This window comes from Trichosurus vulpecula, chromosome 4, assembly GCF_011100635.1.
Source record: "Trichosurus vulpecula isolate mTriVul1 chromosome 4, mTriVul1.pri, whole genome shotgun sequence".
Taxonomy (NCBI): domain Eukaryota; kingdom Metazoa; phylum Chordata; class Mammalia; order Diprotodontia; family Phalangeridae; genus Trichosurus; species Trichosurus vulpecula.
The window spans coordinates 44,789,260-45,077,617 of NC_050576.1; the positions used below are offsets into that span (position 1 = coordinate 44,789,260).

The 288,358-nt window shown below is 39.6% G+C and overlaps 3 protein-coding genes across 4 annotated transcripts in view; 2 read left to right on the forward strand and 1 right to left on the reverse strand.

The window, feature by feature from the left end:
• Positions 1–55,612: 55,612 nt before the first annotated feature.
• Positions 55,613–165,477, forward strand: SYDE2 (synapse defective Rho GTPase homolog 2). Its single transcript, XM_036755339.1, has 7 exons — positions 55,613–56,789; positions 85,687–86,331; positions 104,991–106,093; positions 113,713–113,839; positions 136,143–136,324; positions 157,801–158,032; positions 163,344–165,477. Exons 1-7 carry the CDS (start codon positions 55,613–55,615, stop codon positions 163,838–163,840), a joined length of 3,963 nt encoding a protein of 1,320 aa, XP_036611234.1. The 3' UTR covers positions 163,841–165,477.
• On the forward strand, positions 119,200–119,586 carry LOC118846614 (60S ribosomal protein L36-like). The gene has a single exon (XM_036755340.1). It carries the CDS (start codon positions 119,209–119,211, stop codon positions 119,524–119,526), a length of 318 nt encoding a protein of 105 aa, XP_036611235.1. The 5' UTR covers positions 119,200–119,208; the 3' UTR covers positions 119,527–119,586.
• Positions 165,478–186,763: 21,286 nt separating the features above from the next.
• Positions 186,764–288,358, reverse strand: part of DNAI3 (dynein axonemal intermediate chain 3) — a 126,497-nt gene continuing 24,902 nt past the window's right edge. For both annotated transcript variants that reach the window (XM_036757334.1, XM_036757333.1), the window contains 22 exons: positions 273,556–273,636; positions 273,097–273,132; positions 254,646–254,827; positions 254,213–254,317; positions 248,688–248,834; positions 248,201–248,400; positions 245,534–245,650; positions 241,293–241,483; positions 239,561–239,685; positions 232,817–232,906; positions 227,396–227,482; positions 224,765–224,893; positions 220,882–220,955; positions 215,065–215,206; positions 212,043–212,130; positions 209,295–209,422; positions 208,253–208,316; positions 199,910–200,040; positions 197,924–198,128; positions 193,609–193,700; positions 191,213–191,335; positions 186,764–187,124 (listed from right to left, as the gene is read on the reverse strand). In XM_036757334.1, coding sequence (XP_036613229.1) covers positions 186,975–187,124; positions 191,213–191,335; positions 193,609–193,700; positions 197,924–198,128; positions 199,910–200,040; positions 208,253–208,316; positions 209,295–209,422; positions 212,043–212,130; positions 215,065–215,206; positions 220,882–220,955; positions 224,765–224,893; positions 227,396–227,482; positions 232,817–232,906; positions 239,561–239,685; positions 241,293–241,483; positions 245,534–245,650; positions 248,201–248,400; positions 248,688–248,834; positions 254,213–254,317; positions 254,646–254,827; positions 273,097–273,132; positions 273,556–273,622 — 2,673 coding nt within the window. In that variant the 5' untranslated portion in view covers positions 273,623–273,636 and the 3' untranslated portion in view covers positions 186,764–186,974. The remainder of the gene's footprint in view (positions 187,125–191,212; positions 191,336–193,608; positions 193,701–197,923; positions 198,129–199,909; positions 200,041–208,252; positions 208,317–209,294; positions 209,423–212,042; positions 212,131–215,064; positions 215,207–220,881; positions 220,956–224,764; positions 224,894–227,395; positions 227,483–232,816; positions 232,907–239,560; positions 239,686–241,292; positions 241,484–245,533; positions 245,651–248,200; positions 248,401–248,687; positions 248,835–254,212; positions 254,318–254,645; positions 254,828–273,096; positions 273,133–273,555; positions 273,637–288,358) is intronic.

Below are 288,358 nucleotides of genomic sequence, written 5' to 3' on the forward strand. Positions count from 1 at the left end.
AGAGCAGGTTTTGGAGGAGAGCTAATACTGAGATAGAGACGTCCTCTAGAATCTGCATCTGGTTTCTATTCACGTAGCTTCACAGACCCATCCATCAGACCAAGGCCAGGGTGGAGGATGCTCACTGCCTCCTTTATACATGCAATCATTTTACTGACATCTCTGGTAGCAGGTCTCCATACAGACCTCCCTGCCCTGAAACATCTGTTCCTGGCTTTCTGCTCTTGCTATAATCGCTCGGATTGAACATTCCAGAGATCCAATTCAGCCTCTGGCTATGCTCTTGCTTGCTGTGGGCTCAGCTCCTTTTTCTCCAGGAAGAGGTTTTCTTTCAAAACAAAGGGTTGTGGGCAAGAGCAGGTGTCTATTGGACAGCACTGTCTGTACTGGACCCTTTCTGAGTCAACCAGCAGGGGGTGGCAGAGACCTCAAAACAGCCCCACAATTGAACTAGCCCTCTGTATGCTCTGAGGTGCATTTGCCCCCACTAAGAAGTACTTGAGCATCTCAGGCAGTGGCTAGCCAGCTGTTCTACTCATCAGCGACCCCAGACCCTTTCACCAGATGGGCAGAGGACCCTTCTAGGGTTTCTGGCCAAGTGAAAGTTGTTCATGGTCTCTCCTAGAGGTTCCCTACTGTTTAGGCCAAGAAGGCTCATAGTGTAGCTCATGCAATCATAGACCTAAAGACGGAAGACACCTCAGAGTCCATCTAGTCCAACCCTTTCATTTTACAGAAGGAGAAACTGAGGCACAGGGCAAGAAGCTTGTACAAGAGCACCTGAGAAGTAAACCCCAGGGCTGTTATACAAATGTTTGATAGGTGCTATCATAAACCCCATTTTATAGATGAGGAAACTGAAGCAAACAGAGATTAAATGACATCCAAGATCCTCGGGAGAGCAAGTGTCTGAGGTCAGATTTGAACTCAGATCTTCCTGGTCCCCAGGTCCAGCCTTCTATCCATTGTGCCACCTAGCTTTCCTATACATCTAGACTGCCCCCTCATTTTACAGACAAAGAAACTGAGGCCCAAGAGATACATTGACTTGTCCAAGGTCATATAGGTAGTGTCAGAGATGGGATTTGAACCTGAGTCCTCCAGCTCTCACATTGAACCACTCTGATCCTACAAAACCTGAACTTTCTCATTTTTCTGCAATAAAATAATGCTTTCTATCCTTTAACCGAACCTCACTGAATACACAGATGGTTATTCATGCCAGGGTACCGTCCCTGGCACAGGAGACAGAATGCTGGCTCTTACTGGCTGTGTCTTTGCAGAGTAGGGACTGCTTCATTCTTGCTGAATCCTAGTACCTAGCATAGGATGTGACATATAGCATGAGTTTAATAAGTAAATGCTTGTTAATTGACTATGTTATAGGACAGTAGACTTAGAGCTGGAAAGGATCCTCCAGGCAACTAAATCTAACCCCTTCATTTTACAGATGGGGATACTGAGGCCCAGAGCAGTCACAGCTTGGGTCACAGGACACATTTCAGATTTGAACCTTCTTAGAATCCTTTCCAACTCCAAGTCCCAAGCCTTACCCACTATGCCAAGACCTAAGTTTTCCAAGCCTCACTTTCTTCATCTATAACCTTCACTCATAGGTGGGTTGTGAGGCGCCAAATAAAATACGTAAAGTGGCCTGTAGGAGTCAGTTATTAGTATTCTAACAAAGCATGGAGAAAAAAAAAAGATTCATTTTTCACATAGGGTAAAAAAATATAATGCCTGCTTTTTTTTTTTTGGTCTGTTATACAGATGTTGAAATATCCCATCTCTGTTGGCTCTCCTCTTTCCAGCGAGAACAAACAGCTCTTCTTTTTTTAGCATGAAGTCTATCAATGCCAATTCCTTAACCGCTTACAGCTGGGGTGGCCTACAGCCAGCTCATTGTCTTTGGAGATGAGATGTACATCTCTGCCTCCTGCTCTCGATCCCTTGAGAGCCGCCTCTGCCCACCCTCCATCTTGTTTTTCTAGGAATGGGCAGTCTATTTGGTTTTTTTTTTTGCTTCATTCAAAGCCCTTGTTGGAACATTACAGTTCTGGTCTGTAACCACAAAGTGAATAACACAGTTTTGTTTCATCTCCGGAGAGGAGCAGTATTTGAGTAGGACCAACGGTAGAGTCAATGTAGAAAAGTGCTAACAAGATCAATGTGTGTTGGTTCGGAGGGAGCATCTGCGTTCATTCCACTTGGGGAGATTCTTTTCAAAGAGATTTTTACAATGTGACTATAGGATAATTTAATTTGACAAGCCTTGTTTAAGCACCTACTATGTGCCAGGCACTGCTACATACTGGGGATACAAAGACAAAAATTAAACAATGATTGTCCTCAAAGCACTTACATTCTCTTGGGGAGAAATACTGTGTTCAAATATCAAGCAAAACAACTACAAATACAAAAACAAAATAAAGTTATATAATAACTGGGAAGGATGCAGGAATGTCTTCCTGGAGGGAATGGCACCCGAGTTGTGCTTTGAAGGAACCTAGGAATTCTAAAAGGGGGAGGTTATAATTGCCTAATATACATGCAAAATCACTGGGGCAGAGCTCTGAGCCAATGGCACTTCATTAAAGGGTCCCTGGTCCCCTCTAAGGAAGTGGACCTTTGATCTTCCTCACAACCCGACATGCCGCCTTCTTCCACGGCCTTATTTTTTATAAGGCTTGATACCAGATTTAATGTTTGAACACTCTAAAAGGGCTACGCAAAGTACAGAATACCATTTCTTGATAGACCTTGCTTTGTGGGCCAAAAATGACTCATCAACTAGAAATTGTACGTTAGCAGGGGGTCGTGGATTGGGCAAAGCATGGGACATCTCCACTGACTAAGTGGTCATAAAATGGTCATAAGACATTCGTTCTCCTACTCATGCTGGACAAGAGAGAGTGGGACAGAGGTGCAAAAGTAAGATGAGGGACTTTTTAAAGAATCAAGGCATCCAACCCATGCTGGAATTGGACATGGAATCTGAGCAAAACAGGATGGAGATATCTTTGTCGGCATTCTTGTGGTTGTGCAAGTAGCTTCATAACTGGTAAACAAGTAGTGAACTTTACATTAAAGTTTGAGGTGTACTACAACAAAAATCTCCTTATCTAATTATCCCGATATGATTTATGTAAAATAGCAAACCGATTAGTACTATTTGGAATAGAGTAGGCGTCCTAATGAATCATATCTCACAGAGGTGAGGAAGGAGTGCATTCCAGACATGGGGAACCACCTGGGCAAAGTCATGAGGCTAGAGATGGCTAGTTTGTGCAGGCTAGCTTGACTAGAATGGAACCTGTTGAAAGGAGAGTGATATGAAATAAGACCGGGAAGGTAAATAGAAGCCAATTTATGGAAGGTTTTAAATGCTAGCCTGAGGATTTTATGCTCATTGTTAGAGGCAATAAAGAGTCATGGAAGATTTTTGAGTAGGTGCGGTAACATGGTCAGATATTTGAGTTAGGAATATCAGCTATGTGAAAGATGGGCTGGAGAGTGGAGGGACTGTAAGCAGGAAGACAAATGAGATTAACATAATAAATAGCCTGAGAGGTGATAAGGACTTAAAAGGCCATAGAGATCCGGTGGGTTGATAGGAAACAGATAAGGGAAATGTGGTGGAAGTAAAGTAGAGAAGGTGTAGCCATTGACTGGCTATGGTGGGGTTGAAAAGGAGGGAAGAGTCAAGCATGACTCTCTGGTGGAGAACCAGAGTGACAGGAAGGATGGATGGTGGTTTCTCGCACAGAAATAGCAGTCTGCAGGAATCATGGGTTTGGGAGCAAAAAGAATTATTTCTATTTTGGATATTTCTATGTTGGTTTGAGGTGCCTTTGGGATATCTGGGTGGAGATGTTGAGTAGGCAGATGGTAACACAGAAAATAGAGATAGATGTGGGGATTGTCCATATCGGGATAATGATAGAACATGATGACATTAACAAGAGAGAATTTGTAAAGAAAGGAGAAAAGGGGGCAAAGAAAGCGTGTTGACGTACATTCGCAACAAGAGAGTGGGAGCGGTTTGATGATCCCCAAAGGAGATTGAGAAGGAGCAGAGAGGGTACGAGGTTTTTCCTGAGATCACATAGACATCCGAGGGCAGAGCCAGATTAAGAATTCCCCGGAACATTGTTGGCCATTTGGCCCCAGCCCATGTTTTCAACTTTACTGTCCTCTTCTCCCTTTCATGCACTCCCCAGCCTGAGCAAACAGACCTTCTTCTTGCTCTTCACATCTGACAGTCCTTCTCGATGCTTTTACACAGACTGTCCCCCATGACTGGGTCATAGATGGAAAGGTAGAATGGACCTCCAGGACTGTCTAGATCCATCCCTTTATTTTATAGATGAGAAAACTGAGACTCGGGGCGATTAAATGATTTATCCAAGGACACGTGGGTGATGAGCATTTGAACCCAGGGCCTCTCAATCCAGAGCCAATTCTCTACCCATAGTACTGCCAGGGATTTCCTTTACCTATCCCACACCTCCCTCAAAGCTTAGTTCAGTACCCCCTACATGAGGCCTGTCCTGATCCCCTCGCTATAAATATCTTCCCCCTCCCAAATTACTTTGTACTAACTTTATTATTGTATGGTTGCTGTAGTTGTGTCTGGCTCTTCATGACCCCATTTGGGGTTTTCTTGGCAGAGATACTAGAGTGGTTTGCCATTTCCTTCTCCAAATCATTTTACAGGTGAGGAAACTGAGGCAAACAGGGTTAAGTGACTTGCCCAGGGTCATACAGCTAGTAAATGTCTGAGGCTGGATTTGAACTCACAAAGAGTCCTCCTGACTCCAGACCCAGCACTCTATCCACTGCACCACCTAGCTGAAAATCTGAGTTCAAATCTGGCCTCAGTCACTAGTTGTATGGCCCTGAGCAAGTCACTTCATCCTGTTTGCCTCAGTTTCCTCATCTGTAAAATGAACCAGAGAAGAAAACCCCAAAAGGGGTCACGAAGAGTCAGACACAACCAAAAATTACCGAACAACAACAAAAAAACTTTATTGTACCTTGCACTTACATATTTTGCATTAACTTATATAGGATATAGACATTGTGAACATATATACACATGTGTATGTATGTATGTATATACCCACACATATAGATAGTTGGTATCTGCCCAGTATAAATACAGATGGCCTGCACAAAGCATAAATGGATATCTGCTCTGAGATCTGGCCCACCCTATCTCCAAAAGCGAATGCAATTTCCACCTTTGTGGAAAGTAGGGAGAAGGCAGTAATAGCACCAGCAGCAGCCTCTCAGGGGAGGAACAGGCAGGTTCCAGGACTACCATGGCAGGGTTGTCTTCACCCTCTTATCTCCAAGAGGAATATTGGGCTCCAGTTGTATCCATCTATCACCTCCCAAAAAAACATTGCAGTCTAGGAGTAAGTACAATGACTTCAAAATAAAAAGCACTGATTGCTCTCAGGGGAAAGATATCTCTCCCTTAGATTCCTCTCAGCAAGTGCTGATTACATGAAGGACCATGATGAATAGCTTTTACAACTCTTTATCAAAGTAAGTAGTTAATGGAAATGAGAGAAATTATACAGATTAGATTAGACCAAAGAATACACAGAAGCAAATGAATTCTTTGGATGGAAATGAGATAAGATAACAGCTGGACCAAGGAGAAATAGAAAGATCTCATTAAGAGGAGTCCACTCTTAGCAGTCTCAGGGGTTGCAGATCTTAAGGATCCAGGGGCGGAGCCATTACTGGCCTCTTGCCCTGCCAGTTGCTGGAGGAACTCTAGTTTGTCATTCAGAAGTCCACTGCTACCCCTCTCCACTGCCTTTCTCCGATTCCTTCCCCGATGTGTGCCCACTTTACAAAGAGTAGTTCCCTTGGTCAACCTGAAGTCATATCTCTTTCTGTGTACATGGCAGCAACTGTCATATATGTCACTCAAGAACACCATCTCAAGCTTGAGAAGAATGAGGGGTTACACACACACACACACACACACACATATATAAACAGATGTGCTATTCCATCCAATATAATATAAGCCCGGAGGGGAGGGACTCTCTTTTTTGATCTTGGCGTCTTTGGTGCCTATCAGTGTACCTAATAGGCCCTTAAAAGCTTGTAGTTTCACTGATTGAGAGGAGTTTTTTCAACTTTATTATATATTTCTTTTTATCATTTAGATATTGATAGCTCTGCTACATACTTTTCCCATCCAATCTGATAGAATCTTAGTGTCAGGATGGACCTGAGAGGTAATATAATCTAAGCTCCTTTCTAATTCAGAATTCCCTTCCACAGCATGGTTTTCTTTTTCTTGCCTTTCTAGTCTTGTCAATAAACCTATCTGACGAAGAGTTATAGCATAGATCTGGGAGCTTTGTTATAATCATTTCAACATGTTTTGGTACCCAGAACCTGGCACCGCTCACGTTTCCTCTTTCTTTGCTGGTTTCTCTAGAAATTTACCCAAATAGAGAAGTTAGTGAAATCCTTTTCCAGGTCAACTGGTGCATTTATGCCCCCTAACCTAATAATTGTTTTTCTGTGTGGTTCAGGGATGAAGTTCATCATCCTCTTCCTTTCTATGTGGCACTGGAATACATCTCGAGGCACGTCGGGGAATTGGCATTAAGAATTTTAATGTAAAACTCCACAAGAATTTTTTAAAAGGGTGGGATAAAAGCAAAGCAACAACGAGTAAGGCCTATAATCAGAAATTACTCCCCAGAGAGTCATGTCCTAGAAGATGGGGCTCTTAAATGGGGTCTATGAATTTATTTTCTTAATAGATTGATAACAATGTTTAGTTTTTTTTTTGTAATTCTTTTGTAATTTTGTAATAAAAATGTATCATTATTGAAGGAATAAGTAACAATATGTGAAGTGCTTTGCAAATCTAAGTGTTCGTTAGTATTATTGTGAAGAAATCAGAGGTTTCACTAGAGCTTTCTTTTGACAGTGAAAACTTAAGATTCTCTTTCCTTTCCCACCCTCCTCTGCCTTGCCCCAGCCCCAGCCCCCTGACTCCTCCAAAAGTCCCCTAAAAACCCCCTGTTTCTTTGCAACATCTGTAACGCATATGTCAAAACGGGAAGTGACCAGGTTTATTTTTCCTCCCTAAGTTTCAGTTTTAATGACTTAGGATGCCAATTCTCCCTTCCCGTTCCACACCCCATGCCAGACTAATTAGGACAATTATCTGAGAGAGTCCGTGGCTCCAGATCAGTTAAAGTATGCTATTGAAGGCTAACAAATGAGAGGGTTAATTTCTCTTGATTGTTTCATAGTTCAGGGAGCAGTGAATCGCTTGGGGGAACAGCTTCGTGGTCAAAAGGAATCCCCAGACTGTCTGGAACCAGGGTTTCCCCTCCTGGGTTCTTTTGCCTCTGAACTGTAAGGACTTGAGGTCTCATTGAAGTTGATTGCTGGAGATTAAAGGAGGCTTTCGCAGCTTGGCTGTCTCACCTGCGTGGCCAGGTAGTGATGACGATTTGAAGAATCTCTCCTGTCTGGTAGATTTTTGCCTATATGGGGGACATTGGCCGAAACCTTTGGATACCTAAGAGCTACGCTAATGTTAGCTTGGCATCCTGTGTATTTTAACTTATTTAGAAGACAGAGTCCCTGGCCTATTATCTGTGCTGCCAGGGTTTCTGAGGCTCTTTCCACCAGCATGGGGTTTGTTTCCACTGACACCATAGAGGGCCTATCATGTGTCAGCCTTGGGCTTTTTAGCCAGGGTCCTTAATTAGTGCTCCCCACCCCGCCAAGGTTTCCCTGAGGTCACAAGGCCTACCTGACGTTGGAGTCTTTATTTAAGCTGGAGACAGGGTTGGAAGAAGAAGTTGAGAATTTTCTTTGTCTTACCATATTCCTAACTTACTCTCTCCCTGAAGATTCATGAGAACTCAAGCAGTGATGGAGAGATAGACTTTTAGTTAGCTTGTGAAAATGCCATAGTCATACAGATAGAGAATGGGGAGCGCTTCAGAGGCCATCTAAGCAGACCTATTCATTTTACAGGTGAGGAAACTGAGGCCCAACCGGTTTAGGTGATTTAACTAAGATCAACAAGATAGTAAGCAGCAGAGCTGGATTTAAACCCAGTTCCTCTGACTCCAAAGCCAGGAGTGATTGAGTTATACCAGGTCAGCTTGATAGTAAGTGTCAGAAACAGGATTCAAACTCAGCTCCTGGGCTTCCAACTCTAGCCCTCTTTTCATTGTACAACCTCTGAAGAAAGATCAATCTATTAGAAAGACCGCTGTTATTAGAAATAGAAAACCCAGCTCCTTATTTTAGATCAGAGCCCCTCTCTGATTACGTTTATTCCAATGTAACTGGTGGCCTTTATAACCAATATACTTTTAAAATATCACTCTCTCCTCTGACGCTGCCACTGCTCTGGAGCAGGCTTCTACCGCCTCACATTTGGAAGATTGCAGTAGCCTGGTAGTGGCTCTCTCTGCCTCAGGTCTTTCCCTATTCCAACCGATTCTCCACTGCAGATAGCTAAAACAATCTTCCTAAAGTACCATACTAGCCACAGTGAGTGGCTCAGTTGTTTTTTCAGGCCTGTCCCACTCTTGGTGACCCCCTTTGGGGTTTTCTTGGCAAAGATGATGGAGTGTTTTGCCGTTTCCTTTTCCAGCTCATTTTACAGATGATGAAGCTAAGGCAAACCGGATGAAGTGACTTGGCCAGGGTCACCCAGCTAGTCAGTATTTGAGGCCAGATTTGAACTCAGGAAGATGAGTCTTCCTGACTTCAGGCTTGGCACTCTATCCACCATACCACCTAGCTACCTTTTTATACTTTAGCTATCACCATTTGGCAGCTAGATGTCAAAGCAGATAGAGTGCTGGTGACCCTGGCCAAGTCACTTAATCCTGTTTGCAACCCACTGTACTGTCTTTTCCAAGAAAACCCCAAAAGGGGTCATAAAGAGTCAGACACTACTGAAAACAGCAAAAGTGTGAAAAGGAGGCTTTTTCCTTATAAAATCTCTTCTAAATATAGGTTTAGGCATCTAGTATAGTGGGTCGGCTTTGGCATCAGAAAGATGTTCTTGGTTATGTCCTGACTCTAATAGGTACTGGCTGTGTGACTGTAGGGAAGTCACTTAACATCTCAGTGCTGTGGACAACGCTCTAAGACTGGACATTACAGAAATGTTGCTGAGGTACATTGGTGGAGGGAGTTTCCACACCAAGAGTCCCCCCACTCTCCTAAAGTCATATCTCTAGACTCTCCACCACCAAAATAATATGATGATGAAGAGGAAGAGAAGGAGAAGAAGGAGGAGGAGAAAGAGAAGGAGGAGGACAAGGAGGACAAGGAGGAGGAGGAGGAGGAGAATGAAAGACAACTTTCACACATCCCTGTTAAGGAGGAATGCTTTATCAAACAGAAATCCAAAACACAGAAAGATAATTTTGATATATACCCTCATTTTACTTATTTTGCTGATTATGACTTAAAGAAGATCACTTTTGCAAAGGTGACATTCGTAATCTCAGTTTGCTACAGAGGGGTCACTCTAGAGTTTGATTCTGGAGGTCCCAGGTGTTAACTTCCTTGTCAGAAGCAAGTTTTTTCTAGTAGTAATCTAACATTCTGGCATTTTTCGTGTGCCTTCCTCTCTCCCGTTCTTCAAAGTCATACTTCTGTTTACCTACAACCTCATGTAACCCTAGTCCCGAAGCCCATTGGTATGGGACTCACATCATCATCATCATCATCTACAAAGGACCTACTATGGGCCATTTGTTCCTCACAACAACCCTGAGAGATAGGTGCTATTATTATCCCTGTTTTACAGATGAGGAAACTGAGACACACCCCCCCAGGCTCACACAACTAGGTGTAAGTGCCTGAGGCCAGATTTGAACTCACATCTTCCTGACTCCAGACCCAGTGCTCCACACCTGTGTATGGGGCAGGATGGGCTTTGAGAGAGCTGGAGCTCCACTCTTTAGTCTCTTAACTTTCCTCCAATTTTATCTTCCTTCAGCAGTCTGAAGTGGGGTTGGTATCCTCCATCTTCTCTGGGATGAGTTTGGAAAGAGTATGGGAGATGGCCCCATACCAATGAGTTTTGGGACTTGGGTTGCACTAGAAAAGCATGTTTGATCACCAGAAGTTTTATGTCATTGATTAAAAATTTACTGTTTGATATTGATAAAAGTATTTACTGTGGCCTTAGAAGAGTTTTGAGATGAAACCTAGAGAGGATACTATTCTCTGCTCTGCATTACTGATGATTATCACAATAATTAAGCCTAAGTTAGATCCAAAGACAACTAAAGGAATGAGAAATATTTTAGGTTTGTCTATGGTTTTATTTCTACAAATTCAGCAACATTACTGTAGAAACGTGTCCTTAGCCATAAAAATGAATGGAATGTGAAAACCCTCCCTTTCCCCATTTCTTCCTTCTGAAATTCCATAATTAGAGCTTCATTTCCTTAGTTTTTCCTGTTAGGATGCAAATATACAGTGAAATATATGTTATATTTCCTTTGTAGTCCTCTTATTTCTGGAACAAAGCTATAAAAATAGTACATAGTCATATAATCACCAGGTTTTAGAATTAGAAGGGACTACCTGGTTGCTTTTGGTTTTTTTTTCATTTCTTTGTATCCTAGGTGGAGAGCACAGTGCTTGGCACACAGTAGGCCCTCAATAAATATTTATTGGTTTGACTTGACTAGTACAATTCTCTCATTTATAAATGAGCAACCTAAACCACCACCACTTCCACCCCAAACAAAAAAAAAGGAAGACGAGGAGGAAAAGAAGGAAGGAGAAGGAGGAGGGGTAGGGGGAGGAGGAGGAGGAGGAGGAGGAGGAGGAGGAGAAGAAGAAGAAGAAGAAGAAGAAGAAGAAGAAGAAGAAGAAGAAGAAGAAGAAGAAGAAGAAGAAGAAGAAGAAGAGGAAGAGGAAGAGGAAGAGGAAGAGGAAGAAGAGGAAGAAGAGGAAGAAGAAGGAGGAAGAAGAGGAAGAGGAAGAGGAAGAGGAAGAGGAAGAGGAAGAGGAAGAGGAAGAAGAAGAAGAAGAAGAAGAAGAAGAAGAAGAAGAAGAAGAAGAAGAAGAAGAAGAAGAAGAAGAAGAAGAAGAAAGAAGAAAGAGGAGGAGGAGGAGAAACTACTTATCCATGGTCATAGAGGTAGTAAAGAAAATATCCAGGATCCAGACCCAAATTCAAACTTATGATTACAAATTCCTTAGCTAATGTGCTTTTTTCCAAAATATCCAACTGCCTCCTCAGTAACAACTGAATCATATGTTTATTTTTTCATATCTATAAAATCTTTTTGTTGTTGTTTTAAAGAGAAAAGAATGACATGGTGGCTAGAGAGCTGGCCTTGAAACCAGGAAGACTTGGTCTGAAGTCCTACATCTGACATATACTGACTTTGTGACCTTGGGCAAGATATTTAACTTATTAAGTGCTCTAGGAAACTCTCCAAGACTATTAGTTGAGAGAATGTGCCACATAGGGGGAGGTTTCTCACCTGGGAGTTACCTGCACCATTGACACCTTGGATCCACTCCCTATCCCTATCTCCTATAAAATCTTGATGAGAGGGATCTACATTCACATAAAGGGCATCCTTGAAGAAAACATAACAGAAACAAAAGAAGAAAACAAAACAAACAATATTGTATAGCAGAAAACATTTCCACCACAATGAAGTTAGAATTGTATTGGTTAATGTTTTTTTTCTTTTAATTGAACTCAATAGAGCAAAATACAGTCTTAAAGGCAGTTCTCTAATAAGTTTTCTCCAATACAAGATTACTTAAAATTAGTCACAAGAGATAATTTTGTAGGGACTCTCTGATTATCAATATCAAGAGAAGCATAAAACAGGAGACATATACTCTTGCCAAAGATGTTTGCAACTGTGATGGAGAATATTCAGCAGAAAGTTCAAATAGATATAAGATGGATTCCCTAAAAATTATGAAGTCCTCCAGATACTCTCACTTTCTTTGTTTAAAATCAAATAATATTTTATTTTTTCCCCAGTTACATGTAAGGACAGATTTTTACATTCATTTTTTAAAAAATGAGAGTTCTAAATTTTCTCTCTCCCCACCCCTCACCTCCCCTCTCTCCCTGAGACAGTAAGCAACTTGATATAGGTTATACATGTTCAATCATGCAAAACATTACCATATTAGTCATGTTGTGAAAGAAGACATAGACCCAAAGGAAAAACAACCACATGAAAAAAACTGCAGTCAAACTCCATCAATTCTTTCTCTGGAGGTGGATCAGATGATCTTACTTTAAGATGACATTGTATTGATCACCTTAAGCCCCAGAATACCCAGCAGCCTCCTTCATGACATCAACAACCATTCAAAAGAGTTTGGCCTGATTAGCCACACAGGGTAATATAAGAATGACCAGGGGTCTCCAAAATGGGGACTGGCCTCCTCAGAGACCCATGCCTGACTCCAATTGATGGACTAATTGTAGAGTGGGAAGATGGACCACATCCTACTCTCTCCCTCACCACACATATCCAAGCTTGTCATTTCTACCTCCATAACATTTCTTGCATCTGTATTCTCTCCACCACTCATGCAGCCACCACCCCAGCTGAACTCTCAGAGACTTTTCATTCTTGCCTTTATGGGACCATTTCTCCAAATTTCCACTCTTCTGATGGAGAGTTCTATACATGTTCCATCAAGCTCAAATTGTGGAAGAAGTGAAGCATGAATTGATTTTCTTCCAGCCCAGGAGGTACCACCCCTGCTCAGCTCTTGGGTACCTTTGGGCCTCATTACTGTCACTCATGCCAGTTACCCAATCAGCTGCCAGATCTTGTCATTCTAGCGGTACAAGTTCTAATCTCTCCACTCACACAGCCACCACCATTTTGTTTTCATTACATCTTTCCCCTACGCTATTGGAATGGTTGCCTGAAGGGCCTTGTTGGCTCAAGTCTCTCCCCTCTCTGATCCATTGGAGGCATCTAAGTGGTGCAGTAGATAGAGTCCTGGCTTTGGAGTCAGGAAGACCTGAGTTCAAATGTAGACTCAGACACTTACTAGCTGTATGATTTTAGACACATCATTTAACTTCTGTTTGACTCAGTTACCTCAAATAAAAAATAAAACACCAACCTCACAGGGTTGTTGTGAGGCTCTAAATGAGATGATATGTGTAAGGTACTTAGCATTTTGCCTAGCAATAGTATGCAATAAATGCTTATTTCCTTCCTTCTATCCTCTGCACCAGTGGTCTCAAACTCAAATAGAAATGGAGGGGAGCATTGGTTGTACAGCCTTATGGCCTGCATATTGAGTTAGTTTTAAAATGTAATGTTATCTATCTTTTATTGTATTTTTATTTATTTTATTAATTATTTCCCAGTTACATTTCAGTCTGGTTCAGGCCTCACTGGGAAATACCGTGGGATGCAAGTGGCCTTTTGGCCTCCTGTTTGATATCTTTACTCTGCACAGCTGATTTTCCTAAATCACATGTCTGAGCACGTCACTCCCCCCTCAAAACCTTTGACTTTAGCCACTGAGGGGACTGGGAAAGGTCTCCTGTAGAAGGTGGAGTTTGAGCTGAGTCTTTAAGGAAGCTAGGATGTGAAGATGAGGAAAGAAGGAGGACAGCTCACTGGAAGGCACAGGGACGGGAGGGTCATGTGTGAGGAATAGCCAATAGGCCAATATGGCAGGATTCTGGAGCATGTGGAGGGAAATAAGAAGGCTAGAAAGATGAGAATAGGCCTCAAACTGGGAGAGTCTAAACACCAAAGAGAGGACAGGACTTTATATTTGATCCTAGAGATAGTAGGGAGCTATTGGGAATGTACTGAGCTGAGTGCAACTAAGTGGTGCAGCGGGTAGAGTGCTGGGCCTGGAGGCAGGAAGACTCATCTTTGTGAATTCAAATCTGACCTCAGACACTTCCTATCTGTGTGACCCTGGGCAATTCACGTACTCTCGTTTGCCTCAGTTTCCTCATCTGTAAAATGAGCTAGAGAAGGAAATAGCAAACCTCTCCATTATCTCTGCCCAGAAAGACCCGAGCAGGGTCGTGAAGAGTCAGACACAACTGAATGATGACACCAACAAACAAAAACATATACCAGGCACAGTCTCTGCCCTTAGAGGGTTTATAATCTAGTAGAACATATAATATCATCTAGGTCAGATAAGACTCATATACAAATTAGAACTCCCAGCAAGTGCTGAGAATATAGTAGACACTCAACAAATGCCAACTGGTCAGTTAATCGAATCTATAGACTATAGAGGTCCACAGACCAAGGGCCGATCTGTCATCTGTTCTGCATCCCCCATAGCCCTGCTTTCTACCTCTTGTTCTGAGCACACTCAAGCCCATGCTAACAATAACAGGGCACATCAACCAGCTACTCAGTGGATGCTTGTTACTCATTGCTTAGTCGATACTCTGCAAAAACTAAGTGAGATATGCTACCATTTTTGTGACTCCCTAGACCCCCAGCTCCCTTCCTTCCCTGGTCACCAATCCCCTCTCTATGTTGTTTCTTCCCATCAGAATAAAAGCTTCTTTAGTGGAAGGACTCTCTCACTTTTGTATTTGGATCCCATGCTTAGCATAGTGACTGGCACATAGTAGGCATTTAATAAATACATTTTCATTCATTGATTCACATTCCAAGGAGTGGCTCGAAAAAGTTAGTTCCATCTCCTCTGCATATTTCTGCCAGATGAATCTTCCTAACAACAGTCTTCATCACTTGACTCTTGTGTTTAATAACTTACAATGGCTTTAGCTACCACATCAAGCCTACAGTCACCGGCTTAGTTTTTAAGGTCTTCTATAAACCCATCCCTACCCCGCCTGTCTCTCATTACCTCTCACTGTTTCCCATTGTGACTCCTCCAGACAGGCCTTCACTGAACTTCCCCCTCCTTACCCTCCACTACCCTGCCCCACACACATACAAATACCATGCTAAAGCCAATCTCTCTCATTGCTCATGTTGCTCTGCCAGCCTGGACTACCCTTCCTCCCCCTTCTCCTCCTCCTAGCCAAATCCTACCCATCCTTCAAAGTCCAGTTAATGTCCTATCTCTTTCATTAAGCCATTATTCACTGACTCAGCCCCAATAACATCTTCCTTTGCTCAGTTCTTGTTGAATTAATGGTCTGTGCCACATCACTTAGCACTAGATTATACTTTGTCATTTATTACTCTCCAATTATGTATGCATATTAGTCTTGTCTCCCCGGCTAAATTGCAACTTCCATGAAGCCAAGGACCATGTCTTCTCATCATTCATTCATTTTTTTACCAACACACTGTTTTAGGACCTACTATGTTCAGGGCACTGAGCTAGGCACAGAGAGACAAAAAGTTATACCAGACACTATAATCTAATAGGAGAGATAAGATATAACCTCAGTTTAGATCTCCTAGCACAGTTCTAAGAACATAGCAGGCTCACAGTAAATATCTATCTTTTGATTGCTTGCTAATGCGATCGAGGTAGTTGGTCTAAAAGGGCAGCTAGGTGGCTAGATGCATAGAGTGCCCGGCCTAGAGTCAGGAAGACTCCAAATCTGGCCTCAGACACTTATTAGCAGGGTGACCCTGGGCAAATCATTTAACCCTGTTTGCTTTGGTTTCCTCATCTGTAAAATGAGCTAGAGAAGGAAATGGCAAACCACTCCAATGTCTTTGCCAAGAAAACCCCCCAAGGTGGTAACAAATAGTTGGACACGAGTCAAACTACTGAAGAAGAACAACAAGGTGGTCTAAACCTTTACTACCTCATTCCTCACCCCCCCCTTTCCATTATGCTACTACCATCACCCTGGAAGCAGAAGGGCATTTGTGTATGTCTGAAGGTCATTTTATATTTTTGTCTGTTTCAAGAGTTTCCTTGACCAAAAAACAAAAAAAGCTCATCATGTGGTAGCCAGCCCCACCATGATGCCTCTCCCTGCACTTAGCTAGTCTGATCTACATATAAGAAACACACCGTCTGTCACCAGGCCTATACTTGAACTCTATCCAGCTTGGTAGGACCTGCTAGAGCTTGTGATCTGTTGGCACAGCCTTTGAGAACCCAGGCTAATGTCTATACCATGATGAGACATCAGAGTAGGACTTTAATGGAGGTGTGGAAAGACTCATAGTAAGTATAATCAGGTTGTAGCATGTTACCAACAATGACTTAGGCACAGGAAGTCATATAAGAAGCATCTCAGAAGATGTACAGGGCCAGAAAAGGAGGTGAGCCAATCACACTGGAAAGAACGGTAGCCAATATATGGACAATCCAAGGGATACCATTGGTATTACCAAGATAGGCAAAGCACAAGGAGATCTCTTATCAGCCCGTTGGCTAGGATGCATTCACAGGAAAACCTAGACAGATATTTCATAACCTGAGGGGTGGAGGGGGATAGGTGGAGTTCTGATTGGCATCTCATGGTAGAAGGTAATCATAGCTCCATGAAGATGTCAAGTGCAGTCAAGGTAGAAATTCATAGGTCTGTGTTGAAAGTAGCAGAGGATTGGAAAACTTTTATGCCCCTCACTGCCAGAAAACAAATGCCCTCTTGTGAATGAGCTCACAGTTATTAGTAAAGGACTGTAAGTTCTCTAAGTGACTAAGGATTTCATGTGGTCAGTCCCAAGGAAAAACTAATTCCAGTCAACTACAGAAGAGGCGCAATGTTTTGCTCGTCTTCCTTGTCCCAACTCTTGAAGAAGCACAACAGGCAGCTCTAGAATTACCAGGGGGTTGATCAAGGTGATTAGCTTAAATGGCAGGGCATAAATTTAAGAACAGTGTGATTTTATTATTTTTTTAAAGTTCTCTTCTTTTGCATGGCAAATGCAAGGGCTAAACGTGTAGCCTTTTGCCTACTTTGACTAAGAGGGAAGAGAATTTGGGAGATGACAAAAATGAACATTTTCCTAATGATTGGCTGAAGTGGTTATTAAAGGGAATGTTCTTCTATTTGGAGATAGTTTTAATAGTTAAATTTCCCCCTCATTTTCTGAATAGTAGCAACAATCACAGCCACAGCAAAAATAATGATAGCTAGCATTTATTTATATAGCGTTAAAGGTTTGCAGAGTGCTTGATATGTGTTACTTCATTTGGTTCATTTCAGCAAAGTCTTTGGTTTCTGTAAAGTGAATCCTATTTAACAATTCGATTTCTACCTTAAAATCATGTGGGCATTTCCATAGGGAAAAAAAGTTCCTGAATTCATTGAGTTTAAAATTTTTGTTAGGGCAGAGATTAATGGGATGGAGGATTGATAGCATTTTGGTAGAGCTTTGCTCGTAGGGTTCTCTCTCACTTCCGTCCCCAAATCTTGAATCAGCTTCTTGTCATTGGCCACTCCCACACCGTGGATATTTCTATCAGGCTTTTTATTCCTGGTTGCAAGATCAAAACTCCAAAGATTGTCACCGTTTCTATGCCTCCTTTGCTTTGAGTACTTATAGTGCCGAATAGTGCTGCTATGTGAGCATGGAGTGTTTTTTACTCCAATCTGAAAATTCCTTGAGCTTAAGGCTTGTGCTGCTAGAAAATGAATTCATTCCCCTCTTTCTCAATTCTGAAAATTCAAAATCCCATAGAATAAAATGGTATGCAGGATAATCCTTTCACTGTTGACCTGTATCGCCATCACTCTGAATTTACAAGGTGCCCTTAAGGAAAGATTACCTTCCATATCGACCTAAGCTGGTGTGGCAGGTCTTATAGGACTTCAGAAATACCTAACCTTGACTCTTGATTGACACTCATTTTGACTAAAGCAGTCTATAAACATTTATTAAGCACCTGCTGTGTACCAGACGTTGTACCAGATGTGGGGATATAATTCAAGAGTGAAACAGTTCTTGCCCTCAAAGAAACTTTAGTACCATGTCAACCAACAAAAATTTGTCTTTCTTATTAGAATGTGAGCTCTTTTGTGAGTAGAGATTTTTTAATTCATTGTATTTATATCCCCAGTGCCTGACACAGTGTTTAATAAATGCTTGATGGTTCTTTGAAACATCAATTAACCTCATTATTTATTTTTTTAATATAACAGTGGCTATGTTCTTGACCCTTGGAGTCAAGAAGAGCTAGTTAGGTTCCAATCCCATTTCCTTTGCTTACAACTTACATGTGAGGCCTGGACAAGCCACTCAGTTTAATTGAGATTTAGTTTCCTCACTTGTGAAATGGGAATTGACAGCGAGGTGGTGCCATAGGGCAGAGAGCTCCTGGCCTGAAACCAGGAAGACGCATCTTCCTGAGTTCGAGTCTGGCCTCAAAACACTTACTAACTGGGTGACCCTGGGCAAGTCACTTCACCGTGTTTGCCTCAGTTTCTTCATCTGTAAAATGAGCCGGAGAAGGAGATGGCAAACCACTCCAGTATCCTTGCCAAGAAAACCCAAAATGGGTTCATGAAGATTCAAACACGACCGAAAAAAATGACCAAACAACAAAAAATGGGACTAATAACAGAAACTACCTTCCAGGGTTCTATGAGGGTCAAATGAGCTAATGTATATAAAACAATATTATTTCATTTTCCTTGTCTGTAAATGAGACTAATGATACTTGTTGGCAGAGCTAGTTGTAATAAAAATACCTTACACATTTAAGAAATGATTATGCTTATAAAAATTTTTAAGGTGGATAGGTATGTGACAGAATAATCTAAGTCCATTCATAAGCACCTACCTACACAATGCTATGCACTTATTAGGACTCAAGAAATATGAAATAAAAAATAAAAAAGCAGTCAACAATTGGGTAAATTAAACCTTAATTTCAGTCCCTTGGCTTAAAAAGAAAATCACAAAAAGTGAAGATATGCAACCAATTTCCGTGTTAGAACAAAAATATAGAGCACCCTTTTAATAGATATCCTATTTCCATTTTCAAACTTAGATCAAGAAAACTGAGAGCCATTGTCTTTTGTTTTTCTGACTTTTCTGATCTTGTGAAAGAATTTAAGAAAGAACTTGCCTGTGATCCTAAAAGGCAGCATTTCCTGCCGGTTTTATTTTCTCTTTATTCCATTACCAGTGGGCTTTTTTATTTACTTTCTTCAGCTACCCACATCCTCATATCCGGTAAATTTTCTCATTTGGGGAGAAACAGTACTTTACTATTAAATTCCCCCACCAGGCCACCTTTTCCTTGATGAGGCAGTGGTTGGGCGATAATCTAATTTCTGCTGAGCCCATTATATGGAATTCTAGTGGTCTCAAACCCCAAAATCTGCATTATTTCCTGAGCTTTTGCTATAAGCCCGTGCATGAGTCTATGTATTTTCTTTTCTTTTTTTGTTGGTGAAAAATCTTCACTTAAACATTCAAAGCCATAGCTAAGCCCTGCCCCTTGGGTTCATCAGTAGCACCCAGTGATGATGGTTAAGTTAACCACAGGGACTGACTGATCATACACTGAGAGGTAAGGAGCTATTTCAGGCAGCTTAATTGTTCCAAGGGTGGCACCCACAGGCCACCTTTCTTCTTTTCTGCCTCCTTTGTTTCTGCATTCCAGGCCCCTTCCCATTGTCTTGACCCTCTCAACCTCCTTTTTCTTTCTTCTTTCCCTGAGACAGCCCCTGACATTTATAAGCATTATGCCCCAGGGATAGATTGCATTCAGTGAGCCAGATGTTGGCATCTGGTTTGAATAAGGGCTTCCTTCTCCAACCCCTCCCCCTCTCTCAAACAAAGGGCGGTGCACACACCAAAGTCACAGGTTCCTAGATCTAGAGCTAAAAGGGAACTCAGAAACTGCCTCCCCCAACCCCTTCATTTTACAGATGAGGATCTTGACAGGTGCCCAGGTCACACAGGTAATAAGTGGCAAAGCTAGTTTTTGAACCCAGGGCCTCTGACTTCAAATCCCACATTCTTCCCATGGCACCACAATGCCTCTTTGGGGGTAAATTCGCCAATGATGCTGGTCAGGGCAAGGACAGTTCTGCTCTATCAGGCAGCTGGGACTAATTGACCAGAAGTTTAACAATGGTTCAAGAGTCCCATAAAATCTGACAGCTTCAGGGCCTGGAAAGAGCCTCACCTTATGGACAGAAGAAATGGGTCTGGTTGCTGAATTCTGCTCCCCGGCCTTTGCCAGGTCTGTGTAGCTAGAGGCAAATCCTTCCCTGTGCCAGCTTCTCCTTGTGTAAAAGCGGGGCCTTAAATTCCTACCCAACAGTGAAGTAGTGAAACTTAATTCTTGTTTTTACAGCATTGTTGATAGAGCCAACATGGTGTTAGCGTGCTCTCCTCGGTGTTCCGTGTGACTCATTCCAGCTCTGTGATGCAACAGGTAAACAAACTGGGCAGAATTGAGATCGTGGAGATAACACTTGATCCCCTCCCCCTTTCCCTTCCCCTTCTTTCCCCACCTCCCTCTACTTCCCTCCCCCTTCTTTCCCCACCTCTTTCCTACTTCTGTCACTCCTCCCCTCCCCCTCTCCACTTCCCTCACCTCTCCCTCCTTTTAACTCCTCCCCTCTTTCTCTCCCTCTTCCTCCTTCCCCCAGTACAGTTAAATGGAAGGTTAGAATCCCAGATCTCCTACTTACTACCTATTTCATCCTCCAGCCTCTAATACACAATAGCTTTGTGACCTGGGCAAATAATTTACCTTCTTTGGCATTTTAGGCAGCTCTCTGAGTGGCCTACAAAGGGCTGACCTGGATCAGTATTCCATTGAAATCACTGGGCAAGTCCCTATCGGTATGCTAGGCTTGGGTTCCCTTTCTGCTACTTACTAGCTGTATGACCTTGGGTAAGTCACTGACTTCTCCAGGCTTCAACTTCCCATTTTTTAGAAATGAGGCAGTTGGACTAGATAGCACCTAATGTTCTTTCCAGCTCTAACCTCACTTCTCTGGGCCTCAGTTTCTTAATCTGCAAAAAGTGGGCATTATGCTAGATGATTTATTTGCCAAATCCAATGGCCTTTTCTCAGTCCTCAACCTTTCTGCAGCCTTTGATGCTGCTGATCACCCTTTCCTCCTGGATACTCTCTTCTCTCCAGGTTTTCAGGACTCCACTCCTTCCTGGTTTTCTTCCCACCTATCTGCTTGATCCTTTTCAGACTTTCATGCTGAATCCTCACCCAGCTCATGCCCTCTAACTGTAAATACCCCTCAGGGCTCTGTCCTGGGTCTTCTTCTCTTCTTCCTCTGTACTACTTCGCTTGGAGATCTCATCCACTCTTATGGGTTTAATTACCATTTTTATGCTGATGCTTCTCAAATCTACCTAACCCACCCCAGCCTCTCTGCTGACCTCCAATCTTCCATCTCCAACAACCTTTCAGATATCTTGTCCAGCAGACAACTTAAACTCGACATGTCCAAACCAGAACTCATTATCTTTCCCCCATAAACCCTCTCCCCTTGCCCCCTCCTCCCTTCCCTGTTACTATAAGAGCAACAGCATCCTCCCAGTCCATCAGGTTCACAACCTAGAAGCCCTCCTCCCCATCTTTTACACTCCCATAGGGGATCTATTGCCAAAGCCTGTCAGTTTCACCTTTGGACCATCTCTCAATGATGCTCCCTTCTCTCCACTGACACTGCCACCACCCTGGTGAAGACCCTCATCACTTCATGCCTGGACTGTTGCAATAGCCTTCTGGGGGGTGGGGGTCTGCTGCCTCAAGTCTCACCCTACTCGAATGCATTCTCCATTCAGCCACAAGTAATTTTCCTAAAGCACAGGTCTGAACATATGATACCCCCTCCTCAGCAATAAACTCCAGTGGCTCCCCATAGCTTCTAGGAGAAAATACAAAATACTCTGTTTGGCATTCAAAGCCCTTCCTAATCTAGCCCCCTCTACCTTTCTAGTCTCCTTAGACCCTACTCTCACATACTCTTCCATCCAATGACTCTGGATTACTTGCTGTTCTACAAACAAGACTCTCCATCTCTTGGCTCTGGGCATTTTCTCTGGCTGAACTCCATGCCTGGAATTGTCTCCTTCTTCATCTCTGCCTCCTGGCTTCCTTTAAATCCCAGCTAAAATCCTGTCTTCTAAAGGAAGCCTCTCCAAATCCCTCTTATTCTTAGTGCCTTCCCTCTCTTAGTTATTTTCCATGTATCCTGTATATGGCTTATGGTACATATTTGCTTGCTTGTTGCCTCCCCGATTAGCCTATGGGCTTCTTGAGGACAGAGAGCATCTTTTGCCTCTTTTTGCATCTCCAAGTATAGTAGTGTTCCTGGCACATAGTAGGTGCTTAATAGATGTTTATTAACTGACTAATCTCTGTATTACCTTCCAGATTAGCTCCCATAATTCATATTTGTAGCAGAATGTAGAAGTTATGATGATTCTCACTTGAATTTGAAAGTGTTTGGAGTGCGGTTGGTTCTAGTGATGCCCATGAAAGCCTGGTGCCTTTCCAAATCAGAGACATTGGATTTGGGGGTTTGTTTGTTTTATTTTTTTAAACCCCAGTCCCTTGCAGCAATTTCCTTATTGACCAGGGCTATCAGGTTTTCCAAGAGGGTCTTATCTGCAGGCTGCCGCAGGTACCTGGCTCTGGAGCTGTCAAACAGGTTCAGTGGGATTGCTCAGATGCTTGAGAGACAGAGGCCAAGCTGGGTGAGCTCCTTGCTTTCTCCTTTCAGGGCCTGCAGGCTTTGACCTGCCAAGAGGTGCCCAGACAGGGTCTAATCTGTCACACAAATATGCAGGAGCAAAAGTGGTAACAGCCTCTTATCACAGTGATTAGCAGCTAGGGCCAGGAATTCTCAGACCAGAATTCAGGGATAGAAGGTTAGCAAAGTGTCCCTCTGCTGCACAAGGACACTTGAGGAGTTGCCTAGTTTGTCTGCAAAATCCAGATCAGATATTAAGTTGCCAAGTTTACTTATAGGAACTTACTGAGTTCAGTTTTTCTCCAGCCACCATCCCCCCACCCCAATAACTCAGCAATCCTAAAATAACAAGCCCACGTGCAAGCTAGAGAAAAGCCTCTTGCCATTTAAGCTACTGTACTATTTTTTTCCCCTGGGGATTAAATCCTGTCCCAGCAGGGGATCAGGACTTTAATTTACTAATGTAAAATAGCTTTTTCTCCCACTGTCTACCCTGCTTATGATTTCAGATTGGCAAAGTGACAGAACATTTTCGTTTTGTTAATATTTTCTTGACAACACAAAGATAATTATTTTTCAGTGAGAAAAAGGCCCAAAGTTGAATTACTATTTTGCAATTGAGGTTTAAAGCTATGCTGCCCTTGGAAAGGTAGTGGAGTAGAGATGTTGGGCAAGAGGTCATCTGAATGGTAAGAAGGGTGGAGGACCCCAACATGGCCAACAACGCAGGCCTTCGCCTTCGTTGCCCCTTGTTGGCTTTGTAGAGGCTATCTCCCTCTGGAGATTTCCGGAATGCTTCCCCTCCTCATCTCAGGCTCATAAAGTCCCTAGGTCTTTTCTTTGTTTGTTTGTTTTCAAAGTTCAGCTAAAGAACCACCTCCTACATGAGGTCTTCCCAGATCCCCCCAGTTGCTAGTTTCTTCCTCCTCACAAAATGCCTCGCATCTGTTTTGTCTATATTTTTGTACGTTTTCATAACCACTTAGTGACAGGCTAGGGACCTAGCAAGGCAGGCTGAAATGTCAGTAACTCACTGGGCTCAAAGAACTACTGAGTGTCCTCATACACCTTGGTCCTCCCCCTTGTGAGCAGAGTTTCCTGGCAACCACTCAAGTTCAGAGGCATGACTTTCCCTTTCAAGCACAAGCTTTCAGGGCAAAGAGAGGGAAGTGGCTACTACATCACTTGTCAACCAGTTGGAATGTACTAGGAGTATTTTTGAGTATTATTCTCTTTCTCCCTCAAATAAACTGTCTTCCCTCTTGACTCCTTGAACCCCCCAGGCAAGACTCTTACTCTAAAAATGCTAACTTGGTTTTCATAAAAATAGATCCCAATACTGCAGACCTTCTTTCCAAAGTTTTTCTCCTTGAAAAGGGTGACCCAGTCTCCCAGTCTCTTGTGTGCATTCAGATAAATAAAATTGACATGAACAAGATAATTATATTTTTAATGTAGTTCCCCAAAGCACAACAAAACCTTAAAAGGTGCTCTTAAAGGTTCTAAAGGTGGTAACAGTTGAGAGAAAGAGAGACAGACAGACAGAGAGACAGAGAGAGAGAGAGAGAGAATGAATGTGGCTAGCCATCCCTCTCTATCTGGGAATGTGATTGTTGTTGTGTTTGTCCTTCGTTTTTGAAGAGGACCATGGCATCAGGGCGAAGGAAGATAGAGAATAGCTTAAAGCATATAAATGTGGGGGGAGGGTGCCCTTCTAGAAAGCACAGGAGAAAATCTCCATTCTTAGTCTCACCAGACATTTTCAGGTCCAAGCAATCCCAGAAGTCTTTGGGCTGCCCGGTGAAGTCTGGCATTGCAGTAACTTTCCCACCAGACAGGACTCCTAACCCAGACTAGGGTTAAGTGTGGCTCTTGGTACAGCCCAGTCCTGTGAATCTGCAAAGTCCTGAATCTCTGCTTATCTTTCAATGGCACCCTTTCCCTCCTCAGTTCCATCTTCTCTTTCTTCCTACTTCTTGCTCCCAGATGTCCTTTTTCCTCAAGGTCATGGCAAAACTGGAACAGGGAGGGGTGAAAAAGAGGAAGGAGGATACTGGGAAATATCAGTTTGAAATGGATCCATTTCCCAGATTTAATCTGCTTGGTGATATGATATCTGTAGAAAGGATGGCTAAGAAAGAGAGAAGGGAAGGAAGGAAGGAAGGAGAAAAAAGAAGACATTTCCTCTCTTGGCCTTAGTTTCTCATCTTTAAAATCAAGGGGTTGGGCTTGGTAGCCTCTAAGTTCCCTTCTAGCTCCGAATTCATAGTACCAAGATCTTTCTCTGACACAAGTGAACGAGGAGAGGATGGGTGAGACACAGAGAAATTCTGAGCACATGGGGGAAGTTGAGGTAGTCTGAATTGGATGGGTCCAGTCTCCTCAGTAAAGTTGGCAATGAGGTCATTGACTGAGAATAAGAAAGCAGGGGCTAGTGTTGGAAATTTAAAGAGCCTGGAAAAAGTTGGGAACAACAAGTGTGGGGAATGGAATAGGGTTATGGTTAAGGATCAATAAAAGAATGCCTGAGCAGCCGTTAGTGCCCAGTTGAAAGTAAAATCAGGTCCTTACCAACTTTCCAGGGCTTCTGAGAAGCAAGTATAAGCTAATCATTGTGAAAGCGCTCCCCAAAATGAAAAGCACTATTAAAATGTAAGATATTCATAATATTTTTATGATAAAGAACAATCCACAGGGTGCCTGGGAAATCAGGCAATTAGAAGAGATATTAGGACAAATCAGTGCTTCCACTCACTAAAGAATGTAAATATTTTAAAATATCTCTATAGTGGCTAAAACTTTCTACTAACAAATGCCTTTATCAGAAGAACATTCTTATTTGGAGTAGCCAGTACGGAAAGTGACATCTGGCTGTGCACTCAAAATTGCAGCTTATTATTGTAAATACTGTGATTCCACCAAATTATCTTAATTGATGTAAATTCCACAAACATGCCTTATTTATATTAACAGGAACTTGATAACACAGAACAGAGGATGCATTGGGCAAGTTTTGTTTTTTTACAGAATTTTGGTAAAGAAAATGTTAGTGAGGCAGTCTTTCAGTCTTAGGTTAGATATTTCCTTGTTGGTTTCTATTGTCATAGTGATTTCTCTAAATAGACATGTCCTCATTTTAAATAACTTCTCATTATCACAAAATTTTAAGCAATTATTTTAAAAGACATTGGGGAGTTGGAGGGACATATTGGGAGACACAGATGATATAAAAACAAAATAAATCAATAAAAATATTTTTAAAACTTATTTTAATTTGAGGAGTAGAATAATTTTCTCTTGAGTGATTTTATTCAAGACAAAAGTGCTTTATACTTCTTTTACTTTAAATATCAACCTTATGATGAACAGAGGTGACTAGTATATTTGTAAGTTTTAGACAAAGATAACAAGGCCACATTTAGGTGGAAGAAGAGCTACTTCAAAGTAATTACCTTGTGACTAAATCAATTTACTTCCTAAAATGTCACTGGATTATTGATACCCCTCAAATGGTGTTACTAATTACTCTCTCACCTCTACAAAATCTTTGGAAAATAGACTAGACACCCTGACTGACATATGTCAAAGTCATTCTTGATAAAAAATGGGAGAAGCTTTTGTAAGTAGTATTCCAAGCAGAGCCTGTCTTTACATTCACACAGCTGTAGAGCCCTCTCCCTCCAGAGGCCACCACCACCTCTTCCACTTTTGGATAATCCTAATTTTTCGCTAAGTATTGCCTTACCTTGGAATTTGCCAAAATCCGTCTCAGTATCTGCTACCTGATGCTTCTAGTTCTGTCTTCTGAGGCCAAACAGACTGTTCCATTGGACTCTCTTATGTTGATTGATTTTTACAGATAGTTTTACTCCTTTATAGTCTAATTTGAAATCTGGTTGATCTGGCCATCTATGCTCAATTTTCCTTGGCATTTTTGAGGCTGGGTTGTTCAGTGAAATAGAGCACTGGAACTTGGAATAAAAAAAGACCTTGGTTAAAATCCAACTTCCAACACTTATTAGCCATGTAAACTCTGAGCAAGTCATTTAACTACTGTCTACCTCAGTTTCTTCAACTATAAAAATGGGGATAATAATAGTCCTTGCTTCCTAATGTTGTTGTAAGGATAAAATGATATACTTTTTTAAGTACTTTGCAAACCTTACAATGCTATATAAAATTATGAACTATTATTAGTCGACTGAAAAGCGTCTCTAATACCAGCTTATTGTCCGTTGATTTCCCAAAAGCATCTGAATTTGGTAGTGGAAAAAAGTATCCTTAGAGCTCTTCCAACATGGTGCTTCCCAATCTTATGTTAAGACCTTTAGTACCCACTTTGCTGGCATAAATGAGATAATGGATATAAAGTGCTTCACTAACTTCAAAGCACTATATACATATGCCATTATTAATATCATTATTATTATGCAGGGTCTCTTGAAGGATGCAACAGAGATAATTTGCATAGATTTTGAGCTGGATAGGACTTTAAAGTCCTTTCTCCTCTCAAGAAGGGTTAAATAACTTATTTAAGGTCACACAGGTATAAATGAAATTTGAATTCAGGACCTCTGACTCCAAACCCAGGACTCTTTCCACTTCATCACACTTCAGTGAACCTCTAGTTTTTCATATGCACGCACAAGGAACTGTTTGTTTGCCAAAGATGATGGCCACTCCTATGGACAATGTCCAGTTTAGAGTCCACATGGAAGGGGGATTCTCTGTAATCATGAGAAGATCCTCCAGATGCTCCTGTTTGAAGATGACATTGTGCTACCTGCATCAAGCCTGGCAACATTTCAGAGTCTCCTAAAGTAAATCCATAATTATGTAAAAGTTTGGTCTGCCTATCCACACAGGAAAAACCAGGTGGGCAAATATTGCCATCTTTTTTAACGCTTATCTCTTTCTAGTGCTATTGTCTGACCGTGAATCATGGAACATCATATTTTCAAAAAAAACACATCTGTGGGTCACATAAAAGGCAGTGAAGAGATGAATGGGAAGCATAAAGAGGCTGTAGCACGTTAACAGGGACAAACTATGTATAAGAATTGGTAGAAAAGATATCTGTCAAAGATAAGTGGGCCCAGAAAAGGAGATGGGTCATGTAGCAAGAGTGAAGATGAACGGATGGACAGTTTGTGTGCTATATTGATATCTGTATAATGTTAAGAAGGTATCTAGAAGAAGGTGACCAGGATGAAGGATGGACACTCTGTGGAAGATTTAAGGGAGGATGCGAGCAGGATTTGTACAGAGTGATAAATCTACTGGGGCGTGACATCACATGCCAAGATGGTGGCAGGAGTTGGAATCTCCTCGAGGTGCTGAGCATTGTCCTGGGCATTGCTGCATTCTGGGACCCATGTGCAGACCTGTGATGGGGCCCAGACAACAGCAGCCAAAGCTCCCTTTCTTAAGAAATTTCCCATCTATAGATAGGGCCCAGAAAAGACTGAATGCAAACATATGAAGTTGATCTGAATAAATACGGCCTGTGGTGTTAGATGCTTTGATCAAGATGAAAACTTAGTTGGATGCCACTTTGACTTTCTGAAGATTGTGCAGAGCAGGCATCTATGGTTCTATTGCAATATACATCGATTTCATTTTAAACATTCATTTAAAATTTTGAGTTCTGAATTTTCTTCCGCCCTCTCACCCTTCCTCCACCCATTGAGAAGGCAAGCAATATGATGTTGATTAAATATGTGAAGTCATGCAAGACCCATTTCTATATTAACCATGTTGCAAAAACAACAACAGCAAACCAACAAGAAAGACAACATGCTTCAATCTATGTCAGAGTTCATCAGTTCTCTCTGGAGCTGGACAGTGTTTTTTATCCTGGGTCTTTTGGAATTGTCTTGGATCATGGTATTGAGCGGAGCAGCTAAGTCTTCCACAGTTGACCATCATTACAATATTGCTGCTACCGTGTACAACAATATCTCTGATTTTGAAACAAAAGGCATTAAACCGCTTTTCTTTTTTAAGTTTGTGGAAGCAGAAGAAGAGAAGTCAGCAAGTATAAATGAATTTTTCTGGGAGTTCGCCTCTGAAAGGGAGGAAAGGTAGAGGATAATTGCTGTCTGTGTTAATATTTTAAAAAATCTGTATGCAAGGCACCTTAGGCACCTATTTCTCACTCTTTGATATGTTAGGGAGTGAGTCTTCACCCCAGGCAAGGGGCAGAGATAGGAGAAATATCTGCTATGAAAAGGCATCAGAAGCGGGAGCTTAACAAGAAAGCACAAAGCCAAGGTTAAATGGTGTAACAGAAGGGAGCACATATTGTTGGGCCCCACATTTGGTTTCCTGCTTGTCTCTAAGCAGTTCCAGGTAACTTTCTCTTTCTCTTCCTATTAGGAAGGCCTTCCTGCAGAGAGAAAGAACCCAGACCATTAAGGCAAGAGGGTGTGGGACTTTATGGGCCAATAGGGGGTACGGTGGATGAAGTGCTGGGCGTGGAGGCAGGAAGATCTGAGTTCAGATTTGTCTTCTGGTATTTACTAGCTGCGTGACTCTGTGCAAGTCACTTAATCTCTGCTTGCCTCAGTTTCCCATCTGTAAAATGGGGATAATAGTACCATTTATCTCCCAGGGTTGTAGGGAATCAAATAAGATAGTAATTGTAAAGTCCTTAGCGAAGCCCCTGGCACATAGTAAGAGCTATCAAATGTTAGTTGTGGTGATTGTTGTGGTTGTTTATGGGAGAAGTGTCCTCCAATATTGAAAGGATACCACTTCTTGCCCCAGACCATAGTAATCAATGCTGCAGCTCTAGGCTTCCTCCCAGTCTCTGAGCTTCCTATAGCTGGGGAAGGCCCTAGATTGTCCAAGATCTCTCTGGGCAGGGTGAGAGAGGATTGAGGCCTAGATCTGGCATCATGGCAATATTCAGACCCTTGTGCCCAGTTGCCTAACTCATCCTTGGTATGAAAGGTTAAAGATTGAAGATTCTCTGCCATTCCATTCTCCACATTCCATACCAGTCTCAACTTGGGTGGTTAAAAGGCACTCAGGATTTTAGAGTCACAGGGGAAAAGGAAGTACCTGAATCTGACTTCTCAGTCCCTAAAGAAAAGATGGGGATGGACAAAAGAGATTTGAAGGAAGAGCCAAGACTGGAGGATTCTGTACCGACCTTGTCACATTCCCTTTTGTGGACTCATAAGTTGCCAATTTGGTGCCCTCTAAATTTGGCCACACCTGGAGCTTTGCCCTACTTTTCCTGCTTATTTAAGGCTCTATACATTGGATTACAAACCTGAAGGAAAAATGATATAAAGAAAGTTGTTTTACAACAGAGAAATGAAAAGGGAAGAGGACTTATCAGATCTCTAATATAAAAATTATCTCAACCAATGGTGATGGTGTGCTAGAAAGTCAACTATTAGGAAACCTGAATTCTAGTGCTGGTTTTTTTACTTACTAGCAATGTGATCTGGGGCATGTAAGTTTCCCTCTTTGGACCTTAGCTTCCTCATGCATAAAGTGAGGACATTACATTCACTGAGCTCTAAGGTTCCTTCCAGCTCTACCAGTCTCCATTTGTATAAACTAGTAGCTTCAACCTATCAGTATTCCTTCCCAAAGGCCGAAATGTAGGGAATTATTTCTAGTCAACTCATTTACAGACAAGTAATTTTCAAGGTAAAATGCTTGTCTTTTTTTTAAGGGTCCGAATATGACTACCACCCTACAAGATGCAGTAAGAAACATTTATTAAAAGATTGTGCTGCAAAAGAAATGTTTCAGAATGCCAATGAAATGAAGAACTCTTATCTTTCAGGAATGTTAAAGTGTTTGCCTACCTTAGGACAGGAAGGATTGATTGGGTGTTTCTAGTAACTGCTCATAGGGGATTATATAAAAGCAAACACAACTCTTGGTATTCTCTTTAAGACTTCTCTGGTCAGTCTTCTCACCTGTCAAGTCTGAACTGTGGAATTTCAGGATTTCCCAAGATTGTAGTTCATTCTGAATTGAGCTATTATCTAGCCATCAGACCTCAGAGTTGGACGGGAGCTCAGAGTTGATCTAGTTTATCTCACAACTGAACAGAATTTCTTCTACAATATGTTATCCAAGTGGTCACCTATGCTTTGCTTAAAGACCTCTAGGGCAAAGGACTGATTACCTTCTGAGGCTGCACATTCTACTTCTGGATAACACTGATTGTTAACAAAGTTTTTCCTTACCTTGAGCTAAAATCTGTCTTTCTAAAACTTCCAGCTGTTCCTAGTTCTGTTTGCTGAGGCCACACAGGACAAGTCATTAGACTATTTCACATGACAACCTTCCAAATACTTGAGAAACTTATCTTGCCTCCCCCAACAACTCCCTTTCAGCAAGTCATCTGTTCTCCAGGATAAACATCTCCAGTTCCTTCAACTGATCCTCAAATGAATCATCAGAAGGCAAAGATAATTCTTAGGAGAGAAAATGAAAGCAAAATAAGTGTTGAGTGGTTCATTATCATGCCATCATTAGATCTGAATTTGAATCCCAGTTCTAACACTTCATAGCTTTGGGATCATAGCCAAGTCTCATAATCTCCATCAGATGGGGATAAATGAAAGCATACTTATACTATCCACCCCACCAAGTCTAAGTGAAGAAAGCACTTTATAAACCTATAGAGTATTCAGAAGAGGGCATGATGATGAAAGGCTTTGAGTCCATGAGGCTTGGTGTAAACAACTGGACATGTTTAGCCTGGAAGAGATAAGATGGGGGAGAGGGAGGGAGAAATAATAGTCTTCTTCAAGTATTTGAAGGGATGTCACATGGAAGAGGGATTAGACTTGTTCTGTTTGGCTTCTGAGGATAGAACCAGGGACAATCATTGGATGTTGCAAAAAAGGCAAATTTAGACCAAGAAAATGTTTTAAAATGTAGAGTCATTCAAAAGAGGAGTGGGCTGCTTCCAGAATTGTGTTCCTTCTCCTTGGAGGTCTTCAAACAGAGGCTGGATGACTGTCTGTTGGGCATAGTATAGGGGGGAATTCTTTTCTATATGCATTGGACTAGATGATCACTGATGTTCCTTCCAAATCTCAAGGTCTATGATTCTGTAAAATGAAAGTCAGGTCATAAAGAAAATCAAATATGTTCAAGGGTACAGATGCAAAGAGACAAGTACCCCCACTGGCCATGTCTGATAATGCATACAGGTTATATATTGAGATCAAAGGGGAAATCAGCAGACACCAGTGTACTTCACAGGCATCCGTACAAAGGTCTAGAGCAAAGTCCCCAGCATGTTGGTTGGATCCTCTGTGGCAGCTGAATGAGAAGACATGGACAAGAATCCCAAGGATGTCAGCATGGATAAGTTGTGATATGTTTCACTGCAAGGAGTACCCACATCAGTGAAATCACAGAGGTATGGAAGCATATGATGTCTAACATTCCATTATCTCTTAATTTTTATGATATATTTTTAGCTTTAGAGCACCGATCCCATGAGAATTTATTTTAATATGAGTATGAGAGATAGATCCAATATAATTTTTTACCTTATTGTTATCTAATTTCTCCCATATGTTTGCTGAATAATGAATTCTTTCCCCAGTGTTTTATGATCTTCTAGTTATCAAACACTACTCTAGTCTATGCATTTCTTTCTAATTTGAACTTATCTAATCTGTTCTGTGGATTTACTTTGAATTCTTACCAGATACTTTGAAATCTGGTAGATCTGAAAAGGCCCCCCAGTTTTTCTAAACATTCTTGATTGTTCAGAATGCATATTTCTAACTCCCTCTGAATTTTATCTTCAAGACCAATTCCTCCTGGGGCTAAAGTTCCTTCAGTTTCCAAACAAGGCCAAATTTCTTTTTGGCTGCTAACTATAGGCTTACCCTAGGCTTGCTGTCTCTGACACTGGTTCCTCCACTGTCTTGCTACCATTTTTCTTTTTTATGTGAGTAGAGGAGAAAAATCACAAGATTAAGTCTTGACTTCTAGCCTCATACACCAAATCCCAGTTGTCTGATACTATCACTATGACTATCATTTCCCTTCCCAGACCTTTGAATTCTCCAGGAGAGAAATAGGGAAAGAATTGGCAGTGAAAGCCTCACCTTGAGTTTCTCGGATCAGTTCTAAGGACATGTATTTTCTTTCTTTCTTTTTTTTCTGGAGGGGGGAAGGCAGGGCAATTGGGGTTAAGTGACTTGCTCAAGGTCACACAGCTAGTAAGTGTTCCAAGTGTCTGAGACGGGATTTGAACTCAGGTTCTTCTGACACCAGGGCAGGTGCTCTACTCACTGCGCCACCTAGCTGCCCCTTGATTTCTTTTTCTATCTCCTTGCAGTTTTTACCTTGTAAAGCAGAGATGTTTAATTAACATTTTTGAACAAACATAAGAAAATAATTTCTTAGGGTGCTAACCTTTGAAAGTAAATAAAAATCATGCTAATAACTTGTGATTTCCTTGATGTCAGATCTTCCCCAGTACCAATTTATCAATAAATTCAGAGAGGTTAAATGATGGTACCTACCATCACATTGATAGTAAGTGGCAGAGGTGAAATTATACCCCAGAATGAAATAGGACTTGACTTATTCAATACCATGCTACCTCTCCTAAGATTATATACCTTGGTAAGCCTTTAGGGAAGAGGAGAGGAAACACTCATACTACAGCAAAGGAGAGCAAGGGTATTAAGGTGTTCTCTGCTATGTAACAACTAATATTCTCTATATTAATAGCAGCATATTAGATATGTGAATATCATATGATATATGAATATGATATATGAATATCATATCAGATAGTGAATCCACTGAACAAGTGGGATAAGATAAGGATGGCAGGAGATATATTGGAAATATTCTTGCCAGAGACAAGAAATGAAACAGACCAAGATTCATAAAACTAATGAGATACCTTATGTCTTTATTTCTTGAACACTTTCTTTGAGAAAAGAATTAATAAGTGCTGGACATGGTTAGAGCTACGAAAAAATGAAATCAGTTATATTTTAACAGATGAGGAAAGATTTGTTATTAATGTGGGAGTTATCCCTGAATCAGTTTTCTCTGCATAGTCAAACCTTCAGCCTTTCAGGTTAAAGATCAGAATTTTTAAAACCAAGAAGAAAGAATATTAAGAAGAAAAAGATACAACTGAAACAACTCAATGTCAAGCAATGAAAAATGGAAATGAACAACAAAAATGGCATTGACACAAATTATGGCAATTTTATAGAGAAGTTTAACCACAGTAAATCTGTTAGTTCAAGGAGACCAAAAGAGACTAGAAAGCACCTTAGTCAGGAAACATTTGACTTCGTGCAGTAGTGAGAGGTGGTGATCAAAAACAATACCCATTAGAATATAACTGGTTTGTAAAATCTTGTGAAGGGAAGTCAGGAAGGTCAGTGAATGATTAAGAACAATGTCGTCTAAATCAAAGAGAAGCGGTAGAGAATAAAATCAGTTTAAAGAAAGCTGTGCAAGACATCCAACTAAATAGTCATCTGAAAGACATTTAAAGATGAAATGGAAAAAAAATAGAAGAAACATAGAAAAGATCTGTAAAGATTATCATGAACTATTTTCATCATCAAATACAATGGAACCTCCATGCTTTGGCTTTAATATCACAGTCCAGGATGCGCTCATAGGGCCAGTAGAAATGGCATTAAAGAGAACAAAAATAGGAAAAACAGCCAAATTGAACCAAGTGTGTATATATATGTATATGCATATATACATATACATATATATACATATACATATACATATATATGTATATATATATGTGTATATATATATGTGTATATATATATATATATATATATATATATATATATATACACAGAGAGAGAGAGAGAGATAAAGTTTGTGATGAAGATGTGTTGAAGACACCATTTGGATGGTCCTAAGGCATTACTGTGCATCTGAATAAGGGGAAAATATCAAAGGGATGAAAAAACCAACAACCTCAGACCATGTTAAAAAAAATCAACTAAGAAAACAACAACCACTAACCTATGTGTCGACTTTCCCACTATCCAAAATCTTTATGTGAATCATTTATATACACACAGATAGTACAGTGGATAAAGAAAAAGCTGGCCTTGGAATCAGGAAGACCTGAGTTCAAATCCAGCCTTAGATACTTACTAGCTGTGTGACCCTGGGCAAGTTACTTAACCTCAGTTAACTTACTCAGCCTCAGTTTCTTCATATGGTAATAATATCACCTGACTCCCATGGGAATAAAATGAGATAACACAAATGAAGTGCTTTCCAAAACTTAAAGTGCTATGTAAATGCTAGTTATTCTAGCAAACCAAGGACATCTTTGATGAAGGTATTAGTAGGCAATGAGTAGGCTTTCAAAATTAATATTCATTACATTTTTGCCATTTCACAATTAACTGAAAGACAGAGAATGAATGTAAGCTCAGATTGTTCATTAATTATGAAAAAGCATTTGATTCAGTAAAGCAAAACAAGCTTTAAAGATTTCTAAGAAAGGGCCTCCCGTCTATGTATCAAGGTAATTCAAGATTCTTTAGAAGATATGACATTAAAAATGAACAAACAAAAAAGTCTCCTCTGTTCCACAACCCTGTGGTTATAAACATTAGGCAAGGGATAAAACATAAAGGTGTGTGCCTGGCATAGCTGTTGGCCATCATATGGGAAGAGGTCCATCACCAAAACCAAGTTAAAGCAGGATTCTCTGTGGGGGTGTGGTCTCCCACATGTTCCCTTTAGTGGATGACATTACTACAATTACAATGAAGCCTAGAATATTATAAGGCCCTCTGAGAAAGATTAGGAGCAATTCTAAAGCGTGCGGTCCAGCTAGCAATTTGGGAAAAACAACAGCAACAGAAGTGGATGAAGAATGTCCATTGCCTAGATTATGGTATGTGTTTGGGTGGACAACTCACAGTTCTTGTACATTAGAACATAATTTGAGACAGAAGTGTAGATGGACAATCATTTGGGCCTTGTCGTTACTGTTGGTTGTCCTTTGTTTTCAAAGAGGACCAGGGACATCATTGAAGTCTGGGAAGTGAATTGGATTTAAATGAGGGAGGGCTGTTCAAAGTCACCAGCCTCACTCTGTTCTTCGGAGCCATCTGAGTCCAGTGGCAAGATATAGATCAGGATGACTGGAGATGGCCCTGGATGCAGGGGGAGACCTTGGCATTTTTTAAGCTAAGGTTTTTATCAGGTCTCAGTTTGACTGAGGCAATCCCCATTCAGTGATTAAACTAGGTAAGAAATGAGACAGAGAGTGGCCTCTTTTATCTAGTCCAAAAAAAAAAATCTGGGAAGGGAAGACCCTCAGGGTTTCTGGCCACAGCAGAAACAATTGCTATTTACATTCACTCTGAGCCAATCAGGGCCCAAATGATGACCAAGTGAGGCTTGGCCTTGGACCTATTGTTGGCCAATCAATGACTGGAATTGTAATGAAAGAGGAAACTAGGCAATTACCTTTGGGAAATTGTGCAGTTCCTTTAATGACTCAGCTTTCCATGGAAACCAAGGTCTATCTTTTTAATACCACTATTCCATTGGTGCTGTTGCATGGCAATGACATATGGAATACAACAATCTCCAAAGAATTAAAAATGAATGTCAAACAGAGGGCAGTGGAGAGGCACATGGTGGGTGTGAGTTGGCTATGATACATAACCAATAAGGAACTTCAAAGAACAGTGATAAAAGATGTCAGCAAGTAAAGAGATGGCAAATAAATAGAAAACATGTTTGTTGAGTGCTTACTGTCCCTCAGGCAAGGTACTAAATACTGGAAATACAAACTGCAGGACAGTCTCTGCTCTCAAGGAACTTACATTTTAATGGAGGAAGACAACACATAAAGGGAAGCATGTGAAGGTTGGAGCCAGGGACTGAGAAATTATATAGAGAGTCATGAGTCCCAGAAAAATGAAGCAAAAGCTCGCTTATCAGAGCCTAACACGCCAGGGGCTAAGTCCAAGGTTCTGGTGAGGACATATGGGGATATTGTCAGAGTGGAGGCAGCATGGAATGGAGATGGCCCTGTAGCAGAATAAGGGCAAGGAGGAGACATAATGCTCCACAGGTACCCTTAATGGTCAGGAGAAAGTGAGGTAGATAGATACCTATATCAAACTTATAGAAGGTCATGGACACAAGATGGGGCAGGCAAGGGTAGGTTGTGATCCTCACCCCTGGATCCATTTGAGTGCTTGAGGATTTTGAGTGTGTTTTATTGTACTTAATTAAACCTTATAAGCATTTTAAAGTGGCCCCTGCATAAATAAGGATTACCTCCCATATTCTGCACAGACAGAGATTAATGTCCATAAATCTCTCCCAAAATAATATGAACATTTAGTATTCTTCACGCTGTATTTTCTTTTTCTATCAATAGGAGAAAATGAGGCTGAGAACTGAATGAAACTCTTGTGCGCCACATTACAAACCAGAGTGAAGATAGGAAGGTTTAACCTGGTCACTTAGATACACCACAGTTGGCTCAGGCCTAATTACCTTGTGATTAAATCTCAACTACTTAAAAAAAACAGTTGTCAATAGTTCAAGTCAAGAAGCCTTTATTAAGGTACTATACTAACAGTATATTAATATATTAGTACTACACTAATAATATACTGATAGGTTCTATACTAAGTGGGGAGAGGATAAGAAAAAGTCTCAGCTCTTGGGGACCTTACAGCTGAATTGGAAAGACGGTTCTACCAACTATATAAAAAGAAGCTATATACAGGATAAATTGGAGATAATTATACTATACTATGTTATAGTATATATTAAAGACACTGTAAGGTTAAGAAGGGCTGGGAAAGGCTCAGTGCAAAAGGTAGAACTGGGACTTGAAGGAAGCTAGGGAAGCCAGAATGCCTATGTGAAGAGCCAGAGAGTTCCAGGCATTTAAACAGACTTATTATTCAGAATTCCTCACAACATCCTGGGAGGAAGGTGTTGCAACAATTCGGCTAGCAGCTATTGTGGGGGATGAAAAACCAACGCAAGCCCAACAACGAGGATGCTGCCAGCACAAGTTCTTTTGATCTGTTTTACTAAGGAAAGCAGCATTAGGGGGGTTAACAATCTTGCTTTAATCATACATATACATATAAACTCACTTAGTTCAGGGAAAAAAGCCAGCACCCTGAACGTCAGAGCAAATACAAACAAATTACAAACATACACTATAAACACACCAAATACAATTCACAGCTACTAAGAAACCAACATTTGAATTCAGGAGCCTGGGAGCTCATAACAATGGCTGGCCCAGAGTCAAGCACCACTCCTCCTGTGGCTCAGAGCCCCAGGCAAATAGCTCTGTTCTGTCTTTTTATACACTCTTTAGCCATCATCAAACATCATCCCAGTGACCAGAACTTAGGTTCCTACTATTGGCTCTGGTCTTAGCAACTCCCCTTAGGACTCTGAGGGCTTCGCATCCACATAGGCCTAGCACCTAGTAATTAGGGGTTTGGGCCTGGAGCTTTGCACCTAGTAAGGCTTGATCAAAGAGACTTAATTAATTTATCATTCTGAAACAGTAAGAAAGTCACAACTTAATTGATATTACAGACAGTCTGATCAATTATTCCTATCTGACAAAGGAGGAACCTGGGACAGGAAGCCCTTGAATGGTAGGCCTACTTATGGTCAAACAGTGAATGAGTGGTAATGATTCAGTCCACTTCCACTCAAGGAAAGCCTAGTGTGCTTCAGTAGGGAAAAGAATTCTGTAAAAGTGGTTTATGTCAATGTGGCAAGCTGTCAGAGCCTTTTAATGTGTGGGCAATGCCCATTTTACTCTACTAAGTAATTTGGATGGAGGAAGGGATTTGGTTGAAGATCTATGAGGATTACTAATTAACAAATCTCATGAGCAACATAAGGCTCTTTAACCTCTTTTGACTCTTCCAGGTGCAATGGAGACTCTCCAAATCATAGATGATAGATCATAAGAGATGAAAGCCTTCTGATATTTTTTCCTTGCACAGTTATCTTAAAAAACAAAAAATAAACAAACAAAAAAACCCCCAAAACTTCCTTTGGCCAATAAGGAGAGATACTTTACTAGTAATTGTGAAATTTATGGAAATGTGTAGAAATCAGTGAGCAAGTACTAATTAAGTACCTAGTGTGTGCCAAGCACTCTTCAAAGTGTTGGGGATACCTAGATAAAATGAAATAGCCTCTACTCTCTAAAAAACAAACCAACCCAGGAGAGAATGTGTGCACATATAACAGATAAGGATAGGGTGTGGACCGTAGATTTTTGGAACTCCCTGTGGAAGAAAGGCCTCCCAGTGCAGTCTTCCTAGTTGACTGAGGGCCTGAGAGACCTTGCCTAGGGTCACATAGTCTATATGTGTCTGAAGCCAGGCTTGAACTCAGGTCTTCCTAGCTTCCATTCTAACTCATTAAGCTGCACTGCCCCTTTATACACATATAAACACAAACTATATACAAAGTACATTTAATGTCATTTTTTTTTCGGAGTAACAGTACTATCAATTGGGGAAATCAAGAATGGTTTCATGCAGGACAGGACATGACCTGAGTTTTTTAATGTAATCTAGGCTCTGGGGCTACTGTCCCAGCTCCCACTACTACATCTCTCAAGGAGAGTTCTAGGGGGGAAACTCCTTGGCTGGGAGTGGTTGTTTCTAGTACTATCACTCATACACTTCCCTCCACTCTCCTACTGATTACCAGTTCATATATAATAGCCAGCCAAACTTAGGTTTTAGAAATAGTTGTAGTAAGAACAGGTGGCACAAAGGATCCTCTGATCTCCCTTCCTCTTCACCTCCCAGTGCCAAACTAAGGACATATCTCACAAATAGAAAGTTGAGGTGAAAATGGGCTCATGCTTGGAGAATGTGACTGATTCAGCAAAGGCAGTAACTCAGAGTTCCTAGAAGGGCTTTTGCCAGAATCCTTTTTTCCTCTATGTGGGACCCTCACAAAGTTCTCTCTGGGCATGGGTAGCTTTCTCTTGGGCTCCTCTAGAATTCAGAAGCTACCTTTCCTCAGTTTGTTCTTGACTCTTGATAAAGACATTGCTGTCAGTTATTTGGGGCACAAAGCTAGATGCTAATGAGAAGTCCTAATCTTCTGACCCCTTGAATTTCACAAGAGCAGTCCCAGTCAAGGGAGGCAGGGAGAAGAAAGAGGCTCTTCCCTCCCCCTCCTCACCAAGCAATTCCCTAGCTGGGGCATGGCTGGAACTGCTCTCTCCTGGCTTGCCGTTGGAATACTGGTCAGACACTTGAATGCCTGGGTTCTAGACTGCTTTGCTACAAGTCCCATAGGCCATTACTTGATTGATTAATTCCATAGATACGCTCACACCTTGAGGGCAGCTAGCAGAAGTGGTAGGCAAAATGTTCACACCTGAAAAAGATATCAGGGCCATCATGTTTTTTTTTTCTTCCATTAGTTACTTTAAGTGAGAGGGACAGCAAAGTGGTGCAGTGGATAGAGTGTTGGGCCTGGAGTCAGGAAGTTGTGTGTTTCAGTCCTGTCTGACTCTGTGACCGCATTTGGGATTTTCTTGGTGGAGATACTGAACTGAGGTCTTCTTGACTCCAGGCCCAGCCTCTATCCACTGTGCCACTTAGTAGCCCTGAGTCAGGAAGACCTGAGTTCAAATTGATCTCAGACACTTACTAGCTAGGTGGCACAGTGGATAGAGAACGGGGCCTGGAGTCAGGAAGACTCATCTTCCTGAGTCCAAATCCGACCTCAGACACTTACTAGCTGTGTGACCCTGGGCAAGTCATTTCACCCTGTTTGCCTCAGTTTCCTCATCTGCAAAATGACAAACCACTCCAGTAAAGAAAACCCCAAATGGGGTCAGGAAGAGTCAGACAAGACTGAAAATGAAAAATGACTGAATAATTTTAAGTGGGATGGTACGCATGATTAATTGATTGAATCAATTGGTGAGAGATGGAGTTAATCCGCTTAGATTTGGGACTAACTCTGAGGCAGAACTGCCAGTATTAAAGGGGCAATAAGTAAATCCTCGACCAAAACCTTCTATATCTACCTGGTGGAAGACCACATTTCACCTCAAGACACCAGGACACCAGGATCTAGGCAACAGGGCATCAGATGTACCCCCACCTCTAGAACAATAATGAAGTCAAGATTACCACTGCCACTTGAAAGTATGTAAGGGCACATTGCCCTGTGGCTCTCAACTCCACAATCCCTGTGACTGCGGGCACTGAGGCTCCTTTCCATGATCACTATCCCTGCTATGTATCACATCTCCAGATGATCTTGTATGCTCCTTGAGGGCAGGGATTTTCTCATCTTTCTATTTGTAACCCCTATCTGCTAGAATAGTGCTTGATACATAGTAACAGAGTAATACATAATAACATAGCCTGTTGTTTGATGTGTACTTTGCTGCAGAACATAGAGAGGGTGTCATGTAATCAATCCATGTCACTCAAGTGATGGGGGCAGGGTGGGAGAACCCATCCGCTTATATTAATAACAATGTCTATGTGGCATATTAAAGTCTGCAAAATATTTCTCATGAATTATCTCATTTGAACCTCATAGTAGCCCTGAGACGCAGATACTACAGCTAATATCGTCTCCACTTTACAGACGAGAAAACTGAGGCTCAAGGAGGTCAGTGACTTGCCCATGGTCACACAGCTAGTACATGTCAGAGGTGGGATTTGAACCCAGTTCTTCCTAACTTCAAGTCAGACAAGACTTAATCTACCACACCTTTATAAAAAAAATACTTCTGGATTTCAAGTCTTCCTCTTGGTGTCATTCATGCTTGTATTTCCTCAGGTTGCAAGCCTCAGAAGACAGTCTTTGTGAGTACTCTGAAGGGAGAAATTCATCAACCAATGGCCAAAAGTTTGGTGATCAGTCTTTCTGCCCCTACACAGGCTATTTCTTGGGTAAGTTTTAGCCACACAGACCCATCATTGGGCTATATTTAAGCCTTTCCACCTAGGTAGCATCTGCCAGAGCCTAGGCTAGGCTTAGGGACCATGATGGTGCAGTCGGGAAAAGATTCAAGGAACAAAATCAAGCATGTGACATTTGTGCCAATCCCCCTGTGATGCTTTTCCCTTTCATGGGTGTGTTATGATACTTTTAAATAGCTGTATTTTGGAAATAAACCAAATGTTCAGGTCTATGGATGCAAGCAAAGTTCCTTTAACATATATCGTCTAGGAAGACACATACTCTCCTGCTTCTCCCTGTAGAATGCATGTATCAAGCATAGCTGTGATTCATACCTTAAATATGCATTTATTTAATTGAATCCCAGAGTAAACAGAGACATAAAACTCCAAAAGCCTCCAGGCAGTCTTGGTGAGTGCAATGGACTTTGTTTAGAAGCTTTGTTCTTTTTGGATTTCAGCAACCTCTGGGCATGTAATTATGAGGCTGCCATATATTGTACATGGGGGGAAAAGGTTTTTCTTATTAGCAAGTCTGCTTTGTATTCAATGAAAAATTACTTTCTTCAGTGAAAGCTCATAGAAATCTTTACTGGTTTCTTATTGCATCTATTTCGAATTGCTGTTGGGAAGTCATAGTTATAGGACTTTTTCTCCTCTGCTCAGAACTCTGAGATCAAACATATTTCATGCTAAAGGTTTTTATTAACAATGGCTCAAGCTAATTATTCTACATTACTAGAAGATCATTTTAATACTGTTTATATAAACCTGGAAATATTGGGAAAAATATGCTTATCCAGCAGCAACTATCTTTTAGGTAGAAATCTGAACAGTAACAAAGTTTCACCTTTCTAGATTAAATCTTTATATCGGCTATTTGGAGAAAAATCTAGCATTCAAAAAATAGTAAGTGGAAAAATATACCAGATAATTCTGGTATAACAATTAAATTTAAATTTTAGAAAATTGGATTATATATGAATTTTTGTAGTAAAGCCTCAAGTCTAAAGTTTTTTTTAATACTATAAACTAATATGAAAATATCTTTGGGAGGAAAGTTATTATTTTTTGCAAGGTTTGAAGTTTGCTATTGATAACTCTGTGATCATTAGTAAGTATGTTGATAATTGGTGCATTTCTATTTTTTTATACATGTGCACAAATATATCTATATATGTATATACACCATATACATACATACATAATAAATACATACATACATGCTTGTAGATGTATATTTGTAAGAGGTGATTCTGCATTCTGTTTCCAATGAAATGGACATGCAGAAACACCCTCTATGTGTGTATGTGAGAACCTTAAAAAAAAATTGAGTTTGGAATTAAATTACAGGGCAGTTTTTGGTTTGTGCTTTTTCCTAAATTAGTTTGCAGCTATTCCAAGTCACATTATGTAACATGCAACCTTTACTCTGTACATAGAAGTAAATTCTTCAGTGCTAGGATAGAAGAGGTTAAAGTTTGTTTTCACAACATGTCTTAAACTTTAAAATAATTTTCCCAATAATTCCTTGTTGAAGATTGTTAATAATCCTTTAAAAAAAACTTACAGAAGAGAACAAAGACAGTTCTGCAAAGCTTAACTATTTCCACATATTGAAAAACATTATGGGTTTTGTTGGTAAGAAAGAGTGACAAGGCCAGAAACGAATCTTAGTTTTAATTATGGTTTTCTAAACACAATCATGGAATTTATTAAATTTTTTTAAAGTTGGCCTTATAAGCAAATTATAGGGTTTTTAAAATTATATTTTTATTAAATACTCTATATATTGTGTTTTCAGGTTGAACCTAAGCTTTATTGTTTCATTTTTGTCTTTGTATTCCCAACACTTAGTATAGTTTAGGTATTTAAAAAATCCTTATTGATGGAATACTGTAAAGCTGTCTGTTGTTGTTGTTGTTCAGTTGTGTCTGACTCTTTGTGACCCCATTTGGGGTTTTCTTGGCAAAGATATTGGAGAGGTTTGCTGTTCCCTTCTCTAGCTTATTTTACAGATGAGGAAACTGAGGCAAACAGGGTGAAGTGACTTGCCTAGGGTCAGACAGCTAGGAAGTATCTGAGGCCAGATTTGAACTCATGAAGATGAGTCTTCCTGAATCCAAGCCCAGGGCTCTATCTACTATGCTACCTGTTAAAGCTAAACTGTGACAATTCTAAATGAAAACATTTCCATAGTGGACTGCTCCAGGTTACAGACTTTCCCTAACCTTTTCTTTATCCTTACTCATACTGTCCTTCCCCTGGGGTTCATTCCATGCAGTGTCCCTTGTACTTTGAAGTTTCTATGCCTGTGACCTGGATGTGTGTTGATACACATGGAGAGAATAAAGTCAAGCCACATCTATAAGCTAGCAAGCAATTAAGTGCCTATGGGGGAAGAAGGGGGGTGGGGTTGGGAGGAGGGGCACTGTGCTAAGCAGTGGAAAACAAATGGATGAGAAAAATGTCCTACAGTGAACCCCTGAGGCTCTCATTCTTCAAGTTCACTTATCACCTATTGCATGTGGTCCATTAATCTATATCCAAGACAAGCTTGCTGAATCAGTTTCTTAATAAAATGTGACACAGCCTAGTTGAGGGCCATCTTATCGCCACCCAGCAAACACAAGGAATTACATTTCGTCTAGATCTGTGATTTCTTTGATATAAGGAACACATGGTGAAAAAAATCTCTATGCCAGTATGGATTAACCTCTGCTGGGTGATTTATAATCTTAGAAAGTTGCCAGGGAATACTGAAAGGTAGGTTAAGTGATTTACAGAAGGTCATACAGTCAATATGTGTCAGAGTCAGGACTAGAACTCAGATCTTCCTGGCTTGGAGGACAGTTTAGAGTCATCATTCCACTTGGGATTACATTTATTTTAATTTAAGTGTATAGGAGGCTCTGATACACACACATACACATGCACACACATGTCCATGTATGTGTGTGTGTATCTGTATGACTTTGGTCATTTCCTAACCTTTCTGGGTCCTAGTTCCTAATCTGTAAAAGGTTGGCTAGATAGACTCTTTCAGCTCTAAATCTATGACCTTATGATATAAAATTGTAGCTGACTTTAAAATAAAAATCAGACTTCCAAATTTTTCTTATAAAAAGATAAATGTCGAGCTTGGTTTGGAAGGGGAGGTAGACTGAAGAACCCTGAAGAAAGCATTTAGGTGTTCAGCCACATTTCCTGAAGGCTCTTTGAAATGTTAAACCATATTCTGTAAAAAGAGAAAAATAATTCACAGAAACAAAGGTTCCCTCCCGCCAAAAGAAATAGCCAACATTCCTTGTCTTTTTCATTCAAATGAGCCGTCAGATGAGAGTCAGAATGGCAGCTGTAAATCTACCAGCTCCAAGTGAAGCGAGCAGAACCAGGGGAACAATTTGTACAAAAACAACAACATGGTAGCCTCGGATCAATGCCTTGACCAACCGTGATTCCAGAGGACACATGATAAAGAGGGCTACCCACCTACTAAATAAGAGGCAAGGGACAAAATCAGCAAAATGAGATATGCATTTTTGGTTAGGACCAACATGGGAATTTGTTTTTCTTAACTACAAAAGTTTTGTTTTGCTTTACTTTGGTGGTGTGTGTGTGTGTGTGTGTGAGAGAGAGAGAGAGAGAGGAGAAAATAAATACTTGATAAATGAAAAAAAATTTAATTAAAAAAATCAAGCAAGAAGAACTATGTAACTAAAAGGGAAAGTCATGGGTTGTAATCGATCAGCAAGGATATGATATCTGCTTAATTGCTATTTCTAATGATTTCCTTAATCTTTAGTACTTTTTGCTCACCATTCTTTTTTTTTCCTGTTAATTTCCTCCTCCACGAGAACTCATGAATATAATCCCATTCCCCACAAAAAGAAGTTTCCAAATCATGAATAAATATGTGTTCAATAAACCTCTCCATTTAAGCCTTTTTTTTTAGAGGAAAAGAATATTATAAATTGTAGCTTCGAGAAGCCCTGCTGTGGCCAATTTTGCATATCAGGTCTTAACTTCACAAGTTTTTAGTCTCAGTACTCTTTTTTAAATGCCATTAATGGAGTTGAAAGTGAATTTAGGTCTAACACCCATTTACTGCCTCAACCTGGCTGCTGTATTAGACTTTCTCTGAGAGGTGGGAAGGGAGAGGCAAGTAAAGCTAATTAAGAGAGGAGCTCGTGAATCACAAAAATGCTCTAGGCTTTAAAGGAAAAGACAATATAATGCCTTGGTTGCTGTAGGGACAATTCACTGTGGACCTCAAGCAATTACATGGAGACTACTTCTAGCCCTGTGCCTTCCCTGACATTAAGTAATTCCTCCTTTTCCTACCGGATTCACTCTAGTTTGGCCTCCTGGCCAGCAGGGGCACTGCTGGACCGCAGAAGCTTTGTGCTTTGTGAGTGTAACCAGCAAAATTCAAAGAACATATATTAAATGCCTACTGCGTGCAAGAAAAATCCTGGGACCAAAATAAATCTTTCTAAATTAGTGAACAACAAATTCAGGAAAATATTATTATTGTTGTTGTTATTGTTAATAGCTAATATTTATATAGCACTTCCTATGTTCCAGGCACTGTGTTAAGGCCTTTACAAATAGTATCAAAATAAGTGGGACTTTCTTAAGTAAGTAACATAGGAAATTTAAATGGTTGTGGCAAATGTAGCAATTGAAATTGTTAAGAGGTGCAATTTGTTTTTTAAAAAGGGGGTTAAGTGACTTGCCCAAGGTCACACAGCTAGTAAGTGTCTGAGGTCAGATTTGAACTCAGGTCCTCCTGACTCAGGGCTGATGAGACACCTAGCTGCCCCTGAGAAAGAGGTAAATTCTTAAAAAATAAACACAGGATTTTACTCGTTCTATTTTTGCCTTCTGCTTTTGCAAAAAAAAAAAAGTACCTCTTTTTTTAGTCCTTTTACTTATATGTGAATGGTATCTCTAACTTGAAGTAGTAGAAAGAGAGCTGACTTTGGAGTCAGAAAGACCTGGGTTTGAATTCTGCCTGTGACACATATTGGCTATGTGACTATGAGCTTCACTTCTCAGCGCCCAAGAGTAACTCACTAAAATCCTAAGTTATGGAGAAAATAGGTAGAGGGAGTTCTTCACAGGAGGCCTGTATCCCCAAGAAATAACCAATCACATATCCAGTTCACAAAATACGTGGCTAGAACCCATCTTCTTTTACTATATTTCATATAGTGCTTAGACATCATTGCTTCATTGCTATTGTACTTCTCGAACACATTAGTATAGAATTAAATACCGTAATAGCAGGTTCACACCTTCAACGTAGTCTTCAATTCTACGGGGCTCTGCTGCTGCAGATGTGGTGTTGGGTGGGGCCAGGAACAATGGAAGATGATTTTGTATTGGACATGACTGTTCTAACACCTGAGTTTAGGTGAATTAAGGACAGAGAGTCGACTGCTAAGTCTCACCCTGATGTTTGTGTTTTGCATTGTAACCCCAGTGCTTAGCTGAGTTCCTGGCACATAGTGGGCACTGACATGTTTTTGGGTGGACTTGACTTTCAGCCAGATGCTCAAGGTTGTATTTCATAATTGATTTTGACTATGTAATCACAGTTGGTTCTTACTGTGTAAATATACATTATAATATTTTCTTGACAATAACATTAAATATGAAAAATAAAGGTTTTCTAACCATCAGTTGGAATGGAAATAATTTCTGAGACAGAGATCAAATTGTGTTTATACACACGATTATTGGCAGCCTTACCCTCAGTCATTTCCTGTGTGACTCTTTCATGACTCTTTTCATTTCGAGTTTATTCCTGAACAATTCATTAAATACCTTTAAATTTATGAAATGGAAATAGCGTTGTACCTTCAGTGGTTCTCTGTGTGAAATAAACTGTAACATTTTTCATAATATAATGGTTTTTTTCTGAAATCAGAATTATACGTCAGATAGATTTTCTATTCTAGATTTGGTTAGTTTAACGAGCTAGCTAAATACACTTTTCCCCTCCACGTCTCGTATTCATCAATAGAAATCATTGCAAAAATAACACTGAAGCAGTATGGTCTGGTGGAGAGGTAAGCAGTGGGCTGGAAATGAAAGCACATTCTCTCTTCCAAACTGAAGCCAATAGGCCAATTCAGTCACTGAGTTTTTCCTAGGTGTGCTAGACACTACTGGTGATACAATCGTAAATCAGGCTAAAGGCACAATCCCCTGCCTTCAAGGAGTTTATAGTCTAATTGGGAAGTTAAGATACACATACAAATAGCTAGGTGGAAAAATAGATCTGAAAGAAAATTCAGAGGAGGCAAACACCATCCACCTCCAGTCTTGGATTTATGGGAAAGCATCATGGAGGAGAGATATGACCTGGGACTTAAAGTACCAGTAGGAAGTATTTGGCCTGCTGGAATGAGGTGGGGACAGAGGGTTCCAGGTAGAGGCTAAATCGAAAGCATGGTGGTGAAAAAGGCCGAGTTACATCTCAGTCGTCATTTTTCAGTTGTGTCTGACTCATTGTGACCTCATCTTGGCAAGATGCTAGAGTGATTCAAGGTTTCCTTCTCCAGCTCATTTTACAGTTGAGGAAACTGAGGCAAACAGGGTGAAGTGACTTGCCCAGGGACACACAGCTTCTAAGGCTGGATTTGATGTCTTCTTGACTTCAGGCCCAGCATTCTATCCACTGGGCTGCTTAGCTGCCTCTAACTTATTTTATATTTAATCTTGGAGGTGATAGGAGTCACTGGAGTTTATTGAATAGGAAAATGATGTGGTCAGACCTGAGCTTTAGAAAACTTCCTTTGGAAGCTATTGCAATAGGCTTCTGGTTGGTCTCCCTGACACAAGTCTCTCCCCTGTGCAGACCATCCTTTACTCTCAGCTGTCAAAAGTGAAGGTCTGTCCATGTCCCCTCCCCCCATTCAGTCAGTTTCCTTCAAGATGAAAAACGGAATCCTCTGTTTGGGCCTTTATAACTTGGCCCCTCCTACCTTTTCATTCTTCTTATTCCCCACCCTACCCCCTTCCAGCTCCATTTCATGTTACTGCTACCCAGTGACTCTGGCTTCTTCTCTGTTGTTCTTTGAATAAGACACTCTGTCTCCCTAATGGTCATTTTCATTGGCTGTCCTCCCATGCCTGGAAATCTCTCCCTTCTCATTTCTGCCTCCTGGCTTCCTTTAAGTCACAGGTAAAATGCCAGCTTCTACAAGAAGCCTTTTCTTATCTCCCTTAAAATGTTAATGATTATCTCCAGTTTATTTTATTTCTTGTTTGGACTTAGTTATTCCCACACTGTCTCCCCCTTAAGAGCAGGGGCTATCTTTAGCCTTTTTTTTTTTTTTGGTATCATCAGCACTTCGCACAGTGCCCAGCACAGAATAGACACTCAATAAATGCTTATTGACTGACTGTTCTTATAGTTTCTTACACAATCCAGTCCTTGGAATGTTTTTTTCCTAATCTGTGCCTGAAATACACTTCTTCACCTGAGCCTTCTTAGAATCCCAAGTTTCTTTCAAGACTCATGCTTTAAGAAGCATGCTCTTCAGGAAGCCTTTCCTGATCCCTTGTCTACTAATATCTCTCTCCTCCCAAAATGTAATTTACATTTACTTTGTATTTTTTGTATATACCTATATATGTATATGTTGTCTTTTGTGTAGAATGTAAATTCATCAAAGACAGGGACTACTTATTTCACTTTTATTTTTGTCTCTTCAGTGCTTATCTGGGTATCTGAGAGACAATAACCACTAGATTATGGTTTTCGATTAATTATTACCAAAAGGTTGACCACAAGGTAATGAAATTTTTCAAGTGGCAGAAGAATTGTGCTCCACGGCCAATATGCAAAAAATTAAATTTATAGAATAGATGTACTTAGGTCTGATTATATATACTTCAAAAGGAATTTAACTTGATTTTATAAAAAGACATCACTGATTCCCTTTTAGTATTCAGGTTAACCAATTAACCAATTAATTAAAGGCATTGTGCTACTTGATTGCATTTTTCATTTTACTAATCTTATCTGGCCTCTGAGGCCCTTTAGAACTCAAACTGCATGTGACTTAGAATCACTTTTTCTTCTCATTAATAAAACACTTTCACTGGTAACCATTTCTAATTCATTTCTTGCCTTTATGCTTTTGTTCATGACATTTTCTCCTTGTATTTTCATTATCATCTGGTACATTTAAAATAGGATTTGATTTGTTAAATCCAACTAAATTATTTATTAAAATTGCATTTATATAAACATTTTCAGGCATATGTCTATTGCTTATATTTTTACTGGCTTCTATGGAGAATAGGGACCAGAATTCTGATTTCATTGGAATAGGGTAACTCCCAGATGAGGGCACTTCTTCCACCAAGGCAGGTTAGCATTCCAATTTAACATTCTTAGAAAGTTGCCTATAGAGCCAAGACATTAAATGACTTGCTAAAAGTCATAAAGTCTATGTGTGTCAGCCTCAAGATCTGAACCAATTCAGGTCTTCCTGGTTCTGAGATTCATTCTCTATCCACTAACCCATGTAGTCCCTTATTGAGTTTCATAAGGCAGAAAAAAAAATCCAAACCAAACTAATTTATCCAACATATTTCATCTATAGTTACCAAGGACATATTAGTAATTATTGTGTAGCAAAGGGTCCAAGCAGTATTGAAAGGTGGCTGAATCTGAAGTGTCTCTTCTTCCCCCTTTATTTGATCAGATAAGGAAAACAAATGACCAAGGTTTCCTTCAGATTTTTTACTTCATAGAGGAACATGTCAAATTTCACCAATTGCGGTGGTTTTGATACACAGACATGGTCTTAAGAATGCCCCCAATACAAAACAACAATCCTTCCCCTACTATCGTCCCTAAAATATAGCATCAAAGATAACCCTATAGTAACTATAGCTCCCTCAAAGCATTCTCTGGTGATTATCAGCCTGCCTGTAGTGATGGGGGATAGTTTTCATCAGTTCTGATATGAAGATATACATACAGTTTGGGAAGATCGTGTCCTCAGGTTTGGATTTAATGGAATTTGGGAAGGAAATATTTTGCACAAGTCTATCCCTCATATTCATGTTCGTAGCTAGGGATAGCTTATTGTCAGCTGAATGCTGATCAGATTGTCAGCTGAATCCCTATTGCTGCTGCAGATATCTCAGAGCACCCCTCTGCTCTAACCCTGGGGCCCAGTAATTTCTTGGTGGGAAACTATTTGTCCTGCCATTGTTCCCCAAAGTGCCTTATTTTCCGTAAGTAATACTTGGCCTTCTCATGTGCCAAGAATTGAGTGTCACCCCTCCCTTATGTGTTGTCTCCCCCAATTAGAATGGAAGCTCCTTGAGAGTAAGGAGGGTCTCAATTTTTGATCTGTAATTTTTATCTGAGCATGTAGCACAGTGTAAGCACTTAATAAATCCTTTTCCATTCCATAATTTGGCAGTATTGGAGGTGGCTCAAATGCCAGCATTCTCTTATTTCAGGTTCAATGTTGGCACAAAATGAGGTACTTGAAAGTCATCGAACAGTTAACAAAAGGAGGTTTACTTTGTTCTAACTCAGGAAGGATTATGCATCAAGGATATAATGGTACTTGGTTTCTCTGAATGTGCCCCTCCACCTCTGTATGGGAACTTTGGTGATCAGGGCACCATATGACGGACAGCGCAACTTTCCTGGTCTTCAGAAATCCAGTCAGAAGGACTCCAACTTCACATGAATGAGACTTTTTATACCCTTAGGTGACCAGGAAGCTGTCTTGGGGAAGCTGAAGCCAGCCAGTTCCTAGGGACAGTTTTGACTCCTCTCAGGGAAAATGAATCCTGGTTGAAGGAGGGAAGGAAGAAGGGTCTGGGCCAGGGTGGAGAACCTGTGGCCTTGAGGCCATATGTGGTCTTCTAGGTCCTCAAATGTGGCCCTTTGACTGAATCCAAGCTTCACAGAACAATTCCCTTGGTCTGGGCAAACCCCATGATGTGGGTGGAAGGAAAGAAACTGCACTTGGGAAAGGCTGCTAAATACTGCTTTTATCACAGGTAACAATATGAAGGGGCTATAGAAGAAGAACAAGGGGGAGATCTGGTAAGTGGCTATTGTAGCAATGTAGGTAGTTGGTGATGATGAGTAACATGGAGTGGTAACAATAGGAATTGAGAGGAGAGGAGAGATGTGAGTTTGTAGAGGAATGGATAGTACTTGAAATCAGATTGGGTATATAGAGTATAGAATTGGGGGGAAATCAAGGCTGGAAATATAGATTTGAGTGTCATTTGCACAGAGATGAACCACAGAATAGTAGTGGAAAGAACACCGACTCTGGAGTCAGAAGACCTCTGGAGCTTACAACTTTGTGACCTTGGGTAAGTCACCTGGTGTCAGTTTCCTCATCTGTAACATGAGAGGGTTTGATTAGATGGTCTCAAAGGTCTCTGAAAACCTTACAGTGCTTCATCAATGTTAGCTATCATTAGATCTACAAAGCCTAGCAAAGGTGACGGTGAATGTGATTAATAAAAGAGAGAAGTGAGTCAAGGACAGAACTTTGGGGAACTCCAACATCTTAACATCAGGAAGAAGGACCATTGTGAGGAAGAGATATTGGACATTTTCTTGTTTCCATAAGGCAGAGTTCTGAATATCAGAGCTTTCCAAAAGTGGAATGGGCTGCCTTGGGAGGAAGTGGGTTTCCCTTCATTAAGGTCTTTCAGTAAAGGCTAGTTGACCACTTGTCAGGTCTGTGGCAGAGGGGGTTTCTGTTCAGGTATTAGTGCAACCAGATGATCTCTAAGGCCCCTTCCAACAGATAGGGGAGGCAGTGAAGGAGTCAGAAGAGGAGCAGTTAGAAAGGGGTGAATGAAAAAAACATTAATCAAGTGCATATTATGTGCCAGGTGCTGGGGATAAAAATATAAAAGTGAGCCAGTTCCTGTCTTTGGGGAACTTATATTCTACAAGAGGAGACAAAATATAAAAGTGAGTGGGGGTGGCCAGGGAAGGGAGTTTTGGTCTGGGTGAGTGAAGCCACAGATCAGTCAATTGTTATATCTTCTCAAAAAGCAATGGTAGTACGGTAGGATTGTTGTTTCCAGAGCAAGAAACTGAGAGGTAGTGGGAAACCATATGTGCCCCACGGCAGGGTTGATGGGAGACATCTAGGGAGGATGCATGTGAACCATGGTCCTCTGCATAGACATGAGAGGGTCCTGAGATATAGGCGATAGCATGAGCCAGAAGGGTCAAACCACTTTCCCCTCATATCCCAGTGGATAAGACCCGGGATCCTGTGCCCAAGAACCCTGGGAATAACAGGGATCCCTCCTCCCTTCCTCCCATTCTGCTGTCGTTTTGACCCCAGCTCCAGCAGCCAGTTCCTTGTGACAGAGCCCACATGTATCAACCATTGACCAACTGTTCCTGAAGAGGAAGAGCTCTGGGCATAGCAGCAAACCCCCTTTCCCACCAACACTTCTAAGATCATCAGCCCTGCTTTCAACCAACTATCATCAGGGGATGCAAATCTTGAGGACATGGGACCTGGCAACTGACCCTCTAGGTGCCGCAGCCTTTGTCTCCTCAGCAGCCACTGTTACTAAAGACCTGGAAAACAAAGTCCTTAGTTAGTGTGGTCAGGTTTAACATCAGAAACTGATAGGGTTTTATTAATAGAAATTACACTAAAGAAGATTCCATTCTACCTGCTTTGCTTTTTCCTAGGAACCACAGAGTCGTTCCATGTGATTTTTACCTGAAACCACCTATATTTAATAGGAGTCTTAAGTGCTAAGACTTTGGGGACATCCTGCATATTATCTTCCTTTATCTGATTATTCTGCTCTCTCTGAGAGCAGGACTGTTTTGCCTTTTTCTGTTTGGATCCCTAGCATTCAGCACAGTGCCTTGCATATAGTAAAATATAGTGGGTTTGGTGAGTTTGCATTTATTCACTCATTGTTCAGTAGTGAGTGCAAACTTAAAAACTCATTATATCTAGCTGAATCTAGAACATTTCACGTTCACCTACCTGGACACCTTGCCGTTAGACCTGCTGCCTCCTCCCTTTCTCTACCTGGAATAACATCAGTTCAGAAACCAGACCACCAGAGTCCATGCCCCCCCCCCCCCTTCCCCATTTCTCAAGGGAGTAAATCCACCCAGAATAAAAAGGATAGACCAAAGTTTAATAAACTTTTGATGACTTGACAGTGTAGCATTTTGAAAGCCAAGGAGGGAATGCACCCGGATGGAAGGAATCAGTGTCAAAAGCTGCATGGTAGTAAAAGGAGGGTGAAGACATAAAAAAAGACTACTGGATTAGTGGTTAAGGGGGTTGTTGTTGGCCCTGGAAATTGGTTTCAATAGGTATTTTGGAACCCTGTTATTCTTTGATTCCTTTTCTTGGTCCTAGTACAGATCATTTGGTGACCTGGATGGGAACGTGAACTACAATGAAATGTTTTAAAGAATAAATTAATTTACAGATCAGTTATCTACAATTCACAATCACTGATACAAGTGAAAATTAAAGTAAGACTTTCAACCACAAATTCTGAATGCCTACTATCGCTGTGGCCACAGAGACCCTTAGGGGGCACTATATTACTGGAGGGAAGTACCTGTTGCTGAATTCCATTTCATAAACCTTGTTGATGCTACTCTCAAAGGTGACTTGTATATTGGTATTTCTCAATTAAGAAAAAAAAAAATTAGCACACAGAAAACAAAAGACAACCTATTGGTTTTTTTAACAAAACTTTTTAAAAAAAAGTTTTTCTAACAGCCATTATATCTCCTCTCCCCCACTGCATCTAAAATGAGTCCCTAGAAGAAAAAAGTTATTAGTTATAGATTGACATATGCTAATGCACTGTCTCTGGTCACAGAGCAACTGGGTTCAGATCCCACCTCTTCCACGTGTCTTGACCTTGGGCAAGTCACAACTTCCCTAGGCCTGTTTTCTCCTGTGTAAAGTGAGAGGCTGGATTAAGTAACCTCTGAGGTCACTTCTAGATTAAAATCTATAATTTTAGGATCTATTCCAGCTTCCACATTTTACCAAGAAGGAAACTACCAGAGGGAACATCGTGCCATGGAAAGTACACTGACTCTGGAACGGGACCTTCTGAGTTCAAAGACCACCTTTAACACATCTATGTGACCTTGCTTAAATTGCTCCATTTATCCAGGGCTCAGTTTTCTCCTACACAAAACAATGAAACTGGACTAGATGACCTCTAAGGTTCCTTCCAGCTCTAAATCTGCAATGCTATCGGGCCTCAGTTTCCAAAACCGTAAAACTAGGTTAGCCTAGATCCATTAGGACCTTGCCAGACCTATATGACTGCAATCTCATAAAGTCCCATGAAAAGAGACCTTTCCAACAGGAATTATGACGAGAGCCAGGACTGTCTTGGGCATTCTTTGTATGCCCAGCGTACCTGGCACATAGTAGGCACTTCAAAAGACTTCCAAAGCTCCTAAGGGACTGAACGTCGGGTCCTGCGACCCCAAGGTGGGTGCTTGACGGGAGGTGCACACGCGCTCCTCCTCGTCCTGGTCAAAGCAGCCTCTGCGGGAGCACATGCTGGGACCTGCGGCTCCCGGGGTGCGGGCGCGAGGCCAGCCGGGGGTACTCGGCCGCCCACCTGGAGAGCCCTTTAAAAGACCCGCACGAGGATGCGAGGCGCAGGAGCCGCGAGAGAAGACTGGAGGCCGGGGGTTTCTTACTCTCGTGCCCCTCCCTCCGGGATCGCGCTCTCCCGCCCCTCCCCCCGCCCGGGGCGCGTGGCCCCCGCGCTCCCCTCGCCGAGCCCCCGGCCGGCGGAGCATGCGCGCTGGCGCCGCTCCCATCCCCGCCCCCTTCCCCCGGCTGAGTTATGCCAAGTATGTGAGGAGCCGGGGAGGCGGGAGGCGGGTTCGAGAGCCACCGCCGGCCATGGGGCGCTGCCGCCGCCGCCGCCGCCCGCCGGAGCCAGGGCCGGGGGCGCCGAGGCAGGCGCGCGGGCCATGGCGGAGCCTCTGAGAAGAACCTGGTCCAGGCTGCGGGGTAAGCGCGCCTCGCGCGGGGCCGCGCGCCCGGAGCGGGAGCGCGCGCGGCCCGAGGAACCCCGCGCTCCCCCCTCGCCGCTCGCCCCCGGCGGCCCCGAGGGCGAGGACGCGGGCCCGGTCGCCCCCTGCGCGCGCTCGCCCCGCGGCCGCGGCGGAGGCAGCAGCCTCGGGTCCCCGCTGTCCCGGCGGTCCAGTCCGGGCGGCCGCGTCCCGCGGGAGGTGGAGGGCTCGGACCTGGAGGACGAGGACTACTATGAGAACCTGCCCGGCCCCGAGGGCGACGGCGACGGCGAGGGCTCGGCGGCCCCCACCGTCGCTGCCGCCAGCTCCTCCTCGGGGGCGGGCGGCGGCCGCCTGGAGACGGGCCGGCTGCGCTCCCAGCTCCAGGAGGCCTATTATTTACTCATCCAGGCCATGCACGACCTGCAGCAGGTGTCCCCGCCCCAGGCGCCGTGGCCCGGGTTAGAGGGGCCCCGCCACCCGACTCCTGCTCCTCCCCCTCCTTCACCTTCTCCCCCTCCGCCTCCCCCTCCCACTCTTCCTCCTCCCCCCTCAACCCCCCCTCCCCGGACGCCGCTGCTCGGCAGCCGGAGCCTGGACAGCCTCCCCGCGTGTGCCCCGCCGCTTTTGCGGCGCTGGTCCAGCGACAGCGCAGTCCGGTACCACGCGCTGCCGGGCGCTCCGCCGTCCAGCGGGGCTGGCCGCTGCTGGGACGCTCCCGAGCCACGTGGAGGGGCGATGGACAGCCCCGGGCCGGGCAGCGCCTCCCCAGCGCGGCGGGCCGGCGGCGGGGCTCTGCACCCCTCGAGCCGGGGCTGCGGCGCGAGGCCAGCGCGGGGTGCCGGCCCCTCGGGGAGCGCCTTGAGCAGCCCAGCGGCGCCCTCTGGGCTACCCAGAAGCAAAGGGGACAGCCCCGACGGCCCCCTCTGTAAGCCTCCCGTGGTGACCGTGAAGAAGCTGCAGAAGTGGATGTACAAAGGACGCCTGCTGTCTCTGGGAATGAAGGGACGCGTCAGTGGGTCACCGTCCCCCAAAGTTCTTGACACTCAAGCAGCCCCACAGTGCCTGGGAGCGTTGAAAACGCAAGAAAGCAAACCCCATCCTGTACCTCCAGACCAAAGAATTCTGCTGACAGGTAGGGGACTGCGTAGCGTTACCGCTCTTCAGTCACTAACGTGCGAATTAAACACATTCAAGGATGTTTGACCCACTTTGGCTTCTGTTTTAGTGATGGAGAATGTTTTTACATATTAACTCATTGTAACAGAAGTTCATAGATTGTCATTTAAGTAACACCGGAACCGCTTTGGAGGTAACAGTGTAACAGACTTAATCGTTCTAGTGTTTTTTTTTTTTTTCCTTTTTAACACACTGGAATTAAAACTCATGTTTTTAGGCACTTGAAAGTTTTTTCCCTTAGGAGCCATTGTGAATATTCTGAACACAGCCAGCAGTGAGCAACTATTACAACACTTTTGGATTTAAGAACTGGGTGGTGCTTTCCTCAGTCTATGTAGCTCTAGGCAAAACCATAGACTTTTGTGGAGTTTGTGAATTTGAATTTGTTCCAGTGTAGAATTTACATAGTAAATAAGCTTTTATTTTAATCATCCTTTTCTCTCAGTAATAAAGAATTTTAATATTTATGACTTTTTCTGTAGCACCAAGTAGGATTCTACTTGAACCCGTTACTCAAATATAAATAATGACATTTGTTTTCATAACACATCTGGATATATTTGAATCCACAAAATCACATTTGACCATTACCATTTATCTTAATCATCAATATTTTCAAGTAGTCTTGCTAAACTGTAATAAACTAATTTGGAATTTTAATTTTATTTTAACCTAGCAAAGAGGGTAAAACTAGAACAAACAGATTTGAAAACTGAATCTCATACATTGAATTATCACGTTCTTTATTAGAAGTAAAATAGTGGTTGGCATGAGACTTTTTTAGGTGTTCATGTGGATAGGAATTGAGAGGTTGTCTCCTGAGGTGTAGTGGGGTGCATAGGGTGCTGGGCTGAGGGTTAGGAAGATCTGAGTTCATCTTCTTCCTCAGATGCTTACTAGCTGTGAGTGACCCCAGACAAGACACTGAACCTCGGTGCTTCATTTTTATTATCTCTGAATTGCGATAGTGTAGATTGGTTGGTTTTACAGCTCTGTATCTCTGAGCCCATAAATTAACCCTCTAAAAAAGTAAGCTTAAAATAGCAGTTTTTGGCAAAATTTCCCATTTTAATGATGATGTTTTGAGCTTTGATTTGCTTACAGGCATCCTATCCTTGAGTGAGTTTGCTTCAGTACAAATGGTAGTCTTTTGGATTACTTGTTTTATCATTTAGCACCACTAATGTCAGTTATATAATTCTAAAATGCTCAATGTTGATATTTGAATTTTAATATAGAAGCATCATAGAATAAGCTTCAGCTCATTTGACAGCATCATTTTGCAAGAAAGCTTTAAGCTGAAAGTGACAAATTCCACTTAATTGTTACAAAATTGTCAGAGACTTTAAAAGTTCATTAACAGATATGTGTGTGTGCATCAGTGGTTATGGTGGAAACAAAGTTTAGAGAACTTTTGGGTACTTTGAGGCATATATGAAAATATGCTTTATGCACTAATAGAAGAGAAAAAGAAACAAATTTTAAGCAAATTTGTTGCATAAGAGTTTTTGGGTTCTCTAATTCTGTACTACTAAATTGTACTTTTTAAAAAATCCAAGTTTCATCTCACAAGTGGAAAAGTGAAGCATTTTGCAATAAGTTGATTATTAAGATGTGCCTTTTCCATTGTTAAGTATTTATAAGCATTTTTGTCATTTGAAAAGTTTAGTGCTGTAACTCCTTTTCTTGTGATTTTGGTTCGGTTAACCCTTTGTATAATTTTTTTTGAGGGGGAAAGGCAGGGCAATTGGGGTTAAGTGACTTGCCCAAGGTCACACAGCAAGTAAGTGTGTCATGTGTCTGAGATCGAATTTGAACTCAGGGCCTCCTGATTCCACAGCCGTGCTCAACTCACTGCGCCATCTAGCTGCCCCACCCTTTGTATAATTCTTAAATAGGAGACGATACAAAGGGTGATGTAAAACTTCAGTCATATGTTTTGTAACTTATTATTCGAAGGTAAAATATTTACCTTCTGTACACTTTCATACTTTCATTGGAGTATGCACATTCATGTTAAACGATTACCAAAGATAAGACTAGATTACTTGAAATTTTGCCAGCTTTAAAGGAAATTAAAGTTCAGTATCCAAATTAATAATATTATAGTTAAGGTTATTATTCTCATGAAAGAATTATTGGTATAATAAGAAAGCTACATGATGTCCATGAACTGTCTTTGGGAAAGCTTTTCTAGATGAATTCCCATTCAAATAACACACTTAATCTTTCGATGATAGAGCTTACGTATCCATTTGATTTCATTTCCTATGTTTACAGTTATTAAACATCAGTTTAAGGGGATGCTGTAGATATAGTGTAACTGGTACTTAACAGAAATTCTCAGGATATTCTAGTGGATATTATAGAGAAATGTGGGCAACTAAATGATTCAGAACTGGTTAAATTACTGTAGTCCTGAAATTTGAATTACTGAATCCCCCTCATCCCCAGGGGGCATGCTGCGGGTCTCTGTCCTGAGCCCTAGTCTGTTTAGTATTTTTAATAAATGACTGGTAATATACATATTAAATTAGCATGCTTATTAAATTTGCAGATAACATAGAGCTGAGAGTGAGAGTTGAGATGTCAGATGACAGAATAGGGATAGGGAAATAAATTTTTTTTCAGGTTGGAGTGGAATGATGGACCAAGTAAAAAGTTGAAATTTAAGAAGGATAAATAAATATAAAATATTGTTCTTCAGCAAAAAAAAGGAAAGAGAAAAAAGAAAAGAAACTTAATAATTACAGGCTGGAGAGATGAAAAAGGCTTGAGAGGTTAAATTGAGTCAGTAGTGTAGATTTATCCCCAAAGAAGCAACATGACTTTGTTGTTAAGTGATTCAGTTTTGGTGACCCTGTGGACCATACTGTCCTTGGGGTTTTCTTGGGACTGGAGGGGTTTGCTATTTTCCTTCTCCAGGGGATTAAGGCAAACTGACATTAAGTGACTTCACCTGGGGTCACACAGCTAAAAGGTCTGAAATTGAATTTGAACTCGGTCTTCTGTCTCCAGGCCCAGTGCTCTGTTCACTGAGCAGCCTAGCAGTAGGCAGCAATAATTGATGTACTCTGGTTGTCCATGTATTGCTTCTGGAGCATTGTGTTCAGTTCTGGATGCCATATCTTAGAAGGGACATTGATAAACTAAATCATTTAGGAATGGTTGAAGAAACTTGGGGATAGTTTTTCTGGTGAAGAGCAGATGTGGCTGTCATGTTTTAAAGGAGAAATTAAAATCATGTGACTCCAGAGGAAAGTACTAAGACCACCAAGTTAATGTTACATTGAGGCAGATCTTAGCCCAATGTAAAGAAAAATTGACCAATAATTAAATATGTTCAGAAATGGAATGGACTGTTTTAAAAAGTCTGCCATCTCTGTAAGTATTCAGATGAAACTGGGATGAATATTTGTGTAACATTTTATAAAGAGAATTTATGGATTATGTAGAATTTCAAATAGGTTATCTCCATGGTGCCTTTGAATTCTGAAATTCTATGACAAGAAAAATTATGATAAAAGTATTATTTATCGGTAGAAAATACTGCTTTTTTGAGAAAAGTTTATTGAACATTTTAGGCAAAACTTAAAGGACCACTTAGATGCTTTACAGATCTTATTTAATTAAGTCTTATTAAAGTCTATGGACTAAGGTTATGATGGTATTGGATGGAGGTACTTGTGTGCAGAGAAGTAACTGACTTACCCAAGGTGGTAAGGTGGAAGAGCCTTTTTATTTTTTTTAAACTGACTCATAACATTTTTATTTCATAAAAGAGCAAGGTGTTCATTATGGCACTATTCCTTACCAATTTGAAATACGGGCATCTTCTAAGGCACTAACTAAAAGCACAGTGCAACTGAACCTGCACCTTCTTGATTATAGACAGATTACGGATGTAGTTGTAAGGTATATTCTTTTTCCTATATTGTTATCTGTGATAGTAATCCTATTTGTTTTTATTTTGACCACACTTGTGATTTCATCAAAGAGAAGGAACTCTCCCAGTGCAGATTGCCATTTTTTTGTGTAACTCAGAATCTCAGAAAACTTCCTGAAGCACTTCGAGGTTACATTTGCCCAGACTCACAGGGGGAGTATGAGTCTGAGGTGGAACTTAATCCAGGTTGTCTGGACTTTGAGGTTAATTCTCTGTCCACTAGGCAACACTTCCTCTCTTCTTTTTACAGATATTTTGTTAATGCTTTTTTGGGTATTACTTTTAATATTACTGCCACTTCCTAGTCAGTTCTCCCACCAACAGAATATTCCTTTATCAAATAAGTTCAGTTATTTAAATCATACTTAAGCCATGAGCCATATCTAGAATGCACGCTTCATTACACACCTATTGTTCACTGTCACTTTGTAGAAAGGCCAGAGGTATGGTTGCTGCATGGATCAGAGTTCCGAACTCTTGGAGTGTTGTTTTCCTTTACATTATTGTGGTCATATCATAGCTTATTTTCCTTATCCTCCTTACCTTGTTCTACATTAGTTCATACAAGTCTTCCCAAGTTCTATAGTTGTTAGGTCTTTTGGAACAATAATTCATAGTTGTTATGTCTTGGAATAATAATATCCCTTTACCTTAATATACCATAATTTGTTCAGCCATTCCCCAGTTTATAGACAACCACTTTCCTTCCAGTACTTTTCTGTTACACAAAAAGTGCTGCTATAAATGTTTTCTCATACACATATTTATTCATTTATGCCTCAGATTACCTTTATTTCTCATGAAACATGACCAGGATGAGAGGTCTGAGTTTTCTCAAACAAGATTAACTTTTATAGAGACCAAGTTTGAGGCAACTGAAATGTTGTCAAATTCGGTGGTCCTGCTACAAGTAGGTTGTCTTCTCAGTGTTCGGAGTCTAAATGTGTTTCCGCAGAGAGCAAGCCTATGGTAACTGGAATGTTCTCAGAGCCTGTGTCTCCAATTGCAAATATCTCGTCCTCTGCATGTCATATAGTTGAGTTGACATTTGTTTTTCCTCCCCCTTCCTGGAGGTGAGAGGTCCCCAAGTGTTACACATTGGGCTGGGCTGACTTTTTTTTCTTCCCTCCCCTCTCCCCGCAATGTGATCCTGCACATCTGTCAGATGAGGAGGGGGGAGGAGGGGAAAGGGAAATGGTAGAGGATGGTTGTGGGGGAGGGAATGGGAAAGAGATGGGGTAAGGGGCAGGCAAACCTCAGGCTGCCTGTGGTCACCTGCTCTGATTCCTCTGTGTGTGTGTGTTGTTTCCTTCTGTCTTTGACCTCATTTATATGTTTGCTACTGTTTATTACCAGGTCAAAGGGCAGCTTAAGGATTCTATAACATAATTCCAAATTGTTTTTCCAGAGTGGTTGAATTAGTTTACAACTCCACCAGTGGTGCATGAGTTATTAGTGTGCCTTCTTTCCAGCAGTCTCACCAGCATTAATCAATTTGCCTTTTGTCCCTTTTACCAATCTGATGGATGGGTGGTAAAACCTTCAATTGGTTTAATTTGAATTTTTCTGATTATTTTTGATCAGGAATATTGTTTCATCTGGTTATTTGATAGCTTGCATTTCTCTCTCTTTTTTAAACTACCTGTTCATATGCTTTCAATGTTTATTCTTTGGGACTTATTATTACATATTTGTATCAGTTCTCTACATACCTAGGATGACAGAGCTTTATCAGAGATATTTGCTGTTGGTGACTCTTGTTATTACATATTTGTATCAGTTCCCTTCATGCCTTGGATAACAGAACTTTATCAGTTCCACCCCCCCCCCCCCAAATTAACTGCTTCTCTTTTTATTTTAGCTTTGTTGATTTTGTTCATGGCAAAAGTTTTAAATTTTATATAATTAAAATTGCCCATTTTATCTTCACTGATCACCTCTGTACCCCTTCTATAGTTATGAGTTTTTCCCATAGTTATAATTGCTTAAATTACCTCTTGGCATTCTCAAATTTTTAATGATGTATTCTTTTATACTTAAGTACCATGTCGCCTACTTCGCTAAAAAATTTGAGTCTACTAGCTGAGAACTTCCTTTTCAACCTCATCTCACATCATTCAGATATCTTCCTCCACTGCTATCTCCATTACCCCCATCATAGACAAAGCAGTAGCCCTTCTCATTGCCAAGGCAGACTCCTCTACCTTTGATACCTTCCCATCCTGTCTTCGCCAGTATTTTGCTCCCTCTAGCATCTCTACTCTTCCACAAATCTTCAGTCTTTCCTTATCTATTGGCTGCTTCCCACAAACATGCCCATCTTTCCTCATCCTTAAAAAAAAAAATCCTCCTTAGCTGCCCATCTGTAAACACCTCTACTTTTTTTCTTCTTATGCTTCCAAACTTTCTGCATTCTGGTTTCCAACATCATCATTTAACTGAAAACTGCTCTCTCCTTGATCTCTTAATTGCCAAATCTTCTTGACCTCTCTACAACCTGTTAATCACTCTCTTCTGGATGCTCTCTGTCTTTCCTAGGTTTTCTTGACACTGTTCTTTCTTGTACTCTTCCTCTGTCTCTGACCACTCTTCAGTCTCCTTTGCTAGATCATCGTCTAGGTTTTATTCACTCATCATGGATATGCCCCTTTAAAGGTCTCTCCTGGTCCTTCATTTCTTCTTCATCCATGTTATTTTGATTGGTGATCTCATCAACTCCCTTGCGTCCAGTTATCTTTATGCAGATGATTCTCAGATCTATTTCTCCAGTCTTACTCTTTTTCCTGACCACAAGTTTTGAATCATTACCTGCCTATTGGACATCTTGAATGGATGTTTGTCTCCTCCTTTCCTCCCTCTCACTCCATGTATCCAGTTTGTTTCAGTCTTGTTTTCTTCGTCCAAAACATTTCTCATCTAAGTTCCTTTTCCTTCATTCACACAGCTGCCCCGCTCATACAGGCCCTCCTGACCTCACACCTGTATTCTTAGGATAATAGCCCTCTAGTTGATCTCCCTCTCTCAAATGTCTTCCAGCACCAGTCCATCCACTTTATTGCCAGTGTGAAGAGGGGTGAGTCTATGTTACTCCTCAACTATGTAATCTCCACTGGATCCCTGTCAACTGATAGGATCAAATATAAAGCCCGTTGCTTGGCTTTAAATACTTTCTCAAGCCCACTCCTTTCTGCCTTCCCAGTCTTATTCTTTGCCCTTAGGACCCCTTTCCCCCCTTGGATGGCTCCTTCCAGATCCTCCATTTAAGGATGGTGCCTAGGCCAACTATTTCTTCTTTTCCTACCATACTGCTCTCCTCTAGGTTTCTCCATAATGCCCTTATGCTGGATACTTTCTCTCCTCCCTCCCAGTTTTTAACTTCCTTTTATGTATTGTCTTTCCCTTTAAAATTTAAGCTCTTTGAGTTCAGGGACTACCTTTCTTTTTGCTTGTATTTGTATTCCCAGCTCTTAGGACAAAAACCTGGTATGAAGTAAGAGCTTAATACATGCTTGTTAAATGTTTTAATGATTGCATTTTAGTCCCCTCCCCCTGCTCTTCCATCCCACAAAACTGTCTTTCAAGACTCAGCTGTTTTGCAAGAGGCTGTTCCTTGTTTCCCCATTGTTAGTGACTTTCTGCTGAGATAAAGCTTCTTTACATTGTACATATTTGTATGAACATAGTTATTGGCATGTTGTCTCTTCTATTAGAATTTGAGCTTTTTGAGGTCAGGGGCTATGTTTTTACCTTTTTTTGTAAGTGCTTGCTTGTTACATATTTTCTTTAAATAGATAATATTATCTACAATTTCCAATTTTTAAATAAATTTTGAACTTAAACACTAACAAAGAACATTTTCATACATACAAATCATAAAGAGAATTCTACTCCCATAGAGCAAACCCCTCAACCCCTACTGCCTATTCTCTCATCCTTACCTATTTCAGCTTTTCCCCTGATGGTATCTCACCCTTTATCAGCCCACCCTTTCCACTGTACCCTCTCAAATGACCACTCTGTAATTAGCAAACTCCCCCAAATGTCAGATGACTTCTCACTATCTTCTGGTACTCACTGAGACCTGGTTCCTACTGGATACTATTGGCCATCCTTTCCCGTACTTGTTGCTCCTGTTATATGCTCTGACTTATTAGTCCTGGTGATAAAGTCAGAATATCCCTTGCTCCTTTTTGGCACTTCTAGTTTCTCCCTCTCCCTCAGCAACCTCTTTTCTACCTAATCTGGAGCTTAGTGGCTAGTTATTTACTGATCCTCAGGACATCTCCCTCCTTTATTACTTAGTTCAGTGCCTAGCCGATAGATAGTTGTTCTTTACACTCCAACTCATGGGCTTTTACTGGGAATGAAAGTCAGCATACATGTTGATATTCCCCTAACCCCACAGTTTCTGAGTCTGCAAAACTACCATGAACCTCTCCATCTTAGCTGTTCACAAGGATGGTTACACCCTCAATGTTGCCATTGACCATAAATATTCTGTTTCCATGATTAGCAACACTGAAGTTTCTTTTATCCAATCATAATCTTTGATCATTTAACCTTTCCTTATGCCACCTAAACCTGTTCTTTATCCTTGCATGATTTTTAATCTTTCAGTACTTTCCCAGGACATCACCATTGCTCTTTTTCTTTCTCTGCTCTTGAATCCCTTGATCCCTTATCCTATCGCCTGTCCATATTTTGCTAAACCCCAACCTTGTATTATACCTACCATTCTCCTCTACTACTCCTCACATGATGCTAAATGGAGCTGGAAGAAGTAAAGAAACTGAGTTATTCATTGCAAATCTATGTTATCTTATATCATTTGGTCCCTCACTACAAGCAAGACAGTATTTTGACCATTTCTACATTGATTCTCCATCCCAGTCACAATGTCTGTTACAAACCTTTTCTTTCTTCAGACCTACCACAGCAGCCTCCTTTCCTAGGTTTTCAGCTCAGGGTCTCACCTCTTCCTTTACCAAGAACATCAGAGCTATCCAACTTTCACTCCATCTTCTCCTTCCTTATCTCACAATCCCTGGGCAGCATCCCCATTCTTTCCTCTTTTAGTCTCTGAAGCCACGGCCCTTCCCATGAAGGCCAATTTCTCCATTGGTACTTTTTGAATACAACTTAAAAATTTAAAATTCTGAACTTAACAAATATCAAATATAAGAATTTCTGCATGTTGTTTGTCCTTAATTTTTGAAGAGGACCAATGACATCTCAGGTGATGTCTTGACTAAAGCATAAATTGGATTTAAGTTAGTCAGAGTTGCACAAAGTCCTCAGCCTCATTCTCTCTTCCAGAATCACTGAAATCCAGTGGCAAGACAAAAGTCAAGATAACTGTTGATGCCTTGGATGCAGTGGATGACCTTGGCGTCTTTGATGTCTGGACCAACCTCTCAGCACTCCACAGCATCCGCTTCAGCTGCCTTCATGGCTGTTGGGACAAGTTGTTCTCATCCATCCATTCCACTGGGGAAGGTCTTCAAATGCTAAGGGTAGATATTCCCCTAAAATCACCGACAGATTTAGGCCTGTCACTCACTCTTGTTTAGCTCAGCTGCTGAGATGGTTTTGCTGGGGCATGGTTGCTGTACATGCTTCAGCTTCTTGGAGCCCCAAGTGAAAGTTGGGTGAAAGGTACACACCAAAAGTGGATGAGCAGCCCTCACAGCAGAGGCTTAACCACACGCATAAAGTACAGCAGCAAAAGGAATGTCCATAAAACTGCAAATCTCTATTAAGTACAGTTTGTTTTTCCTTTCTAGTATACTATCAATTCATCAGTAGCTTTCAAAACTGTTTTGGTAGCTGTGTCCTTCTGACCTTCCTTCTGGTCAATTCTGTGCATTTCTAAAAAGTGCTTCAGTGATCTTCATTTCTTTTTTGGGCAGCCTTATCACTAGTTTCCCCTCCATTCCTTCCACTCTCTCCAATGAAAAAGAAAGAAAAAGAAAAATAACACTTGTAACAAATATGTATAGTCAAGCAAAACAAATGATCATGTTAGCAGTATCTGGCAAAGGTACGTACTGTCCTCACTATTGGGGCCATCACTTCTTTACCAGGAGGGTGGGTATCAGGCTTCCTCATCACATATGTGAAAATGTGGTTAGCTATTTAATTGATTGACGTTTTTCAAAGTTATATTTTTTTATGATGGCATTGTTGTGGTATGACTTATTCCCCTGGTTCTGCTTACTTCATTCTATAACAATTCATACAAGTCTACCCAGGTTTTCTATGAAGCCATTTTTGTCATCTTTTCTTATGGTGAAATAGTATTCCATTATATCCGTATGCCATAATTTGTTAATCTATTCTCCAGTTGTACACATACTTTTTGGTCCCATTTCTTCCTGTGTTCCCTTGCATATTGCCCCCAGCATATTCTCTACCATATTGCCAGTCATCTCTATCCTACAGAATTCCATCTCACCCTATCTACTTGTGCCTTTGTTTCTGCCTACAAACATACCCAAGTCTTTCACATCCTTACGTGGAGAGAAGTAAAGTATAAGAAGACTGGAACAATAAGAAGGGACTAGGTTATAAAGGTCTTTAAAAGCCAAAGAATTTAATATTTGGTCCTTGATGTAATATGAAATGACTGGAATTTATTGAATTGGGGATGTGTGTGTGTGTGATATGATGAGATGTGCATTTTAAGAAGATCAGATAGCTGAGTATAGAGGATGGATTGGAGTGGGGAGAACCTTGAGGCAAGGGTATCAACCAGCAGGCTATTTCAGCAGTCCAGGCATAAAATGATGAGCTCATGCATCAGGGTGGTCACAGTGTCAGAGGAGAGAAGTATAAACAGAAAAGATAGTATGAAGGTAGAAATGACAGGATTTAACAACTGATTGGATATGAAGGGGTAAGAGAATGAATGAATGGTCAAGAAGGATACCTACAATATGAGTTTGGGTGACTGGGAAGATAATGGTACCCTAGACAGTAATATGGAAATTAGGAAGAAGGGACACAGCTGCCAGAGTGATTTTCCTAAACCACAAGTCTGACAATATCACTGCTTTACCTCAGTAAATTTCAGTGGTTCTCTGTTACCTCTAGGATTAAGTATAAACTCTGTTTGCTATTTAAAGCTCTTTACAACCTGTTCTCTTACTATGTATGCTTCCAGTCTTCTTATTCATCACGCCCCGCTCAACGCATGCTGCAGTATATCCATACTGTCCTGCTTGTCATGGAGACCCAGGAGTCTCCATCTCTTCGTCTATGTTCCTATGCACTGGTGGTCCCTCAATGCCTGGAATGTACTCCTTCTTCATCCTCAGTCTTGGAACCCCTGGTTTCTTTTAAGACTCAGCTCAAGTACTCCCTTCCATAAGAAGCCTCTTCTGTTCCCTACAGCTGTTAGTACTCTCCCTCTGGAGGCCATCTCCAATTGTCCTGATATATATATCTTGCCAGTAGACCCAGATGGCTCCGGAGGAGAGAGTGAGGCTGGTGACTTTACACACCCCTCCCTCACTTAAATCCAGTTCACTTGCAAGTCATGGCATCATCTTCCTGATGTCATGGTCCTTTTCAAGAATGAAGGACAAACAACAACTCTCCCTCTCAACATGACCTTTTGGTTATTTTATAGATATTCTCTATACACTTATTTATGTACATGTTATTTCCTTTATTTGTGAGGTAAATTTTTTAAGGGCAGCACCTGTTTTGCTTCTTTTTTTGTGTCTCCAGTGTTTAGTTCCTGGTACATAGTAGATGCCTAATAAATGCATGCTGATTGATTGATAATAGGCTTCTTGTATCCATGGAATGCAGAACTTGTGTATGGCCCAGGCTGACTGTCAACATCTTTACTTCTATCAATATATGGTTACAATCCTGGGTTTGTGGATGGCCAAGGCTGATTATATCTGTCTCTAAGCTTTTTGAGTCCTTTCTATTCCCTAGATATGTCTGCAACTGTAGTATTAGGCAAGAAATGGGCTGCCCCTATACCCAGTCCTCCTGTGTCTAAAAAGAAATCCCCCTTGGCCTGAGACAGACTTGGCTGACTTGGAGGGTAACAGCATCCATTTTCTTTCTCATAGGAGGAATTCATTCCTCAGCATTGTTTACGTATTGTTAACTTACTCAGACATTCTCTGTACAGCTGGGGAGTAGATTCTCCTTAGAATCCATGTGGCTGATTCGATCTCTTCTTTTCTCCTGATTACCATGGAGTCTGACTACCTTCTCAATAAGAAATTGATGTAATGTATTGTTTTCGTTATCCCTTGACCACTCTGGAACCCTGTTTTAGACTGATAAATTATCCATTCTTTCTACTGTTTGGTATGAGATAGATTTCCATTATTACATTGCTTTATGGGTTTCTTGCCTATCATGACTGCTTCTTCTATATCACGTTGGAGACTGAGTTAGAATCCAAAACAACCAATCAGTCCACAAGCATTTATTAAGCAACTAAGTTATACCAGACACTGCGCTAGGAGCTGGGGATAATAGAGAGGCAAAAAGAACACATCCTTGTCTTCAAGGAGCTTGCATTTTACTAAAGGTAACAAAGTGTACAAATGCAAGTAAATATAAAATTTACTTGAAGTAAATACAAGATAGCTGTAATGGGGAGTAAGGGGCATTTGCAGGGAGAAGCAATAGTAAAGATCTCATGTAGAATGTGGCCCTTTAGATGAACTTGGAAGGAGGGGAGGCATTCTTAGAAGTGGAGATGAGGAGGGGCATACATTCTAGTTATGGAGGACAGCCTGTGCAAAGGAACACATCTTCCTTTGTTCAACTGTTACTGAAGATAAAATTAGTTTCTTATAGAAATGGTGATAAATCGGCTTCCTTTTTTCTTTTATTTGTTGTCTTTTAATTTCCATCTGAAAATGCTCTTGGAATGAACTGGCTTGGTTCACTCTCATGCCAGGCCTCGATAACCACTTAAAATCTTCCACTATCCATTTCTTTCCATTTAGCAAGGAGAATCAAGTATCTGCTACAGTCCGGAGGTTTCTGGTCCCTTTTTGTTTTCTCATTTTGATGATTGCTTAATTTTTGGTTAATCTTTCAGAAATGGTGATAGTCCAGGCTAATGACTTTTCCTTTTCCTTTTTCATGTTTTTCAGCATCTTTGATTCCCTACAATGGTTGCTAGCTGTTTGCTGTCTGTTAAAATGTAGTCAATTTTTTTTATTTGATGGTGTTAGTCAGTGCTTGGCATGTCTAGAGCCTTCCTACTCTCTTCTTAAAGTATTCATGGTGTACAGGTCTAGCCTTTGGCTTCTTTTGTTTCTTAATCCTTTTCATTGAAGTCACTATCAGTGTAAATGTTGATTTGTAGAATCTTTTCTTTGTACAATTTCTCTGTATCATCTTCTGCAACAAATACTGGCATCCATTTCAGTTATTGTCATTGTGGTCTTTTTGCTTATTGTAGTTATGAGCACAGCAAGGTAAGATAACCAAGGGTCTTATGAAATTGTTCCTTTTTGCTTTGGGCCAAATGATAAAACCAGTTCAGCCAGTTCCTTTATTTTCTTCTCTAAGGATAAACTTTGAGATAGTCTTCTATTTAACTATATTTTCTTATATCTTCTGGTTTAATTTATAGTAAGAATGTCAGTCTTCATATGATTCAGTTTCTGAAGCAGAATATCAACTTACTGATCATTGAATAAGGACATAAATAAGTTTATAAAAACTGTAATTGGTAAGAATCTTTGCTACTATTCCACAGTCACTTCCAAGTGTTAGTGGGGGCTGCATTGAACTGAAGGGGCATTTTGTATTTTTCTGTTTCATGGGTTACCATGCAAAAGAAGTAACCATCTATTGATCAGCATGTTGGTGTTAAGTGTCTCCTCCAACTTAGGCTGGTCCTTGGACAAGAGACATTGGCTGTTGTCAGCACCATACTTGTAGTATTCTAAGGTGGTAGAACCTGTTAGAGCTTGTGTCCCACTGTCATAGCCTTTGACAATCCAGAGTCATCCTTATATTGGAATGAGACATTAGAGAAGGGCTTTGAAGGCTTTTGAGAATAATCAAATTGGTGATTGTTTTAAAAAAATGTTATGATCTTTTAGTAGTAGTAGTAGTGTGCTAGTAATCATTTTATGTAGTTATGTATTTAATAATTATGCATGGGCTAATTTGTTCCTAATTGAGAAGATTATTTCAGAAATTTAAAGTTATTATGCATAGTTATAAGTATTATCGTGTTGCATCAAGTCTTAAGATTACTTAGGAATTATGAATCTATTTGCCAGCTATCTTACATTTATAAGTAAGTTTTAATTGGTACCCATTACTCAGACATAAACATAAAAGCAACTGCTAGATTTATTTTGCATTTTTAATGATTAAAATGTAACTAAGTGTGTTTGGTTACAGATATCTATCTACATGATTGTTTTATGAATTATAATGCCTAAGTACATATAAACTGTGGGGGGGGGAGGGAAGAAAAAAGAAATTTACTTGCTAACTTTATTATATATTTAAAAGAAATAGCAAGTTGTACATAATAGAAAAAAAATTGTAACAAGTAATAAAAAGGTCAGCATGGTCTTCTAATCCAAATCAGTCCCAACAAGCATTCACTAACAATCTTCTGTGTGCAAGGCATTGTGCTAGATGAGGGGTAATACAAATGTAAAATAGTCCCTGCCTTTAGGGAGTTTAGACCCCACTGGGAATTTATAAGCTATAAACAGATAAATATATACTTGATAATTTGGGGAGCAAGTACTTATAACCAAGGGCATCAGGAAGCTATTGGAAAATCAAGAGCTAAGTCTTGAAGGAACCTAGGGATTTGAAGAGATGAGGAGAGAGTATATTCCAGGCATGCAGAACAGGCTGGTTGAAGAGAGACCTTGAAGCTGGAGAATTCATGAAGGGGAAACGGGCTCAGTAATGTATAATAGTACTGGAAAGGTAGTACGGTAAAGCTAAGTTGTAGAGAATTTTAAATGTTAAATGGATGAGTTTGCCTTTTATCTTAGAAGCAAAAGGGAACCATTGATGTTTCTTGAGTAACATGGTTGGACTCATGCTTTAGGAAGACCATTTTGGTAGCTATGTAACACATAGATTGGGGAGGGGAAAACTGAAAATAAGTAGTCCTATTAGGATTGTTAATAGAAGTCAGTAATCTCCAAAGTAGGATCTACTGTAGGACTTAACCCTAAAGGGTGTGTGATTGTGTGATTGGTCAGAGGCTTCTAAGATGGGTCACAATCTATTTTTCCTGAAATAGCCATTGTTGGACTTGTCTCCTACACAACTTACCATATCCGATTCCTCAACATTCCTCCCATTCTGCTTCTTCCTTCAGCTATGAAAGCTCCTAATATTCTCCTAGTTAAAATCTAACCGCTGCCTGGGCAACCATAGCTGTACATGTGCCATTGGGAAAATCACACATTTTTCCCCTCCTTCATCTCCCACCCCATGAAGGGTGGGCTCTTTTGTGGGGCGGTAGCCATTGGCTGAGTTGACTAAGAACTTACTAACTCCAGACAGCTGAAAGGCAACATCTCTGAAAGAGAACTCATTATCTTCCCCTCCCCCCACCCAGTTTCTTCCTCTCTCTTCCTACTTTCCCTGTCTTTGTTGAAATTACCACCTTTCTAGTCACCCAGGTTCATTACTTCAAAATCGTCCTTGATATTTCACTCTTTCACCTTCCGTATCCAGTCACCAAGTCTTGCCAGTTCCCCTGCACATATGTATGTGTGTAAACACGCACATATATTTCTGATAGGGCACACAATCAGAAAAATTTGGAGACCACTAAACTAGGTGAGGGGTGATGAGGACCTGGAATGGGATGGTGGCGTGTTAGTACAGAGAAAAGAATGGATGCAGGGAATGTTTAGATAGAATAGGGTAGACTTGATAACTGATTGGATCTGGAAGGTGAGAGAGAATGAAATATCCAGGATGATTTTAAAGTTATGACCCTGAGTGACTAGAAGGGGTGGTATTGCTTTCAACAAAGAGGAAAGAAGGAAGGGAAAAGAAGAAACTGGGTTGGAGGAGAAGATAATGTTCTCTTTTCAGAGATGTGGCTTTTCAGATGTTTGTGAGATATTTAGGCCCAATAGGCTGTTGGTGATCTGGGATTGGAACTCAGAAGAGTAGATTTTCTTAAAATTAGAGTTGAAAATTTTTAGTGATACAAATCCTTTTCTCTTCCTCTTTCCTCAAGAATTCTGATCATTGCATTCCTTCTGGTCTGATTCCTTATCTTCCAGAGCTACAAAGAGACTTATTTCATCTTCTCACTCACTGCTGTCTTCAATTAGCAGTCTGTATTCCATTTTTGCCTGACTTCTTAAGCTTAAGCCTCTCTTTTCCTTAGAAACTATTTCCAGTCTGGTTTTGCTTTTTTTTCTTTGAAAAGCACTTGGATCAGATATTTAGCTTTTGTTTTGGTGGAGGAGAGACATAGGGCATTAGTGATCTTGACCTGGAAAGTTTTGCGAATCACTAATTTTTAAAAGAAGTGTATGGATTATAATAATAGTAATAGTAGCATTTATATAGTACCTACTATGTTCCAGGCCGTGTGCTAAGGGCTTTACAAACATTACGTCAGTTCATATCTTCACAACAACCCAGTAAAGTAGGTGTGATTATTGTCCCTAATTTACAGTTGAGGCAATGAGGCAAACAGGTTAAGTGACTTGCCCAGGGTCACATAGCTATTAAGTGTTTAAGGCTGGATTTGAATTCAAGTCTTCCCTACTTCAGGCTCAGCACTCTGTGCATTGTGCCACCTAGCTTCCTCATTGAAAGTTGGAGAATACAGTCTAAAGACTTAAACCTGGTAATGACTGTTAGACATTGGGCAAAATTTATTAGACATTGGGCAAAATTTCTTTTGATCTCTCCTTGACTCAGTTTCTCAAAAATATGGTTGGAATCTTTGCCCTTTCTCTTTTGCAAGGGTAGCTTATCAGGATGAGATGTTAGTTGTGAAAACATTTTGAGGCCATTGGTCTGACTGGGGCAGAGTACAGCAGGAGCATCACCTTGTTAATTCTAGGTATTAGACCTTTCTTCAAGAAACTCAAGACCTCATTAGCTTTCTCTGCTGCCTTAGCACATTGTTGACTCAGACCTCCATTGTCCCAGTCTCTTACCACCCTACATTGTTGTCTTCACATTCCTAGTGCAAAGATCCTTCTCTTTGGTAGGAAAAAAATAACCAAAAGAAAAACTGAGTATCTCTGGCTTTTCTTTTTCTTCAGTTGTGAATATCCAGAGTAGTTCCTTGCCCACTTTGCTTCTCTCTTTAACCACAGTATATCTTGGAAACAACAAACAATATCTACCTCTTTTTTTTGCCTTAGCTTCCTCAGTGATGTTTTTTTTCACCCTCCTCCTTCCCCCCCCCCCCCCCCTTCCCCACCTATTCTCTTGGGATCCTGTCATACTTTTGTACTCACCCTTTACTGCCTGCCTTTGCTTTTTTTCCTCCTCTATATATCTTTTAAAAAATATAACCTAGGGAGTTTGTAGTCAATCTCCATATCAATATATCTTTAGACAACTGCCCTTTTTCTTTTTTCTTTGGTAATCTGAGGTGTTGTTTAACACAAATAAAGACGTGCCAAAGCAGCTTATTAATTTTCTTCACCCCTCAAGGAATCAGCATTTGGATTGATGATCTTGATGGGTCTGCTCATTGGCTTTCTCTGTAGTTTTCTGTTTCTTAGAGGAAACATTGTGAATAATCTCTGTTAAGATTTGTTGCACATCTGGAATGCTTCTGTCCCTTTGATACTGTGTACCCAAAATTGTCAGAATCCATCATGTTATATGTTTTGTCTTTTTACTGCTAATCATCATACCATGTTGTAAATAAATGTCTTTTGATATATGCCAGTTTTGCTTGATCTTGACATAGTTTTCTAACTGGTGTCTGATGAACTTTTTTGTTCTTTTAGCTATTTTTCGGCTTCACAGAGACTCTGAGGGCTGGCATGTTGACGGTGAAGAGATGGCAACCTCCTCTGTGGGCAGTACTGGGGGAGAGGGAGGGAGTGACACAAAAAGAGATGGGAGTAGGGGAGGGAGAGAAGGGGAAGAAGGGGGTGAGAAAGAGAGTGCAAACATATTAATTTGACAACTGTACTTTTGCCTCATTAGAACTGTTACTCTTTGTTTTCTCAGGCTTTCATCTTTGGGATCTTCTCATCCCTCCTGTGTAGAATTTTAGTCCATGAGATCCTGCCTTTCTTTTCTTCTGAGCCCTGTTCCAAAAGCTGTGATCTAAATCAATTAGACAATTGATTGCTTTTTTCTCCTTTTTCATTAACTCTTTGATGTGATCATTTCTCCCTGGGGGGGGGGGGCCCATCCCTGCCCCTTCCTCCCCAGGTTCCCATCATTTCCACTGTTAGTGAGAATCAGAAATTAGAATAGAATTTCTCCTCATTGGTTCCTCCACTAAAGAAGAGATTTTCTTTCCTTTCAACATAAACCTACAAAGCACTACTTCTGCGTTTCTTTTTTTGTACACTCCGTGGGGTATAGATTTGATCATGTTATTTACTTATTTTATTATTAATATTCTTTAGGAAACAATTTGCAGTTTTCCTTGTCATGCAAATTAACAAAATTTAGTCATCTGTGTGCCAGCTCCTGTGCTAGGTTGGGGGTGGGTGGTTGGGGAGGGCTACAAACACAAAAACACAACAGTTCCTTGCCTCAAGAAGCTTATGTTCTACTGAGGGAAAAATAACTTAAAAGTAAATACAAAATATATATGAAATGCTTACAGAGCAACTGGAGGAGGGCCATGCTAACAACTAGAGGAAACTGGAAAAGTCTCTTAGTAGTAGGATGAGACTTGAATTGAGCCTTGAAGGATATTTGGCAGTCTAACAGGTGAAGGTGAGAAGAGAAAGTGTTTCAAGTGTGTGTGTGGGCAAGGGGCGTGGGGAGGTGGAGGAGGCCACAGTCTGTGGAGTAGGCACAGAGGGCAGTGAGGAAATGTCATATGGTGAAAAGGACAGGCAGACTAGTTTGGCTGATAAGGGTGGGCAAGGAAGTAATGTAAATAACTATCCTGTAAAGAATCCGGGGGCCAGACTGTAAATGTGCCAGTGTTTTGCTGGTTCCTAGGTACAGTTGGGAGACACTAGAGGTTTTTCAACAGAGGATGGATGTGACTGGACTTGCTGATTCAGGAATATCCATTTGGCAGCTGTGGAGGCTGGTGTAGAGAGCAAGGGAATGGGAGGCAGGGAGCCCAGTTAGGAGGCTGCTGCAGTAGGCCAGACGTGACAAGGGCCTGAATGAAAGTTAGGATGGGGTGTGTGTGTGTATGTGACTGGAAGGATAGAGGTGATTTTGATGGGAGAATAGGAAAATTTGGAGCAAGGGCCTTTTAAGTAGAAAGATAATGATTATTTAAGTACTGAGTTTGAATTGCCTTTGGGATATGCTGGGGGAGGCAGTTAGTAATGAGGGACTAGATCTTAGGCTGGAATAAGGATTGGAAAAGTTTGAATGCATAGACTTTGAAGTCGTAGGCATAGAGATTTATAGTCATAAGAGACAAAAAAGGAAAGATAGGCTTTAGAAAAAACTTGGATACAGGGAATGGTGAAATAAAACAGTTTCCTATGTTTCTTCTGATACCTTGAGTTAGTTTAGCACCAGTAAACAGCACTAAGATATGAAGGAAGGCAAAAAATAATTGTACAGCCAAAAATAGTGAAAGAATATATATATATATGTGTGTGTGTGTGTGTGTGTGTGTGTGTGTGTGTATGTATGTATGTATGTATGAAATGGAGACGGTGAGAAGGTATGCTTTGGAAGTGTAAGGTGGAGAAACAGTCAGATGAGAGCTTAGTAGTGGGTTATCCATGTATAGGTATAATCTGTATAATGCATCAATCAATGTTATTTCACAGTAGTATCATACATATGCTGTAACATTTGGCTGACTAGCTGAGATAGTCATTGACTGGTTATTACAGGGTGTGTTCCTAAAGTCTGGACACATAGGAAAAAATGCATATTTTCAAGAAATGAAATGATTGAAATTTTCAACAACATTTTATTTAATTGGAATATTAACAAATAATACCTTCAATTTCAAATAACATCATATGATTTCATATTCATATTCTAAGAGTGAATGTGCTAAAATTGACAGAATTGTGGAGTTATTGAGTTATTGCATTGAGTTCACGTGAATCTTGCAAAGCGCATCAAACTTTGCATCATAAATGATGGAAATCATATTGAAGATGTTATTTATTAATATTGCAATTAAATAAAATGTTGTTGAAAATTTCAGTCATTTCTTGAAAATATGCATTTTTGTCTGTGTCCAGACTTTAGGAATACCCTGTAGCTGTCAGAGCTAGTGTTTAGCCTTCAGTGGTGCTAACTTACCTATTGTGGAACTAACTAACCTTATTTTGCCTGCAGTTATTCACTGAATGTCTTATTTTCATGGACTGAATTAGTGATGTTAGGTGGAAGATACACAGATGATTCAGAGTTGGTCATCCTCATTAACAAGTTTCGGCACGCCCATAGTTTACAAATTAATTGTACTACAAAAGTCTGTAATTCACTTGTTTGGTTTAAAATGCCAAACCTCTATCCTTTTCTTTTAAACAATTACATTTTTTTAAATTATAGGCATATATTAAACTTAACAAAGTAGTAGCAAATTGCTTTATTTATTTGTGTCCCTTTCTGAATTATTTGGCTTTCTTCTCAGGATTTTTAAAAAATGCTTTATTAATGCACTTTTCTTTCTTTCTTTTTTGCCTCTCTGTCAGTAGCCACTAATTCTCTTCTTTCTCAAATAAAAGCCTACTTTTATCACAAATAAGTATAGCCAAGCAAAACAAATCAACATATTATATTGGCCATGTCTAAAATTTCATGTCTTATTCTGCAACTCAAGTTCGTCCCTTGTCTCCTAATAGGCAGGAGGCATGTTTAATTATTTCTGAAGTCATGGTTGGTTACTACATTGATTAGAATGTTGAAGTTGGGGACAAAGCCAAGATAGTGGCTGGAAAGCAGGGACCCGCCTAAAGCTTTCCCCCAGGACCCTCCAAACACCCATAAAAATGGCTCTGAACAAATTCTAGAACTGCAGAACCCACGAAGTAGCAAAGGGAAGCAGGGCTGCAGCCTAGGACAACCTGGATGGTTGCTGGGTAAGGTCTATCGAGCATGGAGCTGGGAGCAGAGCAGAGCAGAGCCTAGCATGGGCTGCGCCTGGACCAATCAGACCAGGAGCCAGGTGGAAAAGGCCCTAGTGCCCTGAATCAATAAGCTGTGGCAGTTACCAGACTTCTCAACCCACAAACACCAAAGACAACAGAGAAGGTTAGTAGGAAAATCTGTGGGGACAGAGTGAAAGGAGTTCCTGGTTTGGCCACTGCCCTGGGGGCAGAAGAGGTGGTGCAGCTGCAGAACTACAGCTGCAGTTGCTTCAGGCCCCAGGCCCACCTGGTGGGAGGAATTAAGTGGCAGATCCCAGTGGGAGTGCAGAGCCTGCTTAAGATCTGAGTCCTGTCCAGGTTGGTGGTTCTTGGGAGAGGAGGAGCACTGGTATGGCAGAGCTTGCTGTGCAGAAATAGCGGTGAAAACAACAGCGCAGGCGCTCAAGCTTGGAACAAAGTACTCTATACTCTATAAGCAGTCATACCCCAACGAAAAACTCAAGGGTCAAGGCTGGGAACATGGCCAGGCAGTGAAAATGGACTCAGATTCAGACTCAGACTTCGGAATCGTTCTTTGGTGACAAAGAAGACCAAAACATACAGCCAGAAGAAGTCAACAAAGTCAAAGAGCCTACATCAAAAGCCTCCACAAAAAACATGAACTGGTCTCAGGCCATGGAAGAGCTCAAAAAGGATTTGGAAAAGCAAGTTAGAGAAGTGAAGGAAAAATAGGGAAGAGAAATGAGAATGATGCAAGAAAACCATGAAAAACAAGTCAATGACTTGCTAAAGGAGACCCTCCCCCCCAAAATACTGAAGAAAACAACAACTTAAAAAATAGGCTAACTCAAATGGCAAAAGAGCTCCAAACAGCCAATGAGGAGAAGAATGCCTTGAAAGGCAGAATTAGCCAAATGGAAAAGGAGGTCCAAAAGACCACTGAAGAAAATACTACCTTAAAAATGAGATTGAAGCAAGTAGAAGCTAGTGACTTGATGAGAAATCAAGATATTATAAAACAGAATCAAAGGAATGAAAAAATGGGAGAAAATGTGAAATATCTCATTGGAAAAACCACTGACCTGGAAAATAGATCCAGGAGAGATCATTTAAAAATTATTGGACTACCTGAAAGCCATGATCAAAAAAAAGAGCCTAGATATCATCTTTCAAGAAATTGTGAAGGAAAACTGCCCTGATATTCTAGAACCAGAGGGTAAAATAGAAATTGAAAGACTCCACCGATTGCCTCCTGAAATAGATCCCAAAAAGAAAACTCCTAGGAATATTGTTGCCAAACTCCAGAGCTCCCAGATCAAGGAGAAGATACTGCAAGCAGCCAGAAAGAAACAATTTCAATATTGTGGAAACATAATCAGGATAACACAAGATCTAGCAGCTTCTACATTAAGGGATCGAAGGGCTTGGAATATGATATTCCGGAGGTCAAAGGAGCTAGGATTAAAACCAAGAATTACCTACCCAGCAAAACTGAGTATCATGCTCCAAGGCAAAATATGGACTTTCAATAAAATAGAGGACTTTCAAGCTTTCTCAATGAAAAGAGCAGAGCTGAATAGAAAATTTGACTTTCAAACACAAGAATTAAGAGGAGCATGAAAAGTATCAAAGATGAAATGGACCAGATTACAACCTGGTGAACTTTGAAAGATCAGAAGAGCCACCAGAAGTCCAGCAGCTGGAGTGGCCTGCTGGACTCAGCTGGACAGTGAATCAACCCTGCAGCTGAGACACCACATCCTGCAAGCAAAGGAACAATTACTTGATCGAGTATGCCGCATCCAGAAGTGAATTTGGTTGGGGAATGATTAGTAGTGTCAGTAGTCAGTAAACATTTATTAAATGCCTGCTAGGTGCCAAGTACTGTGTTAAGCACTGGGTATACAAATATCAGAAGGAAAGACAGTTCCTGCGCTTAAAGAGGGAACATTTGAGTCTACCGTCCTGTGAGGGTGAGGCAGAAGAGAAGAGTGGGCTCCCAACTTCAGAGTTTTGTGATTCGGTTCTTGCAATATCTTCTTAGTAAATATCTGGGAATATTTTAGAAGTATCAAAAGTGGATTTTTTGGGAGACCATAACTTACTCCATGTTGTGTTATATTTGCTATTATTATATCAATGTATTGAATGTCTCCTTTGGCAAAAAAAAAAAAAAAGAATAAAAATGTTGAAGTCTTTCAACTTTGTTTTTTTGTTCTTTTGTATTATTGTGGTCATTTTGTGACTTATTCTTCTGGTTCTCCTCGTTTCATCCTACATCAATTCACATCTTCTCAAGTTTCTTTCCTTTTTTTCCCTTCATGTTCCTTTTTTTATAGCACAATAATAAAATGCATTTCCTGCATAAGAATAATGCTGTACAAGGTGGCAATGTTTCTAGGCTAACTTCAAAAACTCTAACATAATATAGTGATCTGTCGTTGTGGTGTGGATTCATCCATTGTCAAAGGCTGTGTCAGAGGAACACAAGCACTCTGGGTAGGTCCTATTGATCAATCAATCCAGTTAAACATTTTCTGAATACCTACTATGTATTGGGCACTGTGCTAAGTGCAGAAGATACAAAGAAAGGCAAAAGAAAATCATGCCCTAGATTAGAGGTGTTCACAATCTAATTTCTCTAACTGTAAAGATTCCCATGATTGGCTTGGTGACCGTATGTTTTATGTTTGATAATCAACTTAGTTAAGTTTGGTGAAGCTTAGTGTGAGGTTGGCTGTAAGGTGAATTTTTCAGCCACAGCCAATTCTTGAAGGCCATTTTTAAAAAAAATTTATCATTTTTATTTAATGTTTTAGTTTTCAACATTGGTTTCCACAAGATTTTGGGTTACAAATTTTCTCCCCATTTCTACCCTCCCCCCCATTCCAAGATGGCATATATTCTGATTGCCTCATTCCCCAGTCAGCCCTCCCTTCTGTCACCCCACTCCCCCACCCCCATCCTCTTTCCCCTTACTTTCTTATAGGGCAGGATTGATTTCTATGCCCCATTCCCTATATATCCTGTTTCCCAGCTGCATGAAAAGACAACTTTTTTTTGAGCATCTGCTTTTACAACTTTGCATTCCAAATTCTCTCCCCTCTTCCCTTCCCACCCACCCTCCCTAGGAAGGCAAGCAATTCAACATAGGTCACATGTGTATCATTATGTAAAACACTTCCATAATAATCATGTTGTGAAAGGCTAACTATATTTCCTTCCATCCTATCCTGTCCCCCTTTATTCAGTTTTCTCCCTTGACCCTGTCCCTTTTCAAAAGTGTTTGTTTTTGATTACCTCCTCCCCCTATCTGCCCTCCCTTCTATCATTCCCCCTTTTTTATCCCCTTTCCCTTACTTTCCTGTGAAATAAGATACCCAGTTGAGTGTGTATGTTATTCCCTTCTCAAGTTGAATCCAATGAGAGCAAGATTCACCCATTCCCCCTCACTTGCCCCCTCTTCCCTTCCAACAGAACTGCTTTTTCTTGCCACTTTTATGTGAGATAATTTACCCCATTCTATCTCTCCCTTTCTCCCTCTCTCAGTATATTCCTCTCTCACCCCTTAAATTTTTTTATTTCTTTTAGATATTATCCCTTCATATTCAACTCACCCTGTGCCCTCTGTCTATAAATAGGGAATATCTGTGTATAAATAGGGAATATCTTCAGCTACCGTAATACTGAGAAAGGTCTCATCTTTCTGTGTAGGAATGTAAACATAACAGTTCAACTTTAGTAAGTCCCTTATGAATTCTCTTTCTCATTTACCTTTTCATGCTTCTCTTGATTTGAAAGTGCGATTTTCTATTCAGCTCTGGTCTTTTCATTGAGAAAGCTTGAAAGTCCTCTATTTTATTGAAAATCCATATTTTGCCTTGGTGCGTTATACTCAGTTTTGCTTGGTTTTAATCCTAGCTTCTTTGACCTCCAGAATATCATAATCCAAGCCCTTCGATCCGTTAATGTAGAAGCTGCTAGATCTTGTGTTATCCTGATTGTATTTCCACAGTATTCAAATTGTTTCTTTCTGGCTGCTTGCAGTATTTCCCCTTGATCTGGGAGCTCTGGAGTTTGGTGACAATATTCCTAGGAGTTTTCTTTTTGGGATCTTTTTCAGAAGGTGATCGGTGGATTCTTTCAATTTCTATTTTACCCTCTGGTTCTAGAATATCAGGGCAGTTTTCCTTCACAATTTCTTGAAAGATGATGTCTAGGCTCTTTTTTTTGATCATGGCTTTCAGGTAGTCCACTAATTTTTAAATGATCTCTCCTGCATCTGTTTTCCAGGTCAGTGGTTTTTCCAATGAAATATTTCATATTGTCTTCCATTTTTTCATTCCTTTGATTCTGTTTTATGATACCTTGATTTCTCGTCAAGTCACTAGCTTCTACTTGCTCCAGTCTGATTTTTAAGTTGTTATTTTCTTCAGTGGTCTTTTGGACCTCCTTTTCCATTTGGCCAATTATGCCCTTCAAGGCATTCTTTTCCTCATTGGCTTTTTGGAGCTCTTTTGACATTTGGATTAGTCTATTCTTTAAGGTGGTATTTTCTTCAGTATTTTGGGGGGGAGGGTCTCCTTTAGCAAGTCATTGACTTGTTTTTCATGGTTTTCTTGCATCTCTCTCATTTCTCTTCCCAATTTTTCCTCTACTTCTCTTACTTGCTTTTCCAAATATTTTTTGAGCTCTTCTATGGCCTGATCCCAATTCATATTTTTCTTGGAGGCTTTCGATGTAGGCTCTTTCGCTTTGTTGACTTCTTCTGGCTGTATGTTTTGATCTTCTTTGTCACCAAAAAAGGAATCTAGAGTTTGAGTTTGGGTCTGAGTTCATTTATGTTGCCTGTTCATGTTCCCAACCAAGTACTTGACCCTTGAGCTTTTTGTCAGTGCATGACTGCTTGTAGAGTAGAGAGTACTTTGTCCCAAGCTTTAGGGTCCAAACACTGTTGTTTTCTGACCTTCTTCTACTCCATTGTCACCCCTGCCTCTGTCACAGCAGTGCTCCTCCTCCCCCAATAATCGCCAACCAGGACTGCAATACAGAACTGAGCAGGGCACAGCAAGAGAACCTTCCTTTGTTCCCACAAAGCGCTCCTTGCACTCCCTCTTTGATCCACTGCTAGATTCCTCCCACCTTGTGAGCCAGGGACTCGGGAAGCAGCTAATGCTGGAGCTCTGGAAGCAGCCTCAGGAGCTTCCTGCTGCTGCCACCGCCAATGTTGCACCACCTCCGACACCCCCAGGGCTGGTGGCTGGACCGGTCTCAACTCGATCCGGCAGTTTCCCCCTAACCTGGTCTTTGGCGTTTGTGGGTTGAGAAGTCTGGTAACTGTCACAGCTCAATGATTCATGGCCCTAGGGCCAGTTCTGCTGGCTGACTCCAGCTCTGGTCTGTCCTCGCATGGCCTGCGCTGCGCTCTGCTCCCAGCACCGTGCTGTAGACCCTTCCCGGCAACCATCCAGGTTCTCCTGGGCTGGAGACCTCTTTCCCTCAGCTATTGCGTGGGTTCCACAGCTCTAGAATTTGTTCAGAGCCATTTTTTACAGGTGTTTGGAGGGATTTGGGGGAGAGCTTAAGCAAGTCCCTGCTTTCCAGCTGCCATCTTGGCTCTGTCCCCTGAAGACCATTTTTTAATTTGTAGATAGGTTACAATATGTGTTTATGGAATAAAAAAAAAAACCTGAATACCTGAAAATTCACAGATTTTTGAAGTATTGTATAGTGGAACTATGCATATTTATTATGTCGTTTAATGGGGAAAATGCATTTCAAATTCCAGTTGGGGAATGTCAGGAACACATTTAACGTACTTGAAGTACATTGATATCAAACAGTATAAAGTCTTATCACCATATGTAACATTGCTATGAAAATTCAGGTCTCTGGCTTAGGACCCTTGAATATCATCTCACCCTGTTGGTAGTAGCAGGGAGAACTTTCTCAGCTCTTAGCCACTAGTTAGATTACCTGGGGAGGGAACTTCACCCCCTGGAGGTGGGGAGAGCAGAGACCAAGGTGGAGATTCTAGGGCAAGGGTTGAGAGCCTTGGAAGGCTCAGGCTGCTGCTTATCCTTACGTATAAAAATATGAAAAATCCTGGTGATATTAAAGGATACAGCTAAGTAGTTCTAAGATTAAAGTTTGGGGTAGTTTCTTTGTAACTTATTTGTAGTTGTGATCGGTGTGTATATAGGTTTCCAGCTTTTGAAACTTGAAGTTTTATTAAAATGAATTGCACTAGGTGTTTACAAGGAATTTTTTTATTATATCTATTAAATATTTGCTATCAGTGGAAGTTTCAGCTTGCTTAAATGTGGGATGATAGGAGCTCTATTTTCTTGGTGTATTTCTTTGGAATGTTGTACAAGTAGAAGCATGTCTGTAGTATCACTTACAGTGATTTTTCAGAAGGACTATTAGTTTAAATAATGTGTCTAGCTAAATCAGATTTTGATTGTAAGACACTTCCAAAAAATGTAAAATGAGTTATGGACTGCAGTTGTCACGAGTCATGTAATTTTATACTCTTTATCCCATATTGACAATATCTTAAGGGCCTAAGTACAATACCCTCCAAGTATATGAAATTCTGTTAAAGATTACAGGAGTTGAAGGCAGTCTTAAAATGTTATTAAATGTTGAGAATGAACATAGAGACAGATATTTATAAGCCCCAAACTGTTGTTTCAAAGTCAGACTTTTGGACTTTTTTGATTTATGCTTTATTCTGTAGTTTTAATGGATTTAGTTACTGAAGTCCCTGAGAATTGTAGGGATGGCAGGGAAGGAGAGAAATAGCTGCAGGAAGAAACGGAGGGAAAGATTTCTAAGTCTGCTTTTTGGTAAAAAGTAAGTAGAAGCAATTTTGGGTTTCTTGGTTTTTTTTCCATCTGTGTGAAGTATGTATAATTAGGAATAAGAAAACCAAGAGATTGTTTTACATTTTACTTAGGAATTTTTTTCAGTAGAGGGGAGCTTACTTGATTATATGAGGGAAACTTTTTAAAAATAAGTTTTTTCTTATGATTTTTACATCACTTATATTTTCCATTGTATACTTTCTCTCTCTCTGTTTCATGCTCTGTCTCTCTGTCTCTGTTTCTCTCTTTCTCTTTCTCTCTCTCTCTCCCTCTCCTTCTCCCCCAGAGTCATCTCCTGAAAGGAAGAATTAAAAAGAGAAAAAATAGTCTAGCAAAACTAATCAATGGATCAAAAAAATCTGATATATATCTAAACTCAGCATGTCCAGAACTAAACTCATCTTTTAAAATTTTTTTTAATTAAAAATGTTTAATATACATTAAGCTGCCTTAAGGCTCCCTTTTCTTTCTCTCCTATTGAGATAGCAAGAACCCTGTTACAAGCATGTAATTAAGCAAAACAACATTCCGCATTGCCCATGTCCAAAAAAATGTCTCAACTTGACCCCTGAGTCCATCATTTCTCTAGAGGTTAGAGCTATTAAGACATTTGTATTAAATTTCTAAAGTTTTAATAAAGGAATTTATAAGAAAACATCTAAACTTATATTGGCTGAAGTACAGTTTTGAATCTCTTTAAAAAATATTTTATTTTATATTTTAAACAAGGGTTTTTCACAGTAACTTAAGGAAGAGATCTGAGAAAAGTTTATCTTGGCAAATCTGGAATAATAATCTGCTCTCTTTTCTTTCTAACAGATTTAATTGAAAATGTTTACTTCTCTTCAATGAAGAAAAGAGAACTCAGAGGTTTAAAGGACAATGAACTGAATGCACAGAGACCGCACAACAGCATCACAGTCTCTAAGAAACGTAACTGGCTACATCAGAGCGCTCTAAGGTTTCCTGATCAGGAAGAAGAATTTAAGAAGGCTCAAGAGATCACCCACATATTCAGATCTCCTTCATTAGCTCAACGTCATCTATCGAAAACTGCTAATGCTACAGACTCTTCATTGTCAAAAAATTATACTTTAGAATTTAGTGAGGAAAATGATGCAGATGATGAAGGCGAAATATGGTACAACCCAATTCCTGAGGATGACGACCATGTCTTTTACAGTGTCGCTAGTTCTGAGGAAACAAATCCTGTTAATTTGGGTATTTCAGCCCTCACTTTGAAAGCATCATCTGGAAATGACTTGGCAAAACCAGTGAGGCGTGCTGAAAGCTTGCCATTTTCTTCTGAACATGTTAATGTTCAAGTAGCACAGCCAACTGAAATTAATCAGGTAGATTCCATGTGTTCTACAGAATTTGTACAGCTGAACAAGCAGAGGTGTGGATGTAGGACTCAAGATAGTTCTCTGGTTGAAGAAAGTCCCACTTTGAAACCGATTACAGGTAAGTTTGGACATAAATATAGCACTTATGTTCTCTCTTACTCACCTTTGGCAACAGCTGAAACAAATTTTAGTAGATTCCTGTTTGATGTATTTTTTCCCGTTTTTTCTATTGGATAGCCATGGTATAGTGCTGAGGTGTCAGGTACATTGTGGTAGTCTCATGTGTTCCACAATACACCTGAGTGTGACTCCAACCAGATTAAAATGTAGTCCCATATGTTTCTCATGTGTTGATGTAGTAGTAAAAAACAGAAATATATAAAGATGCGTGGTTTTCTCTGTCAGGATGGGGCCTACAAGGATCCTTATGTACAGTTTAGTGGCCCCCATTTTTATTTGAGTTTGACACCATTGGTGTAGTGGATACAGGGCTTGTCTCTGCATCAGGAAGAACTGAGGTCAGGTCCCGCCTCTGAGATAAGCTGGCTTGGTGATACTGGGCCAGTCATTTATCATCCAGGTGTTTGAGGCAGTTCTCTATGTGTTTCAGAGCAGGTGTTGAGCTGTATTGGTAGAAGGGAGAGGTTTCTTCATTAAGAACTACCTGTGCCAATGAAATCCAGGTAAAAATAGATGTAATTATGAAATTATAAGTAAAACTTAAATGTCAATATTTTTGGTGGCTTTGAATCACTTTTGTACATAGCATTACTGGCTTAATAGTGTTAACTAAAATGTCAGACATTTCCCAGTAGGGCAGGAACAAGATTAAAATGTAATTGGGACATATTTAATAAAATAAACAAAAATACAGGGAACATAGCTAATGTTAACATGTGGTTTTTTAAGTTAGTATGTGACCAGCAAGGATCCTTATGGACAGTTCAGTGACTCCTATTTCTGTTAGTCTAGACTACTATAATGACATTTCTTGATTTAATTGTAAGGATGATATTGTGTTGAATAGAAGGAAAAAAATCTATTTCTCATATAAATAAGTTATTATTTAATTTAATTCTCCCCTTTAAAACTAGGTAATGACCCTGGAAAGCTGTATTTCTTTTTTTTTTTTTAAATTTATTTAACATATTTAGTTTTTAGCATTGATTTTCACAAGAGTTTGGATTACAAATTTTCTCCCCATTTCTACCCTCCCCCCCACTCCAAGATGGCGTATATTCTGGTTGCCCTGTTCCCCAGTCAGCGCTCCCCTCTGTCACCCCACTCCCCTCCCATCCCCTTTTCCCTTCCTTTCTTGTAGGGCAAGATAAATTTTTACGCCCCATTGCCTGTGTATCTTATTTTCTTGTTGCATGCAAAAACATTTTTGTTTGTTTTTGAACATCTGCTTTTAAAACTTTGAGTTCCAAATTCTCTCCCCTCTTCCCTTCCCACCCACCCTCCCTAAGAAGTCAAGCAATTCAACATGGGCCACATGTGTATCATTATGTATAACCCTTCCACAATACTCATGTTGTGAAAGACTAACTATATTTTGCTCCTTCCCAACCCATCCCCCTTAATTGAATTTTCTCCCTTGACCCTGTCCCCTTTCGAAAGTGTTTGTTTTTGACTACCTCCACCCCCATCTGCCCTCCCCTCCATCATCCGCCCCATTTTTTTTTATCTTCTTTCCTGTGGGGTAAGATTCCCAATTGGGTATGTATGGTATTCCCTCCTTAGGCCAAATCTAATGAGAGCAATGTTCACTCATTCCCCCCTCATCCACCCTCTCCCTTCCTCCCACAGAACTGCTTCCTCTTGCCACCTTTATGGGAGATAATCCATCCCATTCTATCTCTCCTTATCTCCCTCTCTCAGTATGTTCCTCCCTCATCCCTTAATTTGATTTTATTTCTTTTAGATATCTTCCCTTCATCTTCAACTCACCCTGTGTCCGCTCTCTCCCTCTCGCACTCTCGCGCGCTCTCTCTCTCTCTCTCTATATGTATATATACACATACACACATAGATATATACATACATACACATTCACCCATATATATACATAAACATATATGTATGCATATTCCCTTCAGCTACCCTAATACTGAGGTCTCATGAATCATACACATCATCTTTCCATGTAGGAATGTAAACAAAACAGTTGACCTTTAGTAAGTCCCTTGCAATTTCTTTTTCTTGTTCTTTTTCTTGATTACCTTTTCATGCTTCTCTTGATTCTTGTGTTTGAAAGTCAAATTTTCTATTCAGCTCTGGTCTTTTCACTGAGAAAGCTTGAAAGTCCTCTATTTTATTGAAAGTCCATATTTTGCCTTGGAGCATGATACTTAGTTTTGCTGGGTAGGTGATTCTAGGTTTTAATCCTAGCTCCATTGACCTCCGGAATATCGTATTCCAAGCCCTTCGATCTCTTAATGTAGAGGCTGCCAGATCTTGCGTTATTCTGATTGGGTTTCCACAATACTCAAATTGTTTCTTTCTGGCTGCTTGCAGTATTTTCTCCTTGATCTGGGAGCTCTGGAATTTGGCAACAATATTCCTGGGAGATTTCTTTTTGGGATCTATTTGAGGAGGCGATCGATGGATTTTTTCAATTTCTATTTTTCCCTGTGGCTCTAGAATATCAGGGCAGTTCTCCTTGATAATTTCTTGAAAGAGGATATCTAGGCTCTTTTTTTTGATCATGGCTTTCAGGTAGTCCAATAATTTTTAAATGATCTCTCCTGGATCTATTTTCCAGGTCAGTGGTTTTTCCAATGAGATATTTCACATTATCTTCCATTTTTTCATTCCTTTGGTTCTGTTTTATAATATCTTGATTTCTCATAAAGTCACTAGCTTCCACTTGCTCCAATCTAATTTTTAAAGTAGTATTTTCTTCAGTGGTCTTTTGGACCTCCTTTTCCATATGGCTAATTCTGCCTTTCAAGGCATTCTTCTCCTCATTGGCTTTTTGGAGCTCTTTTGCCATTTGAGTTAGTCTGTTTTTTAAGGTGTTGTTTTCTTCAGTGTATTTTTCGGTATTCTTTTGGGTCTCCTTTAGCAAGTCATTGACTTGTTTTTCATGGTTTTCTTGCATCATTCTCATTTCTTTTCCCAATTTTTCCTCCACTTCTCTAACTTGCTTTTCCAAATCCTTTTTGAGCTCTTCCATGGCCTGGGACCAGTTCATGTTTTTGTTGGAGGCTTTTGGTGTAGGCTCTAGCACTTTATTGACTTCTTTAGGCTGTATGTTTTGGTCTTCTTTGTCAGCAAAGAAAGAATGCAAAGTCTGAGACTGAATCTCGGCGCGTTTTCGCTGCCTGGCCATATTCCCAGCCAACTAACTTGACCTTTGAGTTTTTCAGTGGGGTATGACTGCTTGTAGACTAGAGATTTCCATGTTCCACGTTTGGGGGGGAGGTGCCAGCTCTGCCACACCAGCACTGCTCCTTACCCAACCCTCAACCCAGACTGGGCTTAGATCTTCAGCAGGCTGTTGCACTCCTGCTCTGATCCGCCACTGAATTCCTCCCACCAGGTGGGCCTGGAGCCGGAAGTAACAACAGCTGTAACTGCGCCACCTCCGCTGCCCCCGGGGCTGGAAGCCGAACCGCGAACTCCTTCTACTCCCGCAGCTTTTCCCACTAACCTTCTCCGCAGTCTTTGGTGTTTGTGGGTTAAGGAGTCTGGTAACTGCCGCAGCTCACTGATTCAGGGCGCTAGGGCCCCCTCTGCCCGGCTTCTGGTCTGGATGGTCCACGCCGCCCACGCTGGACTCTGCTCCACTCCATTCCCAGCTCCCAGCTCCGCGTGGGATAGATCTCACCCAGAGACCATCCAGGCTGTCCTGGGCTGGAGCCCTGCTTCCCTCTGCTGTTTTGTGGGTTCTGCCGTTCTAGGATTGGTTCAGAGCCATTTTTTACAGGTTTTTGGAAGGACTCCGTACGGAGCTCACACTAGTTCCTGCTTACCAGCTGCCATCTTGGCTCCGCCCCCGAAAGCTGTATTTCTAATGAGCCTAATGGTCAGTGAAATGATTCCTTATAACCATTAATGTAAACTGTACACTGACAAAATTAGAATAAAAGCTAGTATTTCCATAGGACCTACTATGTACTAGGCACTGTAGTAAGTGCTTTACAAATATTATTTCATCTGATTCTCACAACAAGCCAGGGAGGTGACTGCTTGGATTTGTAGAGAGTTGGAAGCAGGGTGCAAACTATTCCTCTTCTAGCAACATTCAGTTTTTGAACATTTGGGACAGATGCTGATTGGTAAGGATGCAGGGAACTCCCCTACCATTTGGGGTTAGTGATGTCATTATGTGCTGGCATTTTCCTGTTCTTTTCCTACCTTTCTTATGCATGCAAACCAGTATAAACTTAGATTTCTTTTTGAGGATAAAATTTAAAATATCAAGTAATCTTTCTTAAAATTTTTGCTAATTGTTTACATATTTGCATAAATGTTTCTTGTTAATAATCAGAAACTAAGGCTATTGAGAGTTATTGCAGGTGTAACTGAGAAAATTTATCTGTAAAAATTAGTCCTTTTTCTGCATAGTTTATATTTATAAAGACCATCTGGCTGTAGTAACAATTTGTAGATCCTGGTGCCCCTCTTAGACTCATGTTGTTCTCTGGGTGTAAAAGTAATACTCGAAAACTTTTGTAGAAAATAAAACAGACTGAATACCATGTTATAATTAATCTTTATGTTATTATATAGAATGGCCCTCCCTAAACTTTTCCTCTGATACTAAATACCGGTGCCCTGAAGTTCTCAAAAGTTATATTGAGTCCAAACTCTGATAAAGCCTAAAGGCCAAAAAGCCTTTGAATATGGATTGGTATTTGAACTGTATGTTTCCTGTACAAGAATTAGCTGAGCTATGAGTTCCAAGAGATCCATTCTCATAATTTCTAAGAGCTGATGTACAAAATACAGTATAGATTATCATGATTAAGTTAATTCAGTGTAATATTTCAATTATCCATGATTTCATCATGTATACTCCTTCCACTGATGCTAATAACAACCTATCCATACATTAATGGGCAATTTAATGTACATTCAATTGGACTTAGAACAAAAGTCTAAATTTTTGGAGAAGTATGTCCGGCTTAAAACAAAAATATTATTCTGTTGGCCAAGTCTTTTCTTTCTGTATTTGTGTCCCCAAGACTTCTCACCTTGTGACACATAGTAGGTGCTTAATAAGTACTTGTTAATTGAGTACATACAGTGTGACCAAGGTAAGGGGAAAAAAAGTCCTAAGAAGGAGGAAAGGTATGGTCCACTGTGTTAAATGTTATTGAGAGGTCAAGGTCAGAAAAAGTCCATTAGATTTAATTTTAAATGTTTCCAGAGGGCTCTCAAAGTAGAGATGGTGGGACCGGAGATAAGAAAGTGGGTGGTGAGGAAGGGGAAGGGGAAGAAGGGCAGAGCAGACTGAATAGTAGGTATTCCTTTAAGTTCAGGGTTATAGGGCAGGAAAGATCAAGGGAATGAGGAATTCAGAAGTGGAGAGAGCTTTAGTGAAGTGTCCAACCATTGGATTCAGACTGGGAAGGAAGCAAACTGAGGTCAGGACAGGTTTGGTAGGGGAGAGCAGCCCAAGATCTTGAGCCTGTAGAGCAGGTATAAAAAGAGTAAGGGAACTGAGAAATTGACCTAGTAGGAACTTGTGGTTGGGCAGTTGAAAAGCTCAGGACTTTGGAAGTGAGAACCTCTTGAGTGATGCTGAAGGCAAAAGTATGACCGTCCTGATGGTCAGCTGAAGTAGAGAGGAGGTAAGATATCATAGGAGTCAAGTCCAGGAAATTGTGAGGATGGGGTATGAGGTTTTCATATCTCATCTGATCAGCATGGCAACCATGTTCTAGGTGTTTACAGTTTGTGATAACTGAGACTCTGAAGAGGTGACATCATGTGGTTATACAGCTAGTGAGCACCAGAAATGGGATTCAAACCCTGGCCTCTCTTGAGTCTGGCATTTTTTCTACATCACAGTGCTGCTTCTTTCTCTGTCTTCCTCTCTCTTTTTAAATTTTTTTTTGTTACATTAGAGTTCCAAGCTGTTTCCTTCCCTTGCTCCCAACCCTGTACTAGAGAAGGCCAATATTTGACAGATATATGTGTGTGTGTGTGTGTGTGTGTGTGTGTGTGTGTGAAACTATACAATACATAATTCCATATACCAGTTCTTTTTCTGGAGGTGAATGGCATCTTCATAGGTTTGATTTGAATATTCATACAACTCAGAATAGCTTAGTCATTCACATTTACTCTTTGAACAGTTTTACTGTTACTGTATATAACATTGCTCATTTCCGCCTTCATTATTCCATGCAAGTCTTTCCATGTTTTCCTGAAATCAACCAGCTCATCATTTTGTATAGCAGAGCAGTATTCCATCACTCTTATACCACAACTTGTTCAGCCATTCCCCAGTTGATGGGCATCCCCTCAATTTCCAGTTCTTTGCCATCACAAAGATAACTGCTATAAATATTTCAGAACATACAGGTTCTTTTCCTTTTTCTCTTATCACTTTGGGAAACAGATTTAATAGTGGTATTGCTGGGCCAAAGGGTCACCGTTTTATAACTCTTTGGGCATAATTCCAGATTGCTCTCCAAAATGGCTGCATCAGTTCACAGTTCTACCAGCAGTGTATTAGTGTCCCAATTTTTCCACATCCCCTCCAACATTTGTCATTTTACCTCTTCTATCATTTTAGCCACTTTGATAGTGGTATCTCAAAGTTGTTTTAACCAATAATGATTTAGAGCATTTTTATGTAACTATAATATAGCTTTGATTTCCTCATTGAAAAACTGCCTGTTCGTATCTTTTGACCATTTATCAATTGGGGAATTACTCATATTCTTATAAATTTGATGAAGTTCTCTACATAATTGAGATATGAGGCCTTTGCCTGAGAAACCTTCTATAACTTTTCCCCCAATCTTCTGCTTTCTCTGTAATCTTGGCTACATTGATTTTATTTTATTTTATTTTTTTGGAGGGTGGAAGGCAGGGCAATTGGGATTAAGTGACTTGCCCAAGGTCACACAGCTAGTAAGTGTGTCAAGTGTCTGAGGTTGGATTTGAACTCAGGTCCTCCTGACTCCAGGGCCAGTGCTCTATACTCACTGAGCCACCTAGCTGCCCAATTGGTTTTATTTTTACAAAACCTTTTTAATTTAGTGTAATCAGAATTATTCATTTTATATCTCACAATGCTCTCTATCTCATTTATTAATAAATTCTTCTCTCTATATAAATCTGACAGATAATATGTTCCATGGTCTTCTCATTTTCTTATGATACCTGATACCTCCTTTTATGTTTAGGTCATGCATCCATTTTTATCTTATCTTGGTAAATGGTATAAGATATCAGTTTACACCTAGTTTCTTCCAGTCTGCTTTCCAGTTTTCCCAACATTTTTACCAAACAGTGAGTTCTTATTCCCAAAGCTTAAATCTTTACATTTGTCAAGGAAAAGGTTATTATAATCATTTACTACTGTATGTTTGTTTTGTAGGGGAGAAGGGAAGGCAGTTGGCATTAAGTGACTTGCCCAAGGTCACACAGCTGGTGTGTCAAGTATCTGAGGCTATATTTGAACTCAGGTCCTCCTGACTCCAGGGCCGGTGCTTTACTTATTGTGCCACCTAGCTGCCCCGATTTACTACTGTATATTATGTGTCTAATCTGTTCCACTGATCCACCGTTCTATTCCTTAGCCAGTACCAGATAATTTTGACAGTTGCCACCTTATAATACATTTTAAGATCTGGCATTGCTACACCTCCTTCCTTTATATTTTTTTATGAATTCCTTTGATATTCTTGACTTTTTGTTCTTCCAAATGAACTTTGTTATTATTTTTTCTAGCTGAGTAAAATAATTTTTTGGAATGGCATCAAATATAAGTATATTTAGGTAGAATTGTCATTTTTATTTATTGGCTTGGACCACCCATGAACAGCTAATATAACTCCTGTTATTTAAATCTGATGAGTGCTTCTTTCTTGAATACATTTTACTCATACCTTTTGTTTTTACATCACCTTTATTTCCAAATGTACCCTCCTTTGAGAGCCATCTATCCCTTGTACCAAAGAATTAAAAAAGAGAGTCGGGGGTGGAGGGTGGAAAAAGGGGAAGCAGTTGAACAAAATGAACAACACAACAACCAAGTCTGTGCCAGTCCAAGGAGAATGACCTTTGCACTGGAAATGACAGAATAAAAACAGCTAACTGGTTGTTGATAAACAAGATAAGTGAGGACATAAGCAAACTTCTCCCCATTCAGTTTCATCCTTCAAATAGTGATTTTCCTAAAATACAAGTCTGATCACGTCACTCTTCTGCTCAGTAAATTTTAGTGGCTGACAATTCCTCTAGGGAATATATAAATTCCTCTCTGCCATTTAAATCTCTTCACAACCTTGTTCCACCCTCTGCCGAGAATAAGCTTCCTCCTTGCTTGCCTCCATCTATCAGAGTACTTGGTTTTCCCCAGAACTCACTCAATACCACCTTCTACATAAAGCCATTCCCAATCCACTCCTACCTCTAACTCTACTGTACCGCTTCCCAAATGACCTTGTATTCATTTTGTGTACATATCGATTACTTAGCTGTGTTCACTGTGCTTTCCCCATGTAGGTTCCTTACAGAAAGACTGGGCAAGGACTGCTTCTTTTTTGTCTTTGGTAACCTCAGGACTTATCCCAGGGTTCCGGCCCACAGTAAGCACTTAATAAGTGCTTATTTAATGGTTTAAGACAAGATTAGCACATACAAATCTAAGTGCTTATTTGTCATAATTTAGTTTAACATACATTTTGCTTTTTCTCAAGTCCTATCATTAAACATTCAAACTAAAAATATTCACTTTATAACTTTGTTCCCAAAGTTTATGTTAAAATCAGTTTGTTTTTCCTGAATACAGAGTGACTGAATTATGGGAGTGTGGGAGGTCAGGATCATATCAAGGTGGCAACAGGCAGCCAGCCCAGGTTTAAAAATTTACCATTGGTAATCTACAGAGTACAAATCTGCCTATGAATGATTAAAATCTTAATGTGTTTAGAGAAGCCAGTATACTTAAAATAGGATTGTTCTCAATTCGGAACATACATATTTAATAGTAGTAAAATAATAAAAATTTACATGCCAATTCAGTCCACATTTCATGAAGGTTTGTTATTTGTTAAAGGTGAGCAGTTTATTCCAAATTTATAAAACATTTGTTCTTTTCTAATTAAAAAACAGCTTTTAAAAGCTTGAGAATAATAGGGTGTTCCTTTCAAAATACCTCATGGATTATTTTGTACCATCCCAAAATACCCCTATAGTGCTAAAATGTATTGTGTCTACGTTTAATTTTGAGTGAGGAGGTTATAGTTCTGAATTTAACTTGTAAGAATGACTGGTCACTTTGAAGGGCACATGTCTGATTGTTACCATACCATAATGTTATATTAATAGAACATTCAGAGGGATAGTTGTAGAAGCATTACTCAGTCACTAAAATATTCAGCAATACTTTTATTGTCTATGTATGTCTGCATAATACTAATTGCTGGGCTTTTACAAAAGAGAAGAGATGTGACCGCTGCACTCTAGGAATTCATAATCTATTCCTGAATATACATATCTGATCATCAAACTTAGAGCTGGAAAGGATTGTAGAGACCATTTAGTCTACCTCTTCATTTTACAAATGACAAACGTGAGGCCTAGAGTGCGTTAGTGACCTGCCCAGGGATACAAATGAAAGCAGCTTTGAAATCAAGTGCTCCAACTCTAAATCCGTTGATTGCTCTTTGCTCTTTATCTCTCTCTTTTTTTTTCCCTTGGAGAGGGGAAGGCAGGGCAGTTGGGGTTAAGTGACTTGTCCAAGGTCACACAGCTAGTAAGTGTGTCAAGTGTCTGAGGTCAGATTTGAATTCAGGTCCTCCTGACTCCAGGGCCAGTGCTCTACCCACTGCGCCACTTAGTTACCCCCTGCCCATTATCTCTTACTAGACACCTCACTCCTACACCTTGCTAGTTCCATGAAACTAGATTTTCATAGCATCATCAGTCTGGAGAAAGAACATTAAAAGGTATGGGGGGGAGGCAGCTAGGTGGTGCAGTGGGTGGAGCACTGGCCCTGAAGTCAGGACGACCTGAGGTCAAATCCGGCCTCAGAAGCTTGACACACTTACTAGCTGTGTGACCTTGGGCAAGTCACTTAAGCCCAATTGCCCTGCCTTCCCCTCCAGTCTGAATTTCACCTGAAGCATGATGTTTTTTTGATAACACACATAAAAGAACCAGAGAATGATAGCAACGATAGCAACAAAAAGTATGTTAGCATAGCGCACACACAGACCTGGCTCAGTCAGGATCAGGAGACCTGGGTTCAAGTCCCAGCTCTAACAGTTACTAGCTATGTGAAAGTGGCCATTTAATCTGTCCGCACCTCAATTCCCTTATCTTTCAGATAGGGCAGTAATACTTAAACTCCCTTATCTCATAAGATTATTATGAGGAAAGTGCTTTATCAAGCACGAAAAACTAAGTAAATGTCCAATTCCTCTTGATTAATGTTCGTGGTTTGGGACAGAGAAGGCAGACACGTGCCCTAAGGAAAATCAGGACATGTGAGGACAAAATTTATTTTGGGCTGTGAGCAGTTGATTAAAAAGGTAGCATCATAGAATTAGAGTTGAGTTTTTGATCATGGTTTCAAGTAAAGGAATGATGGGCTTTTGAGCAGAGATACGGGGCAAAATTATGACAGGCATGACTAGTAGGTCTAACTATTTAAAGGAAATCTTACAGAGATAAATGTAGAATACTACACTTGGGTTTTAAAAAATCAATTGTACAAATATAAGATGGGGGAATTACAAGTAGACACCTATTAGTGTGGAAAAAATCTTGAAGACTTTCATGGCCTGAAGGTTTACTATGAGTCATCCCTATAGCTTGGCAGACAAAGAAGCTAATGTGGCTTTAAGTTAGTTGAGATATAATGTCTATCCAGAATGAGGGAGGTGATAGTTTTGCTTTGTTGAGTACCCAGCCTTGGTCAGATCACATCTAGAATATTGTGTTCAGTTCTATGTATAACATTTTGGGAAGGAAGGAATGAAAAAGGCGTTTATTAAGCACTTAATGTAGGCCAGCCTGTGTACTAGGTGCTGGGGTTAGAAATTCAACAAGGCAGCGCCTGCCCTGAAGGGAAAGACAATGCATTTTTGGAGTAGTGGCCAGAGAAGGGTATTTTGGTCTGGGAAATCATAAGGATGACGAATGGAGTTATAAGTCAATTGACATCCCATTTTTAGGAATAGTTGATTTCTGTTCCCAGAAGAAGAGGTAGAAAGGGGAGGGAGTAGTGGTTTATGGGAAACAACATGGCAGGAAGATGGTCAGAATGCATTGTGTTGGACCTGGGGACCCCTAGAAATCAGGACCTTTCACCAGTAAGGAGCACAGGGCCCCAGGATGGGAGCTAGAAGGCTGAGATTGGGGTTCATTAAGACCCCAGTAATCTAGAACTGGTACAGAAGCATGGTCTAGGAACATGGGGAAACTGAAGACTATATTTGTGAGGATTGATTGAAGAAACTGGGGATGTTTAGTTTGGAGAAGGGAGGCCAGTACTGTGTTCAAATATTTGAACTAGGAGAGCACAGAGTCATAGTAGCTAATGAGGAGAAAGTTTCAAAAAGGACTGATTGCTCATTCATGTCAACTGAAGGGGAGGGCTCTAGCCTGAGAAAGGTTTGTTGGATTTGGCAAGTTGGAAGTCATCAACAGCCTTCAGAACTATTGCACTGAGGCTCTTTATTTTAGAAGTTTAGCTCTAAAAGGTGTTGGAGAAAAAGAATGGATATCATAGTCTGGTGGATTTGAGTGAAAGGCAGTGTTTTTAATTAGAGATATTTGTACATTTTTTTAAGCTTAAAAAGCAAAGAACTAATGGGTATTAAGAAATTGGAATTACCAAGTTGGTAAGAGTGGGGACAGGAGGAAGTGCAAGCTGGGGTCTAGATTACAGGGAGGAGCTGGCGTTACTGAGGGAGAATCCCAGAGTTGGAGGCCATTTATTCCCAACTCAAACACTGATGGAGTCCTCAGTATAACACGGCACACAAGTGGTTGTCTAGCTGCTTCTGTAAGAAGACCTCCAAAGAGGAGAAACCCACCAGCTCTTTAGAACTTTCACTCTGCTTTTGGACAGCTCTAACATTGAGAATGTTTTCCTGAAACCAAGTCTAAATTGGCTTCTCTGCAAATTCCTCTATTTGGGACCAAACAGAACCTGTCTGGTCCTTCCTCCGTATGACCGCTCGTCACATCCTTCATGATCGCCGTCCCGTCTCCCTTGAGAATTCTCTTCTCCAGGCTAAACATTCAGTTCAACAATTTGTTACGTGCTTGTTCAATTTATAAAGTGCCTACTCTATGCCAGGCGCTGTGCTAAGCGCTGGGGATGCAAAAAGGCAAAAGATAATCCTTGTCCTCAAGGAGCGTGTGATCTGACGGGGGAGAGAACATACAAAATATAAATATGTATATATGTATATTATACACACACAAAGTAAGTTATATACAAGATAAATGGGAAACAGTTAAAAGAAGGAAAGCACTGGAATTAGAGAGGTTGGTGGAGGCTTCCTGTAGATGGTGGGATTTTAGTTGGGACTTAAAGGAAGCCACTTTGGAATGGAAGAGAGACAGCATTCCAGATACAGAGGACAGTCAGAATGCCTGAGCCAAGAGATGGAACGTCTTGCTTGTGGAATAGCTAGGAGTCCACTGTCACTGGATAAGAGAATCTGTGTTGGGGAGTGAGGCATAAAGAAGATTGTGAAGGTAGTAGAGTTAGGTTATGAAGTGCTTTGAATGCCAAACAGAGCACTTTTTATTTGTTCCTGAAGGCAATAGAAAGCCCTTGGAATTTAATGAGTGTGTGTGTGTGTGTGTGTGTGTGTGTGTGTGTGTGTGTGTATGTGTGTGTGTGTGAGTGATATCAGACCTATGTTTTAGAAAAATCACTTTGGTAGCTTAATGGAAGATGGGTTGGAGTGGGGAGAGATTTGAGGCAGGAAGACCAACAGCAGGCTTTCGCAATAGTCCAGTCATGACATGATGAGATCCTGCGTTGGGGGTGGCCGTTTCAGATGGGAGAAGGGAGCGTATTTGAAAGATGTTGCATTGGTGAAATTGACAGGCCTTGGCAACAGCTTAGATATGGGGGATGAGAGATAGTGAGGAGTCCAGGATGGCTGCTACATTGCAAACCTGAAGGACTGGGAGGATGCTGTTGTCCTCTGTAGTAATAGGGAACATAGGAAAGGGGGAGAGTCTAGGAGAAAAGATAAATTCTGTTTTGGATATAGGGAGTTTAAGATGTTTACTGGACGTCCATTTCAACATGTCTGAAAGGCAGTTGGAGATGAAAGATGGGAGGTCAGCAGAAAGATTGGGTAGTAAAGGTAAATTTGAGAATCATCAGTATAAAGATGATAATTAAATTCAGGGGAGCTGATGAGATCACCAAGTGAAATAGTACAGAGGGAGAAGAGAAGAGGGCCCAGGACAGAACCCTGCGGGACACATGTGGGTAGAGGATGTGATCTAAATGAGGATCCAGCAAAGGAGACAGAAGGGGTGGTCAGATAGGTAGTAGGAGAACCAGGAGAGAGTAATGCCCCAAAAACCTAGAGAAAAGAGAGTATCAAGGAGGTGAGAGTGATCAACAGTGTCAGAGGCTGGGGAGGGGTCAAGGAGAATGAGAATTGAGAAAAGATCATTGGGCTTGGCAACTAAGAGATCATTTGTAACTTGGAAAGAGCAGTTTCATGGAATGATATGGTCAGTAACTATATTGAAAGGATTTAAGAAGAGAGTGAGAGGAGAGAAAGTAGAGGCATCTATTGTAGAAGGCCTTATGGAGGAGTTTAGCTACAAAGGGCAGAAGAGAAATAGGATAGTTTATGGGGATGGAAGGATCAAGTGAGGATTTTTTCAGGATGGAGAGACATGGGCATGTTTTGGGGCACTAGGGAATGAGCCAGTAGAGAGGGAGAGATTGAAAATAAGTCAGAGTGCAAATGACAGAGGGGACATTTTGTTGGAGGAGACAGGATGGAATGAGATAATTTGAACAAGTAACAGGGTTAGCCTTGTTAAGGAGTAAAGCTACTTCATCACATGAGATAGGGGAGAAGGAGGAGAAAGTGACAAAAGGTGTCTGAGTGAGAGGAGCTTGGGAAGAGGAGGTTCATGGTGAATGTTCTTACATTTTTCTGTAAATGTTTTTTTCTGTTAAACCGAGGCCAGGTTCTCAGCGGAGAAATTGGGGAGAGAGAGAGCTGTGGGATGTTTGAGGAGGGATGTAAAAGTTTGGAAGAGCCATTGTGGAAAGTGGGAGAGTGAGTTGTCAAGGGAGGTGTAGTTGGATTGCCTAGGTAGCAGCAGGGAGGATCTTGAAGGTTGTGGAACAAATTTATAGTGTGCCCAATTAGAGTGGTTTTGTGATTTTTCTCCACCTTTGTTCAGCACCATGATGATAAGTGATCCTCATGTGACACCACCCATTGGGATTGGCGTCTCTTACCAGTATCCAGTTTATCAACATCCTCCTTAGGTGTTAGAAGTAACCTTTTCTCGGAATACAGGCAAAATAGTCTTAATTCAGGTAAAGGATTTTGCTAAAGAGGAGATTAGAGGGGAGTGCTTAGGATTTTATGAAAAGGTTTAACCTTCCAGGAATATGTCATCACTTATGTGTAGGGAATGAGTAGAAAGAGAAGAGGCAGACTAGGAGCATGGAGGACAGGGTCTGGGCCCTGGAGGAATTGAAGACAGGTTTGTGGCAGGTGTTAACTGGAATTATCTACATATATTTTTATGACAACAGTTTTTATGTATAACAGAATTTAGACCTGTGCTTTCACATGCACTACCAAGAGGCAGTGTGGTACAATTGGATTCAGTCTTGAAGACCCAAGTTCAGGTTCTGCCCCTGTCACATCATGAGCTGGGTTAAGCACTTAGACACACTGTGGCCCCAAACAACTCTTTCTAAGATTGTTAAATTCAGTGGAGGAAATGTCCACACAGAGATCCTTGCGCCTGTGAAAACACAGGTCCAGACAAAAAATAACAACAACAAAACTAACAGAAAAACTAATTATAAATTCCTTAAGGTCAAGATCTGTCTTTGAGGGATGACATCCCTTGGAGTGCCATGAGAAGGTAGGAGGGCAAAAAGCCCCCAACTGTTGATGGTGATGTTTTTGGATAACATTATAGCTGAACGGCAAGCTTTATCCTGAACTGTTTGCAGGGTGCTTGAGATATGACGTATATCAAGTAGGAATGTAAGAGTCCAGCAACAACCCTAACAGACTGTACAGTAAACAGCACTTTGTCATAGAACCGGTTGAAGAGACCTTATGTTTTTGGGTCATGCATTTTTTTCATACCTTACATTTAATCAGTGCATTGGGTATGCTTCAGAAGAGTCTTTCTGTTTTCAAATATTTTGAGATTAATAGGTTAATCCCAGTTGTGAGATTGGGATTAATTTCCATCAGGAGGGGTTTTAACTCTGTGAGTCTGAGGCAAAAGACAAGAAGTCTAGGACCTTTCTGAACTTCGCCTTTGTTGTAGTTCGTAATCTGTCATGATCATTTGCCAAGTATACATACTTGCTTTAAGATCACAAAATGATTTGATCGAGGTAATTTTTTTGTCATACCTTGTCAGTTTTACTGGTACCTTTTGTGTTTTCACCTATGAAGAAACAAACTCACTCCCTGTACTGAGGAAGGTATTTATTCACCAGAAACCTTTAGTCTTAGAACAGCCTGGTGCCTTTGAGAGGTTACCTGGCCAGCTCCTGTATGATGCAAGACTTGATCCTAGGTCTTTTTTAATCCAAAGATAGCTTTCTCCTGTCCTCGATAGTAACACAAATAAATAACTCATATTTACATAGCAGTTTGCTGGCATCATCTCAGTTAATATTTACAACAACTGCTAAGCAATACAAGTGTAGGTGGTACCATGGAAGGAGTGCTGGGCTTGGAATCAGGAAGACCTAAGTTCAACCCTGGCCTCAGACATTAGCTGTGTGACTCTAGGCAAGTTAGTTCACTTGTCTGCCTCAGTTTCCTCATCTTTAAAATGGGGATAATAATGGTATCTACTTCATAGAGTTGTTGTGAGGATATAATGAGATATTTGGAAAGGTCTTTGCAAAGTGCTTTACTATCATCATCTTCTTTTCTTTTCACAGATGGGGAAAGCTGAAACTTTTAAGTAGGTTCAGTGACTTTCTTAAGGTCACAGCTAATAAATAGTTGAGGGGGAACTCAAAACTATGTCTTCTGGTTTAGCACACAGTGTTCCCTCTAATGCACCGTACATTGATTATAAGATTAAGTCCTAGTCATATCACTTCATTAAAGCTGAAGTTGAGTTATGTATAAAATGAAGAGAAGCATGATTTGAGATATTTAATTTCTTTTAAAATAAGATCTGAGTTTTATAATTTAGTGTGTCAGACAGTAATTGTAGACCAGTAAATACTTCTAGACATCTAAAAAAAGAACCAAAAAACACTGTAAAAATGGAACAGCTGCTATGTATATACCTTTTTTTTTACCATCCTTCCCAGAAACATATTTTTAAAACATAAAGATATGATCCTAAAAAAACCCAAAGGAAGTATTTAAAAATGGTTTACTTACCTAGCGTAACTATGGTTTTTTTTATTGGGAATAGGAAGATGTACTTTACCTAAAGTAACTTGTTCTCTCATTCACTTACTTTGGTAGAAAGCTCTCAAGGAATGAGCAGAGAAGAGAGGATGAATATTTAGATCAGAGAATAAGAAAGTTAATTTGATATATTAACTAAAGATTTCAATCTGTTGGACAGAGTTCTGTATTGTGTTTTCTAAAGCTCAGTCACTACATGGCTTAATTTTAATTGTTAATTTCCAAACTGCTGGGCATATTGAATTAGCCTTATGTTTCATATTAATTGAATGGTAACTGTCGAAAGGTTTTACAAATCAGAATCAAACTGAGGGAAGTGTAATATTGTCCACTTTTCTAAGACATGACAGTAAAGGACTATGAAACCTGGACCTGATTATTATAGAATGTTTTAGACCAGCCCACCAGTGGGATTGTGCTATGGTTTGCAGTACAAAGGATTGCTTTGTACAGTTTTATCAAATACAACATTTCTTGCCAAAAAACCACAGCAGGCACACTCAGAATAGCTCTCTGTAAAACAACAACAACAACAAAATCCAATTTTCTTTTCAATGGGACCCATTAATTGGATAAAATAAGGAAATAAGAAAAGAGATTCTTTGGAAATTATTGAAACTTAAAAATAATTTTTTCTTGCTTTATCTATGAAAGTAGAAGTAAAACTGTTAGATCTTTAGGCTGATATTAAGATGGGACTTTCCTCATAAAACAGTGGTTAAGTAAGTTGTTAATAGTACATACAGATTTGAAATACTTGGGATATTGTTAGAATATATAATACTTCTCATCTTAAATTAACATTTCATTTAAGAAAATATTTATTATATTTGAAATAGTTTTAATTTTTGATCTAAACTGTTACTTTGAAGTTATAAATGTATGTACATAAAAATAAATTTAGAGTTCAGCTGTAGAATGTTGATTTTAATCTCAGCCTTTTTTGGTTAGAGAATTTGAGTTTTTGGCTAAATGTAACTTTCAACTAACTTTTTACTAGTCAGAAGCATTTTGCTGTTCTCATAGTCTTAACTGGAAATGAAAATAAAGTTCAGCATATTTGTATACAGCCTAGCTATATTTAAACTCACAGAGAATAGCCATGCTTTAAAACTTTGGAGTGATGGAGGATTGTGGGAACAAGGAATGCATACATCATAAAGAAGAAAATAGTGGCTCACAATTATTAAAACTCTAATCTGTTGGTATTGCCAGTATTGAATTTTTGCATTCTTGGTTAAATTGAGTCCCTTTGTTATATTTCTTGCAGTTCCACAGAGCAAACAAAAAAGACAAGAGACAAAAAACAGAGTCACCGGAAAGTTTTTCTCTTATTTGGTTTATATCTTATTGTCAGCACTTTGATATGTATATGATAGGTCTGTTAAGTGTAAGTTGATTAATTTTCAGAAGACAGAAATAGAAAAGAATCACTTAAGTACTAGCAATGGAATTCTAAGCTAAAAAAAAGTTTAAAATAGCCTACCTACTTTATCTTCTTTGGTTATCCATGAGTCAAAGCAAGTAAATAAAAATTTATTAGGCACTTAGTGTATGCCAGGCCATGTACTAAGAGGCCTTGAAATACAAATAGAGTCAAAAGGGAAGACAAGGCCCTGTCTTTATGGAGCTTGCACTCTAGTTGGGGAAGGCAATACATAGAAGGAAACTGAAAGTTGGGGAGGTGGTGGGGGACAGAGGAGGTATAGGTAAAGACCATATGGTAATATTTGGTGAGGGAAAAGATTATTCTTATTAATTTGTTGTCCTTCAGTAAAGCCATGTAATTTGTATAGTGTCCTGAAAGTTGATAACGGTGGGTCTGAATCATTTAGTTGTGTCAGGATATGACAGAGCAACAACTCTCGTTGTGAGAAAGGCTATGTGGTTTGAGATGGTAAGCTGAAATAGCTATTAAAACAAAGAGTTGCTAATATACTTTTTACTTTTGCTTTTAAAGGTCCTGGAATCCCAGTTGCTACAAGTAAGTCTGAAGTAAGTACAGCTGAACAATCTCCTCCAAGTCCTAACCCTGTGAAAAAAGGTGGCTCCATCAATTGGTCTTTTCCAGATAAAATCAAATCTCCGAAAACTGTAAGGAAACTTTCCATGAAAATGAAAAAATTACCTGAACTCAGCCGAAAGCTAAGTGTCAAAGGAACCTTGAGCTATATACACAGTTCACACAGCCCCTCCTCCTTCTCTAAATGTAACTGTCAGAGTAGGAGCCACACAGTCACTTTACCTTCTGGGAATACCACCCCAGCTGCTCAGAGAAATGTGATAAGCCGATACCACTTGGACAGCAGTGTCTCTTCTCAGCATAGCTTCGGAAAAGAGAATTCTACAAGTTCTAAATCTACTTGCAAAGGTGGTTATCTCAGTGATGGAGATTCACCTGAGCTTATAATTAAATCAAGCAAATATGGATCTGAAAACAGACATTTGAGAGGAAAGGAAATATTTCCAAATAGTGGTAACAAAACGGAAATAGACATTGATGCTTTTAGACATTACAGCTTTTCTGATCAACCCAAGTGTTCACAGTATCTCTCTGGACTCATGAGTGTGCATTTCTATGGAGCGGAGGATTTGAAACCACCGAGGATGGATTCAAAAGATGTCTTTTGTGCCATTCAGGTAGACTCAGTTAACAAAGCAAGAACGGCGTTGCTCACGTGTCGGACGACCTTTTTAGACATGGATCACACCTTCAACATAGAAATCGAAAATGCACAGCACTTAAAGTTAGTGGTCTTCAGCTGGGAACCAACACCGAGGAAGAATCGCGTGTGTTGTCATGGGACCGTTGTCCTCCCCACCTTGTTCAGAGTGACAAAGACACACCAATTGGCTGTCAAACTTGAGCCCAGAGGACTTATTTATGTGAAAGTGACTCTTATGGAGCAGTGGGAGAATTCTCTTCCAGGCCTGGATGCAAATCGAGAACCAGTGATATTTGGGGTAGATGTTCAAAAAGTTGTGGAGAAAGAAAATGTAGGATTGATGGTGCCGCTGTTGATGCAGAAATGTATTATGGAGATCGAAAAGAGAGGCTGTCAGGTATTAATTTTTCTGTATTATTTTGAAAAGTGCCTTTGATTATTATGTGGCTAAGGAAATTTTGGGGAGCATTCTTTGAAGGGTGAATTTAGACGAAGAATAGTATAAATCCATTCCTTTACCATTCCTTGTTTGCTTATATTATTCAATTGTCATTTGTAATGAAATTCGTGTTTTGAACAATAGATGATTAAGAATGTCAGATGGGTTCCACATTTACTGTGAAGCAGGAATTTCAGGGATACATTCTCTTGAGCAAACGCACTATTTACCTGTCTCTCAGGATACTCTCAGCACAGCATAACTGTGAGAGTTCATAACTGATAGGATAGGCAGAAGATACTCAGAATCAGGTTTGTCTTTATTATTCCTTGTTTAGACAAAAAACTAATCTTAATGAGCACAGTTAGCCATGCTTTAAAAATATTTTTTCCCTACATCAGGAGTCTATAACTGTCACTGATTCTTAGATATACGATGTTGAGGAAATGGTGAAAGGAATGTGATTAAATCTCACATACTTCTTTCCATTTAGAAAGTTTAAAAAATGCTAATGGTATACTAAGGGGTAGCAATGAAGAACAGTTTTTTTAAAAATCTAGTAATAAAGATGGCATTATGCTGAAGCATTACCTATAGTGCAATTTTTGTTCATCCATTGATGTAGGTGATAAATTTTAAAATAATACTAAAAACAACAAATGATTATGTTTAGATATTTTTATTAAGATAATTTTGAAATTTACAACCGCATTTTCACAGGATCGTAGGATTTAGCACTGCCTTGTACCTTACAGATGATCTAATCTAGCCTCCCTGTCATTGTACGGATGAGAAGACCAAGGGCTGGAGACAGTGAGATATTTGCCTGTTGTACACAGGTACTAAGAAGCTGACATAGGGGATTCAGTCCCAGCTCCTCTGGTGCCAAGTCTGTTCTAACATGAGGCATCATCCCTGTCTTCCATTCTAATGCTGTAATGGAAGAAGTTAAAAGCAGGACAGTGAGGGTACATGTTACATCCGCAGAATGTTTTCGAAATACAACTTAGATAGAAAATTTACTTGAAAATTTGAGACTTTCAAATTCATTACATATAATAAGGACTTTAAAGTTCAGAAGTTAATATGGAATCCATGAAGGCAGTCGTTGATAGCAGGGAGAAGGCACGGGTTCCAGTTTCTTCTCTATCATCCTCATCATCATTTCTATAGCACCTGCTATATCCAGATGCTGTGCTACAAGTGCTTTGCAAACATCTCATTTGAGCCTCACAAAAAGGCTCAGGTGCCTTTATGATCCACATTTTATAGATGAGGAAATGGAGGCAGACAGAGGTTAAATGACTTGCCCAGGGTCACACGTTAGTAAGTGCCTGAGATTAGATTTGAACCCAGGTCTTCCTGACTTCAGGCCCAGTGCTCCAGCTGCCCCATCACTATGACTGACCACTAGCTTGTGAACCTAGGGATGTTATTGAACTTCAGTTGCCCAGCTATATAAAGTGGGGATTATAGTACCCTGTCTGAAGGTAGAGTTTGGGCCAGCAGACCTTTTGGGGCTTCTTCTACCTCTAGGCAGCTTTGTAGTTTTCCCTATTCTCATGTCAGTTCACAGCGTATAAAACCTGAAGTGGCTTTAATCAGACAGTCAGCTTTTATTAAGCACCACATGTGTGGCAACACTATGATAGGTACTGAGGACAGAAAGACGAAGATGAAACAGTCTGGGGCCTCGAGGAGCTCATGCTCTGTGGGGAAACCCTTTGAGCATGTAGTAAAAGCATTGTACGTGAATTAGGCTTGTCTTGGACAGATTGGCCTCCTCCTAAACAGTGGTTTCACTTTGTAACTGTTCCTGTTCATGGACAATGCACAATCAGCCTTGGAGATTCACAGACAAAAATAATCTTTTATGTAGACCTGCTCTTCTTTGGGTTAAGTGATAAGAAAATTGGTGTAAAAAAATCCTTATGTCTGAACTGCGCTTTTGCTTCCCGATTAAGCTTTTTATGAAATCAAAGAAACAATTTTTCTTTTTTGCCTTTTCTTTCTTTACTTTGCTTAGTCAGTAGATAACCAGTTCATTTATCAGACATGCATTGCCTTTGTCAGTTACTAAAAATAATTATTTCTGTAGATTGTTAAAGTAAAAAACAAAGTATCACTATTTTTGTCATTCTATTATGTGAAATATTCTGTTCTATCTTTTGTAAACTGATGTCAAGTGCCAAGAGAATATAATTGGGCAAACACTTTATAGAACAGAAATTACTTCTTGATATTTGGAATGAATTTTTTTTTCATGAATCCTTTAGTAATTCATAGGTAAACTTGATTCATTGGATGATATAATTTAGATTTCTACCATAAAGAGGGAAATACTCTTTAATACTCTGTTGGTCATAATGTTAAATTGTTTTTTCTTGAATTTTTTAAATTTAAAAATTAATACATTTTGTTATGATACAACAGACCCAAAACACCCAAACACCTTGCCTTCCCTCCCTCAATCAATTAATTTTACTGATTATTCATAGAAAAGTGGGATGTGTTGTTTAACTTTGCCAGTATAGTACTAATATCGACATTTGTATTTGGCTAGAGTGTTGTTGCCTCAACATTGACTTTATTTGTAGTTGTGGTTGTTTATACTGCTTTTTTGGTTGTTTTTTTTTTTACTCTGCATTATTTAATGCACATCATCCTTTCTTTCTTGGAATTATAGTGATATTTTTTACTCTTAGATCTAGGGGTTTAGCATTTTTGTTTAAATATCTGACAAACTAAAAAGTAGCTTTCATAATTTTGCAGTTGGAAGTGCACTTTCCTGAATTAGACATCCTTTCACATTTTGAGAGTGCTCATTTACTACGCTGAACATTTCAGATTGGCTTTCTACCAAAAATTTGGTCAATCTTTGTAACTATTCCAGTTCTTTGGCTAAGCACATCAGATCCTGTTAAACACACAGACAAAAACAGATTTTTACATAGGCCTGTTTTATTTTAGGTTCTTTGCAAGAACTCTGAAACTACTTAGAAAGAATAGCCCTACTGCATGAGATTCGTGGCCTATCCAGCCTAGGATTCAGACTTTGAAAAAGTACCCAGGAGAGGTATTGTAGAAAGAAGCAGTGTCATCGGTCAGCATTAAATATTACGAGTTATTCGCAAACATGATTATTTTCCCCTAATAACTTACCATGGATCTGTTGTCCATTAATTTATTATTTATCTTTTTTGAATCTCTATTTTCGGGCTTTACTATGTCTTGAAGAAATGAATTCCATAAGTTTATTATCCAATATGTAAAATAGCTGTATGTCAGTTTATTAAATTTGATTTGCCTAGTGTTCAGTTCGCTTAAAGACAATCATTTAGAACAATTCTTGTATAATCAATTTGCCTGTGATTTCCTGAAATATACATTTCTAATAAGAATTACTTACAAAATTTACAACATTTCAATGTAATAACATGGTTTTTACCCATCTTAAGCATTTTGTTCCCATTGGCAATTTAAAAAAAAAGTTTTACCTAGACTTCGGCACTTACTAATTGTTCACTCGAGAAGGCAGTATGGCATAGTTGAAACAGCAGTAGACTTGGAAATGAGAAACCTAGATCCAAGACCCAGCTCCACTTTACCAGCTGTGTAACCTAGGATAAGCAGTTCACCTCGTGTGGACCTCCCTTTTGTCATTTTTTAGCTGAGGAGGATAGTGCTGGTGTGGTTTACCTGAGGAAAGCGCTGCGTAGGGCTTGTGGGTTGTCACCATTACGGTGAGCACTGTTAATTCTGCCCTTGTCATCTGTCACATAGGCATGTTAGGAGGACAGTGTTTTCGGAACCCCAGTGCAGCCCTCCAACGTGCCATGCTAGTCATTGCTGTCATCATTCAGTAAACATTGGCTAGATGCTCATTTCCTTACTATCAGTAATCAAATGATTAGTAGATATTATATTAACTATACAATATAGATACATAGATTAATTATATAATATAGATATTAGTTACATATTAATGCTCGTAATAGTTAGCAAATGAGCATGTATCTAATATTTGTTCCTGCTAGCAGACTATTATCTTTTGGTCAAAGGGCAGAGTTGTGATCAGTTTGTTAATATATTAAGTTCCATAACATCTTATTTTTCAAGTTATTAAAATAATAAAGTATTGTTATTATTATTATCAAGTAAGGTTGTGTCAGAAGAACGTAAGTTCTGACCATACTGGAAAGGGTGCAGAAAACAGGCCTAGTGACTGATTAGATATTGTTTGAAGACTAGCCTAGCTGAATTCAGAGAATCTTTTTACCGCTGGGTTATTTTTTTACCTTAGAAAAATAAAAGCACTGTGATTTCCTCTAGTGAAAGAGGATACCTACATCAATAAAATCTTGTACAATATTCCTGACGTAACCCATCTCTATGCTGAGGACTGTCTGCTGAGTACCAATCTCTCATCTCCAACTGCCTTTCAGACATCTTCAGTTGGATGCTCAGTGGGCATCTTAAATTCAAACATGTCCCAAAAACTGAACTTCTCTCTCTCCCGTTACTGTAGAAGATGGCACCTTCCAATCCCTCAGGCTCACAACCTAGACGTCATCCTGGATTCCTCACGATCTCTCACCTCCCATATTCAATCTGTTGTTAAGGTCTGTTGTCTTCATCTGTGCAACATTATTGTATACCCTCATTTCTACTCTGACACTGTCACTTCTCTGGTGCAGGCCTGTATTACCTCACACCTGGGTTGTTCCAATAGCCTTCTGTTGGGTCTGCCTGCCTCAAGTCTTTCCCCACTCCCATCCATCCTCTATTCAACCACTGAAGTGATTTTCCTAACATGCAGGTCCAGTCATGTCACTTTTCATCCCAAACTCAATAAACTCCAGTGGTTCCTATTGCCTCCAGGAGCAAATACAAAATGCTTTGTTTGGCATTCAAAGCCCTTCATAACCTGACCCCCTCTTACTTTACTCCCCAATTTGTATTTGGATTTCTTGCTGTTCTACAAACAAGACATTCCATGTCTTGGCCCTGGGCATTTTCTCTGGTTGTCCCCATGCCTGTAATGTTCTTCATCCTCTGCTCTGCCTACTGACCCCCCGGCTTCTTTTAAGTCTCACCTAAAATCCTACTCTTTACAGGAAGCTTTCCCCTACTCTTCTTAGTTCCAGTGCCTGCCCTCTGTTATTTCCTATTTATCTTGCTTTGTATATATTTGGTTGTATGTTGTCTTCCCCACTAGATTGTCAGCTCTTGAGGGCAGACACTTTTTTTGTATCCCTGGAGATTAGCACAAGGATTGGCATACAACAGGTGCTTAATATGTTTGTTGATTGATTGATAAGTGGCTACAAGAACTGTACACAATGTTTTTGTGAAGCAAAGGTATTTAATGAAATGGAAAAGTAAGAAGAGTAGCAGAAGGACATTCCCCCCCTAAACCTGGGGTCCTTTCTGCCACAGTGATACACAACATGTGTGGGAAGAATGGATACATATAAGAAACACATCTGGGGAATATTTGTGATGATGGCATATTCCTTGAACTCAGGAAGATCTGAGTTTAAATCCAGCTGGGTGACCCTGGGAAAGTCACTTAAAATTCCTGTGCCTCAGTTTCCTCAAGTATAAAATATGGCTAATAATAGCATATGCCTCCCACGGTTGTTCTAAGGAAAATGAGATAATTTTCGTGAAGCACCGTGCAAGTGTTAATTATCATTATCTTTGTTGTCATTATCTGTGGAGAGGCAGCTCATGCCTCTGGCATTGCAGGCCATTGCTGTGTTCTGACTGTGACATTGTGCTCTTTCTGCTGGACTCCTCTGAACACATAATGACCGCCCTCTCAGGGAGATGCTGCTCTTCTGTGTCCTGCTCGATTGGAACACCATTTCTGTGCAGAGCCCTGCTGGGTGGGCATGTGGCTGTGGAGCTCTTACCTTCTTGGGCTGTATATCTTTCTGATGCTCTTTCAGTTCAAAAGCCAGAAGCTTTTTTATATCTCTTAGAACAGCAGCAGCCATAAACCAGATGCAATGCCAGGGAAAAGGCTGCTCAGGTTTTTTTCTTCATTTGTGGACTCGTCTGTCTATTCCTTTCCATAGTGTTTGACCAGAAGATGGTCATGTTTATCAAGTGTTCTTGATGTAGGTACATAAAGCTTTTATACAGTAGAAGAGTAATTTTTTTGTTTCGATTCTAATGTTTCTAGATCCTCAGGCTTTCTGGTGTGTGTGTGTGTGTGTGTGTGTGTGTGTGTGTGTGTGTGTGTGTTGTTTTTTGTTTTTACTGTAGCAGCACATAAGGAAACAGTCTTTAGTGATTCCTAGCTTACTTTCTTGGTTTGTAACAACCTGGATCCCACTAAATATGTTGGGTTTTGTTTTCTTCTGTTCATTTCTAATGACTTGCCCAATGAAGCCCATTTGGCACTTTCTGCCCCATTGATAGAACCTCAAAAATTATCCTGGTAGTTTGTATTTTATAATTGAAGTTTTCAAACGTGTGTGTTTTACAGTGTGTTCCTTCCTCTAAATCATTTGTAAATGTTTTAAATAAAAATAGTCCTAGACACTAATCTCTAGGGAACTGTACCATTCACCCTCCTCTTTCAAGACATGCCTTTTTTATCCATCCTATTTTTGTTTCTTGTATTTGAGCCAATTTCTTATCCATGCTGAATAGTATCTTCCCCTCCATAATGCAGCCTATCCCCAATCCACTCACTCAATTTTGAAAATAGTCTTTGTTGTAGAACTTTGGCAGAGGCTTTAAAAAACACCCCAGATAGATTGTCTGCTTGTTTCTCTTCATCCTTATAAAGATTTAACTGTTAGGCCTAATAGATATCAAGCATGATTTCTTTTTAAGAAACCGTCTTGCTTTCCCTCAGCAAATTAGGTCCTATTATGTACTTTTGTATGGAGCTTTTGTTTTGCTTGTATTTTACCAATGTTTATTTGAAGTTTTATCTTAGATTCAGTTCATTATTATTATTTTTATAATAGGAAACTAAAATGAAAGAGTATAAGCACCTGAATCTTAGTCTCTTCTTCACTTGGATAACCTTAATTAAATGGTAGTTTTTCTAGATTTACAAAGTGGATCCAGCAGCATAAGTAATATACTTACACAAGTTTACTGTAACACTCTAGAATGAAATTTAGTAATGAAGTATGAGGCAAGTTGTTGGTTAGGTGTTTTTTTTTTGAACCAGTCTAAGGAGAATTAGTTACTGGAATATCAAAATAACAATATTTATATGACTGACTTATTACAGCCTTGTTGTATGCTACACCTTAAGTAAAATATAGCAAGTTGTAAATGTCTGACCACAGGATATTTGTTTTAGTGCATAGGCATGGGGAAAAGGAATTTAAAGTGGATAAGATATAGATATTAAGAACTATGGGAAAGATTGCAGAACAATGATTAAAAATTTAAAAAGTAGGTTTTTGTGAAATTCATAATCTTGTTTCTGAGGAATTTTAAAGTTTAATGACATTGTAATATTAGTATCAGTCATGTGTGCTGTATATAATACTTATTTTTCTTTTTATCATGTTTCACTATAATGTGGCCCTGGTTTTTATTTACAGGTAGTAGGCCTATACCGATTATGTGGTTCAGCAGCAGTCAAGAAAGAACTTCGAGAAGCATTTGAGAAGGATAGCAAGGCTGTTAGTCTGTGTGAGAATCAATATCCAGACATAAATGTAATCACAGGTAATACATTTCCTTTCTTTTATATAATTGTTCTAGAAAGACTATAATCTTAGGAGAGGAAACGGAAGTTATAATTCTGCTGTGTAAAATCACATGTAGGTTTACTTTGAATCTTCCTTTCTGGCTATCATCTTTACTTCCCTAACTTGCCCACTAGCCCTGAGATTATAGCATAGGTCACAGAACTCATCTGATCTAGCACCTCCATTTTATGCATGTGGAAACTGAGATCCAAGAAAGTTGAGTGACCTGTGCAAGGTCATGAGGTAGGATGTGAGCCCAGAGACTTTGACTTTAGTGTTGTTGCTCTCTCCACTGGCCTGCACCACCTTCTGAGGGCAGCCTAAAAAAGAGATGGCTTCTAGGAGATGAGGGGGCCTGTTAGTGCTCTTCACATATTCTAAGGGTTGTAGGGCAGGGCCTGGTTTGGCTTGGCCCCAAAGGGCAGAACTAGGAACCAACAGTGGGTGAATTTATAAGACACAGATTTGGGCCCAGTATTAGGATAAACCTCTTTAACTATTTGAAGTCACCTGAAGCAGAAAAGACTGCTTCAGAAGCTGGTAGTGATTTTTTTTTCAGTGGTTTCTAAAAGAAATTTCCTTTCAGATATAGGTTGGACTAAATGAGTTCTGACATCTTACTCTAAGGGAATAACTGAAGTCTTGGAAGTAAAAGAGATGGGTGAGGGTGAGAGAGGAGTCTGAGAACAGAACCTCAGAGATTACCTTATGGAATCAGAAAAAGGACAACAAGCTAGAAAGAGACAGATGAAATAGTTGAGATACACTTGGACAACCTGGAGAAAGTGTGTTATCTTAGCAGCTAAAGGAAGAGACCGTATCCAGAAGAAGATACTCAATAATGTCATATGCTACAGAAAGGTCAGCAAAGAGAAAAGACCATTGGATCTGGGTATTAGGAAGAGGTCATTGGTGACCTTTCGAAGCTGCTGTTTCAGTGGGATAGAATGGCTAGAATGGAAAACAGACTCCAGAGGGTTAAAGATCAAATGTAGTCCTTGAACTTGAGGAATTTGCAGTCTAGTAGGAATCACAGAATCTCAGAGTTAGAAGGAACTTCAGATTCCATCTGTTGTTGTTGTCATTTGACCTCGAAGGGACCTCAGAATCCATCTAGTCCAACTTTTAAGCAAACAGGAACCCACCACACAACATTCCCAACAAGTGGTTGTTCAGGATTAAAAAAAAAAGATTTTTAGTGAAGGGGAGCCCACTGCCGTTAAAGGCAGTCCATTCTACTTTTTGATAGTCACTAAACATTACTATGTGCCAGGCCCTATGCTAAGCTCTGGGAATGCAGATATGAAAAAGGACAGCCCCTGCCCTCAAGGAGCTTACAGTTTAATAGAGGAAGAGAACACAGGGAACAGAAAGGGTACCCCGGACAGCGGCATGATGGAGAAGTCCAGAGGAGTGCAGCAAGGTGGGAAGTGAAGAGATAGCTGCCTTGACAGCTTTTTGAATGGAGGCTGTGGGAGGAGCTCACCATCCTTCGGTCAGAGGGGAGGGGCACCATGGGTGAGAGGAGATTGTGAAGTAGGAGCTCTAGGGCTGATGTGATTTTAAAGGGTGAAGAGTTCTAATCGTTTCCTTGTACCAAGCCTAAATTTCCTTATTTGTAATTTCTAGTCATTGGTTAGTTCCTAGCCAAATCTAATTCCTTTTCTACATGAGCCCTTGAAGTACTTGAAGATAGCTATTATGTCTCCCCTAGTTCTTCTCTTCTCCAGGCAAAACATACTCAGATTCTTCAGCTAGTCCTCATATAGCATCATAGCCCTTTGACTCTCCTGATCTTCATGCTGTAGATGTTTTCAAGCTTCTCAGTGCCGTTACTAAAATGTGATACCCAGAAGTGAACCCGGTTCTCTAAACATTCTGGAGCAGAATACAGCAGGACTATAATCTCGCTAGTCCTGAGCACCATGCCTCTCCTTGTTTGGTTGGGAAATATTAAAATAACCTTTTCAAGCCTGTCCTAGTAATAACAGTAATTGATTATATAGATGTTACAGCTTATGAAAATATTTATGTTCTGAGCCATGTCAGTAATCATTTATTAAGCACCTACTATGTGCCAGGCTCTGCTCAGTGCTGGGGATACAAAGAAAGGCAACAGACAGCCCCTGCTGTCAAGGAGCCTGCAGTCTAATAAGGGACACATCAAACAACTGTGTGAGCACAGTTATACTGGATAAATTGGAGATAATTTCAGAGGGAAGAGATGAAGATTAAGGAAGGGAAAGGCTTCTTGTAGAAGGTGGGACTTTAATGGGAATTTGAAGCAAACCAGAGAATCCAAGGAAGGAGAGCATTCCAGGCATGGAGGACAGCCAGTAAAAATGCCTGGAGTAGGGAGATGGAACAACAAGGAGGCCATTGGCACTGGATTGCAGGGTATATGGAGGGAAGTAAGATCTTGGAAGACTGGAAGGGCAGAAAGGGGTCATGTTATGAAGGGCTTTAAGAGCCAAACAGACGGTTTCATATTTGATCCAGGAGGCAATAGAGAGCCATTATAATTGATTTAAGAGGGCGTGATACGGTCTGACCTGAGCTTTATGATCACTTTGTTGGCTGATTAAGGGTGGACTGGAATGTGGAAGGACTTGAGATGGGGAGATCCACCAGCAGCTCCTGCAGTAGGCCAAGTGTGTGAGGCAAGGAGGGTCTGCATCAGGGGGTGTCAGTGTCAGAGGAGAGAAGTGTTGAGGTTGTTTGGAAAATCACTGAAATTGAATCTTTTACGGTCATGTTGTCTATTTGCTGAACATGAGCTGTATTAAAAGGAAACTGAGAGTTTCCTTGTTATTATTCCTTGTTATATACTAATCATAAAGGATTGTGCTGCTGTATGATGAGGACAAAAATATAGTTGGAACTTTGATTTTGTGTTTGAATGCCCTGGAGTTTTCAGATCTGTGACAATATTGTAGTAGTTTTTTTTAGTCAGCACTAGAAATGCATCATGCACGCGCGTGCGTATGTGCGTGTGCGTGTGCGTGTGTGTGTGTGTGTGTGTGTGTGTGTGTATGCTTTATAGTATGGTAATTTATTGTAATAAATCTGTTTCGGGGCGAATGATGTATTCAACATAAATGAGTTTTTCAGATAATTAACTTTTACCACTTTAAGTGCCAAAACTTGTTTTGAATTTTTAACTGGTTTTGATTAATATTTTCTAAAATGCATTAAATATTTCCTTTCCTTACTAAATAGTATGCTGGACCTAATAATCTGGACAAGTCCAGGTTATATTGTGATAACACGTACTGTGGTGATGTCCAGAGAACTATTGCCTCTACAGCAAATGTTTCCTGTACTGCTCTGCTCTTATGATTTTTCTTTCCATTTTAAGTAACTTTTTGTCTCCTTTCTCTGCTGTCAGCAGTCACTCCTGTTTTCCGTATGTCTAGATTTTCCAGTCTGTTACCTTATTTTATATGGAAGCTGTACTACTTTGTGAATTAAATAAAGTCCATGGTAGGGGAGAGGCTGTGATGGCTATTTGAGACTTAGAGGCTATTTTCATTTATTTCTGGTTTGAGGCTGTATGATTAAGATAGCTAGAAGGGTGATGTCTCCGTAAGTAGGTTATAATTATATTTTATAGTTAGGTTTAATTGTTATGCTTAGCCTCATATATTATATTTCTTTGCCCTTTTTAAAAAAGAAAACAAACCAAATATTCAAGCTGATTTTTCTTATTTATAAATCTTAGCATATGATGTATTTGTTGTATAATCGGTCTCCCTGCCTGAAATCTTCTCCTTTCCGACCCATCATTTCAAATAACTGCCAAAGTAATACTTCTGAAGCCCAGGTTTGACTCTGTCACTCACATATTCAGAACTCCCATGGCTCCCTAGTACCTGCGATCAAATGCAGATTTCTCTGTTGTTGGGCACATGAAGCCTTCAATAGCCCAGCTTCAGCCCACTTTTCCAGCCTTGGTGTATATTACTTACCTTCAAGCCAAACTGCCTTTCTTGCTGTTCTTCCTCAAATCAATAATTCTCAAGTATTTCTGAAGTGTCTGCTCTGTTCTGGGCTCTGGAGCCACAGATCTAGTGAATAAGAGTCCACCCATGACACTGTCTTCCCATCTCTGTGCCTTTGCACAGTCTTTCCACATGTCTATATTGCCCTCTCCATTTACCCGTGATTCTTACAATCCCTGGTTTCCTTCAAAGCATGACTCAGATACTGCCTCCCCTACAAAGCCTTTATAGGTCTGCTGTGCCCCAGCTCCATCATATTATTTTGTATTTATTTTATATATATATTCTTTTTATAGCCAAATTTGTGCTCTTTGGGAGTAGGGAGTGTTTCATTTTTGTCTCTACATCCTTTGTACCTAGTATAGTGTCTAGCACAAAGTAGGTGCTTAATAAATACTTGTCGATGAATAGGAAGATTTTTTTTTTCATTTTTAGAAGAACATATACGCTACTAGAGCTTTGCTAATTTTTTAAATATAACTTAAATTGTATGTTAAGAAAAGAAGCAAAGGGAAGCTAGAAAAGTGCATTGAATAGAGCACTGGCCCTGGAGTCAGGAGGACCTGAGTTCAAATGTGGCCTCGGACACTTAACACACTTACTAGCTCTGTGACCTTGGGCAAGTCACTTAACTCCAATTGCCTTGCCTTACCCCCTCAAAAAAAAACCCATTTCATGTGCACCAAAGAGAAGTGTGTGTTAATTTTAATTAATGAATTAAATTGAATTCAATTTAATAGTTATTTAAATTAAATTAATATGTTAATTAATGCTAAAATTGTTAGTCCTAGCTAATAAGTATAATGTATAGATAGGACCAGATTTTGTAATAATAAAGCTTTATTTAGATCAGGGCTGTCCAATCTTAGGTTATTTTAGGGCCGCATTAAAATAATTATCCGCGGGCTGCACCCAGAATAAAAAATACAGTACACTAATAGAAAGTGGGGGAACGTACATCATCAGTACAACAGGTGAAGGTGCGAAGCGTGAAAGCAGACACAAAACAACAAAGCTACAACATAACATTATACAGGTAGGTACATACTGACTAGTGTCCATCGTACAGACAGAATGCATCCCACAGATCGATTGAAAATTCTGTGTGGTATGTTCTGTCTGTAATACTGCTTAAAAACACCAAAGAAAATTAACGTCAATGAGATTATTTATTAGTGATGGAATTAAAAAATCTAATATGCATGTCATGCAAATTATTGTTTTATTTTTTCACTTGTGAAAATTAAAACCCACAGGCAGGCTGCATAAAATTCTCACTGCAGGAGAGTTCAATGCTCTCTCCTTCCTTCTGCTGTGGCTGCCATTGGGGCTACGCGCCGCAGCCATGGCCATCCGATACCCCATGGCCGTGGGCCTCAACAAGGGCCACAAAGTTACCAAAAACGTTTCGAAGCCGCGACACTGCCGCCGCCGTGGGTGCTTGACCAAACACACCAAGTTTGTGAGAGATATGATCCGGGAAGTGTGTGGATTTGCCCCTTATGAGAGGCGTGCCATGGAATTGTTAAAGGTCTCTAAGGATAAGAGAGCCCTTAAGTTCATCAAAAAAAGGGTGGGAACTCACATCCGGGCCAAGAGGAAGAGAGAGGAGCTCAGCAACGTCCTAGCTGCCATGAGGAAGGCTGCTGCCAAGAAGGACTAGACTGGACCCTGCCAATCTTTCCCACTTACCCAATAAAGATTTGACAAATAAAAAAAAAAATCTTCACTGCAGGCCTCATGCGGCGCATGGGCTGAATTTTGGACAGCCCTGATTTGTATGACATAACTATCAGAACATGTTTGTGTAAAAGCATGGACATAGTGTGGTGTGTGCTTATCCTTTGCTTTAGAAGAATATTAACTTTTGGAAATTTTCAGCTCTTGGAAATGTGAAGAGTGAAGAATGTACCACAATATAATTGTAACATAGTTGCCCTAAAATTGGAGGCCTTGGTAACCCTTGGCTCTTTCAAAAACTAGGCATTTATTGACCATGTACATTATTCTCTTTTTGATGTTTCTTTTAAGTAATTCCAAGAGAATCTAGAGTTATTTTCTTCTAAGAAATGGCAATAGTGGAGCCAGTAGTGAGCTCCACTTATCCAATTAAATTCTTGTGGTTCCATATAAATGGTACTGCTGGTTTGAGAAACTGACCACTAGTGATGATATTACATCATATCTTTGCTCCACATAAATTCACATGTTGGTTAAGAAGTCAGTAAACATTTATTAAGTGCCTACTATGTGCCAGCACAGTACTAAGTGCTGAATCATTGAGTAAAGTCTGAAAACCGTTAATGGTTCAGTGTCTGAAAGAAAGAAATAATGTTGTTAATGGTGAGATCGGTGCACTTGAAACAGTCTGTTTACACTTACATATTTTTAATTTTTAATAAATTAAAGTTCTTTATCTGCCTCTTTAAAGTATCAAACTGTTCCATATGTTGTCATTCTACATTGTTCACAGGAAGATTTGAATCTTCATATTTATATCACAGATCATTTTCTATTCAAAACTGCCCAAATTCCATCTAAGAGCTTTTTTTTTGGTACACATTTCTTATCAGTGTATATTAAAACAAAATTCTCAATCCTTTTAGGTTGCGAAATGCTCATTGACAACAGGAACAATATCTTACATCCTTTGAAAAGTAATGTAAATCTTTTCCTTTGCATAAAAACACTTTTCTGCCCCTTTTATCATTAAGCTGTTCTATATGAAAAGGGACCATTACCTTATACAGAGATTAAAGAAAAATTCATCTTTTGCTCAGGAAAACTATATTATGAATGTTTGCTATACCTGTGTTTTCCAATTGAGTGAGAGGTACACAAAGTCAAAGCAATTTTGTATTTTCTCTTACGTAGTGTGTAGAATCTTTTTCTGTAGTATACCAGACTGCCTATCTGAATTAATGGTATAATGAATCATTTTATAATTGACTAAAACAGAGAAAGACCTAATTTATTGAACTTTATGGAAATTGTTTTGTAATGAATACATTACTAGAAAACACATGTCTAGTCTACAGTCAGTTAAAAATTTCCCTAATGCCTTCTTTCTGAATGTGATTCCCTTCCTTGCCTAGAAGAGAAAGTCAGGGAATGGCATGCACTCACCACTCTCATCCCTTTTTTCCCTTAAACTCCTTTGATCTTATGTGTAGTTTTTTGTTTGAATTTGAATCAGTCATTCAATCAGTAAACTTTTATTAAGTTCCTTTTATGTACTGGGGACTGTGCTTAAGTGCTTGGAGATAGAATAAGAAGCAAAAGACAGTTCTTGACTTTAAGGTGCTCATAGTCTAATGGGAAAGACAACAAACAAATGTATACAAATAAGCTATATACAAGATAAATAGGGTATATTTAATAGAGGGAAGGCACTGGGATTAAGAGGGCTTGGAAAAGACTTTCTGTAGAAGATAGGATTTTAGTTGGGACTTAAAGGAAGCCAGGGAAGCAAGTAGTTGGTGATGAAGAGGGAGAGAGCATTCCAGGTATGGGGGACAGCCAGAGAAAATTCCCAGAACCAAGAAATGGAGTGTTTTGTTGGTGGAACAATCAGGAGGCCAGTGTCACTGGATCAAAGAGTACATGGTAGGGAGTAAGGTGTAAGAAGACTGGAAAGGTAGGAGGGGGCCAAGTTATGAAGGGCTTTGAACGAATCTGTTTTTATATTTGGTCATGGGTGGTCATGGTGACTTAGTGACAGGACAAAAAAGATGTCATTATAGATTTAGAACTGAAAAGGAATCTTAAATGTAATCTGGTTCAGTTCTCTCATTTTTTGAACACAGAAAATGAGTTCAAGAGAGGTTAAATGACTTGCCCAGGAACACGGAGGTAGTAAATTACACAGTTAGAAATAAAAAACAAGTCCTCCAAATGCAGTGCTCTTTCCATGGTCCATGCTGCCTATCTAAAGAACTCTCACCAAGTTAAAGAAAATAGCACAATAGCTGATACTTTATAACAGAGAATATTATTGGACTAAAAAACTCTGTGACAATTTCTCATAATTTGCTACTTGTGAATTTGGAATGACCAATTTGGCAAAACACTAAATCGTTCACTGGGAGATAGAAATAGCCCTGTTAGACAAAATACTTTTTGGAGTATGATGTTGCCTTACTCTCTTATCTCAGATTTTTTTCATTCTTTGACAGATTTGGGGGTTTTTGTTTTTGGTACACCATTGAACCGAGGTGTCAAGTTAAGGGGCCATAGTCCCATGATGTTGGTTGTTTAGAATAATTTGCCTGATATAGCAAAACCAAGAATTGAACCAAGAATTGCAGAAGTCATATACATATCTAATTCCTGATTTCTTCTCAAATATGTGATTTAAAGAATTCAATGCACCAATGCTACTTGAAAGACTTCTTCATGGCCATATGTTCTTGTATCTTAGAGAGAATTCTATCTATACTTCTAATCCTTTTTCTATCTATACTTCTAATCTTTTTTTTTTGAGGGCAATTGGGGTTAAGTGACTTGCCCAAGGCCACACAGCTAGTAAGTGTGTCAAGTGTCTGAGACCACATTTGAACTCAGGTACTCCTGACTCCAGGGCCAGTGCTCTAGTCACTGCGCCACCTAACTGCTCCGAATTCTACCTATACTTAAATTCTTGACAGGCTAGCAGACTTTTAATCTTTTAAAAACTTTAAGTCTTTTTTTCGTAGTCATGAAAAAGGATAATTCTGTCCTTTTTTTGCCATAGAGTTATTATATCCCAACAACATTTGAAACTGGAGCAGAAGAATGTATCTAATATGCACATGTATGCTGCTGCCCACTATGATGTCTAGAACAAATGGACAAATAGTTCATTCATGGCCTTCTGCAGACTTGTATGATTGATCTGAATAATGCTACTCTGGATCATGTAAAGCTGTTGCAATGGCTATTTTTTCTTGGACTATTTTCATAGTCTATAGTCCAAACTATGAATTGCAGTTGGATTGGCAATCTAGAGCTTGTTTATCAATGTTGGACAATCACTACAGATGGACATGTAGTGAATTGAGCCAAGAAGTGAAAAATAAGCTAGGTTACCTTTGGTAATTTGAAGTTCTTTAAATGATTACAAGCTTTTCCATGAAACAAAGACCATTCTTATTAATATCAATAGTCTTCTAATGATGTTACATGATTTTGAGTCATGGAAGTCATCTCCAAAGAGTATCACCCAAAGGGCACCAGAGAGGCACATGGTGGACTTGATTAGACTGTAACACATTACAGATAAGGAATTACAAAGAGGTTGTGTGAAGGATATCATTAGAGAAATGTATGACAAAAACACACAAAAAAAGAAATGGGCCAGCCATGTAAGGAGAATGAAATACAACTGATAGAGAACCTTTATGCTGTTAAAGTGTCAAGAGAACTTGAGAAAGTCCCAAAGTCCCTTTGTATGTAAGTTGGACCTTCCCTGATGAGCTTCCTGGACAGTAAGAACAAGTCTTACACAGGAGGGTCATGCCTGAGTAGGTTGTGATCTGCATTGTTAGAGAAAGTACCCACATTAATGAAATCAAATATAATGGAATATTGGAGCACATACATACATACTGTTTTATCTCTTCAACCAGAATATAAACTCCTAGATGGTGGAGACCATGTTTTATATTTGTTTCTATATCTGTTACACCTCATATATTACCTTGTACAATAAATGTTTTTGTTGATTATCATGTTCCATCTATTTCTTTTAATTTTGTTCAGTATATTAGTCACAAGTGCTTTCTTCACAGCAACCTTGTGATCACAAAGCAGCATGATATAGTACAAAGACTGGGGTCATGAAGACCTGAGTTTATATTTTACCTCTTACACTTACTATAGGTGTTTGACCTTGGGCAAATCATTTAACTCTTCTTTTAGCCACAATTTTTTTCCATGTGAAACATAATAATATGCTGCCTATGTAACCAATTAATCAAGCACTAATGTGTAAATCAAACAGCAAATCAGTGATTAAACAAATACATTGTGGTACATGGATGTCACGGCATAGATACTTTGCTGAAAGAAGGAGCATGATGAATTCAGAGAAGCATGGAAACATTTATATAAACGGAAGCAGAATGAAGTAAAGCAGAGCCAGGAAAACATATACAATAAGAACAGTGTAAATGGAAAAAACAATTGAACTTGAATGTTGCAAAATTATAGAAGAACAAGAAGAGATGTGAAAAGATAACCTCCCCACCCTGCTCCACAGGTAGTAAACTATGGAGCCAGGATTGGAATCCAGGCCTCATGACTCCAAGTAGAGTACTCCTTCTACTGCATCACACAGAGCTTTGCAGAAACTATTCCTTAAACTTTAAAGTGCCACATTTCACTATTATTACCAAAATAGAGAGAGATTGTGATTTGTGTTGATGGAGGGGGTTGTACCCATGCCAGTGTAGGCACCGATCTTTTGAAGTATTGAAAGAATACCATATTAAAAACCTTTTAAGTCCAAATTTAATTTTATAATTGCATTATAGGGTAAGGCTTACAAGCTAATCATATTGAGTTTTGTAAGAACTAACAAGTCTTGCTTTGTCAAAGAAGAAAATGGATGGTATTTTTTATTCTGCCCTGGGGGATTAATGGTGTCTTTAGTTGGCAGATACAGAAAATGTTATTTCCACTTCCTGATTGGAACTTGGTTGTCTTCTGTTTATACTGAATGTTGCTATTTATCAAAGACAGACAGGCTAAAATTAGAAGTTTAATGGTGAGAATAGTAGTCTCATGATTTAAATGAGATTTTTTACAAGTGTGACTTAGCTTATGTAATTTTTAATTGAGTTGAAATATGAGCAAGTGTTTTTATATGTTCTACTTGAGTATTCAAACACTAAGACATCTGAAAATATATGTTTAAAATGAAAAGTATCAGTCACATATTCCCCCCAGAAGTGAATCAGCAAGTTGCCTTGAAGGAGAGACATGAGGTGGCATGTACCAGTCAAGTTAAACTTTTGCCACCAACAAGTCTGCTCTCTTCTTCACATCCTGATGGAGATAGCCCAGTGCACTCAAACCCAAGAGCCCTGGACATGGAGATGCCCTCCAGACTCCCAGTCCTGCTTCTAACCTTTCCCCCTCAGCCATCTCTGAGTGCAGCAGTCCTGTCATTTCAGCCTCATCACCCCTGATTGAAGCCTCCCTTGTGACAAAGAATGCAACAGCATTCATCTAACAGCATCTATGCTGTTGTATCTTAGCCTTCCACTTCTTTGCCATGAGATGCAAGGAATAATTATAGTCTTTTCTGTGGGACCCTCATTGCTTTCTGAGTCACTCATCCTTCACCATCTTCATCACGAGTGCTACCCAGCTGTATGTTATATCTTTGTTTCTTTCTTTGACTTCTTGGTGTATTTTCCTAGTAAGAGGATCACTGGTCAGGTTAGTTATTTTGATTGCATAATTCCAAGTTGATTTCTAAATTTGAGACCACAGCTCCACCAACAGTGTATTAGTGTTCCTGTCTTTCCGTAGTTCTTTCAACATGGATTGTTCTCATTTTTTGTCATCATGGCCAATTTGTACAGTATCCATTGAAACCAAAGAGCTGTTTTAATTTGCATTCCTCATACTACTAGAGATTTGGAAAACATTTTATGTTTTCATTTATACTTTGCAGTTCTTTTGGAAACTGTTCATGTAATTTAACCAGTTATCTATTGAGTAAAGGCTCTTGGTATCATATATTTTCCAATTCTTTATATATTTTGGATATGAGATTTTTATATAGAACATATGTTTATATATAGAAACATAAAGAATATATAGAACACATTTTTCTCATCCTACCATTTATCTTCTAATTCTGCCTTCGTTGACTTTTCATGCAAAATCACTTTTATTTTCTTGCATTACTGTCAATTTTATCTTTTACGATTTCCTTTCTTCCTGGAATTCTCTTGGCCAAAAAAAAAATCTAGTCTGTTAAAAGTTAACATTCTAATAATTAAAATAGCTTACTTCTGGACCAGTTTAGGGTTAACTTTGGTATTCTCTTTATTTTTGATCTATTTTTGGCCACTTCTGCATTGTAAGATGTTTCTGTATAAGAAAAAGTATAATATGTAAACATCAAGAAGACCTTTCTTTGAAGAAACAAACCCAAAGTCTTGACTTACTTTAGTGATGATTACATCTTTCAAAAGGTATAGGAACTAATCTCATTGACAGAAGTGAGCTGGTTGCTGCAATGGGAATGATACAAAATCTGGAAGGATGACCTCTCCTCAGAGCTTGTGGGAAGTCTTATTATATTCTGACATATGCCCTTGGTGTTTGATGAGCCGATTTGAGAGAGTTCAGAGGAAAGATAGAGAGAACCTGATTGAGCAAAATGCTTCAGGGACGGTCAGCCTAAGAAAGCTGAGAAAGGCTCTAGAATGAAATTGTGAAGAAACAAAGGAAAACAATTCCATATGGGAAGGGAAAATGGGATTTGCCTGGAGACAATGTGGATGCAAAGGGAACACACCAAGAAGCTTAGATTTTAAAAAAGACATGTATAGCAGATGGATCCAAGGCCAGGTGACGCATATGTAAGAGGGTTGCAAAGTCCTGTAAAACAATGAGAAATGCTATTGCTCAGAAGGACCTGAGGCTGGTATGGGAAATTCAGGTCAATAGACAGGGGTATTTGTCTTTTTAGCTCTTTTGGTAGAAAAAGGACCGAGGAAGAGATATGACCTTTGCTTGGAGTTCAATAGAAAAGGCAGAGTTGCTCATTTCTTCTTTGTTTCTGTTATCTCTGCAAAGTAGAATGATTTTACACTGGAAATAACAGAACAAAAATGGTGAACAGAGTGTTGATTGAAATCCAAGATAATTAAGATAGATTTAAAAAAAATTTTAAATTCAATTTTATTTTATCTTCAGTTCTATATTCTCTCCCCTCCCCCAACTCATTGCAAAGGCAAGAGAAATAGAACCAATTACAAATATGTATGGACATGTAAAACAGATTTCCACATCAGCCATGTTACCCTCCCATCAAAAAAAGGGAAGAAAATATATTTCAGCTGCTCTTATGGGAGAAGTATTTTGTAATTGTGTTCTTATAGTTTCCATGTGTATCTTGCCAGGAAGACTCCCAAGTGTTTTAAACTGTCTATAACTATTTTCAATGGAATTTCTCTTTCTCTTCCTGCTGATTTTAGTTGGTAATATGCAGAAATGCTGATCATTTGTGTGGTTTTATTTTATATCATGCAACTTTGCTAAACTTGTTAATTGTTTCATTTACTTTTTTAGTTGATTCTCTAGGGTTTTCTAAGCAAACCATCATATCATTTGCAAAAGGAGATAGCTTTGTTTCCCCATTGCCTCTGTTTATTCCTTTGATTTTTTTCTTGTCTTATTGCTCTAGCTAGCATTTCTACCACAGTACTGAATAATGATGGTGATAGTAGACATCTTTGCTTCACCCTTAATCTTATTGGAAAGGCCTTTAGCTTATCGCCATTACAGATAATGCTTGTTCTTGGTTTTAGATAAATATTTGTTATTTTTGGGAAAGTTCTATTAGTTGCTGTGCTTTCTAGTGTGTGTGTGTATGTGTGTGTTTATTAAGAGGAATATGTGTTATATTTTGTCAGAAGCTTTTTCTGCACCTATTGAAGTAATCATGAATTTTTTATTGTAAATATTGTTGGTTATGCTTATAGTTTTGCTAATATTTAACCAGCCCTGGATTCCTGGTGTAAATCCAGCCTGGCTGTAGTGTATAACCTTTGTGATATATTGCTGTAATCTCCTTGCTAGTATTTCATTTAAAACTTTTACATCAATATTCACTAGGGAAATTGGTCTATTACTCATTTTTTGTTATTCTTGGTTGTAATCGTTCCTTTGCCTTCTGGTATATCATATTTCTAAGCCCTCCTTTCCTTTATAGTGGTGGCTGTTAAATTCTGTGTAATCCTGATTGAAGCTCTGTAGTATTTGAATTATTTCTTTCTGGCTCCTTGCAGTATACTATAATATTCTTGGGAATTTTCATTTTGAGAGTTCTTTCAAGAGGTGATCAGTGAATTCTTTCAATTTCTACTTTGCTATCTGCTTCTAAGATATCTGGGGAGTTTTATAATTTCTTGAAATATATGATGTCTAGGCATTTTTTTTGTCTTCGTTCATGAGTTTCAGGTAGTCCAATGATTCTTAAATAATCTCTCCTCAGTCTATTTTCTAGGTCACTTGTTTTTCGTATGAGATATTTCACATCTTTCATTTTTTCAGTTTTTTGCTCTCCTGGTCTGCACACTGGTCTTTACCCAGGAAAGGCCTGTGCTCCCCTATAGCCACAAGCACTAGCACTCCTCTTGGCCCTGGAATTGTGACCAGGTTCCCTTTTCCCCTGCTGCTGCAAGTGCTAGTGCTTATCTGTGTCCTGGAAGTACCACCCAGAAATGTATATGGGTGCTCAAGTGGCCAGTTAGTGCCAGCTGTACTGAATGCTAGCCACAGGGTCCTCTGGAATTTCTTTCTGATCAGTTGTCTGACCCCCTTTCCATCTCTGGACTGAGAGCTTCTGAAGCTGCTGCTGTGGCCCTGTGAGTGTACTGGGGACAGGCTTCCACCCTCGTTGCATAGACCCAGTGCCAGCAGGAAGTCTCCTGCGATCTCTTTCTGACCAGTGGTCCAACACTTTACCATCTCTGGGCTGAAAGCTTCCAAATGTGTGCTGCTGCTACTTTGGCTGCTATGGCTGCATGTGTGCTCCAGACAGGCCACTACCCCATTGTCACAGAGCTTTCCTGTAGACCTCTCAAGTTTTCTTCCAGTGGAAAAATGTCTTACTTTGACCTTTTGTTAGCTCTTCCAAAATTTGATTTGAGGCATTATTTTAAAGTTATTTGGAGGGGAATATTGAGAGATTTCAGCTGGGTTGCTGTCTCTAATCTGCCATCTTGACTCTGCCCTCAAGTTTACCTTTATTTTTATTAAATTTCATTTAAAAACATTTTTAGTGGGGTGGAGCCAAGATGGCGGCTGGAAAGCAGGGACTTGCATGAGCTCCCCACCACGTCCCTCCAAAAACCTATAAAAAATGGCTCTGAACAAATTCTAGAACTGCAGAACCCACAAAATAGCAGAGGCAAGTAGGGATCCAGCCCAGGACAGCCTGGATGGTCGCTGGATGACGTCTATCGCGCACAGAGTGGAGGGGAGCAGAGCTCAGCGTGGGAGGCAGCAGGACCAACCAGACCAGGAGCCAGGCAGGATAGGCCCTAGCACCCTGAATCAGTGAGCTGTGGCAGTTACCAGACTTCTCAACCCACAAACACCAAAGACAACAGAGAAGGTTAGTGGGGAAAAGCTGCAGGGGACAGAGGCAGCAGGGGAGGTGCAGCTACAGAACTACAGCTGCAGTTACTTCCGGCCCCAGGCCCACATGGTGGGAGGAATTAAGTGGCAGATCAGAGCAGGAGTACAGAGCCTGCTGAAGATTTGCATCAGGTCCGGGTTGGTGGTTCTTGAGGAAGGAGTAGTGCTGGGGTGGCAGAGCTGGCTGCATAGAAATAGCTCTGAAATTAGCGGCGCATCCCCTCAAGCTTGGAACAAAGTACTCTTTGCTCTACAAGCAGTCATACCCAGACGAAAAACTCAAGGGTCAAGTAAGTTGGCTGGGAACATGGCCAGGCAGCAAAAACACACCCAGATTCAGTCTCAGACTTTGGAATCCTTCTTTGGTGACAAAGAAGACCAAAACATATGGCCTGAAGAAGTCAACAAAGTGCAAGAGCCTACACCAAAAGCTTCCAAGAAAAACATGAACTGGTCTCAGGCCGTGGAAGAGCTCAAAAAGGAGTTAGAAAAGCAGATTAGAGAAGTAGAGGAAAAATTGGGACGAGAAATGAGAATGATGCAAGAAAACCATGAAAAACAAGTCAATGACTTGCTAAAGGAGACCCAAAGAAATACTGAAAAATATATTAAAGAAAACAACACTTTAAAAAATAGACTAACTCAAATGGCAAAAGAGCTCCAAAAAGCCAATAAGAAGAATGCCTTGAAAGGCAGAATTAGCCAAATGGAAAAGGAGGTCCAAAAGACCACTGAAGAAAATACTACCTTAAAAATGAGATTGGAGCAAGTGGAAGCTAGTGACATGATGAGAAATCAAGATATAAAACAGAACCAAAGGAATGAAAAAGTGGAAGATAATGTCAAATATTTCCTTGGAAAAACCACTGACCTAGAAAATAGATCCAGGAGAGATAATTTAAAAATTATTGGACTACCTGAAAGCCATGATCAAAAAAAGAGCCTAGATATCATCTTTCAAGAAATTATCATGGAAAACTGCCCTGATATTCTGGAGCCAGAGGGTAAAATAGAAATTGAAAGAATCCACAGATCGCCTCCTCAAATAGATCCCAAAAAGAAAACTCCTAGGAACATTGTCGCCAAATTCCAGAGCTCCCAGATCAAGGAGAAAATACTGCAAGCAGCCAGAAAGAAACAATTTGAGTACTGTGGAAAAACAATCAGGATAACACAGGATCTGGCAGCTTCCACATTAAGGGACCGAAGGGCTTGGAATACAATATCCTGGAGGTCAATGGAGCTAGGATTAAAACCAAGAACCACCTATCCAGTAAAACTGAGTACCATGCTCCAAGGCAAAATATGGACTTTCAATAAAATAGAGGACTTTCAAGCTTTCTCAGTGAAAAGAGCAGAGCTGAATAGAAAATTTGACTTTCAAACACAAGAATCAAGAGAAGCATGAAAAGGTAAACAAGAAAGAGAAATCATAAGGGACTTACGAAAGTTGAACTGTTTTGTTTACATTTCTACATAGAAAGATGATGTGTATGATTCATGAGACCTCAATATCATGGTAGCTGAAAGGAATATGCATATATATGTGTGTATACATATATATACATATGTGTGTGTCTATGTATGTATATATGTAGGTATGTGTATATATACATATATACACATGCACAAAGGGCACAGGGTGAGTTGAATATGAAGGGATGATATCTAAAAAAATCAAATCAAATTAAGGGATAAGAGAGGAATATATTGAGAGAGGGAGAAAGGGAGAGATAGAATGGCGTAAATTATCTCGCATAAAAGTGGCAAGAAAAAGTGGTTCTGTAGGAAGGGAAGAGGGGGCAGGTGAGGGGGAATGAGTAAATCTTGCTCTCATTGGATTTGACCTGAGGAGGTAATACCATATACACTCGATTGGGTATCTTACCCCACAGGAAAGAAGGAGGAAGAAGATAAAAAAGGGGGGACAATAGAAGGGAGGGCAGATAGGGGGAGGAGGTAATAAAAAACAAACATTTTCGAAAAGGGACAGGGTCAAGGGAGAAAATTCAATGAAGGGGGGTAGGTTAGGAAGGAGCAAATCATAGTTAATCTTTCACAACATGAGTATTGTGGAAGGGTTTTACATAATGATACGCATGTGGCCTATGTTAAATTGCTTGCTGCCTTAGGGAGGGTGGGTGGGGAGGGAAGAGGGGAGAGAATTTGGAACTCAAAGTTTTAAAAACACATGTTCAAAAACAACAACAACAAAAAAGTTTTTTCATGCAACTAGGAAATAAGATACACAGGCAATGGGGCATAGAAATTTATCTTGCCCTACAAGAGAAGAAGGGAAAGGGGTATGGGAGGGGAGTGGGGTGACAGATGGGAGGGCTGACTGGGGAACGGGGCAACCAGAATATATGCCATCTTGGAGTGGGGGGAGGGTAGAAACGGGGAAAAAATTTGTAATTCAAACTTTTGTGAAAATCAAAAAAATTAAATTAAATTAGAAAAAATAAAAAAATAAACTGTGGGAAAAAAATAAAAATAAAAACATGTTTAATTTTTACAGATTCAGCCTATTTTTTTTTACCCTGTTGAGATGTTTGTATTATGATTCTTTCATTTGTTATGTTAGGTATCTCTTTCAATGTCATGTTATTTGAAAATTTAAATAGCAGGCCATTTTGACTTCATTTATGTCATTGCTTAAGATGTTTAATAGAACAGAGCCAGGAAGAGTTCTATGGTATTTCAGTATAGGTTTTACTCTAGATTAACATTGGTCCAATAATTAATACTTTTTGGAGCTAGTTGTCACTTATGTAACACAAATGGTGTGCATTTCTTACATTAGCCCTTTAGGACCTCTTACCTGACCTTGTGGACACCAACTTGCTTTATGGATTGGTTCACCTAATCCAAGTTGTTCTTATATTGGCAGATCTGGGTTCCCAGAGAAAGACCATTGCCACATAGTTATACTCAAATTCTTTTCAGGATCCTCTGGGTAATGCTGTTAAAGGAGAATACTTTTCCCCTATTCGCCACTTTAGCTGTTGCAATCCCACAAAGTATATTTATAGTTACACTAACAGCCACTCACGATGACATATTCAGATTTTAAATACAACCAGAAATAATAATGCAGGTACTTATAATTTAAAGCAAGTGCATACATAGGTCGTCCTCTTACTGAGGAATCTTTTGGGGAGCATGGGTACACACTTAAAGCAGCTTGTGAGGAATGATCATAAGGGAGGAAAGTCCATGTGCTTGGGAGACCTCTCACTTCCTGCCTGCAGGTGCCTTGTGTCCATTCAGGAATATATACCAGACATTAGTACAAATCTGTGCTAACACCATGTCTTCTCATCTTCATTCTCACTGACCACATGAAAACATGCTTCAATTGAGCTTTTCTTCCATGTTCAAATGTAGTATTTACAAGTTCTTTCAGCTTATAGTCACCCTTTAAAGGGTGGTACCTTTAGAAAGTGGTACCTCTTAACTTGAATAATAGTTTGCTTTAAGCCAGAGAACTGCAGAGCTCTTCAAGATGGCAATCTTGGGACTGTATAGGTTAGACTAGCCAGCTAAATGCCCAGCAGGGCTCTTTGATGTCCAGTCAGAGTAACGTTCACAGCAAACTGCTTAGTTTGACACAAGAGCCTTGCCAGTTGTTACACAGTAAAGCAGATACAGCACTTGTCTTTCATCTTTCTGCTTTTCCTTGTACAAACTAGAGGGGGAGAAGAGAGCCACAGGGCCTGAGAGGCTTCAACACTCCATAGCTCTAGTTGGTGCCAAAGAATAGTAGCAGGAATGACCATCCTCATTCAGCCAATGAAATTAGTAGCTACAGTCTTCTTGTCAGCTCATGGCTCCTCTTGCTGATCTGTTCCCACAGCTTTCACAAGCTGTTTGGGGCCCTGCCTGTTTCTTTTCTCTTCCCTCTGATTTGGCATCTTTACCTCCTATGAACACTGCAGTGGCTTAAATCAGAACCTCCTGACTCTCAGTAACTCACTTTTCACTTAAAAGTTTAAAACATCACCATATTTTCCCCTAAGAAATTAACAGACTTTATTTAATTGAACCTAATTCTCCAGATAGTTTTATGAGTTCTGGTTTTGTTACTTTTATTCTTTTTAAGCCAGAAATACAATGGATAGAGTGCTGAGTCTGGAGGCAGGAAGACCTCAATTCAAATTCAGCCTTAGACATTGACTAGCTGTGTGACCTTGGGCAAGTCACTTAACCTCTGCTTTGACATAATAATTATAAAGTGCTTAGCATGGTGCTTGGCATATAGTAAGCACTATCTAAATGTTAGCTTTTATTAAATGGTTCATTTTGAAAATAGGGCCTCAGGATTGTAATGTTCTAGAACTTTTAAGTTCTTAACACAGTCCAACTTATTATCTTCTATCCTTGAAACTGTTTCTTTTACTCATATTTTTCTAGTTTTAATAAATACAAATTCTTTCTCTGCCCTTTTTATATCATCAAACTGTTGACATACAAATGAAGCAATATCCTAAATCTTTCATAAAGTAAATTATGTTTTTATATTTATGCCAGTGAATTTTCTGTATAGCCCTGCTCATATAACATTTGAAAGCTGTTTCTTCACCAAAGGTTCATCTATAATAGCAGCAGTATCTTACATCCTTTAATAGTTGATTTAATTCTTAATACAAAGTACATTTTCCTGCCCATTGCAATACATAGCTGCTCCATATGGAAAAACTCTTAAAGGGGGTAGTTCCAAATCCACCTGACTATATAGGCTTTCTGTTCACTTCTTTGTTTCATCTCCGAGCACATTATGAAGTACTTTTCCAAATGCCAAGGAAAGGGCCCTTTGGCATGTCGCTGTAGGCAACTGCAATAAAACACTTAAATTTGATATGTGTACATTTGTTTTCTTGTGTTTTTCATTTATGTAATTGCCACATTTTTCTCGAGTCAAATAGAATTGTTTCCTAATTACCTTATTTACTGCTGGTTCTGCAGTAGAACTGTGTAATCAATAAAAATAAAACTCCCTCCAGTGATAGAGATGACAGCTTTATCCATACCTGCCCATTTTGTGTGACTCTTGTCCACGTTCTAGTATATCCACCCACCCAATAGTGTTCTTAAGGTCTTTGTTTTCTTGGCATTGTTTGGATATCAATGTATTCTGTTACATTGCATGGCAATGAAAAAAATAGCAGGGAGATAGTTTAATTTGAATGAGGTTATTTTTATATTGAAGAAACAGGATAGATTTTATACAAATTGAAATTATGTGTAATTATTATAAAATTAGGAGACCTCATTATATCTCATTAGCCAAACTTTTTCATATAGGACTTCATTTTCGAACTTATTTCCTGTAAAACATTTTGGTGGTCAGTAAAAGAAAAGTTCTTCAGAGATGTAGTTATTATGGAGTAAGGGCCGAGTTGAGAGCCTAATGATTCTCCTCATACTATTCTGGACCATGGACTGACTGTTTTTGCAAGGCACTAGAATTTTCCTCTATAGTCATATAATCAGGTGTGTTTATCAGTCCTATAATTAGAAAACCCAGTGTGAGTATAATGCTGATGGCAAATACATCTACACTAGAACTGGTTTATAAAAGTTTGAATCCCACATTTCTAGTTGCCCGGAAAGCAGTCTGGGATCTGGAATTAGTTACAAGTGTTTTTTGTATTAGTGAACAAATCGACAGGTTTGATCACTGAACAGTATATTAAATTGTAATTTGTTCCCCTACATATTTTCTTCTTTTCAGTTTTAATATAACTTCATTCTGTAATTTTTCTCCCTTTTCTCCTTTTAAGAATTCCATTAAAATTCATGAGATGGGCAGTTTCCTATAACTTAATGTAAAAGCTCAAATTCCAAATGCTGCTGATCGTTTAGCTACCAGATTTCAGTGTTAGCTGCAATGATTGCATAATGCGACCTTTTGGAAATCTGAGTCTTTTTTTTTTTTTCAACTCTGTGGTCTTATCACAGCCTCCACCTGACTGCTTGTTCTGAGTTACTAACAAAATGTTCCTCAGTCTCTTCCTACTACCACTCCCCTCAAGCATTAACAGCAGAGAGATGCTTATTCCTTAAATAGCTACTTGTGCTTCATTAGTACATTTGTTTCTATGATGATGAAAGTGGTTTTGAGCCCTTACTTATGCCTTCTATTTGTGCTATATCAGAAACATACATGCATACACACGTTTATTTGTGTGTGTGTATCTGTATGTGTGTATTTTGTTTTCTAGAGCATTTGGGAACTTGGGCATCTGGGATAGTTTTAGGAATTAGTCAGCAAATCTTGAAATTATACAATTTTGAACACTAATCAAAATCTCACTCTTATGCATAACACATACTAGAGGTATTTTGTCCCAGAACTCCGTTTACAATTATAAAGGAGATTTAGGTTGCTGGACTTTGCTAGGCTTGTGATTCTTTTGTTAATTAATGAGAGACAGTGTGGAGTAATGGATAGAGGACAAACCTTGAAATCCAGAAGACCTAGATTAAAAGTCCTGTCTTTGAGAGGTTCTGACTCTGTAACCCTGGATAAGTTACTTGTTGTCTCAGTGTTTCAGGTAACTTTCCAAGACTAGAAAATGATAGAGAGAATTTCATCTTTAGGAATTCCCTGTGCCCAAGAAATCACAGATCTAGTTTTTTAAAAAGTTAATATTGAGATTATTTTTGGCCATTTGTGCATTGATTTATGAGGTGTTTTTTATGTAAGAAAAAGTATAATTTAGAAGCATCAAGAGGGAGCCTTCTTTGGGAAACTAATCTAAGTAAGTATGTAAAATTATATAAATGTATCTATAAATTGATCATACTTTTAAAGCCAAAATGATAGTTGAGGTTGCGTTGTTTTTTGTTCTTGCATTTCTTCAGCCTCTTAACTGTAAGTTATCTTTTATTTGTTTCATTTTGTTTTTGGTAAAGGTGTCCTTAAGGATTATTTAAGAGAACTCCCTTCTCCTTTGATAACCAAGCAGCTCTATGAGGCAGTGTTAGATGCCATGGCCAAAAATCCTTTGAAAATGACTGGAAATGGTTGTGAGAATGACTCAACTGACTCTAAGCACACTGTTGAACTTCTGGATTGTTTGCCTGATATTGAAAAGGTAAGAAGCATGATTGGTAATTAGGTTGATGATAGGGACAACGCACAACAATCGCTGCTAGTACTGCAAGTGCTGGTCTCCACTCTTAGCGTCCATGGAATTGGCAGGCCTAACTGAAACTCCTTTTACTTTAACAGCCATAGTAAATTCAGTTTTATGTGTGCTAAGGCCACTTGTGCAAGTTAATCTACTTCTGCACATGAGCATTAACTTTCCTTAGACCCAGATAAAGTATTGTTGACAGTATGCTTTATAAGCCATCAAGGTGTAGAGTTACCATTGAGACCTAAAAAAAGAAATTGAGATAACCATATGGTTTTGAATGTTTTTGTTTTTCATATGATTAATTATATTGACTTTTCCTAATGTTGGATTTTGGTTATGATGAAATGAATCATTTTAATCTGTTTGACAGGATTTTATTTAACATTTTTGAATCGATATTCATTAATGATATTGCTTCATAGTTCTATTGTGCTTTATGTGTTAGGAATATATTATGTAGGAATATATTTGTTTCATAAAAGAAATCTGGCAGGTGTTTTCTTTCTCAATTTTTATGGACAATTTGTGTCAAATTGGTTTTAATTATTCTTTTCAAAGTTTGATAGAATTTTCCCATGAATCCATCAGGATCAGGAAGTTTTTCTTTTTCTTTTCTTTCTTTTCAGATAGTTCTACTTCCTTTTGTGAGATTGAGTTATTTACAATCTCTATTTGGTCTTTTCAGGTATTTTATATTTTTGAGGGTATTCCTCTATTTCTTTAGTGTTCACAGTTTTGTTTATTATATAACCATGTGTAGTAGGTTCTGATACTTCTTTTTATCATCAGAGTTATTTTTGACTGTATCTTCTCTGGAATTGAAGCATCCCTTTGTGACAAAGAAGGACAGTTAAGCAAAAGCAACCAAGAGAGTTGTTGCATCTGATTATTTATGTGGTATTTGGCTCTCAGTATTCTTTGCCCTCATGTTTCTAGACAGCTTTTCTTTATCCTCGTCAATGAAATTGTTTCTTCAAAATTCATTCTTGAGAACTTTTTATTGTTCCTGGACTGACTTGCCCTGTATACTTCTAGTTCATGAGACTTTATTTAGTTTTTCTTTAAACCCTTTAAATCTAGTTTTGCCAACTTTACTTTCTTTTTCTATCAGAATTTCTAAGGTCAAACGTGCACTGCTTCCCAGTTTATTAGCTTCTTGTCATTTCTACCCCAGCAACCAGTTCTTTGTTCATTAGACTTGGGTCTGTAATGCAATTTTCCTATTTCCTTAACTCATTAGGAGACTCTTGATGCACAGATAATTTTCTTCTAATCCATAGCTTTTCTTCTTATTCAGTCTTCACTCATTTATTTAGACAAAAGCTTTTACATTTCATACATTATGGAAATAATCTATGTTGTCTTTTGTAATCTCTATCCATTGTCTAGTTATAAATTCTCCCCAAACTTTATTTCTGAGTGATATTGCCTCCCATTCTCCTCTGATTTATGATTTGACCTTTTCTATTTAGATTGCTTATCCATTTGGAGTTCAATTCTTTTTTGTTTAAATTTTTATTTTTATGTAGGGAAAAATCAAATATACATTTAACCCAATTTGATTACTAGTGCCTTAGCTCTTGCCTTTTCCAGCTTGGTAATACGAGCCACCGATTTTGGACTCAGAACGTTGCCACCCCAGTGATGATGGATCTCATCGTATCTGTCATTGTAGTTGGTTTTGATGGCTTCTACCAGCTTAGCCGGGGCTCCCTTATCTTCAGGATTAACCTGTGTGAAGAGGCTTGTGCAGGTATTTCTGTGAACTAAGCGACCCAGTCTGGCTTTACCCTTGATAATACAGTAAGGAACCCCCATTTTTCGGCACAAGGCAGATAGGAAGACCACTAGCTCAGTGGGGACCACGTCATGTGCAATCACTACCAACTGTACTTTTTTGTTTTCTACCAAGGTAGTAACAGTGTTAACACTGGCTCACAGAACAGGTGGTCTCTTAGTGGGGACATCTCCTTTGCCTGCAGCCTTTTGTTCAGCCCAAGCCAGAAGCCTTTGCTTCTTATCTTGCTTTGTCTCGGGTCTATACTTATGAGCCAGTTTCAGCAGTTGAGTAGCTGTCTGATGATTCAAAGCCTGGGTAAACTGGTTAATTGCTGGTGGAACTTCCAAACACTTACAAAGGATAGACCTTTGACACTGCAGTCTGATGTACTGAGGCCATTGGACGAATCGAGTAAGGTCCCTTTTGGGTTGGATGTCCTGACCAATGTTCTTGGGCCGCTTCTCAAACAAAGGATTGACCACTTCCTTGGCCTCCTGCTTCTTTACTACAGCAGGGCCGGAGCTACCTTCTTCCCTTTGGCCTTCTTCTCTTTTGGCATCTTGGCCGGCTGAATGAGCTGGAGTTTATTTTAATATGATAATGTAAAGTACCAGTCTAATCCAACCAAATTGCTTTCTGTTTTTATCAATCATTCTTGTTGAATAGGAATTCCTACTTTATATCTTGTAGTTTGTGTTTTGTGCTTATCAAATGCTGGGCTACATTGTTTGCTTCTAGCTGTTAACTTATTTAGTTTGTATTACTAATCTTATGTTCTTCTTTCTAGTTTTCAATACCAAAGAGTTTTGATGGAAACCGCTTTGTAAAATAAGTTGAATTCTGTGTATGGTAGGCCTCTTTCATTCACTTAAATTATTTCCCAAAAAATTCTTGTCCTTTTTTTCCCTCAGAATGAATTTGTTATTATTTTGTCTAATTCTATAAAGTACAACATGGCTCTGTGGTCATTTGATTGGTATAATGCTAAATCCGAAATCTGTAGATTAACTTAAGTAGTATCACAATTTGTATTATAATCATGTAGCTGAGGCATGAACTTTGGATCTCTCTCCATTCACTTAGGTCTTTATTTCTGAAATGAATGTTTTGTAGTTGTATTTATGCAAATATTGAGTTTATTTTCACTGTATAACTCATTTTCTGCTTTTTGTGTTTACTTTTAATGTAATGTGTTTTTTTCTAGCATTTCCTTGATTTTGCTAGTATTATAAGGAATTCTTGTTAATATTTGCAGATTTATTGTGTGGCCTGCTGTTTACTGAACTTTTTAAATATCTCAGTTTCTTCATTTATTCTTCAGAGCTTTTTTAAGTGCTCCCTCATATGACCTTGAGATAGGGATGATTTCCCCCTTCTTTTTTGCTGATATCTATTCTCTTAATTTCTTTCTCATTTCTTATTGCTATTGATAGCATATATAGCACTATTTCAAGCAAAACCTCTGCTTTATCCACAAAGCAATTTGGGAAAGCTTCCAGTTTTGCTCCATTTCTAGTAACACCAGCTTTTGACTTTAGATAAGACTATTTTTAGAGTTTTCTGCATCTATTAATGTGAGCCATGTATCACTTTAACAAAAATAATTAACTTTTATGTGTATAGCACATTAAGGTTTACAAAATATTTTACAAACTCTTTTGGTTTCCTCGGCAACTACATGGGGCAGTTACTACAGATATTGCCCCATTTTATCAATGAAGAAATTGAAGCTCAGGCGGTTAAGTGACCTGCCAGCAGTTAAGCAGCTAGAAAGTGCAAGAGGGGGCACCTGAACCTGACTTTGTCCTAACTTGAAGTGAGGTGCTCCTTCACTGGCACTTAAAAGATCAATTAATTGATTAATTATGCTGATTGCTTTTGTAATGTTGAACCACCCTCATTTACCCAGCACAGAGGTAAACATTTATAGTGTCTCTCTAAAATTTTATATCATGACTATTATTGAAATATTTTAATATTTCTCTTTGCTTTCTCTCTCCTGGAGTCTAGTATCAAGACCATACTTGTTTTGTAAAAGGAGTTTGGTACAGTGCCTCCTTTCTTTATTTTTATAATAGTTTTTATAGATTCTGTGTTAATTGTTCTTTAAACATTTTATAGAATTCATTTGTACATCCAGCCGAACTGGGCAGTTTTTCTATGGTAGTTTATTTATGTATGGCTCTTTCAGAAATCAAATTTTTAGTGAGTTCCTTTTCTGTTTTACTAATTTGAATACATATGTATATGTACATACACATATTTATAAGTTTTAGATATTTTTTTCTATTTGTTTCAGATTCACTTTATTTTTATTTAGCCAATTTTATTTTTATTTCTCCTTTATAAATCATTTTATCCTCTTTGTTTAATTTCTCAGCTTTTATTTTCAATTTTATCTATTTCTTCTTTGACTTTTAAACTTTCTTCTTTGATGCTTTTGAAGTTGTAAACATGTTGATTTTTTTTTAGTTTTTAAAATTTTGTATTTATTTCTTTTTCTGTTTTATAATTTTTTAAAATAAAAGTTCAGTATATTTTTATTAGGCACCTAGTCTGTGTAAAGCACTGGCCTGGGTGTTGGAGAAGCAGCCAGAAATGAAAAATCCCTGCCTTCAAGGAGCTTATATTTCACTTTCCTCCTAACACTACCCTTTTAAAAGTAATTTATTTACTTTAAAATATATATGTATATGTGTGTGTGTGTGTATATCTATATCTGTCTGTCTATCTATCTATCTATCTATCTATCTATCCATCCATCCATCTATCTGGTTAGAGAGAAATATTTCCTTCCGATGATTGTGTTAGTTGAATTTGATTTTTTATTTCCCTGCTATCATTCTCTTTGGAGTCGTTATTGTACAGTGGAAGGAATATTGAGTTTGAATTTAGAGACCTGGGTTCGTTTCTTAGCTTTGTGGTTTAAACATTTGTGTAAACATATGAAAGTTAAATCACTTTCCTGAGTTCAATTTCTTTACCTGTAAGATGACCTTTAAGGTCCCTTTCAACTCAAAATTGCTGATTCTGTGTATGTGGTCTTTAAAATAGTTTTTGTTTCTCTAATTTGTTCTTTGACGTAAGCTCTATTTAGCATCTCATTACTTACTTGGTCTGTATCTTTTACTAATGATACCTTCATTAATTACAAATTTTACTACATTATAGTTTATTAAATGGATTTATTATTTCTACCTGTTCGAGTTTATTTATGATTCCTTTATGCCAGAGTATATGACCAGCTTTTATATAGATTTATGATGATTCTTCATAAAGGTGTGTGTGTGTGTGTGTGTATTATATATTTATATAGTGTTTTCATTCAGAAATAACCGTAAGTCTTTTGAGTGTAATATTTCTAACAGTCTTTTCAGATAAATAATCTTGTTTATCTTTTTTTTAGATTTTTCCTGCTCTGAAATTGGAATATTAAAGACATCTATAATAATTGTGGTCTTTTTCTTTTTTCATTTTAGTCAGCCTTTTATGTAGTTAATTTCTGTGCTTTTTGGTGGTTTAGGTTTTTTATGCATGTTTAGGAATTACATTGTTTCCTTGTCTGTGCTGCTTTTAAGAATAATGTAGCTTGTTTCTCTTGCTGGTATCAGTTTTTATGTTGCCTTATCTGCAATCATATTTCAACTGTTGCTTTTTGGAGTTGCCTGAAGCATGATACATTTTGGTCTAGCGCCTCATTTTCATTCTATTTCTCTTTATATTTAAACCATATTTCTTATACTAACACATTATTGGGTTCTGTATTTTTAACTTTTTTTTCTCTTGTGTTTTTGATGAGCATTTGCATTCAATATCCTAATTAAATTTGTGTTTTCTTTTATAAAATTCTGGCTTTTTTCTCCCTTAAATCAGCACTAAGTCTTTTATAACCCTTTTTATTTTCAGCCCAGGTAAGAATAAAGTTCAAAATGCTCCCTTTCCCCTCTGCCCTCAACATTCACTCTTTCTAGTGTTCATTTGTGAAATTCCTTTCTCAGAAATGTTCATTTAATTAATTTCCTTATTTTCCCCCCTTTTAGGATACTCTAGAATCTAATATCCCATTGATTGATTTTCCATATAAGTGTTATTCTTTTTCCTAAGAGTCACACATAAGGTGGGGTTTGTATAAGATGAATGTATTGTTCTTTTTGTTATATATCTCAGATATTAGTGCAGTTACAGATCTCCCTTCCTTATCTTTTTGTTTGAAGGATCTTCTGAGTTTTATCATTCCAAAGAAATTTTAATTTGTTCAGGAGATAATGCAGTGGAAGTAATTCTGTATCCATTTTATATCCAGACTTCCTACTCACCCACCGCCAATATTTCCTGAGTCAGCTGTATCATTTCTCTTGATCTCTACTCTCTCCACTGCTCAGTCCTTCCCTTTGTGTTTCAGGGGTTCTGGGTGCTTAAATTTTTTCTCTCCTCATATAAAAGATGGCCCTGAGAAATACAGTATCTCTCCAGAGAAGAGCAATCCCTAGAAGTAGCAAGGCCTTGAGGTGGCACCATAGTGTGCAGCATGCTGGTCCTGGAGCAAAGAAGGTCCGGGTTCAAATGCAGTCTCAAACTCTTATGAGCTGTGTCACCCAGGGCAAGTCACTTAGCCTCTGCCTCAATTTCCTCAACTGTAAAATGGAGATAATAATGGTACCTACTTCGCAGGGTTGTTGTGAGGATCAGTTGAGATCCTGTTTCTAAAACATGCTTAGTAAAGTGTCTGGCACATAGTAGGCACCATGGAAATGTTTTCCCCCCTTCTCTTTCCTAGACACACTCATAAAATCATGGATTTATAGCTGGAAGGGACCATCTAATCCCCCCATTTTACAGATGAGGAAACTGAGGCATAGAGAGGTGATGTGCCCACGGTTGGATAGCTTGTAAATATCTGGGGCAGAATTTGTACCCAGTTCTCTATGATTCTAAGCCTACCACTTTATCTACTGCTCTACATCGCTCTCACAGGATAGAAATTTCTGGGAATGTTCCCTTAATTTCCAGAAGAATACTTTTTGAAACTCTAGAACATCCATCATCTTTCCACTGGTGAAACCTGATTTTCTGCTCAAATCCCCTCCCCACCCCCTGCAACCCTCCCTTGCTTTATCTTTTCAGGTAAGGTAAGGGATCAGAAGGACAACAGCCCTCTCTCCTCTAGGTCAAGCAGGAGTGAATCTAGTGGTTCCTCTGATCTTATTCTTCCTATATCCCTACTTGAAAAACTTTATTTTGCCCATTCCTTGCCCTAGGAATGTCAATTTTCAAATGAGGGAACTTGGGTTCTAGCCCAAGAAATAACAATTACAGTCTTCTAATTGTTCTATTATTCCTCTTATTGGCCCTTAAGTTAGGAGAGCTGAATTTTTTAAAATGTCATACCTTTTCTTTTTATATCATTTTCCACTGCCATAGATTGAACTACCTCTTGTGACAAAGAAAAACAATTCATTAGAAATATGATATAGCGACTACAAGAGTTCTTGTCAAAAAAGGAGTCGTTTTCCCTCAGTAATTTTATTCTTAGGTTTGTCAAATACTGTGCTACTGTTTTCAACTTCTTCTGTTTCTTGGTTATCTGGTCTTTTCTACTGATCTACTTTCCTGCTTAATTTTTTTTATGACTATTGCTTTATAATGTAGTTTAAGGTCTGGTACCTTTAAGGCCAGGTACCTCCTTTGTTTGCACTTTTTTATTTCCCTTGAGATTCTAAACCTTTTGTTTCTGCTCTGCCTTCAGTGAAGTTAGAGATTCCAAGAGATAGAGTGCATTCTGTACATAGTGCACTGCCTGTTTAAAAATGGACAATAGAGACTTCCGGGGGCGGAGCCAAGATGGCGGCTGAAAAGCAGGGACTTGCGTGAGCTCCCCACCATGTCCCTCCAAAAAACTATAAAAAATGGCTCTGAACAAATTCTAGAACAGCACAACCCGCAAAATAGCAGAGGGAAGCAGGGATCTAGCCCAGGACAGCCTGGATGGTCACTGGATGAGGTCTATCACACATGGAGCAGAGGGGAGTGGAGCTCAGCGTGGGAGGCAGCAGGACCAACCAGACCAGCAGCAGGCTGGAACAGGCCCTAGTGCCCTGAATCAGTGAGCTGTGGCAGTTACCAGACTTCTTAACCCACAAACACCAAAGACAACAGAGAAGGTTAGTGGGGAAAAGCTGCGGGGGACAGAGTTCGAGGTTCGGCCACTGCCCCAGGGGCAGCGGGGGAGGTGCAGCTACAGAGCTACAGCTGCCTTTACTTCCGGCCCCAGGCCCACGTGATGGGAGGAATTAAGTGGAGGATCAGAGCAGGAGTAAAGACCCTGCTGAAGATTTGTGTCAGGTCCAGGTTGGTGGTTCTTGAGGAAGGAGGAGTGCTAGGGTGGCAGAGCTGGCTGTATAGAAATAACTCTGAAATCAACAGCACATCCCCTCAAGCTTGGAACAAAATACTGTTTGCTCTACAAGCAGTCATACCCAGACAAAAAACTCAAGGGTCAAGTAAGTTGGCTGGGAACATGGCCAGGCAGTAAAAACGCACTCAGATTCAGTCTCAGAGTTTGGAATCTTTCTTTGGTGACAAAGAAGACCAAAACATACAGCCAGAAGAAGTCAACAAGGTTAAAGAGCCTACACCAAAAGCCTCCAAGAAAAACATGAACTGGTCTCAGGCCATGGAAGAGCTCTAAAAGGAGCTGGAAAAGCAAGTTAGAGAAGTAGAGGAAAATTGGGACAAGAAATGAGAATGATGCAAGAAAACCATGAAAAACAAGTCAATGACTTGCTAAAGGAGACCCAAAGAAATACTGAAAAAAATATTGAAGAAAACAACACTTTAAAAAATAGACTAACTCAAATGGCAAAAGAGCTCCAAAAAGCCAATGAGGAGAAGAATGCCTTGAAAGGCAGAATTAGCCAAATGGAAAAGGAGGTCCAAAAGACCACTGAAGAAAATACTACCTTAAAAATGAGATTGGAGCAAGTGGAAGCTAGTGACTTGATGAGAAATCAAGATGTTATAAAACAGAACCAAAGGAATGAAAAAATGGAAGACAATGTGAAATATCTCATTGGAAAAACCACTGACCTAGAAAATAGATCCAGGAGAGATAATTTAAAAATTATTGGACTACCTGAAAGCCATGATCAAAAAAAGAGCCTAGATATCATCTTTCAAGAAATTATCAAGGAGAACTGTCCTGATGTTTTAGAGCCAGAGGGTAAAATAGAAATTGAAAGAATCCACAGATCGCCTCCTCAAATAGATCCCAAAAAGAAAACTCCTAGGAACATTGTCGCCAAATTCCAGAGCTCCCAGGTCAAGGAGAAGATACTGCAAGCAGCCAGAAAGAAACAATTTGAGTATTGTGGAAAAACAATCAGAATAACCCAAGATCTGGCAGCTTCCACATTAAGGGACCGAAGGGCTTGGAATATGATATTCCAGAGGTCAGTGGAGCTAGGATTAAAACGAAGAATCACCTACCCAGCAAAACTGAGTATCATGCTCCAAGGCAAAATATGAATTTTCAATAAAATAGAGGACTTTCAAGCCTTCTCAGTGAAAAGAGCAGAGCTGAATAGAAAATTTGACTTTCAAACACAAGAATCAAGAGAAGCATGAAAAGGTAAACAAGAAAGAGAAATCATAATGGACTTACTAAAGTTGAACTGTTTTGTTTACATCCCTACATGGAAAGATGATGTGTATGATTCATGAGACCTCAATATCATGGTAGCTGAAAGGAATATGCATATATATAAATGTGTGTGTGTGTGTGTGTATATGTGTGTGTGTATACATATATATATACATATGTGTATCTATGTGTGTATGTATGTATATACATACACACACACACAGAGGGCACAGGGTGAGTTGAATATGAAGGGATGATATCTAAAAAACTAAAATCAATTTAAGGGATAAGAGAGGAATATACTGAGAGAGGGAGAAAGGGAGAGATAGAATGGGGTAAATTATCTTGCATAAAAGTGGCAAGAAAAAGCAGTTCTGTAGGAAGGGAAGAGGGGACAGGTGAGGAGGAATGAGTAAATCTTGCTCTCATCAGATTTGACCTGAGGAGGGAATACCATACACATTTAATTGGGTATCTTACCCCACAGAAAAGAAGGAGGAAGAAGATAAAAAAGGGGGGACAATAGAAGGGAGGGCAGATGGGGGGAGGAGGTAATCAAAAACAAACACTTTCGAAAAGGGACAGGGTCAAGGGAGAAAATTCAATAAAGGGGGATAGGTTAGGAAGGAGCAAAACATAGTTAATCTTTCACAACATGAGTATTGTGGAAGGGTTTTACATAATGATACGCATGTGGCCTATGTTAAATTGCTTGCCTTCTTAGGGAGGGTGGGTGGGGAAGGAAGAGGGGAGAGAATTTGGAACTCAAAGTTTTAAAAACAGATGTTCAAAAACAACAACAACAACAAAAAGTTTTTTCATGCAACTAGGAAATAAGATACACAGGCAATGGGGCATAGAAATTTATCTTGCCCTACAAGAGAAGAAGGGAAAGGGGTATGGGAGGGGAGTGGGGTGACAGATGGGAGGGCTGACTGGGGAATGGCGCAACCAGAATATATGCCATCTTGGAGTGGGGGGAGGGTATAAATGGGGAGGAATTTTTTTTTTTTATAAATTTCTTTATTTATTTTTAGTTTACCACACACGGTTCTACATAGTTTTGAGTTCCAGTTTTTCTCCCCTCCCTCCCTCCTCCCTCCCCAAGACGTCATGAAGTCTCATATAACTGTCATGTATAACTTCGCATTGAATTAATTTATGCACTAGTCAAGTCGTGGAGAAGAATTTTGACCAATGGAATGAATCATGAGAAAGAAGAAACAGAAACAAAAAAAAAAAACCCAAAAATAAAAACAAAAGAGAAGCAGAAAATGCGAGCATGTAGTGTGCCTCAGTCTGTATTCAAACTTCGCAGTTCTTTGTCTCGATGAAGATAGCATTCTCCATCGTGAGTCCCCTGGAGTTGTCCTTGCTCCTTAGGTTGCTGAGAAAAGCGCAGTATGTCAGGGTTGGTCCTCACAGAATCCATATATCTGTGGCTGTGCACAACGTTCTGGCTCTGCTCTGCTCACTCAGCATTATGTCGTGTAGGTTTTTCAGGTTGTTATGAAGTCTGCATCATCCCCATTTCTTATGGCACAATAGTATTCCATCACCTTCATATACCACAGCTTGTTCAGCCATTCCCCAATTGATGGGCATCCCTTTGATTTCCAATTCTTGGCTACCACAAAGAGAGCTGCTATAAATATTCTTGTACATATGGGTCCTTTTCCCGCTTGCGTGATTTCTTTGGGATACAACCCTAGAAGTGGTATTACTGGGTCAAAGGGTATGAACATTTCTATAGCCCTTTGGGCATAGTTCCAAACCGCCCTCCAAAATGGCTGGATCAGCTCACAACTCCACCAGCAATGCAACAATGTTCCAATTTCCCCACATCCTTTCCAGCATTTATCATTCTCCTGATTTGTTATTTTAGCCAATCTGACAGGAGAGATGTGGTATCTAAGAGTTGTTTTGATTTGCATTTCTCTATAATCAGCAGCGATCCAGAGCATTTTTACATATGCCTGTAGATAGCTTTAATTTCTTCCTCTGAAAACTGCCTGTTCATATCCTTTGACCATTTCTCAATTGGGGAATGGCTTGTATTCCTATATATTTGGCTCAGCTCCCTGTATATTTTAGAGATGAGGCCTTTATCAGAGATACTAGTTGCAAAGATTTTCTCCCAATTTTCTGTTTCCCTCCTAATTCTTGTTGCATTGGCTTTTTTTGTACAAAAACATTTCAATTTGACATAATCAAAATTATCCATTTTGCATTTTGTAATGCTCTCTATCTCTTGTTGGGTCATAAATTCTTTACTTTTCCACAAATCTGATAAGTAAACTATTCCTTGCTTTCCCAAATTACTTAGAGTATCAACTTTTACTCCTAAATCATGAACCCATTTTGACTTTATTTTGGTATATGGTGTAAGATATTGGCCTATGCCCAGTTTTTGCCCTACCATTTTCCAATTTTCCCAACAGTTTTTGTGAAATAGTGAATTATTAGCCCAGAAACTGGCCTCTTTGGGTTTATCAAAGAGTAGATTGCTAAACTTGTTGATTTCACCTACTTGTGTACCTATCCTATTCCACTGATCCACACCCCTGTTTCTTAACCAGTACCAGGCAGTTTTGATGACTGCTGCTGTGTAGTACAGTTTAATATCTGGTGTGACTAAGCCACCATCTCTAGCATGTCTTTTCATTAATATCCTAGATACTCTAGAACTCTTGTTTTTCCAAATGCATTTTGTTATTATTTTGTCCAGCTCAGTAAAAAAATTTTTTGGTAGTTCGATTGGTATGGCACTGAATAGATAGATTAATTTAGGTAGAATTGTCATTTTTATTATATTAGCTCAGCCTAACCATGAGCAACTGATATTTCTCCATTTATTTAGATCTGATTTTATTCGCGTGAAAAGTGTTTCATAGTTATGTTCATATAGGCCCTGGGTTTGTCTTGGCAAATAGACTCCCACATATTTTATAGTGCCTTCAGTAACTTTGAATGGAATTTCTCTATCTCTTGCTGTTGGGCTTTGTCAGTAATGTATAGGAATGCTGAGGATTTATGTGGGTTTATTTTATATCCTGCAACTTTGCTAAAGTTGTTTATTATTTCAAGTAGTTTTTTACTTGATTCTCTAGGATTCTCTAGATAAATCATCATATCATCTGCAAAAAGTGATAATTTAGTTTCTTCTTTTCCTATTCTAATTCCTTCAATTTCTTTTTCTTCTCTTATTGCTACAGCTAATGTTTCTAGTACCAAATTGAATAATAGGGGTGATAATGGACATCCTTGTTTCACCCCTGATCTTATTGGGATGCATCTAGTTTATCCCCATTACAAATAATGCTTGTTGATGGTTTTAGGTAGATGCTATTTATAATTTTGAGGAAGGTTCCACTTATTCCTATGCTTTCTAGTGTTTTTAATAGGAATGGGTGTTGTACTTTGTCAAAGGCTTTTTCTGCGTCTATTGAGATGATCATATGGTTTCTGCTAGTTTTGTTGTTGATATGGTCAGTTATGCTAATAGTTTTCCTAATATTGAACCAGCCTTGCATTCCTGGAATAAATCCTACCTGGTCATAGTGTATTATTCTCATAATGAGTTGCTGCAGTCTTTTTGCTAATATTTTATTTAAAATTTTTGCATCAATATTCATTAGAGAAATTGGTCTATAATTTTCTTTCTCTGTTTTAACTCTACCTGGTTTGGGTATTAGTACCATATTTGTGTCATAAAAAGAATTTGGTAGGACTCCTTCTTCACCTATTTTCCCAAATAGTCTACAAAGTATTGGAATTAGTTGTTCTTTAAATGTTTGATAGAATTCACATGTAAAACCATCTGGCCCTGGAGATTTTTTCCTAGGGAGTTCGTTGATGGCCTGCTCAATTTCTTTTTCTGATATGGGGTCATTAAGAAATTTCACTTCCTTCTCTGTTAGTCTGGGCAGTTTATGTTTTTGTAGATATTCATCATATCTCTAAGGTTGTCAAATTTATGGGCATACAGTTGGGCAAAATAATTCCTAATTATTGTTTTGATTTCCTCTTCATTAGAGGTGACCTCACCCTTTTCATTTTTTATACTGGTAATTTGATTTTCTTCTTTCTTTTTTTTTAATCAAATTGGCCAAAAGTTTGTCAATTTTATTGGTTTTTTCATAAAACCAGCTCTTTGTTTTATTTATTAATTCAATAGTTTTCTTGGTTTCAATTTTATTAATCTCTCCTTTGATTTTCAGTATTTCTAATTTGGTATTTAATTGGGGGTTTTCAATTTGCTCTTTTTCTAGCTTTTTCAGCTGTATGCCCAGATCATTGATCTCCTCTTTCCCTATTTTATTCATGTAGGCATTTAGAGATATAAAACTTCCCCTAAGAACTGCTTTTGCTGCATCCCATAAGTTTTGGTATGTTGTTTCATTATTGTCATTCTCTTGAATGAAATTATTAATTGTTTCTCTGATTTGTTCTTTGGCCCACTCACTCTTTAGAATGAAATTATTTAGTTTCCAATTAGTTTTTAGCTTATTTTTCCATGGTACTTTATTAAAAATGATTCTTATTGCATCATGATCTGAAAAGGATGCATTGACTACTTCTGCTTTTCTGCACTGGATTGTGAGGTTTTTATGCCCTAGTACATGTTCAATTTTTGAGTATGTGCCATGTACTTTTGAGAAGAAAGTATATTCCTTTTTATCCCCATTCAGTTTTCTCCAGAGGTCTATCATATGTGCCTTTTCTAAAATTCTGTTTACCTCCTTAACTTTTTTCTTATGTATTTTGAGGTTAGATTTATCAAGTTCAGAAAGGGGGAGGTTGAGGTCTCCCAATATTATAGTTTTGCTGTCTATTTCTTCCTGTAACTCCCTTAACCTCTCCTCTAAGAATTTGTATGCCTTACCACTTGGTGCATATATGTTAAGCAATGATATTGCTTCATTGTTTATGGTGCCTTTTAGCAGGATATAATGTCCTTCCTTATCTCTTTTAATTAGATCTATCTTTACTTTTGCTTTGTCTGAGATTAGGATTGCTACACCTGCTTTTTTTACTTTAGCTGAGGCACAATATATTTTACTCCAGCCTTTTACCTTAACCCTATGTGTATCCCCCTGTTTCAGATGCATTTCTTGTAAACAGCATATTGTAGGATTATGGTTTTTAATCCATTCTGCTATCTGCTTCTGTTTTGTGAGAATGTTCATCCCCTGCACGTTCAGGGTTATGATTTCTATCTGTGTCTTTTTCTCCATCCTAATTCCCTCTGTTTATGCTTTTATTTCTCCCTTTCCCCTTCTCCTCAACAAAGTTTTGCTTTTGACCGCCGCTTTCCTCAGTTAACCCTCCCTCTTTATTCCCCTCCCTTATCTTACCGTTACCCACTTGCTACGTCTCCTCTTCCTTCTGCCCTCCCCCCTCCCTTTTTCCCCCCTTTCCCTCCCACTTCCCGTAGGACAAGTTAGATTTCTAAACTTATCAGAGTATGTTATTCCCTTCTTGAACTAGATCAGATGACAGTAAAGCTCAAATACTGCTCTTCTCCCTCCCTTCTTTCCCTCTACTATAATATGTTTTTGTGCCACTTCCTTTGGTGCAATTTACCCTTTTCTACTACCTCCTTACCACTTCCCTCATATCCCTCCCTTTATATCTCTTACTTATATTTTATATCTTTACATCAGTTAATTTATACAGGCATTCACAACCTATGTATATCCCTTTCATTTGTCATAATAGTTGTACCATTCACAAGAATGACTTGTATATGTATATGTATATGTATATGTATATGTATATGTATATGTATATATATACATAAAAAACATACATAAGATGATATAATCCCACATAAAGATGTAAACAACCTAAGCTTATTGGTTAATGAGTTTTGTGGAGTTTTTCCCCCTGGTTACCTTTTTATGTCTCTCTTGAGTTTTGTATTTGGAGATCAAATTTTCCATTGAGTTCTGGCCTTTTCATCAGGAAGGTCTGGAATTCCCTTATTTCATTGAATGTCCATCGCCTTGCCTGGAAAATTATGCTTAGTTTTGCTGGGTAGTTGATCCTTGGTTGTAGTCCCAGCTCCTTTGCCCTTCGGAATATCATATTCCAATTTCTCCTGTCTTTTAATGTGGAAGCTGAGAGATCCTGCGTGATCGTGATTGTAGTTCCACGATATTTGAATTGCTTCTTTTTGGCTGCTTGCAGTATTTTCTCCTTGAGTTTATAGCTCTGAAATTTGGCTATAATATTTCTTGGTGTTTTCAGTTTGGGATCTCTTTCAGGGGGTAATCGGTGAATTCTTTCAATGACTATTTTGCCCTCTGGTTCTAGGACCTCTGGGCAGTTGTCTTTGATAATTTCTTCGAAGATACTGTCAAGGCTCCTTTTTTCATTGTGGATTTCCGGTAGACCAATAACTCTCAAATTGTCTCTCCTGGATCTATTTTCTAGGTCAGTTGTTTTGCCAATCAGATATTTCACATTTTTTTCTATTTTTTCATTCTTTACGTTTTGTTGTATTACTTCTTGATGCCTCATAGATTCATTAGCTTCCACTTGCTCAAGTCTAATTTTAAATGAGTTAGTGTTTACATTTTGCTTTTGAGCCTCCATTTTCAATTGGTTGATTTCACCTCTCAGGGTGTCCTTTTCTCTCTGTAGATTCTGAATCTCCGTAGCCATTTCGCCAATCTTATTCTTTAGGGACTTGATTTCATCAGTGGATTTTTTCTCCCTTTTTTCCATTTTTTCCATATTTTCTTTTAGCTCCCTAATTTTGTTTTTAAAATCCTCCTTTAGCTCTTCCAGCAGTGCTTTTTGGGCTGGAGACCAGTTCATATTAGCTTTTGAGGTATCTGATGTATCTACCGTGTCATTGCCGTCCTCCTCCATATCGATATTTTGATCCTGCCTGTCTCCATAAAAAGAATCTATTGTCCTCGGTTTTTTGTATTCTTCTTCATGTTTGTTGTTTTCCCTTTTCCTGGCGTTACAACGAATTTCTGTCTTTGGGCTCTCTGTCCCAGCTTTCTTATTCTGGGGGTTGTGAGTCTAGAATTATAACCTTCAGTTTCCTGAGGTGTGGGGGAGGGGTCTGGCTCCCTGGCGTCTCACTCCCTGTGGGTGCTCTCCAGCACTTGCTTTTCAGCAATGGTCTCAGCTGTTTGTTGTTTGAGCTGATGTCTGGCACTTCCCCTGAGGGAGCAAGGTTACGTCTGGGCTCCTGGCTTGGCCCCCTGCCGACTCTGCCCCTCTGGGACTAATGAGCTTCTAGTATTTGTCCTGTGAGGCCCCACTACTCTCTCCTCTGTTTCAGTTCTCTTTTTTTTTTTTTCCGAGGAATTCTCTGGGTGAGGGGGGGAGGGATTAGAGCCTTTTACCTGGACATTGAGTCTTCCGGAAGTTCAAGAAGCTGAGTTCCTGGGTTTTGCAAGCGTCAGGAGTGGGTGTTTTCATGGCCGGTGGCGTTGCGCTGCCTCTCGTCGCTCCCACAGACTGCCGTCCTGTGTTGGGAGTCCTGGGGATCTCAATGGGGAGGAAATTTGTAATTCAAACTCTTGTGAAAATCAGTCCTGAAAACTAAATATATTAAATAAATTAAATAAAAAAAAAAAATAAAAATAAAAATGAACAATGAAATATTACATGTGGGGAATAGTTTCGTTGGACCAACAAGGACATCAGAGGCAATAATATAAAATAAAACTGGAAGAGTGGATGGGAGCTGGGTTGTGGAAGACTTTGAATTCCAGAGCTTCTACCAGAGCAGAATGGGCTGCTTTTGAAGGTCATGGTTTCCATGTCATTGCAGGCTTAAAGCAAACATGGAATGACACCTTGTATATGTTTGTAGAAGGATGTTCTTTTCTGAATATAGTGTAGATTAGAAGACCTCTAAGGACCCTTCCAGTTTTGAATGTTGTAACTAGCTAATCACTCTGGTCCTTTTCACTTTTGAAATCTAGTTTTCTATCTCCACAGTCAACATTCTGTTCTAACGCTTAGGTTTGATTTACTTTACATCTATTTTGGTGATATTGAAAATACATAACCTTTGTTGATTATAAGTTACTGTTTAGCAAAATAGAACACAGATAATATTTAACTGCTGATTAACAACCGTGCCTTTTAAAGTATTTTAAAGGGAACACTGGCATTATCACAAAGAGAAGTTTTATGTGTCAGTATTTAAAAATTTTTGACATAAGACTAAGATGCCTTTCAGAAAGTAGCATACTTTTTCAAGTCTGTTGTAAAATTAAGATTTGAATTGTTTGCCTGAGTTACATTTTAATGTAACATTTACACAGCATGCCTTACACAACATGCCCTGAGTGGCATTTTAAATTTATTTTTATTCATTCATTTATTCAGAGAACAGCTTTAATGTTGGTTGGCAAATTAAATACTGTTTTTATGACTGTATCATAAATATTTATGTGGTAATTCATAGTTTATTTTTCCTGTTTGGTTATGTAGTTTTCCTCCTTTTGTATTCTTATTGATAACTTTTGTTGTTGTACATTTCATTTCCCAATCAGGAAGGGGAGGGGTAAAAGCAATTATATAATTCTCAGTATGTGCCAGACATTGTGCTAAGCTCTTTTCACAAGTTTTATCTCATTTGACTTTCACAACAACTCTAGGAAGTAAATGCTTTTAGTTATCCACATTTTACAAGCGAGGAAACTGAGGCAATCAAAGCTTAAGCTAGTTTCCTGGGGTCACACCCCCCTAAGTGTCTGAGGCAGAGTTGACCTCAGGTCGTCCTGATGGTAGGATCAGCACTCTGTCCATTGTGCCACCAGTTGCTTCTATAAATGTATTCTTCCCGCCTCCCCCATCCATGCAGAGATTTTTTTTTTAAATTGACTAGTGGTCTTTCCTTATGAAGAATTTAAGATAAATGTTAACCCCCTGCAATTACTATTTAGCAAACTTTGGCAATGTTTGCCATTAATAACATTATGAGTAGTTATTGAACTAATGACTAATTGTATATATATCAGTTTGGTTTAAGTCAGACAGGAAAGATTTTGAGTTATAAATTTGGTTGCCTGGACCATTATAATAGCCTTATACATAATTGGTCTCTTTGCCACCAATCTCTTCCCTCCTCCAATCCTTTTTCCATACAACTCCTAAAATAATATTCCAAGTGCATAGGTCTGATCATGTTACTCCCCTCATCAAAAACCTTTTATACATTTTACATTTCAACCAAAATAATTCTTAGCATTCAGTCTTTTGTCTTTGTGCATTTGTGTAAGCCATCCTTCATTCTTGGAATGTACTTCATTTATGCCTTTCAGGATTTTTCCTTTTTCTCAAGGTTCAGCTCAGATGCCAGTTCATCTGTGAAGGCTTCCGTATTCCTACGTACTCAAATTTCCCTAGAGTAACTAATCTTACCCTCTCTGACCTTGTCTCCCGTTACTTTCTACTTTGTATTATGTTGATATGAACGTTTGTTGTTCCCACCTGGTAGAATGTAAACTCTTTGAGGTGGCTAGGTGATATGGAGGATAGAATGCTGGATCTGAAGTCAGGAAGACCTGAGTTTGAGTCTTGACTCAGGCACTTACTAATGACATTACCTTGGAGAAGTCCCTTAATCTTGTTTAAGAGCCAGTTTCCTCATCTGTAAAGTAGTAACAGTAGTAACAATGATAATGATAATAGCTAACATTTCCGTAGTGCTTTAAGGTTCACAGAATGCTTTTCAGATATTATCACTTTTTTAACCCTCATAACCGTATAGTATTATTTCCCCCATACAGATGAGAAAACTGTCACAATCTAATGTCTGAGGCCAGATGGAAACTCAGGTGTTCCTGAATGCAATTGCAATGCTCTCCTGACTGGCCCCCTTGCTGCCTGTGGGGTGATGATAGTACCCATGTCACAGGCTTATTGTGAGGACGAAATGAGATAAAAGAAAAAAGCTAGCTATTATTGAGAAGGACTTTATCTTTCTGTTCATATCTCCAGCATTTATCATAGTGCCTCCTATCTAATACACACACAAGAAATATTTGAATTGAATAGCAGTTTTATTTTCTAAATAGGTATCTTGTTCATGAGGGCACACTCCTGCACAGGTAGTAGAGGCTTCTCGTCCGGTGTGACACTCATTCATCGCCTCTTGTAAAGGCTTCATAGGCAGTTCATCCGATGTGCCGGGAGCCTTCCTTTTGATCTCTCGACATTGCCTGAATGTCACTATGGAGAGTACACAGGATGTCCACTAGTTTTCTCGTGACTGGGACCACTATCAGAACTTAGGGTTCTCCAAGGATATCTTTTAAACTACTTTATTTGTAATGTGTTTCACACTCCTATTCACACATTATTTCTTCTCTAGTGCTCTTTGGATGAGAGGTTATCAAATTAGGTGCTCCAAAGCCTGCCTGAATCAACTTAAAATGCAATTGAGAAATGTTTAGTAAAATAAATAAAATACCACACAGCATAAATATTGTTAATTTGTGTTTTTGTAAGTCAGTATATGACTCCCAGGGATCCATTTCTATCTGAGTTTGACACCGCTGCTTTGAACGCCCCTGAGCTTCAGTTTGTCAGAGATGCTGATATTGTTTGCCATATATCATCACCAGAAGAGTATTGTTGCTAAAAAGGTGGGCCTTCATATCTGAGAGAAGTTTGGGGTCAATTCAAAACACTGACTATTGTCTCAAAGGCCATCTGTCTGTCTTGGCTCTCTTCCTGTTCACTTCTGGGTCCAGCTCATCATCCATGCACAGTGTCAAGTCAAAGTATATGTACTGATGGACCACACCTCTCATAGAGTCTGAACAGTAGGCATTCTTCATCCATTTGGTTTTTCCACTGTGGATAGTTGCACAAAGTCTCTTATGTGATCTTACATCTTATTTAGGAGGCTCTTTGTTCCAGGGCTTAATGTAATTAATACAGCTTCATCCCTATCCACAAGCAAGATCATCTAGAGCCAGGCTGTCAGTACAGAGGCTGCCTACTGCCACAACACTCCCAAGTGCAGCCCAAATCAGATTTATATATAATTGAAAAATATTTAGCAAATGAATAAAAATATGGTAAAACAGATAACATTACATTTTAAAACTGTCAATTTGTGCCTACCCCCACTTTTCTTTGAGTTGGATGCTGTTGGCTAGGCCTTGGTATCTTGATGAGATGTCTGTTTCCTTTCTTTATGTAGGTCCTACATATATGACATGTTCTTATGACATTAATACTTAACGTTTCTTCTTTTGATTATCTCCCAAATACTGTCCAGCATACTTCTGCCTCCCTCCCCATTCCAGATTTCCTCACATTAGTTTAATAGATGATAGTTCTGACCCTATTGAGTAAAATATACTCTTTTTCAGCTATTCCACCAAGTCTTTTTGCTTATGTTAAAATGTCTAGTTAATCTCTTTTTTTGTTACCTGTACCTTGTATATATCTGTATATTTTTGATGGAAACCATTGGATTTTATTACTGACTCTTTTCCCAAATATATTCCTCCTTCAACCTTCCTTGTAGCAAAGAATAAAAAAGAAAGAGGGAGAACAAGGACCTCAGCAAAACTAACAAACATATTCACCACATCTGCCAGTCCACGCAGTGTTCTCACCTCTGCAGAGAAGGGAGAGACCTGTATTTTCTCATTTTGTTTGGGGCTAAGCTTGGTAATTATAATTACTCAGTGTTCAGTTTGCAGTTTTTTGTTTGTTTTTACCATTTACATTGTTGTATTTATTTCTTTTGCTCTGCTTATTTAATTCTGCCTCAGTTCATATATATCTTCCCCTCATTGTCAGAATTCTTTATGTTCGTTTATCGTATGCATCATTTATTATAGAATATTCTTTTACCTTGATATACCATGATTTGTTTGGTCTTTCTCCACTCAGTGAACATCTACTTTGTTTTTATTTCTTATAGATTGTTTCTGTATAATTGAATTGTTAAAAATTGTTACTTTAGATTTTCAGGTAAACAAATATGTTACATGAAGTTTTAACTTTTCATTTTAGGCAACCTTGAAGATGCTCTTAGATCATCTGAAGTTAGTGGCTTCTTATCATGAAGTAAATAAGATGACCTGTCAGAATTTAGCAGTATGTTTTGGGCCTGTATTGCTGAGTCAAAGGCAAGAAACTTCACCTCATAATCACAGAGTCTTTACTGATTCCAAAGAACTTGCAAGTGCTCTGGATTTCAAAAAACACATCGAGGTTCTTCATTACTTACTCCAGCTGTGGCCAGGTAATAAGTTTATTGAAAATGTTTCTAGTTCATTAATAATATGGTAAGAAGTTATTGAACTGTAAAATACACCAGTCTTATTTTTAAATCTCTCTGGTCCTTCCAGCTCCCAAATTCAATGATTTGATTCCAAATTCAATGTGCTTTACACGGTGCTTGGCAAACAAGCCCTCAGTCAATATCTGTTAATTGGTTGATTTGATTGGGACATAAATGTTAAGGCCAGATGCAAAACTGACTTTTATGCAACTGCTTTTGTTTTGTTTTGTTTATTATGTTTCATTCAATGCCTTCTTGTGGTGTGGAGAAGATGCTGAATTCTCAAAGGTTTCTACTGAGTTGGAAAGTCTGGTGAAATATCATGGGATATAATGGAAAGAGAAATAGAGAATTTGAGTTTGAGTTCAACCCCTGCCACTTACTTTTGAAGAATTGATGTACAAGTTGTCAGGCAGGATGTGTTAAAGTATTGAGAAATCCTTGATTTAGGATTTAAAAATAAAATGAAAATTTTAAAAAATATACTTTGAGTTGATAAAGTGAAGCACTGTTTATTAATAGAAACTTTTTATCAACTGTTTTTGTAGTCACTATTTTTTAACTTTTTAAAGTAGAATTTATTGTTTAAATTTTTGAATTAAATTGCTTTAGACTGAGTTATTTTTATAGCTCTCAATAGATATACAATTTAAACTTGAAGGAAACTTTGCGTTTAGAAATCCCAAACTTTCTAATGCAAATCTACACAAATACTTGGAGGGAATATAGGCAAATGAGAATAAAAGAGAATGAGATAGAGATTAGAAGGAATCAAGTGCTAGATCTTTATCCAGATCATTCCCAGTAACTGTGGGTGTTCCCCAGAGCTTTTTACTGGGTCCTCTATTTTCTGTCTAAACTGTTTACTTTGATACCCCCATCAGCTCCCATGGTTTCACTTTCCATCTCTCTACAGATGATTCTCATATCTATAGCCAGTCCTAATTGCCTTCCTCAGCTCTAGTCCCTCACCAACCGCCTTTCAGACATCTCAAACTGGTTGCCAAGCTAGCTGATCTCAAACTCAGCACATCAAAATAAAACTCATTATTCTTTTCCCTAAATCCTGGCCTCTTCGTAACTTCATCCCTGTTGAGGGAATCACCTTCCTCCCTGTCACTTAGGTTTATGATCTTAGTGTCCTTCATCTCGTCACATATGGCCCCCACTCTGGGACAGGCTTTCATACCTTCACACCTAGACTAAGCTTGTTGGCTTCTGGTTGGGTTCTGCCTGAAGTGTTTCCCCACTCTACTTTATCTTCCACTAAATTACCAAAATCTGACCTATGCCACTCCTCAGTAACCTCCAGTGATTCCTGGTCATCTCCAGGATCACTTATAAAATGCTCTGCGTGGCATTAAAGCCCTTCACAACCTGGCCCCCTCCTAGGCTTCTTATGCTTTACTTCTCTCCTTATACTCTGATCACGTGACGCTTATTTGATTCTTTGCTTTTTCACTGACTGACCTGGCAGTTTCTCTCCACACTTCCACCTCCTGGCTTCCCTGGCCTTCTTTGAAATTCATCTCCAATCTCATCTTTTTCCAGGAAGCCTTTCTTGGCTTGTTTCTCTGTTCCTTCACCCCTACTGCTAGTGCCTTGTCTATGAGATCATCTTCCATCTACTCTTTATATGTCTTGTATGTACTTAGTTGTTTGCATGTTGTCTTTCCTCCCCTGAGATTGTGAACTCCTTGAGGTCAGGGAATGTGTTTTTACCTTTCTTTGTTATTCTTAGTATTTAGCCCAGTGCCTGGCACATGGTAAATACTTAACAAATGCTTGTTAACTGACTGAAGTGAGTGTCATAGGATCATGGATCCTATGGAAGGAACCTTGGAGGCCATCTTTTTTAGTCCTTTTATTTTACAAATAAGAAAACTGAGGCCCAAAAAACTTAAGTTCGTTTTTTCCAGGGTTGTACAGTCTAAGTAGATGGCAGAGCTAGGATTCAAGCCCAGTCTCTTGACATCAGATCAGAAGCACTTTCCATCGAGTCACCCATTGGCTGTTCTTTATTCATTTAATGCTTTCCTTCCTTCTCTGCCCTCCCGCTTTGAAATCTTATCCTTTAGAGCCCAAATCAGATGTCAGCAGCCCTCCTTTATCCTCTTCTCCCAGATGAGGATAAGAATCTTTCTTTCCTCAGACTTTATATTTCACTTCCCACCTCTCTGATACACTGATTTTATGTTATATTCCCCTTCTAGATTGTTAATTCAGTGAAAGCAGGGACTGTATCTTATTTAAATTTCATACATCCCAGTGGTATAGCACAATGCTTTTCACAGAAAAAAGTGCTAAAGAAGTCTTTGTTGAATTGAATTAAGTTGAGTATGTTAAATCCATGGCAGTGTCATAGAGAGAAATATTCAGTACTGAGTCAGCTATTGAGCCAAAGCAGATTTGTTCAATAAGTGCAAGATTTCTTCCACATCTACAATATGAGCCTTGATTCTGGATGCAAAATTTAATTATCTTTGATGTGCATTTTGTATTATTTTGGTTTTACTCTAGAAAATTTTCCTGCTTAGACATGAAGAGAGAAAAATGTAAATTTCATTTATCACTGTGCTTAGCTATTTTTAACCTACTCTGGGGCAAGAAAATAATATAGAATCTATAGAATATAGAATTGGAAGGGCGTGCAGAGATTCTTTCATCAAGTCCCCTACCTGACGCATAAATCCTTTCTACAACGTTTCTGACCAGTGGTCATTAAACCTCTTCTTGAACAATTCCAGTGAGGGAAAAGCAGGGAAGCATTTCAGACATTCCAGTCAAATCTAGTTTTGAGGTAGTTCCTCTGTATATTCAATTGAAATCTGATTCTTTGTAACTCCTAATCATTGGTTCTAGTTCTGCCCTCTGGAACTACAGAGCGAAGTAAGTGACATCTGTCTCTCACACGAAAGCCCTTCAGCGACATGAAGATAGCTATCATATAGTTCTCAAGTCTTATTCAGGTTAAACAATTTGCCTTGGTTTTATCACATTAGAAACATTTTAAACTTTGTCTTTTTGATTTTGGTTAATTTTTAGTGAGAGGCAGATTGGGGGCATTTTAAGGAAGAATGGATTATCATTTGTCTTTACTTCTCTCATTTTCCTCCTATCTAAATTAAATGCTAAGAACCTATTGTGCTGAAGTAGAAAATTTGAATGGAAATACTATATAAAAGGCAAGAAATGTTAAACTTACATTTCTCAAAATTAACTACTGTATTTTGAACTTTTTTCAGCAACCCTTAAATGTGTAATATAGGTAGTTTAACGCTTCTATGAGAATCAAAACTTTTAATGTGTGTTTAAATTTAGAGAATCTTTTCTTGTATCCAACAGGGATTGCTGTTGAATAATATAAAATTTATAGCAACAAATCCAAGAAATCTGTGAAATTGATACTCTGAGGTTAAATATTGCTTTTAAGAAACATACATTTTAACTTTACATGAAATAGATTATTACATAGATATTTACATACAATAGATTATACATACAATACAATTATATGTATACAATATATATACAATACATACAATAGATTATTACATACATATTACATTACATATTCATGTTCTGTTACATAGAACATGAGATAGATTATTCTCCTAGATTTAGTTCATATGTAAGAATACATAAATAGGTAGGCTATTTGTATAGGGCATAGGGTAAAGCCTTAATTAGTATCATCAAGCAAAAATGAACACAGAAGTTACAGCTGAAAATTAGAGTAGAGACATGAGGAAGACTTTTAGACACAAAAATAGTTGTGGTTGTTTGGATCATCAGCCAGAAGATAGGAGCATTAATGGAGTGGTGTGGTTATATGTCAGCATATCAGTAATGTTTAGCTAGAGATTCAGCATTGTGTTGTGGATGGAGAGCTGACCTCAGAGCCAAGGAGACTGATTTCAAGTCCTGCCTGTCACCTATGCTTTGCTGTATGTGTGACAGAACACATCCCTCCACCTTTCATGGCCTAGAGGCCAAGCAGATCTAGATCTGCATCAGGAGAGGGAGTCCTTTGATGAGAATTCCCCTCACCAATAGAATTACAAGTCCAGTCTCTGTCCTAATTAAAATGGATTCATGGTAATCAGTAATGCAGCCAAGTTTGGAAGTTAAAAATAAATTTATTTTCAATCATTTAATACTTCCACAATCTGCTAAGCAAATAGAAAAAATTATCAATATGTTCTCTTAAAACAGTTCTTTCTGCATTTCACTGTAGGTCTGGAAAACTTGAACCAAAGGCACATTTATATAGCTCTTCAGTTTCCTTATTTTGCACAACTGCAAACAAGCAGTCATTGTTCATTCGAGAGTGTAAAGTTGGTGTGTTATCATTAACTCATGGCCCCTTCATCCTAATGGAGTATAGTGTAAACAAAAAGAACTTTGTTAAAGTAAAATAAAATAAGCAGAGAGTAAATGTTATTGTGGACAGCCTTTACCTTGACAACATTTTAAAATAAGGTCATGACTTTCCATACTGAAAAATCATCTAGAAATGTTTTAGTTCATTGCGCCTTAAGAGGCAGACAAGGAATGCCTCAGTTACAATTTCTTGGAGTGTTATGGGATATTATTTGAGAGTGCTAGATATTTAGCAAGAATGAGAAAATAAAATATCTGTACTGTTTACAGGCAATAAAGGAAGACTATTAGTAGCTTATGCTGTATAATCAGAATCAGGTAACAAATGATCAAGTGTGACTTAAGTGCATTTTACCAAAGAATTGGGTTTTGGGCTGCTTTAGTAAAGTTAATTATGACACAGCTCCTGATAAAAGTACACACAACCTGGGCCAGAAGCTCTCAGAGGTGATTTTCAGATGCCTTTGGCTGGTTCAGATGTTTGCTGAAGAAGGAGCTTTTTCTTTCTTCCCTTTTTTTGGTCACCAATGTGCCATGCCTGCTTTCTGCTGCAGCATTAGTTTAGAAGAAACTTCTAGATTACCTGCTTTTGGAACTGTAACTAGATGATGATTAACTTATAAGTAAGTTAATCAACACTTGAAAGTGCTTGTTTCATTTTCATGAGGCCTCTTCATCTAGCATGGACCTGCACCACTGCCTTTTATCACTAATCTTGATGATATTCGATAATGACAGAAAAATAATCGTGGAATGTTTTCCTCTTATGTTTTGCATGTTTTAATGCATGTTTGTAGTTTAGTCTTAAATGGCTAATCTTTTAGCTCTATTTGTTTTTAGAGTCCCCATTGGATTACTATCACTAAAATAAATGTATCATTTGTTCTAGTGCAACGTTTAAATGTCAAAGAATCAACAGACGCTTTGTTTCCAGAGCAGAAACCTCTGAATTGTTTGAGACGGAAGAAGCAGCGACCACAGATGTTGAACTTGAGTGTCACGGAAGAGTCAGGAGTGCTTAGGCCACGGCAAGCCCGATTGGACAGCCCCCTAAGTAACCGCTATGCAGGAGACTGGAGCAGTTGTGGAGAAAACTACTTTATTAACCTGAAAGAAAATGCGAACGAAGTGGATTATGATGATGTTCCTTCAGAAGATACTGAAAGCGGGGAAGATTGCAGCAAAGCCGATGGACCTGATAAAGTAGTTGAACAGCCAAAGCCCACCTCCAAAGAGTGTACATTTGAAACGTACTTGGCAATGCAGACAATAGATTCTTCAATGGATCAAAAAGTTAATCTCAAAGATTTACAAGAAAGTATTGATATTTTAATTGGAAATCTAGAGCGTGAGCTCAACAAGAACAAGCTCAATATAAGTGTTTGATTTTTAGGGATGATTTGTGTGATATCCCTATGGTTCCTTTCCCCCTCCCTCCTCCTTCTGATGAAGTTTACCCCAATTTTAATACCTTCTAATAATTCCTGCTTAAATTATGCGGTACATCTATCTAGACATTCCATTCATCACTACGTTTCCCTCTGCTCACTACAAAGTTATTCTGGGGTCAAAGACAACCTAAACGTTCTGTGAATAAATTAGTGATATTTCATTTCAGATATAATGGATATTGATGAGGAGGATGCACTTATTTATAAATGTTATCTGAGATTAGCCACCTATAACGTTGTGCTTTGTGGAAGTAGCCCTCCCTTTTCCTGAAGCATTACAACTGAAACAGACATTCCTTTTGGAGGAGAAGAACATTTCAACTGCTTAGCCAGTGTTTGGCAGCAAGAATTGATCAAGATTGATTCACCATCGGGTCACATTTCATTTGCAATGCAAAGGCTGCTATGATAAAAAATCTTTTATAAATAAAAGTTAAATTGTATAAATATTAATGTATTCCTGTATTAACATTTTCAGTAATTATTTAAATGTGCAAAAATGAGATATTTTTCTAACCCAAAAAGTTTGTTTATATTTATATAAGCACATATATGTATAGTTATTTGGAAGGGGGCACCAAATAGTCAGTTGTGTCATAAAACATATATGTCATGAGGCCAAAATTAGAATATACTCCAAAATATACTCTTTTCAGGAGATTTAAGAAGTGTAGATTGAAAGAGGAATTTGTGTAGAAACTTGTGCCAAAAATGACACAGAATGATAATTATCATTCTTAATTTACCTAAGTAGATATTTATCTCCAGTATCTCATTTAGAGATCAACCATGACACAATGAAGACATTTTCTGACTGAATTGTAAATAACTGACATTTGAAATTTCTTGGTTATTTAAAGAATTTGTTGGGTAGTTGGATTTCAGCTTTGGGCTTTATTTTCTTCAGTTGTTTCATCTTGATGTTGAGAATTCAAGAATTGCCTATAATTAATCCTAAACAACCTCGCTGAGAAGTTCTTATCATTTCTATGCATTTTTAAAAATTCAGCTTGGTGTTTAAGTTATTTATTTACATTAGTGCATATACACATTGATAATGTAACCCCTTTTTTTTCCTGAAGGAATCTCTTACATCCTGTGCTTTGTGAATTTTCATTAACTTATTTTGGCTTTATGAATCCAGAAAACAGTTACTACAATGATTACAATTATATTTTGAAATGTAAATTTAGTTTGAAACCTTTTATCCAGTAAATCAAAGTGTATTTTTTTAAACTTTTGTACTTAGAGATTATGTAATTTTTAAAAGTACAGGCAAATAAAGTTTGAATTTCCAGTGAGTCTTCAAAGCCTTATAACCATTCAAAAATTCTCTATATTTTCTACATTGAAATAATTGGTCACATGTTCTTATAAGATGTACCTTGGCAATCATAAACCTTGCTTCTTATTTGGGAATCATAGTGTTTTTAATATCAGGTAAACTGGGCTATTTTTGTAACCGAAGTCATCATTTTTAACACGTTATCAAGAAATTCCTGATTGTGTTGTCTGCATATATTAAATAAACATTAAAGGAAATATTCTATTAAATGCTCTACAAAAAGATTATTCTGACCTCTTTACTTTTATTTATAGTACATAATGTGAATTAAGCTTTTTCAGAACTGTGAAACTTCACCATTTTCAAAAATTACAAAATACGTTTTATAGGTATGATTTAAATGTTTGATCATGTGTTAGAATATTGTTACGATTTTTTAAAATTTCAAAATACTTTAATTCTACATTTTTCCCTGGCAAATTATTTGAATGAATTTTAAGTGTTTGTTATGTTTTTTAAATAAGTAGAGCTCATTGGAAAAGTCTGTGACCTCTACCTATCATGCATATCTTCTTAAAAACAGTAGTACTTCATTTATCTAGTATTGTCAGGGAAGCTGGGCAAGGCATATGGCCTTCAGGGTATGGGGGACAGCCAGAGAGCCCAGAGCCAAGAGATGGAGAGTCTTTTTCATAGAACAGCCAGGAAGCCTGTGTAACTGAAACAAAAAGTATGAGTCAGTAAAGTTATGAGAAGATTGGAAAGGTTGGAGGAGACTAGGTTATGAAGGGCTTTGAATGCCAAACAGAACATTTTGCATTTGATCTGGAGGCAATAGGGAGCTGCTAGAGTTTAATGAGTAGGGGAGTGACATGATTAGACTCATGCTTTAGGAAAATCACTTTAGTGACTGAACATAGGATGGATTGGAGTGGGGAGAGTCGAGGCAGGCAGACCCACCAGCAGCTATTGCAAGTAATCCAGACATGAGGGCCTGCACCAGATTGGGAGCAGTGTCACAAAAGAGAAGGGGATTTGAGAGGTGTTGCAGAGGTGAAACTGACAGGCCTTGGCAATAGATTAGATAGTGGGGGTGGGGCAGTGAGAGACAGTGAGGAGCTGAGGATGACTCCTCTATTGTGAGCCTGAGAGATTGGAAGGATGGCGTTTCTCTTAATGAAGGTAGGAGGGTGGGGAAGGTTTAGGGGGAAAGATAATGAGTTCTGGTTTGGATGTGTTGAGTTTAAGATGTCTTTCTGACCTCCAGTTCTAGATGTCTGAAATGTAGGTGGAGATGAGAGATTTGAGGTCAGCAGAGATGTTAGGCAGGATAGGTAGATTTGAGAATCACCAGCATAGAGATGGTAATTAAATCCGTGGAAGCTGATGAGATCAAGTGGAGTGGTACAGAGGGAGAAGAGGCCACAGGACAGAACCCCTCAGATTACAGTTAGAGGATGTGATCTGGATGAGAATCCAGCAAAGGAGGAACAGCCGAATGCTAAGAAGTAGCCATCAGGTAGCTAGGAGAACCAGGAGGCAGTGGAATGCTCTGAAAATAGAAAGAAGAGAGTAGCAAAGAGGAGAGGACAATGTCAAGAGAATGCAGAGAAATCAAGGAGAATGAGGATTGAAAAAAGAACATTGGAATTGGCAATTAAGAGATCATTTGTAACTTTGGAGAAAACTTTTCTGGTGGAATGATAAAGTCAGAAGACAGATTGTAAGGGGGTTAGGAAGAGAATGAGAGAAGAGAAAATGGAAGAACCTTTTAGAAAAGTTTGGCTATGAAGAACAGACAAGCTAAAAGACTGTAGCTAGTGGGAATGGAAGGATTTTTTTCAGGACAGAGGAGATAGGCATGTATGTAGACAGTAGGGCATGAGCCAGGACACGGGGAGAAATTGAAAATGAATGAATAGGGATGACAGAAGGGGCAATCTGTTGGAGGAGATGGGATGGAATGGGATCACTTGAACAAGTAAAGGGATTAGCCTTGGTAATATGAGACAAGGGTGAAGGAGAGAGCGGCAGAAGGCATCTTAGTGATAGGAGATGAGGTAGAGGGAGCTCATGGTGATTGGCCTCTCTTTTTCCTGTAAAATATGAGTCAAGGTTCTCAGCTGAGAGAGTGAGGAGAGGGGAAGGCATTGGATGTTTGAGGAGGGCTGGAAAGTTTGGAAGAGCTGCTATGGGGAGTGGGATAGTGAATTGATAAGGTGAGTAGAGAAGGATAGATTGCCTAGCAGTAGTGAGGCCCTGGTTGAGGTTATGTAACAAATTTATAGTGGACCCACAACCCAGAATGGTTGTGTGATTACCACATAATAAACAATTGTTGCTTCTAATTTTTCTCTTGCTCACCTATCAACCTCTTGCAATCTGACTTATTACAACTGAAAATTTTCTCTATAAAATCAGTGACCAAATTTAATGGTCTTTTCTCTGTCCTCATCCTTGACCTATCTTTTACATTTGATCCTCTCCTATCCTGGGTAACTTCTCCTTTCTGGAATTTTGTGACACTGTATTCTCTTGCTTCTCCTACTTGTCTGATTGTTCCTTCTTCACTGTCCTTTACTTGATTATCATCCATATCCTTTCCCCTTATCGTTGTTATTTTGCCTGAAGGCTTTCTCCTGGGTGTTCTTTTTCTCTCTTCTCTTTATAATGTATCATTTGGTGACTTTTATCAGTTCCCATGGTTTCAATTCCAGACTCGTATATTAAATACTAGTTTCTTTCCTTAACTTTAGCCCCACATCACCAGCTGCCTGATAGACATTAGAACTGAATATCTCACAGGCATTTCAAACTCAACACACCTAAAAAAGAACTCATCTTTCCCTCCAAACCTTTCTCCAGTGTGTCCTTTCAGCCACCCAGGTAATCAACCTTGGTATTTATCCTTGACTTTTCACTCTTAACCCTTTATATCTAATTATTTGCCAGATCTCACCTATTCTCCCTCCACAACATCTCATATTCATCCCCTTCTCTGTACTGGATACAGTGACCTCCTTAAGTTGGAACCTCATTACCTCTTCCCTGGACTATCGAAATACCAATAGTCTTTTAGTTATATATCTCCCTGCCTAAAGTGTCTACCCCATTCATTCCATCCTCTGCACCGTTGCCAGAGTGATTTTTCCTAAATCGCAAGTCTGAGCATGTCATGACCCCTCTTAGTAACCTTCAGTGGTTCCCTGTTACCTTTACAATCAAATATAAACTGCTCTGCTTGGTATTTAAAGCCCCTGGCCCTCTCTCACCTGTTCAGCCTTATTACACACCATTTCTTTCTCTTCTTGAGCTCAACTGTGCAGTCAAACTTCTGCCTCACTATGGCACTCCGTCTTCCATCCCTTTGTCTTTTCACTGGCTGTCCCCTCTGCCTGAAACATACCCCCTCCTTCAAGACTCAGCTCAAGCACCGCCTTGAGCCTTGCTTCTTTGTGTTTCTACCTCAAAATCATCTGTGTCTTGTGTGTGTGGTCATTTGTGTATGTACATGTAACCTCCCCTGATTAAATCTACGTTCCTCAAGAGCAAGGACTATTTAATTTCTCCTTTGTATTTCTCCTTTGTTAATGCCTAGTATAGTGCTTGGTGTATAGTAGATGCTTAATCTATGTATGCATTAGTGACTGATTATCTAAACTTTGCATCTCCCCTGAAGCCCAGTAAATAATTGGTACTTAATAAACGTTGAATGTATGGATTAATTTTCCTAAGGACAGGGTCACAGTTATGAACATTCATTATTATGATCTGTTGTATATAGTTGCATCTCAGCTTGAGACACTGGCACAGGCCCTCCCAGCATGGCGTACCCTCATCAGAGAAGGTGCTGTGCTGTATGAGCAAAGCAGAATTGAAGTAGCTCAAAAGAAACTCGAGATGCGCAAATTTAGAAAACCTACCTCAAATATTCACATGGATTGTTTGTGCCTGACCTGTGGTAGAACATTCCCGAGCTCATATTGGTTTGATCAGCCACAGTCAGACACACTGTAGCTTGACTCTAGCATAGTGACGTCATTTTGGTCCTCTTCGAAAATGAAGGACAACAACCAGATAGCAGTACTCTCGGGCTATTGAGATTAGCAAGGCAGATTGCCCTCATGCTAAATAGCACCATATTGCAATGCTTTGTGAGTTTTCACATGTGCTTTCTGTAAGTTTACTTCCTATTCCCACATCTCCAATTTGTTACTTCTTGCTGCTTTCAATGTACCTAGTTAGCATCCCTTTCATTAGCTTGCCACGTGTAATGTACTAAGAAGTTGGAGAACCAAGCTTTTTAAAATTGTGTATAAAATAAGGGAAACATAGAGGCTGTGATTAAGAGCTTTAAAAGATTCCTCTGAGAGTAAAGTTCATGAGCTCTAAGACATCAGTCATTCCACTCAACAAGGATTTATTAAGAGATGATTATGTGCCTTGCATTGTGCTGAGCACTGAAGATACAAAGGAAGTGCAAAACTCCAGCCCACAAGGAGCCAACAGTCTATGACTTGATGACATCTATTTTGATCTCCCCCCCTCCCTTTTTGTTCTTGACTGTGTTGCCATTACTAGGTAAGTGAAACCTAGATGAATATGGATTTATTGTAATATAGTTTTTAAAATACTTAATATTTATTGAAATAATTTATAGTCCTTGTTAGGTTTGAGTACTTATCCTGAAATGCCCAAGTAATCAGGTTCATTTCCAATTGGAGACCAAAAGCAGGAGGAAGACTTAGCCTTTTTCAAGAGCTATTTCAATAGATAACCTAACTGCCCTTTTCACAAATTTCATATTATGCAGACTTAGAATTCTGGAGGATAAATATGTATGATATTGAATTTTGCGAGGCCACATATTCTGTAGCCTAAAAAAGTTCTTCTCACATTATTATCTAGAGAGATGGTTGAATGCTTGTCATTGGTCAGTTTTGATACATCCAATAGTATTATTTCAGTTTGTTTTTTGGTAAAATGAAATAGAGAATCCATTTAAACATGAAGTCCTCATTTAGATCTTACTCTTTCTACTCTGGAGTTTTCATTCCAACCAAGAATGTTACTTACCTTGCATAATTTTTATTTGGGGTTTAGAAGTTGCTAATGAAGTTTACAGTTGGTTAAGGTGCTAGGAAGATGCCTAATTCACTCTAGGGCTTGATGATTCAGTTATTCCTTTTGTTTTTCAACATAAGCTTTGCTGTACAAACGTTGCCATAGGCTACTTTGTGGTGTAGTGATATTCTTTTTTAAAAACAAAAGTATTTTTAACAGATGAATATTAGATTAAAACTTGTAATGTATTTTCTGGTGCAAAAACTTAATACATTTTCAGATAAAAGAATGGCTTCCATGGTACTGTTTTGATAACTTCTGTTATCAGGTGGTATTTGGTTCTGGTTGTACAATTCTTTCATTCTTTTAATTGCTATTTGACTTTCCAGGAGGAAAAGAAGGAAGCTAGTTTTGTTTCTTCCCTGGTCCATGTCTGCTATCTTGGCAGAATTCCAATTCAGGTCATTCTGTCAATAATTCCCTTGTGGCTTCATTTAGATCTGGTATTGTATTCATTTCCTGTCCTAAATGACTGGAATTGTGCCCTGGTTTCTGTTGAACAGCTGCTACAGTTGCACCTTAGCTGTCCATGTTTCTTACTTCTGGGACAAAGAAATAGTAAATGATACATTTGGCATCATGGGATGCCACATTTAAGGTTTTCTCACATGACATCATTTGCATTTTTATATAAGTGTCATAAAACATGCCATGCACTTTATTATAGTAAATGTGAGTGCAGCCTTTAAAAAAACAGACAAACCTCTATATGAGAAATAAAAAAAATTGTGATCTTTATGGCTAAAGGATACCATGGAACACTAGATATTTTCTTTAATTTAAAAAATAATCATTTATTTGGGGAAGGGGTTCAGAATGCTGACCAAATGCTATGACCTTTAGAATTGGAAAAAAAAATAGTAGACCGGCAAATCCAGGATGTTTGGGAGGCTGATACAGTGCAGTGAGCTGGTTTGCATTCTAATGACAATTGTGCAAATGGAAAAAATATGTTTTAACTTAGAAAAGGAAGATTTCTATTTCATAGTTCTTCATTAATAAGCCAAGATAGATAAGTAAAGCATTTATTGAGCAACTTACCATGTTTAAGGCACCATGCTAAGCGCTGGGGATACAAAATACAGACAAACTAGATGGTCCGCACCCTAAAGGAGCTTACTCTCTAAAGGGGAAAGCCAACACATATAGGGAAGGTTGGGAGACGGGGTGAGGAAAAGTAGCAAGGAGGCAGGAGAGGAGGAGACATCCAAATAGTATGACTATTTCTTTATTTACAAAGTCACTGAAATAAGCACAATATTTTCACAGGATTAATTTGGGTAATTTTTGCCAGAGCTAGGAAAATATTTTTCATATCTGTTAAGTGTATTTTTATAAATTTGGCTTAATTCCTTGTTAGAATAGCAGGATGACTACTTTGTGGAGCTGTACTTTGCCTAGCACCCAGTGCTTAACAATATGCCTGGCACATAGTAGGGGCTTAATAAACTTTTATTGTCTGATTATTGTTATACTGAACCTGGCACCCATACCTTTTTTCCACTACCTCTAATGTTCTTGGTTCCTTTTAGCCTGGCAAGAAAACTGTTCAAATAGTGTCATGGGATTGGCTACAACTAATTCAGCTAGGTTGGTGGGCAAGTTTAACTTGTTTTCCATTCATTGCAATTAATTTTGCTATTAAAATTGTTATGGGCTTAGGGACTAGAGTGTGGTATCAGGTTACTTTATGCCATGGGCAGCATGGGTAATGGAAAGATGGGACTTTAGAAATGGGGGTTTAAATTCTGGTCCTGCCACTTAACTCTGTGACTGGGCAAAGCCAGCCTGCCTCCCTGGTTCCAAAATAACGATGGGGGCACACCTACTTCATAGAATGCTTATGGTGAGAAAAGACAATGGATGAGAAAGGCTTTATCACTAGAAGTGTGATGCTGACAAGCGTTAGCTGTTATAGAATACAGATCATTGCTACACTCCAGATCAACTCACAACTAAGTTTCTAACTGTTGAAGAAGGTTCAATGACTATTAAAGTGTAAATATGTGGACTTCATTAACTCGGTAAAAGTTGCTATTGCTGCCAGGATGCAGCTGGCTCACATTTTATTACCGCTTGGGAGATGATTAAACACTGACCCCCTTGTACGTGACCTTTGTTCAAGAATTTGGCCCCAGATTGCCAGGCTGTTTGCATCTGGGCTTGCATAAGTGTTCCCTCCTTGCTATTGTAAAGGCTACATTTTAACTGAAGAAAAGGTTTGGATTCTTAGGTAAGTGAAAACAGATTCTTTGAACAGCTAGATAAAAAAGGGGCAGCTGTTGGCCGGACTTGACCCTCAAGGCCTAAGGTCAGTTCATTCCCCTCTGGAGTCAAAGCTGCCTTGTCCAGTTGAAGTGAGGCCACTGGAAATTGGAGATAAAGGGGTATTTTATGAAACCTCTGTGATGCCAACATTCTAATTTGGATCTTGCTACCAATTCATTCTCTAAGCTTCTGCTTACTTGTCATCATAATTCTTTCTGCCGTATATGATTAGTAAATCCCTTCAGTTTACTTCCCAGCCTCCTGCTCTTCTCATCCTCATCCAAAATTGAAAGGCAAATCCTTTTTCTTGCTTCGTTAAATCCATCAACAACCTGATTTCACTGCTTGCAAGTGTGTATGTTTTTCTTGTTGTGTCTTTTTCAATCATATCCAACTCTTTGTGACCCCATTTGGGGTTTTCTTGGCAAAGATACTGGAGTGATTTGTCATTTCCTTCTCTAGCTCACTTTACATTTGAGAAACTGAGACCAATAGGGTTAAGTGACTTGCCCAGGGTCACCAAGCTAGATAGTGTCTGAGGCTGGATTTGAACTCATGAAGATGAGTCTTGATTCCAAGCCCCGTGCTCTACCTACCACACCATCTAGCTATCCAACTTCTGTTTCCTGTTTGTTCCTCTCTTGACCCTTACTGGCACCGATACCTCTTTTCCACCACCTCTAATGTTCTTGGTTCCTTTTCTCATCCTTTCCTTCCCACCATTCATTAAGCTGGATATCAGAATTGGCATGTTCCTTGTTCCCCATTGCCACTTTTAGACCTCTGTCATCACTACCTAACCATCTCTCCTCTGAATTTCACATAAGATTATATCACCCTATCAAGACCCTTGTCCTTGTCATCTGCTGACTCTTGAGAGTTTGCACTTTGATTAATGACAATACAAATACTAGCTTTTGCACTTGATCTGCATTCTTCTCTCAATTTCTCTCCTGCTTTTTGTGACATTCTATACCCTGGGCTCTCAATTTCTTTCATATCAGGGACTCACTGGGATGATAAAGTCTTAAACTTAACTTTAATTTGAAGCAGATCCAACCATAAGATTTGGAACTCTGCAATTTCTCTTTGACCACATTCTTTCATCCTTCCATCTTTCCTATACCCACTCTTCCTGAGCTTGCTTTTTGCCTTCATCATGTTGTCTCATCCCTTGATGTCTCTCTTTGCTCAATCCATCACCCTTGTTGTGGATTCACTTTTCTCCCCCTTCATGGTCCCTACTCTGTGTTCCACCATTTTAGGGATGTACTCTTCTACCTAAGAACGCATTCTCGCCTTTCTCTGCTATTCCTGCTCTGCCAATCTGAATCCTGCGTAAGTCCTGCCATCCCAATTGATCTCCTATTTCCATTCTCCCCTCCAATCCATGATTTTCCCAAAGGGCAGGCCCGACCATCTTACTCCCCTTTCCCTACTATTCCAATGTTTTCCTCTTCCTATTCTAGCATCAATTGTAGGCGCTTTGTTTAGGTTTTAAAGACCTTCACAACCTGCCTGGTCCCAACATACCTTTCAGACCTTAAACATTACTCCCTGTACTGTACAAACCAACCAGAAGGACCTTGTTGCTTATCCATTATAGTGCCCTGCCCCCCATCTTCACCTTTGCACTGATGGTCCACCACTACTTGGAAAGTACTTCCCAGCTTACATCTGCCTCTCAGAAGTTCTTGTTTCCTTCAAAACTCTCCGTGAGCAACACTTTCTACACAAAGCCTTTCTTAATCCTATCAGCTGCTCATGCTCTCCTGCCAATAGACTTACCTTATCTATTTGGCACATATTTATTTTTTTCTCCCAACCTAATGCAAATTCCTTCAGGACAAGGGTGGTCTTATTTTAGTCTTTGTATCTTCAACTCCTGGCACAGGATTGTTGTTGTTCATCCTTCATTCTTAGAGAGGACCATGGCCTCAGGGAGGCGATGCCATGACTTGCAAGTGAATTAGATTTAAGGGCTGTGCAAGGTCACCAGCCTCACTTTCTCCTCCAGAGCCATCTGGGTCTAGTGACAAGCTATAAATCAGGATGACTGGAGATGGCCCTGGATGCAGTGGGAGACCTTGGCCTTTTTAAGCTATGGTCTTTCCCAGGTCTCAGTTTGACTGAGGCAATGCCCATTCAGTGATTAAGACTAGGTAAAGATGAGGCAAAAAATGGCCTCTTTTATTTAGTTAAAAAAAATCAATATGGGAGGAGAAGACCCTGAGGGTTTCTGGTCAAAGCAGAAACAATTGCTATTTACATTCCCTCTGAGTCATCAAGGCTCAAACAAGGACCCTGTGGGGCTTGGGCTGGGACCTATTATTGGCAACACATATGGTCAGTGCACATGTGAAGGGTATATATTTAAGGAGTATGTACAGCAAGGGCACATATGCAGTCAGACTGAGGGTAAAAAACAACAACAACAAACCCTTAGTGACTTTTCGACCCATAGAAGAGTCTGTTTATTTCCAAAGCCTTGCCTATGATAGGTAATGGCCCTTCTCTAAATCTCCAAAATACAATTTCTTGCCCCAGGAGTCAAGTTCTTTGGGCAATCTCAGCTAACTAAAGCCACAGATAAAAATGTATTCTTACTCTCATTTATGGTCAGAGTCCTTGTAACCCTTGGCTCAAGGACTCTGTGCCACTGAAGCAGGTTTAGGCCCAATAGAGATATGTGAGTCACCCACTCTGTATTCTTTTGGGGGCCCCAAAAAGTTTTTCCTCTGCCATGAAGATGAATCTGAGCAAGAACAAAATCTGATCACAGAGAACACGGTCGTTGCTTTTCTCCAGTCTAAATGCCGTGTGTGTGTGTGTGTGTGTGTGTGTGTGAACACATACATATGTGTGTAGATATAGAATCATCAACAAGCTGCTCTATTATAGAGCTAGAAAAAATAATAACACAATTTCTCTTTTTCATTTCTTTGGAGAATAAAGCTCTAGTGTTGAGGGTGTATGACTGATTGATAGTTTAATGCCAGCACTTGGTAGGATGGGAAAGTTGTGCCAGGCCATTGCCTTCATGCCCCAAAAGAGGGCCTGGCACCCCACTGAACCCATGTCCCCTGCCAAGTTTGAAGAAAAGAAGCTATTGCTGTGTAGACCCCATGGAAGGCGCTGAACCAGAGTCATGGCCAAATGATACCGACCACTAAGAAAGCATTTATTAAATGATCATCTAGTGCCAGCCATGGTTCTAAGGGGCCTGGGATACAAGTAGAAGCAAACTAGACAGTCTCTGCCCCGAAGGAGCTTACATTTCTTTTTTTATTTTGCTTGATTATACATATTTATTTAATATATTTAGTTTTCAGCATTGATTTTCACAAAAGTTTGAATTACAAATTTTTTCCCCGTTTCTACCCTCCCCTTACTCCAAGATGGCATATATTCTGGTTGCCTCGTTCCCCAGTCAGCCCTCCCATCTGTCACCCCACTCCCCTCCCATCCCCCTTTCCATTCTTCTCTTGTAGGGTAAGATAAATTTCTATGCCCCATTGCCTGTGTATCTTATTTCCTAGTTGCATGCAAAACTTTTTTCTTTGTTGTTGTTTTTGAACGTCTGTTTTTAAAACTTTGAGTTCCAAATTCTCTCCCCTCTTCCCTCCCCACCCACCCTCCCTAAGAAGGCAAGCAATTCAACATAGGCCACATGTGTATCATTATGTAAAACCCTTCCACTATACTCATGTTGTGAAAGATTAACTATGTTTTGCTCCTTCCTAACCTATCCCCCTTTATTGAATTTTCTCCCTTGACCCTGTCCCTTTTTGAAAATGTTTGTTTTTGATTACCTCCTCCCCCGTCTGCCCTCCCTTCTATCATCCCCCCTTTTTTATCTTCTTCCTCCTTCTTTCTTGTGGGGTAAGATACCCAATTGAGTGTGTGTGGTATTCCCTTCTCAGGTCAAATCCTATGAGTGCAAGATTTACTCATTCCCCCTCACCTGCCCCCTCTTCCCTTCCTACAGAACCACTTTTTCTTACTATTTTTATGCAAGATAATTTACCCCATTCTATCTGTCCCTTTCTCCCTCTCTCAATATATTCCTGTCTTATCTCTTAAATTGATTTTATTTTTTTAGATATCATCCCTTCATATTCAACTCACCCTGTGCCCTTTGTGTGTGTTTATATATATGTATATATATATATATATATATACATACACACACACATATATACATATATATGCCTACATATATACATAGACACACACATATGTATATACGTATATATATATATATATATATATGCATATTCCTTTCAGCTACTATGATATTAAGGTCTCATGAATCATACACATCATCTTTCTATGTAGAATGTAAACAAAACAGTTCAACTTTAGTAAGTCCCTTATGATTTCTCTTTCTTGTTTACCTTTTCATGCTTCTCTTGACTCTTGTGTTTGAAAGTCAAATTTTCTATTCAGCTCTGCTCTTTTCACTGAGAAGGCTTGAAAGTCCTCTGTTTTATTGAACATCCATATTTTGCCTTGGAACATGATACTGAGTTTTGCTGGGTAGGTGATTCTTGGTTTTAATCCTAGCTCCATTGACCTCTGGAATATCATATTCCAAGCCCTTCGGTCCCTTAATGTGGAAGCTGCCAGATCCTGTGTTATCCTGATTGTTTTTCCACAATATTCAAATTGTTTCTTTCTGGCTGCTTGCAGTATTTTCTCCTTGACCTGGGAGCTCTGGAATTTGGCAACAATATTCCTAGGAGTTTTCTTTTTGGGATCTATTTGAGGAGGCGATCTGTGGATTCTTTCAATTTCTATTTTACCCTCTGGCTCCAGAATATCAAGGCAGTTCTCCTTGATAATTTCTTGAAAGATGATATCTAGGCTCTTTTTTTGATCATGGCTTTCAGGTAGTCCAATAATTTTTAAATGATCTCTCCTGGATCTATTTTCCAGGTCAGTGGTTTTTCCAATGAGATATTTCACATTGTCTCCCATTTTTTCATTCCTTTGGTTCTGTTTTATAATATCTTGATTTCTCATCAAGTCACTAGCTTCCACTTGCTCCAATCTCATTTTTAAGGTAGTATTTTCTTCAGTGGTCTTTTGGACCTCCTTTTCCATTTGGCTAATTCTACCTTTCAAGGCATTCTTCTCCTCATTGGCTTTTTGGAGCTCTTTTGCCATTTGAGTTAGTCTATTTTTTAAAATCTTGTTTTCTTCAATATTTTTTTCAGTATTTTTTGGGTCTCCTTTAGCAAGTCATTGATTTGTTTTTCATGGTTTTCTTGCATCATTCTCATTTCTCGTCCCAATCTTTCCTCTACTTCTCTAACTTGCTTTTCCAACTTCTTTTTGAGCTCTTCCATGGCCTGAGACCAGTTCATGTTTTTCTTGGAGGCTTTTGGTGTAGGCTCTTTGACTTTGTTGACTTCTTCTGGCTGTATGTTTTGGTCTTCTTTGTCACCAAAGAAGGATTCCAAAGTCTGAGACTGAATCTGGGTGTGTTTTCGCTGCCTGGCCATGTTCCCAGCCAACTTACTTGACCCTTGAGTTTTTTGTCTGGGTATGACTGCTTGTAGAGCAAAGAGTACTTTGTTCCAAGCTTGAGGGGATGTGCCGTTGATTTCAGAGCTATTTCTGTACAGCCAGCTCTGCCACACCAGCACTCCTCCTTCCTCAAGAACCACCAACCCGGACCTGACGCAAACCTTTAGCAGGCTCTTCACTCCTGCTCTGATCCACCACTTAATTCCTCCCACCACTTGGGCCTGGGGCCAGAGGTAACTGCAGCTGTAGTTCTGTAGCTGCACCTTGGGGTGGGGGGGTGCTTACATTTCTAATATGGGGAAGACAGCACATGATAGGGGAGCTGGATTGTGGAAGGGCAGAGAAATTGCTGCACGGCAGAGGGAGACAGCAATGTAACAGGTGAAGAAGGGGAGTCCAGAGGATCCAGGGGTGAGGTGAAGCAGCATGATAGTACAATGAACATTATTAAACCCTCTCTCCATCTCTTCTTTATATTTGAAAACAAAACTCTACAGCTTTGTCAAGTTAGCATGCATTGATTAAGTACCTACTATATACCAGGCACTGTGCTACAGGCTGGGGATACAAAGGCAGGCCCTGAGGAGCTCTCACTTGGGGAAGAAAACTTGCCAACAATTATGTACAAACTATGTACAGGATGACTTGGAGATCATCGACAAGGCAGTAGCATTAAAGGGGTGCCAAGAAAGACTTCTTGCAGAAGTTGGGATTTTAGCTGAGAAGCCAGGGGAGTTGGGAAGCAGAAGTGAGGCGGCAGAGCCTTCCAGGCATGAGGAAGAGCCATAGAGGATGCATAGCTGGAGATGGAGTGTCTAGAGGAACAGCCATCCCTGAATTATAGAGTCTTTGGAAAGGAGGTGTAAAAAGACTAGCAAGATATGTAAATCACATGTATATTTATTTACAATGTTGCATATTTTTAAACTCTGGATTTGTGCATTCATCATTGTAGGGATTCATAGATAGCAACTCATCTCTTATTGAGGGTTGCCTAGGTAACCAAGAGCTTAAGTAACTTTTTTTTGAGTCATCCAGCTAACTGTGTGTTTGAGTAAGGACTAGCTTTCTATTTCTATATATCATAATGCCTCTCGTATATTTATTTAGGGAAAAATAACACTTATCCAGAATTACTGGGGACTTGATGTTCTAGTTAACTAAAAATTAAACATACTGTGATAATCAGTTTCAAAGAATTAGATTAGAAGAAAATATGGTAAATTAGAATTCTAGTTATCTGAGCTTTCTGAGATGCAGTGTGCCCTAATAGATAGAAAGCTGAAGTCAAGAAGACCTCAGCTGAAGTCAGACCTACCTATGAAACACACTGATGTGTGATGCTGTGTAAATAAATCATTTAACTTCTCAGGATCCCAAGGCAACTCCCTAAGCCCATAAGCTGCAGAACTGGTACCAGTCTGCATTGATGGAGGTGATTTCCTCAGTGGCATTTTTCACAACCATTGGAACCACAGACAGGTACAGTCATAGATAGGTAGACAGAGATAGACAAAATAGATAGGATAGATATAGATAGAAAGGATAGATAGACAGATAGATAGATAGAGGCAGACAAGATAGACAGACAGGATAGATAGATATAGATAGAAAGGATAGATAGATAGAGATAGATCAGGTATGTTACAGGCAGCATGGCACAGCAGACAGAAGGCTAGCCTGCCTATGACCCATCCTGGCTGTTTGACCCTGCCCTTAGCTCACTTAACCTCTCACTACCCTCAGACAACTTTCTAAGATAACAGAGTACCTAGAAAGTGCTGAGGTGTACGGGTAGAGAATGTTTTCTGAACGGAGTTTTCTATATCACTGAAATCACAGGTTTCCTTTGTCCTCCTCAGTGTCCCTGTTATTCCCCACTGCCCCAGGAGAATGCAAGATCCTTGAGGGCAGGCACTGTCTTTTCCTTTTTTTTTTGTTACCCCGGCACCTAGCCCAATGCCTGGCACATAGTAGGCACTCAGTAAAAGATCATTGGAGTGAATTGCTGCAGGTTTCTAAAGCAGAGAGAGATTTCAGTCTGTGACAGTAGGAAGAGGTGGAATTTACCCTAATGGACTCATAGCTCCTTTGCAATTTTGAGATATCTGTAATCAGTGCCGAAGAGCTCAAGTTTTCCTGATTATTGCTGTTTTTTTATCTTTCTGACATTTCCCCTATTATCAACCTTCTTTAACAGGTTGCAAATCAAACAGGAGCTCCCAGAGCCTCAAGTCTGGGGCAAACTTATTATGTTCCTTTTTCTGAAATTCAAAGACATTTTGAAAGTTATTCTAAGGACAAGGTCCTTTATAGAGCTCCAGAAATTCATCTTTAGTTGACATGGGGAAAAGGGAAATCTTTTCTGTTTTCATTCCCTTTGTTTCAAATGTTAAAACTGGCTGACACCATGATGTAGACAGGTTAGTTCACAGTACTTAAACATCTGTTTTCTGGTCTATTCTTGTTGTTGTTGGAAATATGAACATTACAGTAGATTTTTTCTTAATGAGTCATTTTTCTAATTTGCCTTACCTTCTCCATGTATTTTATATATTGTCTTTAAGAAAGCCAAGACATTTGGAAGCAACTATACACTGTGGTTTTAAAATCCTCATTCTTCTTTTCCTGAGAAACTACTCAAGTTTGGCATCATTATTTCACAAAAACTTTTGATGGCAGTACCCTCCAAAGGGTCAGTTTATTTGGCCTTTTCACGTCTCCTCAACCATATGGACACTCATTTTGCCCAAGTTTGTGGCCCTTAAATAATCCAATGAGTCATGGAAAGGACGAATTCACCCACATCTCATTTAATCTCCCCTTCTCTGTTATATTTAATTTCTGCTTTATAAACTTTATTCAGTTCCATAGTCTCTGTCCAGGTTCCTGAGACCTAGCAACAAGGTAGAACCTTTCATTATGGAGAATCACATCCCTGAGGGGAGGAGAGGTGTATTCATAAGAATGAGATGTTAATTATTTACACTAGTGAATTAGTAAATCTGATGTACAACATATGGCCCAGCGGGGCCTGTGAGTGATAATTGCTTTTCACTTGAAAGACAAACACAATATGTTTATCTGGGGACCAGAAAAGATTGTGGTTTAAATTTTATATCCATTTCTCATGAGGAAAAAGCCATAATGTTATAATTTATGTAGCTAAATGATGAATACATCTCATCTAAATCAACCAGTACCAACGTCTGTCAAAGAATGAGTAATATACACAGTTGGCAAAAGCACTTTAAGTTTTGTGGAAGAAAAAGTTGAGGCACAAAATGTCAATCTTGGAGTCTATAGCATCTGGAATGTTGAATTTTCTAGTTTCACATTAACATAATTACAGTGGAGATATATAACCAACTACTTTGATATTAAAACCCAAGCACGGACTTATTTTATAGAGTCATGCTGGTTGAGAACAAAGCCCTGACTTGTAATAGCTTAATTGGAGAACTAGAAGATAGCAGTTGTCAAAAGACAAGGACCTTTAGTTTCTCTGATATGACATACGTGTAGCGCAGACTTGAATCTTTACATTATGGGAGGGGTTGCTCTTCCTTCATGAGTCAATGTTAATGGCACTACATACTTCCTCCATACTTCCCTGCCTTCTACTCTATGCAGCTCACAGTAATTTGTATAATATAGCCCATCTGCCCAGGAAGAAAATGGAAGGTGAGGAAGCAATTGGAGAGATGCTTTTAAAGATGACAGAGTAGAAGCAAAACCATTCAGTTCTTTGCACAGTTCCAGCAAAGATGAAAAAAAAATCACCATACCTAGTAAGGACCAAGAAATCCAAGAAGAGGCCATAGCAGGTGCATTTCACCAACCCATATCCACACCAAGAGAGAGCCAGATGCCTGAGGGCATGAGGGTAGGGGCTCACCCAGAAAAGACCAGCCTGGAAAACTCAGTTTACGGAAACTTTCTAACCTATTGATCAGCAGCAAGAAGAGAGGCCAAAGTGGATCTCGCTGGCCTACTGTTTCTAGACTCCATCATTCTCTTCCTTGTTTTTTTTTTTTAAATCTTTTCCTTCTTAAGTCCTCTGGGAGCTCCCTTATTCTACATCATCTTTCAAGGGTTTTGAATGGTGGCTCAACAGTCACATTTGCCTGTTTCTTCAATACTTAAGCATGCAGTAATCTGGGCCAGTTGACTTGAACTTATCAAGGGCAGGTATTTTCTTACTATCTCTTAGCTTATCTTGGATATTAAGTCCTTATTCGCCATTTTTGTTCTATTCTTCCCTGTCCAGAGGTCGTTCCCCTTTGACAAAAACTAAAAAGCAGAAGATTAAGTGGCCTTATTCTCTCTCCACTACCAGTTATTGTCTTGACCATAGAGAGCTGCAGTATTATCCAATACCTCATTCTGAGTTTTCCTTACACTACTCTCACAGGACCATGCCATACTTTTGTTTTCATCCTATTGCCTGCCCTTGCTCTCATTGTCTGTGGTGTGTGTGTGTGTGTGTGTGAACTGGTTGACAAGTTCCATATGTAATCCACATTCATTTTTTAGATTAATTTCCTCTTCATCAGGATGATTTTTCTTGAGGTTCTTAAGAGATTCCCATTCCTCAAGGGTTGACTTCTTCCTCATAGAATTTTCATTGGAAAACCCCCCTAAACTCTTTGAACCTATTGAAATTTATTTTCCTAAAATCTAAGGTTTATCTCAGTAGCTTTTCTCTCCATCTCTATCACAAATTTTAAGATAAGGTGTTCCCACTTCACTTGAAACATACCTGTCATGTCTGCCCTAGCAATTGGTTTGTTCATGTTGGTTGAATCCGGGTTCAGAATAGCAGTTTCTCAGCTCCTCTTGTGGTTACTCCATCTTTTGAAAGATGACATTATCATACCTACTCCTAAAACCATCTTTACTACTGGAGCCTTCTGGTCGGTCTCCTGTCTCAAGTCTTTCTCCTTTCCAACCCATTTTCCACTTAATGGCCAAAATGATCTTCCTAAAATGCAAGTCTGACTGTGTCAATCCCTTACTCCATAAATTCCAGTGACTCCTTCTTACTTCTAGGTTTAAATATAAAATCTGGTCCTCTCTTTTCTCCCCTTTCAGCATTCTTCCTCTTTATTCCCCTCCACAAACCCTATGACTCAGTGACACTGGCCTCCCTGATACTTCTCCAAGAGGATATTAGGTCCCCTAACTCCAGGCCTTTTCTCTGGTTCTCCTCACTTTCACTTCCTGGCTTCTCCAGATTCCTTCAAAAATCAGATCAAATCCTGCCTTCTGCAGAAGCCTTTCCAGGTCTCCTCCTCCCCTTCATTCCCCAGCAACTGACTTCCCATTCACATCATAAGAATATATCTAGTGTGACTCTACTGTACATATCTTGTATATACATAATTATTTGCATGCTGAATCCCTCATTACAATGTAAGGGCAGAAGCTGTGTTTTTTCCTTTCTTTGCATCCCCAGTCCTTTGACATTTAGTAAGTACTTAATATGAGGCAGCTAGGTGGCTCAGTGGATACAGTGCTAGGCCTGGAGTCAAACAGGTTAAGTGACTTGCCCAGGATCACAAAGTAAGGCCTAAGGTTGGATTTGAACTCTGATCTTTCTGACTCCAGGCCAGCTGTCTAGCTGTTCCTATTCAACATGCTACTTTTTTTTAATGTTTTTTTATTTGTTTTTTATTTTGTTTTTTGTTTTGTTTTGTTTTGTTTTGGCAAGGCAATTGGGGTTAAGTAACTTGCCCAAGGTCACACAGCTAGTACACGTGTCAAGTGTCTGAGACTGGATTTGAACTCAGGTCCTCCTGACTCCAGGGCCAGTGCTCTACTCACTGCGCCACCTAGCTGCCCCCAACATGCTACTTTCAAAGCTGTTCTGAACTTTCTTCTAATCTCTTTTGTACATTTAAAAAATGCTTCAGTGGCCCTCTTTTCTTTTTTTCTTTTCTTTCCTTTCCTTTCCTTTTTTTTGGCAATGCTATTATTAGTTCCTCTCTTCACCACCCCCCTTAAAAAGACAAATAATCCTTGTAACAAATGAGCATAGTCAGCCAAGAACTATTTCCACACATTTTGTCGTGTCCAGAAATATGTGTCTTGTTCCGTACTCTGAGTCCATCATCGTTCCGTCAGGAAGTGGGCAGCCTGCTTCCCCATCAGTTCTCTGAATTCCTGTATTTTAAATCACAGTTCAGAAATAGAAATACTATTCTCAGACATTAGAGTCTCAACCAGTGTTCACTTTCTCTGCCTTTTCTTTCTGAGAGAGGATTTTCTTTGATCGTCAGCAGTGGGGAAAAATCATCACTGTTCTTTAGGTCTTCAGTTTCTTGCTTAAGATTTCTTAATTCTTAGGAGGAAGAGCAGCAGCAAGCTCCAGGCCTGGGCCCAGTCCAGCACTCTCTGAGACCACCATCCCTGCCCCAGCTCCGCCACTGAGAAGAAGCAGCAGGCCGGCATCCTCCTGGCCTCATTCCTCTCCTCCTCATCCCCCAAGAGGAGCAGGCGAATGTGACTAGGACCCTACACCTGTGGCCCTTGTCCAGCAACAGCATTCCTTGAAGACTCTTAGCTTTATTTTTCATCTACTACCCACACCTGTCTCTCTGGCTAACAAATTTCCCATTACCTGTTTCTCTGTCTTTTCTGGTATTGATCAAATCACTGGCCACACGGGAGAAAACAACTTACATCCCCATTATCTTCAACCAGTCTTCAGTGGTACTGCATCCATGTACCATTGCAACCCTGACTGTTTTATAGTGAATGAAATCCCCTCATCTTGAACCTCTTTCCCTCATGTGCCTTTCAATCTACTTACCCGCACTGAGAATCAATTAATGAGAAATAAAATAATTGCCTTGCTGGAGTGATGGCCCAGTTGAAAGTTTTTTTTTTATTCTGTCATTTCAACCATGTCCAACAATTTGTGACCCCATTTAGCAAAGATACTGGAGTGGTTTGTCATTTTCTTCTCCAGCTCATTTTACAGATGAGAAAACTGAGGCAAACAGGGTTAAGTGACTTTCCCAGGGTCACACAGCTAGTAAGTGTCTGTGGCTGAATTTGAACTCATGAAGATGAGTCTTTCTGACTCCAAGACTGGCACTTTATCTACTGTGCCACTTACCTTCCCAGAAATTATATAAGTTGGATTTTTTTAAAAAGTGGGAAGGAAAGAGGTCTCGTTGGTACCAGACCTCAAATACTGCTATAAAGTAGCAATCTTTAAAACAATATGGTAGTGGTTTTTTAAAAAAAAAAGTACCTAAGTGTACTATGGTGTACCCCTATAGTGTAAGAGCATTGGGCCTGGAGTCAGGAAGGCTTGAGTTCAGATATGACCTCAGACATTTACTATGTGACTCTAGGCAAGTCACTTAACCTCTGTTTGTCTCAGTTTCCTCAACTGTGAAATGGGGATAATAATACCTATCTCCCAGGGTTGTTGTGAGGATCAAATGATCCTCACATCCTCCACTGTGAAGTGCCTGGCACTTACTGAGCACTGTATAGATGTTGGCTATTATCATCATTTAAAAAGCTCAATTGGTAGAAGAGATTGAGAATATGACATGCAGAAGCAAAACAAACAGCATGGCATTTGGTAAACCCGAAGACTTCAGTTACTGGGGGAAAGACTCTATTTGACACAACTGCTGAGAAAACTGGACAGCAGTCCGGCAGAGGGTAGGGTTAGACCAAAACCTCAAACCGTTGGCCAGGACAAGCTCCAAATGATTGTAAATTGCACCTGCCAAGGGAGGAGAGTGTCCTAGCCTCCTGGATTGTGCTCACTTGGACACCTGCTTGGGTGTCCCTGCTTTCTACTCCTTCCTGATCCACCACTACGGAGGTGATAATCCCATTATTCTCACCAGAAGAGAGGTGGACAAGGTCTGGAGGGTTATGTTTAGTACTGGTTGCAGATGGTGGCATTTAGAGCAATGGGCCTAAGTTGCAGAAGGGCCAATTTAGGCTGGCTGTCAGGGGAAAAAAAACTTCCTAACAATTACAGTTGTCTAAATAGTGGGAAGCCTTTGGATAGGGGGTCCTTCACTGGAAGTCCTCAAGCCAAGGCCAGATGATTATTGGAGGGCTAAGTACTGTGGAGAAGATAGGAGTGCATTAGGTGAGATGAGCCCTGAGATTCTCTGACTTAATGCCTTTTACAGAATGTCAGACTGCTCCAACTGAGCTAAAGGTGAAGTGCAAAGCATTTGTCTATATTTGACGTCTTTACATTGACTGGTAGACCTACTGATTACCAGGCTGAAAATGACCAGCTCTCCGCCTTTCCATCTACTCTGTACATAAATCTTCCCAATTATTTACATGTTGTCTCTCCCATTAGAATGTAAGCTCTTTCCTGCTCAGCATTTAGAACAACACTGGTCATTAGAGCAAGGTCTTAATAAATGCTTGTCGACTGACTGGTGGGGATGGCCAAAATTAAACCTAAGAGTGAAAGTCGGCCTCAGCTTTTGTTTCCGTTTCAGTGGTTACGTTTTGGGGGGAGGGGTGATGGGGTGAGAGCCCATCCTTGAGAGCAACTACTGGGTCCCCTTCCATGCTATTGAAAGAATTCACATATGTAAGTTCTGCAGGGCAGGCTTAGGATCTCTGGGCTGTGAATGAAAGAGAGTTGGTCTTGCTGCTTGTTCAAACTGATAAAGTTTACTGGATGCCAATGAAGTTAATTTATCTATGCTTACACTTTAATAACCTTACATTCATTTTCCCTCCTCATCTTACGTACAGCTTAAATACGGGAAATTGATACAGAAGTGAGTCATCACTAAGGAAGGGGTAAAAGATGTTCTTAAAGTAGAGAAATCTTCAGAAAGGTAGCCCAGGGCTTGGCCGCTTAAAGGAGGTCTCTGAACGAGGATGGGATTCTATCTGTATCTGAGAGCACCCCGAGGTTTCCAAGTATTTGCCTTTCGAGACTCAGATACTCTTCATAGCTTATCCTCAGCTCAGCTTCTATCTGTTCTCTTGACTTTTGAAAAACTTTCTGGGGAAAAGACAGGAAAAGAAAATCACATTAGGTGATTAAAGTTAAATACTGATTATGAGAAGATTGGAAGCCCTAGACTGCTACTATGTAGTGGAAATGTTTATATCTTTTTTTGCAGTTAAGCCAACCTAGAAAACTGGAGCAGAGATTTTTGTAGATTTGTTTTTATTACCTTTGAAATCAATTTTTCTTTGCAAAAGCTAAAAAAATTGCTTTTTTGTTACACGTGTTGTTTGTCCTTTGTTTTTGAAGAAGACCAGTAACATCATGGGGTGATGTCTCGACTTGCTCAAGAATTGGATTTAAGTGAGGCAGGGCTGTACAAATTTGTCAGCCTCACTCTCTTTTCCTGAGTCATGAAAGTCCAGTGTAAGACAAAAGTCAGGACTACTGGTGATGGCCCTGAATACAGCGGATGACCTTGGCATCTTCGTGGTCTGACCAAGCTCTAAGTGCTCCACAGCGCCTGCTTCAGCCGCTTTCATTTCTGTTGGAACAAATTGTTCTCATCTGCCCATTCCGCCTGGGGAAGTCTTCACATGCTTGGGGTAGTCATCCCCCCAACTTGTTGAGGGATTTGAGGCCTGTCAGTTACCTTTAACCTGGTTTAAGGAGACAGTTTTACGGGGTGTGGCTGCTGTGCATGCTACAGCTTCTTAGAGCCACAGGTGAGAGTGCTAGTCCTCCCCGAACACCCCAAACACCCCTTTGTTACACTAATGTCTGTGCTAATGACCTATTCTGCAGTTCGCACATTGCAGGCAGGCCTTCTGGAAATTAGGATACTCTGTCCCTTTAGGTTTTCTAACATGGCATCCCTATTCCCTTTCCCAAGGTGCCACAGGGCACAAAAATAATTTTCACCCACTTTAATTTTAAAAGGTTTTAAAAAGGTTTTGTGTTCTAAGATAGCACAAATCCAAGTTACTAATCACTGATCTTAATTAATTAGAAATTCATTGCAGGGAGAGAGGCAATTTGCTATAGTGAAAAGGAAGGAAGGAAAACTGGGGGTAGGAGACCTGAGTTGGACTACTGGTTCTGTCTGTGTGATTTTGGAGAGGCCATTTCCTTTCTCAGTGCCTCAGTTTACCCATGTGAAATGAAAGGCTTGGGCAAGATTAGGGGGTCTTAACCTGGAGTCTGTGAACTCTTTTAAAAAAGCATTTAGACAATTATTTTAGTACGATTAGTTTCCTTTGTAGTTCTCTGTGTTTTGCTGTATGCATTTAAAAACAGTATTCTGGCAAAGGATCACCGGACATGTTTCACCAGACATGGTCAAAAAACACCTGGACTGGATGATCACCTGGATCTCTGTCTTTCATCTTGGCTGCTGGAAAATGCTGAAAGATAAATCATTACTTGACATTCTCCTTCTCATTCTATCGTCAGGCATGCTTAGTTTGTAACATCTCTGCCCCTTCTAGTCTTGTTAAATATTTGTTTCTGTTGGCAGCTTTTGAGCCATGACCATGGGTCCTGTGGAAGCCCTGTCCTGGCTTCCTGTAGTACCAGCAGCAGGCATTCTCTGGGGTTTGGGGCCTACCTATGGATGGCACTGCTCCATTATCCATGCCATTACTTAGCTAGCTTAACCCTTTTTTCCTCACTGGAGAAGGGAGGAATGTAGATTGTGAGCTAGTGTTTGGCACAGTGCCTGACACATAGTAGGCACTTAATACATGTTTATTGATTGACTGACTTGTCAGGTTTGTAAGAATTGGGAAATGACTTCTGTGCAAAACCACAATAATGACAAAAAAAGGAATGAAAGAAATATTCAGAACAAAAAAAGAGCAGATGACATTAAAAAATACAGTGAATTGCATCAAGTGTCTATACTAGGAAAGAATGCTACAGGATGAGATAGAGATTGGATCTGTGATTTCATCTCCACCAAAGCCTCTTGGCTCCTTCTTTGTCATTTACATTCTTAGTTGCTTAGAGCACCAGGAAGTTAAATGACTTACCCAGAGTCACGCAACCAATATATGTCAGATGCTATAATCCACCTCAGCTGGGCAAATCTTACTTTCACATCCTATTGTTGTCATCTATGACAGTGTTTAGTGGTACAATCTTATTAAACAGTAGGATTATCATTGGATCACCAAACGTGTATTAAACATTAGATTAAGTGTTAAGATGTTGAGAATCTGCACAGATCTAATGAATTTCTTTCTGGCTGTTGACAGTATTTTCTCTTTGACCCAGAAGCTCTGGATTTTGGCTGTGATATTCCTTGGAATTTTCATTTTGAAGTTTCTTTCAGGAAGTAGATTATTTCTGTTTCTACTTTGCCCTCTAATTTTAAGAAATATGGGTAATTTTCTTTAAGATTTCTTTAAATTTGATGTCTAGGCTCTTTGTTTGGTCATGGCATTCAGATAGTCCAATGGTTCTTAATTTTCTTCTCCTCAATCTTTTTTTAGGTCAATTGTTTTGTTGTAAGATATCTTATGTTTTCTTCTTTATTTTTAGGCTTTTGACTTTGTTTTAATATTTCTTGCTGTCTCATGTAGTCGTTGACTTCTATTTGGTCCATACTAATTTTCTGGGAGTTTGTTTCTTGGGCAAGGTTCTGTACATGTTGTGCCAAGTTGTTAATTCTAATTCTTTCTTCCATAGCTCTCATTTTTTCCAACTTTTTCCCTAAGTGCTCTCATTTCATTGATAAAAACATTTTAACTCTTTTTTTTAAAGACTCTTGCTTCATCTCTTTCAAAAATTCTAGTTGAATGTTTGCCTAAGCTGTATTTTTCTCTGAAGCTTTGCTTACTGATGTTTTGGATTCATTGTCTTCTTCTTGGTTTATGTCCTGAGCCTCTCTGCCATCATAGTATTTCTTTATGGTGAGATTCTTCTTTTGTTTGCTGATACTTCCAGCCTACTTCCTGACTTCATTTCCTCTTGACTGTTCTCTTCTCACTTGTGTTTTGTGACACTGTACTTTCTTGGTTCTCCTGCTTGTCTGTTGCTTCCTCTCAGCTGCTTCACTGGGTCATTAGCCATCCACATCCTGCCTCTAACTCCAGGTTAAGGCTCTGTCCTGGGTCCTTTTTTCTTTACACTCTCATTTGGTGACCTCATCAGCTTCCATGGGTTTAATTGTCATCTCCATGCTGATGACACCCAGATTTGTACAGTCTGAGTGCACTAAGGCTTGGGGGGACACACTAGTCTTTCTCCTCAGTTCCAGTCTCTCATCCCTAAGTACCCATTGGATATTTACAACCGGATGTTTTGTAGGCTTTGCAAACTCAACCTGTTCAAAGCAGACCTCAGTATCTCCCAGCCTCGTCCCCCTTCAAGCCACCTTTCTGTGGAGGGTAGCACCATCCTCCAAATCTCCTTCCCAAGGAGCTCTGTTGACTTGGTTTTTGTGCTTATAACTTACTTATTACAAGCAAAGGTCCCCTCTGCCCCAAGTGAGAGTAGGCAGGGGAGTGATAGTGATACTTTATTTTTTTTTTTTTTAAAAAAAGGAAGAACAAAAAGAAGAATGTCCATGAATCATTAAAAGACACAACGAAGGAAGCAAAAAAACAGAAAAGCAGGACACTGTTAAGACTACTAAATTGGGAAAATCCTTTTAAAAGACCCACGCCGTATGTAGTAGAAGGAAAAAGGAAGCTTCAGTGCTTCCCTGTTGCCCCCAAGGTAAAATACATGTCCTCTGTGTGACAATCTGACCAAGCTTATTACATGTTATTCTCCTTTGTGCTTTCTGTGATCCAGTCACACTGGCCTGCTTGCTGTACCTCATACATAACATTCCATAATACCTGGTGCTGGTTGTCTTGTATAGACAAAGAGAATACCCCTGGCCCTTTAATGCACCCCAAAGGAATTCTCTGCTTTTATTAGAAAATTCTCTATAGGAAATTGGGTGAGATTTCCTAGCGCATCAGACTGGTATCGCTTTTTTTGTCAATAACTGACAAAAGATTGAGAAATATCTTCTTTATCCTGAGGAGAGATGGGGAAGGAAGAGGACCTGACCAAAGCTAGTCTTCATTGCTGAAGGACAGAAGGCTAGATATCAGAGGAAAAAATGATTTGTTCCTTAAATTTTCACTTACAACTTTCTTTCTCTCTGATTCTAGCTGCATTTCTGCTCTTTCCTTTTCTCGGATTTCTTTGCGTTTTTCTGTATATCTCAGATGACTGACCTCTTTGTCAAAGTAATTGTTTACACTTTGTACCTGTTAACAAAGACACAAAGAGACAATTGCATCCTTCAGAAGTTCCATTTCAAATGACAGCACAAAACTCAGCAACATTGCCTTTGATCATTAGAAGCTCTAGAATGGGGATAGTAGTTTCTAGGTCCTTTCTTTGCTTTACTTAATTGCATAGGCTCTGGATAGGTCACAAATAGTATATGGTGATCTAAACATACTCTCAGACTTGTCCAAAACTGTATATAGCAGTGACTTTACTAAGTATCTTACAGGTCTGCTCCTCATGGGAGAAACTTCACCTACTAGGACCTTTTATGTTGAATTGTGCTTGCTGTGAATATAAGTAGCACTGCTTTCCCCCAAGGGGGAAAAGTTATACTTGAACCCCTATGAGCTCTCAGGGGTTGTCATTTGGTTCAAATCTGTGGAGTTTAGGTTAGTCTAGAACAGACTCACTGTACTTACAGTCAGTCCACTGGAGAAAAGTGATACCATACTTTCATGTTAGCTTCATGCATGCTGATTGTAATCCATATCCATCCTTTAATAGTTACTGATTTTTTAAGTCAATTCTTCTCTTAAAGCCAATTCTGTTCTCATTTGGTTGATCTCCCACCCTTACAATTGTAGTTTGTTCGACTTATGAACTATGAGAAAACTCCCTGTTTGACTGAATGACCACTCACTGAGTAAATTTTAGTGGGGATTATTTGGAGGGGGAGGATTCAGTAGACCAGCTGGCCGTGAGGCCTCTCCCAAGCACAACATGGTATGGTAGAGAAATGATAGTATCAGAAGACCAAGATTTGAATTCTGCCTCACCTCACCTCTCTGAGTTTTAAGTTTCTCCTTCATAAAGTGAAGGGGTTGGACTCGGTGATCTCTAGAGTTCTCTCCATTTTTAAAGGCATATTGTATTTTTTCCCAGTGACATGTAAAAACAATTTTTAACATTCGTTTTTAAAACTTTGAGTTCCAAATTCTCTCCTTCCTCCTTCCCCACCCCCCTATTGAGAAGGCAAGCAATTCAACATAGGTTATACATGTGTAGTCATGTAAAACATATCCATAGTAGTCATGTTGGGAAAGAAAACAGACAAAAAAACTCAAGAAAATTAAAGTAAAATAGTATGCTTCAATCTACATTGAGACACCATCAGTTCTTTCTCTGGGGGTGAAGAGCATTTCTCATCATAATTCTTTCAGAGTTCTCTTGGATCTTTGTATTGCTGAGAATAACTAAGTCATTTTAGCAGATCATCTTACAATATGGCTGTTACTTTGTACACTGTACATTTCACTTTGCATGAGCCATGTAAGTCTTTCCAGGTTTTTCTGAGAGCATCCTGCTCATCCTTTCTTATAGTATAATAGGATTCCATCACAATCACATACCACAACTTGTTCAGCCATTCCCCAATTGATGAGTGTCCTCTCATTTTCCAATTTTTTGCCCCCAGAAAAGGGCTGCTATAAATATTTTTGTGCATATAGGTTCTTTTCCTTTTTGTTGTTTTATCTCTTTTGGAATACAGACCTAGTAGTGATATTCTTATGTCAAAGGGTATGCATGGTTTTGTAGCCCTTTGGACATAGTTCCAAATTGCCCTACAGAATGGTTAAATCAATTCACAGTTCCACCAACAGTGCATTAATGTCTCGTTTTTCCCATATTCCCTTCAACATTTGTCATTTACCTTTTCTGTCCTTTTAGCAAATCTAATAGGTATGAGGTGTGGTACCCTCAGAATTGTTTTAATTTGCATTTCTCCAGTAGTGAGAATATTTTTTCATATGGCTATAGATAGCTTTGATTACTTCATCTAAAAACTGATCACATCTTTTGATCATTTATCAATTGGGGAATGGCTCTTATTTTTATAGATTTGACTCAGTTCTCTGTTTGAGAAATAAGGCCTTTATCAAAGAAACTTGCTTTAAATTTTTTTTCACAGTTACTATTGCTAATTGCATTTCCCTCCATCCTATCTCCCTGCCCCATTTATTCTATTCTCTCTCTCTTTATCCTGTCCCTCCTCATAAGTGTTTTGCTTCTGACTGCCCCTCCCATAGTCTGCCCTTCCTTCTGTCACCCCCCCCCCAGTCCTTTCCATTTTTTACATCTATGATCCTGAACTCCAGAATTTTCTGACTGTATGACCACACAACAAAGATGCTAACTATTATTTCTAAACTTAATAAGTCCATAGCTAAAAGAACCCAAAACAACTTTTAAAAAATAATGCCTCTGAGATATCTAATCACACAAATCCCCAAAGCAAAATATTACCAACCTCACTGGATGAAGGGCGACTTAGTGTCCATGGAATTTCTAATATATGCAGTGTTCCATAGTAATCAGCTATGGCTACAAATTGCTGCTTTGCTGAAAGATTTTTAAAAAGGGGAAAAACTTAGCAAACAAAGTAATTTTAGAAGTTAAACATCCATGTGTTTTTGTTTTGCAGTCTCTTCTGGGACTTGTTGCTTCTCTATGTGGTTACATTGGTCATGGAACCTTCACTGGGTTTTATAGCAGAGACCACATAGACATGTGGAAGTCAGTTTTTCCAATTTAGGGGAACAGAACAAAGATTCTAAACCTTTTGTCAACCATCCTGAGGCTTCCTCCAACCACGCTTTCCTTGTTTGTGTTTCTCTGTGAGCCTTCCCTCCTAACTCAGTGGGTAGATAACAGACATGCTCAAAGGGAATGCTAATGAGGATATGTGGGAAGATTTTCAAAGAATACTTCTGGAGGATATTTTAGTTTGTAAAACTCAAAGGGAAAATAAGCTTCCCATGATCCGGAGGAATTTCAAAGCAGCCACCAGACCCATTGCTTTCTCTGCTACAGAGCAATAGATTTTTTTCCCCCTGAGATTTTAAAATATGAACAAAACATCAAATGCTGCTAGAGAATTTTCACTAAAAAAACTCATCACATTTGTTGTTTTTCCCTTTTCTCCCCCATAGGAGACTTCGTTCAAACCGATTGTAGACTCTTGTGATCAAAAAGTTAGGAAAATTAAGATTTGGACTAATTAAAAGTAGCAGACACCTTGACCACATGTATTGCATAGCTTAGCAATGGCTGAACTGGAAAAGATCAGGAAGATGGGATGGTTCAAATGATATCTATGTCTAATCTTTTTGAGAAGGGACTAGAGGAATGGAATGAAAATAAATGCCTACATATCTCTGGGACAAAGGCGATGCTGCAAACATGCTGAGAATCAGAGAACCTTGTAGAAATGCAGGCCGCCTGTCCAAAGACAGGGATGATATCTCTCTCCCAGGAATTATCTTTAATTTCCAAAAAACATTTTTATGTATTTTTTCCCTTACCCTGGGCAAGTTACTTATCCTCCCCATGCTCTCAGCGTTATAAATGTATATTATATGTGAATGTATAATATAAATGTAATTGCAGAGAACAGGACAGCCTGGTGGTGCAGTGGATAGCGTGCCTGGGCCTGAAGTCTTGAAGACCTGAGTTCAAATCCAAGCTCAGAACTCACTGGCTTGTTTGCCTTCCTTACCTCATCTGTAAAGTGAGCAGGAGAAGGAAAAATCCCAAATGGGATCATGGAGAGTTGTATGTGACTGAAATAACCGAGTAACAACCTAAATTGTGGAGAAGGTGCCGAGCCACATTGGGGAAGGGAGTTTCCTCACCTGGGAGTTCCTTATGGTTCATTAGTTCAAAAATAATAATAATAATAAAAGAAACCTTACGCAGAATTCCCTCCGAATTATTCATCTTATTAATCAAAATAACTGTTTGATATGAGTTCGGCGGATAATCATAAGGGTGATTGAAAGATCGGAAAACACAGGCTATCGCAATGGAATTCCTTACCCGGAAGATGTGGATTCAAATCCTGCGTCAGCTCCCTCAGGGCAGTTGTGAGGATTAATAAATGCTAGGAGGCGTTTTGCAAACCTAGAGCATCCTGCGCACCTCCACGGGGAGCAGCAAGGCGAAGGATGTCACCTAATTGATACGGATCTGCCTCAGGGGAGGGGCTTCCTTACTGGAGTTCTCTATGGTGATAAAACCTTAAGTCTCCATGAAAAGAAAAAGAGCGATCCTCCTTCATCTCTGATTCACTCCTAACTCTGTGGCCTCGGGAATTACCACATCTGTCAGCTGCTTTTGGAAACAGGTATAAATGGGGGAATGATTTCAGGATAGCCCGCTGTGAGGCGTCTCTGTTTGCTGACTGGGGTCAGGGACTGGCAGACTGGCAGCCTGGCAGCAGCTACCCAGGACTCGCAAAGCTTTGGCCTAGAACCCGACAAGAGGGGCGGTCTGGCGTCTGCGTAAGCAGTTAGCAGCCAGAAGAGCGGTGTCAGGCATTACCTGGGTCACTGCAATGACCTCAAGTATAAAAGAACACATTAAAAAAATCGAACATAAGCTATGGCTTCCTTATGAGAAGTATAATGTCCTGGCCGAGGAGAGTGACACTCTGTAGACCCCATCTGAGACATGGAGGTCGCTCCTCACCTGCCACACCTCAAGAGGGTCTTGGACACATTGGTAGCGTCATCTTGAGGAAGGAAACAAGAATGAGGAAGACACTTGAAGCCGTGTCTTAGGAAGATTGGCTGAAGAGTCCAGGAATGAAGATGTGGGGCTGGAGGGCATCATTTCTGCCTTCAGCTATTCAAATCACAGTCATATCACTCGGCAGTGATGGTAGCCGGCTGCCCTCTGGTAGCAGAGGTGAGACCTCCAGTGCTTTGCACCATTGGGAAACAAAGACTGGCTTCAATTCAAGGAAAAACATCCTTATCAGCCAATCTACAAACAATTATCGAGTGCCTCCTGTGTGCCAGGCAGTGTCCTAGGTGCTGGGGATACAAAGACAGAAGACGTAGCCTTTGCCCTAAAAGAACTTACACTCTAACAGGGGAGACACTAGTATATAAGGGGAGATACCAGTAACTCCGGGAAGCGGCAGTGGCCTCTTCTAGGTGGTGGTGCTTGAGCTGTGTCTTGGAAAGAAACCAGGTGATCTAAGAGACAGAGGAGAGATGGGTGTTCTTTCTAGGCATGAGCAACTCTCAGTGGAAAGGCTGGCAGGTAAGAGATGGAGCTTCGTGTTTGAGGAGCTTTAAGGAGGCCAGCACTAGGGGATTGTGCGTTGTAGGAAGGGAAGTAAAGGGGAGGAAGGGGCCAGACAATAAGTAGCTTTAAATATTTGATCTGGGAGGTGATAGTAAATAGTAAACTGGAGTTTACTTAGTAAAGAGTAAAGAGTCAGATCTGTGCTTTTGGAAGATCTCTTTGGTGGCTGAATGGAGGATAGGCTGGAGTGGGGAGGCACTTGAGATACCAGTTGGCCGACGGTGGCGTTAGTCCCTGTGAATGGTGAAGAGGATGTACGTTGGTGGGGTAGCTGGGTGAGTGTGAGAGACAGCAAGATTTGGCATCTGACTGAATTTGTGGGGTGAGTGAAGGGAAGGAGGATGACATCAAGATTGTAAACTTGGTGGCTGGAAAGTATGGTGGAGCCTGGTTCAGATAAAGTGATAAGTCACACAGTGGGCCACTTGTCACTGGAGATGTTCAAGGAGAAGCCAAGGTTAGTAAAGGGGATTCATTTCAGACTGAGTGAATCATCTCTAAGGTTCCTTCCTACCTTAAGACTGTAGGTCTAAAATGGGGAAAATCATTTCTGCCCTTCCTCAAAGAGTGGTTGTGAAGACCAAATGTCCCTCTTGTGTTAAAACTCTTTGAAAGGGTACAAAGAACAATAAAAATGCACAGGAGAGCTAGGCACAGCTGGGCTCACAGCCATCCCTTCCATTCAAGAGTCTGAATCAGGCTGGGGGCTGGGGAGGAAGGCAGCTGCCGTAGCTGGGAGACGAGTGAACTGGGCAAAGTACTCACTAGGCTTCAAGGCCTCAGTCCATCACATTCATGGAGGAGGGAGCCTTCTTTCACACTCACCTTCCAGAATGGATGGGAAAGTCATGATGCTTAGCTCATCATAGGAGGGATTTAGATTGGATAATTTTCTCACACTAGAGACTTGTTAAGCCTTGGAATGGATTGTAGAGGGAGGCTGTGGCATTTCCTTCTCTGGAAGTCTTTAAAAACAGATGGTTTTTATCTGTTAGGGATGGATCATATGACTTCCTGTAGGAAGGGATAGAATCCTTGTTAATAGGTTAACAAGGAGTGCTGGGCATAGTGGAAAGTCTATTGGACTTGAAATCAGAAGATGAGTCCAAATCTCTGCTCCATTGCTTATAAGCTGTGTGACCATGGACTAGTCATTTGCCTTCAGTTTCCTCATTGGTAAAATAAAGATAAGATGCCTGCACTTTTTGTAATTATACATTGGGACAGGGACAGACACTGACCTGTATTAGCCTTAAACGGGGTCCCAAAACCCCAAGAGGTTAAAGTGACTTGCCAAGACTCCCAGAGCCAGTAGGCATCGGAAGGGGTACTCTTGCTGTCTTTGAGAATGACCCTCTAGCCACCATTGCTTTCCACTTTGTCAACCCCAAAGCACTTATCTAATGTCAGATATTGTTTATTTATAAAGAATGAGATGAGTTCATGTTGTCTCTTTTTCAGAGTTAACCTACTGGAGACCATCCAGGGTCTGATGTACGTGATTGATGTTATGCATATGTTTTGTGACTGGGCAGGCTCGTGAGTTTTCTCCAGCAGGTCCCAAATATCAATGTATCCGTCTTCTTTGCCAACAAAGAAGACTCCTGGTCTCGTCAAGGACCAGTGTCCAGCTGTGTACCTTTTTGCTGAGCAGGCTGACTGAAGAAGTGGTCCTTGCTGAAAAGAAAGAGACAAAACCCCACATAAATACGAAGGGAAGCTTCAAGCCTTTTGCTATTGTCAGAGGAAATTAATGATCATTTTGAATGACAAATCTAAAATTTTCTTGAACATTCTACAAGTGAAGTCTTAGGTTTTGATTCAGTACTATTCCATAAGAGTTCATTATGACCATTATATGCTCTTAATAATACTCTCCTCTGGAGTCCTGCCTCAGGGGGAAGGGGCGGGAGGACTTCTTTAACAAAGAAACATGGGGTTTGGCTCTTCGTTCTCTGTGCTCCCTGATCTCTTATTCTGATCTCAGCTTTCCTAACAGAATGGAATGGAAGAGCATTTCTGACCCTGGGAATCCTGAGCACTGGAAATGCAGAGAGAGAAGAGAGCCAATCTCTGCTCTCAAAGCGTTCACATTTTGATTGGGGGATACAACCCATGACTGTCCTTATCCATCTAAAATTGACACCTGAGAGTCTGAAGGGGCTCAGCTGCTGCTGGAATCTCCACACAGCCCTGGTAGTCAAAATCAGAGGGTGAAAACTCCTCTGTCAATCCTTCTGTAAGCTAACCACTGCTTGCCCTCACCAGATCCAGGCCAAAGTCATGGAACAAGCCTCCTAGTGGAAAGTAGCCAAGACTTGCCGTGGGATTCATCAGTACTATTTGGCCACCCACCCTCAGGAGACCCTTCTCTTTCTTCTCATCCATAACATACTCGACTGTTGGAACATCCCTTAGGATCTTTCCTCAAAAAAAGAGCGTCAGGACCCATCCACATTTCTGCTGCCTCAGTCTGCACTCCAGCCAGCTGTACCCACCTGACATAATGAAGGCCTGGGACTGGCCATTGCCCTAGAAAGGACCGTCTATGAGTCAGCTTTCTGTCTGAGACTGAAGATCAGCTCGGGCTCAGGGTCTCTTTGGGGTGGGAGCTCTGACCTCTGGCCCCATTTCCTTTAGCTCTGACACTCAGTTCTCTTGCCCTGGCCTCCAAGCATATTTTCTCTGATCTCTGGTTACCTGCTTGTTACTGGCTGTTAGCCGTTATCAGCATCTTTGACCTAATTTTTGAGTCAGGTATGCTTGTGGAGCCTGGCTGCCTGCTTGGCATTCTCTCTACTCATGCCCTTCTCTCTGCTCTGCATGTAGCTTGTCTGCACATGTTTATTTCTATTTTGTTTCCTCTGTTAGAATGAAAGCTTCCTGAAGGCAGGGACCATTTCTGTTCTTTTTCCTTCTGTGTACTCCACAGTGTCCGGCACACATGAAGCGCTTATGCATGTTGATGATGCATTGATGTAGTGCCATCCTTTCTCTCTGCTCTACCACGGCCATCCCTGGTCCCAGTGCTGACAAAGAGACTGATGGCAATGTTCCCCTTTGTACTTCAGGGGTTCCTAGTGGACTCCTGGGGATGGGAGGCCAGAGGTGGAGGCAGAGGCAGAGCTAGCCAAATCTCTCATAAAGCCTTAAGAAAGAAAGTCCTGGGTCGCAGAGAATAAGCAGGCCAGTTAGATTGTAAAGTGGGAATTCTGAATGTTGTTTTGTTCGCCTAGATGAGAAATTTATAAAAGTCGTTCTAAGGAGATAAAAGGGGTTGTTTTGAAAAGCTCAGGATGGATCTGCTTGCAAGCTGTGGCCCCGGCCATCTGTTGCTGTTCCCATAACTCGTGCCCCACAGGCACGATGATGTGAGAGCAGCTAGTGTATTGTTCTTTCTCAATAACCAGGGACAACACACCCACAGTTTTTGCTCAGCCATTATGTACTTAACTTACAGGAACACCTTCTTTCCATATGGCCACATTCCAGCCCCCAATGGTGAGGACAATGTCCTGGTAAAAAGGGGATCTCTGGACAGTGTGAATGCTTCCATCGTGGGCCAAGTATCGGTTCGTCGGCTTCTGACCTGTTAGGGTGGAAAGGTCATTTCCTGCCTGTAAGATGGCTGAGACAGTTACCAGTGAAGACAAGAAGAGTCAGGGAGTAGGATCCTGGTTTGGGGAAGTGGGGAGAAGGTGAGAAGGGATAAACTGAGCCCTTTGGGACCAGGGAGAGCAGGTAGTAGAATGGAAACCACATGAGGCTTGGAGGAGGGACACTGGGCTGGCATTCCTGGTTCAACATGAGCAAATCGCTCTCCCTGCCTGGGCCTCAGTCTCCTTATATGTAAAATGAGGGGATTGGACCCCATGATCTCTGCAATCCCTTCCAGCTCTAACTCCCAAGAACGATACTTTCCCTTTGAGTAGAGATTTGTAGCTCGTGAGATTGGGAAATTATCTTATGAGTTAGAATATGGTCAGTTTATGTCTAGCTTCACAAAGGAAGCCATTGCCTGGGTGGATGAGAAGTACTTAATGTTTATTGAATAAATAAATAATTGATAAGGATCCTGGGAAATGACCTAAGAAAGCTTTGTTCAGGTCTCCATTTCTATATTCATTCAACAAATATTAAGTCTCCCTATTCACAGGTTATGAAAAGAAATAAAAATAAAAGTGGTTTATAAATCACCATATCTGTTCACTTTAAAGCACTTAAAGAATTCTAAACCTTGTCATGTTGTTTGAATGAAGAAGTTCACACCCAGGACATATTCATCCCTCCTCTCTTCCACGTAGAATCCTTATTTTCCATAAAGGTGCTTCCTCTGCTAAGAAGACTGCCCTGATTTCCACAGCCCTTGGTGATCTCTCCCTCTGTCTTGCACATCATATTTAACTCTGTAAGTGTGACATCCCCCAGCAGAATGGAAACTCCCTGATGGAAAGGGATATTCCTTTTCTTGTCTCTTTATCCCCAGAGCCTAGCATGGAGCCTGGCGTGTAGTTAACACTTCATAAATATTGATTGAATTTGACTGACCTCATCTATGGGTCCTGGACAGTTTCCTCTTTGCCCAGACACAGGGTGAGCTGCTAATTAAGTAGGAAATGATTTACTGAATTTAAGTAAGGTATAAATGCAGCTTTACTGGATTAATACAGAACACTGAAGGAGAGGAAGGGGGCAGGAGGAAGGTTGCTGTTCTCAGGAAACCTTCAGTTTGTCTAATTTCATTCTGAACTGCCCTCAGCTTTTTGTTTCCTGCTGGTTGGGAATTATCAGAATAGTTTTCTTCTGTCTGCTGGCGCCCTTTGGTGGAGTTTTTTTGCATTGCAGCACTAGCCCAGATATTGCTACTGTGAGTTATATTTTAAAACAAAATTTTCTTATAAGAGATTCCTAGTTTCTCCCTGAAAAGATCGCAGTGGACCTCAGTAGTGGGGTGGAGTGTCTTTGAATGACTGCCTTTACAAGGTAACTTGGGATTCCCAGTCAGGATGCAATCATCCAAGTCCCTGGGACCCGAGGACCTTGCTTCGGATCCTGACTCTGATTCTTACTCGAGTCTTGGGCATGTCAATGAACCTTCCTGGGCCTCTGCTTCTGCATCCATAAGATAACAGGGTTGGACTAGATGGCTGATGAGTTCCTTCCCAGCTCTGAATCTATAAGTCATAGTATTTTAACATTAATTTTTATTCTAGTGGACCATTTTCTAAGATGTTAAAAATTATAGTTGCGAGAGGACGAGTTGGATCCAGCAGACCCCATGGAGCATGCTGGGCCACAGGATGGGCTTTTTCGAGATGTGTATTTTGGCCCATTATGTATCCAGAGGCTTCTGGTTATCGACTGCGGGTCATCTCCTCCCTGTGATGGCAGTAGGTGCTAGAGAGCTCCAGCCTGCTCTGGCTCATTTTCCTCTTTTCTGAACCTGGGGCTCAGGACTATGACAGATCTCCCTTGGCTTTCTATGGTTGAAGGAGGGAATGTCTGCTCTGCCTACCCCCTGTTCCCCAGCTATGTATGAGTATCCGGGTTTATCTGGGTAGACCTGGCTGACTTTCCTGCTTTAGGGTTCCTTCCCTGAGCATGGGTGACCAAAAAGCAATCCTGAGAGTTGTGGAAAGGAAGGAAAAGAAATAAGCATTTATTAAGCCCCTACTCTCTTAGGCATTGTGCTAAGCACTTTTTACAAATATTATTTCATTTGACCCTCACAACAACCCTGTGAGGCAGGTGGCGTAATTATCCCCATTTTACAGCTGAGGAAACTGAGGCAAACAGGGTTAAGTGACTTGCTCAGGGTCACACAGCTAGGAAGTGTCTGAGGGCAGATTTGAACTCACGCAGTTGAGTCTCCTTGACTCCAGGCCCAGCACTCTATGCACTCTAGGCACCACCTAGCTGCCCCTATGCCTAATTGGCTGAGGTACCTTTTCAAAAGGGAACCTACTGATTCCTTTTGGGAAACTAGAGACATGAGCCAAACTTAAGCTTCCCTTCGAAGATTGTCCCCAGTTCAGAAAAGTTTCTTGGAGGAGGGGAAAGATGCTTCCCGATCCTCAGCGTGGGCCTGGACGCCTCTGAAGTCCTTTCAGCTCTGAATCAATGATCCCCAAATGAGGAGAGCTAACCTTCTAGAGCAGTTTGAGGTTCTGCAAAGTGCTGTGCACAACTTATCTCATTGGAACCTCACAGCCACTCTGGGAGGTAGGTGCAACTATTGTCCCATTTTACATACGGGGAACTGAGGCTGGGGGTGGTCGGGGGACCTGTCCAGGGTCACACAGCTAGTGTCTGCAGTGGGATTCAGACTCGGCTCCTGCTGCCTCCAAGTTAGCCCACTACATGGCTCTGCCCAGCAGCTCCAAGATTACCCGGGAGCTTTCCGGTCTTTAAAAAGATTCTGTGCCCTAACAGACGGCTTCTGCCAGGATCCCGCAGAGCTGGACTTGCAGCTTCCAGACGGTTATTACTGAGACCCCCGGGTGGAACTGATGCCTCTGCTCAGCAGAAGGAACCCAAAGGCCGGAGGGTGCGCAGGGCTGTGTGCTCTGTCTGGAGCTGGGTGTGACCTGTGGGAAGCGGAGGGTCGGTCCCTGTCAGCACTGGAGCAGTGCTCAGGGCACCCCGCGGCTGGCGGCCAGAGAGCTGGACTTGTAAGCCCCAGAGGCTGCTCAGCTGTGTGACCCTGAGCCTCGGTTTCCTCATTTGTGAAATGAGGTCTTAGAATAGATGACCTCTCAGTTCCTGTCCGTGCTGAATCTTCGCTTTCTGATCCCTCTAGGAGAGGATGGAGCTGCGGGGAAGGCATTACCCTTGGCACTCCCTGAGGCATCGGCCCCTTTATGTCTGAACGGAACCAGGTGCTTCATTTTGACCTATGACCCATTCGCAGGTTGGCTTGAGGACGACTCTGCTTTTTGAAGGCAGGGACTATTTTATTTCTGTCTCTGTGTCCCCAGCACAATGTCTGGCACATAGGAGGCACTTAATAAATGCTTGATGTTTAAAAAAAAAAAGTATCTCTAGAGGAAGGGAAGGGAAGGAAATCAGCATTTATTATGCACCCACTATGTGCCATGGACTGTGTTAAGCATTTTACTAATTAACCATCATTTCATTTGCCCCTCACCTCAACCCTGCAAGCCAGGTGCTGTTATTATCCCCAATTTACAGGTGAGAAAATGGAGGCAAACAGATGAAGTGAGTTGCCCAGTGTTGTCTAGGCTCGATTTAAATTCAAGTCTTCCTGACTCTAGGTCCATACATAGCACAGATAGAATGTGACCTCTCTTTTGGCAGTCAGGCTTCCCCAGGAATGAACCCATCCATGTGAGTCCAGAGTCCAGGGCCTCTTAGTAGGGGGGAGCCAGTGGGTCAGCTACTTAATACTCAAGTGCTTAATCAGTACAGCTCCCAAAAAGCCCTTCCCAACTTCCCAGCAGCCTCTACTCTGGGCCAGGTCAAACGCATGCACTTTATGGAAGTTGTAGGGTCTATAAATTCAGTTCTCACACAATTTAAATTTCTTTGTTTTGTCATTAAACTGCCAGATCAGCCCTCTTCCTCACATGCAGTTCAGTTGGTATCGACTGGAGACTGACCCTTTAAACTCATTTTTAGAAGAAAAAAGTCCTATTCTTAAGGAGTCAGGAAGACCCGATTTCAAATCTAGCCTCAGGCACTTACTAGCTGTGTGATCCTGGGCAAGTCACTTAACCTCTGTTTGACTCAGTTTCCTCATCTGTCAAGCTTGCAGGGTTGTGAGGGTCAAATGAGATAATAATTATAAAGCACTTAGAACAGAGCCTGGCACAAAACAAGCTCCGTGTAGATGTATACAAGAGTGTGTGTGCCCAAAGAACCGAACGAGGGGCTTTGTCAATTTGAATATTTAAAAGGAACGTTCCTTTATTATGCTTTCCTCTTTAATATATCAGTGGGATGAGGTGGGGGAGAAGCTTCTTCATTAATGGAGAGTGTTCCCACCTCAGTGAAGTCCTGGACCCATAAAAGAACAAAGGTATGAAAAGGGCTAAGCTACGGGCACTGGCGGGGGGCACTGGATTTCATTATTCTTTGCTTCTGTGCTGTACTAATATCTCCAGTGCTTCAACCATGGCCCAGTGGGCCAAGTGCTTTTCTACTCCTTCATCTTCTAAGGAGAGAACCAGCATGATGGGTGGTACATAGGGAGCTGGCCAGGAAGACCTGGGTTCAAGTTCTTCCTCTGACACATGCCGGCAGCATGACTCTGGGTAAGTCTTTCAGCCTGTCATTGCCGTGGTCTCTAGGACTCCCAGTTACAGAGACATTTCTGATCTGCATGCCTATGAAATTGCAGGTCCTGACCTCATCCTTCTGTCTCTCCCAACCTGCTAATTCTCAGTCATGTTTCCTTCTCTCTGCCCTCTCTTCCTTGACAGTCTAATTCATTCCTTGAGCATCAGCTATAGCCTTAATGAAGATGACTCCAAAGACTGGATCTCCAGCCCTGTCCTTTCTCTCAGATCTCAAGTTGCCTGTAGCACGTCCCTACCTGGCCACGTCTCATCTGTCTCCAGCTCAACCCATTGAGTTCACAAACTGAACTTGCCTGGCATCCCCACCCCACTCCTCTCTATGACCTCCCTGGTTCTGCTAGTGGCATCACAGTCACCAACCCATCCTGTTCAAAGATTAGTCAATCCCCTTGATTTTCTCTGTTTCTTCATTCCTACCCCCATCCTCTCAGGCACCAGTATTGACTGCCTTTCCTCCTGTATCTGCCACCTCCCCTTTATGGCCACCGCCCAACTCTGGTGCAAGCCTTGATTACTGCCAGCCCAGACTTGGGAGACGGCTTCATGTCAGGTCTCCCCACCTCCATTCTTTTCTGCTTTTTACTGCCTGTCATGTTACAAGCTCCAGGCAGTTTCTTATTTAAACTTCATATTTTCCTCAGTGCCCAACCCAATACTCTACAAAAGCTGGTGATTCGTAAAATGGTTGTTGATTAAATGGCTAAATCTGTTCTTCCTATTGAAGATTTTGTAGTGTTAACTCTTCTCCTCAAAACCCTTCTGGGGCTCCCTACTGCATACTGAATAAAATAATACCTTGGTCTGTTTTTTTAAAGGCAATCAACATTATGGAAGCCAGTGTTTCGAGCCTTATCTTATAGCACTCCTCTACACATGTATGATGCGCTAGCCAAGCAGGGCTTTTTGCTGTCCCATGTACATATCCTGCTTTCTCTACCCTTTACTCATGCCATCCCTTATACATAAATACTCCATCTACCTCCCCATCCCACCTTCTGCAAGAGGCCTGCCTGGGTCTAGCTTTCACGCCAGGGTCTTCTCTTTGAGATTCTTCCCATTAACCCACTTATCCCTTAGGTACATAGTTGTCTCCCCCAGCTCCTTGGGGAGAGGGGTCATATTTTTGCCTTTCTTTATGTCCCCAGCACTTACCACAGTGCCTGGCCCAGAGTAAGTAGCTTAATAAACGCTTGTTGTGACTGACCTATTTCATTCCCACCTTCTCAATCTTTGAGGCCCAGATCCATCGCTGTCTCTCCCCGCCCTGTGTCAGTACGGATCCTTTCATGGTCACACTTGGAGTTTGATTTGCCCCCTTACAGTCGCCATATTGTGTTATTGTTCCTTGTATATATGTAGTCTCTTAATATTTGATTGTCTGGTGGACTTCCCTCGTTTTTGTTTGTTCTCAGAACCTCTGCTGGGTGGATGCTTTACAGGGGACACTTAATACATATTTATTGAATGAATTAAATTAATGATAGACATCTTGGGAAAGGTTCTAAATAAATTTCATCTAGCTTTGTTCCCTTGACTCCCCTATAGCTAGAGACAATGGTGATGGGAACTGGGAAGGGCACAAAGTATCCTTTGTGAACCAAAACTAAATTGATCTTGTTCAACGATTCATAAACTAGTTCCATCAATAGTGCTCCGTGAAGGCAGGGACTTAATTAGCCTCTTGAATCCCCACCTGGCAAGGGTCTCTCATGACGTGTGGCAAGTGGGAGCATCTTTATAGATTGCTGTCACTTATCAGAGTGCTGGGAGGTGAGTCCATAAAGAACTGTTTTTTCACTTGAAATCAATGTAGTCAGCACCAGAAAGTCAGGGCTGCATTGCACCTCAGTGGAGGAGTGGTTGTGTAAAGACAAAGAATGTGGGCCTTTAACTCAGCAGGGCTGTGTTTGTGTGATTGTCATTCAGATACTCGAAAATCAGGTAAAATGAGGTGAAATTTATAAAGCGCTTTGCAAATCTTAAAATGCTATGGAAGTGCTTCTTTTGTTCAGTCATTTCAGTCCTGTCCTACTCTTTGTGATCCATTTGGGGTTTTCTTGGCAAAGATACTGGAGTGGTTTGCCATTTCTTTCTCCAGCTCATTTTAAAGACAAGGAAACTGAGGTAAACAGGGTTAAGTGAGTTGCCCAGGGTCACCTAGCTAATAAGTGTCTGGGGCTGGCTTTGAACTCATGAAGATGAGTCTTCCTGATTCCAAGCCCAGGACTCTATCCACTGTGCTAACCAGATGCTCTCATGTAAATGCTAGCTATTCTTCTTCATCATCATCACCACCACCATCGTCATCATCATCATCATAATCGTCATCATCACCACTACCACCCCAAGTCTTTTTTCCAGGCAAATCATCCCTACTTCTTTCAAATGACCCTCGTTTTATGTGATCTCCAAGACCTTCATCATCTCCTGACTGCTTTGTTCTGTTCTGCCCAAACTCCACCTTGCCAAAGTTCTTCCTAAAACATGGCACTGAGAATAGAAAAGAATATGGCAGACATAGGCTAACCAGAGGGACTGTGTCCTCCCTGATCCTGGATGCCAGACCTCTCTGAATGCAGCCTAAGACGGCTTTAACTCTCTCGGCTGCCACATAAAACAATTGCTTATATTGAATTTAAAGTCAACTAAAACCCCCAGACCTTTTTTCAAACAAACTATGGCCTAGCCACACTCCCCCATCTTGTTTGGGTGAGGTTGATTTTTTTGGATGAAGGTTGACATTTATCTCTACCAGATTTCTACCTATTAGATTTGACTCAATGATCTCGTTTTCTGAAATCTTTTTGGATTCTGGTTTTGTCACTGAATGTGTGGACCATCTCTCCCAGTTGGGTGTCATCTGCAGATTTGATGAGCACATCATCTCTGCCTTTATCCAAATCATTCACACACACACACACACACACACACACACACACACACACACACACACACACACACATTAAATAGTATAAGGCTAAGCACAGATTCCACCCATACAAAGTTCAACCTACCATAAAACTCAAGTGGTCTGTGAGAATTGTGGTTGTAAATTCATCACCTCACTGCCAATTTGGTGATGAGCTTACATAGGCCAGCATCACTGGGTCACACCTGAAGCCTTTTTAGGATGGTGGGGACCTCCAGACTCTGATCCTGGAATCCGGGTTTTGCTGGCATTTGAAAGCCAGGCACACCTTGGAATCAGGAGGAAGCTCTCAAGGTGGAACTTGAGTAGAGGCTGGGGTTGTGGGGCTAACTTTTTTATAGTGACCCATTCAATCTGTCTAGTTTGATTTTTTCACGTATTTTTTTATTTTTTATAACTGACAATATCAGCCTGTCATTTCCACATTATACAGACACAACTCACATTCCAATTAGAAAGATCTCCTCAGAAGCAACCTGTGTTTCTCAATTCCTCTTCTAGAGGCTAGAGGCAAATGGAGCAGTTTTATGAAGAAAGCAACCATGGCAACTTACTTATTAATCTTCCAGAATCGTGATCTCTTTCCATCTTCCAATCTGCGTATATCACTTCCCCATCCTAAAATGTTACACAAGTCCCATAAGTATAATGACAACATAATGGAAAGATAAAACTCTTTAGTAATGCTCTTTGACTATGATGGCATTTACCATAATACCATCCCTCCCCCTCCAATTGAATTTAGTGAAAAGCCAATTAATACAGTTGGAAAAAGAATCAGATATTATCTAATGCCACTTAGAGCCTCCTCCAAATGATTGATTAACTGAATTTTTATTCTTAAACAAGTTTTCATATCTATCTATCTTTCTATATATATATGTATGTATGTATGTATATATCCATTATCCAGGTAGGATAAAGCTGGGGGACAGCTGGACCCTCAAGAGGAGGAAGCAGCTGCTTGTGCTTCAGGAAAAGATGGCGATGAGGAGCCACAGGAACCATTAGGAGAGAGGCTAGCCAATAATATTTGAAGGAAAACTCCAACTCACCTGTAAAATGGGGATAATCTGTAAAATGATAGTCATGAGAATCTATGAAATGGGTTTTCTCATTTGTTAAATGGGGATAGTAATAGTAGCTACCATAGATAATATGTGTAAAGCAAAGCTTAAAGAACTTAGCTGTGTGTTAGCACTACATAAATGCTAGCTATTATTATTATCATTGACTTTTTCCTGCATTTGTGTCTCTTCTCTTGGGTTAGCTCAGCTCATTGAGGACAAGAACCATGCCTTAGACTTTGCACAAGTAGCCTGCACAGTGCCACAAATGTGGTAGGTGCTCACCAAATAGAGTATTGGATGATTGGTTGGTTTCAGCAGTGAATGACATATTTTATGATCTTTTTTATGTTCACAAAAGAACCCTTAGACTAGAGAGAATGATACAGCTGGTTAAAAAAATTGAAATTATTGATTAAAATATTGAAAGTTTATAGGTATGAAAATGGCAAATTCCTTTACCAACAAGAAAAATATAAAATATGCTCCAGTTTGTGTGATCTTCTAACAGGACTCTATTTCAACTTACCTCTGTTCCAACGAAGAACTTTGTGTTATAATCCTCCATTGGCCTGAGGATTTTGGCCAAACCAGATTCTAGGTTGTGGTAGGGGTCCTCTCCTGCAATCAGGGCTTTCTGCTGGAGTGTCTGGGCATCTTTCAGAAATGTTTGGATGGAAGAAACACATTTTATAGTTAAAAAAACCAGTCACAAAACAATGTTCTTTACCTTGTTCCTAATCAAGCACAAATCACCACAGTTATTGCTGATCAAAATGGAGCCCAGAAGCATTTGCTCTTCTGTGATAGGTCAGGACTCAGGGGCAGGGAACCTGTGGCCTTGAGCCCTCATGTCATTCTCTAGGTCCCCAAGTGTGGCCCTTTGACTGAATCCAAACTTCACAGAACAAATTAAACTGTACCTAAGGATCTAGAGGACCACATGTGGCCTTAAGGTCACAGGTTCCCCACCCCTGGGTCAGGACTTTCTAAGTCAACCATCACGTCATCAGCAAATACTTTCTCTTTAGCCTTATGTCTTTAATTTTTTCTTTTGTCTCCTTTTTTTTTGCTAGCATTTCTAGGACAATGTCAAATAACACTGGGGAAAGGAACCATCATTTGTTTTAGAATTTATTGGAAAAGCATTTAGTGGTCTCCCAGTGCCTAGCATCTAGCTTTTGATTTAGATCAGGGGAAGCAAACTGCAGCCTATTTTTGTACCTGAGTAGAACTAAGAATGGTTTTACATTTTTAAATAAAGTGTTTTAAAATGTTAAAAAAAATTCTTAGCTCAGAGGCTTCACCCAGCCAGGTTGCTGACTCCTGATTTAGATATATACTGTTTATCATTTTAAAAAAGATCCTTCAATGCCTATGCTTTTCAAGGTTTTTTGAGCATAATTAAGTGTAGTACTTTGTCAAAGGCTCTTTCTGTGGTTTGGGATGTTTTTGTTTTGTTTTCCTAATGTTGAGCCATCCTTGTATTCCTGATATAAATCCAACTTGACCATATTGAGTAATTTTTGGATATATCATTTTAAGCTTTTTGCCAGGATTTTATTTTAAATTTTCAATAGATATTAATGACATTGGCCTTATGTTCTATTTGTTTTTACTTCATTCTTCCCTTGTTCAAATATTAGGATTGCATTTGTCTCATAAAAGGAGTCTGGTAGGGTGTGTTTTCCCATCACTTTTTGAGAAAAATTTGTGTAGTATAAGTGTTAATTGGATAGAATTCTATAAATCCTTCTGTTGTGGTCATTGTTGGTTCCTTTATTTTGGCTAGTTCAATTGCTTTTTCTTGAAATGTATTTTTTAAGATTTCTATTTTGCATTTCTGCTCACTTGGACATTCCATATTTTTGTAGGTAATCCTTGGTTCTTTTAAATTCTCAGTTTTACTAGTCCATAACTACATAGAGTAAGTTCTGATCACTTTTATTTTTTTCTGTTTATTATGACATCATCAATTCATTTTAAGATTTTGTTCACTTGATTTTTTGCCCTTTTAAAAAAATTAGGTTAGCTTAAGGTTGGCTTAACATTTCTCTTTTTGGAGAAAACAGTTTTTATGAACATCTAAATTATTTGGTTTTGAATATTTGAAATCCTTTCATCCTGGTGATTGTGTGTGTGTGTTTATATAAGAGTTTGTCATTGACCTATTCAAATTCTTTTTCTGATGTCAAATTTCTCTTTTAGCTTATCTATTTCTAGTTGTGTCACTTTGGGTATTTTTTGCAAGTATTCATTTTTTTTGGCATGTTAATTGTGTCTACTGCTTTCTAGCAATTTCCTTTATCTCTTTACTGTCTGTGGTGATTTCACAAGTCTTCTTCTCATTCCCCTTTTCCAAATTTGGCATTGATTTTGACCTTTGTTCTAACTAATCAATAATGTAGTTACATTCAGACATCTTATCATGAAATGACTTCCACCCCAGAACACAATTGTTTCCTTCCTTCCTCACTAAAATAATTAGTATTTCACAGTAAACTTAATATAGCTCATCTTGTTCAAAGTAACAATCTATCCTTAAAATAAAAGCATCCAGTTAGTCAATCAGCACGCATTTATTAGGCTCCTACTATATGCCAAACATCTGTTACTCATCAGCCTGGGGGGGGGGGTGGCTTTCCCTGTACTGATGCATATTAGGAAACACATACAATTTAAGTTGCCAGAGGCTCAGAGAGGTTAAAGAATTTGCTCATGGTTACATAATTAATGTGTGTAAGGGGTAGAATTTGAACCCAACTCTTCCTGACCTAAAATCCTGCTCTGTATTCATTGTGCCATGTTTCCTCTCAGTGATTACATGATACTATTTCATATATTTGGTTTTTAAAAAGGCAGGTACCCCTGAGCACAAAAACATGATGCCATCATTCATTTTTTGTCTATCTCTTATCTTCTCACCCTTTAGGGAATATGAGAATTGAACTTCAGTCTTTCCACAAGTTGTCCAACAAAACCACCAACTGAAAATTTAAAATAAAAATCTGGTCAGACTAAAGATGAAGTGTCATTTAATTTTTTAAAACCTTGTGTTTTAAAACCTAGATTCAGTTCCTAACCTTCTGTGTGGACAGCTCTACCATGGTGGACACTGCTTCTGAAAGCTCCATTTTTGTGGTTTCAACTCTGCTTTTCCTATAATTAGGCTGGCACATATTTGGGTGAGGTTTGGGAACAAAAACAGTTTGCTCAGACAATAACAGCAACTCAAACTACCCATTCAAGAACCTTCTCAGAGAGGACAGACTGTTACCTTGAGCATGGTAAAGGAGATAGTCTTCTCTAAAGCTGAGTTTGACTGGGCAATGGTCTAAAGTTGTGCCACTTTTAGCCAAGGTTATCTTTTTGAAGAGAAAATGAAAAATACATAAAAATTCTTAGCACATTTACTTAAATTATTCTAGAGAATAATTCTTTTTTACATTTATATTCAATTTTATTTTTCTCAATTACATGTAAACAAAAATTTTAAATGTTCATTTTGATTTCTGTATTCTGTCCCTCCCTCCCACCCTTCAATCTTCCTGTTGGAGAAGGCAAAAAAAATTGATATAGATTATACATGTAGTCATGCAAAACATTTCAATATTATTCTTATGTTATTTCTATACATATTTCTATATTAAAAGAAAATGCAGACAAAAAATCTTACACACAAACAAAAATGATAAAGTAAAAAAAATTATGCTTCAATCTACAGTCAGATGCCATAATTTCTTTCTCTAGAGGTAGATAGCATTTTTCATCATAAGTCCTTTGGAAATGTCTTAGATCATTATATTGTTGAGAAGAGCTAAGTCTGTTAAAGTTGGTCATCATACAATGTTGCTATTACTGTGTACAATGTTTTCCTGGTTCTGCTTATTTCATTTTGCACCAGTTTATGTAAGTCTTCCCAAGTTTTTCTGATAACATCCTGCTTGTCACTTCTTATATCACAATAGTATTCCATTACGTTCATATCCTACAACTTGTTTAGCCATTCCCCAATAGATGGGCATTCACTCCATTTCCAATTCTTTACCACCATAAAAAGAATGCTATAAATATTTGTGTATATATATATATACACAAATATATATATATTTATATATATATATATATATATGTATATGTATGTATACACACACACACACACACATATATGTTATTTTCCTTTTTCTTTGATCTCTTTGGGGTACAGACCTAGTCTCGGTATGATTGGGTCAAAGGGTATGCACAGTTTTGTAGCCCTTTGGATATAGTTCCAAATTGCTCCCTAATTGCTCTCTAGAATGGCAGGTCTAGTTCTTAACTACACCAACATCAGTGTCCCCATTTTTCCACATCCCCTCCAGCATTTATCATTTTTCTTTTTCTGCCATGTTATCCAATCTGATAGGTTTGAAGTGGTATCTCAGAGTTGTTTTAATTTACATTTCTCTAATCGATAGTGTCTTAGAGCATTTTTAAAATATGACTATAGATAGCTTTGATTTCTTCTGAAAATTGACTGTTCACATTCTTTGACCATTTATCAATTTGGGAATGACCCATATTCTTTTAAATTTGACTCAGTTCTCTATATATTTGAGAAATGAGGCCTTTTCAGAGAAACTTGCCATAAAAATTTCCCCCAGTTTCCTTTTTTCCTTCTGCTGCATTGGCTTTGTTTGTGCAGAACCTTTTTAATTTGATGTAATCAAAATCATCCATTTTCTATCCCATAATGCTCTCTATCTCCTGTTTGGTCATAAAGTCTTCCCTTATCCACAAATCTGACAGGTAAAATATTCCATGCTAAGAATACTTCTTACTCTTTTTGCAGAATACAACCACTCCTTAAATGAGAATCATCTGTCTTTCGGGCATCTTGTCCAGGAATCCCCCAGAAACCCCCAAGGCTGCTAAGCTTTCTCCCTGTTCCTGCTGATGACAGCAGCCCGGATGTACTGGTGGCCAGTGTGGCAAACCATCTGACCCAATATTCTTTTCCCCCTCCTCTTCCATCAAGCATGTTTGCCCTCTTCCCGCTGTCTTTTAGCACTTAATCATAGCTCATTTCATCTGACTTCAGGTAACCTCTATGTCTTCCTTATAGATACTCACCATCTTTAATTCCCTTTCCCTCTCCTAACTCTCAGTCAGGAAAATCTGCCTTCCTCTCTCCCTCTATGGTAAGCTCTTTGCCACCATTAGGAAAGTGTTAGTGGAGGCACTTTTCTTAAACCTTTCAAAATACACTAAAATCTTTTCTGTAATTTCTCAAAATTTTCCTCCTATCCTGGTTAAAGCCACTTTTCCTCAAGTGCCAACTTCCAAGAAAATTAAGAAACCCATTTATTTCTTGTGAAATTATATTATTTTCCATTTTGTTTAATAGTATTGTAACATTATTGCTCTCTACAACTTTCGTTGCATATCTATGATATTTTGGTGACATTATTAGTGAAATAAGCTTTTGTGGACCAAGAGCCCAACCACAATTTATGGCACTGTTTCTATGGGAAAGCAAATCCCAAATTCCTGCAACTGATGGCAGATGGACTTTTCTAATACAACTTGTTTATAACAACAGGATCTCAGAATTGGGAGGTACCTCAGAGGCCACCTAGTTTATCCTATAGCTAAGCGATAGTTTGCTTCCACAGCACACCCAACAATGATCATCCAATCCAACCTTTGCTTTTGGACCTCTAGTGAGGGAGAATCTGCCACCTCTTCAGGTGCCCTTGCCACTTTCAGACAGTTATCCTTTTTAGGTAGTTGTCTCTCAGATTGTACAAAAGTCTATTTCTTTGCTCTTTGCACTCATTGTCCTTAGTTCTGTCCTTCGTGGCTACAGAGAGCAAGACTACTCCGTCTCTCACACGGCAGCCTTTCAAATAACTATGCCACCCTGAGGTCTTCTGCTTCTTACATACCCCCATGTTGGGTGACTGGCTTTATATGCAATTGACTGCTTGTCTTATGTGCTGATATGATCACAGTCGCCCTCATTTGAAGCATGGCACATGCCTATATTAACCTGGGTTGTCTTACTTTCAGTACATCTCTATTGTGTAATAAGTGAGTCAGTGTAGTGAGAACCAGCCTCGGAGAGCATTCAGGAACCTGCTCTGACTTATGGTGCCTGTGTGATCCTGAGCAAGTCACAAAATCCTCTGGATGCCCTAGAGTTCTGGTGAACTCCCTTCCCTGATGAAAGTCCAGATTTGAATCCCACCCCTACCTCATAGTATTTTATATAATATACACAATTAGGATGGAGGAATTTTTTTTGCCATGATACCTACCCTAATATGAGGCCTCCAAGAGAGATCTAAATGTAAAAAAGTAGAAGGCACATCATGAGGAACCTCTACAGTTTCTTCCTTTTTTTTATCAGTTGGTGTTGGTGGAGGCCTTGTTGGTCTGATATCCCAGAAGCATATTGTGCTAACAATGGGAAAACATGCAAGTCATCCTCTACTTAAAAAAAATTATGATCTTAAACATCCACAAGCACAAATGTTTCAATATGCGAAGAATAGAGAATTGCTTATGAAACTTCTGTTATTTATAGTTTCTTTTTAAGTGTATGTTAAATTTAATGAGGTAGTCTACATTCCCTTCTAAACTTCCTTCTCCCTTGTTTTGTGTATTTTTTACATATCTCATTGATGATGTTTTCTTTTTCTCCTCTTTTTATGTATTACTATCACTGCTCCTCAGTCCTTTTTTGAAATAAATATAGCCAAGTAAAAAGGAAGTTGACACTTTGGCTATGTCTGAAAATGTGTGTCTTATTTTGGGCTTCAAGTCCATCTTTGCCAAAAGGTTGGAAGAATGCTTCAATGTCAGTTTCCTAAAGTCCTCATTTGCTGCTGTGTTGATCAGGACTCCAAAACTGTCCAGAGAGACAGGGTGATGTAGAGATGGGGGCTTAGTTATTCAGATATCTGCTAGAGCTCTCTGGGAAATGAGAGCAACCAATACCTTCTTAGCCTCCTTTAATGATGATCTCCTCCTTCCAAAGTAGAGGGACGACAAAGGGAAATGCAATTCTGGATCTGATTCTTAGTAGTAAAGAGACACTGTTTTCTAGAGTAGAAATGATAGAGACCCTTGGGGAGAAGTAACCGTTCCCTTCCAAGTTTGTGATACAAGAGAGGAAATCTGGTCATAGTTCAACAGGAGCCTTAGATTTTTGGAAAGTGGATTTCCAAAAGAGTCAGAGAAAGGATAGGAAGATTCCCACGGACTTCAAAATTCCATTGATGTGGCTGCTGGAAAGCAGGGATTTGCTTAAGCTCCCCCCAAATCCCTCCAAACACCTGTAAAAAATGGCTCTGAAGAAATTCTAGAGTTGTAGTACCCACAAAATATTACAGGGAAACAGGTTTCCAGCCCAGGAGAGCCTGGATGGTCGCTGGGAAGGGTCTATTGCACGGTGCTGAGAGCAGAAGGCCACCCAGCGTGGGCCGTGCCGGGACCAACCAGACCCTGAGTCAGCCAGCTGGAACAGGCCTTGGGGCCATGAAACAGTGAGCTGTGGCAGTTACCAGACTTCTCAACCCACAGACGCCAAAGAGCAGGTTAGAAAACTGTAGGATTGAGTTCAGAGTGGTTGGCTGCTAACTCTGGGGGTGGAGGAAGTGGTGCAGCGGTGGCCATAGCAGCAGCAGGAAGGTCCTGAGGATGCTTCCAGAGCTCCAGCATCAGCTGCTTCCCGAGTCCCTGGCTCAGGTGGGAGGAATCTAGCAGCTGATCAGAGCAGGAGTACAAGGAGTGCTTAGTGGGCACAAAGGCAGATTCTCTTGCTGTGCCCTGCTCGGTTCTGTATTGCGGTCCTGGTTGGCGGTTCTTGGGGGAGGAGGAGTGCTGCTATGACAGAGCCTGGGGTGACGGTGGAGTAGAAGTAGTTCTGAAAACAGCAGTGCTTGGACCCTAAAGCTTGGGACAAAGTGCTCTCTACTCTACAAGCAGTCATATTCTGACAAAAAAGCTCAAGGGTCAAGTAGTTGGCTGGGAACATGAACAGGCAGAGAAAATGAACTCAGACTCAAAATCAGACTCAAATTCAAACTCTGGATTCCTTTTTTGGTGACAAAGAAGACCATAACACACAGCCAGAAGAAGTCAACAAAGTCAAAGAGCCTACATCAAAAGCCTCCAAGAAAAATAAGAATTGGGCTCAGGCCATGGAAGAACTCAAAAAGGATTTGAAAAAGCAAGTAAGAGAAGTAGAGAAAAAATTGGGATGAGAAATGAGGGTGATGCAAGAAAACCATGAAAAACAAGTCAATGACTTGCTAAAAAGGAGACCCCAAAATACTGAAGAAAATAGCACCTTAAAGAATAGACTAACCCAAATGTCAAAAGAGCTCCAAACAGTCAATGAGAAGAAGAACGCCTTGAAAGGCAGAATTAACCAAATGGAGAATGAGGTCCAAAAGACCACTGAAGAAAATACTACCTTAAAAATTAGATTGGAGCAGGTGGAAGCTAGTGACTTTATGACAAACCAAGATATTATAAAACAGAACCAAAGGAATGGAAAAAATGAAGACAATGTGAAATATATCATTGGAAAAACCACTGACCTGGAGAATAGATCCAGGAGAGATAATTTAAAAATTATTGGACTACCTGAAAGCCATGATCAAAAAAAGAGCCTAGACATCATCTTTCAAGAAATTGTCAAGGAAAACTGCCCTGATATTCTAGAACCAGAAGGTAAAATAGAAATTGAAAAAATCCACCAATCTCTTCTTGAAAAAGATCCCAAAAAGAAAACTCCTAGGAATACTGTTGCCAAATTCCAGAGTTTCCAGGTCAAGGACAAAATACTGCAAGCAGCCAGAAAGAAACAATTTGAATATTGTGGAAACACAATCAGGATAACACAAGATCTAGCAGCTTCTACATTAAGGGATCAAAGGGCTTGGAATATGATATTCCGGAGGTCAAAGGAGCTAGGATTAAAACCAAGCAAAACTGAGTATAATGCTCCAAAGCAAAATATGGATTTTCAATAAAATAGAGGACTTTCAAGCTTTCTCAATGAAAAGACCAGAGCTGTATAAAAAATTTGACTTTCAAATACAAGAATCAAGAGAAGCATGAAAAAGTAAACTAGAAAGAGAATTCATAAGGGGCTTCCTAAAGTTGAACTATTATGTTTACATTCCTACATGGAAAGATGATGTGTGTAATTCAGGAGACCTTTCTCAGTATTATGGGAGTTGAAGAGAATATAGACAGAGGGCACAGGATGAGTTGAATATGAAGGGATGATATCTAAAAAAAATGAAATAAATTTAAGGGGTGAGAGAGGAATATATTGAGAGAGGGAGAAAGGGAGAGATAGAATGGAGTAAATTATCTCACATAAAAGTGGCAAGAAAAAGCAGTTCTGTTGGAAGGGAAGAGGGGGCAAGTGAGGGGGAATGAGTGAATCTCACTGTCATCAGATCCAACTTGAGGAGGAATAACATACACACTCAATTGGGTATCTTACTCCATAGGAAAGTAAGGGGAAGGGAACAAAAAAGGGGGAGAGGGTAATAGAAGGGAGGGCAGATAGGGAGAGGAGGTAATCAAAAGCAAACACCTCTGAAAAGGGACAGGGTCAAGGGAGAAAATTAAATAAAGGGGGACAGGATAGGATGGAAGGAAATACAGTTAGCCTTTCACAACATGAGTATTGTGGAAGTGTTTTACATAATTATATATGTGTGATCTATGTTCAATTGCTTGCCTTCCTAGGGAGGGTGGGTAGGAAGGGAAGAGGGGAGAGAATTTGGAACTCAAAGTTTTAAAAGCAGATACTTAAAAAAATTTTTTAAAAAAGTTGTTTTTTTGCATGCGGCTGGGAAACAAGATATATAGGGAATGGGGCATAGAAACCTATCCTGCCCTACAAGAAAATAAGGGGAAAGGGGATGTGGGTGTGTGTGGGGTGAAAGAGGGGAGGGCTGACTGGGGAACGAGGCAATCGGAATATATGCCATCTTGGAATGGGGGGAGGGTAGAAATGGGGAGAAAATTTGTAACTCAAAATCTTGTGGAAATCAATGTTGAAAACTAAAATATTAAATAAAATAAAACCTAAAAGAAAAAAAATAAAATTCCACTGACAAAGTCATCCTAATAAGGACTGGAGATACTCAAGAATGAAATTCTGCAGACACAAAGGGAAACAGTTTTAAGAAGGAAGAAAAATGGTATTTGTCTGAAGAGACTTATATGGATGCAAAGGGAACCGACCAACCTAGATGAAAATATACGTGTATATATGTACACATGCATTTATGATAGGAATAAGGCTAGATAACATAGGATGAATTTAAAGCATGGCAAAATTCTATAAAAATAGTCAGGAGTGCAAAAACTCAGAAAAAGATGAAGATGCTGCACAAAAAGGGGATTTGGGTTTTTAAAAAAATTATATCGGGAGAAGAGAAGGAAAAATTTGAGAAATGATGGGACCTTTACTTGAGGTCAATGAAACAGAGAGAAGGCAGAATGATCCACCTCTTTATTTTACTCCTTCTTTCCTTACCAAGGAAAAGTATCTTCACACTGGATGTAACTGACAGGGAGTTGAAACCCAAGATGAATAAGGAGATGGTAAGAGAGTATCTAGTAGCCCTTAATAAATATGTTACCTTCGCCTGGCTCAGATGTATTACATCTTTGGGGAATGAAAGAATTGGCAGATGTGAATGCTGAGACACAGTCAGTAATACTGGGAAGGTCATGGAAAATTAAATAGGTGCCACAAGATGGGAGAAGGACGAATGTCCCAATTTCCAAAAAAAGGAAAGCAAACATATAGGCTGACTATAGGCTAGTAAGCTTGACTTTGGTTTCTGGGAAAAATTCTTGAATGGGTCATTAAAGGGATGTTTGGTGAACCCCTGGAAAGGCAAGCAGTGATTACAAAGACCCTGCCTGGCTTCCTCAAGAACTGGTTAGGCCAGTCTAACCTCAGCTGCCTTTTGTGATAGGGTTACTAAACCAGTAGATGAGAGGGATGCTGTAGGATTCGTTTACCTATATTTCAGCAAAGCCTTTTTGATGAAGTATCACATAATATCCTTGTGGAGAAATGAAGAGATAGGGACTAGATGATAACATAATTAGATTAGGGATTATTAACCTTTTTCTACATCACGGACCCCTTGGTCCATGGTCTTCCTTCTCATTTTTAAATGCATCAAGTGAAATACTAGTATTACAAAAGAAAATAAATATGTTGAAATGGAGGCATCAAAAATATATATATTTTAAAAACACAAGTTTAACCTGGACCCCACATTCAGACCCCCTGAATTAGATTCAGACCTGCTTGCATGGCCAAACTCAAAAGAACAGCTGTTAATGATTCAGCTTCAACATGGCAGAAGTCCTCCATTGATATACTTCAACATCTGTGCTTGGCCCTGAGGTATTTGATGTTTTTTTTCAAATCAGTGACTTAGATAAAGGCATACATGAATGCTGATATTTACAGAAGACACAAAGTTGTGAGGGAAAGATCTTACTTAGTAAACTAGACACTAGGTTGAATCTAATAAGATCAAATTTAATACAAAAAAAAAACCCCAAACCAACCCTTCATAACTACAAGATGGGGAAAACATGTTGAAATAGCAGTTATTTTTTAAATACAGGTTTTGTGGCCAGTTAAATATTTGTACTCATTATTAATAATATGAATATTGTTAAATATTTTCTATCATTATTGATAGCAGCTTGCATTTCTATTAGAATTTATGGTTTATATATTGTTTTATTTCTATTGTCTCACTTGATCCTTTAAGTTAAGGATCCTTTAAATTTAGAAGTAACAGAATATCTAAAAATGGACATACTGCCTTAAGGTTCTTTTATGGATGGGGGCACATGCTTATTATACTTGTGATAGAATGTGAATTATAGCATAATAATAACCCAGCAGCAAGCTACAGTGTTCCACTCTTTCATTGTTAAAAACTAAATTAATGCCATGCAGGCTATGCCTGTTCAAGGAACAATAGATGACCAGAGCACTTATGAGATTCTCATTAGAATTCCACGTGTTTTGTGTAAGTGTAGATGATTAAATGTTTACAAAATATAAATACCAGTCTATTGAACACGTCACAAGCTGACAAGATATTCCGCTTCGATTCTCAAAAACATATCCCATTCTGTTGAGCTAAAAAGAACAAAAAAAGAAAAAAAAGAAATGGTTTAGGAAAAATGACTTCTGATAACAGGTAGATTCCTAATACAGTAATTGAATTTGTTGTTGTTATTCACTGGTTTATCAGTCATGTCTGACTCTTCATGACTCCATTTGTGTTTTTTGAGACAATCTGGGTTAAGTGACTTGCCCAGGGTCACACAGTTAGGAAGTGTTTTGAGGCTGGATTTGAACTCAGGTCCTCCTTACTCCAGGGCCGGTGCTCCAGCTAGCTGCCCCTATTTGGGGTTCTCTTGACAAAGATACTAGAATGGTTTGCCAGTTCCTTCCCCAGCTCATTTTACAGATGAGGAAACTGAGGCAAACAGGTTTAAGTGACTAGCCCAGGGGCACACAGTAAATGTCTGAGGGCAGATTTGAACTCAGGAAGATGAGTCTTCCTGACTTCAGGCCCAGTGCATTATCTACTTAATTGAATTAACTGATCATTCTAAAAGACATCTAGCCTGTGAACCCTTTAATCACTATATTGGGAAAAGAGGAGGGTCAGAGAAGGGATAAGACCACAACTCAGGGTAAATGGGATGATGATAACTAACAAGGGAAGGAAAATAGAGCCACTTCTGTTTTCTTAGCTGAGGAAAATGATCTTCGGACTCATGGGTAGACAAAAAAGGCTAATGAAAGGGGCTAGAAAGAGCACCTAGCTGAGCCACCATGGATGACTGCGAGTTGACTGGCCCAGATGAACGATCCCAGGAGATGGAGAAATTTCTGAGTCACTGTCAGTGACTGTCAAAAGCCCCTCCAGAATGGGAGAGAGGCCCCAGCATTGGAGAAGGGGAAACGCTGACCTGGGAGTCTGCATGCTACAGATCAACAAGCTTGGATTCCTGGCAAAATCTAGAATTTATTATTAAGGGGATTTAGAAAAGGAAGCAAGCCCTCACAAAGAGTCACCCTAGCTTCACCAAGAACGGGTTATGCCAGAATAACTTTGTTAGTAACTAACTTCTCATCCATTAACAGGATATTAGGCTGGTAGATTGGGGGCAATGCCATAGAGCAAGCTTCCCTACCTGAAGGAAGTGATACAGAAAAGGCCTAGTTCTGGAGGCAGAGACCCTGTGTTCTAATCCTGCTGCTGATTCTTACTAGCCATTTGACTTTGGTCAAGTCACTTAATCTGTCTTGGTGTCAGTGTCCTCATCTGTGAACAAGTAAACCAAAAATATGATTGAAAACACAAGGCCTTGGGTGAGATGGCCTTTGAGGTCCATTCTTTATCTATAATCCTGAGATCTCAGCAAAGCAATCGACCAAAGCTCTTACACGATTTTCATGGACAAGATGGAGAAAGAATATATCAACAGTAGTTGGAGTTAGGTGGATTCAGATTGGGCTGGATAGCCAAACACAAAGTTATTAATGTTTCCATTATTAATGGTTAATTGTTTCAATGAATGGTTCAGTATTCACTTGGAAGGAGGTCTGGGCTGGAACCCTCTGGAGAAATTCATGTTGGGCCCAGCAATGTGTGACATTTTTTATCAATAACTTCTCTAATAACACAGATAGCCTGCCTGTCAGATTTGTGGGTGACAGGAAACCAGAAGGGACAGCAAACTTACTTGATCATAGAAGCAGGATCCCAGAAGATTTTGACAGACAAGGGAAAGGGACTGGTAGTGAGATTTAATTGATAAAGGGAACTCCTGGATGAACAAATTCAGTTTACCAATTCAGGCTAGCACAGTCTTTGGAGTTCATAGAATTGCCTAGAGCACTGAGAAATGATGTGAATTGACCACATAAAATGTTGGGTCAAATCTAAGATAAAATTTAATAGGGATAAATGAAAAGTATTTTACTTGGGTTCAAAACATCAATTCTACAAATGGGAGAGGTGAGTCTAGATAGCAGTTTGTATGTCAAAGAAGTAGAGGGGCAGAGATGTGATAAGGATGGGTCAGCTGGGTCTCTGCCCAGATGCCAACATGTGGGGGGCTGCAGGGACTGCCATGCCAGGTAGTGACAAAGTAAATGAGGTTAGTCTGGCACAACCTGTTCTTGAGAAAGCCATCCTGACTCTTTGGAGTTGCCACTTCCCTTTTCCGATATCCCCTAACCATTTCTATAATGATCAATTCTAGCATTTTCCTAGCAATTGAAGTCAATTTCACTGGCCTATAGTTTGCAGACTCTGTTCTCTTCTCTTGAAAATCAGGACATTTATCCTTCTCCTGCTGTGTGCCAGGCACTGTGCCACGTACCAGAGATGCAAAAAGAGAGGAGAGACAGTCCCTTAAGGAATTCACAATCTAATAGGCGAGCCAACAAGCAAACATCTATGTACAAACAAGCTAGGTATGGGATAAATAGTAAAACAATTACAAGAGGGAAGGCAGTTGGATTAAGAAGGGTGGGAAAGGCTTCCTACAGAAGATGGGACTTTAGTTGGGATTTAAAGGAAACCAGGGAAGCCAGTAGGTAGAGATGGGGGGCGGGGACAGCATTCTAGGTATGGAGGACAGCTATAGCTTAGAGACAGAGTTTCTTTTTCCTAGAACAGCAAAGAGGTCAGTAGCACTGGACTGAAGAGTGTGTGGAAGAGAAGAAGGTGTAAGAAAACTGGAACGGTAGGAGGGGGCTCAGTTATGAAGGACAGTCAAAATGGGTTTGAGTGACATGTTTGTGACATCAGAGGCTTTTAGATCACATGCGTTTAAGTCGCATTTTTGTGACAATTTTAGGTCACGTGGGTGAGTCCCATGTGTGACTCACCTTTGACCCTGGACAAGATATATAAAACCAGAGGTTGGCTTTCTTTTTTCAGAGCTTGGAGCTGCAGCAGGAGTGATGCGTGACTCTGAGCCAGCCATTGTCAAGCTCCCAGCTGAACTCAGATGTTGGTAACTACAAATTGTATTTGGTCTGTTTGTAATTTGACCATATTTGCTCTGAAGTTCAGGGTGCTGGCTTTTTCCCCTGAACTGAGTGAATGATATCCGTATGTTGGATTAAAGTACGATTGTTAACTCCTTAATGTTGCTTTCTTTAATAAAGCAGATCAAAAGGACCTGGGCTTTTGCAGCGTTCTGTGTGCTGGTTGTTGTTGGTTTTACACCCCCACAGCAGCTGCTAGCTGAATTGTTGAAACACGAACACAGCATTTTGTATTTGATCCTGGAGGCAATAGGGAGCCCCTGGAGTTTCTTGAGTAGGGAGGCGTGGACGTGGTTGGATGTAGAATTTGGAAAATCACTTTGGTGGCACTGCAGGTAGGGATAGTTTCATTCTTTGTCCTTCTATAATAAATAGGCTGCTAATAAATGCTTAATTGATTCATGTAGAAAATTATTATTTTTTAAGTCCAGGAAGCACAATTTCACTAAGTAGATAGGATATTCGAATTGGAGTCAGTGAACTCAGGGTACATTCTAGATTTCATTATTGTCCTGATTTCAGAGAATCTCAGAGCTGGAAGGGGCTTCCCAAGCCATCTGACTCATCCTCATACAAGAATCCCCCCCACAAACAGAAGGTTTGTGACCTTGCTTGCCAATAAATGAATGCTGAATAAAATGTCATGAAGTCATGAAGTTGTCATTCTGCAATAGTGCAGCAGATTTTTTAAAGGCATGAAAACATGAAAGGCAAAGGCATGATTCTTTTGTGATTTAAAAAACCTCCAATTAGAATGAAAACAATTTGTGATTTAAAATGTACTATTATAAAGCCAAACCATTTCCATGAGAAAAAATTTTCAGAAGAAGAGCAAAAAACCAAAACAAGACAAAACCCTAACCATTTTAACTCACCTCAAAATTGTCAGTTAGCCAGTGTAAATCAGTGATTATTTTCTTATGTCCACGTTCTATCGATGATACAGCACAATGCCTCACATATGGTGCCTCCTTATTACTGTCTGGTTCCAGTAAAAATATGGGCTAGAGGAAGATTTTAAAACATTTAAAAATAAGATCCCAGGCCACAATTTCAGAGAATTAATAAATGAACTAATGTGAAGTATTATTTTGCACAGATTAAAATTACTTAGTTTGAAAATTGTAGCAAAAATAAAAACATCTACATTGGAATGTCTGTTATTATGCCCCTGATCTTTCCATGGGTTTTCCCTTTTCCATCTTAGATCATGGTATGTTGGATGGAAAGCAGGCATTGAAGGAGGAAGGCTTGGGTTCAAGTCTCTTGACTTGACATATGCTTGCTGTGTGACCCTGGACAGATCACTCCCAGTGCTCGAGGTAACTAGACTGATTTATAAGACTATAAATTGCAGAGAAGGTGTGACCTGCACTGGATGGGGGAGTCTCATCTTTTGGAAGTCCCTGTACCAATTAAATCACTGGCCCAATCGTCATCCTTCAGTTTCTTCCAAGATCTCACCTCTGAAGGTTGTCATGTTCACAAAAACCACCAGAGTTTTTAAATCTTTGAACTAATGGTTCTTCACTTGAAAATTTTGGAGTAATTAAGTATTGAGGATGAAATTCTGTCATCTTTTTGGAAATGAACTAATGAAGATAAGGGCTAATGACATGGGACAAGCCCCAAAGGGTCCATGCAAGAGTCTTTTCCATAGTTTTCCCACATTTCCCCATTTCCCTATACTTCACTATAAGCTCATCACTTACTACCTTGCCTTTGTAGCTACATAATGTCACCTTTAGTTGGCACTTTATAGTGGATGCCAGTTTTCCTCATGACCTAGCCCCTACATCGTGAGCTCTTTGATGGCAGGAAATGTGGTTTTCCTTTCTTTTATCCCTGTTTCTTAGCACGTGGTCAGCACTTAATAGTATAGAATAATAGAGTTCTGGACTTAAAGTCAGGAAAGCCTGGATTTAAATCTTGTCTCTAACATTTATTAGCTATGTGACTGTGGGAGAGTTACTTAAAAATGTCCAAAGCCCAATTCCCCTTTCTGTAAAATCATGCCTGACAGAAAGACTTTTCGGATGATGATGATGATGATGATTATATAATGACAACACCAACAGTAATGATAATAATAGCTAGCGTTTACGTGGGCTTCAGGGCTGACAAAGCACTTTACCTAGGTTAACTTGTTTGGTCCTCACAAGATGCTATTTTATCCCCATTTTACAGATGAGCAAATGAGATAATGTGTGTATATATATATATATATATACATACATACATATATATATGTATATATATACGTGTGTGTATGTATGTGTATATATATATATATATATATATATATATATATATATATGTACATACCACTTTGCAAACTGGAAAGCACTATGACAATGTCAGTTATGAGATGTACCTCCATTTTACAGATGAGGACTTGAGGTACATTAAGGTTCCAAAGCGAAGTCATTGGCAAAGTTGGCTGAGACTCAAACTCAGCCAGAGTTCATGCCAACATACTTTGCTGGAAAAAGGAAACGTAGGGAAACTGAGGTTTTTTCATTGGCTAAAATGTATTATTAAATCTAGATGGGGTGGAGAGTGGGGATAGGGTGGGTTGATGTTTAGCAAAGGCGCGAATGTGGACCCAGTAAGATCCTTCCACTCACAGAGTGGCCTATCCCATATTCCCCTGGCTCTCCTACTGCCCCAGCTCTCACTAGCTCCAAGACATAGAAAGCTGGAGAAGAGAAGGCTCAACATTCTGAGGATGGTGGAGAGAGAGGAATCCCCCCAGAGCATGACAGAGGCACCGTATCTCTTCCTCTACCTTTGTCTTGCCTGAATGGTCCCTGTCTCTGTAGGTTGACTGGGGGTAAAGGATCACTTTCTTGACGGCTGCTTCAGTCTCTGGACTTCACCATCTCCTAGTGGTGCAACATGATGGGAGGCAGCCCCCGAGGGAACATTGTTATCCACACTAATGGGACCGGCTCCCGAAGCCACGACTAAGTTTCCCTCCCCACCCCTAAGCTGAGTCAGAGCTCTGGTCTAGCTATGCGTGCCTCCCTACTGGGGTGCCCCCACGTGTGATCTCATTGAGGACGTGTATATTTCGGAGACAGTTTTTATGGGGGTAATATTTTATCACTACTTTTCTTACTAGCCATTTCATTAGACGCCATTGCTTTCAACTAATTATTTCCTCTGGCTAACTAATAAAAGCAAACATTGGTGGGAGCTTGCCAAGGTATGGTTGTGACTAGCTACAAGTACCTTGAGCAGCATTTTGGGGTCCCCGAATGAAAGACAGGAGAGCCCCAGGCACTACAGATACAAATTCCTAATCAAATACCTAGAGGAGAATATTTGGGATCCGCTCTGTCAAGTAGCTGAGAAAACCTGAAAAATACTAGCATTTCTGTTTATTGGGATCTTATTATTAACCCTGACAGCTCTTTGCAATACATTTCTTGAAAAATTATTGAATGGGGGAGAAAATAAAAATGATCCCATGCTGAAGCAAGTAAGGCTGGAAAATAACTGACCTTAAGTACGGCCTTCTTACTAGCACCACCAGAGCCTTTGATGTTGATGATGCGCTCAGCATGTGCACTGATGTCCCATAAGACTACCTAGGGGAAAAAAAAATGAATGTTAGGAAGTAAACCATGTTAAATGACAATACTTAACTGACAGATGTCTCCTTCAAACTTCAAGAGGATGTTTGATTTTTTGTCAGAGTGCATCCTTTCCTCACCAACATAGACTCCAACTCCTTAGTGGCTTGGTCAGTCGCTTTTAGGAAATCCATCACTAGACAGCCAGCCCGGTGGAGCCAGACCACATAGAGCTTAGCGAGGAAGATTCAGGGTCAAGAGGCAAAGGGCACATCACTGGACCTGCACTTATAAGCCTTTTAAGCTTGGTAGAGGTTTTGAGAACCCCCAGTCTTTGTGATAAGAATTCATTATTTGGTAAAAATTGTTGGGAAAGCTGGAAAGCAGTCTGGCAGAAACTGGGCATAGACCAATATCTTATACCATCTACCAAGATAAGGTCAAAATGGTTATATAAGATATAAAAGGAGATATCATAAGAAAATTAGAATATGGGACACATTACCTATCAGATTTATGGATAGGAGAACAATTTATAAAGAAACAAGAGATAGAGAGCAATATAAGGTATAAAATGAATAATTTTGATTACATTGAATTAAAAGGTTTTTTACAAATAAAACCATTGTAGCCAGAATTAGAAGGAAAGCAGAAAACTGGGAAAACTTTCTTATGGACAGTTTCTCAGATAAAGGTCTCATATCTCAAACAGATAGAGCACTTTGTCAAATTTATAAGAATTAGAGTCATTCCCCAACTGATAAACGGTCAAAGGTTATGAACAGAATGTTTTTTAATGAAGAGATGAAAAAATGCTCTAAATCATCATTGACTAGAGAAATACAAATTAAAACAACTTTGACATATCATCTTATACCTATCAGATTGGCTGAAATGACAGAAGGGGAAAGTGACAAATGTTGGAGGGGAATGTGGAAAAATTGGGATACTAATACACTGTTGGTAGAACTGTGAACTGACCCAACCATTTTGGAGATCAATCTAGAATTATATGCAGTTATAAAACTGTGTATACCTTTTCACCTAACAATACCACTATTAGGTCTGTTTCACAAGGTGATTAGGGCAAAAGGAAAAGAATTTATATGTTCTGAAATATTTATAGCAGCTCTCTTTGTGGTAGAAAAGAACTGGAAATTGCGAGGATGCCCATCAATTGAGGAATAGCAAAGCAAGTTGTGATCTGTGATTGTGATGGAATACTGTTGTGCTATGAGAAATGATAAGCTCAGTGATTTTAGAAAAACACAGGAAGACTTGAATGAAATGATGAAAAGTGAAATCAGTAGAACCAAGAGAACACTGTATACAGTAACAACAATATTGTCCTAAGAATAGCTGTGAATGACTAAGTCCTCTTGAGTATTAAAAATACTCAAATCAACTACACAAGACCTGTGAAGGAATGCCACCTGCCTCTAGAGAAAGGAATAGAATTATTTATAGTATACTTTTACATACACACACACACACACACACACACACACACACACATGCACACATACCCCTATCTGTGCCAAATGGTGGCCTTCTCTAATGAGAGCTGGGGAGGGATAGAGAAAAAAAAGTGCACAGCAGAGAGCAAAAGAAAATTTAGAAGGAAGCATGGAAAAGCAGGGTAGCTTTGAAAACAATGTATAGTATTTATTATATAGTTTTGCAAAAAAAAAATAGTAAACAGTGTAAAATGGAGATTCATTGGTTTCATATTGAATCTTCTTTTTTGTATTGTGCTGTGTACCTGGAAATTTTTTTGTCTTTTTGTATTTAAGTTCAAAATGAATAAAAAGTTAAAAAATAAAAGAACCCAGTCTGCTTCATGCAGTGAGAACATATTAGAACATCTCTTCAGTGAAATGGACAGACTTAGAGATGAGAAAAATATTACGTGTGGTCTGATATTGCCTACTACCACTTGAGTTCTTATCTGACGTAGTATATAGAAACCTAAAATGATCAAGGGCCAGCCTTGGAGTTGAGGAGAGCTGTGTTCAAGTCCTTCCTGGGACACATACTGACTTGTGATTTTGGGCAAGTTACTTGGCCTCTCATTGTTCTTCAGTGACTTATCATGTTATCAGTTGCAAGGCTGGCACGTATCTGCATTGGTAAAAGTCTCCTTAGTGTGAATTCCTACAGCATTCCATTCTGGAAAGAAAAAAAGAAAGAGAAAGAGAGAGAGAGAGAGAGAGAGAGAGAGAGAGAGAGAGAGAGAGAGAGAGAGAGAGGAAGGAAGACCTCCAAACCAAAAGATGCTAACATTATGTCTGAGTATGAGTGGGATGGTGAAACCCTCTCATGGAATTCAGATCTCGGCCTTTCTGTGAGTTGAGTGGGATGAATGGGGGTGGGGATTTTTCAGCGTGGCTCAGGGCTTCTGATTGTTAGCTAGGCCTAAGTTTTGAATCACCTGACCCATAGGAATCCAGCACTTAGAGTAGCTGGACCCACTTCCTCCCCACTACCACCTCAGCATGAGCCTCACCAAATAAGGAAAAAGATGTTTTTCACCACCAATGAGGGTGAAGGTCAGTGGCGGGAGGAGGATGGAACCACTAAGGTATATAGTTATGCTTCACTTCCTGTACCCCGCCTCTCCCTACCAATTATCTATCCTGAGATCGACCTTTCTTGCAGGATCGTAATAAAGAAGTTTTCTGTTTCTACCTTGAGACCTCAGACTCTTTAATTGCTGGTGGGTGGTCTCACCACACACAAGTATAAATGAATAAATTCATTTTTTAAAGTTTAATATCATGTGATAAATGCACATAAATAAGTTTTAATTATTCTGTTTTGATGCAATTTTATTATTAATAAATGTAAAAACCCAACATCACATTCAGATTCCTAAATTCATCCATTCTTCTAACATTTACCTAGTGACTACTATATTTGAGGCACTGCACTGCTTAGATCTTTTGCTATGAACAGAACAGGAAGGCAAGCTTATGGTTCTCAATGATCTTTCCAGTGGGTTTTTCAGTCTTTGGAAATGTTCTATGTAATGGGAGTCATTGCTTTTGACTTAAGAGAAATGTGTCTTATTTATCATCAATATGATGAATAGTAAAAAACATTTATCAAAAATCATTGGAGGAAAAAATGTTCTGGTCAATTTAAGATTATTTCTTTTATTAATCTCTTATAAAGATGCTTGTATACACACATGCAGAAAGACACCCTCTTGAAACAGGGCCTTTCAGGCAGTTTTGCTGGGCCCAGAATGGAAGAGGAAGCTAACAATGTTCTGTATTGTCTTTGGGAAACTGCCAAGTTCTTTTAAGGACCCAAAACTTCTCCTTGAAACAAAGGTCCATGTTTTTAAATATCAATATTCCTCAAGAGATGTTGAATGAAGGAAAATCATAGAATTCACCAGTCTCTTAAGATTTAAATTAGTTGAGGAGGAGCAATAAAGAGGAACATGGTGGGTGTATGCAGGCTGAAACACATTATAAACAAGGTATTACCCAGGAGAATTAATCAAATGGATGTCACCAAAGAAACTTGTAATTAAAGAGGAAAATGGGCTGGTCATTTGGTGAGAGCGAGGGATAATTGATAGATAGACTGTGTGTTCCATTTGCATCTTCTTGATGTCAAAAAAATTGAAGAAAGGTCCCAGCACATTAGGTCAACCTGTTATGGGCAGACTTATGGGGGACAGGAATAAGAGTTGCCTACAACGGGTAGGTTCTGATGGACTAATTAATCCACCATTATCCTTAATGTATAATTAAAGGGAAGATCCACAATGATGGGATCACAGGTCCCCATGGAAGAGTTGTAATAAATAAGATGACCCCCACTATACTCACTTGAGATTCTCAGATTGCACTTCATTCTCAGATTTAAAACCATATATATCATAATGTGATTTCTGATGACCCAAAATAAACTTCAGAATTTTTCTATGTGGTGCTTTTGGAAGGGGGGATGGTATAGCCATCATCTTACTTCTCTCCTCCTTTCTCAAACTGACTTCATTTCCATAACTCTTGCTCTCCTAGAAACACTTTGCAATCTGACTTTGGGCTTCACTCAACTGAAACAATCTCTCCAAAGTTACTAACAGTGTCTTAATTGCCAAATTTAATGGTGGTTTTCTGGTCAGGCTTCATCATTTTTTATCTCTCTGCAGCAGGTGACATTGTTAACCACCTTCTCTCTCCTCATTGGGTTTTCATGACATTACTATCTTCTGGTTCTGCTCCTTCATACCTGATCATTCACCATTCCTTCTCATTCTCCTTGGTTGGGTCATCATCTGTATCATACCTACTAATTGTGGGCATATTTCAAGGCTCTGTCCTAGGGCCTCTTCTCTTTTCTCTCTCTTATTCTCTCACTTGGTGACCTCATCAGCTCCCAAAGGCTCCATTAATCTCAATCCAGATGACTTCCAAATCTATATATTCCCACTCCAATCTCTCTCCTGAGATCTACTTTTCAGATCTATTCCTCAGTGGCACATTGGACATTTTGAATCATATGTCCTATACGTATCTCAAACTCAATAAAACAGAATTCATTCTTTTCCCTTTTCCCTTTCCCTTTCCCCTTTTCCCATCCCCAAACCTATCCCTCTTCTGAATTGTTGAAGATATAATCCTCCTTCAACTCACCCAAGTTCATAATTTTGATGTCTTTCTTATCTCTTCACCTTTACTCACTGCACATCCAATCAATTGCCTAATCTCATTTCTATATTCATAACCTAACCTTTCTGGCATATTCTTCCTCTCCATTCACGTAATCACCATCCCAGTTCAGGCCCTTATCACCTTTCACTTGTATTATTGCAATAACCTTTTAATTTGTCTCCCTGCCTCAAGTTTCTCCTCTCTAATCCATCCTCTACAAAGCTACCAAAGTAAGTTTCCTAAAGCTCAGGTCCAACCATGTAGCCCTCTCTAACTTTGGTCTTTGTATCCCTGGGCTTAGCACAGTTTCCAGAACATAGTAGGTGCTTAATAAATGCTTGATGTGGTCAATGTTTGCAAGGTTAGAATTAATTTTATTTCAGCAGATAAAAAACTTCATGAGTTATAGAATATGATTTAAATTTTATGTGAAAGGGATTGAGGAAAATTATAAACACTCTGTTTGCCCTTTCATGGGATCCTACACTAAAGTATATTTCAATAAGGAATAGAACAGGTCTATCATTGCTGTGATTATCCAGTTATGGTAATTAGGGCTACATTAATTTTCAGTAAAGCTACTTTGGTTTTAGTACAAGAAAAGTTCAACAGATTCTTAAATTTGCTAGGAAATATTGTCTAAATTTAACATTGAGTTGGGAGATAAAACACTGGTACATACCTGTCCATTTATACAGCCTCCAGCAATTATATCTGGGTTAGTGGGACAGAACCGGAAGCAGAAGATGTCTTCTGGGCTTTGCAGCATCAGCTAAAACAGAACCCACCCCAAGGGCACAGAAGACAGTGAGAAAATGCTATTGTTCTATACCCTCCTGGCTACAGACAGCTAGAGGGGCAAATGGTCCATTGGCCAACTCTCGAATGAACCAACTACAGGAAAAGCACTAATTGCTTTCTCCATCCAAGAGGAAGAGTTCCTTCACCAAGTTTGGGCACTTGGAATGAGAGCTGCTTTTTTAAAAAAATTATTTAATATATTTAGTTTTCAGCATTGATTTTCACAAAAGTTTGAATTACAAATTTTTTCCCCATTTCTACCTTCCCCCCACTCCAAGATGGTGTATATTCTGGTTGCCCTGTTCCCCAGTCAGCCCTCCCATCTGTCACACCACTCCCCTCCCATACCCCTTTCCCTTCTTCTCTTGAAGGGCAAGATAAATTTCTATGCCCCATTGCCTGCGTATCTTATTTCCTAGTTGCATGCAAAAACTTTTTTGTTGTTGTTGTTGTTTTTGAACGTCTGTTTTTAGAACTTTGAGTTCCAAATTCTCTCCCCTCTTCCCTCCCCACCCACCCTCCCTAAGAAGGCAAGCAATTCAACATAGGCCACATGCGTATCATTATGTAAAACCCTTCCACAATACTCATGTTGTGAAAGATTAACTATGTTTTGCTCCTTCCTAACCTATCCCCCTTTATTGAATTTTCTCCCTTGACCCTGTCCCTTTTTGAAAGTGTTTGGTTTTGATTACCTCCTCCCCCCGTCTTCCCTCCCTTCTATCATTCCCCCTTTTTTATCTTCTTCCTCCTTCTTTCCTGTGGGGTAAGATACCCAATTGAGTGTGTATGGTATTCCCTCCTCAGGTCAAATCCAATGAGAGCAAGATTAACTCATTCCCCCTAACTTGCCCCCTCTTCCCTTCCTACAGAACCACTTTTTCTTGCCACTTTTATGCGAGATAATTTACCCCATTCTATCTCTCCCTTTCTCCCTCTCTCAATATATTCCTCTCTTATCCCTTAAATTGATTTTATTTTTTTAGATATTATCCGTTCATATTCAACTCACCCTGTGCCCTTTGTGTGTGTGTGTGTGTATATATACATATATATACCTACATATATACATACATAGACACACACATATGTATATATATGTATACACACATATATATATATATATGCATATTCCTTTCAGCTACTATGATATTGAGGTCTCATGAATCATACACCTCATCTTTCTATGCAGGAATGTAAGCAAAACAGTTCAACTTTAGTAAGTCCCTTATGATTTCTCTTTCTTGTTTACCTTTTCATGCTTCTCTTGATTCTTGTGTTTGAAAGTCAAATTTTCTATTCAGCTCTGGTCTTTTCACTGAGAAAGCTTGAAAGTCCTCTATTTTATTGAACATCCATATTTTGCCTTGGAGCATGATACTGAGTTTTGCTGGGTAGGTGATTCTTGGTTTTAATCCTAGCTTCATTGACTTCCGGAATATCGTCTTCCAAGCCCTTCAGTCCCTTAATGTGGAAGCTGCCAGATCCTGTATTATCCTGATTATTTTTCCACAATATTCAAATTGTTTCTTTCTGGCTGCTTGCAGTACTTTCTCCTTGACCTGGGAGCTCTGGAATTTGGTGACAATGTTCCTAGGAGTTTTCTTTTTGGGATCTTTTTGAGGAGGTGATCAGTGGATTCTTTCAATTTCTATTTTACCCTCTGGCTCTAGAATATCAGGGCAATTCTCCTTGATAATTTCTTGAAAGATGATATCTAGGCTCTTTTTTTGATCATGGCTTTCAGGTAGTCCAATAATTTTTAAATTATCTCTCCTGGATCTATTTTCTAGGTCAGTGGTTTTTCCAATGAGATATTTGACATTGTCTTCCATTTTTTCATTCCTTTGGTTCTGTTTTATAATATCTTGATTTCTCATCAAGTCACTAGCTTCCACTTGCTCCAATCTCATTTTTAAGGCAGTATTTTCTTCAGTGGTCTTTTGGACCTCCTTTTCCATTTGGCTAATTCTGCCTTTCAAGGCATTCTTCTCCTCATTGGCTTTTTGGAGCTCTTTTGCCATTTGAGTTAGTCTATTTTTTAAAGTGTTGCTTTCTTCAATATTTTTTTCAGTATTTTTTGGATCTCCTTCAGCAAGTCATTGACTTGTTTTTCATGGTTTTCTTGCATCATTCTCATTTCTTGTCCCAATTTTCCTCTACTTCTCTAACTTGCTTTTCCAACTCCTTTTTGAGCTCTTCCATGGCCTGAGGCCAGTTCATGTTTTTCTTGGAGGCTTTTGGTGTAGGCTCTTTGACTTTGTTGACTTCTTCAGGCTGTATGTTTTGGTCTTCTTTGTCACCAAAGAAAGATTCCAAAGCCTGAGACTGAATCTGGGTGCGTTTTCGCTGCCTGGCCATGTTCCCAGCCAACTTACTTGACCCTTGAGTTTTTCGTCTGGGTATGACTGCTTGTACAGCAAAGAGTACTTTGTTCCAAGCTTGAGGGGATGTGCCGTTGATTTCAGAGCTATTTCTATACAGCCAGCTCTGCCACCCCAGCACTCATCCTTCCTCAAGAACCGCCAACCCAGACCTGACGCAAATCTTCAGCAGGGTCTTCACTCCTGCTCTGATCCTCCACTTAATTCCTCCCACCAGGTGGTCCTGGGGCCTGGAAGTAACTGCAGCTGTAGTTCTGTAGCTGCACGTCCCTCGCTGCCCCTGGGGCAGTGACCAAACCCGAACTCTGTCCCCCGCAGCTTTTCCCACTAACCTTCTCTGTTGTCTTTGGTGTTTGTGGGTTGAGAAGTCTGGTAACTGCCACAGCTCACTGATTCATGGTGCTAGGGCCTGTTCTGCCCGGCTCCTGGTCTGGCTGGTCCTGCTGCCTCCCACTCTGTACATGATAGACCTCATCCAGCGACCATCCAGGCTGTCCTGGACTGGATCCCTGCTTCCCTCTGCTATTTTGTGGGTTCTGCAGTTCTAGAATTTGTTCAGAGCCATTTTTATAGGTTTTTGGAGGGACATGGTGGGGAGCTCACGCAAGTCCCTGCTTTCCAGCAATGAGGGCTGCTTTTACTGCTGCTCTTTCTTATTGGAGGATGGGGACATGGTACAAAAAGAGGAGATGCTTGATGGGCAGAAGCAGTTCTGAACCTCAAGATGTCAGAGAATGTCTGAGCACCGAGAGGAAAAAGGAGAGTGAGGGGATGACAGGTTAGAAAAGGGAGAAAGGCCAGTGGCTATTGGAGAAATGCCTAGGCAGGAGTGGGGAACCTGCAGCCTTGAGGGCACATGTGGCCCTCTAGGTCCTCAAGTGCAGCCCCCCTGTGATCTAGGGTGATCCAAAAGGGAGAGCCCATAAAGCCGGAATATTTAACCTGGGGTCTGTGAACTTGTTTTTAAAATATTTTGATAACTCCACTTCTTTATAATTGGTTTCTTTTATAATTCTGCATTTTATTTCATGCATTTAAAAACATTGCTCTGAGAAAAGGTCTGTAGGCTTCACCAGACTGCCAGAGGAGTCCATCCCAGAAGAAAGGTTAGGACATCACGCCTTAAAAGAAGTCAAAGCCTGTCAATTTGGCATTCAGGACTTCTCTCACGTATGACCCCCCTTCTCTTTTCCGATGTAGCCATCATTCCAGTGCAGATCCCCCATCCCCCTTGCAGCAATGATTGAAAAAGTCAGATGATCAGTCTGCCTGCTAGTCCACCCTCCGCTCAGCTGTAAAATTAACTCTCCTTAGGAGTGTGTTGGGCCATGTCACAAACCCTGCCACATTTGAGAAACACCAGTGGCTGCCTATCAGTTCTAGAATCAAATAGAAAATCCTTGGCTTGGCATTCAAAGCCTTCATGAGCTGGTCCCCTTCTACCTTTCCGGTCTTATTTACAGCTTACTTTCTGCCCCCCTCCCACTATGTCCTTGATGATCCAGACATTTTCACTGGCTGTCTACATCCTCATCTTTGCCTCCAGGCTTTCCCCTTTCCGAGTCCCATTCCTTTAAGACCCAGCTAAAATCCCACCTTCTACTGGAGCCTTTCCTGATCCACCCTCATGTTAGTACCTTATTTCTGTTATCTTGATTATCACCAATTTATCCTGCACATATTTTGTTTGTACATAGTTGTTTTCATGTTGTCTCCCCCATTAGAATGTGAGCACCTTGAGGACAGAAGGACAGAAGCTGCTTTTTTTGTCTCTTTGTATCCCCAGGGCTTAGCTCAGTGCCTGGCACAGAAGGAACTGAAAAAAAGTGCTTGACTGACTGACGTTGTAGGAATCAGCAGACCACAGAAGGTGGGATCAGAGGGGGGAACTCTCAAATCTATGTCAAGGCTCAAACTGAAATTAAGATGAGTTAGGCTACTAATCATTTTATTCTGGTGATCTTCCACAACTTCTGCCCCAGTCTTTTAAAATTAAACATTAATAGGAAATGATCTCATAGTTTTGATTAGAAAAACAGCAAGAGAAGAGATAATTAGTATTATCACCTTAAGAAATTATCTGCCCTCTCTTAGTCACTCTTCAAAACAATGGAAAATGTTTCCTTTTCTCATCTTTCCAAAAGCATGGAAATATAGGACTTTTCTTTGGTTTGGTTTTACTTTGGTAAAGGGGTAGATAATGTGGTAAGGGAGAAAGGAGGTTTGTAGAAGGAAAAAAGTTTAAGAACCAAGAATTTAGAGGCCAAGAATTCTGCAGAGGGAATGTCACCCAAAAGGGGAAGACCTTGGTAGTGAGTTTCGGACAAGCAGCTAAAGGATGGTATTCTTCTCACCCTTGGCCCATTTCCCAAGGAACTGAAACTGGCTCAGAGAGAAACCAGAAAAATAAAAATGGTATTTCTGCAACCATTCTTCCCTCCCCCCCCCCCATCTATCTCTCTGTATGTCTCTCTCTGTCTCTGTGTTTCTCTGTCTCTCTGTGTCTCTGTCTCTCTGTCTTTCTCTCGATCTCTCTCTCCATCTTTCTCTCTCTCTCTCTCCCTCTGTCTGTCTCTCCATCCTTTCAGGGTAAAAGATGCTGCACAGGAGGAGTCACATGGAAGGAAGGGATCCCAGGGTCCCTAAGGACGACCATGACCGTGTCAGCTCACTTCCATGACACAGCTCTTCTGACCTCAGCCTTGCATTCATACTGTGCAGGAAAATGTTGATAAGTCTAAATATTAGTAGTTTACCATGGCTAAAACTTTGTCTTAAAATATCCCCAGGTGAATGACCACAACTGCAGACAGGAATTCCTACATGCCCCTTCCTAAAGTTGTTCCTTGCCTGAACTTCATTCCTCCCACCAATGAAGAGCTGTGGTTAGTATTTTTTTAAACCTATTTGCTGCTGCCATCTTCTGGTCAACCAAGGCATTCAGCAGCAACTAGGGCCCTGTTAATTTTGATCTCTGGTTACCATGAAGTAATTAGAGCAAAACCTCTCTAATCCAGATTTAAATGGAAGAGAAAGCTAGTCTGAATTAAGTGAAAAAATCTAAAATATAGCAGATTTTAAATAAATTCTAAGTTTATTCATTTTAATTACATTCCATAACTAAATCTACCTACTAAGTATTTCCAAGCAAAGGGGCTTGTTGGGCCTCCTTGAATGAATAGGTGAAAACTCACATGAAATTAGCATCTTTTTGCTCATAATTATTATGCTAAAATTCTTAAACACAGTTAAACATTCTCATAATCTTGCTTATGTATTCATTTGTTTCCTTTTTAGGTAGGGCAAAATAAATTTAGGCTAAGTCTGAATGATCACAAATTTGCAGTCAGTGGAAATGAGATTTTTAACGAGATCTTAGTGTATCATTGACCAGAACAATTATGAAGTGCTTTTGATGGGGTGCTTGTGCTTGGACCCTAATTCTAACATCACATTTCCCCTTAGCCTCTGCTTGGGTGCCTGTGCCTGAGCTCCATTTCTAAAATCACGTCTCTCCCTAGCTTCAAAGCATTGGCCCTAGCAGTCTCTCTCTCTAGCTAAAGGGCAGCGTGCCCCAAAGTTATCTCTGCTTCTTCCTCAGTAAGCAGCTATGCCCAATTATAGATTCATTTCCGGATGATACACTGAGTCTAATATATATCCTAGACATAGTCAAATGTATACTCCCTTACATTAATCTTGTCTAACAAGATATGTGATGGAGTCCACCTGGATATTCCCAGTCATCTGTGAACTGTTGGTGACTTAGTGATGTTTCACAGCAAAAACCACACCCCTTCCAACCCTGCCTTGGGCTATTTCCCAGTGAACTCTGGGTAAGATACTTGCGCAGTAGATACAAAAAGTGCATGTTCCTTTAAGAACTGACCACCCCTTGATCATGCCTTAACCGCTCCCTAATCCCACCCCAAAACACCTAATTGACAGATTTCACACCTAAATCTTGTACTTAAACTTTTCCTGTAGCCCTGTATGGTTGCAGGTTCCCTGAGAACTCTTGCCTGCTTTATTTACATAAAGTGTAATAAATCTTTGCCTCCTTGACTTAAAGAATGCTAGGTCCGTGAATTCATTCCAGGGGCCCTGGGAACTTTGGTTTGGGATTTCTACATCCCTGGGTTCATTTCTCCCTCAATGCTTTGATATGGAAAATGACTGTATTTCTGTGTTAAAATAGGATGTGAATGTTTTAGACTCTCTTTATAATTATTTTTAAATACCTGAGGATGTATAGGATCAGAGAAACTCCAAAAAAGAATCAGGGATGGTTGCAAAAGTAATCTGCTCGAATAGTGAACTCTTTCTTCATAACTGTATCGTTGTGCTACAGACACTGCTATTAGCCCTGATTTTGGAAGGAAAAAAGACAAAAAACAAGAAATTAAAAGTTGTAGTTACTAGCTTTATTGCAAGAGTGGTGTTTAATCTTTACTTTTCTATGAATAGTTGTCTCCACTCATGTTTTGATAGCAATTTGAATGAAAATATGATGCAGGAACCCCAGTGGGCTTTCTAACACAGACATGATCAATAGAAATAAGGCTATGCTGCCTAGATCAGGGCCTAGAGGGTTAACCGAAAGTGTTACTTCCTTCTGGAATTCAAGATTGCTGACAGGTAATTTTGCATTCCAAAATGAGGGCTGCTTCCCCACCCCCACCCTCACCCCAAGAAGAAAGGGTTAACTGCCTCAAGGGTCCATCTTGTGTGACCCTTGCAGTAGTATCTTTGGAAGAGAATTTTTTTAAGAGGCATATATGATCTCTGGGAAGCTCTGGCAACACTGACATTTTCAAGTGGATGAGTCCCATCAACATTCACCTGGCCTGTCTGTAGTAGCTAAGTCACTTTTCCTAACACAGAACTGCCTTTGAGGCCTTTCCCCACTTGTGTTCACAAACTGTTCGTCTGAACAATTGTTACAGGGCCCAAAGGTCATCATGAGCCGGCAAGGGACAGGCATGACCAAGGCCTGTACAGGCGTGACCAAGGTGTACAAACCTTTGTACAAATGCTGAAATCAATATATTTTATAGTCTTAAATACAAAGACAGCATTGAAAGATTTGTGATACAGTCTCTCAATAGGTTGCTTTAAAATAGCATTTATAAAAGCATACTTTTTCTTTTTCCTGTTTTGTACTTTTGAAGTAGAGGGTGCCCACAAGTGGTTGTTAATTCTATTAAACCTACATGCCACCATTTGAAGTTTGTCATCCTTCATTTCTTCTTTGGTAGAACTTCAGTTATCAGTGAGCCACATATTTATTTATATTGCTTAAAGATTTATATCTTAGGGGGCTACATTTTTTCACCCAAATGGTTATAACTCTAGTCAGGGTGACATCTATAGCCATTAGGAGAGTTTCTCTATAAGGCCTGGGAGATAAACAAGCTATGTCTAATTGAACATAGACTGGCTTTAGTATTTGCGTTTTAAGACTCAGACTCTTCTTTGAAAGGCACAAAGATTGTTAACACAGGCTAGGAATGATACTTGATTGTAAATATCATTGACCCTCCTCTCCTCAGGACCCCAAATCCAATAGATGCTAAGCAGTCTTGGGTAAACTTTTCATTCCTAGAAACAGATGTCCAGTGGAGGTGACTATGTAGATGATGATGTAGAGGAGAGGAGAAGGATAAATTCAAACTATATAAACTCATAGTGTATGGCCCTTTATGGATCATATAAACCTATTTTCTGACCCTCAGGTCAGATAAGAAGGCATTTTATACAGTAGTGACAAAATATATATGTCATCCTTCTTAAATTAGAAGAAAGGTTTTCAAGTTCTTTTATTCCTTCTTGATTCTGTAGGTTGTCCAAGTTCATTAAGTATTGTTTCCTAACTTTTGACATAAGCTATTTAACATTTAGATTTTTAAAGCAATTAAATACTGTATTTCAGTGGCTTAAACAAAGGAGAGTTAGCATCATAGCAGTTATTACCAGGAATTGTGGGATGCCAACAAATGCAAGTAATGGTTTTATCCTTTATATTGTGAAGGTCTGTAAAGGACTGATATTCTTTAAGGTGGGAATCTGTCTTGTCACCAAAAGTGGTTTCTTCCTCTGCGAGTAACTTCCAGTCATCAATAAATACATTCATGATTTCATTTTGTTGCAGTGCCACTTCAACACTATTGATAGAAGAGAAGTTTTTTTTAAAGATTTAACATTGTAACATTTAATGATACCATTAATAATATTCCAATAGTCACTCCTCCTGCATCTATATAAAAATGCTGGTTATTGTTTATTCTCTACCTGATCACCTAGAGCACGCCCATTTAACTAAAAAAATGGACTAGAAAAGAGGAGACTTAAATGAAAAGCAATCTTCCCAGATGTACCATGAACTCCATTTGAACTGATGGTGGATAGCACAGGTAGGTATAACAGCAAGTAAACCAGCTGGATCATGGGCATAGAGCTTCCCCGTTCATTATACTCTTGGACTCCTGGGCTCTAGAGTCTGTTACTGTGGTTATGATATTTATGTTTTAAAATTGTCTTTTTCTGTACTTTACAAACATCATTAAACATTAGAATATATGCATGCATATGGATATAAAGCCAAGAATCTATTAAATACAGCTTTACATTTTTAAAAAGAATGTAACAAATTTAACATAGTTTCAAAGCTGTCTTACTTGTTCATGTCTACTTCTCCACCTCATTCTGTTTTTTTCTGTACATTAAAAAGATAAAGCTATGATGACCTTCTCTTCTCTTCCTTCCTTCCCTCCCCTTATTTTTAGTGTTCCCTTCCCTCCCAAATACCAACTCTACAATTAAACAAAACAAAAACAAAAAAAACTTTCCCTTGTAACAAATATTGTTGTGATATTTGTCATCCCTTTCTGTGTTTAGGTTTGTTATCTTAGCACTCACAAAGCTGTTTATTTCCTCTTGTATATTTAGGCTGCAATCAGTTTAACCTGCCATTGGTTGAGTGATGATCCTCTGGCTATGATCTGTTTCACAGATCAACTAGCCCATAGACATAATTAGCTGACAAGGATCATAGGATCAAAGATTCATCACTCACTGGATGCCAGGGTAAACTTATTGTAGGCTAAATACACAAGAGGAAACAGACAATTTTGTGAGTGCTGAGATAACAAGATGAAGTATAGCATCTTTTCCCTCTCAGTTACTTCAAAATGGTTCTGTCATCTCATCAATATGAGTCTCCCCTCTAACAGTACAAGTCACAACCCATCCATGCCCACGTTCGTGTATTTCCATAAACTCTAAATGCACTTGTCCAACTTGTTAGAGGGCCTTTCTTCTGATATTTGAGCATTCTATAGGTACCAAGTACTCAGGTTGTTCATCCCTTGCACCTGCTACATGATGGGCCATGTTCTTTTCCAATCATGCAGTTCTAGGTTGCCATTTTTTATGTTGCTTCTCATATACAAATCTCAGTTGGCAATATGTTGCAGTGTCCTTGCATCTGCCACAAGTCTCTTCATTGCTATTTGGGTCATCTGAAATTCTGAGGCTTTGAAATTTGTGGGGTCCTATAATTATCAGCCACATAGCAATACCAGAAGGATACTGGTTTTTAAAAAGATGCATTTTCCTGTGAGGCAGCCACTTGAGTGCATTGAAAGCATAGTGTAAATCTCCAGATGTGATCCAGTCCATGCCCTACCTCCTTTTCCAGCTCACTGTCAATATACAGTGGCTATCTGAGATTATAGGTATGGTGCTAGACTCATTTGGTTTTTTCTTTATGTGGACTGTTAAAGCCAATCTGTGGTTAGTGCCCACAGATCTCTGAGGAATCCCTAGAGTCTTCTGGGACTTGCAGTCATCGCTATGTCATCTGCAGATAGGGCTATTTAGAGCATCCTGCCACCTCGAAGGAATCCCTGTTCGGTGTGTGTGGGACACCTCCCATTGTGGTAGACGCTTTTGGCAAACACGTCTTCCTTTGTTTAATGTGGCCAGTCAATGGCTAGTTGAACCTGGTTACCTCTGTAACTGTATCTATCAAGAAATCTTAGAAGAAGACAACTTGTCACAGCTTCGGTTTAAAAGGCTATTTTGTTCTATTGAGGCAAATGCTTAAAAAAAATCTGAATAAACAATGGGATTTTGTATTCTCTACACCTTTCAGGCAATTGAATGACTGGGAAGATGTTGTCCACTTTTTAAAAAATCATCTACAAAAGCCTGCCTGTTTCCTTTTAATAATTCTACCTGGGATACTTGTATTATTTCATGCATAAATGTGCAGATAATTCTCATAAAGATTTTATAGAGCAGAGAAAGTAGGCATATGGAATGGGAGTTACTGATAAATTCCTGAGTCTTTTTTTTTGTAATAATACTGCTTGTGATTTTTTCCATTCTTTTGACACCTTCTCTTTTAATGCCACAGAACCTTCAAAACTGAGGCACCTCTGGCTCTGGTTTTTCCTGTGTGTACTTGGCCTGGTACAGCTGATCTTCTCAAGTTCATTTTCATAAATGCACTAGTCTCTCCTTCTTTCCGTAGGGTGAGGAGAATGGCAGGTAAACACCTATCTGATGAGGGAAGTAAATCAGCAGAAAAGATGTAATTGTTCTTATCGCTTAATCCTCACAGCAGCCGTGTCATAGAGGCCCATTAGCAGCACAAGTGTGAGCGTCCAGATGGGACGGTTCACAGTCAACAGATGATGGAAACAGACTCTTAAGGAAATGCTAACAGTTCTATTTCATTTTTCACCCATTTGTTGTTCCCTTTCCAGTTTCATTTACAAAGGCTATGGGGACTGATTTGGCTTAGACAGATCTCAAGTCAAGCTTTCTGCAGATGCATTTTCTTTTACTATCTTCTTCAGTGTGTGTGTGTATTTGTGTGTGTGTGTGTGTGTGTGTGTATTTGTGTGTGTGTGTGTGTGTGTGTGTGATGAGACATCACCTAATCATCCACTATCTATTTTCATAATGCTCGTCAAATGAGTTTATATTCTAAAGGTGTTTTCCTTGGCTGCCACATTCCTCTGGTTGGTAAAGACATTGATCATTTGCTGGACGAGGCAGTTTCCAGGTTTCTTTGGCCTCTTGGGTGTAGCAACTGCTTTTAACATCACTTATGCTTCTATAAGAAACAGTGATAATTGTAAGCAGTGTCTTTTCCTTTATTCCACATGGTGGAAAGCTATTCTACCAAGAGATTTTTTTTTAACACATCAGGCTGGACCTGTTATAATTTCTTACAATGTCTTCCTCCATCTCGACCTTTTCTGGTAGTTCAGTGTTTATTGTGACCTTTGTTCTAACTCATGAATGCTTTTACTACACAGAGATGGTGTGACATAAGTAATTTCCTTCTTAGTAAGCCATTGTTAATTTCATTTTTTAAAATGTTCAGTGCTCACCATCTTCCTTCCTTCCTTCCTTCCCTCCCTCCTTCCTTCCTTCCTTCCTTCTTCCTTCTTTCCTTCTTTTTCTTTCTCAAGTATTCCTGACTTCCTGGCAGAAGAACTCTTACAATTTACAAGTCATTGGCCTCTTGCATTTCTTAATCCTGAACCATATTTTTCTGATATCTTCCCTTAAAACCACCTTATAATTGAAGGCACCAGGTATCAATGTATATTTGACTTTGTCAGAGAGATATTGTCTAATTTTTATAGGGCTTTTCTACATCTTCATTCTCTAAAGAAGATGTTGGTGCATAAGCTGCAATTATCTTCATAATGGTCTATTTGATTATATTACTTATAAGCACCAGAGGTATAACAGCTCATATTTAAACCATGCCATCCTCTGACATATGGAATTTCTGCTTGACCCTAGGCTGCGCCTCTTTGCCTACAGCTTGAACTCTGCTAGAACTCTGAGACTGCTCCACAGTTTGAGTCTATGTCATGGCTCAGGCCCTTCTGTTGAGCAGCGCTCCAGTGACAAACCAAGCCCTCCAGGCCATTCTCTGCACAGATCCCTTCCAATGGTGGGCCTCTCCCAATTCTCTATTTGTCATGCCTTCATCTGCCCAGTAGGAAACCAGTCAAGTCCCAGCCCCAGCCCTGTTAAGGCAAAGGGGCAGTGATGTTACAAAGAATAACAAACAGGGAGCTTGCTCATGCAGAAGTAAAATTACCTGCATGCTTTCTGTTTGGACTAGAGATACAATAGCACAAAGTCAAAATACAGTTTCTGCTTTAAATGATACATAAAACTTTTACCTCAAGGATACAGAGTTAAGAAAATCTTTCAGCTCTGTTGACTTTAGAAGTGTTTCTCTTTCCTCTTCTGAGAATTCCCTAGGCATATATTGTATAGCAGCATTTCTGGGATATTTCCTGGTTTATAAAAATAAAGTTGAATACTGATATTTTTTATGTATCCAAATTATCAAAGTAAAATTAAAGTCAAAATTATGGGTTTATATGACAAGCAAAATGACTATCTCTTCAAAGTTTTTAAATTTAAAGTTTAAAAAAATTACTGTTATATTTTTCCCTTTATCATAGACTAAAAGATAAAATTATTCTAATATAATGGTAGCATTTATACATAGTGCTTTAAGATTTGCAAAGTACTTCATATATATTATCTCATTGGATCCTCAAACAACCCTGGGAGGTAGGTACTACCATGATACCCCTACCTTTTCAGATAAGGAAATTGAGGCAGGCAGCAGTTAAATGACTTGCCCAGGGTCACTCAGCTAGTAAGTATCTGAGTCAGATTTTGAACTCAGCTCTTCCTGACTCCAAGTCCTAGTGTTCCAACCACTGGGCCACATGTCTGCCTACCACTAAATGGTCATCTTTCTTTACCAACTCTATCAATCAGTATTTATTTGTGAATCTTAAAGAGCTATATCTCAGTTATTAATAGTATTAATAATAATGTGGCTGCAGTGCTATATGTACTGCATTTTTATAGTCATAATTTTGAGATAGGAATTCTTCTACTTTCAAGCTCAAATATCAGAAAATGTATTAATTAAATCAAATAAAATATAACATTAAGATATTACTTTAAGTAAAATGATAATCTTTCTCCTGATAGAAAAGATATTTATATTTATATAGTATTTATTAAACTGAGGACTGGCCTTTAAAATTGTAGCTGGTTAAAAAATAATTGTCAATGAGTCATTTGATTTTTTTTGTCATAACGCTAAACAACTAATTTGATTTCTTTCATCAAATTAATTAAATTCCACATGTAGGTATCATATAACTGTGACCTAAATTTCTCTCGCTCCCTTTCTTTTCCAGTCAAGAATGTGGAGAGGAAACTCCTTTCACGGATTTCAATCAGATTGGCAGCTCATCTATAAGTTAGAGGTGGAGGGTATTGCCTGGCACATGGAGTGGCTGAGTAGCTGAGGGGCTTCCCAATGGCCCCTTATATTTAAGTATACCATTGGATCACACACTTTGGACAACATCCTTTACATCAATTCTGTGTCATTCTTTGTTTGAAATGGGCTGCAGCCTCCTCATGCCTGCCAGGCCCTCTCTTTTGTCTTCTGTGCCATCTCCAGCTTTAGATCTTTCAGTTGAAAGAACTTCAGCCCTACAACTTCATATTTTTATTTCTCAGTTAATCCCTTGTGGGTTTTTTAGAGGGGTGAGGAGAAGAGGAGGAGATTTGAATACAGTGCTTTCTAAACCCTGGGCTGGCCCGGCCTTCTATCTACTATGCAACATTAAAGGGGAAAAAGCAATGCTTTATAATATATATTGTCTTAATAATCCCTGTGAATCAAGTGTACTCAGTGTAGAGAAATAGATTAAATTCTTAAACCCGTTGAAATCATGTTCACGAGGGCATATCACCAGATGTACGAAGGAACAAGTTGGCCATCTATTGCATTGAAGCCTCTTGCCGTATCCTGGGGTCTGAGGACCACCCAGCTCCTCTAAAAGACTCTCCTAATTGCTCAGAAGAACTAGGTGGTGCAGTGGATAGAGCGTTGGGCTTGATGTCAGGGAGACCTGAGTTCAAATCCAGCCTCAGTCAGTCACTAGATGTGTGACCGCTTCACTCCTGTCTGCCTCAATCTCCCCAGCTATAAAACAGGGGTAATAATAGTACCTATTTCACAGGATGATTATAAGGACCCAAAATGTGTCTCATTTCATCCTCACAGAAACCCTATGAGGTAGGTGCTATCATTATTCATGTTTCACAGATGAGAAAACAAATGGAAATAGGTTAAATGACTTGTCCAGGGTCACATAGCTAGTAAGTGTTTGAATCTGGATTTGAATTCAGATCTTCCTGACTCCAGGCTGGGTGGTCAACCCAGTGTGCCACATTAGCTGCCAGTTCTTACATCGCTGGCAGTATATGTAAATCTCTTATTTCTAAAATGAGATTATAAACTCATTGAAAGCAGAGACTGTGGCTCATACATCCTTTGTACAGCTGCCTCCTCCTCCTCCCCGTCCTCTGGCCCAGGGCTAACCAGTTTTTAAAAAAAATTTTTTTTTTAGACTCAGAGCTAGAAAACTCTTAGCAAGAAATCTCTTTCTCCATATGCAGGTAAGTCTTCTTCTGCAATTTGTAGTCTGAGGGAGTCCCCCTCAAGGGCTCCCTGAGGAATGAAGTGACTTGCCCACAGGGTCACAGAGTCAACGCATTTCCTATCTGGAGCCTGACTGCAGAGCTCTCTGACTCTGAGGATGGCTCTGTCCACTGGGCCACACTGCTTCTCAGTGGCCAGATAAGAGGCACTTAATAGAGACTTTTAAAATGAAATTGAATTAGCTTATAAATCTACATTTTATAATTTCACATTTATTTTTATTTTCATGACATATCTCAATAACCCTGAGAATCAGAAAGTTTTCTTCATGAGCGCTAAAACCGAGTTAAACTTGATTCATGCTCACCATTGGGTCTGAGTATGTTTATCCTTTAATATCGGTATCATTTGTACAGCAATGTCTTTCTCAAGCTGCTTGACTGTAAAGTTATTATCTGTATATGCTGTACATTCAATGTAGTTTTCTTTCACACTTGAAGCATTATGGTCACCAAATTCAATGGGTGCCCCAAATTGTCTCCGTTCACGAGAAATCTTATACTTGGCCTGCAATGAATGCAAAAAAGTAAACAAATGGGTTTGTTTTTTGGGGGGGAATGTATTCACTGGTATTGAAAGAATGTTTTCTGTCTCTTCTATCAAAAAGAATCAGAGAACCCCAAGAATACAAAGAAGTTAGCCCCACAGAGTGGGGAGAAACCATGAATGATTAGCCCACCCTACGGTGGTGATTTAAGAACAAAAGTAGCAAGGGGTGGAGGGATTTTGCCTTTGCCTTGAACGTAGTAGGTGTTTCAAAATGTCATACTGAATTGAAAGGTATTCATTCTGACCCTGACTGTAGATTCATGAACAGATTCTTCTTCAATTTCTTTCTCACTTCCGAGGGAAACCCAAGGTTTAGGAACAGGTGGTTTGTAAACATAAACTTCTTCGACAGTTTCTTTGACCTCTTCGGTAACCATCTGTTCTTCTGGAGGCTAGGGTTAAAAAAATCCAGTTGTTGCATTTTCACCAGTTGTACAATGAAATTTTCACAAATTACATAAATACTCTCTCTTATCTGCAGATGACTCCCCACTAAAGTCTTTCTTTAATACCTCATTGGAGGCTGGGCTCTTGAAGGATAGGCCAAAGTAGCACCAGATCTGGCTGGTCCTACCCAAGGTGACAAGGTTATGAGTATAGGCTTAGGGATAAAATATGTGTCTGTTAGCTAAATTTGGAAAGGCTTATCACCAGCTTGGTCAGAGAGGAGGAATTTTTTTTTCCACAACAATTCTCAGAGACCATTTATCTAGTAAGTCTTACTAGATTAAAAGTTGTACTTACTTTAAGTAAGTTGTAATTTTTATCGGTGAAGGATTCACTCACACTGATAAAATCCCAGGTCTTTAAATTCATAAAAAAGTCTTCTCATTCAGCTATAGGACTCAGAATGCCCTCACTTGCATATTTGCCTCCTACAAAAACTACCCCGGGTTTGAGAAACACTGTGAGTCAGCATCTATTCAAATCTAAAAGTCACGAGCCCCTATTGGTGTGTATACTTTTGCCAGTCAGTCAGTCAGAGGTCATGATAGCTCATGTTGAGCTATTGATACTGAATGTATTGTCCAGGGAATTTCAGAGTTTATAAACATGGAGGTGGTGCATTTGCAGGTGATGGAAAGATCAAGGTATGACCATTATTATTATTATTAGCCAAAGCTTATAGCCACCACAGGCAAATTAGATCTTCTGAACAAAAACCAGGCAGAGTGCCCCTAAGCCAAGATTAATTATATTTTTCAAACTCTCTAGAATTGATGTTGAATCAAATTTGAAAGTCCATTGTTATATCCCATGTATGTCCATGAATATCTGACTTAGGGTTAGAAATTCCACATTACACACATACACACACACACACACACACACACACACACACACACACATACACTCACACACTTATATCTATATCTATATATCTACATACATATATATCTCCTATATAATACTACCTTGGAGGTAATCTATCACCCCAAAGCCCATTTCAAGAAAAATTGTTTATTTTTTGTGAAATTTATAAATCACCAAAGAAAACTCACATACAGGAGGTATATGGAACTTGGGTTTGTGAAGTCCACTTTGCTCTCAATAGACTTATTTGTATTAGTATGCAAATGTATTCAAACTAGCACAAAAGCTAAAGAAGAAGACAAGGTTATTGTCTACTACCCTCTTGGACCATTTTCCTGTCTTTATCAGTCAGCTGTAGTAAAAAATAAAATAAAACTCTTTACTTCCATGCATATTCCAACTGGCATAAGACCTCACTCTCTCCATATATAGATAACCAATAGAAAGGATACTGGAGAGTGAAAGAAGAAAAGTAATTCAGCCAATCCTTTGCAGCCTCTATATCTTCATTGATGCAGACCCCTGCAGAGGGTCTAGAAGGTTCCCTATAGGTTCATTGATGATAATGTTATTTTTGCTCTTCTCAGATTCTTTCTTTTTAGTTGAATACCCCTAGAATCAAGATGTCAGTTTTTCATCAGCCCTGATTTTCTTTGGGATTATTGAAAATGGCTTTTTTCTCCTGATTCCTCTCCTCTATTATACATGCTGCCAGATAGTAATAGAGTTACGCAAGTCACAGAGTTTTGCTGTTTTAAGTTCTGACATAATTCTGAATAAATTTCAAAGATTTTTTAAGAGGTAATTTTATTATGAAAATTTTACATTATTAATACAGAAAATAATATAATTTAAATAAAATTAACCTTTCAGAGCAAAGGAATTTAATAGATACAGGCAATCTTCATATTTATACTACATTATATTAATGAAAAAAGTGTTGCTGTGAGCTGAAATGATTTAAGAGAAATTTAATTTTCACAAAAGAATAATGTTATAATAGGGGTCAACATTCCCGATCAAGGGGTTAACATTAAAATTTTATGAGAAATAATATTAAACATATGTAATTAAATAGAAGCTTGAAAAGGTGTTCAAATTACCTAATAATCAGAAATTATTGCTAACAATCAAGCAAAGAATAAAATAGGGAGACATATGCTCACCAAAGGTGTCTGTCACTATTGTGTGTACAGTCCAAATGGTAAAGGGATTCCCTATAGTAAAATCCTCCAGCCAGTTCTGTTTATGGATAACATATGTACTTAGTCTATTCCTATCCCTTTTGTTTCTGACTTCTAATATAATGATGTTTCTATGATTGCAAGATGGTTCTTCTAATACCACTTACTGGGAATGACATAGAATCCTAAAGTCAGAAGGGACCTCAGAGATCATGTATTACAATCCAAACCTGAGTAAGAATCCTACCCACAACAGAGTTGGCAAGCTATAGGATAGTGAGCTTGACTTGGATTCCTAGGAAAATTCTATAACAAATCACTAAAGATATGGTTGGTTAACAACCGGAAAGTGAAGCAGTGATCACAAAGCACCCAACATGTCTTCATCAAAGAGCAGGGAAGGTTAGACTCACCTCATTCCCTTTTTTTGGATAAGATTATTAAATAAGTAAATACAGGGAATGCTCTCAAATCAATTTTCTGATATTTTAGCAAAGCTTTTGGTAAAATTATCTCATAAAATTCTTGTTGAGAAAGAGAGATTTTGATTAGATAATATGAGCAGATGGATTCAGAATTGGTTGAATGACCAAAAAGTAACTGTTAAGGTTTCAGTGTCAATACAGAGAAGGTCTCTAGAGTAGGGCCCCAGGCATCTGTGCTTGACCCTGTGATTTTTTTCTTTTTACATTTTTATCCATTACTTGGATAAAGGCATACACATCAAATTCACATATAACACAAAGCTGGGAGAGATAGCTAACATACACTGGATGATGGGCTAGAACACTGAGCTGAATCTACCAAGAGGAAATCCAATAGAGATAAATGTAAAGATTTGCACTTGGGTATAAAAAAAATTAACTTCACAAGCGTAAAACAGGGGGATATGAATAGAAAAAGTTGTTCAGAATAAGTTCTGGGTGTTTAGTGGACTTCAAGTTCAACATGGGTCAGCCAAAAATGTTAGCGCAGTCTTGATCTTTATCAAGACAGATATAGCTTCCAGGAACAGGGAGGTGACAGTCTTACTAGATTCTGCCCTCATCTGATGTTCAGTTGGAGGTACCACAATTTAGGAAGGGCATTGATAAGCTGAAAAGTATCTAGAGGAGGGCAAACAGAATGGCAAAGTTATTGAGTCCATAACATATAAGGATTGGTTTAAGGAACTGGGCCTGTCTATCCTGGAGGGGAAAAAAAGACTCAGTGAGAAGGGAGCGGGGCAGGGCATGATCGTTTTCGAATATCTGAAGTTATGTCCTATGGAGGAGGGATTAGTCTTGTGTTGTTTGGTTCCAAAGAACAGAACCAGGAGCAATGGATAAAGGTTGCTAACAGGCATATTTAGGAGCTGTCCAAAAGTGTCACGAGAGGCCGTAAGAATTGGTTGGTTTTTCATCTTTGGAGGATGTCAAACAAAGGCTAGACAGCTGCTTGTCAGGTTCTGGTGGGGATTATTTTTGTTTATGGGTCACACTACAGAGCTGCCAGCTCTCCAATTGGATTTTGCCACCCCCAACAAATGGGGGTGCAGTCTCTGTTTGCAAACCTACATCCCAACTAATATTACATTCCTTAGTCTCTGGAGGATTCCACTTTGGGATGACTTATTTTAGGTAATATTTTCTCATATTTAGCCAAAACCTATATCTTTGTAACTTTCAATTATCATTCCTAGTTATGCCTTCTGGGCTAATGAGAACAAACTTAATCCCTTTTCTCAGACAACCCTTGAAATGCTTGAAGACTCTGTAAACCAAAAATGAGTGAACATTTGCTTCAGCCAAAGTCTTCCATCATGCCTCCACTCTAAGCTGCCAAAATCAGAGATTCTACTTGAAGCTGTCCCCCTGACTGCAATTCCAGCTTCCCTAAATGCAGTGGCTACCCAGAAATCTGAACACCCCAAAGCAGGTTTGATTTGTGTTATATACAAGAGGACACATACCTCTCATCTGAGCTTGCCTTCTATTCAGGGCTATAGTCACTGTCATGGACCCCTGATTTAGGTGGAGTTAACAAAGCCTAATGCTCAGACTGCTATTCCTTATTCTTCCTCCAACTGGGTCGGGCATCCCTTAATGTCACCTCATCCTCAATCTTTATGAAAACTTTAATGACCAGCTTTTGCCTAATAAGTAGCATTTTAAATTTAGATAGCATGGACTTCTGTAAGAAGTTGAAGACTTATTAATCATAAATGGTTCTAAAAATTCCTTCATCCCTATCATAAGTGGAAGGTTCTTGTAAAATAATCTATTCTTTAAAATATTGTTTTTTATGAAATTGATAAATCACATTTGATAAAATAAGATTATAAAGTTATTTAGGCTTCATTTACATAAAGCTATCAGATTAGAGGATCATAGATTTATAGTTGGGAGGGGCTTCAGAGACCATCTACTCCAGTATTCTCATGTTACAGACGAGGATATTGAAGCCCAAAGAGGTTGCAACTTTCCCAAGATCATACGCATGGAGTAAATAAGAGTCAAGAGGTGATAACTTGAACCCATGTCCTCTGACACAAGGGCCAGTACTATTTCCACTGGACCACACTGCCTCCTCCCATCAAGTGTTCTGAGTGGATTGTTCCATCAAATAATTAGCTTGGCTGATGTTAGTTAATGGAATCAGCCAATTGCCAGGTGGGCTAGCTAGCTAGTACATGCCTATAATCTTTGCCAGCCAGGAGGCTGAGGCAGGTGAATCTCTTGAAGTCAGGAGTTTTGAACTGGAGTGGCCTATGCAGAAAGGGTGCATGCACTAAGTTCAGCATCAATATGGGGAGCCCCCAGGAACATTGGAGGTGGATAGGGAACCATCACGTTGTCTAAAAAAGGGGCAATTAGAAGCTCTTTTGCTGATTAGTAGCCTTCAAGTAGCCTCTGCACTTCCAGCTTTGGCAAGATGGGAAGACCTTATCTTCAAAAATAAAAAAGGAATAGCATAAATCAAGTATTACAAGGATTTACACTCTGGACCAAGTTCTCTGCACTCACCAGGAAAAGTTTGACTATCAAGAACTGAATTTATTTGTCATCCCAAAACTAATTTGGATAATCCTGAACCAAAGGGCAGCAGAGACCAATTGTTTTCCAGGTTGACTTTTTTTCTGACATTTGAAAGATGACCTCCAGAGGAGTGACATTCACACAAGTAGGGCATGAGCTACCATGCAATTTTGCCAATTAGAAACCATATCACTCTATTGATACAACTCCTCCTGACTGTAAAATAGTCAATACAAGGTTTGGCGATCTGCTTACATTTAAAATGCTTTCCTTGGCTTCCTCAGTTCCAATAAGATAAAAGTTCTGTCCATATTTGAACTCTTTATCATAAACAACCAAAAGTTCTTCTCCAGGATATTCCTGCATGAATAAGATCAAAAGAGAAAGGCTCATGTTTCTATGCCATGCTGTTATATCAACAACTAATATACGAACTGAGATTTGTCCAGTTATCAAAGCTTCTAAGAGACTTCTGTGACAATAGTCAATGCTTATAACCCCCAAATCCCAATTACTTTGTAAACCTTAAAGTAAATATGATTTCCCCAGAGCATTCATTTTTTTCAGTGTCCAGTTTAGGAACTCTGAACTCTCCTATTTCCATGTTATAGACAAGAACTGAGAAGCCTCTGGAAGGAAACTCCTACAGAAGTCTTGATTGCCAAATAAAGAGGGACTCTGTACAAACCATCACAATTTTTTTGACTGGGTGGAAGTCAGATACTCCAGCTCTGTTTCTGAAGTCTTGAATTATATCTTCTTTTTTGATAAGTTTATTGGGGCGTTCTTCTGTGACATCTTCTTCAGCTCGGCAGCCAAATATTTCCTGGGTCTTGGTGGTAAGTACCAGAGGAAAAATCTCTGGGTGACCTAGAAATGACATAGTGAAATATGATATTAAAAAAACAATTATTGAAAAATTGAAAAATAGGAAATATGTTTCAATGGCTTCAAATTGTCTGCTTCCCTAAATGATGAAGATTTTATTTTCCTTTCTCGCTATTTTAGAGATAAGGAATGGACCTGTGATTTCATCAATGAGGGAATTGTCTGGATGAGGAAACTTCTTTTTTCAGTGGAGCTTGGCATCTTCTCTGCTACTTAGAGAGCTGCCCAGAGCATTGAGAGATTAAGTGACTTATTCAGAGTCACACAGCCGATATATGTGGTAGGCAGGGCTTGCCCCCCAGGTCTTTCTGGTTGTGTGGTTAATTCTCAACTATTCTAATCGCCTCTCAATTTATAAAAAATGATAAATTATGAAAATTATATATGTTCTGTCACAGTCTTGTGAGGATATATTTTAAAAATATACACAAGTATATACACATAAATATACATATATGCATTATGTATTCTCATATTTTATTCATAATTTACTTGTTAGAGAAAAATAGAACCTGGAGGGCTGGCTTGTTTCTGGCTTGCTCACTCTATTTAGATACACACTCACACACATACACATACATATGTATAATTTATTAAAACATTAGAAAGTGATCTCCACCCTCTCCCTGCTTAGTTTTGTTCTTATGTCTATACCTCTTTCATTCTTTAGCATGGAGGAGACCAAAAGAATACCAGAGTTGAAAAATTGGGGGTTCTCAAATCCAGAGAGCACCTGAAAGTTTGTTGGGAGGACAGACTTTAAACTGAGGCTTTCTGGGTACAGTTTAGCAGTTGGGATTTTTAAGCAGGGAGCCACAAGGAATTTCTAACCCTTCATCAGAGTGAGGACTCTAACACGTGATGAGGAATTTGGTGTTAAAAATAGATTTAAACTTGAAGGCACTAATAGTTACCCAGAAGAGCCCTGCATTCCAAAGAGCCTGGCACTTGGGATGAGGAATCCTATTCTAGAGAAGAAATATCCATTTCAGATAAACCTTAGAAAAACAGGCTCCTTTCTGCCCCTGGCCCTCAACCCCTGCCCCATGGAAAAGTAAAAGCCATTGAGTCTTTTTCCTTGGTCTGTGAGAAAAGAGTATGACTGAGCATGTCATGTCTTTGCTTTTCTAAAAGAGCTATAGCAAAACAACCCACACAACAAAACCTCTGGGCTTTACACTAAAGGGGTGGTAGCAAAACCCACTGTCTTCCCTTATGGGGAAAATGTAGGTCAGAGCAGGAGTCAGAAGCTGGAAGGAAACTGGCCATGGGGTCAGTGGAGTTCTATCAGCATCAGCCCCACGAGACCTTTGGGACAGAGGCCTAATGGGAGCCACGTCACCACATCAGTTCTACAACATCAAAGGAATGAGTTTTCCCTTCATACACAATAATTATAATAGCTAACATTATATTACACCTGCCACGTGCCAAGCACTGTGCTAAATGCTTCACAATTATAAAGTCATTTCTTCTTCATAACAAGCCTGGGAAGTAGATGCCGTCATAATCCTCATTTTACGGATGAGGAAGCTGAGGCAAATAGAGGTGCAGTGACTTGCCTGAGGTCTCACAGCTGGTACATGTCAGAAGGTGGATTTGAACTCATCCTGCTGGCTAGAGCCCTGGAGCTCCATCTACTGCACCACCTCACTGCCCGTGCACCCTGCTGTCGAGTGTTTCTTTTATGTGTGCCTCTCCACATATTACAGCTTTAGACACACGTTCCTTTGTGTGTGTCTCTCCACCTGTGTCCCCTTTGTGGGACAGTGTAGACCAGGTTTGGGGTGGGGAGGGCAGGATGAACCTTTTATTAGTAGTTTTCTTGTTACGCTGTTTCATTAAATGCCTTTGCTTTGAAGTGACTGTTTGTCCCTTGGCCTACTAACAGTTTACACATCTGTGATGGTTCATAAAGCTATGGTTTTTCTCAGTGAATGAAGACTCACAGAGTACCCTGAAGCTGAGGAAGCCTTGCCTGATAAACTCACTGTTCGAATCCAGTTGCTACACATATTTAGAAATCCTACAAAATTCTGACGAACACAACTACAGAAATAACTTTGTTCAACAAACTGCCAGGCATTGACGTGAAATGAGACATTAGACAATTCATCAACAAGCATTTATTAAGCACCTACTGTATGCCAGGCACTGGGCTAGGTGCTGGGGACACCAAGGACTTTCATTCTATCCAGGAGACAACACGTACATACAAAGAATCAATCAATCAGCAGGTATTAAGCACTTACTGTATACTAAATGAAGAGGATATAAATAAAAAATAAAACAATCTCTGCCCTCAAGGAGCTTACACTCTAATGGAGGAGACAACATGTACATAAATGACTCTGAATATGATAGGTAACATATATGGTAGATATGAGATAACTATTCAGAGGGGACTGGAAAAGGGCCTCCTACAGATGCAGCACTGGTGCCAAGCCATCAAGAAAGCCAGGAATTTTAAGAGGCAGAAGAGAGGAGGAAAGTAAAAGGCACAGCCATTGCAAGGGTGTGGAGGTGGGAAATAAAGATCATGTGTGAAAAACAGCAAGTGGGCCATTGGCTGGATTGTAGCATAATGAAAGAGAGTGATGTATAACTAGACTGCAAAGAGAGAAAGGGACCACATTGTAAAAAGCTTTCAGTACCAAGTATAGCAGCTTATCTTTGATCCTAGAGGTAACAGGGAGCCCTGGGAGTTCACTGAATAGGAGAGTGACACAGACCTGCATGGTGTGGATTGGAATGGAGTTTTGAGTCAGGAAGACCAATTAGGATATTGCAATCATCTAGGCAAGAAGTACTAAGGGTCCAAATTCAGACATTGTGGTTATATGAATAGAGATAAGATGGTATATACAAGATGTGCAGTGGAGATAGAAGCAAGATTTGGAAACTGAGTCAGTATGTGGGGAGAGTGAGAGTGAGGAGTTGAGGATGATCCAGAGGTTGTGACTAGAAGATGACAGTGCCCCCAACAGTAATGAGGAAGTTCAAAAGAGGTATAGGTTTGGGGGGCAAAGGTTGTGAGTTCTGTTTTGGACATGTTTAGTTTGAGATGTATACAGGACATCCAGTTTGGGATGTACAGCAGGCAATTTATGATCAGGACTGGAACTCAGGAGAGAAACTGGAGACAGTTGTATAGACTTGGGAGCCACTAGCACAGAGCTGATAAGTAAACCAATTGAGAACTCATGGCATTATCAGGTAAGAAGAGTGTAGAGAAGATCCAGTCTAGAGGTTAGGGGTACACACATGTTTAGGAGGTGTGACTGGAAGATCCAGCAAAGGAGACAAAGAAGGAGTGGCCAGACAAGAGAATGAACAGAGAGCAGTGTTATGAAAGCTCAAAGAAAATCTCTAGGGGGTATCCTAAATAGCGACACTGTCTTCAATAGTGTCGAAGGCACAAATCAAGAAGGATGAGTGCCAAGAAAATGAGATTTGGGAATCAAGAGATAATTAGTAAATTTGGAGAGGGCAGACCAGGTTGAATAATAAGGTTGTAAGTTAGGCTGTGGAGAAAAGAGGGGAGAAGCACTGAATGTAGATGGCTTTTTTAAAGAGTTTAATGAAAAAGGAAAGAAGAAATATAGGATGATAGCTAGCAGGGATGGGATGGTCTTGGGTATTTTTTAAGGATGAAGGAGATGTGAGCAGTTTTAGGGATGGATGGAAAGATTAGAAATTCAAAGATGAGATAATAGTAGGGGAAGTCTGTTGGAGGAGATGGGAAGGGAAGGGATCAAAGGTACACATAGAAGGATTGGTGTTGGCAAGGAGAAGAGCCATATGTTCATTAAAGACTTCAGTAAAGGAAGAAATAGTGGGGAATAACGTCAAGGAATGCAAGGTGAGGCAGAAGGCAGAAGAGGGAGTTTTGCAGAGGAACTGTTTTGTTTTGGCGAAGTGTGAAGTGAGGTCTTCATGTGAGAGGTTGGCTATGGGGGATTTGAGGAGAGAAGAATGTGAATCAAGTAGAGATGAATATAATGAACAATTTGCTGTCATGAAGGTCCGATTAAGATTATATAAAACAAATTTATAGTGTATCCAATTGCCATGGTTTTGTTATTCCTTCTAATGGCATTCATCAGTACAGGAGTACAAGTGAAGGAAATAGAAAGAGTAATTCAGGTTTGGGACATGAATGGCAATTGAACAAGGGAACAAGGGATTAGACAGTGTAAGACAGTATAGACGTGAAATGGTTCTTCAAGGAATTGAGACTGGGAAAGGAGAAGATGGAAAAAGTACCAGGGAAGGAAGGGGTTGGAGGTCAAAATGAAGACAGAGAATTGGATTAAAGTTGTAAGGCATGGGGAGGAAGGAATTAATTTAAAAAATCACTCATGATCAAATAAAAGAACCTTGGAGTTCTTTAATATTAGAGTTGAAGGTTATTGCAATGATCCAGGTGAGAAGTGATTCAGACCTGAACTAAGGTGGTAGCCATGTGAAGGGGGAGTAAAGAATGGTTGGAAGAGATGGTATATAAACACAGAAAAACCAAACTTGACAATGATTGGATCTGAGGAGTAAGAGTAAAACTTGAGAATGACTCCTAAAGTGTGGATTTGGGTACTTGGAAAGTGCCTCAGACACTTACTAGCTGTGTGACCCTGTTTGTCTCAGTTTCCTTATTTGTAAAATGAGCTGGAGAAAGAAATGGCAAACCACTCCAGCATCTTTGCCAAGAAAAAACCAAATGGGATCGTGAAGATTCAGATACAACTGAAATGATTCGTCATCATCATCATCAAGAACAACATTTTTCGCTTTTTATAAGATGTTCTCCTCCCTCTGCTTACTTCCTTACTTCCCTCTGCATCAGTTCATATAGGTCTTCCCAGGACTCTCTGAAACCACCTCTTTCTTCATTTCTAATGGTACAATAATTCATTCCATTCACAGACTTGATAATCATTTAATATCAATTTAATAACTTCAATAAGGGCCAGATCCTGAACTAAACAACCAGAAGAAGAGCCTAACAACTTCTTTGTTCTCCGAGTAAACTCAGAGAATACCTCTTCTTATGTCAACAAGCCCAGATGGGGCTGTCTTAAGAACATTCTTTCCTCTGTTCATGGCCATTAAGAATGAGACCCTTAAGCCGAAACACTATCTTGAATAATTGGACTTTTCCTTATCTTAGTATTTTATGGACATATATTCTGTTATGGTATGTTAATGGTAAAGAAAATACAGATGTCCTGGATCATAATTTCAGTGGACATTTTGTCAACTCTCTTATCTTACTGTATTTACAAGCTATTCAATTAAGAAGTCTTTTTCTTGTATTATGGTTAAACATACATGGAGATGATAAATTGAGTAACACAGACATGCTGAGTTGAGACTGTTCTAAAAATGTATTTAAGCCTTCTCGTACTTTTGTTCAGACAGTCATGTTTCGTCTGATTACATACTTGTATGTATGCTGCTAGTTTTAAGGAAATAAACAATATTAATTTAAATATCACCTGGTCTGTTTGCCTCCTTTAACCAAACTTTCAGGTCAACAGACTATAATTTGTTCAGCAATCCTTCACATGATAGGTACCCCCTTTAGTTTCCAGGTCTTTGCTACTATGAGGGGAGCTGCTATAGTATCTTTGTATGCATGATAAGCTTAGAACCGATGAGGAAATCAGGCTGGTTTGCATTTAGGAACTTGTGTAATGCTTTCAATGATCCCAAACTTTAAGATTTTGTCTAAAAGACCATTTTTTTTAACACTAACATTCTTGTGCTATTGCTGTATTACTATAAATCATGGAAAACCACAATCTCATAAAAATATAATTATAAATAATCCGAAGGTCAATGGAACGATACATAATATGCCTAATGTTACAAAAGATAACTTGTAAGTGAAAATTGGTATAAAAATTAAGGATGGGCAAAACACTTAGTTCCTGATGTTTTAATACAAATTAAATATAAAATTAACAACCAGGACAGATTTGAAGGAGAAATTCAGATATGTTACAAAAAGGTGTTATTTGGCCTGAAGGGGGAAGGGAGAGCAGTTTTCTGAGTTGTATACATTGTATGTATATGAGCATTTCTCCCCATTTCCAACATCCCTCCTGTTGTCTTTTGCTAACTTCCAGCTTTTGGGTCCCTAACACATTTCTAGGTTCCCCAAACTTCAAGGCTTAGGATAAGCATTCCTAAAGATGATGCTGGGCTGAGGTGTAGCATCCACATCATTAAGTAGCTGTTTTTGTCGCGTTGTACCATGGACCAGCTTAATTGTCAAAAAACAAAGGAATTTGGTTACAAAAAATGGCAGCCACCACGACATTTTCCTACTTTGGAGGGACTGTTGTGTATATTGGGTAGTCATCAGAATTTCCAGACGCTCTGGACAAATAATAGACAGGTAGCAACTTAATTGTTAAAACTCCAAACAATTTTCAAGAAGTATCTTTTTTTAATAGTTATAAACATATCCTGTGTCCATAAAGTTTAGTGCCTGATGGACTGTCATGAGGCTCAAATGGGATAATTTAAGCACCGTGTAAACTTTAAAGCAATACAAATTTCTGTCAGTTATTATTAATTATCAAAGAATCTTTGCAAAAGTAGAGGGGCGGGGAGTGGCTGCCATGTAAGGAAATCGTGCTCTGCTGATGGGACCACTGGAATAATTTTCAGGAAAGGACCAGAGTAGCATCTTGGTCATCTAGTCAACTTTCTCATTTTATAGGTAAGAGACTTGAGGCCTAGGGACACTGAGTGATTTGTCCAGAGATACACAGGTAGTGAGTGGCTGGGCCAGAACTTGAACCTAGGTTCTCTGACTAGAAATCTAGCACTTGATTTTCCATTGCAGCACACTGAGCCCACAGTCCTCCAGACCTTAAAGTAGCTGATAGATCATTATGTAACACCCTGTATTAGAGGCCTGGGGGCAATAAAATGGCTCCTGGGGACCGCTGGCTTCCTTCTCTTTAGCTTTAGAAAGTTTATTTTAGATAAAAAGTTCTGAGTATCTTCAGTATTTAGTATTATTTATTATCAGTATTTATTTATTTAGTATTTATTAGTATTTATTTATTTAGTATTTAGTATTACTTATTAGTATATATTTAGTATAAAAAGTTCTGATCATTCTGTATCTTCAGTTGGTTGTAGGGAAAGAGAGAGAGAGAGAGAGAGAGAGAGAGAGAGAGAGAGAGAGAGAGAGAGAGAGAGAAGAGAGAGAGAGAAGAGAGAGAGAGAGAGAGAGAGAGAGAGAGAGAGAGAGAGAGAGAGAGAGAGAGAGGGAGAGACAAAGACAGAGAGAGAGACAGAGAAAGAGAGAGAGAGAGAGAGAGAGAGAGAGACAGACAGACAGACAGAGAGAGAGAGAGAGACAGAGAGAGAGAGAGAGAGAGAGAGAGAGAGAGACAGAGACAGAGAGACAGAGAGAGAGACAGAGAGAGAGAGAGACAGAGAGAGACAGAGAGAGAGACAGAGAGAGAGCATCAGGAGGGCAAGTTGGGGAAAGAGCCACATCACATTTTTCTTGGGACTGCCATTAGCCTAGATCTTGGCTGGGGAACAAGCCCCAGAGCTTGAAGCTAAAGGGTAGGGAGGTATAATTAGAAGGTAACAAGAATTCTGACCCTAGAGCCTTGGAGAAAGCAGGAAATGATATGCTCTCACTGCATGCTGACTGAAGTGATCACTGATCAACTTTGGTACAACATGAGCTAAACTTTTCCAGAGAAAAGGAAGACCAGTTTGAAGTATGAGAACTGGGAGCTGTGCTGTGCAGACCTTAGCAGTAAGTGGAATTTGGAGGGAAGGGGCCAACAAAGGAGGGCAGGATATATTTTGTCCTTGAGCCAGCAAGGGATATGGGCCCTAACAGAGTGGTATTTTGATTTTCTATCAAGCTCTGATCCACTCAGCTTTCCTCCTAGAAGGGGAAGCAGGAACATTTAAGATTTATTTGTTTTCAGAATTTGTCAGAGACAATTTAATCCTCAATACTTCTCAAATAAAAGATCAGGCAAATGTGCCTACCGGTGGTAATGAATTCCTGATTTCTGATGTTTCTTCAAATTTTAGGTTAATCAGATCTGGACTTAACTAATGGTTTTGAAAAGCCTGTTCATGCTGCCTTGCCTCTGTGGCACATCTGTCACACTTCTTTAACCTGGTAAATAACATGCCTACTTTAAAGTTGTAATTAGCTGGGCCTTCCATAAAACACATCCTAACTTCTGCAGAGAATGGAGCTTTGCTAAGAACTCAGACATCATTTTGTCTGCCATATGACTAACTACCTTGTGTTACCCTAGCCAAGATCATTTAGTGTTCATCTACAAGGACCATTCTTACTCAAACTTTTTTCTTTCACTAGCATCTTCCTAGCAACTTATATCCTTTTCCTTAGTCGTCGTCTTCCCTTATTTCTAAGAAAAAAATGTTTGATGAGTACGAGTTTTCTGGTATGTCTCTTGAAGGCTATGCTCTGCTTGGGCAGCCATGCCTGTGATCCCAGGGAACAGGGCTAGATGACCTCTTGAGATTATTCTCACCTCAGTATCTTTGGCCCACTTTATTACCTTCGAAATTGTCTCATCAAGCGTCCAGGGTAACAGTGACTTTACCCTTATGGTGGTATCAGGTCATGAGCCTAAGCAACCTCAGTGGTTAAAACAGGCAGTTTGACTCAACTGAAGAGCTTGTTTTTTGTGAGAACTTCCATTTGGTTGGCATCTCAATTGTTCTACCAGTTATTTCCATTTCCCAAATTCCCATAGCTAGATGGAAGAATGGCAGCCTGGACAATGTATGCACACATCACATCAGAGCGGTAAATTGTAGGAGAGTTTTGGCAGATACAAACATGTGCGGGCACACATACACGTACACATGCATGCACACACATTCACGGATACAGACATTCCAAAACTTTGAGGATCTCTAATTTCACAGAATTTGAGAGCCTGAAAGAGGACATTTAGTTCATATCTGAACAAGAATCCACTCTACAGCATGCCCAACAAAGCATGGTCCTCTCTGTGTCTAAAAGACCTCTAGTAACCACAATGATAACCAACATTTATATAGTGCCTAATAATATGTACCAGACACTATGCTAACAGCTTTATAATTGGCTCATTGGGATCTTTACAACAATCCTGGGAGATGGAGACTATTATTATCCTCATTATACAGTGGAGGAAACTGAGGCAAAGAGAGGTTAAGCAGCTTGCCTAGGGTCACACAGTTAGTGTTTGAAGCCAGACTAGGAGTCTTCCTGACTCCAGGCCCAGCACTCTATCCACTGCACTATTTAGCTGCAATAGGCAATCCACTACTTCCAGAAGCATCCCATTATGCTTCTGGACCAAGATTCTAAAAGGAGTTGAGTGTATAGAGCTATGAGCCTTTGCCTATGACTTCTGAAAGCACATCTTTCTTAGAGAGTATCGATATAACCATTGGTACCTTATTAAAAGGACAAAGACAACTACTGATTTGGTCTCAGAGACTGGGGCTGTCCCAAAGTGCATTGACTGGTTTGAACTCACCTCTCAGTGTCTCCTGGAGAATGGGTCTCAGTGACAGAAACTGTCTTTAATTTGATTTGGTTGATTAGAACCCTTGGGAGGACAGACTCTTGTCAGAGAAGCCTATGCTTTGGTTTTCAGAGGAAGAAATCAGAGTTATAAATAGTCATATGAAAAGTTTCTCTAAATAATAGAGAAGTGCAAATGAAAAACAACTCTGAGGCACCACCTGAAACTCATCACATTAGCTTAGATGATAGAAAAGGAAAATGACAAATACTAGAGGGGTCATGGAGAAAAAGGTACACTAATACACCGTTGGTGAAACTGTGAACTAGTCCAACTATTCTGGAGAATGGTTTGGAACTGTGGCCAAAGGGCCAGAAATACCAATACTCCATTGAGATTAATGGCTACCTTAGGTCAGAAGCACATCAGACTTACCTGTGTTTGCCCACAGTTTTCTGAGCACGTCACAGGCAAAAGATCTAAGAGTGTATTTTCCTAGCCCAGGGGATGGTGGTGGACAAGGCAGGGCAGTGATAGAGTCCAAGAATCTCCACAGAAATACACAGCAAAGATGGACATGTGTGTACCCATGTGGCCCAAGAAGGGAGTTCATGGGCAACATTCATCAAACCCATTTTCCTGGCTCAGAAGCTGATTTTAGACTCTGGCCTCCTAGTCAAAGGAAGATTTCTTGGGTATTGTGAGTTTTCAGGTTGTGTTGCTAACCCTAAGTTCTAGAGTTTGGTGACCTGATGTTCTAGAGAAGGGTCATTTCAGAGCAATGCGCCACCTGGAGAGTGAAGAGGATGCTGGCTCAAGTGGCTGTTGCAACCAGAGAAGCAATAAAACACAACAGCCATGCAATGGAGAAGGCAGAAGACTTGTCCTTTGCTCTCTGCTTTATTTTGAGTGATGTAGATAGCGCAGGTCAGATGGGATGGAAATGCCAATGTGGTGGTTCCAAAGTGTATGCCTTCCAGGAGGAGTCCAAAGCACAGGGCAGCACTATGAGTCTGAGAAGAACTGTGTAGGAGAAAGGGATTGCGCTGGAAATGTTGCTCTAATAGTAAGACAAAATTTAGTTCCTTTTTGAGGAGAGTTGATAGGCTATTTCAATGTTTGATGTGTTTTCTGTGCTAGTTTATGAGTCCTTTGCATCTTATGCATTTTTGGTGGGGTGAAATAAAGGCAACCTGATATTCGATTTGTAGGTGTGATACGGAGTACCTATATGGGAACCGAGAGCTGACCACTAATGGAAGAGTGTTCTCTTTTTGCCCTAGTCATGCCAGTGCTCCCTCCCGTTGTACATATTTGAGAAAGTCTAGGCATGAGCTATACCCTGAGTATATTAGGTGATTTTCATAGAGCAAAAGAGGGAAAATGACCCTCTTGAAGCTAATCCCATGATTGGACCCAGTATATATGACTCTGGAATTGGGGGAACCCTGGACCATGAGTTATATATCAATAAAAGACTTAAGTAAGAGTTTAACACAATAATAGACAAGATGCCACGAGGCCGTACATGACTAATTTTCTTTGCTGTGGGCATTTTTCAATGTTCCATTTATCAAGCTTCATGATGGCATGATGGCTATAGATGATAACAAGTATAGTCTTATTATAAAAGACACTTCAATAAATTTTAAGTGCATAAGACTCTTTAACTGAGATTGGCATCTTTGACTGCATGTTCACAGACTGCTTCATAATAGGGATGTGCTGGCAGAGAACTCATCGACTGATTTACATTTTCATCTTGTTTTTCGGCTATGGGACAGTGTTTTTTTCACCACATAGAAGGGAAGGGGAGGGAGCAAGCATTTCTATAGTGCCTGCTACCTGCTGTACTTTACAAATATTATCTCATTTAATCAACAATGCACATGATGCAAGAGCCTCACAGAAAATAATAAATGTATAGAAAAGTCCTCCATCACTTCCCCCAGGGAAGGGAACAGAACCTGGAAATTCTATCAGAGCTACCCCCTGAAATTCCCAGAAAGAATGCCTCTTCCCTCTCTGCTGTGGTTAGATTTCCCTCTCCTCTTTCCTTTCATTCCTTCTACATAAAAGACCCCACTGTAGCCTGGATCTTCTTCCCAATCATGGACCTGCCTTCTCTCTTTGCCCCTTTGTCAGGTGGCAGTTTGAGGAGGAAAAGGGTGATGGAACTGAGAAGGGACCCCTGGCTTCAATCCCTTCCATTCTTTTTTACATCCCCATACTGGTTTCATGGGCATAACTTTTAACTAGTGCTGGTCGGTTAAGATTCATTCAAGGTGCCATAATGGCAATGTATGTGTTTTCACCTTGGCAACTGAAGACCACAGTCTCCATATGACATGCAGGCCCACAGCTGGGCGAGGGCCTGGAAACACAAGTAGGCAAAAGGAGAGAACAGACGGCCCTCCCTCTCAGTGTGGCTGCTCCCAGTAAACAAGGTGGGCAGTAGAGCTGGGAGAGTTGTAGTACTGTTTCTGGTCAATTAAATCCCACTTTCTTTCCAAATCAGTGAGTGATTCATCTGAACCCCCATGGATTACATAGCTCCCCTGAGAAAATGCATTCTGAGTCCCAAACAACAAATTCACAGATAAACTTTTGGAACATGGTTAATTCTTAAACTGAGAACTGTCTGTCTAGCTTTCTGTCCCTCAAACCAGCTCATCCCCAACTCCTTCTAGCATTACTTGGCATATTGTGGGTACTTCATAATGGCATAAGGATTTGATTTGATATGCGGTCATGCTGTTGTATCTTTCACACCTAGAACAATGCCTGGCCCATATCAGGCGCTTAATACATACTTATTAATGTATGGACTGATGTCGTCTTTGGAAAAAAACCAGCTGGTTTAACATACTGCAGTGTAGTGTTTGCATAAAAGCAGTTTTGCCTTTAGTTGCCGCTTGGTGGAGCCCAAGTGCTTTCTTGAGTGCTGCCTCCCAAATGTACCCAATGTTTTTCAGAGAAAAATAGAGACTGCCATGTTCCAAATGCAGGAGACAATTACCGAGAGCTCATTTTTCATTTCACCCCAGCTCGTTTAATTCCATAATCCCAATACTCTCCACAAAAAAAATAATTCTCTGTCTGAGCACAGATTTCTGAGGCACCTATTATGATTCTTGTTAAGTGTACTTTTTTCCCTAACAATACCAAGATGAAGGGAACATTTCCAAGCTGAAATCAGATGGTAAGAACTCTCCAGTTAACAGACAGCCCAAATGCACAGCCTGTCTACCTACCAAACATTCAGCACCAAACTTCAGTAAAACTTCAAAAGGCTTTGGCCTCTGACCATTTACCCTCCAGCCCACCACCCACCCACTGTCTCCGGCCTAATCCACTGGAGACTTCTGCCCTCTCAGGTTCACCCAAAGAGGAGCCTGAGTGGCTGTCCAGCAGGGCACCTCATCCCCGGGACTGGAGAAAGCAAAAATGGCTATCATTGTCTTACACTGTTACTGACATATTATTAAATGCCGCTTCAAGAAATTAGCTACCAAATAGGATGGCAGGCTAGGGAAGGCTCCTCATATCAGCTAGACATTGACCACCCAGGTGTGAGGCCACCCACAAAAGGGAAGAAGAGTGACGTTCCTTCTTGTTAATGTATTTCCAGGAGATCCAGTAAGTTGTAAAAACATTCCACAGGCTGAAAGAATGGGTAATCATCTCCCACATGACCAGGTAGGATTGGGCCCTCAGAAACAAGGGGAATGATAAAGAGAAACTCTGAACTATAACCTGGCCCTTAAATTCCTGGTGTGGATGTGGCCCTGGAAAGAGGGTTATGTAAATGTAACCAATCTGTTTCCATTAGTAAGGATTTCCCACTACAACATTAAAACAACATTACAACAACACTACAATTAGGTATACATATGCACGCATATGTGTGTATATATGTATATATTTACATACATCTTACATACAATTATACCTCTTTCAATAAATGGTAAAATGCAGGAGATCATTAAGGTCTTTTCCAATCTTTAAATCATGTAAGCCTATGGTTTTTCTTCAAGCATTCTTAACCTGAGGTCTATGAACTTGTTATAGACAGATAGATAAAGATACATACATACTTGGAGATAGATAACTGATAAATAAATACACAGATAAGACAGACGACTTGCATTTCAATGTATTTGGTTTTCCTGTTAATCCTATGTATTTGATTTTGTGCCTTTAAAGACATGATTCTGAGAAGGAGTTCTTGGCATGAAAGATGTTAAGAACCCCTTCTCTAGAATATGTCCTTCCTTCTATTTTAAAATCATGTTGCAGCTATTGATTTAAACACAACTTTTTTTTTCCTCGGGCCGAGGAATATGGATATTCTTCGGTGTGTTCCACAACAAGTTTTATCATGTCTCTTCATCAAGGCTCACATACAACTAGCACTGCTCTGGCTAAATAGATTTAAATGATATTTGAGCTTAGAGAAATGAATCAGAGACTGAAAACCTAAGGACAGAAAAGGGGAAAAAAACACCCAGCGTGTTCAGAGACAATTACATTAGAAGCACAAGAAAAGAAAGGAATGTGGTAGCTCATAGACGTAGAGCCAGCTCTAGTTATAGGCAAGGAAGGTGGCCACCCACGAAACAGGATTTGAGAGATGCTAAAAGACCCATGTGCCTCCCAGTATCTCTCTTATAAGCCTGAAATTCTCACCACTAGCATCATTAATAGGTTGGCCAATATTGAAATATTTTTCCTCCTTTTTGGTATTTATTAAGTTCAGAATGGGAAATAAAATAAAAAGAAACAGATGGGCCAAGAAAGGAGAAGTGAATGTCTACTAATAGCCACATTGAACATGAACATGTTACTTGGAGTATCTTCTAGACCAGAAATTGTTGCAGTGGGGTCTGTGGATAGATTTCATGGGGTCTGTGAACTTGAAGGGAAAAATATCACATGTTTATTTTCAGCAACTTCATACCTGAAATTTAATATTTCCTTCAGTTATGAATGTAGGCAACAGACATGATTCTGGGGAGGCACAGCAAAGCTCCCCAGACTGCCTGAAGGAGGGCCAGGGCATACTAAGATGAGGGAGCGCTTCTCTAGACCTGTTCTGCTAACAAACGAAACACAGGTTTGTGATAAACCAAGAGAGTTAATTGGCACTCTTGGTTCGGAGGGATTTAAAGACTTAAAGATCCGTTGTTTCGATCATAGCAATAACAATTCCTGCGTGATGTAACCTGATATTCCTCAGGCCAAGGAGGCCAAGCATAGCATGGTGAGCTGCTTAAGAGAGAAAGAAAAGGGGGGAATCGGTATGTGGTGGTGGGGGGCGAAGAAGGGGCTGTTTAGGCAGTTAGATGCCACAGTGGACAGAGCGCTGCTTTTAGAATCAAAGACCTGGGTCTGAATCTGATCTTAGAGACTTTCTAGCTGCATAAGCCTTTATTGTTGTTCAGCTGTTTTTTTCAGTCCTGCCCTACTCTTCATGCCTCCATTTGGGGTTTTCTTGGCAGAGATCCTGGAGTAGCTTGCCATTTGCTTCTCTAGCCCATTTTACAGATGAGGAAACTGAGGCAAGTGGGGTGAAGTGACTTGCCCAGGGTCACACAGATAGCAGGGGTCTGAGGACAGATTTGAACTCTTGAAGGTGAGTCTTCCTGACTCCACCCACTGTACCGCCTAGCTGCCCCGTGCAGTCCTAGGCAAATGGGCCTCAGTTTTTCCACCTGTAAAATGAGAATAATACTAATACCTCTTTCCCATTGCAGCTGTAAACATCAGCTGAGATAAGATATATAAAGTGCTTTGCAAACTTTAACGCGCTCTGCAAATATTCTCTATCACTATTAAATATGTCCTTGAATTATGGCTAGAAAGTAGTGACTTTTTTTTCCTGCCCTATGAATGGGTAACTGAATACAGTCGCTTGAGTACAAAATGGAGCTCAGAAATGCCAGAGCAGGGGCTTGGGGGGCCTGAGGAGGAAGGGCTCTAGCAGCCTGTCCACTCAGGAGGGATGTGGCCACAGGAGAGGGAGTGCCACATATGTGGAGCACAGAACAAAACTTTTAAATTTAATCCACATTATTAACATTTGCTCCATCATTTTCTCATATCTACAGACAATAAACAAAACAAGAAATCAAGCTTTGGCCAATTTTAGATGTGTAAATATTTAAACTGAAAATTTAACTATCAGCTCTCCAGTTAGAACTGACACCAACCTAACCCTGAAAGTCAGTGTCTGAAGAGCCAAAAGGATAGGTACCCCTAAGTTCAAAGAGTCCAGCAGGTGTGTTGGGAGGGGGTAAGAGCAGGGCCCCCATCTTGTGCACCATTAATGGTGGCTTTGGAGAAGTACCTGGTAAGGAAGACATTGGCTTGCTTGCCTAATCTAAGAGAAGATTTTGTAGTCTGTGCCATTTTGACCCTTTGACTTAGGCAGTGAAATGCCAGGATCCAGCCTTCTAGTAAGAGGTTAGGGATTTTCTGAGCAGTGCTGGTTTTCAGGGTTGTCTCCCAGGTAAGCTCTGTTTTGAGAATTTGGGGACCTGGCCTTATTTTTTGAACAGCACACTTCTTGAAGAAAGGGAAGAATAGTCCCTGGGACTGCCTGGTGCTTGGGGAAGTAGCAGAAAGGGATTAGGCAATAGGTTGGAAAACCAAGGACATTAAACTCCATTATTACAGTGAGCTATTTAGAAGACCTGATGGAAAGGAGGTTACCTGCCTACCATCTGCAAGTGTATTTCCTTTCCAGATGAGGTCTCTGTGGAATGAAAGAGAAAGTCACTGGAATGCCAAGGGATTGCCTGGTCAGCAGTCTCAAGGGCAGTTTCTGAGGGAAGTCTAGACCTTTGTGTCTGTTTGAGAAGTGGTTGGATAGGATCTTTGAAGAAAGAGGGAATCACCAGAAAGGCAAGAGGGTTGTCCTCCTCTTGTAACCCAAGTTCAGTCCCCAGATTCCTGCTAAGAGATGGGTTGACTAGATGACTTTGAGATTTGTGGTTCAATGATCTGTTTTGGATGAAGGTCTTCCTAAACTGGGTGATTGTTCCCTTAAGGGACTCGATCTAAAAACCATGGCAGTGGAGCTGAACCTGAAGTATCTGAGAACCTTGTGGAAAACTGGCCTGAAAAGGGAGAATATTGACACTGATTGTTTATGGGCTGCTAAGAGTCCTTCATGTGTTTTCTAGGTTTTTTACTGGCTCCTGTGAGCCTTGGGTGAAGTGTAAAATAAAGTTTATCTTGCACATGACAAATGCATTTGTTTCCTTGAGTGTTTATATTTTTTTTCTTATCTATACTTATGGAAATTTATACGATAACTATATTCATCTCTGGGTGGGGGCCATATGAGCAAAGGAGGTGATGATATTTTGATCAGCCCTGACTTGTGTGAATTCTGGGGGTGGGAGCACAGAATATTTTTTTTTTTAACAAATAGACCTATTTCACTCACTAAAACAGGATGCATCACTAAGTAGCTAGCTCCCCATCACTGAAAGTATTCAGTCGAAGGATGGAAGATCATTAGAAGTGATCAGAAAATATACTGTGAGGAAAAAGACCCCAACTCTTAAGCAATTAGAGCTATCTAAAATTATAATGGTGCTGCTGATGGAAGTCCCGGGCTCCCCTACCCCAACTGGAAGCTAGATGACCACTTGTTGGGGATGTAACAGATGCGATTCCTGCTAAGAGAGGGGTTTACTAGATGATTTCGATATTCTTTTTAATTCTTGTGGGTCAATGATCTTTTTGGATGAAAGTCTTCCTAAACTGGGTGGTAGCTGATCTACATGAATGAAATTGTTCCTTTTCAACTCAGCGTCTGTTAGCTCTGATTCTCTGGCACATCAAAAGAGTGCTGTCTTTCAAGGCAGTCACCTTGACAGAGACTGGACCAAACTGCTGCCTCAAGGCTTATTTATGAGCTACAGGTTTTGTTTTTTTTAATCAGTCCCATTACTCTGTAGACACAAATGATTTTTTACCAAAAATAGGTGCCCAACTAGATCACCCACCTTATTTACCCAACTTGGCTCCAAATGATTTCTGGTTCTTACAAAAATCAAGTCCACCCACAAAGATGGACATTTGTCACCACTAAGGAAATTCAGGAGGATATGTCTCCGCCTCTTGAAAACAGGTCCAAAAGAAAACTTAGATTTTGAGTTGCAGCAGCATCCAAGTTAAGAATAAGTTCACCATCTCCAAGAAGACTATACCTTGAAGGCAACCAACTTTTGGCAAGGCATTTGAATGTCTTGGTTCTGGTACATTTGTTTTCCTTTGTAGTCACATGACATAATTCACAACTTTGCCTAGAACCATGCTTTGAGCAACTTATGAACTCAGGAAAATGAGGGCTTGAAAAGATATGAGAATGGGAAACGGAGATGAGAGTTGGTAGGGAATTTGATCAGATTACATCTATTGATTCTCTACAACTAATGAGAATGAGTTGCTAGGCCATGGACGAGGGTTTGAAAGACACTACACTAGAAGTGGTAAATTTAGTCTATTTCTGTCTTGGAATTCAGTTTTCTAGCCTATTTTTTTATTCCATCCGTTAAAGTTCTACCCTGTGGTCTATGTATGATACTATTTTATCCACAAATATATTTATGAATCACTTTAATTCTCAATGATCTTTCCTCTTTATTCCATGACAAAGTACTGAAAAAACATGAATAAAATTTAAGTAGTAATGCAACTTACCAATACTTTCCATAGAAACCGGGATTGCTTCTTCATCTAAAATACAATGAAATTAGGTCAAATCCACCTCTTCGCATAAAAAATACATCTGATATTTTGAAATTTTAAGTAAAGCTTTAGGATAAAATAACACATAAGCTCATATAAGTTATAAGATAAATTGAAGCATTAAAACAGGTTCTAATAAATCCTTTGGTCATATAATTTTTTTAAAAGCATTCATGAGTTAATTAATATTCAATAGACCAAAAACTAGAAGTTAGCTTATTTTTCCAGAGAGAGTGTTTCTAATTTCATTGGAACTCTCAAAAATACCTCTCCATAAATTTAAATATCTTGCGTGCTTAATATTGTGAAACAACTGTAATTTATTTTATTATATAGATGAGGCTACATCCATTTTGGTTTCCAATACATGTATAAAGAATTGAATCCATAAGAATGAAGACTCATACTCACAAGCTATCTTCTGTTTTGCTGACTTGGGTTTGGCTTTTGCCTTTTCTTTCTTGGCTTTTGGAGGCATTGTTCAGATTTAGCCTAGAAAGATAATAACTGGCATTTGTAAGTTTTCACTTAAAATCTTATTGAGAATAATAATTTAGGAAATACAGGTGGCTGTTTTCTAAACGGTGCCTCTGATGCAACATACCTTATTATGCCTTAACTGACTAATAATTAATAAATGTTTGTAGATTTGAATTATCTAATTGAATTATCTGTATCTGTGATTAATGGTGGGCAGTTAGGTGGCACAATGGATAGAGGCCCAGGTCTGGAGTCTGGAAGACTCGTCTTCCTGAGTTCAGACCTGGGCAAGTCACTTAATCCTGTTTGCCTCAGTTTTCTCATCTGTAAAATGAGCTGGAGAAGGAAATGGCAAACCCCAAACAAAAGCAACTGAATGTTTCTATGTATCTACTTATGGGCAACAAATGAAGGGGGGTATTAAAATGACAGGTGTCAATGCTTTGGGGTTCCTGCATGTACATGACCATGTAGGTGAGGCTTGATATGTTAGTCTAGTGCTGCCTTGGTACATTTCCATTTAACTGTAAGGTCAGCAATGGCTGGCTTGGTTCTGAATATGTCTTATTTCCAGGCACTACTGGGAGATTAGCCACACAACAGAGTGAGTCACTTAATGCAAGAAGATGTCATATAATAGAAATGTCCCCAATTTCATTGCTTTACTGCTTGTCTTCCTCTTTGTTGCCCTGAATTAGGGCAGCACAAATTGGCATGCTGCTCTCCTGATTGACCTTGGCCAGACCACCATGTTTCCCTTCCCTCCCATCTCTTCAGCCACCTTTACCACAGCCTCACCAAAGGCCTTTCCTTCCCGACCTCCCCTCATAACTCCCAACTTCTCTCCAGTTCTGAAACCATCACAATGATCAAATTAGCTCATCTATCCCACCCTTTCCAGGCCTTTCAGGCCACATCTTGTCTAAGTGGATTGTTTCTCCCATTAGGATGTTAGCTTTGTATGGTGATGGTAGGTGGGTTACTTGGCACAGTAACAAGTAGTTACTGCTTAGTGAGTGCTTTCTCATTCAGTCATTTATTAATAACTTAAAAATCCCAGTCTCCAGAAGGACCATTGAACATGTTGTCGTTTTGTGTTGTTTCAGCTGTGTCTGACTTTTCACGATCCTATTTGGGGTTTTCCTGGCAAAGATCCTGGAGTGGTTTGCCATTTCCTTCTCTAGCTCATTTGACAGATGAGGAAACTGAGGCAAACAGGATTAAATGACCTGCTCAGGGTCACATAGCTAGTGAGTGTCTGAGGTCAGAATGGAACTCAAGAAGAGGAGTCTTCTGGACTCCAGGCCTGGCGCTCTATCCATTATGCTACCTAACTGCCTACCATTAATCACAGATACAGATAATTCAATTTAATTAAACAATTCAAATCTATAAACACTTGTAAATACCTAATATAGGCAAGGACCGTACGAAAGGCTGCGCACAAAAATATGCTGAAAAGCACCATCCTCGCCCTCAAAATGCTTATAGTTAAAAGGCTGGGGGAATAAGATGTGCACAAAGAAGAGGCAGAGGAGTACAGACAAAGCATGATGAGAAATTTGAGCGAGAGGAATAAAAGAAAAACTTCACGGATATGAGGTGGTACAGGAGGTGTCTCTGGCACACAGTAGGTGTTCTATAAATGCCAATTCCTCTTCTTCTCCTGTCCCTACTGAGCTAAAATATGAAGTCTCTGAAATGGAGTAGAGTGAGGTAGGAAAGGAAGAATAGTGCCAGATCACGGAGGTGTAAATTTCGGAACAAGATTGTGTTTTACCCCAGAAGCCAATGGGAAAGGAACCATTGAAGGTTTTTTGATCTGGGTTTGAGGGATCCCTCTAATGCTTACTAGCTGTGGGGTCATATGCAAACCATTTAACATGGCAGATCTTCATTTCCTTCATCTGTAAAGCCGTGATTACAGTTGTGCTACCTGACTCTCATACTTTGTTGTAAAGAATAAACTTTGCAAATTTTAAAATGTGAGTTAGGACTCATGGCGAGAATGATGCCCTCCAAAAGTGTCATTCTCTTTTGGCACAGCTCTAATTATTACAAAGTTTTTTCCTTACATCAAACTAAACTCTGCCTCTCCGCAATACATTGACCCTTTGGAGCCAAGAAAACCAAGGCTAATCCATCTTCCACAAAGCAAGCCTTCATGTATTTTAAGGTAACTTCCATGTCTCTCCTCTCCAAGATAAACAACCCCATTTAACCAATCTTTATTTGAGATGGTGGCCTGTCTTCTTACCATCCTAGTCACCTTTTTTCCTAGAAGAATTTGATAGAATGTTGATCCTATGGTCAGGAGGACCTGAGTTCAAATGCAGCCTCAGATAATTACTAGCTATGTGACCATGGGCAAGTCACAAATTCTGTTTGTCTCAGTTTCCTCTTATTTAAAATGGGGATGAAAATAATAGCCCCTACTCAGCAGGGTTGTAGTGAGAATCAAATGAGATAATATTTGTAAAGTACTTTGCAAATCTTAAAAGCACTATATAAATGCTAGCTATTATTTCTAGAAGATGGTGTCCAGAATTGAACACAATATCCCAAATATAGGGATTTGATCAGGGCAGAATATAACCGTAGTTGGCCTATAGGGTTCATCCCAAGAAACATGTACCTGGAGATCCCCTGGAAACCTCTGGGAACTCTGAGGACACAATGACTTAATTCTTGGGCCTCTGGGGATGATGAATTTCCAGATGCATCTGATGAGGTGGGGAACCAGTGTTGAAAGGATTTGTCTTTTTTTAGGATGATGCAGAAAACCCTGGTTATCCTCTCAACCTGTCCAGTAGCAGCAGGGTAGAATGCTGTAGCAGTTGAAAGAAGAAATGGTTTCTAGCCTGTTCTCTATTTGTTTGGCCTTCCAGGTAGCATCTTACAACTCTGAGACTTCCAGTGAGCTAATCCCCCACAATCCTACCATTGTGGGGGCTGTTCTCATGTGGCAGCTAGAATAGGAACCCACAAGGTACACATGTGCCTGGACCCTGGATTGCCTTTCCACTTTGTGTTTCCTTTCCTGAATAGGTAACAGAGCATCAGCCTCAAGGTAGATGTGCCCAGGATAGCAGGGGAGGGACCTTGAGAGTCTGAGAGATCTAGAAGTCCTGGGTCCTGAATGGTGGCATGGAGAGTGTCTTCAATGGAGAAAGCCACTGACAAATAGAAGTTCAAAGCCCTGACTGGGTGTGGAGGAAGATAGGGAATTTGAGGAATACAGTGCAGAGCACAGGTGAAATGTAAAATGCCTATCAATAGTCTTGCAGGGTGCTTTATGCTCTGATAAGATTTAAGTATCAGCCTCCCAACAGATTGTAACAGCAGTCATTGTGAAATTACAGAATCCTCCTTAAAGTCATTCTTTCGATGAGGATGAGCGAGTGAGTTGGTTGTATTTAGCATTTCTTTTGTGTATGGTTCCTTTCACTGTAAGTGAAATAATCTAAAATCATTAGCTCCTTCAATACATGTGATTCAGTGAGTTAATCATAATACTCTCCATTTAATTAAAAATTGAATATTCCACATTGAATTGCTTTGATCACATTTTCAGTTGTCAGCTAGCCTCTATTCACATTCCTATAGTCTGTCCCACCACACTTTCCATTATCTGAACCTTGCTATCTTTTTAAAAAAATTTAAATAATATTTTATTTTTCCTCAACTACATATAAAAGCAATTTTAACATTTATTTTTTTAAAGTTTTAAGTTCCAAATTCTATCCCTCCCTCCTTCCTCTCCCCCTCCTTGAGATAGCAAGCACCCTGATATGTTATATTTATATGATCATGTAAAATATATTTTCATATTAATCATTTTATGGAAGAAATTTTGAAAGAAGGAGGAAGGAGGGAAGAAGAAAAAGAAAGAAAGAAACAAAGAATGCTTCAGTCTGTATCCAGACTCCACCAGTTCTTTTTCTGGAGATGGATAGCATTTTTAATCATGAGTCCTTTGGGAATATTTTGGATCACTGTACTGTTGAGAATATCTAAGTCATTCACAGTTGTTCATCATACAGTTGCTGTTACTGTGTACAATGCTCTCCTGGTTCTGCTCATTTCATTCTGCATCAGTTCATATAAGTCTTCCCAGGTTTTCTGAAATCATCCTCTTGCTATCTTTTCTTAGAAGGGTCCTTTCCAATGTAGGAATTTCCATTCCCACTTGAGGGCAAGGGTTGTCTTAATTTTGTATTCATGCCTCCATTTCCTACCATATAGTGGGTACTTAATAAATGCATTGATTGAGTAGGATGTAAGCTCTTTGAGGCCTGGGACTATTTCAGTTTTTGTCTTTGTATCCCCAGCCCCTAGCACAACGGCTGATAGGGAGTAGGCATTTAATAAATGCTTGTTGATTGACCAATTCTAGGATTACCTCAACACCATCCTCATTGATACTTTGGACTCCCTGGTGCCTTATCCTTCCTCCAACCATAGTTGGTTCAGACTTTTTGTCTGGTGACCTATATAGAATAGCCTATACATTTTGCCTTTCTGGCTATGTATGTAAGTACTGCGTGGCCCCTTACAAGAAGGGGCTGGGTAGATTCTGCTATCATAGGCACATTTGCTGGGTGAATGTAGTGGAACTCTGATCAGTCCACTGCAGCACTCCTCCCCTTTCAAGTTTATGTGGCTGAAAATAGTTTTAGGACACAGAGTCGATGTGTGTGTATGGTATTTTTACTTAGTACTTTACATAGATCATCTCATTTGATCCCTACAACAACATTGTGAGGTAGTTACAGGACTGTGGGCATGATCATCTCTTTTTTTTTAAAGATGGGAAGCCTGCAGCTCGAAGAGGTTCATTGCCCCACACCCAAGAAGTGGCTAAAGCAGAATTCTGACCCCAGCCTTTTGGAGCTTTTCTTGGTGATACTACTGAACGATGCTAACTTGGTCTATCACAAATTTATACCTGCAAGCAACTCTGTCCTAACCCTGCAAAGGAATGCAATCTTTGAAAATAACCTGTAAACAGGTAATCTTACTATTTATTAGAGAAAAAGAGTAGAAATTATTTTCCAGAAGCTTCAGCCTTTGGACAGAATTCTTTACAGTCTTCCTTCAATAGAAGGATTGTATTCATTGCCAAGAACTGAGAATATTACTTGTACAGGAAACTTTAAAAATATATTGAAGTAGGCATTTGTTTTTTGGATGAAAAACCATTCCATATTGGAATAATGATAAGTTAGCATATCATTTTTTAAAGTCTTCAAAATATATTTGCATCTTAGAACAATGATAAGTTAACATACAATTTTTAAAAGTCTTTAAAACGTATTTTCCATTAACTGAATAAACACTGAACATTTATTTGGAGGGGACCACAGTATTGGGCCATCAGCTTAGATCTGAGTCTCATAGCTCCTGTCCCAACAGGCTTGGTCCAATGCTTCTGTTCCCTGTGGCAATTTATTCAAATAGCATTTACTAAGCAGCTTAGAATCCAAGTGTTCTTTCTCTTAGTGCAGAGCAGAGTATATGAGACTGAAATTTAGAACTAGTAGAGTTAAGTTATATAATTCAATAATAAAGAAAATACAGTAAAACCTCCTTTGAGAGGTATTTGAAATAATGATGCCTCATTTTAACCACAGGAGAACTAATAAACCTACTTTTTTAGTCAAGCAATCTGATAAAAAAAAAAACTTCTCATCATTTGCCAGTGGGGTCAGGGAGATGAAATGAGGACTAAAAAGCTAACTTTGTTTGTAAGTTTGTTTGGTGAGCTGTTTTCTCTTCCTGAAATGTTCCCTCACCCCTGCCTACACCACCTTTCCATTGCTACTCATTCAAATCCCTCCCATCCTTCAAGGCCTAGCTCAAATGTCGCTTCTTTCATGAAACCTTCCTGTTCCCTCTCTTCCACGCTGGATGTAATCTCTCCATTTTGTACCTCTCTTGGGCCACCCCTTCCACTTGTTCTTATCTTACTTTTCCTTGTATCATCTAGAATAGACAGGGTTTGTTTATAGAATCTCAGAGTACAAAGAGACCCCAAAGGCCATCACATCTATCTTACAGCTGAATAAGAAATGCCCTCAAAACATGGCAGACCATGGCAGTCATCCAGCTTTCGCTCGAAGACTTCTCAAGAAGGCAGACCCACTACCTTCCGATGGCGACCCGTTCCACTTTGGAGTAGCTCTCACTGTTGAGAAGTTTCTCCTCATATCAAGCCTAAATTTGTCCCTTTGCTTTTTTACCAATTGTCTCTTATTATGTCCCCTGGGACCAAGAAGCACAAGTCTCATCTGTCTTTCACATGACAGCCCTTCAAATACTTGGTAAGAGAAGTACCGCGTACATCTTCAGTCCTCTCTTCTCTGACTAGACAACTCCAGGCCCTTCAACCACTATGAATAATAGCATGATCTAAGAAGGTCTTCCACCAAACTGGACTTTCCCCAGTTTATTACTGTCCTTTCTATAATGTGGTGCTTGGAATGAATATTCTGCCTGGCCGGGACAAAGCCTTCACATTTATCCCTATTCAGTTCCATCTTATTAGATATATGCTGCACCCCAATAGATGTGATACTAGGAAATTTATGTAGATGAAAGAAGGAAGGAAAGAGGGAAGGAAGGAAGAAGGGAAGGAAGGAGGGAGGGAGAGAGTGGAGGAAGGAAAGGAGAAAGGAAGAAGGGAAGGAAGGAAGGAAGGAGGGAGAGAGTGGAGGAAGGAAAGAAGGAAGAAAGGAAGAAAGGAAGGAGGGAAGGAAGAAGGGAAGGAAGGAAGAAGGAAGGAGAGAAGGAAGGAAGGAAGACCATACTAAGTGCCTCCTATGTGCCAGGCACTGTGCTAAGTGCTCTCCAAATATTATCTTGTTTAATCCTCGAAACAACCCAGGGAGGTAAATGCTATTATTACCATCTGCATTTTATAATTAAGGAAACTAAGCCAGACAGAGGTTCAATGATTTGCCTAGGATCGCCCAACTAGTAACTGTCTGTGGCCAGATTTGAACCTGGGTCTTCCTGACTCCAGCTCCAGCTGTCTATCCTCTGGGCTGCCTAGCTGTTCTGAAACAGTGGACCCTAAACAGTACACCTCCATACAGAGGACGAGGTTACATAGAACCACAGATTTAGACGTAGAAAGCCATTGAGTCCAACACTTTCCTTTTACACATTTTCCCATAGATTTCCAACCAGACATTACTCTTCTGCTCAGTCTGCCTAGATACTCAGTAGGAAGGGAAATATATCAGGACCCCCCCACCCTGAGTTACCTCTATCCTTTCCCCATCCTCTGAACTTCACTGTCACTACCACCATCATCTGATTCTTATTTAAGTTTTCAAAATACTCATTATGAATAAAGTGTATAAAGGATAATTATAATGGATAAGCTGGGAAATAGCATTCTCAATCAGATTATATTCATAACAGCTCACACTTGTATAGTGGTTTAAGGTTTGCAAAGTGCTTTACTCAAAACAACTCTGAAGGCAGGGGTTAAAAAGTAGTATTGTCTCCATATTTCCAGGAAAGAAACAGAGGTCCTGACTGCCTAGAAGATTTACCAAGGACTCCAAAGCTAGTCAGTGTCTGAGGGGAAATCTGAAACCCCATCTCCTGCTGTATATACAAAGTGACCACTGACATTGTGAATTGAAATAATGATAATAATAAAGGTTTGCTGTATTTTAGACTTAGGACAAAGGCATAATAACAAAGCTTTGAAGACATTCCCTCAAGAATAATTCATCCCTTTATATATTCAGACTATATGCACTTCTGTTCTCTTTAATTTCTTAAATTACAAATGTCTTCCTTTATTACCTCACTTCTAATTCTAGGGTAACCAAATTAGATTATTTCCAGCATCTACAAACAGAGTCAGCATTGTTCGAAGGGTGAGGAGTCTTGGACAGGATGAGAAACAGTTTGAAATCCTGTTCCTGAAATTTCAAGTAGTAAAAGTATCAGGTAAATAGCTGGAGATTATTCTGTGCTTGCAACTATATGGATTTAGAAACTTAATGGAGAATTACTATTTCTGTATTTTCTCCCTCTTTTAAGTACTGGAGATTCAATTTGATTCAATGAGCATTTATTATGTACCTACTGTGTTCCAGGTACTATGCTTGGCAAGGTTACAGAGACAAAAATGAAACAGCCCTACCCTTCAAGAACTTACATTCTATTGGGGGGAGGGGTGCACACAGACAAGAATACACACACACACACACACACACACACACACACACACAATGAATGGCAAAGTAATAGGGGCAGAGGTGGCAGGAGGGAGGAAGCAATCAAAACTGGGGGAATCCAGAAAGTTTCTTGAGGGAGCTTGGGGATGCAAGAGAATGAGGTGAGTGGCTGATTTAGTTTTGAGAGCTGGGGTTCATATCCTGACTGCCGCTTACTGCTTAGGTCACTGCCTTGGGCCTCAGTTTTTTTATTTGAAAAATAAAGAGGAAGACTTGGCTGATTGATCTAAGGCCCTACTCATCTCTTGAGCATGTTCTTCTTAATGGCCGGTGCTGCTGACTCGTATAGATTACGGACTTTAATTACTTGTTACTTGTTGCTAAACATCAAATGGAAGTTCTAAGTCTCAAAGCCATTCTCAGTGTATCTGCATCTTGGACTATTTTGATGTATTTTCAGTTTAATTTCTAGAATGTTGGGGAGAGTAATAGCTTTTATGTAAGCTTGGTAGGTCACGTAGCTCTTTGGTCTTCGTATCTTCCTCGGGGTTTAGTCCAGTGACCTCTAAGACTCCCCTTGCCCCAATTGTCATATTCTAGGGTTCTAGTATGAAACTCATTGAATTTGTATTAGAAATACACACACATATGCTAAGAATATGATGCTTTTTTCAGGCTCTTTAAAGATCTTTGACATCACGCAGAATGTGAAGAAGATACTGGAAATAGTTCTCCATATCTTCACTAAATTCACTAGGTTTGATTCCTATGACTAATAAGAGCCAGTAATAGTCAGCATGTATATAATGGGCAGCAGAGAGAGTGCCTGGCCTGGAGTCAGGAATATCTGTGTTCAAATCTGGTCATAAACTCTAGCTGTGTGACCCTGGGCAAGTCACTTTCACCCTGTTTGCCTCAGTTTCCTCATCTGTCAAATGAGCTGGAGAAGGAAATGGCAAACCACTCCAGTATCTTTTCCAAGAAAACCCTACATGACTGAAATGACTGTACAACCACAAAATTTGGTCTGGTAGAAACCACTTGCCAAGGATATGAGAATCATAAAGGACGACTGAATAATTATTCATTTCCTAGCAACTTTTTCTGCAATTTTTTTTAACAGCAGTTGAAACAAGCATTACTGGAAGTAGCATATTTATCTTTGATTTTGCTTTAATTGTTGAAATTGACTAGTCAAAGTGATTGTGGGCCTAAAATGAAGATCCACACGCTCTTGTACACCAGCCTGACTATCCGCCATGCCGGGAACTCTCTTCCACCTCCATCTCTACCTCTTGGCTTCCTTCAGTTCTCAGCCCATACACTGGAAGACTTTCCCAGCTCTTCCTAATCTTAGTGCCTTCCCTCTGAGATTGCCTCTGATTTATCTTTTCTCTATCTTGTTTGTATATGGTAGTTTTTGTGTTGTCTCCCCCATTAGATCGTGAGAACTCCTTGAGAGCAGGAACTGCCTTTTGCTTTCTTGATACCTCTGGAGCTTAGTACTCAAATTAGTGCTGGCACATAGTAGGTACTTAATAAATGCTAGTTGGCTGACTGCTTGTAGTTATTTAAATAAGCAGAATGGTACAGGCATAGGGGAAATACATATAGAGGAAAGGTCCCAGGACTTAACTCTTTCAATGAGTCAGGATCAAAGAGTTAGAGCTGGAAAGGATGGCGGAGACCATCCAACCTCCTAACTTTACAGATGGGGAAACTGAGGTCCATGGAAGTTCAATGACTTGCCCGATGTCACACAGGTGCTGACGGTCAAAGGCAGGGTTCTGGCCAACTCCTGCCGACTCTGAGTGCAGCACTCTTTTTATTGTACCTTCCTGTAAAATGGGGTTTGCAACATTAAGCATACTGCCTTCAAGGATGGAATGTTCCTTGTCAGTCATAGAGCATGACACACATGAGCAACTGCTGTTGTTTAGACCTGGGATTTCACTGGCATAGGGACTCTCACTGAGCAACTTCCTTCCACAAATCCAGAGTAGCAATTAATATTAATTAACTAATATTAATTATTTACCCGGGCTCACACAGCTAGTATATGTCAGACGTGGGCCTTAAAACTAGGTCAACCATCCTCTAAATCTTTAATGTTGGTGACATAATAATAAAGATAATTATCATTTATATAGTGTCTACTATGTGCCAGACACTGTGCTAAAGTATTATCTTATTTAAATATTATTTAATATCATTATCTTAGTTATTATTATTAATTACATTATCTTATAATTATCTAATCTTAATAACTAGCATGTATATAGCTCTTACTCTGTGCTAGGAGCTTTACAATTATTATCTCATTTGATCCTCATAACAACCCCGGGAAGTAGGCTCTATTATTGTACCCATTTTTCAGATGAGGAAACTGAGGCAACTAAATGACTTGCCCAACGTCACATGGTTAGGAAGTGTCTGAGGTTGGATTTGAACTCAGGTTTCCTGACTCCAGGCCCCAGCGCTCTACCTGCTCTGCCACCTGGTTGCCTCTATTCACTATGTTATACTGACTTTGCTTTGATTTTTATGTGAAATATTTTACTATGCCAAAGGAAAATAAAAATATACAACATTATATTGAATATAAACAGAAATTAAATCTAAATATATTACTTTTTATATAAAAGTAATCCAAAAACAAAACACAGCAATAAAATTTTAAATTTGTTATTTTGTTTTACTTTTTGTTGTTGCTAATCAGAAACATTAGCAGAGTTGCATATTGGAAAGGAAAATGGATCCACAACTGTCCTTCAAATATATTTATGTATTTTAAAATTATCAATAAAAATGAATATTCAAGTATACAAAATAAGGAATAAAATCATGCATGGAACCATAAATATGCACACACACACACACACACACACACACACACATATACACCCACCACTCATTTTAATAAAATAAAGTCAAACCAATTAAAAAGCAAACAAAAATGTTCCCATGTCCGTTGTCTTCTTTGAAGTCTCTCTGTTTTCTTTTTAACAGTTGTCATGAATACGGCGGCTCTTCTGGTTGTTAGACTGAGCTCTCTTGTATTGCTTCGTTGGAATCTTGCCATGATTTCCTCGTATGCTTCACACGTATCCTTTTCTAAAGTGCTGTCGAATTTCATTCCATTAATCTGCCATTATTTCATCACATCATTATTTTTCTGTCTCACACTCTTTGCAGAATTTTCATATCCTTCATGTTGTGACTCCTGGGCCATCTCCTCTGAAATTGCCAGGTTCCTGAAGGCAGCTTCCTTTTTTCCTAAGCCATCTTTCTAATTTCATCTCCCAGGACTAGCTTTTATCCATTTTACATCTATTTTGTACAGATTTTATACATTCATATCATCTTGCATTAGAATGTAATCTCTTTGAGGGCAGGAGCTATTGTCCTTCTGTCCCTGCATCCCCAGTGCTTAACTCAGTGCCTTGGACATAGTAGGTTCTTAATAAATTCTTATTGACAAATCGTTGATTTAAACTTTTTTTAAGTTTTTGATGTATCTTGTTTTTATATCACAAACTTTTATATAGTACCCTCATTCCATGAGAGCTCTCTTGAAACCAAGTAAAACAATTATATAAACCTAACGACACAGTGATCTTAACTGTAAGTTCATGCAACATCACACATCTGTAGCACCTGGACCCAACAACTCTATTAAAAAAAAACTTTTAAAGAGATAAACCAAAATATATTTTTCTCCCTCCTTCTACTGTATTGATTAAAACAAAGAGAAAAATTCCTTGGAACAAACATGCAAACAAACAAAATAAATACCTTCTTTGGCTGTATACAAAAATGCATATGTCTTGTTCTGCACCCTGAATCTATCATTGCCTCTCTGTCAAGAGGCAGATAGTATGCTTCATCATCAATCCTGGGAATCATGGATGCTCATTGTATTGGCCATAGCTCTTACAGCTTGCAAAGTTGTTTGTCTTTAGGGTGTTGTATTTATTGGATAAATTGTTTCCTTGGTTCTGCTCATTTCCTTCTTCATAAGTTTATACAAATCTAAGAAATTGTTCGTTTTTATAATTGTAATGTAGTATAAATAGTCCTGCTTCTGCCTATTGGCAAAGATGACAAAAATTGGAAAATGATGAATGTTGGAGGGGCTGTGGGAAAGTCAGCATATTGACACACTGTTGGTGGATGTATGAATGGATACAATTATTCTGGAAAGCAATCTGGAATTATATACAAGACATTACTCAACAGTGTTTGCTCTTTGACTCAGATATCCTGCCGCCAGGCCTCGACCCAAAAGAGATCAAAGAGAGAAGAAAAGATCTATGTCTACAAAAATAATTGTGGCAGCTTTTTTGTGGTGGGAAAGAAAATTGGAAACTAAAGTGATATCCATGAATCGAGGAATAGATGGATCAGTTGTGTATAAACGTGATGAAATACTATTGCGCTATAGGAATTAGGAAATAGGTATTTCCAAAGAAACATGGGAAGGCATGAATTGGTTGTTGATTTTTTTGCTTAAGTCACAGAATTTGAGAGTGGAAAGGGACCTCAGCGGCCATCTCCTCACCCCATACACAAAAGGAATCCTCACTATAACATCCCCAGCTGGTCATTGTCCAATTCCTGCTTGAAGGTCTCCAAGGGAATGCAGTCGTCACCTCTCATTTCACTTCTCAACAATTCTCATTGTCATTAGTTGGTTTTTTTCCTTAAATCATTCTCTTTTCAATTTCTCTTCCCTGTCTCTGATTTTTCTCTCTGGGGCCAAACAGACCCAGTCCAGTCCCTCCTTCAGACGATGGCCCTTCAAATCCTTGCAAAACAGCTGTCACATCCATGGTGGGTCATCTTTTCTCCAAGCCAAATACACCCAATTCTTTTAACCAATCTTCATATGACATGGACTTAAGGCCCCTCAACCATCCTGGATGTTTTCCATTTTGTCAATGTCCTTTCTTAAACTATGGTGGCCAGAATTGTGCACAATAATCCAGAGGAAGCCAGGAGAGAAGATGGTGCCTCTAGCACAAAAGTTCCCAAACTTATTTGGCCTACCACCCCCCTTTAAAAAATTACTCAGTGCCCCCCACCCCAAAATCTATTTTCTTTACCCTTTAATGGTTTTTAAAAAAATTTGCATCATTTCAAAAAATATAAAATTTTTTAAAAATAGTGCATCTTAAATTTAATAATTTATTGTAAATCTTGCATTGAAATTTTGATGCTGGAATATTGCATCATGTAACCATATAGTATTGTATCGTAAACATGTCGTTGCACACACATATTCCTGTGATGCATGCTGGACTTCCTGACAATGCCTGACATGCTCACCCACCAACACTTGCTTGTTAAGAACTGTCGGCAGACTTGACCACTGATGGGTTATGACTTGCATTTTGTGTGTTTATTTGGAAAATAACGTAATCACTACAACTTTAACTCTGTTACACAACAGATGAAACATGTACAAACATTTTTTCAAAATTTTCTTATCTTGTCTTCTTTACTTATGCTTCCACTGCCCCTTTATTTTTATTCAACACCCCCAAGTGCACCTGAGGCTACTACCACCCCCCTTGTTTCCAGCACCCCCCCAGGGGACAGTACCGCCCCCCCACTTTGGGAAAATATGGCATCACCTCTCTTGTCCTAGAAGCTATGCCTCTTCCTAATGTAGTACAAAATCTTTGCTTCTTTTCACTACTACCCCACACTGCAGAATTATATTGAGCTTGGAGTCCATCAAGCCCCTCAGATCTTATTCAGAACAATTGCCATCTAACTGTGCCTCCTCTGTGTTGTTTATTCCAATTGCATTTCACTTTATCAGATCTGACCCAGTGATCCCTTTGGGTCCTGATAGTGTTATCTACTGTGTTACCTGTCCCTCTCAGCTTTGCATCATCTGCAGATTTGATAGGCATGCCATCTATGCCTTTAAGAAAGTTATTAAACTTTTTCTTTATTTTTGGGGGGGTTTTCTTGTCTGTGTTTTCTTTCACAGCAGGACTTAAGTGTTTTTCATGTCAAATTGTTTACCCTCTCAATGGGGACAAGGAGGGAGGGAGTAAGAGAATTTGGAATTCAAAATTTGAAAAAAAATGTTAAAATTGTTTTTACATGTAATGGGGAAAATAAAATATTAAATTACAAAAAATAAAAAAGTGAAAAAAAAGAAAGTTACTGAGAACAATGTTAAACAACAACAACAAATAAACAAGACCAAGCACAGATCTCTGTGGAATGCCACTGACCTTCTATTGCACTGACATTAAAACACTAACGCCTGCTCTGGGTCTGGCTGTCCAACCACCTCTGATTCCATTGGATTGTATTGTTATCTAATTCATATCACTTTCCCTATAAGACTAGCAGAAGATACCTTATCAAAATCTTTGCTTTTTTTAAAAACTATATTCACAGCATTCCCCTCTTCTATTAGCTTTGTAATCCTGTAAACAAAAAAAGAAATGAGATATCCAGCAGGATATGACTCAGCTATGCTGGCTCTTTGCAAACCCTACTTCCTTTCTAGATGT

Excerpts from the sequence above, each read along its gene's own strand:
- SYDE2 (XM_036755339.1), top strand. The coding sequence starts at position 55,613 with ATGGCGGAGCCTCTGAGAAGAACCTGGTCCAGGCTGCGGGGTAAGCGC. Across the intron at positions 106,094-113,712 it reads TCGAAAAGAGAGGCTGTCAG|GTAGTAGGCCTATACCGATT; the intron begins GTATTAATTTTT and ends TTTTATTTACAG. Across the intron at positions 113,840-136,142 it reads AGACATAAATGTAATCACAG|GTGTCCTTAAGGATTATTTA; the intron begins GTAATACATTTC and ends TTTTTGGTAAAG.
- LOC118846614 (XM_036755340.1), top strand. The coding sequence starts at position 119,209 with ATGGCCATCCGATACCCCATGGCCGTGGGCCTCAACAAGGGCCACAAA.